The 280,280-nt window shown below is 47.1% G+C and overlaps 5 protein-coding genes across 5 annotated transcripts; 3 read left to right on the forward strand and 2 right to left on the reverse strand.

Moving 5' to 3' along the window:
* Positions 1-3,576: 3,576 nt before the first annotated feature.
* LOC136628696 (zinc finger protein 585A-like) lies at positions 3,577-122,584 on the reverse strand. The gene is made up of 16 exons (XM_066604800.1): positions 122,544-122,584; positions 113,895-114,003; positions 113,513-113,692; positions 112,626-112,749; positions 112,479-112,543; positions 112,000-112,102; positions 50,596-51,498; positions 32,026-32,853; positions 14,135-14,215; positions 12,597-12,691; positions 11,974-12,090; positions 11,717-11,890; positions 11,511-11,634; positions 11,364-11,428; positions 10,775-10,877; positions 3,577-6,363 (listed from the first exon to the last, which is right to left on the reverse strand). The coding sequence occupies exons 2-16, from the start codon at positions 113,970-113,972 to the stop codon at positions 5,180-5,182; spliced, it is 4,224 nt and encodes a 1,407-aa protein (XP_066460897.1). The 5' UTR covers positions 113,973-114,003; positions 122,544-122,584; the 3' UTR covers positions 3,577-5,179.
* On the reverse strand, positions 62,559-69,439 carry LOC136629057 (gastrula zinc finger protein XlCGF66.1-like). Its single transcript, XM_066605182.1, has 5 exons — positions 69,394-69,439; positions 64,409-64,524; positions 63,057-63,236; positions 62,851-62,974; positions 62,559-62,768 (listed from the first exon to the last, which is right to left on the reverse strand). The coding sequence occupies exons 2-5, from the start codon at positions 64,478-64,480 to the stop codon at positions 62,665-62,667; spliced, it is 480 nt and encodes a 159-aa protein (XP_066461279.1). The 5' UTR covers positions 64,481-64,524; positions 69,394-69,439; the 3' UTR covers positions 62,559-62,664.
* Positions 122,585-132,852: 10,268 nt separating the features above from the next.
* Positions 132,853-154,079, forward strand: LOC136628697 (oocyte zinc finger protein XlCOF7.1-like). The gene is made up of 7 exons (XM_066604801.1): positions 132,853-132,913; positions 139,282-139,422; positions 141,665-141,841; positions 141,924-142,047; positions 142,130-142,190; positions 145,893-145,933; positions 152,861-154,079. The coding sequence occupies exons 2-7, from the start codon at positions 139,348-139,350 to the stop codon at positions 153,634-153,636; spliced, it is 1,254 nt and encodes a 417-aa protein (XP_066460898.1). The 5' UTR covers positions 132,853-132,913; positions 139,282-139,347; the 3' UTR covers positions 153,637-154,079.
* A 1,144-nt stretch (positions 154,080-155,223) lies between these two features.
* Positions 155,224-180,063, forward strand: LOC136629048 (oocyte zinc finger protein XlCOF8.4-like). Its single transcript, XM_066605171.1, has 6 exons — positions 155,224-155,390; positions 164,691-165,408; positions 166,497-166,640; positions 167,207-167,386; positions 167,469-167,592; positions 176,480-180,063. The coding sequence occupies exons 3-6, from the start codon at positions 166,584-166,586 to the stop codon at positions 177,181-177,183; spliced, it is 1,065 nt and encodes a 354-aa protein (XP_066461268.1). The 5' UTR covers positions 155,224-155,390; positions 164,691-165,408; positions 166,497-166,583; the 3' UTR covers positions 177,184-180,063.
* Positions 180,064-206,221: 26,158 nt separating this feature from the next.
* On the forward strand, positions 206,222-271,536 carry LOC136628698 (zinc finger protein 850-like). The gene is made up of 18 exons (XM_066604802.1): positions 206,222-206,348; positions 206,483-206,573; positions 208,999-209,142; positions 212,116-212,295; positions 212,378-212,501; positions 212,584-212,648; positions 213,135-213,237; positions 220,365-221,552; positions 237,030-237,830; positions 238,484-238,643; positions 238,926-239,134; positions 239,387-239,590; positions 239,757-241,035; positions 244,850-244,987; positions 258,247-258,424; positions 262,431-262,610; positions 262,693-262,816; positions 269,919-271,536. The coding sequence occupies exons 3-18, from the start codon at positions 209,086-209,088 to the stop codon at positions 271,106-271,108; spliced, it is 6,180 nt and encodes a 2,059-aa protein (XP_066460899.1). The 5' UTR covers positions 206,222-206,348; positions 206,483-206,573; positions 208,999-209,085; the 3' UTR covers positions 271,109-271,536.
* Positions 271,537-280,280: the final 8,744 nt, after the last annotated feature.

The raw sequence follows: 280,280 nt of genomic DNA on the forward strand, positions 1-280,280 counted from the left end.
GAATCTAATAGGGATTTGTGAGTATCTTGTAATGTAGGAAATACTATGTCTGCTAAGTATATATTTAGCTCTGTAGAGGAATAATCAGCTTGTGATTGATACAGGGTACTAGAGAATTGTTGAAATCTATTCAGGATATCCCTCAGATCCAAGAGTGTGATTCCCTCAGTTGACCTAATCCTTGGTATTGCGAGGCAGTCTCCTGACGGGCCATAAAGGCCAACAACTTACTTGATTGATTGCCCAATTCAAAGAAGAGATTCCTCTGGGGTTTTTTCCCTTAAATATAGCAGATAGTCCCTACCAATCTGCAACCATCTCTTTCTATTTGCGTCAGAGGGGTTAGAAATAAATTCCCTCTCCAGTAACTGACACTGCTCTGCCAAGAGTTCTCTTTCTCGTGCCGCAGCTTTTTTAATAAAAGAGATGGAGGATCTAAAGCAACCTCTGAGGTAGGGCTTGAATGCCACCCACACCAGACTATCATCAGGGCAGGCCTCACGCGCCTCATAATATATTTGAATCTGGTCTAGTATACGATCATTAGCAGTGAGAGCCATAACGGGTGTATTTTCAATCTCCTTGGGACCATTAGACGAAGGTCTTTCAGGACCAATCGAATTGGCGAGTGATCCGATACTCCTCTAGGGAGTAATTCTATAGAGAGAATTTTAGGGAATAAGGAAGGGGATCCAAATATATATATTCAATACAGCTAAGGGCATGGTTGTGGGCAGCATGACAGTAAAATTCTTGTTGTTGGTGAAATAGGCACCACAGATCCAGCCACCCTGTTACCGAGATTATCGAGGCCAGCTGAGTCATGCCCACATCTTCTCCCCTCTGGCCACCACCACCCCCAAATCTATCTAGGGATGGGTCTATAATCATGTTCAGATCCCCCATGCAGATAACTGTGGCTTCTGGTGAGAATGAGGCAAATGAAACACCATCCGCTAGTAAGGCCATTGATGCAGGGGGAGGGATATAGTAACATAGAAGGACATAAGGGTCATTATTAATCTTAGCTCGCACGAAAATAAATCTACCCTCTGGGTCTTTTTCCCCAGCTGTTCTACCTCCCATCTAAGAGACCCACTTATGAACAGTGATACACCTGTAGAGTATGACATGTGGTAGAAGTAAGCGGACCACTGGACCCATGGTTTTAATAAAACTCTATTATAGTGTTGGGTGTAAGGTGGGTCTCCTGTAAACATACCACATGCGGTCTCCAGGAGTGCATCAGGGAAAAGATTATGGAATGTTTCCCATACCCCTGACATTCTAAGATACAAAAACTACCTCAGCCATGAGAGGGTGTGGGAAGGATTATATACAGCAAGCTGACAATCCTGTGCATCACAATAGGTCCCTATGATGTAGTTGCAACATACCATAAAGTAATTTCTCCTCATATCTTTAAAATAGATATTAAACTCTTGATGTATACAATTTACTAACATTAAGGCAATATACCGCCAACTGAAAACTAGTTAACTGTTATAGAACAGACAGTAAATATTACACGTACTATTAGATGACTATACGTAGTAACCCAATATTAAGAGAAACCTACATAGTATAGCTATAACAGAGGCAATATGTAATTGAGAATAAAGACCCCATAGAATGTGTAAGTAAAAAATATGTCAGTGCCAATGGGGCAGGAAGAAGTAAGGGAGGGGTGGGAAAGGGAGCAAGGAAGAGACAGAGAACAGCACCCACAGCAGCCCCCAGGGGTGTAGAGCATAGCAATCCATAACCAATAATGGATACCCTGAACTTGCTGTTACAGATTCACATGTACGCAAAATATTCCAAACATAGGGTTCCTGAGGTACACCAGGACGACTTGGAGGCAAGTCCCTACATCTCGTAGAAGTCCCAGTACCTGAAAAAGGAGAATGATTAAATATACTTTACAGTCTCTCTGGTTGACACCTAGTGCACAGCCACACCTCAGCTTCAGATGGAGAGGAGAAGAAGCAAAGTACGGTCTCTGTCCACCACTTGCAGGTGTGCCGGATACGCCATGGAATATGGCAGCTGGAGATTTCCAAGTAGCCTTTAAATCCCGAAGAAGGATGCTCTCTGCTTTTGGAGATCCGCTAAAAAGCCAGGGAAGATGGATATTGCAACGTTGTCATAACAAAGAGGACCTCCTTTCCTTGCAGCGTGCAGGATCGCATCCCTATCCTGGGAGTTGAGCAGCTTTGCCAGGAGTGGTCTGTGCGGAGCACCTGGTATAGGCAGTTTCATGAGTACTCGGTGTGCTCGTTCCACCACAAAGACTTGCAACAGGGAAGCCTCCGGGAGCAGTTCACACAGCCAGCGTTCCATGAACTTCTCAGGCCTCTGCTCCTCAGTGCGTTCTGGCAGACCTACAACCCAAAGATTATTACCCTGCAAGCGATTTTCCAAATTGTCCGCCTTTTGTCTCCAGAATTCGGCTTTCTGGGTGAGCTCTTGTACAGTAGCTGGCATCGGAGACATAGTGTCATCCAGCGCAGAGAGCTTGTCTTCCGTGTTAGTAACCCGCTCCCTTAAATTCTGAAGGTCTTGTCTCAATAGCTCTTTCCCATTTTTAATGTCCGCAAGACCTGTTTTCATTTCTCCTCTGTGAAGTCCTTGTCGAGGGCTTGTTTTTTCTGGCAAGAATGGGTTAGGGGAATTTGTTTCTAAATGTTCAATAATATCTTCTCATTTGTTACCCACCGTTTGCGGAGCCTTGGCCTGTACATTATAAATTTTGCTATAGCAGGAGCTGAACTCCTCTAGGATTTCCGGGGAGAGTGTACTATCCCAGTTGTGGGGGACTTTATGGAGAATATGTGGGGAAGGGATGTGCTGGGGTGTATCATCTTTGCCAACCATTTTCCACATTTATCGCTGTATTCATTCCTGAGGCCTGAGATCTCTGCCTGCAAGCTGTCGGAGGGGTGTGATTTATTGGATATTTCTTTAGAGCCAAGTTCTAAGAATAGTTATGACAATTTGTGTGTTCTGTCTTTTTTAGCCTTGCCCCATGGGAAATAAAAATCCCTCTCAGTACACATTTCAATGCTTCCCATTTTGCTGCTGCCATGGTTGGGTCAGTCTTCTGGTCTCCTATAAAGTTAATGATAGCGCTGTGTGCTAAATGTAAAACTGAAGAGCAAAGGACCAACATTATATAAAGTGTCATAACCACGTAAAGTAAATCTGCCCCCTTCTTATTTAAAAAGCAAAGAGTTCAATGCCTTGATTCAAACCTTTTGGGGCCAACGTATCCAGATCAAATATCCATTTACTCTCCACACGTGACATTTGATTCATGAAATTACCAGCCCAGGGACTGGGGGATACTCGGTCAATAGCAAAACATCTTACCTTGCAGTTATGTACTTCACAGAAATGTTTTGACTGGGGCTGTACCTTGAAACCTTTTGCAATGTTCTTGAGATGTTCCCTAATTCTCACTCTGAACATGCGTTTAGTCTTGCCTACATAAAGTTTATTACAGGGACAAATCAGTAAATAACATCTGACATATTACAGTCCAGTTGGTATCTAATCTCAAAAGACCGTGTCTGGTCTGTGTTCTGGAAATGTACTGTTGGTGTATGTTTTGTGATGCGTAATTTAGTGCACAGATCACAATTCCTGCATGGTATAAACCCTTTATTGCCAATAATCCGATCTTTATTAGGTTTAGTTTTGGGAATAGAGGGCACGACCAAATGTCCAATATTTTGTGCTTTGTAGAAAATAAGATAAGGTTTATTTGGCAACAAGGGCTCTATTCCCTTTACTTTAGACAGGAGTGCCAATGTCTGTTGATAATGCATTTAAACTTACCAATTTGGGCAATATATTGGGCGATGATGGGAATTATCGTATCGTCACTATTGGAAGGTTTTTGTTTCGGCATCAGAAGATTTGTCCTGTTCATCCCAGCTACATCTGATCTAATTTGTTTTAATTTTCCTATTATCATGACCACTGTTGGTGAAGCTTTTCACCAATCGGGAGGCCTCCTTTAAAGAGTCATTCATCTCAGAGAAATTTCTCTGAGCTTGGATAAATTGGCTTTTAGGGATATTGAGGAGCCAGGAAGGAAGGTGGCAGCTCCTTAGTGGAATTGATGCATTATCATCAGTTTCTTTCTTATAGCTTCTTGAACAGAATTTCCTATTTTGGGTGTCTACGAAAATGGTGACATTCAAAAAACTTGACTCACGTTAGGGGCAAACTTTAGATGAAAGTAATTGTTGACCCAAAATTTTAATATTTTGTTCACCAAGCTACTTAGTTATCACTTTTGCCTTGTGACATGGTGCTCTATCATGCTGGAAAAAGCATTGGTCGTGGCAATGGTCTTAGTCTGTGAGTGAACTCACTCCCTTGGAGGAAAAGCAACCTCATACATGAATGGTCTCAGGCTGCTTTACTGTTGGTTTGACACAGAACTCGAGGTAGTGCTCCTGTTTTCTTCTTGGGACAATCATTCTTCTAGATGTCTCAAAGTCTGAAAGTAGCTTCCAGAGAAAATAACTTTACCACAGTCCTTTGCAGTCCAGTAATCCTGCATTATATTTCCTCTGATGGAGGTTGGAGGTATATTACCTGCAGTAGTTCTCCTCTGCTGCCCCTACAATCTACCGTTTTCAGACCCTGTTCTTAGCCACTCATGGTGGCTGTAGCAATTCTGTAACTACCCAAAGAACACTGTGCACTCTAGTTGGCCACTGCTAATCACATAAGCAGCAATGGTCAATCAGATATTGTACATTATTAGTCTTAAACTACCACTACACTGTTGGTGATTAGGTAGTCTGAAGATTGCAATGGCCATCTTGGATGGCCAAAAACAGGACTTGGAACTGACAGACGAGTGATAACAGAAAAGAACTAATGCAGATGGTATACTTCATACCCTACAGTCCTGGGACAGAATTTTGTCCCGCAACCTGAGGGTCACTTGAATGAAGAAATATTTGCATTAAAGTGCCTGATTCATTCTTTCCATCTCCTTTTTGTTAAATCACTTTCCATAAATACATTTAAAAGGTTTCTATTCTATGTGAATTTTCTAATGTTCAACAAGACTTGATTTAGTTAATACTTTGCACACTATGGGAATAAAAAGGGCATCTCTTCTGTGTCAACTCTTTTATGTTTAACAAGCTTTAATTTGCTAATAAGTTTCATTCTGAACATTAATATGACTGTCCCCTGTGTGACTTCTCTGATGCTTAACACAATTCGATTTCTTAGTAAAGCATTTCCCACAGTCTGGACATGAAAATGGTTTCTCCCCTGTGTGACTTCTCTGGTGTCTGTTAAAAGACGATCTATCTGCAAAACATTTATGACATTCTGAACATGAAAATGGTTTCACCCCTGTGTGACTCCTTTGATGTCTGCTAAAAGAGGATTTGTCTCCAAAACATTTGCCACATTCTAAACATGGAAATGGCTTCTCTCCTGTGTGAATTCTTTGATGTTTAACAAGACCTGATTTGTGAGAAAAACATTTCCCACATTCAGAGCATGAAAATGGTTTCTCTCCTGTGTGAGTTTTTTGATGCTCAATAAGATATGATTTGTGAATGAAACATTTCCCACATTCTGGGCATGAAAATGGCTTCTTTCCAGTGTGAGTGCTTAGATGATTATTAAGAGATGAAATATCTGGAAAACATTTACCACATTCTGAACATGAATGTGGTTTCTCCCCTGTGTGACTTCTCTGATGCTTAACAAAATAAGATTTCTTACAAAAATGTTTCCCACATTCTGAGCAAGAATATGGCTTCTCTCCTGTGTGAATTCTCCGATGTACAACAAGATCTGATTTGTAAGAAAAACATTTCCCACATTCTAAGCATGAAAAAGGTTTCTCCCCTGTGTGAGCTCTTTGATGCTGAATAAGATTTGATTTCTGAATAAAGCATTTCCCACATTTTGAACATGAAAATGGCCTCACGCCTGTATGAATTTTCTGATGACTAACAAAATGTGCTTTCAAAATAAAACGTTTCCCACATTCTGTACATGAAAATGGTCTCTCTCCTGTGTGACTTTTCTCATGTTGAATAAGATGTGATTTCCAAGCAAAACATTTCCCACATTCTGAACATGAATACGGCTTCTCTCCAGTTTGTTGTTCTCCCCTTCTGTCACTTTTATTCTGCTCATCAGTCTGCGATGAATCAGAAGATAGGACGTGTATAAGAGTATCAGTTGGGAGATGTTTGCTATGAAGGGCTGAAGGTGCACCTGGAATATTGTCTTCATATGTATCTTGCGTGATATCACACTCATCTGTTTTATAATCTGCAGATATTCGATGACCCTCGGAGCTCCTAGTACAGTCATCTGTCAATAATAAAATATACTTTAAAAAAGGAAGTCTTAAAAAGTATTTGATATTTTGTAGCATTTACACTACTGGTCACACATTTTAGAACACCTCAATGATTCCAGTTTTTATTGATGTTTACACAGTTTAATGTCTCAAATGTACTTAATGGATTAACTTAGTATCACCAAATTTAATCTAGAGTTTTGACTATTCTAAATTACTCCCTGTAGCTGATATAACAGCTTTACACAATCAAGGCATTCTATCTACAATTGGATTCAGATATTGTTCAGAAATTTCTTTCCAACATTGTTGCAGAAGTTCCCACAAATGTGCTGCACTTGTAGGTGGCTTTGCTTTCACCCTTCTGTCTAGTTCATCCAAAATAAACTCAATGGAGTTGAAGTCTGGAGACTGTGCAGGCCATTCCATTCTTTAAAAGCCTACCAGCTTCTTCTTGTCTTCTTAAGTAGTTCTGACATAAATTAGAAGTGTGTTTTGGATCATCGTCTTGCTATATTATGGACCCCTGAACAACTAGGTGTACACCAGAGGGTATTGCATAGTGTATAAAAATTCTGTGGTATTCTTTTTGTCTAGTGTGCCAGTCAACATGTGCAAGTTGTCAACACTAGATCCAGCAAAATACACTCAGACCTTTATGTTTCCTTCTCCTTTGGACAATTGTTGTTACACACTCAGGAACTACCCTTCCACCTACGCTACGGCATACAAAAATCCTGTGCAATGTACCAAAGATGTCAAATTTTGATCAGTTCATAAGACTTCCACTCTTCAATAGTCCACTAGAGGTGCTGTTGGCCCAGGCAAGTCTTTTTTTAATTATGCAATCTTAGAGATTTTTTTTTTTATCGATTCTCTACCCGTTAAACCTGCAGATGGGAATCTTCTCTTCACAGTTGAAATGGAAACGTGTTTATTGTTTGCTGCATTAAGCTGCGCTTGACGATTTTGAGCCGTGAGACATCGATCACACAAACTATTGACTGTCAAAAACTTGTCTTCTGATTTTGTAGTGGCCATTGGTATGCCAGACCTCTTTAGTTTACAAGTGTCTTTGATGGTATAGGAAATTGTACTTACTGCCACCTTGGCCTTTTTGGCAATTTCTCTGTATGACAGACCTCCACTTCTAAGGGTTATAATAGTCAGTCTGTCTTCTTTGGTTAATAGCCATTTTCTTGCCATTATGATTGCAATTTGCTCTGTCCTGAAAAGCAAAACTGTCTAAATCCTGACCTGGTTATATAAGATTAGAGGGTTTGAAAGTGATCTACAAATGTTGAGACATCTGTAAGAATAGTTTGCATAAAATTACAAAGCCTAATTTGCTTTCTGTGCTGTAGAGTAGCGGTTCTTGATGTGTTCCCTGAAAAAAGGCCTTTGGTTCATTGTCAGATTATTATTGTGTTTTAGGTTTAAATTTCATAATATTTTTATGATTTTAACTTGCTTTTGCTGGACTTGAACCGTTATGGCTCAGGCCTCATTCACACAACCGAATGCGGAAAATGGTGCTTTGCTGATCTGCGTGATGCTGGTTCTGATGGCAGAGACTGCGTATCTCACAATTTTCATAGTGGGGTTGCGTATGACTTGCATCCCATACACAATGTTGCATACGCTGCCCATACAAAAGTGTAGGGCTCATGCTGCGTTGTACGCTGAAAAAAAAGAGCATGCTGCAATCTATTTTGCTTGCGTATCCACACACAGTGTTTATATGCTAATGTGAATGGATCAATAAAAGTCCATTTACTTTCATGAACTCAATTCACCACGAGTCACGAGGTCGTGCATCATGGGCGTAATACACATCAAAATCATGGTTGTGTGAATGAGCCCTCAATGTCAAAAATAACTGGAAAATTGAGGTGTATTAAAACTTTTGACCAGTAGTGTTTTTAGATGGTGCAAGAAATGTTGCACAATTCAATTATTAGCTAAAACAGTAGTGGTAAAACGGTCACAATCTAACAGTAGACCTCTGAACGAGCATCAGTCTGACAAAGAAGCATGGCTTTGTGGATAGGGAAGAGTAACCGAAATTGCAACAACTAATAGATATAAAGTTAGACTAGACAGTCAAAGTTGGACAGATTGTTTAGGTTTCCACTCTATTAGCCAGGATAAAGGCCCATTTACACTCAAAGATAATCTTTCAAACAATTGAAAGTTTTAGCAATCATTCTGCAAAAAGTGTTAATGGACACCTTCATTGCATGTAAAAGGGCCTCCAGGCTAGCATGTGTGCTAGGCTCTGCAGACAGCTGTATGTAGTGGAAATCCAATATATCTATATTGGATTGTGGGCCTTTGGTAATGGACAATGAACCTGTATTCTTGTATAACAAAATGTCATGTTTGCCTTCTGTTCTGATACAGATATAGATATATGTTCTTACATCTATGCAATATCTCTACTTCCTGTGATGAAACTTCTATTCCCTAAACTTTGCTGACAAGATAATATATAGTATAAACACGTTACATTTTCCATCTGTTTTGTAATTTTAGGAGAAGTAGAAATCAGACATAGATAACCGCAGTCTGAAAACAGCTACCGCAATAATAACCCAAGCAGTTTTACTGGAAACTTATGCAAATAACATGGGAGGTTTGTGCAATTACTAATTCATGATGTAATATCCAATCATATCGAAGGAACCACACGTGGGTCCAAGACAACCCACTCATTTCATCCACCACCTGATGGCCAATCACAGATGACCGGAGGATGGAAGAATTGCAAGATGCTTATCCAATAACTAAACAATACGTTGTATCTATGTAATCTTTGACCTGCCCAGATGGGCAGATATGTTAAACTCTTTTAAAAGAGGCTGCGCGCCCAACATTAAAGCAGAATTGAGGAAGCTTATACATGCTGAACCTGTGTCAGTGTGAAATCTTCTTATGCGCATATAATCAATCCAGAATTAATCTGGAAGGGTGTAAACATTCCAAATTGAGTAAGTCGCTGGACGCAAAAGGAAATCCACAACAGCATTGTTCTCGTCTGGGCTGCCGGCAGAATACAATGTAATCTCCCGACTCCCGTGGAGAACACAGCATGCACTCTGTTGAGAGATACTTTATCTCTCTGCGGTCAAATGATGGATTACAAGCTCACTATAAAATTATCGTTCAGACAAAAAGTGCACGATGCCCGCGTTTACACGCAACGATTATCGCTCATTTGTGGGACGTTTGAATGAATTTTGAGCGATAATCCTGATGTGTGAATGGGCCTTTCTGCCCCAAAGGGTTATTCCTAATATTCATACATGGCAGTATAGGGCCTATTTACATCCTTTCCATGTATTTCACAGACAGCACAATGACCCATAATAGCTAGTTAGGCTAGTCACTTGAGTGCTTTTTGAAACGGACTATTGGTCCGTGTGAAAAAAAAATTGCAGCTTGTTCTAATCTGGCCTGTATGATGAATGAGTATGATATGCAATGTCCACTGTACCTGCATCTCCGTTGTCTTTATACTGTTGGAAGTGGTTTTTCTAAGTGGCAGTACTGATCCACCCCCACTTAAAAGCTCTAGAATTACGTTATCTTAGAAACAGAATTCGATGAGCTAGAGAGCCAACTATAGGTATATATGAAGGAGGGGGGAAATATTCTGATCATATAGAATCAAGGTACAGTAATATGTACATGGGGGCAGGGTGCAATATATAGATGCATATTGGGGTGGGCTGAATTATTTGGCTGTATATAGAGGTAGGGTACAGTATACAGGCACTTATAGAGGGAAGGTGCAGTAAACAAATGAACACTGAGGCAGGGTACAGTATGTAGGGATATAGGGAGGACCCCTGTAAAGCGGGTGGCTACGATAGACTGTTAGCACCTATGAACAGCACATCCTTATCAAATATGTCTAAACGGGATGTTATTACACTCAGTGTAAAAAAAAAATCTCTTTCCTAGAAGTTGTTGGATGGAATTTAAGTGATCACAATATCAGAGCAAAAGAATAATTTATAGTGGAAAACGGACCCCTTTAAGGGGCGATCTAGTACCCTGTTACATCGCCTCTAGTTTGGATACAAGATGTAATATCGGTGGGCATGAAGATTCTAGTACCCTGCTGGGCCGCCCCAAGCTTAGATGCAAGAAGTTCATGAAGGCATACAGGTTTCATATGGCATCCTGCGCATATCCGTCCATATTTGCTGTAGCTGAGCCTCTAGATCGTGCAAACTTGTAGGCTGTTAACATTGAGCTTTCCTTCTCATGTTTTTAGAAGGCCTTTTATCTGATTTACAGTCTCTCCCAGGATGGTCTCTGGGGGTGATTCCAGCACTGATTAGTTTATCTTCACATGAACTAGCGCAACACCAGCTTTGTTCCCTTTCCCAGGTTTATTTGGTGGTTACTACTCACCTGGGAGGTCATCTGTAGGAATCTCCTCTTTACACTCCTGTTTGATCCTCACATTTATCTCTGTAGTATTAATATTAGTCAGATCTTCATCCTGATACAAAAGCTGTGAGACAAATATTGTAAAAGTCAGCAGACGGTTGGAGACGTCGTGTGGAATGTTTTATGACATAATGACCTGACAGGAGTAGTTATGAGAGCCACATAGCTGCCGGTCTAGAAGCCGGACATAGATATTAGATGGCGGCTCAATGACCCCTCAGGATCCTCATACACATGTATATCCGGCATGGCTAGACACGCTGCACGTTGTCTCAGTGGAGGAGATCAGCGTCTACCAGACACATCCACTGCTTGTATTGGGGGAAATAAAGGAGCAGATAGACATAAATCCAACCTGTTGGCTCCTTATTCCCACCAGCAGTCTCCACCACCAGAACACTGGGGGAAGATCCAGACAAGATGTAATGTCTCTGGTCAGCGGTAATCCTGCCATCTCCACCGGCCTCATCACACAAGGAGAAGACATCTAACAAGACTGAAGACAAGAGCTTCACAGCCTTCTACAGATCAGAGGGACATCTCCATCTACCTGATGGTCCTGTGGAAGAAGAGGACGGGGACATCTCTCTGGGGTTCTTCTCTTACTGGATGGAACTGCAGGAAACACAGACGGACACTGAAGTCATTCTTTATATACAGATAATAAAGTCCCCGTGGATTTAGTCCTGTCTATTACCTGGTGATGGGAGCGGCTGGCGGGTCTCCATCATGGCCTCCTTGTACAGATCCTTGTGTCCTTCTAAATACTCCCACTCCTCCATGGAGAAATAGACAGTGACATCCTGACACCTTATAGGAACCTGACAACACAATATACAGTCATCACCCAGAAGCCTCCAGTGCTGTTACTGTATAATGTCCCAGCATTCCCTGCAGCGTCACCTCTCCAGTCAGCAGCTCAATCATCTTGTTGGTGAGTTCTAGAATCTTCTGCACATTGATGTCCTCATGTATCAGGGGGTGAGGCGGGGGCCCCGGGATTAGGGGTCTTCCCCATCCATCACACACAGGAGCCCGACAGCCATCACTAGGGGTCTTCTTCACTACTGTGTAATCCTGTATATAGGGAGACATTAATAAACCTCACTACATAGATTTCCAGAGTCCATCACCTCTCCAGTGACATCATCTGTTATTACCAGAGAGGAGAATGATGTTGTTATCGGGCCACACTGGTACCGATTTGATGACCTCGTTGCCAGGTGCCAAATTGGTAGATATGGAAGTTTGTGATGAGAAGATTTGCTGGCAGTTATCTATCAATAGCATGAAATCACTCCATGTTATGTCAAGACACTTCTGCATGAGAACTCAATGAATTCTACTTTATTATCAACATTGCCAACTCTTACACAGAAAGAAGAGGGTGTATAAAAAAGTTACTTGGTACAAAGATTAGTGTTACATAGTTGACAAAACTTATTGATCATAAGGCTTATTGACATCTACCAAATAGTCTCAAAGCTCTTAAGGCCCGTCTCAGACATAGAAATTACTTAAGTCAGGATATAGCTGTTGCATTAGACAATAGTTCTGCTCTAGTTGTGTGTCTTCTCTGTTAACATAGCTTAGTCTTATTTAATTTGTCTGTTGACTTCTTATCTTAAAATCCTAGTTCCTGACACTACAAAGCATAGGTTTTAGTCTTCTATTTAAGGGTCAATAGTCCAATACAAGGTAAGAAACATACACTTATTGCATTCTAAAACTTAACACTTTATATTCCATGACAATGTAATGTGACATCATCAGAATCTCTCACCTCTCCAGTAAGCCGAAAGAGTATCTCTAGGGTGACATTTAATATACTTTCTGCCATCTTGTTCCTCTCCATCCTTGATGGGTCAATCAGGAAAAATTATTTTATGCTGTAGAGACCTGAATGGAAAAAAGATGAGACAATGTAAAAACTGCACAAAATCCCATGTAAAAAAAGCACGGCATGGTTCTTAGAGAAGAGGTAAAACATTTCAGGAGAAATCACAATGTAGATGTTGTATTCTCTCTTTTTGTTCACAATAGGATAAATGTTGAATAGATTGTCAACTGAAGTTGACCCAAGAATCCATCCTAAAAGCCAGCCAATATCATAAGCTGAGGCTGGGGGGGAAAACACTGAAAAGCCTCATTCAACTCTCCCCTCTGAAATGTACCACGAATGCTACAGTCCGACTAATTTTACTATTCATCCACTAGATTGATGCCTCACCCTGTGTCCACTTCCTTCTTGAAGACTGCACATCCATAATACCCTTTATGCACAACGTCTTTGCCACAGGACTTTTAAGAGACTGCGGAATCACCTCACTCATGTCTTTTGCAGCATCAAGAAAAAGGCCCTTATAGAGATACAAACCTTAAGGAACACACAGAGGACCTGAAACTGAGAATGCAATGCTATTACACAACATAACGGTTGTATCTGATAAACAACAAGGAAAAGAAGCTCCAAAGACTTCAACTCAAAGTAGGCCTGTACCCAAACACCAATGAGGAACACCCCGAGTCCAGAGCAGGCCTGTACCCAAACACCAATGAGGAACACCCCGAGTCCAGAGCAGGCCTGTACCCAAACACCAATGAGGAACACCCCGAGTCCAGAGCAGGCCTGTACCCAAACACCAATGAGGAACACCCCGAGTCCAGAGCAGGCCTGTACCCAAACACCAATCAGGAACACCCCGAGTCCAGAGCAGGGCTGTACCCAAACACCAATCAGGAACACCCCGAGTCCAGAGCAGGCCTGTACCCAAACACCAATCAGAAACACCCTGAGTCCAGAGCAGGCCTGTACCCAAACACCAATCAGGAACACCCTGAGTCCAGAGCAGGCCTGTACCCAAACACCAATCAGGAACACCCCGAGTCCAGAGCAGGCCTGTACCCAAACACCAATCAGGAACACCCCGAGTCCAGAGCAGGCCTATACCCAAACACCAATCAGGAACACCCCGAGTCCAGAGCAGGCCTATACCCAAACACCAATCAGGAACACCCCGAGTCCAGAGCAGGCCTATACCCAAACACCAATCAGGAACACCCCGAGTCCAGAGCAGGCCTGCACCCAAACACCAATCAGGAACACCACAAGTCCGGCAGGATAGAACAGAACCCCCAACATGACACGGACAACGAACAAGAACTAGTAAAATTCCATGAGAGAGTCAATGTATTCCACCCCACCATAAACATGATATTAAGCTACTTGTATACCGAAATCAACTTTTTGGATGCCACCATAAAAATTTCCAACAACTTAATACAGACATCCCTATACCGAAAACCGATTGTTCGACTCACATTCCACAGATGGGACAGTTCCCATCCTAGACCCATCGAAAAGTCCATTGTCTACAGCCAGGCCATCAGAGATAACTGGATCTGCTCCAACCAAACAGATAAAGAGGAACATCTATACAATCTTAAAAGGTTATTTTTAACTTATTTGGGCTACCATCCCACCTCAACTGATGACCAAATCACCAGAAGGAAGGAAACGGCTGTGTACCTCTAATAGTGACCTACAACTCACAGCTAGAGGTACTAAGGAAAACCACAAAGAAGCTCCATCATACCTACACAAGGATGACTATCTGACCACCAGATTCCCGGACCCTCCCCTTCTGTGTTACAGGCGACCTCCAAATCTGAGAAACTTTATAAATCAGGAGTGCATTGCCTCCAGACACACAAAAAGGAACTTATCCCTGTAAGATAAGGAGCTGTAAGACCTGCTCACATATACTGACTGCGGACAGGATACGGATCCCCAACACACAGCAGGACTATAAGATTCCGGGACATTCACATGTTCCTCGTCCAATGTTGTGTACCTGATCCCGTGCAGTAAATGTCCTGATGCATTGTTCATTAGTTTATTACCATGTAACATCTGTATGTTTATCCTCTTAAATGTACATTTCTGTACAGTATAGTACTACTAATAACGTGAGCAAAGTTTCCAAGAACTCTTTTGGTCACACTGATCTCCCAAATACTGGTGTGCAGCTTTGAAGAGGTTTTCCAGGCAGCGCTAGGATATACAGGTGTCACAGCAGAAGTCACTACTCCGACGCTTGTGTGTAGCATCTGCAATTGCTGGCCCCTAGACCATGGTGGGAACAACGGTTCACGCTGCGCCCCCCTCTGTATTCCAGCGCTGCCTAGGAAACCTCATTAAGGCTCTCGTAAACATTAGGGAAAAGTCGCCAGCACTAAATGGGATTGGTCATCTGTTCTGCATGTACGGACTCCTCCCAACTTTTATCATCAGATTGAGAAGATAAGGATCAGGCATGTTGAATCTGAAGGCCCGGCTCTTATCTCTTCTTTCGGCATAGATCATTGGTCTGTATTATAAAAGTTATATGTCTGAATAGCAACATTGACTGTATTGGGTTCATATACTTAACCCTTTCCAATCCACTGTCTGACGTCTGAAGACATTCTGATTGAAAGCTGTACAGCTTCAATGTCGAAAGACATCTCGCAGGGTATTCTTACTGTATATCACTGGCCTCTCTGTTGTCGGGGGCCTCTCCAGCATGTCCCATACAGCAGTACTGGCTCTAGCCAGCAGATGGCGCCATTCTATAATGGCAGAAAGATAAAACCCCCTAGGAAACCCTAAATCCAAAATTAGATTGCAAAGGGTTAAGAGTTGTACACACAGATGAGAATTACATCTGTCTAAATAAACCCGTAGTAACAGGGAAACCATGCTGATATAGACCCCGAGACCAGTGACATTTCCAGCTCTTGTGAGCGAAAACTATGCTTTCTGAGCATCAGGTCCTGTAGTTGTATGAGAGCAGCCACCGACTCGACTACTATTGGGGTCTGCACCACATCAACATAACATCACAGCAGAGAGCAGAATAGCCGGAAGACCCTCACCATCACCCCATTATATATGTGACTGACGAGAGAGTGGAGCGACACACCAACAACGACCTCTGTGAGGGGGATACTGCTAGCACTGTGACCAGTGACCGGTTACCTCACCCCTCATCTGTCACCCCGACTCCTGGTCACCACACTGAGGGGATTACTGCCAGCACTGTGACAAGTGACTGGTTACCTCACCCCTCATCTGTCACCCCGACTCCTGGTCACCACACTGAGGGGATTACTGCCAGCACTGTGACAAGTGACCGGTTACCTCACCCCTCATCTGTCACCCCGACTCCTGGTCACCACACTGTGAGGGGGATTACTGCCCGCACTGTGACCAGTGACCGGTTACCTCACCCCTCATCTGTCACCGCGACTCCTGGTCACCACACTGTGAGGGGGATTACTGCCAGCACTGTGACAAGTGACCGGTTACCTCACCCCTCATCTGTCACCCCGACTCCTGGTCACCACACTGTGAGGGGGATTACTGCCAGCACTGTGACAAGTGACCGGTTACCTCACCCCCCATCTGTCACCCCGACTCCTGGTCACCACACTGTGAGGGGATTACTGCCAGCACTGTGACTAGTGACCGGTTACCTCACCCCTCATCTGTCACCCCGACGCCTGGTCACCACACTGTGAGAGGGATTACTGACAGCACTGTGACAAGTGATCGGTTACCTCACCCCTCATCTGTCACCCCGACTCCTGGTCACCACACTGTGAGGGGGATTACTGCCCGCACTGTGACCAGTGACCGGTTACCTCACCCCTCATCTGTCACCCCGACTCCTGGTCACCACACTGTGAGGGGGATTACTGCCAGCACTGTGACTAGTGACCGGTTACCTCACCCCTCATCTGTCACCCCGACTCCTGGTAACCACACTGTGAGGGGGATTACTGCCAGCACTGTGACAAGTGACCGGTTACCTCACCCCTCATCTGTCACCCTGACTCCTGGTCACCACACTGTGAGGGGGATTACTGCCAGCACTGTGACAAGTGACCGGTTACCTCACCCCTCATCTGTCACCCCGACTCCTGGTCACCACACTGTGAGGGGATTACTGCCAGCACTGTGACAAGTGACCGGTTACCTCACCCCTCATCTATCACCCCGACACCTGGTCACCACACTGTGAGGGGATTACTGCCAGCACTGTGACAAGTGACCGGTTACCTCACCCCTCATCTGTCACCCCGACTCCTGGTCCCCACACTGTGAGGGGATTACTGCCAGCACTGTGACAAGTGACCGGTTACCTCACTCCTCATCTGTCACCCCGACTCCTGGTCACCACACTGTGAGGGGATTACTGCCAGCACTGTGACAAGTGTCCGGTTACTTCACCCTCCATCTGTCACCCCGACTCCTGGTCACCACACTGTGAGGGGATTACTGCCAGCACTGTGACAAGTGTCCGGTTACCTCACCCCTCATCTGTCACCCCGACTCCTGATCACTACACTGTGAGGGGGATTACTGCCAGCACTGTGACTAGTGACCGGTTACCTCACCCCTCATCTGTCACCCCGACTCCTGGTTACCACACTGTGAGGGGATTACTGCCAGCACTGTGACCAGTGACCGGTTACCTCACCCCTCATCTGTCACCCCGACTCCTGATCACCACACTGTGAGGGGGATTACTGCCACCAGACTCCTGAAGCAGTTAACAGGATATCCCACCTCTGATGGCCGCTGCCTCTGGTTCTGCCCCCTCTCACACCTGCCGCTGCCTCTGGTTCTGCCCCCTCTCACACCTGCCGATGCCTCTGGTTCTGCCCCCTCTCACGCCTGCCGCTGCCTCTGGTTCTGCCCCCTCTCACGCCTGCCGCTGCCTCTGGTTCTGCCCCCTCTCACGCCTGCCGCTGCCTCTGGTTCTGCCCCCTCTCACGCCTGCCGCTGCCTCTGGTTCTGCCCCCTCTCACGCCTGCCGCTGCCTCTGGTTCTGCCCCCTCTCACGCCTGCCGCTGCCTCTGGTTCTGCCCCCTCTCACGCCTGCCGCTGCCTCTGGTTCTGCCCCCTCTCACGCCTGCCGCTGCCTCTGGTTCTGCCCCCTCTCACGCCTGCCGCTGCCTCTGGTTCTGCCCCCTCTCACGCCTGCCGCTGCCTCTGGTTCTGCCCCCTCTCACGCCTGCCGCTGCCTCTGGTTCTGCCCCCTCTCACGCCTGCCGCTGCCACTGGTTCTGCCCCCTCTCACGCCTGCCGCTGCCTCTGGTTCTGCCCCCTCTCACGCCTGCCGCTGCCTCTGGTTCTGCCCCCTCTCACGCCTGCCGCTGCCTCTGGTTCTGCCCCCTCTCACGCCTGCCGCTGCCTCTGGTTCTGCCCCCTCTCACGCCTGCCGCTGCCTCTGGTTCTGCCCCCTCTCACGCCTGCCGCTGCCTCTGGTTCTGCCCCCTCTCACGCCTGCCGCTGCCTCTGGTTCTGCCCCCTCTCACGCCTGCCGCTGCCTCTGGTTCTGCCCCCTCTCACGCCTGCCGCTGCCTCTGGTTCTGCCCCCTCTCACGCCTGCCGCTGCCTCTGGTTCTGCCCCCTCTCACGCCTGCCGCTGCCTCTGGTTCTGCCCCCTCTCACGCCTGCCGCTGCCTCTGGTTCTGCCCCCTCTCACGCCTGCCGCTGCCTCTGGTTCTGCCCCCTCTCACGCCTGCCGCTGCCTCTGGTTCTGCCCCCTCTCACGCCTGCCGCTGCCTCTGGTTCTGCCCCCTCTCACGCCTGCCGCTGCCTCTGGTTCTGCCCCCTCTCACGCCTGCCGCTGCCTCTGGTTCTGCCCCCTCTCACGCCTGCCGCTGCCTCTGGTTCTGCCCCCTCTCACGCCTGCCGCTGCCTCTGGTTCTGCCCCCCCTCACCCCTGCCGCTGCCTCTGGTTCTGCCCCCCCTCACCCCTGCCGCTGCCTCTGGTTCTGCCCCACTTCACACCTGCCGCTGCCTCTGGTTCTGCCACCCCTCACACCTGCCGCTGCCTCTGGTTCTGCCCCCTCTCACACCTGCCGCTGCCTCTGGTTCTGGTTCTGCCCCCTCTCACACCTGCCGCTGCCTCTGGTTCTGCCCCCTCTCACACCTGCCGCTGCCTCTGGTTCTGGTTCTGCCCCCTCTCACACCTGCCGCTGCCTCTGGTTCTGGTTCTGCCCCCTCTCACACCTGCCGCCGCCTCTGGTTCTGCCCCCTCTCACACCTGCCGCCGCCTCTGGTTCTGCCCCCTCTCACACCTGCCGCCGCCTCTGGTTCTGCCCCCTCTCACACCTGCCGCCGCCTCTGGTTCTGCCCCCTCTCACACCTGCCGCCGCCTCTGGTTCTGCCCCCTCTCACACCTGCCGCCGCCTCTGGTTCTGCCCCCTCTCACACCTGCCGCCGCCTCTGGTTCTGCCCCCTCTCCCACCTGCCGCCGCCTCTGGTTCTGCCCCCTCTCACACCTGCCGCCGCCTCTGGTTCTGCCCCCTCTCACACCTGCCGCCGCCTCTGGTTCTGCCCCCTCTCACACCTGCCGCCGCCTCTGGTTCTGCCCCCTCTCACACCTGCCGCTGCCCCCTCTCACACCTGCCGCCGCCTCTGGTTCTGCCCCCTCTCACACCTGCCGCCGCCTCTGGTTCTGCCCCCTCTCACACCTGCCGCCGCCTCTGGTCCTGCCCCCTCTCACACCTGCCGCCGCCTCTGGTCCTGCCCCCTCTCACGCCTGCCGCTGCCTCTGGTTCTGCCCCCTCTCATGCCTGCCGCCGCCTCTGGTTCTGCCCCCTCTCACGCCTGCCGCTGCCTCTGGTTCTGCCCCCTCTCACGCCTGCCGCTGCCTCTGGTTCTGCCCCCTCTCACGCCTGCCGCTGCCTCTGGTTCTGCCCCCTCTCACGCCTGCCGCTACCTCTGGTTCTGCCCCCTCTCACGCCTGCCGCTGCCTCTGGTTCTGCCCCCTCTCACGCCTGCCGCTGCCTCTGGTTCTGCCCCCTCTCACGCCTGCCGCTGCCTCTGGTTCTGCCCCCTCTCACGCCTGCCGCTGCCTCTGGTTCTGCCCCCTCTCACGCCTGCCGCTGCCTCTGGTTCTGCCCCCTCTCACGCCTGCCGCTGCCTCTGGTTCTGCCCCCCCTCACCCCTGCCGCTGCCTCTGGTTCTGCCCCCCCTCACCCCTGCCGCTGCCTCTGGTTCTGCCCCCCCTCACACCTGCCGCTGCCTCTGGTTCTGCCACCCCTCACACCTGCCGCTGCCTCTGGTTCTGCCCCCTCTCACACCTGCCGCTGCCTCTGGTTCTGCCCCCTCTCACACCTGCCGCTGCCTCTGGTTCTGCCCCCTCTCACACCTGCCGCTTCCTCTGGTTCTGGTTCTGCCCCCTCTCACACCTGCCGCTGCCTCTGGTTCTGGTTCTGCCCCCTCTCACACCTGCCGCCGCCTCTGGTTCTGCCCCCTCTCACACCTGCCGCCGCCTCTGGTTCTGCCCCCTCTCACACCTGCCGCCGCCTCTGGTTCTGCCCCCTCTCACACCTGCCGCCGCCTCTGGTTCTGCCCCCTCTCACACCTGCCGCCGCCTCTGGTTCTGCCCCCTCTCACACCTGCCGCCGCCTCTGGTTCTGCCCCCTCTCACACCTGCCGCCGCCTCTGGTTCTGCCCCCTCTCACACCTGCCGCCGCCTCTGGTTCTGCCCCCTCTCCCACCTGCCGCCGCCTCTGGTTCTGCCCCCTCTCACACCTGCCGCCGCCTCTGGTTCTGCCTCCTCTCACACCTGCCGCCGCCTCTGGTTCTGCCCCCTCTCACACCTGCCGCCGCCTCTGGTTCTGCCCCCTCTCACACCTGCCGCTGCCCCCTCTCACACCTGCCGCCGCCTCTGGTTCTGCCCCCTCTCACACCTGCCGCCGCCTCTGGTTCTGCCCCCTCTCACACCTGCCGCCGCCTCTGGTCCTGCCCCCTCTCACGCCTGCCGCCGCCTCTGGTTCTGCCCCCTCTCATGCCTGCCGCCGCCTCTGGTTCTGCCCCCTCTCACGCCTGCCGCCGCCTCTGGTTCTGCCCCCTCTCACGCCTGCCGCTGCCTCTGGTTCTGCCCCCTCTCACGCCTGCCGCTGCCTCTGGTTCTGCCCCCTCTCACGCCTGCCGCTGCCACTGGTTCTGCCCCCTCTCACGCCTGCCGCTGCCTCTGGTTCTGCCCCCTCTCACGCCTGCCGCTGCCTCTGGTTCTGCCCCCTCTCACGCCTGCCGCTGCCTCTGGTTCTGCCCCCTCTCACGCCTGCCGCTGCCTCTGGTTCTGCCCCCTCTCACGCCTGCCGCTGCCTCTGGTTCTGCCCCCTCTCACGCCTGCCGCTGCCTCTGGTTCTGCCCCCCCTCACCCCTGCCGCTGCCTCTGGTTCTGCCCCCCCTCACCCCTGCCGCTGCCTCTGGTTCTGCCCCCCCTCACACCTGCCGCTGCCTCTGGTTCTGCCACCCCTCACACCTGCCGCTGCCTCTGGTTCTGCCCCCTCTCACACCTGCCGCTGCCTCTGGTTCTGGTTCTGCCCCCTCTCACACCTGCCGCTGCCTCTGGTTCTGCCCCCTCTCACACCTGCCGCTGCCTCTGGTTCTGGTTCTGCCCCCTCTCACACCTGCCGCTGCCTCTGGTTCTGGTTCTGCCCCCTCTCACACCTGCCGCCGCCTCTGGTTCTGCCCCCTCTCACACCTGCCGCCGCCTCTGGTTCTGCCCCCTCTCACACCTGCCGCCGCCTCTGGTTCTGCCCCCTCTCACACCTGCCGCCGCCTCTGGTTCTGCCCCCTCTCACACCTGCCGCCGCCTCTGGTTCTGCCCCCTCTCACACCTGCCGCCGCCTCTGGTTCTGCCCCCTCTCACACCTGCCGCCGCCTCTGGTTCTGCCCCCTCTCACACCTGCCGCCGCCTCTGGTTCTGCCCCCTCTCACACCTGCCGCCGCCTCTGGTTCTGCCCCCTCTCACACCTGCCGCCGCCTCTGGTTCTGCCCCCTCTCACACCTGCCGCCGCCTCTGGTTCTGCCCCCTCTCACACCTGCCGCCGCCTCTGGTCCTGCCCCCTCTCACGCCTGCCGCCGCCTCTAGTCCTGCCCCCTCTCACGCCTGCCGCCGCCTCTGGTTCTGCCCCCTCTCATGCCTGCCGCCGCCTCTGGTTCTGCCCCCTCTCACGCCTGCCGCCGCCTCTGGTTCTGCCCCCTCTCACGCCTGCCGCTGCCTCTGGTTCTGCCCCCTCTCACGCCTGCCGCTGCCTCTGGTTCTGCCCCCTCTCACGCCTGCCGCTGCCACTGGTTCTGCCCCCTCTCACACCTGCCGCCGCCTCTGGTTCTGCCCCCCCTCTCACACCTGCCGCTGCCTCTGGTTCTGCCCCCGCGTCTGGTTCTGCCCCCCCTCTCACACCTGCCGCCGCCTCTGGTTCTGCCCCCTCTCACGCCTGCCGCCGCCTCTGGTTCTGCCCCCTCTCACGCCTGCCGCCGCCTCTGGTTCTGCCCCCTCTCACGCCTGCCGCCGCCTCTGCTTCTGCCCCCTCTCTCACGCCTGCCGCCGCCTCTGGTTCTGCCCCCTCTCACACCTGCCGCCGCCTCTGGTTCTGCCCCCTCTCACACCTGCCGCCGCCTCTGGTTCTGCCCCCTCTCACACCTGCCGCCGCCTCTGGTTCTGCCCCCTCTCACACCTGCCGCCGCCTCTGGTTCTGCCCCCTCTCACACCTGCCGCCGCCTCTGGTTCTGCCCCCTCTCACACCTGCCGCCGCCTCTGGTTCTGCCCCCTCTCACACCTGCCGCCGCCTCTGGTTCTGCCCCCTCTCACACCTGCCGCCGCCTCTGGTTCTGCCCCCTCTCACACCTGCCGCCGCCTCTGGTTCTGCCCCCTCTCACACCTGCCGCCGCCTCTGGTTCTGCCCCCTCTCACACCTGCCGCCGCCTCCTCTGGTTCTGCCCCCCCTCACACCTGCCGCCGCCTCTGGTTCTGCCCCCCCTCACACCTGCCGCCGCCTCTGGTTCTACCCCTCTCACACCTGCCGCCGCCTCTGGTTCTGCCCCCTCTCACACCTGCCGCCGCCTCTGGTTCTGCCCCGTCTCACACCTGCCGCCGCCTCTGGTTCTGCCCCCGTCTCACACCTGCCGCCGCCTCTGGTTCTGCCCCCTCTCACACCTGCCGCTGCCTCTGGTTCTGCCCCCTCTCACACCTGCCGCTGCCTCTGGTTCTGCCCCCTCTCACACCTGCCGCTGCCTCTGGTTCTGCCCCCTCTCACACCTGCCGCTGCCTCTGGTTCTGCCCCCTCTCACACCTGCCGCTGCCTCTGGTTCTGCCCCCGCCTCTGGTTCTGCCCCCCCTCTCACACCTGCCGCCGCCTCTGGTTCTGCCCCGTCTCACACCTGCCGCTGCCTCTGGTTCTGCCCCCCCTCTCACACCTGCCGCTGCCTCTGGTTCTGCCCCCGCGTCTGGTTCTGCCCCCCCTCTCACACCTGCCGCCGCCTCTGGTTCTGCCCCGTCTCACACCTGCCGCCGCCTCTGGTTCTGCCCCGTCTCACACCTGCCGCCGCCTCTGGTTCTGCCCCGTCTCACACCTGCCGCCGCCGCCTCTGGTTCTGCCCCGTCTCACACCTGCCGCCGCCTCTGGTTCTGCCCCGTCTCACACCTGCCGCCGCCTCTGGTTCTGCCCCGTCTCACACCTGCCGCCGCCTCTGGTTCTGCCCCGTCTCTCACACCTGCCGCCGCCTCTGGTTCTGCCCCGTCTCTCACACCTGCCGCCGCCTCTGGTTCTGCCCCGTCTCACACATGCCGCCGCCTCTGGTTCTGCCCCGTCTCACACCGGCCGCCGCCTCTGGTTCTGCCCCGTCTCACACCTGCCGCCGCCTCTGGTTCTGCCCCGTCTCACACCTGCCGCCGCCTCTGGTTCTGCCCCGTCTCACCCCTGCCGCTGCCTCTGCCCCCCCTCACCCCTGCCGCTGCCTCTGGTTCTGCCCCCCCTCACACCTGCCGCTGCCTCTGGTTCTGCCCCCCCTCACACCTGCCGCTGCCTCTGGTTCTGCCCCCTCTCACACCTGCCGCTGCCTCTGGTTCTGCCCCCTCTCACACCTGCCGCTGCCTCTGGTTCTGCCCCCTCTCACACCTGCCGCTGCCTCTGGTTCTGCCCCCTCTCACACCTGCCGCTGCCTCTGGTTCTGCCCCCTCTCACACCTGCCGCTGCCTCTGGTTCTGCCCCCTCTCACACCTGCCGCTGCCTCTGGTTCTGCCCCCTCTCACACCTGCCGCTGCCTCTGGTTCTGCCCCCTCTCACACCTGCCGCTGCCTCTGGTTCTGCACCCCCTCACACCTGCCGCTGCCTCTGGTTCTGCCCCCTCTCACACCTGCCGCTGCCTCTGGTTCTGCCCCCTCTCACACCTGCCGCTGCCTCTGGTTCTGCCCCCTCTCACACCTGCCGCTGCCTCTGGTTCTGCCCCCTCTCACACCTGCCGCTGCCTCTGGTTCTGCCCCCTCTCACACCTGCCGCTGCCTCTGGTTCCCCTCACCCCTGCCGCTGCCTCTGGTTCTGCCCCCCCTCACACCTGCCGCTGCCTCTGGTTCTGCCCCCTCTCACACCTGCCGCTGCCTCTGGTTCTGCCCCCTCTCACACCTGCCGCTGCCTCTGGTTCTGCCCCCTCTCACACCTGCCGCTGCCTCTGGTTCTGCCCCCTCTCACACCTGCCGCTGCCTCTGGTTCTACCCCCTCTCACACCTGCCGCCGCCTCTGGTTCTGCCCCCTCTCACACCTGCCGCCGCCTCTGGTTCTGCCCCCCCTCACACCTGCCGCCGCCTCTGGTTCTGCCCCCCCTCACACCTGCCGCCGCCTCTGGTTCTGCCCCCTCTCACACCTGCCGCCGCCTCTGGTTCTGCCCCCTCTCACACCTGCCGCCGCCTCTGGTTCTGCCCCCTCTCACACCTGCCGCCGCCTCTGGTTCTGCCCCCTCTCACACCTGCCGCCGCCTCTGGTTCTGCCCCCTCTCACACCTGCCGCCGCCTCTGGTTCTGCCCCCTCTCACACCTGCCGCCGCCTCTGGTTCTGCCCCCTCTCACACCTGCCGCCGCCTCTGGTTCTGCCCCCTCTCACACCTGCCGCCGCCTCTGGTTCTGCCCCCTCTCACACCTGCCGCCGCCTCTGGTTCTGCCCCCTCTCACACCTGCCGCCGCCTCTGGTTCTGCCCCCTCTCACACCTGCCGCCGCCTCTGGTTCTGCCCCCTCTCACACCTGCCGCCGCCTCTGGTTCTGCCCCCTCTCACACCTGCCGCCGCCTCTGGTTCTGCCCCCTCTCACACCTGCCGCCGCCTCTGGTTCTGCCCCCTCTCACACCTGCCGCCGCCTCTGGTTCTGCCCCCTCTCACACCTGCCGCCGCCTCTGGTTCTGCCCCGTCTCACACCTGCCGCCGCCTCTGGTTCTGCCCCCTCTCACACCTGCCGCCGCCTCTGGTTCTGCCCCCTCTCACACCTGCCGCCGCCTCTGGTTCTGCCCCCTCTCACACCTGCCGCCGCCTCTGGTTCTGCCCCCTCTCACACCTGCCGCCGCCTCTGGTTCTGCCCCCTCTCACACCTGCCGCCGCCTCTGGTTCTGCCCCCTCTCACACCTGCCGCCGCCTCTGGTTCTGCCCCCTCTCACACCTGCCGCTGCCTCTGGTTCTGCCCCCGCCTCTGGTTCTGCCCCCTCTCACACTTCCGCTGCCTCTGGTTCTGCCCCCCCTCTCACACCTGCCGCTGCCTCTGGTTCTGCCCCCGCGTCTGGTTCTGCCCCCCCTCTCACACCTGCCGCCGCCTCTGGTTCTGCCCCCTCTCACGCCTGCCGCCGCCTCTGGTTCTGCCCCCTCTCACGCCTGCCGCCGCCTCTGGTTCTGCCCCCTCTCACGCCTGCCGCCGCCTCTGGTTCTGCCCCCTCTCTCACGCCTGCCGCCGCCTCTGGTTCTGCCCCCTCTCACGCCTGCCGCCGCCTCTGGTTCTGCCCCCTCTCACACCTGCCGCCGCCTCTGGTTCTGCCCCCTCTCACACCTGCCGCCGCCTCTGGTTCTGCCCCCTCTCACACCTGCCGCCGCCTCTGGTTCTGCCCCCTCTCACACCTGCCGCCGCCTCTGGTTCTGCCCCCTCTCACACCTGCCGCCGCCTCTGGTTCTGCCCCCTCTCACACCTGCCGCCGCCTCTGGTTCTGCCCCCTCTCACACCTGCCGCCGCCTCTGGTTCTGCCCCCTCTCACACCTGCCGCCGCCTCTGGTTCTGCCCCCTCTCACACCTGCCGCCGCCTCCTCTGGTTCTGCCCCCCCTCACACCTGCCGCCGCCTCTGGTTCTGCCCCCCCTCACACCTGCCGCCGCCTCTGGTTCTGCCCCCCCTCACACCTGCCGCCGCCTCTGGTTCTGCCCCCCCTCACACCTGCCGCCGCCTCTGGTTCTGCCCCCTCTCACACCTGCCGCCGCCTCTGGTTCTGCCCCCTCTCACACCTGCCGCCGCCTCTGGTTCTGCCCCGTCTCACACCTGCCGCCGCCTCTGGTTCTGCCCCGTCTCACACCTGCCGCCGCCTCTGGTTCTGCCCCGTCTCACACCTGCCGCCGCCTCTGGTTCTGCCCCCTCTCACACCTGCCGCCGCCTCTGGTTCTGCCCCCTCTCACACCTGCCGCCGCCTCTGGTTCTGCCCCCTCTCACACCTGCCGCTGCCTCTGGTTCTGCCCCCTCTCACACCTGCCGCTGCCTCTGGTTCTGCCCCCTCTCACACCTGCCGCTGCCTCTGGTTCTGCCCCCGCCTCTGGTTCTGCCCCCTCTCACACCTGCCGCTGCCTCTGGTTCTGCCCCCGCGTCTGGTTCTACCCCCCCTCTCACACCTGCCGCCGCCTCTGGTTCTGCCCCCTCTCACACCTGCCGCCTCTTGTTCTGCCCCCCCTCACACCTGCCGCTGCCTCTGGTTCTGCCCCCTCTCACACCTGCCGCTGCCTCTGGTTCTGCCCCCTCTCACACCTGCCGCCGCCTCTGGTTCTGCCCCCCTCTCACACCTGCCGCTGCCTGTGGTTCTGCCCCTTCTCACACCTGCCGCCGCCTCAGGTTCTGCCCCCCTCTCACACCTGCCGCTGCCTCTGGTTCTGCCCCCTCTCACACCTGCCGCCGCCTCTGGTTCTGCCCCCTCTCACACCTGCCGCCGCCCCTGGTTCTGCCCCCTCTCACACCTGCCGCCGCCCCTGGTTCTGCCCCCTCTCACACCTGCCGCCGCCTCTGGTTCTGCCCCCTCTCACACCTGCCGCCGCCTCTGGTTCTGCCCCCTCTCACACCTGCCGCCGCCTCTGGTTCTGCCCCCTCTCACACCTGCCGCCGCCTCTGGTTCTGTCCCCTCTCACACCTGCCGCCGCCTCTGGTTCTGCCCCCTCTCACACCTGCCGCCGCCTCTGGTTCTGCCCCCTCTCACACCTGCCGCCGCCTCTGGTTCTGCCCCCCCTCTCACACCTGCCGCTGCTGCGAGCGGCTTGTCTTCCCTGATTCTGTAATCACTGGCCGTTATGGAAGCTGTGCATCTCACTGAAGCATGGCGGTAACAGAATCAGCGCAGCCATGATGAAACGCTCCCGTAATCCCGGCCTCCTCAGGGTGCGGCTCCCATGGCGGATGTTCTCGTCTATAGGAACACCCCTATAATATCACCCCTGACATGATGGACACACGTACCTCCACCTGCAAAGCAGGCAGCAGCCGTCTGCCTCCAGGACCTGTGATGATGTCACTGTCATGTGATCAGTCACACATGTGGGAGGAGTCAGGGATCACATGACCAGGGGGGTGGTCAGCTCCATGTATCATTGTAAAGTAAGGGCTCCTTTAGAGAAGAGTCTTTAGCCTATGTATGTCACAGACGCCATCTTTTCTCCTTACGCAGATCACCTAGTGAGGAGACTCAAAAGGCCATTCATGCTCCTCTGGGTAATATGCAAATAAGGGAGATGAAACAATTGCTCCACAGTGCCACCTATTGGAAGGCAGCAATACCTAAAGTCAATGTTAGACTCTTTATACAAGTCTTGTAACATTGACCAGGAATTGGGCTCTGGCTTTGCTTTCAATTTGCCTTCCAGAAGGTGGCGCTGTGGAGGCATTGTTTCATCTCCCTTACTAGCCTACATATTGCACATGAATGTTTTTCACGCATGTAATATGCAGCAGTCATGTAAAACATGTATTTATGCCCCCGACTATGATAATGGTGCATATTTTGTGCCAAAAAAAGACATGCAGCTTTTTTTTTTTACATTCTTGAAAAAACCACAGGTGTTTCTGGTTTAATGTGAATCAATCGGCGTCAAGCACTGCGTATTATATACTGAAAAATACACGTATCATACATAGGCTAAATGTGAGCGAGCCCTTAGATTTTGGGATGAGGGTGCAGAGCTGTGTGTGTGTTATATCTCCGCAGCAGAGCTGTGTATGTATGTGTGTTATATCCCCGCAGTAGAGCTGTGTATGTATGTGTGTTATATCACTGCAGCAGAGCTATGTATGTATGTGTGTTCTATCCCCGCAGCAGAGCTATGTATGTATGTGTGTTATATCCCCGTAGCAGAGCGGTGTATGTATGTGTGTTATATCCCCGTAGCAGAGCTGTGTATGTATGTGTGTTGTATCTCTGTAGCAGAGCGGTGTATGTATGTGTGTTATATCCCTGTAGCAGAGCGATGTATGTATGTGTGTTATATCCCTGTAGCAGAGCGGTGTATGTATGTGTGTTATATCCCTGTAGCAGAGCGGTGTATGTATGTGTGTTATATCCCTGTAGCAGAGCTGTGTATGCATGTGTGTTATATCCCTGTAGCAGAGCTGTGTATGTATGTGTGTTATATCCCTGTAGCAGAGCGGTGTATGTATGTGTGTTATATTCCTGTAGCAGAGCGATGTATGTATGTGTGTTATATCCTTGTAGCAGAGCTGTGTATGTATGTGTGTTATATCCCTGTAGCAGAGCGGTGTATGTATGTGTGTTATATCCCTGTAGCACAGCGGTGTATGTGTGTGTGTTATATCCCTGTAGCAGAGCTGTGTATGTATGTGTGTTATATCCCTGTAGCAGAGCAGTGTATGTATGTGTTATATCCCTGTAGCAGAGCGGTGTATGTATGTGTGTTATATCCCTGTAGCAGAGCGGTGTATGTATGTGTGTGTTATATCCCTGCAGCAGAGCTGTGTGTGTGTATGTTATATTCCTGCAGCACAGCTGTGTGTGTGTGTTATATCCCTGCGGCAGAGCTACGCGTTTATGTGTTATATTCCTGCAGCAGAGCTCTGTGTGTATATGTGTTCTATCCCCGCAGCAGAGCTGTGTGTGTGTGTGTTATATCCCTGCAGCAGAGCTGTGTGTGTATGTGTGTGTTATATCCCTGTAGCAGAGCTGTGTATGTATGTGTGTTATATCCCTGCAGCAGAGCTGTGTGTGTGTTATATCCCTGTAGCAGAGCTCTGTGTGTATATGTGTTCTATCCCCGCAGCAGAGCTGTGTGTGTGTGTTATATCCCTGCAGCAGAGCTGTGTGTGTGTGTGTGTGTTATATCCCTGCAGCAGAGCTGTGTATGTATGTGTTATATCCCTGCAGCAGAGCTGTGTGTGTGTTATATCCCTGCAGCAGAGCTGTGTGTGTGTTATATCCCTGCAGCAGAGCTGTGTGTGTGTTATATCCCTGCAGCAGAGCTGTGTGTGTGTTATATCCCTGCAGCAGAGCTGTGTGTGTGTTATATCCCTGCAGCAGAGCTGTGTGTGTTATATCCCTGCAGCAGAGCTGTGTGTGTTATATCCCTGCAGCAGAGCTGTGTGTGTTATATCCCTGCAGCAGAGCTGTATGTGTGTTATATCCCTGCAGCAGAGCTGTGTGTGTGTTATATCCCTGCAGCAGAGCTGTGTGTGTGTGTTATATCCCTGCAGCAGAGCTGTGTATGTATGTGTTATATCCCTGCAGCAGAGCTGTGTGTGTGTTATATCCCTGCAGCAGAGCTGTGTGTGTGTTATATCCCTGCAGCAGAGCTGTGTGTGTGTTATATCCCTGCAGCAGAGCTGTGTGTGTGTTATATCCCTGCAGCAGAGCTGTGTGTGTGTTATATCCCTGCAGCAGAGCTGTGTGTGTTATATCCCTGCAGCAGAGCTGTGTGTGTTATATCCCTGCAGCAGAGCTGTGTGTGTTATATCCCTGCAGCAGAGCTGTATGTGTGTTATATCCCTGCAGCAGAGCTGTGTGTGTGTGTTATATCCCTGCAGCAGAGCTGTGTGTGTGTGTGTTATATCCCTGCAGCGGAGCTGTGTATGTGTGTTATATCCCTGCAGCAGAGCTGTGTGTGTGTGTTATATCCCTGCAGCAGAGCTGTGTGTGTGTGTTATATCCCTGCAGCGGAGCTGTGTATGTGTGTTATATCCCTGCAGCAGAGCTGTGTATGTATGTGTGTTATATCCCTGCAGCAGAGCTGTATGTGTGTTATATCCCTGCAGCAGAGCTGTGTGTGTGTTATATCCCTGCAGCAGAGCTGTGTGTGTTATATCCCTGCAGCAGAGCTGTATGTGTGTTATATCCCTGCAGCAGAGCTGTGTGTGTGTTATATCCCTGCAGCGGAGCTGTGTGTGTTATATCCCTGCAGCAGAGCTGTGTGTGTTATATCCCTGCAGCAGAGCTGTGTGTGTGTTATATCCCTGCAGCAGAGCTGTATGTGTGTTATATCCCTGCAGCAGAGCTGTGTGTGTGTGTTATATCCCTGCAGCAGAGCTGTGTGTGTTATATCCCTGCAGCAGAGCCAACACAGATCAGAAACTCCTGGATAGAATCTGGCAAATTGGGTTGGGGTGCGGTACCATCTTGTAAATAGGTTATAGTTTAACTCTTGATGATTGCCTGATACCGTCATCTTGTGCGTCAGGCACTGAGCTTTTGACCAATCCTCCTCTGGCACGGCTCGCCCTAGCTCTCTTTCCCAGGATCCCTTGTAGCCGCATCTATTGTCCTGACCCTCCCCCGCGACCAATATGCCATAGACAGTGGAGATCTTGCCCCTCCTCTCGTGAGGGGCCTCACATAATGCCTCGAAGGGTGTTGATGGTGATGTTAAGTTGGCAATCGGTCCCAGAGCTCTTATATAATGGGCAATATGAAGGTACTGGAACCACGCGCCTGCTTGCGGCATCCTCCCACCCAAGATCACATCCAGCTGCAAGAGACCGTCTTTGCCCATGACGTTGCGCACTCTGGGTAAGTGTGTCCCCATCCCTTCCAACAGGGGCAGCCCACTGTGTCCTTGCGGGAAGTCCGGATTTCCCACCAAGGGTGTCCAGGGACCCGGCCCTTTCACTAGTTCGCTCCGGAGTGCAAAGCCGTCCCAAATCTTCAGAAAAGAGCCCCAGGATCCATCCTGCGGTAGTTACCTGCTCTAATTTTACCCACTGTTTGGTGTGTTCGCCCCAAACCAGGTCCAATACCACCTTACATATCACAGCTCTATAATAAAGACACAGATCCGGGAGTCCCAACCCTCCCCTCCCTTTTCGCTGTGTTAATAATCTATAACTGAGCCGCGGTCTGGTTCCATACAAAGCACGTTACTTTTTGAAATCTAACAAAGTAGTTTCTTGGAATCTGTATGGATAATGTTTGAAAAAGGTAAAGGAGTCTGGGTAGGGAGTTCATTTTAACTGTGTTTATTTCACTGAGCCACGAAAGGGTCAGCGGTCGCCATTTATCCAAATCTTTCATTATAGAGAGGAGGGTAGGTTCATACTTAAAGGGGTTGTCCCGCGAAAGCAAGTGGGGGTATACACTTCTGTATGGCCATATTAATGCACTTTGTAATGTACATCGTGCATTAATTATGAGCCATACAGAAGTTATTCACTTACCTGCTCCGTTGCTGGCGTCCTCGTCTCCATGGTGCCGTCTAATTTCAGCGTCTAATCGCCCGATTGGACGCGCTTGCGCAGTCCGGTCTTCTCCCTGGTGAATGGGGCCGCTCGTGCCGGAGAGCGGCTCCTCGTAGCTCCGCCCCGTCACGTGTGCCGATTCCAGCCAATCAGGAGGCTGGAATCGGCAATGGACCGCACAGAGCCCACGGTGCACCATGGGAGAAGACCCGCGGTGCATTGTGGGTGAAGATCCCGGCGGCCATCTTGCTAAGGTAAGGAAGAAGTCGCCGCAGCGCGGGGATTCGGGTAAGTACTAAACGTTTTGTTTTTTTTAACACATGCATTGGGTTTGTCTCGCGCCGAACGGGGGGCCTATTGAAAAAAAAAACCCGTTTCGGCGCGGGACAACCCTTTTAAGGTCAAATAGTTTTCCTGAATCGGGTGACAGAACCACCCCAAGATATTTAATGCAGTCCTCCCGCCAACTCAGAGGAAACAAGGGCTTTAATTGTGCGATCTTCTTCACTGGCAGCGTGATGTTCAGAATCTCCGACTTGGCCACATTGATTTTAAAATTGCTAACTTGGCTGTACCTGTCGAACTCTCGCAAAACGGCGGGTAAGGCCTGACTAGGGTTTGTAATATAGACCAGCAGGTCATCAGCGAACAGGGCCACCTTGTGCTCACTCTTTGTTGTTTTGTAGCCTACTATTTCCTTGTTTCCTCTAATGGCGTTGGCTAGTGACTCCATCAGCAGTGCGTATAGTGTCGGAAAAAGGGGACATCCCTGTCGCGTCCCATTCCTAATATTGATTGGTCTGGAGAGCGACCCGTTTACTTGGATTTGAGCCGTGGGATTGTGGTACAGGGCCATTATCCTCTGACGGAGTCTGTCACCTATTCCTACCTGCCTCAGTGTGGCCTCTAAGAACGCCCAGCTGACTCGGTCGAAAGCCTTCTCGGCATCTCCCGAGAGCAGGCATAAAGGCATGCTTGCTTTCTTTGCCTTCTCTATCAGGGACAACAACCTAATTGTGTTGTCCCTGGCCTCTCTCCCTGGGACAAATCCCACTTGGTCCCTATTGATGATCTCTCGAGTAAAGGGTTTCAGGCGAGTGGCGATAACTTTGGCAAATATCTTTGTATCTACATTTAGTAATGAGATCGGGTGATCGTTCTCGCACGCCATTGGGTCTTTACCAGGCTTCGGGATAACTGTTATCGTGGCCTGCATGGCTTGGGGTGGGAAAGGACACGCATCCGAGACCACGTTGAAGGCCATAATCAAGAGGGGGGCCAGAAGCTCTCTACAGGCTTTATAGAATGTTAGGGAAAAACTCCTATTAGTATGTCATCCGGCGTCCAAATTGAAATGAGTACTCATCATTGTTTAAGTAATACCGATCGGCAGGAAGAATGAAAATGTGTACAGCTGCATTTAGTGTACAATTCATCTCCGAACTTTATTGCGGATATGAGCCCTTTTTATAAACATATCATATAATTAAAGTTATGTTGATTCTGAGCCAAACATTACATAGGTGTTTACATCACTCAGCAATTTGCCACATGATCGATCAAAGTCTATTCGTAATACCTAAAATTTTCCATTCTTCAGCGATTCTGTTATTTCCTTAATACGTGTCAAAACATTTAACATTTCATAATGATTCAGCAGAACTATTTATGACTTTATTTTGAGGTAAGTATATTGCTTATACCACAAAAGCTGGGGTCCTGGGTAATTTCCCCCACATAGAACCTGGGGGTAAAACCGTCCAGGCCCGGGCTTTTCCCTATTTTCAATTCCTTAATTTTTTTAACAATCTCCTGCTCAAGAATGTCCTCCTCTAGCGCTGCTGAACCATCCACCGGAATCGATTTCGTTGCATGCATCTGCAAATTTTGATTGATCGCCCCCATGTCTCCTGTGCTACCTATGTTATAAAGCTTGTTATGATAGCTCTGGAAGCATTCCATAATATCATTTGTCACATGTACTTTCCCCTTCTCCCTAGAGGTCATTGCAAAAATATAGGCCTGGTTTTCCGCGGGTTCAGAGCTCTTGCTATCCACGAGCCGCACTTATTACCGTATTCATAAAATTTCCCTTTTATTCTGTCTTGTATACACAGGTGTGCCTTGTCCATTATCCCAAGAATTTGCTGACGGAAATTCGAGATCTCTGCATTCAAGGATGCCGAGGCTTTAGATTTATTGGCCTGTTCCGCCTTATCCAGCTGGGAGATCAGGTCCGATAACTTACCCGCTCTGTCCCTCTTAAGTCTTGCCCCGTGTGAGATGAAAATACCCATTAGCACGCATTTGAGAGCCTCCCACTGGACAGTCATGGATGTTGTGTCCGTTTTATGTGCGTCAACAAAAGTCTCGATAGTCTGTCTGATCTCCTGCAGGCAGCATTCATCGCTGAGGTGGTTATCGTTTAGTCTCCATAAATTCAGTACCCCTCTTTTTACCTGCCCCAAGAGGGCCCCATAAACAGGCGCGTGGTCTGACCAAATGAAATTACCCATTGAGCATCTGGGATCTAGATCTAATAGGTCATGTGAGATAAAAATATAGCCTAGCCTCCCATAACTGTTATGGGAAGCCAAGTCATGGCTGTAGTCCTTGACCTTTGGATGGAGAATTCTTCAGAGGTCAACGAGACTCAGCTCCGACAATCATCTCCGCAGTCTACGCAGGGCTGCCAAGGAGGGACCAGACCTACCCGACGACGAGTCCACATCCGGGTCCAAGCCAAGGTTGAAGTCTCCGCCAAGAACGATCCTTGAGCCCGAGGCGAACCATGCCAGCTCTGCCAGTATACGGCAGCCGAACGAGACCCGTGTGTGTGTCTGTTTTATCCCCGCAGCAGAGCCGCGTGTACGTGTGTTTTATCCCCGCAGCAGAGCCGTGTGTACGTGTTTTATCCCCGCAGCAGAGCCGCGTGTACGTGTGTTTTATCCCCGCAGCAGAGCCGTGTGTACGTATTTTATCCCCGCAGCAGAGCTGTGTGTTTTATCCCCGCAGCAGAGCCGTGTGTACGTGTGTTTTATCCCCGCAGCAGAGCCGTGTGTACGTGTGTTTTATCCCCGCAGCAGAGCCGTGTGTACGTGTGTTTTATCCCCGCAGCAGAGCCGTGTGTACGTGTGTTTTATCCCCGCAGCAGAGCCGTGTGTACGTGTGTTTTATCCCCGCAGCAGAGCCGTGTGTACGTGTGTTTTATCCCCGCAGCAGAGCCCTGTGTACGTGTGTTTTATCCCCGCAGCAGAGCCGTGTGTACGTGTGTTTTATCCCCGCAGCAGAGCCCTGTGTACGTGTGTTTTATCCCCGCAGCAGAGCCGTGTGTACGTGTGTTTTATCCCCGCAGCACAGCCGTGTGTACGTGTGTTTTATCCCCGCAGCAGAGCCGTGTGTACGTGTGTTTTATCCCCGCAGCAGAGCCGTGTGTACGTGTGTTTTATCCCCGCAGCAGAGCCGTGTGTACGTGTGTTATATCCCCGCAGCAGAGCCGTGTGTACGTGTGTTTTATCCCCGCAGCAGAGCCGTGTGTACGTGTGTTTTATCCCCGCAGCAGAGCCGTGTGTACGTGTGTTTTATCCCCGCAGCAGAGCCGTGTGTACGTGTGTTTTATCCCCGCAGCAGAGCCGTGTGTACGTGTGTTTTATCCCCGCAGCAGAGCCGTGTGTACGTGTGTTTTATCCCCGCAGCAGAGCCGTGTGTACGTGTTTTATCCCCGCAGCAGAGCCGTGTGTACGTGTGTTTTATCCCCGCAGCAGAGCCGTGTGTACGTGTGTTTTATCCCCGCAGCAGAGCCGTGTGTACGTGTGTTTTATCCCCGCAGCAGAGCCGTGTGTACGTGTGTTTTATCCCCGCAGCAGAGCCGTGTGTACGTGTGTTTTATCCCCACAGCAGAGCCGTGTGTACGTGTGTTTTATCCCCGCAGCAGAGCTGTGTGTACGTGTGTTTTATCCCCGCAGCAGAGCCGTGTGTACGTGTGTTTTATCCCCGCAGCAGAGCTGTGTGTACGTGTGTTTTATCCCCGCAGCAGAGCCGTGTGTACGTGTGTTTTATCCCCGCAGCAGAGCCGTGTGTACGTGTGTTTTATCCCCGCAGCAGAGCCGTGTGTACGTGTGTTTTATCCCTGCAGCAGAGCCGTGTATACGTGTTTTATCCCTGCAGCAGAGCCGTGTGTACGTGTGTTTTATCCCCGCAGCAGAGCCGTGTGTACGTGTGTTTTATCCCCGCAGCAGAGCCGTGTGTACGTGTGTTTTATCCCCGCAGCAGAGCCGTGTGTACGTGTGTTTTATCCCCGCAGCAGAGCCGTGTGTACGTGTGTTATCCCCGCAGCAGAGCCGTGTGTACGTGTGTTTTATCCCCGCAGCAGAGCCGTGTGTACGTGTGTTTTATCCCCGCAGCAGAGCCGTGTGTACGTGTGTTTTATCCCCGCAGCAGAGCCGTGTGTACGTGTGTTTTATCCCCGCAGCAGAGCCGTGTGTACGTGTTTTATCCCCGCAGCAGAGCCGTGTGTACGTGTTTTATCCCCGCAGCAGAGCCGTGTGTACGTGTGTTTTATCCCTGCAGCAGAGCTCTGTGTGTGTGTGAAATGCATATAGTATAAAATAAAATTAAAATGCGCCTCAGGCAATTTTTTACATATATCAATCAGTTAAATGGTGAATACTTGACTCACGTGGTGCACAAAGGGGTAACCCGTATAGGGAAAACCCTCTGGCACCTGTTCTCCACATTGGCCTTGAAAAAAATTCCTTTTTCCTCCTCTAACTTCTCAATAAGGGAGAGGCGTCCAGGGTAATCCAGGCTTGTGCTAGTATGCATAGTCGGTTTAAACATTATTGGTATACATTGATTTGAAATGCATATAGAATACTATCTATAGTGTGAAGGCAGCTATGTTATGTGTGTAATGTAATGGCGTATTTGTAATATGCATGTAGCAGAGCTGTGTGTCTGTGAGACTTCAATCTTCCTGATTTGCATATATTTCCCAGAGGAGCATGGATGGCCTTATAAGTCTCCTCACTCACCTTCTTTGTGCTCTCCCTAAGGAGTTATGATACACCTTCTGACCCACATCACAGGCCTCTCACTAGCCAAGCCAGGATCCTACAGACCTGTATAAAGGGTCAATCATTGATTTGAAGGAATGCTGCCGTCCAATAGGTGGCGCTGCAGAGGTGGTGTTCCATCTTGTTTGCATATTACCCAGAGAAGCATGCATGGCCTTATAAATCTCCTCACTCACCATCTAGGTACTCTCCTTAAGGAGAGAGGTTACCCCTCCCGTCCTGTGAGACTACCTACACACATGTGAGCGCGATATAGGGCTGTGACACTTGGAAAGATATCATGCTTGCTAACATGCGTTTTTTTCCCAAAAGTGCGAGGCGTTTTTTTAAAAAAACATCTCCCATCACTTCAGGTAAAGTAGAGATCCTCTGACGTTTCAATAGGAAACCTGGCATCACACTCGTATACACATTGCACGCTGTGCGCTGCGTTTTCCTGTCGCATTGTAAATAGTGGGCAATGCATTCAGAGGAACGCAAAACTATCGTACACGCCGCCTATATGATTCCACTCAAAAGATTGGGGTTTACACTCGTGCGTCTCACAATGCACAAATCTCCCACAATTTTCTCTGCCCTGTGAAACCAGCCTAAGGGTGAGTTCCCACTTGCATTCAGGCTCCATTAAGGAATTCTGTCTCTGTTCTGTTTCTTGAGCAAAGAATTAGAAATAAAATGGAAATAAAAGTTACAGCTTTTTTCTCCCCATTTTTTCAATCCGTATTCAAATGTTTCATTAGGTTGAAGGTTATTTTTTTTCGGACAGATGTGTTTGCGAGATCCCGATGGGTTGCTACGGCACTCGAAGGCTTGAATATATGGCCTCTGTGTCTGCCAGCTATGGTGGCCTATGAGGCTCACCCTCTGGCTTCAATCACACGGGCGTATATCTGTCGCGTTTTCACGGCCGGCTGATGTATGCCACCAATCTGAGCCATTGGTTTCCAATGTCTCATTTCAGATGGACGTTTTCCTGATGCGTAAAAACGGTTCTGGACCTATCTTTCCGGGCTTGAATGCGCCCAGTCCCATAGACTCCTATGGGAGCTGCCGAAAAACAGAGGTGGGAGTTTAGCAACATCTCTGCTTAACTTCCTCCGCCTTTCCGCCCCTTGCCAGCTGTTGGCTATGAGAAGGGGGGGGACAGGGCGGGAGATTAGCACACCAGCTCCCACCGCTCCCCGACACCTCCCATTGCTGGCAGCCAGCAGGGGGCGGAGAGGGGACTACCTCCCGCCCCCTCCCATTGCCGAGAGCTGGAGAGGGGGATGGATTTTAGCTCTTCCTCCACCTAACAGTATCTGGGTGCGGCGTATACATGCCGCATCCCGGGCCATCTGAACGGGCGATGCAGCCGTGACATGGTCACAGCTGCCTCTCATTCACACGATTTTCAGCCATGCTGTGGCCGTAACATTGCCGGCCAAAAATCATTATGCCCGTGTTAATGAAGCCTCTGGCTGAGCTTTATAATACACTGCAATACTGAAATTTAGCAGTGTATAATAAGAATGTTAAAGGATGGTGATATTCAAGTCCCCTAGTGGGAGAAAAATACAAAAGTATAATTAAATAGTTATAAAAAATATCAAAACCCCAGTTTTCCCTCTTTACTATGAAAAGAAAAAAAAAAAAAAAAAAAATTACAAATCTGGTATCACCATGTTCATAATGACTCAGACAAAAAAGTTAATACATGCCTCGTATCCTTGTGGAAAGAGAGTGCAATATGGGAGTAGGAGTCACAGCCCCCGTGTCATGCTCGCCTGTGTGAAGTTAGCCTTAACAAAAAGTAATAAAATGTTAGGGGTCTTTGACTGCAGCAATAAAAAACCTAAATTGTATTAAACAGTGTGAAAAAGTTGCAAAGAAAAAAATATATATTTAAAACGGTCTAATCATTTTGGCCTCTAGAATTAACTTAACGAATTATTTATTCTGCAGAGTGAACCCGTTAAAAAGAAAAATACATGCCGCAATTACAGATTATGTTAAACTCAGAAGAAAAGGGAATAAAAAGCAATCAAAATGATATATGTTCCCAAGGACTGACTAAATGAAGACTAGAGTTCATTTCAGGACGAAACCACGGCTGCTTTTTTATTGCGCACGATAAGCACGCATAAAAAGCGCAGTAGAAAACGCAGAATGGCTCGCAAAAAATAGGCAAAAACGCAGCAAGAATGCACTGACACATGCGCTTCATTTAGTGCTCTGAATGGCTTCCCTCTCTCACCGATGACATCACTTTACTTGGACGGTAACTTCTGATTAGGTGCTCTTCTGACTGTGGAGAGGACTAATAAAGTATACGCCTTCATTATTTTCTATGACTTCTGATTCACTTCTGTACAAATTACTTTACCAATTTTCTTAGCCATATCTTTGGCATTGGCATCATTTAGTTTTATTTTTTGCCTCTAGCCTCTAGCTAAAGTGAGAAGAGGCCTATATAAACCAACATAAACCCCAAAACACTTACCTTTTAGTAGTCGTGTGCAGTCAATCTGCAGTCGCTGAAACAGATAGTCTGCTCTTGGCTCACAGTGAGGAGGTACTTCGACCACTTGGGTTGTGATGGATGCAAGCCATGCATCCCTACACAAACCGGGTCACCGCAGTGTTGAAGCGTGGGACAATCAGAACAGATGACACTATACTACACATGACCTCCAAAGATTGATGGGTTTCCTCATGGCTCAGGTGTCACATCCTAGAGTAAGGCAGGTGGGCAAGACATAGGTATTTATCCTTCCTCCAGGCTCCATCAGTGTTCTGTTCGCTCCTCCTTTTCTCCCTTTGAGATCTGTTCATGCAAGTTAAGCAACAGAGAGATATCCTCACCCGCTTCGGGGCAACCAGGTGAACAGCCATTACCTCAGTCAAGGGGAGTCTAACTTCTACATCTGCTCTCTGGTTCCCTAGAGCCTCAGGAGTGGTCTCCTTGTGGGACCTTGGACTTTGGTTATAGGTATGTGTGGGAAGAGCTAAAGCCTCACACAACAAATAAACGGTTTCTGTGTTCCAGATTGGTTTACCCGATAATCCAAAAAAATATCCACTGCGCCACAAGGCTACAAAATCGAATACGATTCCAAAAGCTTACCACGAGACATTGCGGACATTAACAGTCTTACCTTCCACTAGTCTACACAATTCAGCGAGCGCCATAACCTCCAGTCTCCTCAGCAGAGGTCCCAGGAAGGGTGTATTTTTTTCCTACAATTACCACACGTTGGTTACCGCTGCATAACCTGTTCTGGTTATCCATCTTCAGGATATCTGTAAGACTTCTACAAAAACTCAAAATCTGCATTAAACATGGGAGTTTAAACAACATTTGTGAGATCCCTAGTGTCACTTCCATTACTTTTAACCTGCGCCCCCATCTTCCCCCTTTCTAAATTCAGTGGACATAATGAAGCTGTATTTAGAACTATTTTGATTGTTCAATTCTGGGAGATGACCTAAATTCCAGCCATGGCCACCACACTGCATAAAATACATTAAGATCTAGGTCCTCCTTAGCTCTCATCTCTTGATAACACACCAGGGTGTTGATTGCCTCAACCCATTAAACTCTGGTTGGGGAACTGTTGGTTCTCCACAATCTTGGATAATCTACCTAATGGCCTGGAGAAAAAAAAATCATAACATACCTCTCTTTAGCTTTGCTATGGACCCTGGTAACATTGACAACAAAGCCATCTCACAGGTGAAGACACCAAGAGCGCCACATATGCTGTTATACAGGGCCAAGACAATGCTGCCACCGGAGGGCAATTCCACCATATGTGACTCCTACTACCCCTACTCCCGGAGCCCCTTCAGCACACGTGGGAGGTGTGAGCAAATATTTTATGTAGGCCCTCCGGTGTCCTGTACCAATGTGATAATAACTTAAAGTTAAGTTCCTGGACTTTAGAATACACCATCCCCTTGTGTGTTAAAGTGATAGCTTTTTGCCACTGCCACTGGGGAAGGTGCGGATCCAACTCCCTTTCTCAATCCCCAACATACTCCGGGGGTTCGTTCCCCACCACTCCGGACAGCAGCATCTTATATAGGTAGGATATTGGATGCTCAGGAGTATCTATGGAGATGCAAATTACCTTGAATGGCGTAAGGTGTTTAACCCCTTAGTGACGAAGCCTCTTTGCGCCTTAGTGATGGAGCCAAATTTTGGAATTCTGAGATGTGTCACTTAACATATCATAACTCCGTAAAGGCTTTGCATATCCAAGTGATTCTGACATTGTTTTTTCGCCACATGTTGTACTTTATTTAGGTAGTAAAAATAGACCCATAGAATTTGTGTATATTTATTAAAAACACCAAAAATGGGAAAATTTTGAAAAAAATTGTCATTTTTTTCACATTTTCAACTGTAATATCTCTAATATGTGCAAACATGCTGTATAAATTTTTGTATATATTTCCATCTGTGCACTTTATTCTGGACGCACGTTTGAAAAACTTTCATTTTTTTTAAAAACTATTTAGATGACGTACAAATTTAACATTAATTATCAACATTTTGAGGAACACTTTGTTTTCCGGCACCAAGCCAAGTTTGCAAAGGCTCCTAGGTGTCAGAATGATAGATCCCCCACAAATGACCCCATTTTAAAAACTACACCCCTTAGTGTATTCACTGAGGGGGGGGGGGGGGGGTCAGGAGTATTTTGACCCCACAGTTTCTTTTCAGGAATTAATGCAATTTAGAGGAGAAAAAATAACATTTTATATTTTTGCAAATACGTAAATTTTAACACAAGATTTTTTTCTATAGTGCACATGAAAATGAGGATTTACACCTCAAAATACATACCCCCGTTTGTCCTGTGTTCAGAAACGTACCCATTGTGGCCCTAATCTTCTGTCCATATGTACAACAGAGCCAAAACCTAAAGGAGCAGCCGGTGGCTTTCAGATCAGACATTTTGCTTGAAGGCGTTTTAGGCCCCATTGCTCACTTGTAGACCCCTCGAGCGGCCAAAACGCGGAGGACCCCCACAAATGACCTCATTTTGGAAATTAGACCTTTTAGCGCATTAATCTAGGGGTGTACTGCATATTTTGACCCAACAGTTTTGAATGAATCAAAGCAAAGCAGAAGTAAAAAAATTACGATTTTTTTTTTTTATCAATTATGTAATTTTAAAAACAGGTTTTTTTGGACAGCAGACATATGAATGGAGGCTTTCACCCAAAAATGGATACCCCCGTTTGTCCCGTGTTCAGAAACATACCCATTGTGGCCCTAATCTTCTGTCTGTATGCACAACGGGGCCCTAACTAGAAGGCGCAGCGGGTGGTTTTCAGGACAGACATTTTGGTTGAAGGTGTTTCAGGCCCCATTGCACACTTGTAGAACCCGTGAGCGACCAAAACGACAGAGGAACCCCACAAATGACCCCATTTTAAAAACTACAACCCTTAACGTATTCATCTAGGGGTGTACTGCGTATTTTGACCCCACCGTTTTTAAATGAATCGAAGCAAAGCAGAAGGAAAAAATTACGATTTTTGTTTTTTTGGCAATTATGTCATTTTAAAAATAGTTTTTTTTGTACAGCATACATAGGAATGAAGACGTTCACCCCAAAATGTATACCCCTATTTGTCCCGTGTTCAGAAACATACCCATTGTGGCCCTAATTTTCTGTCTGGATGCACAACAGGGCCCAAACTGAACGGAGCGTCCAACTTTAACTGCCTTTTGACTTTTATGTGATCGCCATTATCCATTGGATAATGGCGATCACGTGACCGAAGACTGCTCACGGCGGCCCCCCGTGACATCTCTAAGCTCTTGGCTACCTTTAGTGGCCAGGAGCAAGGAGATTTTAAATTTCCTCTTGCTCTCCCCAGCTTCTGTGCTTGCGTCTGCCATTTTAGCGACGGGTGCATGCGCCAAAACTGGGGGAAGGTCCGCGGATAAGGATCCCATCAGGGGACATCGCCGGTGGCCTTATTCAAGTAGTTTCACCTCCCCTCACGGATCTGATCCGTGACGGGAGGTGAAAATTGAGCTTTTTTTAACTTTTATGTGATCGCCGTTATCCATTGGATAACGGCGATCACGTGACTGGGAAAAGCGTACCATGGTACCCCATGAAATATCCAGGCTCTTGGCTACATTTAGTAGCCAGGTGCGGGGAGATTTTAAATTACCGCGCCAATCTGCGGCTTTTGCGCCTGCGATCACCATTTTGGCGACAGACGCGTGCGCAGAAGCCGGGCAAGGTCCGCGGATAAATCTGGGGGCTTAAGGTGCCTAACTTCATCTCCCCGTTTTAAAAAGCTTTTACATGATCGCTGCTATCCATTGGATAGCAGCGATCATGTGACCGGGAACCGCATACAGCGGCTCCCGGTGACAGCTCCCTGCTCTCGGCTACTCATTCTAGCCGGGAGCAGGGAGTTTTAAAATTTCCTGGGCCTCCTGGCTCTCTGCGCATGCCCGTGACGTAATGCGTCTGGCGCGCATGCGCAGATGCCGGCGGCAGGGCCGGGGAGAAGAGTGAAGATGCCGGACCGAGGAGGGGGGGGGGGGGTGTGTGAGTACTCTCAGCTCCCCTTACGGATCCGATCCGTAAGGGAAGCTGAAATCTTAATTGTTCTTAACTTTTCTGTAACTTTAACGCGATTGCCAGTATCTGGTGGATACCGGCGATCACGTGACCGGGGGTGGGGTCCCGCAGCCCAGGATGACAGCTCCATGCTGTTGGCTACCTCCGGTAACCGGCAGCATGGAGCTATCACGTCCTGAGCCTGCAGGGCCTTTATTCCTAGAGGATGCAGATTTCTACGTCCTCTAGGAATAAAGCCCAGCAGGCCAGGACATAGAATCCCGATGGGGCCGTCACTAAGGGGTTAATTAAACCTGCACTGGTTGTCAGAAAATCCAAGGCCCCCCGCAGATGAAAATCTCAGCCATTCTCCCGGAGGAATCCTAGTTCCCTCAAAGAACTCCACCAGAGGCCTCAGCCTGCTAGACGGAGAACATCCCTCAGACGTGGAATGGGATCCAAGTGCATAGACAGGAGATACATACTGTGTTCAAAGGCCTTAAATTGTGGATTAGCTAGTAGTGGGAAGAGAATTCCAAAAATAGAGACTAATGAACTCTGTGTGGCAAAGCATGTCCAAGCGGACCTTAGCTGCGAAAGTAAAGGGGACAAATTAAGAGACTTGTCAATGAGCATCCCTCCCACCTCCCCCTCCCCCCTGGAAACCAAAACACCCCTGAGCTAACCTGGGATCTGTGAGATATTCTATTTCAACCCTAATCTTGATAGCTCGCTTTTTGAGCAAGTTCCATATGCAATTTGCAATATTAGCTTTGTAGCATAGGGAGAAATCAAGAACACTAAGTCTCCCCCCACCACCACCAGAAGGTCCTTTGTCCGGGTGAGGATATTATATTTTAATCTAGGCCTATGGCCTTTCCAAACAAACTTAGCTATTAGCGCAGCTGAAAGATTTTTAATTTGTGCTCAATGATTTCCATGATTGCATGATGGACCATGACAGTAAGGGGGCCACAACTCCTCTGGTACCTGCACAAATAATTGTTGTCAATAGGGGGGAGAATTTATAATCTATAACCATAAAAACTGCCCAAATGGTGATTATCTTCTGGTTCATTAAGGGACGAGTAACCCTGACACTGATTGGGGTATATTCAATTTCTGCCTGTATCACTGTAATCATGCCCTAATAGATTGACTGGGCAGGCCTTTGATACCATAAATCTACCCATATTGGAAATGTGATACCCTTTAAGTAATTTTTTGTTATTAATTTGATGCTGTTTGCAATGCAGACAAATGCATAATTATTAGAGATGAGCGAATGTACTCGTTAAGGGCGATTTCGCAATCGAGCATCGCTATTTTCGAGTACCTGGCTACTTGGATGAAAAGATTCGGGGGGCGGCGTGGTGGAGCGGGGGGTAGCAGTGGGGAACAGGGGGGAGCTCTCTCTCCCCCACTCCCCCCCCCCCCCCCGCTCACTCCCGGGGCCCCCCGAATCTTTTCACCCGAGTAGCCAGGTACTCGAAAATAGCGATGCTCGATTGCGAAATCGCCCTTAACGAGTACGTTCGCTCATCTCTAATAATTACCTCATTTTAGCATCATACTTCCATAGTATTCACATATTTTGAGTACATATACACATTACACACACATTTTTTTCCCTTTTTTTGCATACTATTCCTCCCTGCCCTCTCCTTACATCATCTAGCTCCACCCATTGGAGTCTGGCTTTCTGTTTAACCAAATCTTTCACACATTAAGTCAAGTGTTCTCACATTACACCTCTCATTATATACACATAACACATACACGAGCCCTTCACACTCACACACACAAAAACAACAGAGTCACATTGAACCAATGAGTACTACATCCTAATTCTCTTGCGCAACAAAAATCACACATTTTCAATTTACGTCGCAGAGATAACGTGTAAATCACTATGCACAAACATTAGAGATGAGCGAGCACCAAAATGCTCGGGTGCTCGTTACTCGAGTGGAACTTTCAGTGATGCTCGAGAGTTCGTTTCGAGTAACGAACCCCATTGAAGTCAATGGGCGACTCGAGCATTTTTGTATATCGCCGATGCTCGCTAAGGTTTTCATTTGTGAAAATCGGGGCAATTCAAGAAAGTGATGGGAACGACACAGAAACGGATAGGGCAGGCGAGGGGCTACATATTGGGCTGCATCTCAAGTTCCCAGGTCCCACTATTAAGCCACAATAGTGACAAGAGTGAGACCCTCCCCCCCACGCTGTCAGCATAAAGATCGTTCTCCTCTGCCACAGCTGTAACAGCTGTGGCAGAGAAGAACGATGTTAGCCCATTGAATTCAATGGAGCCGGCAATACAGCTGGCTCCATTGAAAGCAATGGGCTGCCGGCGATCGCGGGATGAATTGTCGGGAAGGGCTTAAATATATAAGCCCTTCCCTGCAATTCATCCAGAAATGTGTAAAAATTTAAAAAAAATATACTCACCTTGTCCCGGCAGAACGATGTTAGCCCATTGAATTCAATGGAGCCGGCAATACAGCCAGCTCCTTTGAAAGCAATGGGCTGCCGGCGATCGTGGGATGAATTGTCGGGAAGGGGTTAAATATATAAGCCCTTCCCTGCAATTCATCCAGAAATGTGTAAAAATAAAAAATATATATATATATATACTCACCTGGTCCCGGCAGACGGAATTTAGCGCGGCCAGCGGCAGTCCTCCTGAACTGCTCTGAACAGCTGTGAGTAGTATTCAGCAGCCGGGGATTTAAAATCACTGTGTAAAGTTTTCTCCAAAGCTGACAGCCCCTGCCTCCGGAATTTCAAGTAATGGAACTGCACAACAGATTTCATTGGCAACCTTTTATAACCTTACAAACTAGTAAATCTACACTACAAAAACATTTAGACTAATAAGCTTATCATTTGAAGGTGAGCCTGGAATCGTACTCACATATGGGAAGTGGGTGGTAGGGCTTCCCTTTCACTAGTCGGTAACGGTTTTACATATAGTCCACTATCATGGGGGCAATAAACAAACTTCCAAGTACAATCAACAAACTTATTTCTAGTTCAGATCTCAAGATTCCTCAGCCAGAACAATAACTATCATCATTCAGAACAAGCACTCCCAGGCAGTAAGGGTTAACAGGTGTGGTTTACGGTTTCCTCTCCAGACAGGGTAACAGTAAACACATAGTAATTAACTTAATCACCCTGCCATCACAACTCTCCACAGCTAAAGGCTGATTTAGACAACGATTATTGCTCGAAATTAGCTCAAAAGCCATTGTTTAAGCTGTGTCTATCTTGCGCCCATCGGCAAGTGTTCGTTAAAGATTCGCTCATCGTTATCTTTCAGTCCACTTAAAATCCACTGTTCGGTTGTTTGCTTATCGTTTGGTTAAAATAACATTCGTTCAGTCGTCCAGCGATTTGAGGGGAGTTTTCAATGCAAACACTACACAACTAGAGATGAGCGAGTATACTCGCTAAGGGCAATGGCTCGATCAAGCCTTGCCCTTAGCGAGTACCTGCCCGCTCAGGAGCAAAGATTCGGCTGCTGGCGGTGGGCGGGGGAGAGCGGAGAGGAACGGACGGGAGATCTCTCTCTCCCTCTCTCCCCCCTCCCCGCTCCCCCCTGCTGACTGCCGCAACTCACCGCTCCCCCGCGCCGGCAGCCGAACCTTTTCTCCCGAGCGGGGAGATACTCACTAAGGACAATGCTCAATCGAGTAACTGTCCTTAGCGAGTATGCTTGCTCATCTCAATACACAACGATAATACGACGACTGAAAAGCCCGACATTGTCCAACAATTTTCATTAGGTTAAAAACGTCCGTCTTTAAAAGCAAAACCATAATCTGTGTGTCTAAATGGGGCTTTACAATCAGATCTTATATTAACTGGTCAGGGAAAGAGTCATTCAAACAATAACACCTTATTTCCCCCTCCTGATGTTAACACACTACAAATACAACAGTAACACCGCAATTTGACAATTATATGTACTTCAAACAGTCATAGAATATATATTTACAAAAATCTGTAAGAACATACCTCGGCCTGGTTCTTGGACACGGATACCCACACGACAGTTGTGCTTCTCCCCCACCAGCGGATGCGGAACACTCATTATCCCGAGGAGAGACAAATAAAATTGTAAGAATAAGCTGCTTCCCTTATTAGAGCTCCGTTAGTCTGTCAGTCCTGGAGACAAAAAGTTTCCCTTCGAGCTCTGCTTGCAAGTAAATAAAATCTGGTCCCTGTTTGGAGGCCAAATTTGTTAGCGCAACAGAGCGCTATATGTATATTCTTGCTGTTTCAATTTAGTTAGCTGCTCAAATAATTACATGTCACACAGCATGTGTAATCGTCTGAATTCCTTTATTCATATAAACAGACAGAAGTATTTACACCTTTGAAACAAAGAACAAACTTAGGGGACACAATGTTACAATTCCCTTATTTTCAATGGTTATTAAACTTATCACTCGTGGCCTACCATCCAGGCCAGGAGCTATGTCTACCATCCAGGCCAGGAGCTATGTCTACCATCCAGGCCAGGAGCTATGTCTACCATCCAGGCCAGGAGCTATGTCTACCATCCAGGTCAGGAGCTATACCCACCATCCAGGTCAGGAGCTATACCCACCATCCAGGTCAGGAGCTATACCCACCATCCAGGTCAGGAGCTATACCCACCATCCAGGCCACGAGCTATACCCACCATCCAGGCCACGAGCTATACCCACCATCCAGGCCACGAGCTATACCCACCATCCAGGCCACGAGCTATACCCACCATCCAGGCCACGAGCTATACCCACCATCCAGGCCACGAGCTATACCCACCATCCAGGCCGGGAGCTATATCCACCATCCAGGCCGGGAGCTATATCCACCATCCAGGCCGGGAGCTATATCCACCATCCAGGCCGGGAGCTATATCCACCATCCAGGCCGGGAGCTATATCCACCATCCAGGCCGGGAGCTATATCCACCATCCAGGCCGGGAGCTATATCCACCATCCAGGCCGGGAGCTATATCCACCATCCAGGCCGGGAGCTATATCCACCATCCAGGCCGGGAGCTATATCCACCATCCAGGCCGGGAGCTATATCCACCATCCAGGCCGGGAGCTATATCCACCATCCAGGCCGGGAGCTATATCCACCATCCAGGCCGGGAGCTATATCCACCATCCAGGCCGGGAGCTATATCCACCATCCAGGCCGGGAGCTATATCCACCATCCAGGCCGGGAACTATATCTGTTTGTTATTTTGAAATCTTTATTTAGCATCTATGCAGGCAGGAATCTAAAGCACCCTAATGAAAGAGGGCTACGTGAGGGGAAAAGGCTGCTCTTCGATCCTCTGTAGAGAACAAGCCGAATTTGCAGTAATCTGTTAGTGGTCGGGCAGGTTTATCTTAGCCCTGGGCACATAGAGTACTCCTTCTAGTGTGTGGACAGGCATAGGGAGACATATTATCTCCCCATGCAGACTCCATAATAGGAGTGTTTCTGCATCAGCGACTGTCCGCGCATATTTAAGGTATAACCCACGTATTTTCAAATCGTGGTCCGACGCCTCCTAGATATTGACCGGAGGGATGGACACCACGTAGGTGGGAGGCATCCATACTGATTAATAAAGCAGTCATAGATATAGATACCTATAAGTAGATCGTATAGAGACATTGTATGCAATTACCCCGAAAGGATACAAATACCCCTAGTGGTTTTATGAGTGCATAAAATTAGAAGAGTATGAATAAATGCCTGCTGGATAATATTTATCATTAGTGTATGTAAAAGAATCACAAGACAGTAGACCAAGAGGTCACATCATCTAGGAGGTACATTGAAGTAGATAGATTCGTGATCTACCACAAAAAGATCTTCTGGAATATAGCACCTTTCTAAATAAAAAAGAGAAATTAGATTAAAGGTTGATCCATTGTGAGTTCAGAGATCTCCAGATGATCTGCCTGATTAGCAGAAGGACACGCGTGGAGCTATGAACCAATAGGAACACTCACTACATCAGAGATATAAATTATGTAGCTAAAACTACAAACGGATCAATTGAACTAATTTTGGGACTCGGTGGGGGTTGTTTTCCCACCAAGAAACTATACATATACCTACCCAAGGTGGGACAAACAGAATTTGATTGTTTTGAAGGTTTCAATCTCATACACTACTGTCTTTATAATATTTTAGGTTGATACAGATGGACTTAGAGCCCCAGGTTTTAATATATACCGAATAAAAATTAAGGTTTAACTATCTATACTGTGAGAAGTTTAGTTTCTTCTATAGATCAGTGCACTGCCCCTCTGATAGCATCAAAAGTGGTGACGTCAATCTTTTAGGTAGGAATTCCTTACTCCAAGGTGACACCCTGCTTGCCTACTATCTGTTAGTTAGCTTAAGTAAACTTCCCTCTCATCCTGTTATGGCCCATTTACACGGAGCGATGATCGCTCAAAAAAACAAAAAGCTCAAACGACAGTTTCAGTGACAGTTTTGAACGATCATGTTGCATAAACTATTAAATAGCTACTTAGTAGCTTATTTGCGTGCAATTAAAGCCTTTATCTGAATGCAGTTAATAGCTGGAGGTCTCTTATCTCCATTCAGCTCAATTGTTCTCCCGTGGGTTAAATAGCTGAAACAATACAATCAGCACCACCCACGAGAACGCAGCGTGCCGTCCTGATAAGACCGCACAATGATTTTTAAGCAGGCTTGAATTCAACAATCAACAAGCAGTGCATAAACAGTGCATGATGGCCGTGCGTTTAGATGCAACGATTATCGCTCAAAAGATGGCTTTTGAGCGATCATCGCTACGTGAAAATAAGTCTTTAATCAAGTATTTTAGAGATAGTTAACATTTATGATTATCTGCAATTAGCGGTGTTTGTCAATCAATTAAAGCTCATCTGAAGGTTATAAATTCCTATGTGTCATATGTATATACACATGCACAATAATATTCATCTATGGGCTATATAAAGATATGCATATATATACACATATAGATAAGTATACTTATCAATATAACTAATTATCATCTGTTCACCAAACAGTAATTCTATATATGCTATATACTAAATACATGTGTCTGTGAGAATAGTCCAGTCCACTTGCTCATCTTTCACCCACCCTCTCTCCCTGGTCCTCTCTCTCTCAAAAGTTATACAAAACATTATATGTATCCCAAAATGAGGTCATTAAAAAAGAAACTTGTCCTGCAACAAACAAGGCCTTATATGGCTATGTCGATGGAAAAATTAAAAAGTTATGGCTCCTGGAATGCGACAATGAAAAAACATTAGTCATTAAGGTGCAAACAGGCTTTATCACTAAGGGGTTAAAAGACCAAGTACAATAAAATGGTTTCTATCGTGTGTGAATTCTCTGATGCCTAACAAGATGTGCTTTCTGAGTAAAACATTTACCACACTCCGTACATGAACATGGCTTCTCTCCTGTGTGAGTTCTCTGATGTCTAACAAGATGTGATTTAACAATAAAACACTTCCCACATTCTGAACATGAAAATGGCTTTTCTCCTATGTGAGTTTTCTGATGTGTAACAAGACCCGATTCCCGAGTAAACCGTTTTCCGCATTCTGAACATAAAAATGGCTTCTCCCCTGTGTGAATTCTCTGATGCACAAGAAGCGGTTGTTTAGCAATAAAACATTTCCCACATTCTGAACATGTAAATGGCTTCTCCCCTGTATGAGTTCTCTGATGTATAGTAAGATATGGTTTCACAGTAAAACGTTTCCCACATTCTGAACAGGAATATGGTTTCTCTCCTGTGTGAATTCTCTGATGTTTAACAAGATCTGATTTCCAAATAAAACGTATCCCACATTCAGAACATGGAAACGGCTTCTCTCCTGTGTGACAATGTTGATGTAAAACAAGATTTGATTTAATAGAAAAACATTTCCCACACTCTGAACATGAAAATGGCTTCTCCCCTGTGTGACTTCTCTGATGTATAGTAAGATGTGATTTCACAGTAAAATGTTTCCCACATTCTAAACATGAAAGTGGCTTCTTCCTTTGATGAGCTTTTTGATGTTCTCCTGTTTTGTGACTCTTATTCTGCTCATCAGTCTGTGATGAACCAGAAGAGAAGATCTGTATAAGAGGTTCAGATGAGAGATGTTTGCTGTGAAGGGCTGAAGGTGCATCTTGAATATTGTCTTTATATGTATCTTGTGCGATATCACACTCATCTGCTTTAATATCTGCAGATACGAGATGTGCTTCTGAGCTCCCGGTATCGTCATCTGCCCAGAACAAATGTGATGTTACTATACTTTATCATCATATCCTGTTGTATAGCATTTACTGTATATATAAAGGTGTAAGAAATGCTGACAATTTAATTATTAGCTGAAACAGTGGTAGTAAAACAGTTACATTCTAACAGTAGACCTCTGAACGAGGATTAGGGTTGACTGAATTATTCTTTTTTTGGACAATTTAACCAGAAGTTATGGAGAAACACTTTTTAAAACCATACTGAATTATAAAGATTATAAATAATACATTTATAGGTCAGATGTGAACTCATTACTAGCCAGTACTGTGAACTGTTAAATGGCGATAATTACTGTATATACTGCAGTATAAGCCTAGGTTTTAAGCACATTTTTTGTGCTGAAAAAGCCCCCCTTGGTTTATACTCGAGTCAGGGAAGACTTAAAAAAAAACCCTCCATACTCACCTCCCAGCTGGCGTCTGTGTCTCCGGTGGCGGTGCGGCAGGCTGCTTGAATTCTCTCCGCTGTCATCCCCCGCCGTCCTCTTTGCTCGGCTCTGTCCTCCCCTGCCGTCAGTGCTGTGTAAGTAAGCGCTGTGATTGGATTGAGCGCCAGCTGTGATTGGCTGGTGCTCAATCCAATCACAGCGCTTACTTACACAGCACTGACAGAGCCAAGCAGAGAGGACAGCGGGGGATGACAGCAGGGAGAATCCAAGCAGCTTGTCGCACAGACATAGATGCCGGCTGGGAAGCGAGTATGGAGGGGTTTTTTTTACCTAGTATATACTCGAGTATAGCTCGGCTTATACTCAAGTCAATGAGCTTTCTCAGTTTTCTGTGGTGAAACTTATTGTCTCGGCTTATACTCGGGTCGGCTAATACTCGAGTATATACGGTACATTCATAATGACCTGCTCAAGTACCATCAGGCTCAAAAGAAATAAATCATAGATGCACTTTTTTTTTTTTTATTTACACTGGAATAAAGTGCCCTATTTTTATGGACAGACCGTGAATGCTATTTTTCTCAGTAAAAGAAACAAAGAAATCTTGTAGATATAATATCTTCTAATGGCTAACAGAAAGCTTTTGAAGTAGAAATGTAAAAACTCTGGCTTTTGAAAAGTGGAAATGAAAATCCTAAAAAAGATTGGCACATAGTTATGGCCAAAATAGGCCGCATCACTAAGGGGTAATGGACATAGTAAGAGATTATATGTGCTGCTGCTTTACAAACCCCTGGGAGATGTGACATACTTAGCAGTAGAGCGAACACATGTGAGGTGTTGTTGTGACTTGCTACGGGCGACCGATGGTGAGCTGCTACATCAACTGGTCTGCGAGAATGTAGCTGGTTAATGTCACGAAATTGCTGTTGACCCCAAATGCTATAAACTGCAGGAATTCTCCTGCTGGTTTAAATCTATACATTTAAAGGGGTTGTCCCACGAAAGCAAGTGGGGGTATACACTTCTGTATGGCCATATTAATGCACTTTGTAATATACATCGTGCATTAATTATGAGCCATACAGAAGTTATTCACTTACCTGCTCCATTGCTAGCGTCCCCGTCTCCATGGTGCCGTCTAATTTCAGCGTCTAATCGCCGGATTAGACGCGCTTGCGCAGTCCGGTCTTCTCCCTTCTGAATGGGGCCGCTCGTGCCGGAGAGCTGCTCCTCGTAGCTCCGCCCCGTTACGTGTGCCGATTCCAGCCAATCAGGAGGCTGGAATCGGCAATGGAGCGCACAGAGCCCACGGTGCACCATGGGAGAAGACCTGCGGTCCACCGTGGGTGAAGATCCCGGCGGCCATCTTAGCAAGGTAAGTAAGAAGTCGCCGCAGCGCGGGGATTCGGGTAAGTACTATTCGTTGTTTTTTTTTTTACCCCTGCATCGGGTTTGTCTCGCGCCGAACTGGGGGCCTATTGAAAAAAAAAAAACCCGTTTCGGCGCGGGACAACCCCTTTAAATCCAGTAGTCATTGTCTAGCTCTGGTACTTGGTTGTTGTCCAGCTTATCCCTGTAAGTGCGGTCTTGTCCCTAATTGTTGTGTCTAGTCCAGTCTTTTTTCCTAGACGGTGGTTTTTGTTGCCGATTCCCTGCTTGTAGCTACTTGTTTGTTCTCCTTGTTCAGCTTGTTTATTTGGCTTCCTGTCCTAGTGCCCTACTGTTTTAGGGACAGTGTTCCAAATAGGGTTGCCAGTTGGGTTAATTGAGGGATACACAGGTGCCTTGTGCTAGGGTCTGTGTCAAGGATAGCATGGGGATTGGAACTCCAGGAAGATAATTAGCATATTTCCAGTGTATTCTGAAAAACGTGAAGAGTCACTGTGAGCAGGATGATTGCTGGGTTTAGCCAGGCCGAGCTACTTGGAGGACATTGACAGTTTTTTACATTTGGAAACATCTTAAAAGATTAATTATGTGAATTCTTGACTATAAGGAGTTTGTAAATGGACATCAACTGACTATGTGCAACATAGAAGGGGAGCAGAGGAATATGGTGAGCTGCAAAGCATGCTATATGTTTACAGACCTACCAGAGATAAAGCCATACTTCACCGTCCAGAAATGCAAGCTTATGTTTCTATTGGAGGAAAAGGTGCAAAGGCTTCAGGATAGAATAGCTACATTAAAACTCATTAAGATGAGGATTTCCTTGAAAGAGCTGAAGTATCTTCAGAATATTGAAGGAAAATACATTTTCAGTGTAGTTGCAGAAGTCGAGGAATGGAAGCATGTGACTCAAAGAAACAGGAGGATCAGGAGTCCGTCAGTACCCATACTGCTCAGGAACCGGTACCAGGGTCTTACGCAGGAGAACAACGAAGAGGTACATCAAGAAATGACTTTGCCCACAAAGAATTGTGTAGTGAGCACTCAGAATCCTCTTGGATGGAGAAAAGAAGTGCTGCTGTGAAGAGGAGGAGGAGAGTGCTGGTTGTGGGGGATTCCCTATTAAGAGGAACAGAGGCCGCCGTCTGCAGACCTGATACCTCACGAGAGGTGTGCTGTCTTCCAGGGGCACAAATCAAAGAGGTGTCTGACAGGCTGTCAAGACTCTTCAGTCCTACAGACCACCACCCATTCCTATTAATACATGTAGGGACAAATGACACTGCAAAAAAGGACCTTGCAACTATCTGTGGAGACTTTGAAGACCTCGGAAAGAAGGTGAAGGAACTAGGAGCTCAGGTGGTCTTCTCATCCATCCTCCCAGTGGATGGCCATGGAATAAGGAGATGGAACAGGATTCTAGAAATGAACAACTGGCTACGTAGATGGTGCCGTCAGCAAAGATTTGGATTTCTAGACCATGGAGTGAATTACCTATATGATGGACTACTTGCTAGAGATAGATTGCAACTTACAAAGACAGGTAAGCATATACCATATATTCCGGCATATAAGGCGACTGGGCATATAAGACGACGGCCAAACTGTCGCCTTATACGCCTGGAATACGGTGTAAAAAGAAAAAAAAAAAAGCAGTACTTACCTCCCCTGGCGCTCTGCGGCGCTGCTGCAGGCTGTCGGTCCCTCCTCATCCCCGACAGAGCATTGCTTTCTGAATGCGGGGCTTGAACTCCCTGCCTCCAGAAAGCTAATGCTGTGATTGGCTGATGCCCCGTGAGTTAGCCAATCACAGCCATTCAATGACACCATTGAATAGCTGTGATTGGCTAACTCACGGGGCGTCAGCCAATCACAGCCATTCAGCCATTTAAGAGAGGAACAAATTTAACATTAATTATCAACATTTTGAGGAACACTTTATTTTCCGGCACTAAGCCAAGATTGCAAAGGCTCATAGGTGTCAGAATTATAGATAACCCCACAAATGACCCCATTTTAAAAACTACACCCCTTAATGTATTCACTGAGGGGGGCCAGGAGTATTTTGACCCCACAGTATCTTTTCAGGAATTAATGTAATTTAGAGGAGAAAAAATAAAATTTCATATTTTTGCAAATACGTAATTTTTAACACAGGATTTTTTTCTATAGTGCACATAAAAAAGTGAGGATTTACACCTCAAAATGCATACCCCCGTTTGTCCTGTGTTCAGAAACGTACCCATTGTGGCCCTAATCTTTTGTCCGTATGCACAACGGGGCCAAAACCGAAAGGAGCAGCCGGTGGCTTTCAGATCAGACATTTTGCTTGAAGGCGTTTTAGGCCCCATTGCTCACTTGTAGACCCCTCGAGCGGCCAAAACGCGTAGGACCCCCACAAATGACCTAATTTTGGAAACAAGACCTCTTAGCGCATTAATCTAGGGGTATACTGCGTATTTTGACCCAACAGTTTTTGAACGAATCAAAGCAGAAGTAAAAAATTCCGATTTTTGTTTTTTTTTTATCAATTATGCAATTTTAAAAACAGTTTTTTTTGGACAGCAGACATATGAATGGAGGCTTTCACCCAAAAATGGATACCCCCGTTTGTCCCGTGTTCAGAAACATACCCATTGTTGCCCTAATCTTCTGTCTGTATGCACAACGGGGCCCTAACTGGAAGGAGCAGCGGGTGGTTTTCAGAACAGACATTTTGGTTGAAGGTGTTTCAGGCCCCATTGCCCACTTGTAGAACCCGTGAGCAACCAAAACGACAGAGGACCCCCACAAATGACCCCATTTTAAAAACTACACCCCTTAACGCATTCATCTAGGGGTGTACTGCGTATTTTGACCCCACCGTTTTTAAATGAATCGAAGCAAAGCAGAAGGAAAAAAATTACGATTTTTGTTTTTTGGCAATTATGTCATTTTAAAAATAGTTTTTTTTGTACAGCATACATAGGAATGAAGACGTTCACCCCAAAATGTATACCCCCATTTGTCCCGTGTTCAGAAACATACCCATTGTGGCCCTAATTTTCTGTCTGGATGCACAACGGGGCCCAAACTGAACGGAGCGTCCAACTTTAACTGCCTTTTGACTTTTATGTGATCACCATTATCCATTGGATAATGGTGATCACGTGACCGAAGACGCTCACCGCGGCCCCCCGTGACATCTCTAAGCTCTTGATTACCTTTAGTAGCCAGGAGCAAGGAGATTTTAAATTTCCTCTTGCCCTCCCCAGCTTCTGCGCTTGCGTCCGCTATTCTGGCGACGGGCGCATGCGCCAAAACTGGGGGAAGGTCCGCGAATAAGGATCCCGTCAGAGGACTTCGCCGGTGGCCTTATTTAAGTAATTTCACCTCCCCTCACGGATCCGATGATGAGAAGGCCAAACCTCTAAATTCCTACTTAGTATCTGTTTTCTCTCAGAGAGTACATGTAACATCAACTGATCTTCCCTGTGCTACTGGGGGAATAAAATAATGCAAGCTATCTATAAGCAGAGAAATGGTGAGGGAACGCTTAGCTGACTTACATGAATCTAAGTCTCTAGGTCCAGATTACTTATATGTTAGGATACTAAAAGGAAGCAGCAGAGGTAATAGCTAAACCACTTGCTGGAATCCATAAAATCTCCTGGAGAACAGAAGCAGCCCCAGAAAATTGGAGAAGGGCAAATGTTGTCCCCATCTTCAAAAAGGGAAGAAAATGGACCCATGAAACTACAGGCCTGTGAGCCTGACTTCTATACCGGGACAGATCTTTGAACAAATTATTAAACAGCATGTATGCAAGTACTTGGATGAAAATGGAGTAATTATCCAGGGCCAGTATGGGATTGTAACAAACAAGTCATGCCAGACAAATCTAATTTCCTTCTATGACAGGATCACTGACTGGGTTGATCAGGAAAATGCGATAGATGTAGTATACCTTGACTTTATAAAGCATTTTACAAAGTATATCATACTATACTTATTGAAAAAGTTACCAAATATAGAAATATGGAATCGACAAGGCAACTGTTAGATGGTTTCATAAGTGGCTGAGTGATTGTACTCAGAATCCAATTGAAAGAATGTATGAAGTGGGGTACCACAAGGCTCTGTCCTGGGCCCAGTGTTGTTCAACATTTTTATAAATCTAAGGAGGAAATTGAGGGGAAACTGATTACATTTGCCAATTACACAAAGCTAGCAGGGATAGCTAACAGAGAAGAGATAAGACTCAAAAAGATCTAGGCAAGCAGGTACAGTTGGCAGAAACTAGCGGAATGCTATTTAACAAGGAGAAATGCAAAGTCCTACATTTGGGCAAGAAAAAAATTAAAAAGGTGCAAACAGAACGGGAGGAATTTGGCTGAGTAGCAGCACATGTTGTAGTAACCCAGAGTGGACACTACATAATATTTCATATAAATCTGTTCTTATGCATTCATGATATAGAATATGGTTGGAGAAGTTGGTTTAATCACAATCTGCCTGACAACTACTCTGTTCTCCCATTGGCTGTCCATCATCCAGCTCCCTATTGGCCATTCTACCATATGGGAACAGCATAGGGATTGGCTGGCAGACAGTGGGGTGATTCTGAGAGGTACCTGTGATCGGTAGAAAAGTCCCGCAGGGGAGGACAGTTAAATTTCAGTTAGTGAGGAGCGAGAAAGAAAAGAGCATCAGGCAAGAGTAGGAGGGAGAAAGATGAGTAAATAGTGCTGTGAGAAGGAAAGTTGTAGTGTGATACAAGAGAAGATGATAATAGAAAGTTATAGAAGAGCAGTATAAAAAACAAGGATATAGAAAGAAGAATTGTAATAAGAAAAGAAAGCTATAAGAAAAGGATTACAGGGATCGCTAGCTATATCGCGGTTCAATGATTGCGGCTTTGGTGCATCGCGGATTTTAGGTAGACCATATATATATAGTTTTCGTTTAGTTTTTTGCTATATCACGGAATTGTGAGGTACATGCAGGAAATACAGTACGCCACTAGCGCTTGCAAATGTGAGATTGTACACAGCACACTATTGGCTGATGGAATGTGTTCTGTATCGGTGCTGATTGGCTCACTGATCGCAGCATCGGTCTGTTTGCTCACATTTGCGATTGTTTGGCAGTCCACCCAACAGATTCAGTTGTGTAAATATAACGCCGCTGCTTTGTGGAATTTCACGTATCGTGGGGGTCTCTGGAACATAACCCCCGTGATAGACGAGGGATCACTGTATGTATGTGTGTGCGTATATAATCTATATATTACACTCACACGCATACATACAGTGAAACCTCGGCTAGCATTGACATCTACTAAGGCCGATTTCAAGTAAGGCATTTTTTTTTTTTTTACAAAATAGCGTCTCTAGTAACATTGGTTGCCTCTAATAAGGCCCCCTGTCCACGAGCGAGGTGGAAGCAGGGGTGGTGCAGGGGTGAGAAATGACAGGCTTCCGCAGTGAGCATATCTGATAGATAGGCTCACCGTGGAGAATCGCAACAAATCACAGCATGCCGCGATTTGAATCACGTGAGCGGAGAATTGCCATAATTCTCCGCTCATCGACGCTGGCACTGCGTTTTACATAGTGATGCTATGAAAAGCTTTACAGAGTGTGATCCGCGGGCGATTAATCGCAAGCAGATCATCGCCCATGGACAGGCAGCCTAACACTGGAGTAGGCGGCCCATGTGACCTTACGCTGAACCCACGTGATCTCCTGCTCAGCGTCTCCTCCTCCTCCTGCTAATGCAACCCACCCTCCTCAATCATCGGTGATGGGTTATACACTAGTACAGTACTGTACAATTGTACTCCAATGTAACAGCACAGAGAACACAGTGATAACGCTGAGGACAGATAATGATGTCACCTGCAGTCCTATTTAACAGCACAGAGAACACAGTGATAACACTGAGGACAGAGGATGTAGTAGATGTGTCCACAGATAACACACAGTAACTTGTTCAATAACATGTTAAAAGTTCATTTATTCTTGGCAGTAGTCTTTTATATTCATCTATTATTGTTTTTGGTATTAAAGACCATATTTATTCGCCATTAAATGTGGTTTGGTGTGTTTTCTGGAATGTCTAGAACGAATTAATTGGATTTACATTGATTCCTATGGAAATAATTACCTCAAGTAGTGACGGTTTCAGGTAAAGCCGATTGCTTTCGGACAGATTAGCAATGTTAGTAGAGGACTTAATGTATTTATATATTACACATACACACACACATACATATATACATAGAAGGATCGAGACGGAAGATTATAGAAGATAGAGAAAGTTATTAATAGAAGAGAAAATTTAAAGAAAGAAGATAGTTCTCTAATCCTCAAACACTAGAAAGGATTTCTGTTACCTGTTGAGTGCCGAAAGGAAATGTAAATTAAGAACAAACATGAGCTATATTGTTTCACCCCGTTACCCAGACTTCTGGAGCTCCTTCTAATTTAAGACCACTTACACTGAGTACTACATCGCCCTCTAGGGGAAGGGACTACAAGCCACAATTTCACCAAATTCCCTTACAAAATCTTTGTTCATAGCGTGCTCAGGCCTGGCTATGAACTGGCATCACAACAACAGTTACCATCATTCACTACTCGATGACAACTAGTGACCATTTAAAGTCTTGCGACAAAGATTCTGTAGGCTGCCGCCATTTGGGGGGACAACAGAGCAACTGCCACCAACATCCCCACAACCCTCCCTCCCATTCTGGCGCCACAGATTTTTAAAACTGTGGTGCGCAGGCAGAATGTGAGTTGTGACGACGGTGGCTCCGCTACTCCCCTCGCACATACTGGCAGCGACCAACAGAATCTGTGAAGTCTCTAGTTGGGCGTTTTGGGGCTACCCGTCAGTCCAGCAATGTATGGGGGTAGTAAACTTTTGAGTTTGTGACGCCAGCCTATATACAGGCCTAAACCTACTCCGGGCAAAAATAAAAAGGAAAAAAATCGAATTAGATGGGGGATGTAGTCCCTTCCCCTGGAGGGCGGTGTAGTACTCGTCACTGAGAACTCCAGGAGTCAGGTTAAATGGTAAAGCAAAGAATGTATTTTCTGAGAGAGGCCTTCAATAAATAATATTCATACAATTGCCAGTACTCTTCTTTGAAGTAGATGATTACAGGTAAGTACAGGGATCACTTCTGCATGCTTGGCTTTATGACAGATTAACCCTTTCCAATCCGCGGTCTGACATCTTCCTACATTCTGATCGAAGCCTGTGTAGCTCCGATGTCGGAAGATGTCCAGCAGGGTATTCTTACTATATATTGCCGGACGCTTTGTTGTCATGGCCTCTCCGGTATGTCCCATACTGCAGTATTGGCTCTAGCCAGCAGATGGCGCCATTGTATAATGGCAGAAAGAGAAAGCCCCCTAGGAAACCCTGAATCCAAAATTGGATTGCAAAGGGTTAAGGTACGTACAGGAACACACATCTGTATGCTTGACTTTGTCTTTCAGCTTTTGTCTGAACTTCTGTCTGTATGGATCTCCTTTTCTTTCTTTCGCTCTTTCCTGTTTAGCAGTCCTTCTTTCGCTATCATTTCCACGTAAACTATCCTTCCTGCTCTATTTCTCTCTTAAATGCAATCCTCTTTTTGGTACTTACACCTCTTCCTTCTCACCGCACTGTCCCTCTCCTGATCTGGTCTTTCCTTCTTCTCTCTTCAACTGCCAAACTCCAATTGCTCTGCCCTGATAGGATTTCCTGCTCCATACTATACAGGTGCCCCTGTTTCTTACAACCGACACCAGCTGGCAACAGCTGTATCAGGACTCATGCTGATTGCGAATGTTAACCCTTTAAATGCCCCTAACTAGGTTCGATAGTCCTGTATGGCCCCTGTGAAGGGATTATGGGGTGATGTGCAATTGCAATAGCAGCCAGGGGCTTCTGAAAGCCCCCATTGTTGCTATTGCCTATGAAGCCATGCCCGTGGCTAACATATTTACCCGGCACGTCGAATGTGGTCAGAAAAAAATAAATGCAGCCACCAATATTGGTCTCCAATAAAAAAAAATGTAATAAAAAGCAATTAAAAAGTTATAAGTACTCCAAACAGTTTGAAAGCAAAAGTGTTGCGGAGTCGTTTATTCGTTTAAATGACAATCGTTGCGTGTAAATGGGCCTTTAGAAAAAAGTGTGTAAACATGAGCCACTGAGGAAAAACATAGTGTACTTCTGGACTGCGGGCTCCACGGTTCTTCTATTAGTTAGGATTAGTAAACGTGTACTCGTCTCCCGTCTGCCATGAGATTATGGTGCTAATGCTGACCTATCATCTGCTGCAGGTCTCCTCCTCGCTGTATCTGGTGAGCAGCATCCTAATACTGGTAGCACCAACCTTCCATCTTCCAGAGATCATTGTTATCTCGGTCCATGTCTACATTGTCCTCTGCTGTATTTAGTGGTTAGTACTCACCTGGGCGGTTACCTGTAGGGATCTCCTCTTTACACGGCTGATCGCCCCTCACATTTGTCTCTGTAGTATTAATATTGGTCAGATCTTCATCCTGATACAAAAGCTGGGAGACAAATATTGTAGAAGTCAGCAGACCGTTGGAGAAGTCGTGTGGAAGGTTTTATGACATAATGACACGACAGGAGTAGTTATCTGAGCCACATAGCTGCAGGTCTAGAAGCCGGACATAGATATTAGATGGCGGCTCAATGACCCCCTAGGATCCTCATACACATGTATATCTGGCATGGCTAGACACGCTACATGTTGTCTCAGTGGAGGAGATCAGCGTCTACCAGACACATCCGCTGCTTGTCTCGGGGAAATAAAGGAGCAGATAGATATAAATTAGAGTTGAGCGAACGTACTCTACCGAGCTTGATGCTCGTTCGAGTATTAGCATACTCAATGGTGCTCGCTACTCCAGTGAGCATCACGTCGTTTTCGACTCCGCCCCAGCTTTGGCCCCTCCCCACTGCGACGCTGTGCACGTCAACGGTAGTTTGTGGCTGGCGAGAGGGAGGGGAAAGGGGAGAAAAAAAAACTCGGCAATCGGCGGGTCCCATACAAAAATGTTCGAGTCTTCCATTGAAGTCAATGTGGTTCATTACTCAAATAGAGCTCTCGAATTTTAGGAAAAGCTCGACTTGAATAACAAGGACCCGAGCATTTGGGTGCTCGCTAATCTCTAATATAAATCCAACCTGTTGACTCCTTATTCCCACCAGCAGTCTCCACTGCCAGAAAACTGGGAGAAGATCCAGACAAGATGTAATGTCTCTGGTCAGCGGTAATCCTGCCATCTCCACCGGCCTCATCACACAAGGAGAAGACATCTAATAAGACTGAAGACAAGAGCTTCACAGCCTTCTACAGATCAGAGGGACATCTCCATCTACCTGATGGTCCTGTGGAAGAAGAGGACGGGGACATCTCTCTGGGGTTCTTCTCTTACTGGATGGAACTGCAGGAAACACAGATGGACACTGAAGTCATTCTTTATATACAGATAATACAGTCCCCGTGGATTTAGTCCCGTCTATTACCTGGTGATGGGAGCGGCTGGCGGGTCTCCATCATGGCGCCCTTGTACAGATCCTTGTGTCCTTCTAAATACTCCCACTCCTCCATGGAGAAATAGACAGCGACATCCTGACACCTTATAGGAACCTGACAACACAATATACAGACATCACCCAGAAGCCTCCAGTGCTGTTACTGTATAATGTCCCAGCATTCCCTGCAGCGTCACCTCTCCAGTCAGCAGCTCAATCATCTTGTTGGTGAGTTCTAGAATCTTCTGTACATTGATGTCCTCATGTATCAGGGGGTGAGGTGGGGGCCCCGTGGTTGGCCTGAGGGGTCTTCTCCATCTATCACACACAGGGGCCCGACAGCCATCACTAGAGGTCTTCTTCACTACTGTGTAATTCTAATTACAATGAGAGGTTAAATGGAATCCGTCGCCAATATTTCACAGTATAAACTAATTGTAGCCAGACACGGAGGATATGACTGGGAGTATGTACTTACCACTCTTTTTCCAGGCAGAGCAGCCTTCACCCAGTTATCTCCATTTTCCAATGCCACGCAACTGTAAGCACATTACCTGCCTTGGACCGGTCTGGGTCTACCCCTTTCAATCCATCCAAACCTTCCCCATTCATTATTACTGACATCACATTAACATGCGTAGAGTCTGCAAAGTGAGGCGCATGCACTGTCTGTGAAATGCTTGATATGTCCCGACTGAGCGAGAAATGTCAATCATCATGCAAATGGTACTATTTCAGTGAAACGAGGGGGGTAGGACAAGATCGATCCAAAGCAGCAGACTGCTCATCGGACCAGCTGTAAGTATTAATTATACGGAACATTGAATCAGAAAATAGTAGTTTCAGGTTGAGGCTACTCTGTCCTGAAAAACAGTAGTATGTACATACTTTGATTCATATTACCCATCTATAACTAGGATTAGTTTATATTAGTGATGAGCGAGCGTATTCACTAAGGCAAACCACTCGAGCGAGTAGTGTCTTATGCGAGTTCCTGCCCGCTGGTCTCTAAAGATTCGGGTGTCGGTGGGGGAGAGCGGTGAGTTGCGGGAGAGAGCAGGGAGGAGCGGGGGGGGGGGGGGGGGGAGTGAAAGAGAGACCCCTTCCCCCGTTCCTTCCCGCTCATCCCCCGCAGCTCCCCTCCCCTCGACGGCACCCGAATCTTTAGAGACGAGCGGGCAGGTACTCGCATATGGCACTACTCGCTCATCTCTAGTTTATATACTAATATATTGCTGACACATACCCTTAAATAAATACCTCCCCTCTCCAGTGACATCATCTGTTATTACCATAGATAAGAATGATGTAATGTGACATCATCAGAATCTCTCTCCTCTCCAGTGACATCATCTGTTATTACCATAGATAAGAATGATGTAATGTGACATCATCAGAATCTCTCCCCTCTCCAGTGACATCATCTGTTATTACCATAAATAAGAATGATGTACTGTGACATCATCAGAATCTCTCCCCTCTCCAGTGACATCATCTGTTATTATCATAGATATAAATGATGTAATGTGATGTCATCAGAATCTCTCACCTCTCCAGTAAGCCGAAAGAGTATCTCTAGGGTGAGATTTAATATACTTTCTGCCATCTTGTTCCTCTCCATTCTTGATGGGTCAATCAGGAAAAATTATTTTATGCTGTAGAGACCTGAATGGAAAAAAGATGAATGTAAAAAAAACCCCCACAGTACCATTCTTAGAAATGAGGTGAAACATTTCAGGAGAATAGAAGTGTAGATATTGTATTCTCTCTATTTGTTCGGAATGGGATACATGTTGAATAGATTGTCGAAAGAAGCCGACCCAGGAATGTATCCTAAAATCCAGCCAATACCAGACACCGAGCCTGCTGCGAATTGCCCCAATTCTCCACGGTCAGCCTATCTATCAGATTAGGCTGACCGTCGGAGAGTCGCGTGCGGCTCCTGCTCCCGGGCACCGCCGCAGGACTTAGCAACGCCCGTGGACAGGGGTCCTAAGTGATCTATATAGGTTCACTTTACACAACTCCACCATATAAGGAGCGCAGATCTGTTTTTTTTTTTTTGTTTTCTTCTGCATAAATTACATTAGAAAGAGGAAGTTACTTCAGAGATTACTTGAGTGAATCAGCCCACAGGACAGTAAAGACCCATTTACACGCAACGATTATCGCTCAAAATTCACTCAAAAGCCATCGTTTGAATGATTACCATTATGGGTGAATGCTCCCACTCTTCGGCTGAACGATGATTTTTAGGCGAGCATAAAATCCATCCTTCAGCTGGAGAGAATATAACACAGACTGCATGCTGTGTATGGTGCTCTATTCTCCATGGGAGTGCTGATTACATTGAATTCAGCTTGCAGCCCCGTGGCAAAACAAAGGAGCTGCATGCAAAGAACAGAACACCTGCTGTTATCTGTATACAGCTCCAAAAGGCTGATTTACATGTAAATGAAGGAGCTGAGCTGCTAATGGAAATTAGTGTCTATAACAGTTTATGCAAAACAATAGCTCAAAACCTATCTTTTGAACGATTATCTTTGCGTGTAAATGGGCCTTAACCAAAGAAATAATAGGACAAGACCTCAGACAGCGAGTAACAAAGGGGAAGGAAATCCAGCCGCATCTGACAAGAAGTCTGTTTCACCTGTAGTTTGTACAAGTCCTGCACCTCCATGTTGGACACCTGCAACCACCAGCTTATTGAACAAGTAGAGCGTGAGCTCCCTGTTTCTGCTGACTCTCTGGACTATTATTGGGGTTGGCCTACATCACCATAAAATCACAGCAGAAAACAGAACAGCCGGGAGCCCCTCACCATCACTCCATTATATAGTGTGAATGAAGGGAGAGTGGAGCGGCACACTAACAACGACCTCCGTGAGGGGAATCACTGCCAGCACTGTAACAAGTGACCGGTTACCTCACCCCTCAGCTGTCACCCCGACTCCTGGTCACCACACTGTGATGGGATTACTGCCAGCACTGTGACAAGTGACCGGTTACCTCACCCCTCATCTGTCACCCTGACTCCTGGTCACCACACTGTGAGGGGATTACTGCCAACACTATGACAAGTGACCGGTTACCTCACCCCTCATCTGTCACCCCGACTCCTGGTCACCACACTGTGAGGGGGATTACTGCCAGCACTGTGACAAGTGACTGGTTACCTCACCCCTCATCTGTCACCCCGACTCCTGGTCACCACACTGTGAGGGGGTTACTGCCAGCACTGTGACCAGTGACCGGTTACCTCACCCCTCATCTGTCACCCCGACTCCTGGTCACCACACTGTGAGGGGGTTACTGCCAGCACTGCGACAAGTGACCGGTTACCTCACCCCTCATCTGTCACCCTGACTCCTGGTCACCACACTGTGAGGGGATTACTGCCAGGATTGTGACAAGTGACCGGTTACCTCACCCCTCATCTGTCATCCCGACTCCTGGTCACCACACTGTGAGGGGATTACTGCCAGTACTGTGACAAGTGACCGGTTACCTCAACCCTCATCTGTCACCCCGACTCCTGGTCACCACACTGTGAGGGGATTACTGCCAGCACTGTGACCAGTGACCGGTTACCTCAACCCTCATCTGTCATGACTCCTGGTCACCGCACTGTGAGGGGGATTACTGCCAGCACTGTGACAAGTGACCGGTTACCTCAACCCTCATCTGTCACCCCGACTCCTGGTCACCACATTGTGAGGGGATTACTACCAGTAATGTGACAAGTGACCGGTTACCTCAACCCTCATCTGTCACCCCGACTCCTGGTCACCACATTGTGAGGGGATTACTACCAGTAATGTGACAAGTGACCGGTTACCTCACCCCTCATCTGTCCCCCGACTCCTGGTCACCACACTGTGAGGGGAATTACTGCCAGCACTGTGACAAGTGACCGGTTACCTCACCCCTCATCTGTCACCCCGACTCCTGGTCACCACACTGTGAGGGGGATTACTGCCAGCACTGTGACAAGTGACCGGTTACCTCAACCCTCATCTGTCACCCCGACTCCTGGTCACCACACTGAGGGGATTACTGCCAGCAGTGTGACAAGTGACCGGTTACCTCACCCCTCATCTGTCACCCCGACTCCTGGTCACCACATTGTGAGGGGATTACTACCAGTAATGTGACAAGTGACCGGTTACCTCACCCCTCATCTGTCCCCCGACTCCTGATCACCACACTGAAAGGATTACTGCCAGCACTGTGACAAGTGACCGGTTACCTCAACCCTCATCTGTCACCCCACCATGAGGGGATTACTGCCAGTGCTGTGAAAAGTGACCGGTTACCTCACCCCTCATCTGTCACCCCGACTCCTGGTCACCACACTGTGAGGGGTTACTGCCAGCACTGTGACTAGTGACCGGTTACCTCACCCCTCATCTGTCACCCCGACTCCTGGTCACCACACTGTGAGGAGAATTACTGCCAGCGCTGTGACAAGTGACCGGTTACCTCACCCCTCATCTGTCACCCCGACTCCTGGTCACCACACTGTGAGGGGATTACTGCCAGCACTGTAACAAGTGACCGGTTACCTCACCCCTCATCTGTCACCCCGACTCCTGGTCACCACACTGTGAGGGGGATTACTGCCAGCACTGTGACAAGTGACCGGTTACCTCACCCCTCATCTGTCACCCCGACTCCTGATCACCACACTGTGAGGGGATTACTGCCAGCACTGTGACTAGTGACCGGTTACCTCACCCCTCATTTGTAACCCCGACTCCTGGTCACCACACTGTGAGGGGATTACTGCCAGCACTGTGACAAGTGACTGGTTACCTCACCCCTCATCTGTCACCCCGACTCCTGGTCACCACACTGTGAGGTGGATTACTGCCAGCACTGTGACAAGTGACCGGTTACCTCACCCCTCATCTGTCACCCCGACTCCTGATCACCACACTGTGAGGTGGATTACTGCCAGCACTGTGATTAGTGACCGGTTACCTCACCCCTCATCTGTCACCCCGACTCCTGGTCACCACACTGTGAGGGAGATTACTGCCAGCACTGTGACAAGTGACCGGTTACCTCACCCCTCATCTGTCACCCCGACTCCTGGTCACCACACTATGAGGGAGATTACTGCCAGCACTGTGACAAGTGACCGGTTACCTCACCCCTCATCTGTAACCCTGACTCCTGGTCACCACACTGTGAGGGGGATTAGTGCCACCACTGTGACAAGTGACCGGTTACCTCACCCCTCATCTGTCACCCCGACTCCTGGTCACCACACTATGAGGGAGATTACTGCCAGCACTGTGACAAGTGACCGGTTACCTCACCCCTCATCTGTAACCCTGACTCCTGGTCACCACACTGTGAGGGGATTACTGCCAGCACTGTGACAAGTGACTGGTTACCTCACCCCTCATCTGTCACCCCGACTCCTGGTCACCACACTGTGAGGTGGATTACTGCCAGCACTGTGACAAGTGACCGGTTACCTCACCCCTCATCTGTCACCCCGACTCCTGATCACCACACTGTGAGGTGGATTACTGCCAGCACTGTGATTAGTGACCGGTTACCTCACCCCTCATCTGTCACCCCGACTCCTGGTCACCACACTGTGAGGGAGATTACTGCCAGCACTGTGACAAGTGACCGGTTACCTCACCCCTCATCTGTCACCCCGACTCCTGGTCACCACACTATGAGGGAGATTACTGCCAGCACTGTGACAAGTGACCGGTTACCTCACCCCTCATCTGTAACCCTGACTCCTGGTCACCACACTGTGAGGGGGATTAGTGCCACCACTGTGACAAGTGACCGGTTACCTCACCCCTCATCTGTCACCCCGACTCCTGGTCACCACACTGTGAGGGAGATTACTGCCAGCACTGTGACAAGTGACCGGTTACCTCACCCCTCATCTGTCACCCCGACTCCTGGTCACCACACTATGAGGGAGATTACTGCCAGCACTGTGACAAGTGACCGGTTACCTCACCCCTCATCTGTAACCCTGACTCCTGGTCACCACACTGTGAGGGGATTACTGCCAGCACTGTGACAAGTGACCGGTTACCTCACCCCTCATCTGTCACCCCGACTCCTGATCACCACACTGTAAGGGGATTACTGCGAGCACTGTGACAAGTGACCGGTTACCTCACCCCTCATCTGTCACCCCGACTCCTGATCACCACACTGAGAGGGGATTACTGCCAGCACTGTGACAAGTGACCGGTTACCTCACCCCTCATCTGTCACCCCGACTCCTGGTCACCGCACTGTGAGGGGGATTACTGCCAGCACTGTGACATGTGACCGGTTACCTCACCCCTCATCTGTCACCCTGACACCTGGTCACCACACTGTGATGGGATTTGCTGCAGCACTGACTTCTATGTCAGTAACAGAATCAGCGCAGCCATGATGAAACGCTCCTGTAATCCCGGCCTCCTCAGGGTGCAGCTCCCATGGCGGACGTTCTTGTCTATAGGAGCACCCCTATAATATCACCCCTGACATGAGGGACACACGTACCTCCACCTGCAAAGCAGGCAGCAGCCGTCTGCCTCCAGGACCTGTGATGATGTCACTATCATGTGATCAGTCACACATGTGGGCGGAGTCAGGGATCACATGACCAGGGGGGGTTGATCACCTTGTATTACTATATGTAGAACTGTTAAGCTGGGTTCATACAGGGCAGATTTGCCGCGGTTTTGCCGCAGCAGATCCGCCCGCGGCCGCTAATCTCGGGATTAGCCAGCCATGTGGACGAGATTTCTCAGAAACCTCGTCCACACAGGACGGCTAATCCGCTGCGGTAAATCAAGTTGAAACCGCAGCTGCGGCCGCCGGTGTTTACCGAGTGCGGTAAATACGCACCCGGCTATAATAATGGTGCGTATTTTACGCACTCACATGCTCGGATTCTATCTGAATAATGCCCAGGAAAACCTGCCACCTATTGGTGAGAATCCCAAAGGCACATTCGAAAAAATCATGAGCCCGTGTGAGACAGTAATGAAAAACCCGTCTCCTGGTGTCCGACCCTCTGGGGGCACAGAACATGTGTTGTTAGGCCAAAGCTCTCATCAGCCGCACTAACGGTTGGAAAGAAGCTGCTGACCCATACATGAAGCTCTGAAACTGCGAGCATCCGCAATGCTTCCATAGGACCCGATACCAGCTATTATAAACCAATAGTCACTACCCTGTTTCCCCAAAAATTAGACCTGCCCTGATTTTCAGAGAGGCTTGAAATATAAGCTCTACCCCCAAAATAAGCCCTAGCTGCATTACATTACCTAGCAAGCTCAGTCCATGTCCCTCCCGCTGCGCTCAGGATCTTTGGAAGGCTCTCTGCAGCCCTCCGCCACCTACAGAATGATCAATTTCTGGTTACGGGATTTATAAATCCCGCCTCCAGGAAGTGATGGCTCTGATTGGCTGAGAACCAATCAATGCAACACTCGATGAACCCATGCGATGGCTGTGTTTGGTACATTCAGCACTACATTGATTGATGGAGTAACGCTATAAATTGGCCAATAAATCCCGCCTCTACAGCGCAATGGCTGTGATTGGTTCTCAAACGCTGCTCAGCCAATCAATGCAGTTCTGGATGAATCAATCACAGCCATCCCATTGGTTCATCGAGTGCTGCATTGATTGGCTAAGCAGTGCTCAAGAACCAATCACAACCATTGCATGGTGGAGGCGGGATTTATGAATCCTGTAACCAGGAAGCCATTTTCTGTGGGTGGCCGAGCACTGCAAGAAGCCTGCCGGAGCTCCGGAGAGCAGTGGCAGGGATGTGGAATGAGCCTGCTAGGTAAATATAATAAGGCAGCCGCAAAAATAAGACCTAGTGCCTCTTTTGGGGCAAAAATTATTATAAGACAGGGTTTTATTTTCGGGGGGAAACACAGCATCAGCCAGAGCCAACAAAAGTGCCAAAAAGTATTGTTTATAATTGTAATATCGGGCCCTTGAGTGTGGCGGCTTCTTCACACAGATGTACTTGGTGCCATCCAGAGCCCCAATGCAGTTCGGAAACTGCCCAGCAGCTTCAAAACCATCTGCAATGTCCAGCCAGGCTTGAGGGAGGGCAGTGGCATCACCAATAGCTCCAGCTGCTCCAAACCTAGGTCATCCTGATGATCCCACAGATGGTGGAGTGGCCTAACAGGAACTGAGAATGCGGTGATGCAAATGAGTTTCCGGGGCGAGAAATGTGAAAAGAAAAGACAGATACAAATATTAAAGCTATTTAAGGGGGCGGAGCCTAGTGGAGGATGTGATCGGCCGCGCCGAGCGAGAGCGCCCTCTCATCATCCTCTCATCTATCCCGTAAACCAGGACAAAGTACAAGAACACTGCACAACTTACCCTGCAAGGGTTGAAGTATCTCCCCCATCACTTCAGGGAGCCATGATGCACTGCAAAGAGCACCACTGGACGTGGAGAAGCCTGCAGGGGGCAGTAGAGGGGGGAAGACAGGACTAGCACAGGAGATCACAGAGCACATGGATCCCCAGGGCATGCATCCACAGAACAAGGAGCAGAGCCCACACCGAGGGATATTCTGGGAGCAGCTAACAAGTGTAATATCACAGTAAGCTCACTCCAACTGCAGGTCAGCTGCCTGCAAGAGAATATGGGAAATCTTAGACATGATATACAAAAAGCAACAGAACGAATGACTGCGGTAGAGGGACGGATGAATGAAGCGGAGGATCAGTTAAACAGGATGGGTATAGAAATATTCAGACCATTGCTAATTTGCTGAGTAAAATTGATGATCCTGAGTAGAATTGCTCAAGGCGTAATAACATCCGTGAGATCGGTCTTCAGGAGAAAGTGGAAGGGAATAACCCCTCCGACTACTGGGAATCATTCATTTATTTGGCAAAAACTCTCAGACCCCAATCACACACACAGCAGCTTGATTGATTGATTCCCACACAAGACAAACACAGCTTGGCTCCTCCCACATCAGTGACATTACCACGGGTCCTTCAGCCCGCCGGATCTCTGTGGTGGAGGTAGGGCAGTTTCTTCTGTCAGGACCGCTGAGTTGTGTCTTCTGAGATAATAACGGCTTAATTGTATTTTCATTTTGTTATTTTTGTCCTCTTCTTTCAAGAGCCCTAACGGCTCCTTCCCACAGACGGATTGCCGCCGTGTATTGAACCTAATAGCACAATGCTTATGATGCGGAATTCCACCGCGGAATTCCGCACCGTAAAATCTCCCGTCCTCACCCGCGGCATTGCCGTGGGTGTATGCACGGACGGCTTCCATTGCAGTCATTATATATCCCACCAACTTACAATGGTAGAGTTATGCGACACATACTTGAATTTATAGTAGGCAGACCAGTTGTTCCGATTCTGATAGTAGGGCATTTTACCTCTGTTATTACTCCGGGAAAGGAGCAGAAGGACCTGTCGACAAAGATAGGTTGACTCCATTAGGACATCTACACTTCTGTTGCATTTGTGGAAATCCAGAAATCAGGATGTTAGATATTATTATTATTAAATGGCTGTGATTGGTGCATTAAAAGCCAGCTCTGATTGGTGGAGCCAGCTGACACTCACTAGCCTCAGCCAATCAGAGTAATCTCGTGCTAGAGGCAGGGATTGCAATCCCTGTCACTAAGCAATAGATGCTTTGTCGGCTATGGCAAGTGCCCAGCAACCTGCACGGAGTTCCGGAGAGCGGCGTTAGAAACCCTACAGCACCTGCTAGGGGAGTGTTGATTTTTTTTTTTTTTTGGTAGTGCAGCTAGCGCTGCCAAAAACATGGTACCGAGTTGTTCAGCAGCGCTAAAACCACTGTCCGTTTATTTCAATTGGCAATGCATGGCTGAAAACGGCCAAAGATAGAACATGCATCGCTGTCAGATGTGTTACAGCGGGAGATAGCGTGAACGGACGGCTTCCATTGACTGCAATGGAAGCCGTCAGCGCGTACACCTGAGGCAAATAGAGCATGCCGCAGGTGAGGACGGGAGATTTCACGGTGCGGATGTGCCCTGAGCTTTTAGGTTCAATAGAACCTAATAGCTGCGGGCAACGCAGCGGATTTTCGACGCGAATTACGCGGCAGAAATCCGTTCGTGGGAAGGAGGCCTTAGGGCTCATGTCCGCGGGCGGTTTTTTCCACCACGTATTATGCGTGGGATACACGGTGAATGGAGTCAATAGACTTTCACTGATCCACGCACGTTCATGTAGACACTTTGTGTCAATACACAAGAGAAATAGATTGCAGCAGGCTCTATCTCTCTTGGTACCATGCAGCGTGAGCCCTCTACGGTGGTATAGGCGGTGTATGAAACGCTGTCCATACGCAATACTTGTCATATAGGCGGTGTTTTCATAAGCAACCCTGCTATGAAACACAGCGGGAAATTTTTTAAAAAGTCACACGGCGCATGACCAAAGGCGGTCTCTGTCGGCAGAGCCGGTATTGTAAAATGCTGGGGGACCGCACTACTTTACCGTTATGGCCAGAAGGCCCAAAGCAGAGGGTGGTTTAGCTTTACCCAAATGCCATGACATACTTCTTGGCCTTGCAGATGCAGCACTTTAGAAGGTGGGAATTGGGGGAAACACAAGATGTTAAAGGGGTTGTCCTGCGCCGAAACGGGTTTTTTTTTAATTCAATAGGCCCCCCGTTCGGCGCGAGACAAACCCAATGCATGTGTTAAAAAAAAAAAAACATTTAGTACTTACCCGAATCCCTGCGCTGCGGCGACTTCTTCCTTACCTTAGCAAGATGGCCGCCGGGATCTTCACCCACGATGCACCGCGGGTCTTCTCCCATGGTGCACCGTGGGCTCTGTGGGTCCATTGCCGTTTCCAGCCTCCTGATTGGCTGGAATCGGCACACGTGACGGGGCGGAGCTACGAGGACCAGCTCTCCGGCACGAGCGGCCCCATTCACCAGGGAGAAGACCGGACTGCGCAAGCGCGTCTAATCGGGCGATTAGATGCTGAAATTAGACGGCACCATGGAGACGAGGACGCTAGCAACGGAACAGGTAAGTGAATAACTTCTGTATGGCTCATAATTAATGCACGATGTACATTACAAAGTGCATTAATATGGCCATACAGAAGTGTATAGACCCACTTGCTTTTGCGGGACAACCCCTTTAAGTATTAGTTGCTTAAAGAGCGTTTTGAAAATGCGTATCTGTTTGAGGACCAAGAGGCCTACAGATTTAAGGGAAATGACCAATGTTTTCCTACACTCTCCCTAATGCATCAAATTTGGTGGACGGCTAGAGTAAAGTGATCAGATTTTCCAAGGGTCAAAATGGTCAGGGGGCGGGGCTTATCACAGCATATGAGTTTATGTCCGTCGTTATAAAGTGCTCAAGCCATTTTTAAAGAGACAGGGAGCAAATTCCACAACATTTCCAAATTGAAAAAACAGTCAAAATTAGCCACGTATTTGCTGCTGATTTCATACTATGCAGCGCTCTCCCTCACCTCCTCCGAAGGCTTCCCGCTGTCAGCGCTTCCGGCTTCCAGTTCACAGCGCCCTGTGGTAGCCTCACCTGACCAGTATCACCTGACCAGTATCACCTGACCAGCGGCACCGCATCTGATCGGACCACTGGGAACTAGGGATGAGCGAGTATACTCGCTAAGGCACTACTCGCTCGAGTAATGTGCCTTAGCCGAGTATCTCCCCTCTCGTCCCGAAAGATTCGGGGGCCGCCGCAATTGACAGGTGAGTTGCGGCAGGGAGCGGGGCAGAGCGGGCGGGAGAGAGGGAGAGAGAGATGTCCCCTCCGTTCATCCCTGCTCTCCCCCGCAGCTCCCCGCCCAGCGGCGGCCCCCGAATCTTCAGGGACGAGCAGGGAGATACTCGGCTAAGGCACATTACTCGAGCGAGTAGTGCCTTAGCGAGTATACTCGCTCATCCCTACAGGGAACCAAAAACGGGGGAGCGCCAACGGCGGGAAGCCTTCAAGAAGGTGTGTGGGGGAGCACCGCATAGCATGAAATCAGCTGCAGATACATAGCTGATTTCCAGTCAAAATCTGCACCAATGGTGTGGATTTGGACTGTTTTTTGGATGTAGAAATCCTGCGGAAATTGCAGCAGAAATTTCTGTTGCGTACATTTCTCAGCATTTCCGCCATGTGTAAACATACCGTAAGTCAGCTTGAGGTATGCTGCCACTTGCAGAGTGGCCTCAGTAGTATTAAGTTTCTCTTATATTGGCCCCGGTAGTAATAGTGACCCCTGTATCAGCCTCAGTAGTAATAGTAGCCCCCACAGTAGCCCCAGTAGTAATAGTGAACCCCACAGTGGCCTCAGTAGTAATAGAGACCCCCACAGTGGCCTCAGTAGTAATACTATTACTACTGGACTGATATAGGGGGACTATTATTAATAATGTCCCCTATATCGATCCCAATAGTAACAGTGACCCCCACAGTAGCCCCAGTAGTAATATCGACCCTCCTGAGACCGATACACTTACCTCCTTGTCTTCAGAGTGCTGCTGTAGCGGGATGCACACACTGACGGTAGTGTGTACGCCTGCCTGGACTCCTCCTCCACACTCCTCTCCTCCTGAAAAACCAACGAGGTCAGGGGAGGATGATCCTGGATGCACACACTGACATCAGTGTGTGCATCCCACAGCAGCGCTAGTGAGTGAATACCAGCTGGGAAGCTGCGGCACCCTGGCTGGTAATCACCTTCATGGTAACACCGCAAGTGGGAGGCAAATATTGGGATATTGTGCCTATAGAGGACTTGCAGTGGGTTGAAATATTATAGATGATCCCTCAACTATCTTTGAGCAAATTTAATAGATTATCACAAATATGTCTGCTGGATAGGGTGTATCGCTTTCCTACACGAAAAAGGGATAACCCTTAATGTATACATTGCAAAACCCAAGTTGTGGGTTCTTTTTATGTGTGTTACTTGTACCTTTTAATGTGGTAAGACAGATTACAGTATAGAATTGATAAGTGGGTAGAGGCCAGAGATGAAGAGGACATCACACAAAATTTGAGAAAGGCATAATAAAAAAAAGCCCCATGGAAACCGGATTGTTCTTACCTCAGGGTGACCAGCAGATGCTCCTCAGGGAAGATACACTGGCGCATGTTTGCGGAGGTGCAGGTCAATCCAGTGCGCACCTCCTCCAGCAGCTTGTCATACGATGACACGGACAAACGGCAGAAGGCAGCGGACTTTTCCGGATGCTATAATAAGTCTCTGTAAAGGTAGTCGTCCTTACTGGTTCGCTGCGACACCGGAGAGTGATCCCTAACCCTCTGCTTCTTTCTTCTAGCTCATCCTTTAGCATTGGACGTCGCTCTCCAAAAGTGAAAGAAACCAGTTAAGTCAAGAGAATATCATCTTCTAGCGAAGACATAGTTCTAAGAGCACAACTAACACACAGCTCGCCTTTATTTTTGTGCACATGAAATGCACAGTGCATATGCAAGGAATACGCACGCAGAACGAACACATACACAAAAAGGGTGATTATACCTACCCGATAATCGGGTTTCCAGGAGTCTCCACGACAGCACCACCTGAGATCGCCTTCCTCCTGATAGGACAGGAACACACCGAGAGGTTAAAATCCCCCCCCCCCCCTTCCTCAGTGTATTTTAACGAAACTGCCAGGGTAGGAACTAACTTAAATTTCTTTACCTATCTGGTATATGTAAGGTATATGTTGCACTTTTACCCTATAATGTCTGACAAAAGTGTGTGGCTTCTTCCACACTGCTGTCTTGCATATTTGTTCCACGGAAGCCGAGCTATGCTCGGCCCATGAAGTCGCTACTGCCCTCGTGGAGTGGGCTTTAAGAGTCGCGGGGGCCTCTTTCCCCAGGGTCCTGTAGGATTCGCTAATGGCCAGGCGGATCCACCGGGCTATTGAGCTTTTAGCTGCTTTTTTCCCCCTGTTAGGGCCTGAGAATTGGACGAACAGGTTGTCGTCCTGCCTCCATGGACCTGTGGCCTCGATATACTTCAGGACCGCTCTCTTGACGTCTAAGCAGTTTAGGGCTCTCTCCTTCTCGTTTTTTGAGTTATTAAAGAACGAGGGGATTACTATGTTCTGTGCCCTATGTAATGGAGACATTACTTTAGGCAAGACGGTCGGGTCCGTTTTGAAGACTAATTTGGTGTCTGTTATTTTGAGGAGTGGGTGGCGGATGGATAGGGCTTGTAGCTCGCTAACCCGTCTGGCTGAGGAAATCGCCACTAGGAAAATTGTTTTAATTGTGAGCGTTCTTATTGAGAGCCCTTCAATTGGTTCGAAGGGTTCTGCCGACATAGCTCCCAGGACCAGGTTTAAGTTCCAGCCTGGACATATATTAGTAGGTCTAGGTCACAACCTATCTGCCGCCGTCAGGAATCTACTGATCCACCTATCTCCCGCTAGCTTAGTATCGAAAACGGCACTAAGGGCTGCCATCTGGACCCTTAGGGTGCTCGGGGAGAGGCCCATGTCCAGTCCCTCCTGCAGGAAGTCCAGGATTAATGGGATGTCAGCACCGCTACTCGAGGAGTCCTTTCCCTGTCTCCAAGAGGTAAACCTCTTCCAGATCTTTTGGTAGATGCGGTTTGTTGTCTCTTTCCTACTTGCCAATAGCGTCCTGACTACCTTGTCTGAGAATCCTCTGCCTCTTAGTACGGATTCTTCAGTATCCAGGCTGTCAAGTGGAGTCTGCTTATATTGGAATGATTCAGAGGCCCCTGTGTTAGAAGACTCGCGTGAGCAGGAAGGGTGACAGGCTCCTGGATGCTCAGGTTCTTTAGAAGGCTGAACCAGCTCCTCCTTGGCCAAAAGGGAGCCACTAGTATCAGGGTGCATGCCTGTGACCTGAAGTGCTGCAGTACCCTTGGGATTAGTGGAATTGGGGGAAACGCGTACACCAGTTCTCCTCCCCAGTCCTGGCTCAGGGCGTCCACTGCTGCTGGCCGGTCCTCCGGTCTGAGGGAGAAGAAGTTCTCTACTTTGGCGTTGCATCTGGATGCGAACAGGTCCAGTTGCGGGAGACCCCACCTGTCCGTCATTATCCGGAATGCCTCCTGGGATAGAGACCATTCCCCTGGGTCTATACGCCTTCGGCTGAGGAAATCTGCCCTTTGATTCAGGGATCCCTTCAGGTGTACCGCCGATAATGAGAGGATGCGGCCTTCTGCCCAGCGAAAGATTCTCTGTGAGATGCTTTGCAGGGCTGGCGACCTCGTGCCTCCCTGATGCCGAATATGGGCGACTGCCGTGACATTGTCCGATAGCACTCTTATGTGCTGGTTTCTTACCTCGTCCCCCAGTTGCTGGAGGGCCTTCCAGATCGCCTGCAGCTCTCTGTAATTCGAGGACTGGTGTTTCATTCCCTGCGGCCATGGACCCTGTAGTAGCTTGTCTCCGACGTGCGCCCCCCCATCCCCAGGAGCTTGCGTCGGTCGTGACCTGCGTGGCCGGATTCTGTGTCCAGTGGACTCCCCTTTGCAGATTCCCTGGGGAAGTCCACCAGCGTAGGGATACCTTTACTGAGTTCCTTATCTGCATTCTTCTCTCTAGCGAGGTTTGCTTGCCGTCCCATGCTGCGAGAACTGCAGCTTGCAGAGATCTGGTGTGCCCCTGAGCCCATGCCACCCCCAGGATGCACGATGTTAGGCTTCCCAGGAGGAACATAGCCTCCCGGATTGAGCATGACCGTCTTTGAAGGAAGGATTCTACCCTCTGTCGGATCTTGTGCGCTTTTGACTCTGGGAGAAAGGAGCATTGAGCTTCTGAATCTAGTGTTATGCCTAGAAACACCTTCTCTGTGCTGGGGTCTAGGCTGGACTTCTCCCAATTTATTAACCATCCTAGAAATTGTAGTAGGTTGAGTACCGTCGCCAGGTTTTCTGTCAGGAGTTCTCTGGACTCGGCTATAATTAAAATGTCATCCAGGTAGGGGACTATGAGGATGGACCTCTGCCTTAGGTAGGCTGCGACCTCCGCCATGATTTTCGTGAAAATGCGGGGTGCAGAGGAGATTCCGAAGGGCAGGCATCTGAATTGGAGATGTCTTGTCCTCTTGCCCATCTCTATCGCGAATCTTAGGTATTTTTGTGAGTCCTTGCCTGGTTTTTCTATTAGGAAGAGTCTGGAGTAATGCCCCCAGGTCTCTTCCCTCTGTGGCACAAGGGACACTGCTTTTAGCTGTTGTAGGTCCCGAACCGCCTGCTGGAGCGGGTGCAGCTGTTGCGCTGGGCCTCTGGTAGTGACATATCTTCTCCTGGGGAGGGATACTAGTTCGATTCTGTATCCCTGCTGCAGGATCTGCGGGATCCATGGGCTCCTGCACACTGAGGCCGACCGATCCGCGAAGCCCTGCAGCCTCGCCCCCACTGGGATGGCGTCAGGGCTTCTGCTTGGCTGGATCCCCCTGGTGCGGGTTAAAGAGGAAATTCCTCCCTCTGCCTCCCTTGGGGTAGCTCCAGCGGCCTATCTTGCCTCTGTATGGTTCCTGCTGCTGGGCTGGGGCCCGGAAGAAGGTCTTCCCTTTATATTGTTTCTCTTCCGGGAATGCTTTCCTTTTGTCTGATGCCTTTTCTAGGATCTTGTCCAGATCCGGACCGAAGAGGAACTGGCCATGAAAAGGGAGCGAACATAATTTGCTTTTTGAAGCCAGGTCGCCTGACCATGACTTCAGCCACAGAACTCTTCTGGCAGAGTTGGTTAGGGCCGTTGTTTTTGCCGAGAGTTTCACTGACTCCGCTGCTGTGTCTGCCAAAAAATTAGTGGCCATTTTCAGTATGGGGAGGGAATCTATAATTTGCTCCCTCGGTGTTTTATTTGAGATATGCAGCTCCAGCTGCTCTAGCCATACCCCCAGGGTTCTAGCGACACACGTGGCTGCGACCCCTGGTCTGAGTGTACTGGCGGCTGCCTCCCAGGATCTTCTTAATAGGCCCCCTGCCTTCCGATCCATTGGGTCTTTCAGTTGTGTGGCGTCTTCAAAGGGCAAGGTTACGTAAATAGAATAACTGGCAGCAATCCAAGATGTAGAAAAATGCAAAATTGTTTATTTACCCCATAACAAAAAGAAGCGACGTTTCGGTCAAGTAGACCTTCCTCAAGCTCATACAAAGATATGTAAGTGCACACTATATAAAGACAAATGTGACATACACAAACCAATAAAATCAACCTACACACAGATGTACCTCATCCATCGCTGATCGCCCCGTCATCCACATCCTGGCCGTTGTCCGGCGCACAATGTATGACATCATATCCCAGTCGACCAGATTCCTCTGGGCCCGGTCACGTGGTTTCAACAGAGCGATCTCCAATGCGCATGCGCGGGATGTCCGTCACTTCAGGAGCCAGTATCGGGCTCTATTCCTGTGCACAGACACCCAGCGTGCTATCAGCGCAAGTGCGATGTGCAAAAGGCATGTGCACAGCTCGGCCGGTATTAACAAGATGACATCCCGCTGCATTCACATGGAACAGCGGTCACTATATTTGCATCATCAATAATCGCCCATTTAATTTGTGCAGGAAACATTCTCTCTTTTATAATCAAATTGTATGCATTTTGTAAACCTCTATCTCATCCAATATATCTATATATAGAAGATGATAGTTATATATCACAGATATGAACAAAAACCGATCAGGTGGATCTAATATGTTGTCATATGTATAATGACCACAACCACGTCTGAAGAATAGGGGTTGGATGGAGTTATAATGGACAAAGAGTAAAGGTTCAAAGGGCAAGGTTGTCTTTTTCGCCACCTTAGCCACTGGGACGTCCACTCTGGGTATTTCTTCCCAGCTCGAGCATACCCCCTCCTCAAACGGGTAGCGTCTCTTAACTCCCTTAGAGGAGAAGGATCCCGTGTCGGGTTTTTTCCACTCTTTATATATCAATTTGGATATATTGTTGTGGACTGGGAAGGTATGTTTTCGCCTCTCCCCCAATCCCCCAAAGACCTTGTCTTGTATGGTGCGGGGTTCCTTGGGTTCTTCCATCTTTAATGTCGCTCTAACGGATTTAATAAGCTCCGTTAGATCTTCTCTATGGAAGAGGTATTTTTTATAGTCCTCTTCTTCTGAGGACTCCTCGAGCACCAGCTCTTCTGGTTCTGATTCTGAACTCTCTTCAGAGTCTGAGTGCTCCTCTGGGCTATATGCCTTCCTCCGGCGTTTCGCCCCTGATGCCGTTGGTGGCGTTTTTGGAGTCGTCAGGGCTGACCGTACTTCCTCTCGGACAAGCTTCCTGATGGCCTCGAGGAATCCCCCTGATTCCCCCTTGACTAACTTGGCTACGCATGTTTTGCATAAAGACCTCACATGCTAAGCCGGCAGTCTTGCGCCGCATTCTGCGCATTTTTTCATCTTGGATCTGGGAGGGGCATCCTTTTTATCCCCCTGGCAGATAAACGAGAAATTTTTTTGCGTATAAGGATGCAACATTCACACATAACACACCGAATATGCATACCTTGTTTTGCCCCACTGGCTACTTACGGTTGCTGCGGCTGAACATTCCGCAACCTCTGGTGCTGGAGCACTCATGTCTTAACGCTGGTGCTGCAGACACTCTTGGGGCAAAAAGCCATATACTCACAGAGTGGCTTTTAGTTGTTCTGCGCTCTCTTCTCTCAGGTTCCTTTTGATTTTTTTAATTTGGCGCCTTTAATTTTTAGCACCACCCCCTCCGTGCTCCGGCCGAGCCGCCGCGATGACGTCATCGCGCTCGTCACATGCCGCGGTGCCCCGCCCCCCTCCGTGCTTGTTAAGGGGAAGCCGGAAGCGCCGCGCTCGGTCCTAAGCCGGCCGAGGAGAGCTGGGACCCGCTTTGAACCCCCCATGGGCCGCCGCGGGAGGAACCTGGCCCGGGGGAACCACCCCATGTGGCGTCCCGGGAGTCGTTCTACAGGAAGGGAGGGCAGGCTGGACCACTGCCCTCCGATCCGCCGGTAAGGACTTCAGGCTGGCGTCTCCACCAGCCCCTCTCGGTGATCCTGCCTCCTGGCAGGACAGGAAAACACTGAGGAAGGGGGGACGGGGGGAGGGGGAGGTTTTAACCTCTCGGTGTGTTCCTGTCCTATCAGGAGGAAGGCGATCTCAGGTGGTGCTGTCGTGGAGACGACCTGGGAAACAGAAATACGCAATTCAATGCACAGTTAAAACGCTGCAAATTGTATGCAGCATATTACAAAGGGTTGCGTGAACCTGGCCTTAATACATAAATTAGATATCAATGGAAACAGAAACTCAAGGAGGTTTTTTGCATGACATCAAAGGTGATCAGTCTGACCCCTTTTGTCACTCAACACACATGGAACCTGTAGTCAAGTTTCTGCCATACACATTGTAGTGGATCATGATGGATTTATGCAGTGAAGACATCCTAAAGCCGGTGACAGTGGGCATGGCAAATGGGGTTTCTTGAGTTGCATAAAGGATAACTGAAGAACTCCCTCAAGGGGAGCCTCTATTTAACCATGAGTGATATTGGGGGAGGAGTGAAACTAGATCCAAGGAAGCTACAAAGCACAAAAATTGTAGTATCAGGCAGTTTCCAACACAATCATGTCCTCTATATCTAGAATATTTTGTAGCTCTTCTGCCCAGTGGACTCCAGTTGGGAAATTGTCCAACTTTCAAAACCTGGGAATCCAACTTATATTTTAAACTTGTACTTATTTGTCAGTAAAAAACACAAAAAAATGGCTACTTCTCCCTGTGATCTCTGTCGTATTTAAGAATACACTTCCCATATTGTGAATAAGAAAATGGTCTCTTTCCTGTGCGAGCTCTCTGATGTGCAGTTAGAGCAGTGTTTCTCAAACTCCAGTCCTCATGACCCACAACAGGTTATGTTTTCAGGATTTCCTCGGTATTACATAGGTGAAATAATTATGGTCAGTGCCTCAGACATGGTCACAGATGTTCTTAGTATAGGATATCCTCAAAACATGACCTGTTGGGGGTCCATGAGGACTGGAGTTGGGAAAGGCTGAGTCAGAGCATACATGTTGTTAAAACACTTTAAGTACAAAAAATGGCTTCTCCCGTTTGTGAATTCTCTTATGTCTAGCAAGATGCCCTTTCTGAGTAAAACATTTTCCACTTTCTGAACATGAAAATAGCTTCTCCCCTGTGTGACTTTTCTGATGTGTAACATGACCCGATTTCTTAATAAAACGTTTCCCACATTCTGAACATGGAAATGCCCCTGTGTGATGATATTGATGTACAAGATGTGATTTCTGAGAAAAACATTGCCCACATTCTGAACATGCATACGGCTTCTCCCGTGTGAGCTCTGTGATGTTCTCCCCTTCCATGACTTTTCTTCTGCTTATCAGCCTTTAACTGTTCCTTGTAGGACATGATTTGCAGACAGCTCACCATCTTGTAACTCTTTTTTTAAATTTGAGTGCGCTGAACGGAACACAACATTCCAGATGAGGTCTAACTAAGGAAGAGTAGAGGGTAAAAATTACTTCATGTGATCTAGACTCTATGCTTCTTTTAATACATCCCAGAATTACGTTTGCCTTTTTTGCTGCTGCATCACATTGTTGGCTCATGTTCAGTCTATGATCTGATTAGTATACCCAAGTGTTTTTCACATATGCTGCTTAGCTCAATTCCTCTAATTCAGTATGTGCCTTTTTCCTTTTTCTTGTTCAGATGTAGGACTCTGCATTTCTCCTACTTAAATACCATTCTGTTAGTCAACAACCACTGTTTAAGATTGTCTAGATCTTTTCGAATCCTCTCTCTTCTCTAGTGTTAGCCATCTCTCCTAGCTTTATGTCCATTTTTTACTTTCAGTTTTAATCTTATATATCAGCTGCGGTCAGACCGGCTTCTGTTTCTACGAGCAGAGTTGTATCATCTGCATAACGGAGATTGTTGATGTTTCTGCCACCTTTTCTCACCCCGATTTCCAGTTTGGCTAGGTCCATTTTCCACATGATCACTTCCGCCTATAGGTCAAACAAGAAGGTTGAGAGAATGCAGCTCTGTCGGATGCCTTTGCCGATCAAAAAACAATCTGTGGCCCCATACTGTGTTCTCACAGTGGCTTCTTGATTGATGTGAAGTGATTTCATCAGCTTGACTAGATGTGCCAATAAGACCAGCTCTTGTACGGTATGCTACAGCTTGTCATGGTTAATATAATAAAAGGCCTTGATGCAGTCAATGAAGCACATGTAGATATTCTTTTGGTGATCTCTAGCTTTTTCCATGGTACATTGCAGGTTCTCAATATGGTCGCGGGGGCCGCGTCCTCGCCAGAATATTGCCTGTGCATCAAGGAGTGTTGCTTCAACTATTGATCTTAGTCTTTATTGTATAATTTTGAGAAGGATCTTGTTTTCATACAGAATGAGGGGGTCTTTCTTTGGTAGAGGGATGAAGACAGATCTTTTCCAGTCCTTTGGTCATTGTGTAGATGCCCATACTGCCTGGCACAGTGCTGTGATGGTATTCACTGGCACTGGCCGCAATAGCTCTACAGGTATGTTATCTATGCCTGACGCTTTATTTTTGGCTAGTTATTTCATTGCCATAACCACTTCTGATTCCATAATGGAGGGCTCCAAGTCCACAGGATCCACCTCACATAATGGTTCAGGTATGTGGTTGCAGGCATATAGTTCCTCTATGTATTCCCTCCACCTATCCTTGATATTCTGTTGGCAATTCAGTACCTTCCCATTTTTGCCTTTGATAGTGCCTTGACAGCTTTTCAGGCCATCTTGACCTGTGAGAATAGGCCTCGGATATGGCCTTTCAAGGGTTCTGCTTCGAGTTGTTTGCAGAGCTCATTCCAGTCCATTTCCTTGCTGCTCGCTAAAAATCGGCATTTAGTTGCCAAACTTCACCTTTGTTGCCAGCCGCCTTTGCTGCTCTTCTTTTATGGGCAATTCTAAGGGTTTGCTTCTTGTAGTTGAAGTGCTTACTGACTGTTTCCATAACTTTGGACTGTATATCATAGTTCCTTTGGATGCTTTTCTGATGTGTCAAGCAGTTTGAATCAGTTTGCTACCTCAATAAGTGTATGATTGGGGGATTTTAGAGGTGTCGAATTTTCTCAATGGAGCATCTTTCTTAAAGCTACAGAATTTAATCTTGATCTTAACTGAAAGGAGTTCATGATCAGTGCCGCAGTTGGTGCCAGGAAAGGTTTTTATTGCAATGATTGAACTTTGCCAATGATGATGACACAGGATGTAATCAATCTGATTTGGATAGAGGTCATTGGGAGATGCCCACGTGTACAGTTGGCATTTGGGTTGCATAAACCATGTGTTATCCTGAGCCGAATTTCTTGGCAGAACTGTACCAGGCGATCACCGGTTTCATTTTTTTCATCAAGCTTCCAGAATCTTCCTGTGATGGTTGCTTCTGACTGGCTGCTGACTTAGGAATTAAAGTCACCCAGATTGTAAATGATGTTCTTCTTTGGCACTTCGTTTACAGTTTTCTGGACATTGTCATAAAAATCTTTAATGGTTTCCTTTTCGACATCCATTGTTGGGGCATAGACCTGTAAGATTGAGATGTTCACTGGCTTACCACGTATCCGGATAGCAATGATATGGTCACTGATTGTTCTAAAACTTTCTACTGCCTTTGAGGTCCGCTTGGTTACTTTACTCACTAGGGTTTGTTATGGAATATAAACTGTTAAGTTTCAGAATGTAATAAGTGTATGTTTCTTATCTTGTATTGGACTATTGGCCCTTAAATAGAAGGCTAAAACCTATGCTTTCTAGTGCCGGTAACTAGGATTTTAAGATCGAAGGTCAACAGAAAAGTTAAATAATGCTAAGCTATGTTAACAGAGAAGACACACAGCTATTGCAGAAATAGTGTGTAATGCGATAACAATACTCTGACTGCAGTGATTTACATGTCTAAGATGAGCCTTAAGAGTTTTGAGACTATTTGGTAGATGTCACTAAGCCTTATGATCAATAAGCTTTGTCACCTACGTAACACTAATCTTTGTACCAAGTAACTTTTAAATATGCCCTCTTCTTTCTGTATAAGAGTTGGCAAGGTTGATAAAGTAGAACTCATTGAGTTCTCACTGGAGAAGGGTCTTGATATAACATGGAGTGATGTCATGCTATTGATAGATAATTGCTAGCACATCTTCTCATCACAGGCTTCGACATCTACCGATTTGGACCCTGGCAATGAGGTCATCAGATCAGTATTGGCCACTTCAAAAACATCTACCTAAACCTTTCCCTCAAAGACTCTTAGATCTGGAAAAGAGAATATTTAAATATTCGCTGTCAAGAGCCAGACAAGTGGTGGAAACCACTTTTTGCATTATTGACAATCGGTTCCATATTTTTCATACCACTCTAGATCTCCTTCCAAAAAAAAAAATATAACACAGATTAGGTAGTACTGGTAAGTTGTAGCTTACACAACTACTTAAGCCACCTGTAATGTTCGATAATGAAAATGTGGACAGGTATATAAAAAAAAGGGATTTATCCACCGTTAATTCCTTTTCTTAAAGTCATCATGACAGCATACACATGGAGGTTGCCTCTGAACTCCTGTAGGGACAGGAAGCAGAATAGTATAAAAGCTCCTTCCCCCACCTGATCACCAGTCTGTCCCAAATATCTACAGTGACTACGTCCTTCACCAGAAGGTGTTCCTTATTGTGCTCAAACACCTTCAAACAGAAAACAGACACGCTAATCTCACGTGGGAAGGTTGGAGGAACATACAGGCAGGAAGTGAAAGCCCATATGCTGTCATGATGACTTTAAGAAAGGGAACTACCAGTAGGATAAATTCCTATTCTACCCATGTCATCATGACAGCATACACATGGAGGAATACTAAATCAAAAGGAAGTGCTTAGGGCAGGACTACAGACTAACACTTTCCTTCCGAAGGCCGTATCTTGACCGGCCTCCAGATCTAGTCTATAATGTTTAACAAAAGTGTGATTGTTAGACTATGTGGCGGCTCTACAAATTTGATTGGCGGAAGTATGAGCTTTTTCTGCCACTGTGTCCCTAGTGAAGTAGGCTATTAGTTCTCCAGGGAAGGGGAACGTCCTGAGATTTGTAGGCCTCCTAAATAGCTTGTCTGACCCATCGGGCGATCATATCCTTAGAAGCAGCCTTTCCCCTTGGCCTGCATCTGAAATAGAATAAAGAGATTATCAGCATTTCCAAAGTAATGTGTTGCCTCTAGGTAAGCTACTACTGCCCTCCTGATGTCTAAATTGTGTAACTTCCATTCCTTCTCTTTCCAGGGGTCCTGGTAGAAGGAAGGAAGAATTATTGATTGCCCACTATAAAAGTCTGTTAGGACTTTAGGTTGAAAAAAAGGGATCTAGCTTAAATCCTATTTTGTCCGGATTGATCAACATATAGGGAGCCTTATGGGAGAGGACCTGTATCTCTCCCACTCGTCTAACTGATGTAATTACTACTAACAGGGCTACTTGATACATGAGAGTAGAAGTAGGCAAATCCACTATAGGCTCAAAGGGAGGCTTACAGAGTGATTCCAGAACTAGGGTTACATCCCAAGGAGGGGTAGTATTTCTGATAAAGGGGAGAAGCCTGCTAGCTCCCTTAAGAAATTTTCTGACCCACCTGTGTCCTGCCAGGGAATGTCAAAGAAAGCCCCAAGGCCGCAACCTGCACTTTTAGAGTATTTGGCCTTATCTAATCCTGCCTGTAAGAAGTTAAGGATTTTGGGGGTCTCTGGCTGAGGCAATTCCTGGGTATCCTGTCCCATGCACTCAGAAAATCTCCCTCAAACTTTTGAGTAGACTTTCCTAGTCGGGGGTTTAACCCTTTCCAATCCACTGTCTGACGGCTGAAAACATTCTGATTGAAGCCTGTGCAGCTCCGATGTCGAAAGACATCCAGCAGGGTATTCTTACTGTATATTGCTGGCTGCTCTGTTCTCGGGGGCCTCTCCAGCATGTCACATACCACAGTACTGGCTCTAGTTAGAGGATTGTGCCATTGTATAATGGCAGATAGAGAAAAACCCCAAGGAAACCCTGAATCCAAAATTGGATTGCAAGTGGTTAAGGCTTTCCCAGAGAGTGAATACGTCTTAGAAAGGCCTAGATCTAACAATTTTACCCGCATAGCATCCCGGCGGTTAGTTTGAACCTCTGAATCTCATTGGTAGGTGAATGGGATCCCTGACCGAAAAGAAGATTAGTAGTGGGAACCAGGGTCTCTTGGGCCAAAAGGGAAGCATTATTCACAGTAGCTCTGGACCTCCAGACCTTTTTTTTTTTTAAACATTTTTTAACCCCAAAGAGATTAAAAGCAGGGGAGAAAAGGTCACATACGTGTGAGAGGGCGTTCGTGTCTATGGTCTGAGCATCCTTGCCCCAGGAGAATAGGAGACATTTGGTGTTTCACCTGGAAGCGAATAAGTCTATTTGTGCAAATCCCCATTCAACAGTGAGCATTTTCAACCTTTGAGATTGCAGTGCCCAATCTCTGGGATCCACTTCCCTCTTGCTAAGGTAGTTTACCGTTTTTATGTGAAAAGCTGATAGTGACCGGGTTAGTTGTTCCGACCAGAGTAGTATCTCTGCTGCCACCTGTTGAAGATGAGGATTCATGGTGGCAAATAAGTGATACAGCAGTTAAGTTATCTGAAAAGATGTTGACATGTTTCCCTCTTATCTGCAAGTTGAATTAAACAACACAGGTTGCCAATACCACACGTAATTGCATGCGCTCATCCGGGTTCCGAACCCAGGACCTCTTGCACCCAAAGTGAGAATCACACCCCTAGACCAAGGAGCAGACACCTGTTGCGTAGGGATTTTCAGACTGCGGTTAATTCTTTGAATTCTTTGTGAGAAGTCCAAGTCCTCTCTATATACTTTCAGGTGGGCCCCCTCAGCCAGAGGAGCTAGCAACGGTCATAATGACTACTAAAGGATCTTGATTCCACTCTGTAGTCTGAGTAATATTATCTACAGACATCCACCAACGAAGGGAATCCATGACCTTAGGTGACTACTCGATTTAATGGAAAAATGGGTTCTGTCCCAGTTTTTTTAAGAATGAAGGATTGCAGTCCTCTACTATGAAATTAAGCCCAGGCACAATTACCAATGCAGGACTTTTATGGCCTCTCTAATGGATACCCATGGAACCCTGTAGAGGGCTACACAGGCTTCCAACACATGTTGCCTTTTGGAGGGGGCAGGGAGGAGCACTGGAGGTGGTAATACGGCATGACCCAGAGAACTTTTTTGCGCTTGGGTTCTCGTTGGATTCCTGTGTGTTAATAGGCCAGCCCAATTTTCGTAGCGGAGCAAGTATCAATTCAAAATGTGAATGCAGACTTGCCATAGATTCTGTAATAAGAAGAAAATCAACTAGATAAGGAATAATGATTATACCTAGTCTGCTTTAGAGAAAACCCGAGAGGCGGAGAAGATCCCAAAGGGCAAACAAACTGGAAGTGGTGGACTGAACCCTTTATATGGAATGCGAACCTCAGAGCTTCCCAAAAGTTAGGATAGATAGGGATTTGGTAATAGGCATCCTTTAAAACTATAGTGGACATGTCTATGTTAATCAAGGGGGCATTGCTTTAATGGCTATTTGAAAAAAACAAATTTATGGTGGTTTGATAAAAACCGTCTGGTTTCTGTCTCAAGAATAGTGGGGAATAAAACCCTTTCTGGTAGTCTTGTTCAGGAACAAGAATGCTGGCCCCTAGTACCAACAGAATCTGAATCCCTAAACATAAGGCCTGTTGATGGGAGGGTGACTGGTGGGAGATTTCCAAGAATCTCCTTGATGTTAACGAGAAGTCAACCCATAGCAGTCTGCTATTAGTCACAAAATCCACTCGTTAGATGTAATATTCTCTCATGAAAATAGGGCAGTCTCCAACATACTCGCTGAGTGGAAGAACTAGAGGGATCTTTGGATGGAATCTTCCCCTTCTTCCTTTAAGGCAAGACCATCTTTCAGCTTTCCCCTTCCCCTTGTAGCCTCTGGATGAGGGATGGGGTGTGTACAGTCTCTTGGGGCCACTGTAGTTCCTGGCTTTTATCAGCTGCCTTCTCCAACAGGCATTCTAAGCCCAGGCTAAATATGTGGTGGCTTAGTAATGGCAGGGCACAGAGTATGCCATCCCTATACCAGGCCTTAACCCATACGGCTCTTCTGATGATGTTGTGAGAACCACAGTACAGGTGCTGAAGTGAACTGATTCTATAGAGGCAACTGTTCGTAACCCTGTGGCCATTTGCAAAAGAGGAAGACAATTAGAGATTTCCTCCATTGTGGCTTTTTAGTCAGTTAGCGTAACGAGTTGATCCCGCCATATTGAAATGGATCTAGCCACAGACATGGCCGCAACTGCTGGTATTGCTTGGAGTTGTCTACACCTGTGTAGATTTTCAGGAGTAGTATTACTATTCTGCTGACCCTTTAATGGGGAAGTGTTCCCACTCAAGGCAACGCAAGTGGCAGTTGAGGAGTCCGGGGTGGTGGTCACAAAAGTGTGTGTCAAATCTAACTGGGGTCTCCTGAGCTCCAGTTGGTAGCTCTCACTGAGCCACCCACCTGTGGGCTGTTAGATTTAATTGTTAGGGTGGGTGTATCCCAAGCTTTTAGCATCACACTATCCACTTTATTACCCATGGGACCTCGTAAGTGGGAGACATCCTCATTAAGGTAAGGTGGACTTCCTAGACATTTTAGAGATGGATGTATCCACACTGGGGATATTTTCAAAGACTGCTATATGCCCGGTTTTTATGCCAGGGTATAAGACCTACAAACATCTCGTCCTTGTAGGGAACAAGGATGCTGTATTTCCTCCTCCATTTGCCCCTGAGGGGTTGTCTCAGAACTCTGACTTTGGAGTCACGAGTCTTGCCCTTCTAATAGATGTAGAGTGGACTGGCTGATGAAGGTTGGACATAGGGGTAAGACTTTTTTTTGTACATCCCTGTCCTGCGAGACATGGAGTATAGATATTTTAGTGTTCCAACAGGAGTCCAGAGAACAACCTCCATGGTGTATGCTGTCAGGACGACAAGGGAAAAAAAAGATCTTTCCAGCCCCTTCAGGTTTGCTGCACCTGTAATGATGTCATTTGCTGTCACAAACTAATTAAGGCATTGGTACATAGTGCCATGGCAGACTGGAATGATGACACCTCTACAATGCTTGTCCACGCATGGTTCCCTTAGATCACCTTAAGAACATGCCTATTTTGGCCATAGGCATGGAACAATTTTTTGGGTGATTTTTATCTCCCCTTTTCAAAAGCCATAATTTTTTTATTTTTCCATCGACATGGCGGACGCGGGTTTGTTTTTTTGCGTGACAGACTGGTTTTTATTGGTGTCATTTTGCTGGGTTCATTTAATGTACTGTAAAACTGTTGTTTTTTTGAAGAAAAAGAATTATTCATTACAGTTATGAAGATACCAAAATTATATGTATATTTTTAGGTTTTACCACTTTTGCATAATATAAGCCCGGTTTTTGGAAATAATTTTTTTTGTGCATTGCCGCATTCCAAGTGCTATAACTTTTTTACTTTTTCATGACAAGCTTTGGTTTTCTTGGTACCATATTGGGGCATTTACAGCTTTTTTTTAAAAAATCACTTAAACGCATTTTTGGGAGGCAAAATTAGGAAAAGATACGGATTACTTACCGGTAGTCCCTTTTCCAGGAGTCATCACGACGGCCCAATTACAATGGAGGTTGCCCTCTGACCTCGGTAGGGACAGGAAGAGTTTAAAAGCACCTCCCTTCCACCATGCTTCAGTGGCTTTCAAATTATTACGGTGGACAATGTTTACTGAACCAAAAATTTACCTTTATTCAGTCATATTTACATTGAAAAGAACATTAATTATTCTAGAAGGGAGGGGAGGGAACTATGGGCCGTCATGATAACTCCTGTAAAAGGGACTACCGGTAAGTAATCCTTATCTTTCCAGGTCGTCATCCTGACGGCCCCATTACAATGAAGTAATACCAAATTATACATGGCTTTTAGGGTGGGACTACTGCCTGGAGGACTTTCCGTCTGTAGCCCAGGTCTTTGTCTGACTGGACGTTAACCCTGTAGTGCCTGATAAAAGGTATGTATACTAGACCAGGTGGCTGCTTTGCAAATTTGCTCGGCAGACGCCTGGCCTTTTTCAGCCCAAGAGGAGGAGAGAGAGCATGTGGAGTGGGCTCTAATTTTCCCTGGGGGAATCGAGGCCCCTGGCTTTGTATGCCTCCTGGATGGCAGTCTTGATCCACCTTGCTATGGTGCCCTTAGATGCAGTCTTTCCTTTGACCGGCCCCTGAAATTGGGCAAAGAGGTTGTTATTTTTTCGGAAAGAGCGGGTAGCCTCTAAATACGCTAGAACGGCCCTTCTGACATCTAGGCTGTGAAATTCTCGTTCATCATTATGGGGGTTTTGGCAGAAGGAGGGCAGAGTAATTGTCTGCTCCCTATGAAACTTTGACACCACCTTCGGTAGGAAGGCTGAGTCTAACTTAAATGTAATTCTGTCGTCCTGTACTAGCATATGTGGTTTGACACAGCATAAGGCTTGTAGTTCCCCTACTCTCCGAGCCGAAGTTATGGCGACTAAAAGAGCAACTTTTAGTGTGAGTAATCTTAGGGGGAGTTGGGAGAGGGGTTCAAAGGGGGGTTGGCAAAAACTATTTAGGACTAAGTTTAGGTCGCAGGTAGGGAAAGTTTCCCTAATAAAAGACCGAAGCCTGTCTGCCCCTTTGAGGAATCTATGAACCCAGCGGTGTTCCGCCAAAGGAAAGTCTAGGTAAGACCCCAGTGTTGCTGTCTGAACCTTAAGGGTTCTTGGGCTAAGGCCTTTCTCTAGACCTGCCTGCAAAAATTCCAGGATTGCGGTTATGTCGATCTCTGGAATTTTGCCTAGATCTAGTTTGCAGAAGTCTGCGAACTTCCTCCATATCCTGTCGTAGATGGCTGTAGCTATAGGTTTACGGCTTTTTGCCAAGGTGGTAATTACTTTGTGGGAAAGTCCCTTCCCTCGAAGTATCACACTTTCAGCATCCATGCTGCTAGTTTCAGTTTTCCGACCCCTGGGTATGTTAGCGGGCCCTGGAGAAGGAGATCTTCCATTGCCGGTAGTAGAAGTGGACCCCGGATCGTTAAAGCTTTTAGTAGGGGATACCAGGGTCTTTTGTCCCACATGGGGGCGACTAAGATGACTGACACCCGGCTGGCCTGGATTTTTCTGAGGGTGTGCAGGCGGAGGCGAAGTCCATGTCCCAGCTTTGAGACAGGGCATTTACTCCGCACGGGTTGTCTCTTGGGTTGAGCGAGTAAAAGTCCCGGCACTTTGTATTTCCCCTCGTGGCGAACAGATCCATCTGCGGTTCTCCCCACTGGCAGGTTAGTTGGTCGAAGACTCGCTGGTTCAGGCCCCATTCTCCTGGAAGGACGCTCTGTCTGCTCAGGAAGTTGGCAACGACGTTTGTGGACCCTTTTAGATGAATCGCTGAAAGGCACAGCATGGTCGATTCTGCCCAGCGGAGTATCTTTGCCGTCAGTTGTTGGAGTCGCGTTCTCCCCTGGTGACGAACAAACGACAGGGCTGTCATATTATCGGTCAAGATTTTAACATGCCTTCCTCTTAAATGGGGTTCTGCTGCACAAAGGGTCTCCCAGATTGCTCTTAATTCTCTATAATTGGATGAGCGCATTGCTACTTGGGAGTCCCAGGTTCCCTGTAGGTTTAGGTCGGCTACTTGCGCTCCCCATCCTGTTTTTCTGGCATCTGTTGTGATAGATATGGCGGGTTCCCGTGACCAGGAGGTACCTTTACTTAGGTTCCTCTGCGAGGTCCACCAGCGTAGGGATTCTTTAAGTTGGACGGTCAGGCTCACCTTCTTATCCAGGGAGGTCTGCTGTTTGTCCCACCTGGTAAGGATGAACCCTTGTAGTTGCCGAGTATGGGCTTGTGCCCATGAAGTTATCTGTATGCAGGCTGTCAGAATACCGAGCACTTTCATTGTTTCTCTGATAGATACCGTAGTAGCCTGGCACAGAGAGGTTACTGCTTGAATAAGGTCTTCCTTCCTGGATGGTGGAAGCCGAGATTCCTGGATGTGGGAGTCTAGTAGTACGCTCAGGTATACCTTCCATGTACCTGGGGTAAAGTCGGACTTCTGTTCGTTAGCCATCCACCCTAAATCATTCAGGGTAGACAGGACTATGGACAGGTCTGCACGTATGGCCTCTGTTGTTCTTGACACCAACAAAAAGTCATCCAGATATGGAAAAATAAGGATCTGGTTTCACCTGAAATAGGCTACCATCTCTATTACAATTTTTGTGAAAACCCGAGGAGCGGTCGAGATCCCAAAGGGTAGGGCCGTAAACTGATAGTGATGGATTTGGTCACCCTCCCACAGGGCAAATTCCAAGTATTTGTGGTGGACTGCGGCTATCGGGACATGATAGTATGCGTCTTGGAGATCTATAGTGCAAATTACGCTATCTATTAGTGATACGATAGACCTCACGGTTTCCACCTTAATTTTTTTTATAGGAAATAAACTTATTTAGGGCCTTGAGATTAAAGATAGTTCTGATAGAGCCGTTCGGTTAGAGCCGTTCGGTTTTTTAATCAGAAAAAGGGGAGGGGGGGGGGGGAATAGAATCCCTCACCCCTTTTGTGATCGGGAACCTGCGCAATGACCCCTAAGTCCTTAAGTTCTTGGATGCCTTTTATGGAGGTTCCCTTGTTCTTGTAGGGACCCGGGGTAGGTTAGGAGGAATCTTCTAGGAGGTAGAGAGTGGACTTCAATTCGGTACCCCGCTTCAATTATCTGAAGTACCCAGGGGTTAGACGTTATTCCCTGCCACTGGCTCAGATAGCTTGCTAATCTACCCCCTGTTGGCTCAGAAGAGGGTTGAGATTCCTTACCCCAACCTCCCTTGGGGTACAACCATCTTCCCTTTTCCTTTGATTTCAGGAGGTGGCTGCAGCGTCCTCCTTGGAAAAGATGGTTTTCTGTAAGGTTTTCTGTAAGGCTTTCTGTTGGGAAGGGTCTTGCTCTTGTCTCCGACTTTTTCCAGAATTTTGTCCAAGACGGGTCCAAACATGTAATCCCCTTAGAACGGAATGGCGCAGAGTTTGTTTTTGGAGGTTACATCCGCTGCCCGTGTTTTTAGCCATAATGCCCTTCTCGCGGTATTGCTGAGGATTCCGTTTTTTGCGCCGTATCCAACGGTCTCCGCTGATGTGTCGGCTAGAAAAGCGGTGGGCATTTTTAGGAGGGGGGAGACAACTTGCTAATTCCTCCCTAGGGGCCTGATCTTTAATGGATGTTTCCAGCCTGTTTAGCCATAGGACCTTGGACCTGGATACAGATGTTGATGCTATGCTGGCCTGGACGAGACGTCCTCAAAGGGCAGGAGGGATTTTTTGGCCACCATCGCAATTTGTATATTGACTCTTGGGGTCTCTCTGTATAGGCGGACGTCCTGGGGAGCAAACGCGAGCCGGTTCCGGATTTCCCTTGAGACCGATAGCCTCTTCTCAGGTTCCTGCCACTCATCCGCAATCACCTGTTGCAGGGTCTGGTTGACCGGGAACATGGTCTTTCGTCTTCACCGGAGGCCCCCAAACATCTCGTCCTGGATGGGTGATCCTCTTCTATTTGCATTGTTTCCCTCACCGCCTTGATGAGGTGCCCAATGTCGTCCGAGGAGATATAGTATTTTTTCTCGTCCTCGATTAATGCTGGCGGATCCTCTAGTTCTCCCTCTGACAGGCGTTCCAGGGATTCGCCGGAAATTGAGCTCGCCGATTCTGTTTGTCTTGGTCTTTTAGGGACCCGTGACGCACCTGGCTGAGCATGGGGGAGGGATGCCAGGGAGGCCTGTAATTCCTCTCTAATCATACAGCGGATGTCTATTTTAAATGCCGCTCTTTCCTCCGCTAGTATCTACCCTGTGCATTCCTCGCATAGGGGGTTTTATTATGATTTTCCTCGAGCCTTTTACTGCAGAGGACACATTTTTTGGGACTTTTTTCTGGGGTCCGCCTTAGTCTTCGGACCTTCTTTATCCATCTAACCCATACGCAAGAAATGGGGGAGAGGGGAGAAAAAAAAAAAAAGGGGGAACATATATGCATCCAATTCGGCATAAGTGGCAATTTGCATGTTCCATTTTTTGGTATATAGCCTACTCACGGTTTGTAGGGTCTCTGTTTCTCCCCCTCGTACTGAGCGGTCACAGGTAGACATGCTTTTAGCACTTCTGGCAGTCAGCAGGATGACTTCTATAGAGCAGAGCCTACTTCTTATGGGGAGATTTTCAAATTTGGCCCTACGGCGAGCGCGTGACGTCACCATGCCGGATGACATCACCGCTATGCGTTCTGAGGATTTCGTAAGCACATGGCCTGGAGATGCGGACCGCGCGAGGAAGACCAGCGCTGCTGCAGCGACTGACGGCTTCCTGGCGGTGCAAGTCGGGGATGCAGGGACTGCGGCGGTATGCGGCCCCGACCTCTACCCTCTAGGGGATCGCACAGCGTGCGGTAAGTCTTGTTCCTGGAGTCCTTGCTTCATCTGGCCACCGTAGGGACAGGAAGACACTGAAGCATGGTGGAAAGGGAGGTGCTTTTAAACTCTTCTTGTCCCTACCGAGGTCAGAGGGCAACCTCCATTGTAATGGGGCCGTCAGGATGACGACCTGGAAATAAGCATTTTGGGCTCAATTTTCTTTTCAGTTTGTCATACAAAAAGAGCATCCAATTTATTGTATTGGTCATTATGGATACAAAGATACCAAATGTGTGTGTGTGGTTATATAAAGAGAAGAAAGTGGGCAAAATGTATTATATATACATATATAGACACACAGTTTTTTGTTTTGTGTCTCTGTGGGGCACCCGAACCAGAAAAGTTTTGATAGTACTTCTGTACTGCAATGCATTATCACTTATAAGGGCGATCACAGGCCATGCTCATCGGTAACCCATTGGCCCTCCAGGATTACATAGCAGAGGGCCGATGAAGTCACAGACGGAGCGTGCTCTGTGAACCCTTTACATGCCCAATCTACATTGATCGTTTCACATGCGGGGTTAACAGTGGGAGACCGGCTATCAGTCACAGTCCGCTCCTGCTGTGGGATGGCGCGGATTCAGATGCTGAGCCCGCACCATCCACACGATGTAAGTTCACGTCCTGTTGCATTAAGTGCACCCCAGCCAGAACAAAACTTAAGTCTTCTGACATTAAGAGATTAAACTGTCCAATATTTGTGCTTTGCATGCCCAGAAATCCCCATAATAAACCAAATAAATGATACAAATGCAGTCAGTTTGTCATTTTTACTGAAAAAATTTTAAAAAACAGTTAACGGAATGCCTGGAGGCAGTGATTTCTAGTCCAGTGAAGGGGTCAGCAGTATTATGACTTGCTAGATGGGCCCTCAGAACATCCAAATCCTCAGAAGGAGTCAATGATCAGCCAAGTGATGTAGTTGCTGGGAGGGATTCTTGGCCCCATCAGCTGTAAGGACCCACTGCAGAAAAAGTAGAGCGACTGGAATGTCAAGGGCCCGGATCCTCCTCTACCAGGCGCCATAGCTCGGCCAGCTCTTGTTGGAGTTCTGCGAGCTGCCGCTGCATGATGCAAACCTTCAGTGTGCAGCACTGTATGGCCTCCAGAAGTAACGCCTTCCTGCCGGGGAGATGTTCTACCATCACTGGGGGAGAAACAATGACAAGGATCAGTAAGGCAGTGGTCCCATCGCCTCTTCTGTGTGTGCTAAACAGACACCTTGTTATGCTGCTAAAAGTAAAGAAATGTATGCGTTCACATTCCAGAGTCTGCAGATTTCCAAAAAACAAAAACTAACGTTTAGCGTCCACAAAAAACAAAAAACAGCGTGAGCTCGGCCTTCGGGCGAATTCACACCTGCTTTAAGGCTCAGTTCAAGCTTTCTGTCTCCCAGCTCTGTTTTTGGAACAGAGAAACAAAAATAAATTGATCAGTTTTTGCCCCAATGATTTCAAAATAGCGCAGTCTGTAGCGTTAATCCTCTGTCTAAAAAAAAAAAATTGACCTTTCCATTTGCTCTCCAATTTTTTTAAATTTTTTTTTAAAGACTTTGTTCCAATTTTGGAGCAAAGAATAGAAAATAAGATGAAACCCCTGAACTGAGCCCTTAGCAAAGGAGACACTGCATTTGGCACTTACCAGGCATAGAGCAGAGGGCAGTATCCTCCATGACCACCACATCAGGCTCCTCCACCAGCGACATTAGAGTCACAGACTCAGGGGAATAGACGGCCTCCGGCTCCAGGGAAAAAACCTCCTGTGGTTTTTGCGGCGAGTCAGCTGCAAGGAAAAAGCAGATCAGCAAGATAGGACCAGCGATGGAGAGCTAGGCGACAATTTGTTCTGCCGCGCTTACACCTACCGGGAGTTTGCTCCACAAATGCTTCTAGTGGAGGTGAACGATGTCGATACGGTCTCCCCTCAGCATGCAGTTGTGGCGGTTTTCCCTCTCTGCCTTCCGCTCTGTGTCTGCGGTGTTTGCCTGCTGCCAAAAAGCAGGAGAGAAGAGGAGGAGGGGGGGGGTCACAAAAATGCTGCAAATAGAACATAGATAACACCATGTACTATCCCCCCCACCCCCTTCCCGCCATACACACACTTTTCCAACAAATTAATACTGGCCAAGAACAACGGGAAGCTGCACCCCTACCCTGTGACCCTCCATCGCCAACTGAAAGAACATTACACTCTTGGAAACAAAAAAGCCTTTTGCCGTAATTTTGGCCCTCGAAGGAACAGGTGTGCAGGTCTAATATCTCAGAACAGTTTTCAGTAGAAGTGACCCCCCCCCCCATCGTTCTCTGCAAACATTTGCCAAAAATTACAATTGCTGAAGTTAAAAATTCCTTCTCTGCAATGTTGGAAGCTACTACAATATGCGCACGAGGCTCGCTGTTCCATACACGTCACAACATATTTTTCAATATCAATGGGAACTCTGTTGGCCACTGAACTGCGTTTGCGGAAATGAAATTCCCTTCTCTGGTTCTTGAAGCTATGTGTGAGCAGGGCGCGTCTCAACACATTTTAGTATAAAAGTGGGAAAACTTGACCCCCCCACCCCCACCCCGTTCACTGAACGAATATTGGCCAAAATTATGCTTGCGGAAAGACATATCCAATGGTTGGGTTCAAGGTCCAACACTAAAGATAAGAGCAACCGCACCCTCTTCCCACTTTACAGTAGACCATCGTCTTCCCATAAAAGCTCTGGAAGCCAACTGATCAACTATTTCTACAATCACAAAAGGCTGCACTGCTAATACCAAACCCCGCCATCACGTACCTCCTTGTTTGCGTCTGATTTCTTGGCGAATGGCTTGCAGTCTCTCAGGATCCTTCAGCTTTAAGTCGCTCCATTTCTTTTGGAGTTGGTCCTTGTTCCGGACCGTGCCAAACGTCTTCTCCATCGTCCGCATGACTTTTTTGATGATGGTTTTCTTCCTTGAATTCGGATGCTCGTAAGACCCGTGTCTCATATCATAGTCATGTTGGTCCATTAGCTGGACCAACAGCGTGGTCTCTTGGCGTCCGAGCGGTGAGGCTCTGTGTGTCATATCTGCTGACATGAATATATGCTAAGTGATGTGAAAACACCCAAAACAGCGAGCGAACTCTCTAGTGTATGCAACAGCGTGACGTCAGATGCACGGACAGCAGTGCGTGGTCCATAAAGCCGTAGATCGCACGGCCAGACCGTGTTACGTCAGATGCCATGCTCCATTACAGTGTCCCAGTTATTATGCACGCCATTTTGGTTTTCCCCAAATAAATCTAAACAAACATCTGTTCTTCCCAATTATTCTGCTGGATTTAGTTGTTGAACACATCGTGACATTCATATCATCTCCAATAGAAATCTGCTACTTACTGCACAAAAAATAAATACACCTTAAAGCCAGAAGTTTAGATTTCCTGTTCCAGATTGATACATGAACCTTTAAAGGGGTTGTCCTGCGCCGAAACGGGTTTTTTTTTTATTCAATAGGCCCCCCATTCGGCGCGAGACAAACCCAATGCATGGGTTAAAAAAAAACAAAAAACGTTTAGTACTTACCCGAATCCCCGCGCTGCGGCGACTTCTTCCTTACCTTAGCAAGATGGCTGCCGGGATCTTCACCCACGATGCACCGCGGGTCTTCTCCCATGGTGCACCGTGGGCTCTGTGCGGTCCATTGCCGATTCCAGCCTCCTGATTGGCTGGAATCGGCACACGTGACGGGGCGGAGCTACGAGAACCAGCTCTCCGGCACGAGCGGCCCCATTCACCAGGGAGAAGACCGGACTGCGCAAGCGCGTCTAATCGGGCGATTAGACGCTGAAATTAGACGGCACCATGGAGACGAGGACGCCAGCAACGGAACAGGTAAGTGAATAACTTCTGTATGGCTCATAATTAATGCACGATGTACATTACAAAGTGCATTATTATGGCCATACAGAAGTGTATACCCCCACTTGCTTTCGCGGGACAACCCCTTTAAGTCCATGTATAGTCTACAGTATATGGCATCCATTGACCTTGCAAGTCCATGTATGGAGGGAATCAAGTCCCCTGGTGCAATCACCGAGTCATGACCGGCTCCTAGGGGAGTCACATTGTGACTTTCTTTGCAGATCGCTTTTGCGGGGTGGTTTGCCATTGCCTTCCCCACTCATCTTTACCCCCCAGCAAGCTGGGTACTTATTTTACAGAACTCGGAAGGATGGAAGGCTGAGTCAACCTTGAAGCGGCTACCTGAACCATGCGGACATTTATATTCTACTGTATATGGTATCCATTGACCTTGCTGGTCCATGTATAGTCTACAGTATATAGTTGTTTTTTCTTTTGCATAGAGTGCACCGTGCAGGTTAAATAGTGTGATAAAGGTTTTCTCTTGGTCATTACAAACGTAGCAATACAAGATTTGTGATTTTCTTCTTTACATCATAAGGCCTCCTTCTCCCGAACGGATTTCCGCCACGTAATACGCGACGGAAATCCGCTGCGTTGCCCGCAGCTATTAGGTTCAATAGACCCTAATAGCTCAGTGCTCACGATGCGGAATTCCGCACCGTGAAATCACCCGACCTCACCCACGGCATGCTCTATTTGCGGCGGGTGTACGCGCGGACGGCTTCCATTGCAGTCAATCGCTTCCCCGCCGTGTCATATGACGCTGTGGGCGTGTCATGTGACATGGCCGGCATGTCAGGACGCTGCGCTGCAGCCGGTGCAGCCGGGCTTAAGGTGAAATGTGAGGTTTTTTATTTGTTTTACTATTTTTGTTTTATACTTTAAACTTTTTCTCATTCTTCTGATACACACTGCTGCTGTAGCTGGCAGACCTGGAGGCCACATGCAAGCCTCCACGTGCCATAGCAACTCATCGGGACACGATCATGGGGGTCCGATTGGTTACAGAGGGAGCCCCACTCCCTCCGTCAGCCTTTTACATGCTACAGTCACATGCACCATGGCATGTAAAGGGTTTGTCAGTCATCACCTAAAGTGCATCTAGATGGAACAATTATCGTTGCAAAATTCATTCAAAACGACAGTGAACGATAATCGGCAAGTTTAAACGTGAGTCAACGACTGGACAAATGAGAAACGTACGCTTCTCGTTTGCCGTTCAGCTTCAGCTGACATAAAACTTATCGTCGGCTTCTTGTTACATTTAACCACTGATCGTTCATAGGAATATGAAACTGAACTAGAAGTGAACGAGACAGTCATGATTCTCAACGATGATCTGCCTGTCTAAACAGGCTGCACGAGCGCGAACGAACGAGCATTTAGATGATACTCAAAGGGTATTGCAGCCTTATCAGGCATGCATAATTATGCGATGCATCAGAGAAGAAAGCTATGAGAAACTCTCAAGTGATGTTTTCAAGCTCTTCTGTCTTATTGTTCCAATGCAAGAGGTTATATTATGTGGCATCCCCCACAAAGTAAACAATTCAAAGTTTACAACGTGTGATACTTATCCTTTGGTAAAACATTACGAAGGCCAACTATGACAAAGCTGCATGCTGTACATCCGAGACCCCATTAGTACAACTTCACCTACAATGTGTCTTCAGCACACATACTTTTTGTTATGCACATGACATTGCTGCATAAAATATAACTCGTAATTAAGAAATTATAGCACCAGTGTTTCTAGTGGCGCACGGTTCTGCCACATACACGTCACACACACAGCTCTGCTATATGTACATCACATACAACTCTGTTACATACATTTTTCATCCCATACAACAGGGATCACAACCAGCACAGAAGAGTCCTGCACACTGTTCACCCCTTGGTCATGTGTCCCCGGACTTCTTCCACATAGGTGACTGATCACATGATGGCGACATCACCACAGGTGCTGTAAGCACATGGCTACTGTCTGACTCTGCAGGTTTTTAATAAAGTGAAAGACCAGTGATGACGTCATTGTCATGTGATCAGGGTCGTAGCTTAAAGCCCCAGTGACTGATCCCATGACCGTGGCATCCTCACTTAGACAGGTGGTTGTTAGTATTTCCTAGCAACTGAGGCTGTGGCGGGTTTGGAGGTTATATAGTCTGCCCATAGTCCGCAGTGTGATGAAGGACCTGTGATAACATCACCGTCATCACACTCATGGACACAGAGCCCAGGTGAATGATCACATGACCGTGACATCACAGGTCCTTTAAGCACACGGTTGCTATCAGGCTCTGCATGTTGTGTTTTAGGACCTTTTATGATGTCACAGTCATGTGATCAGGGGTGGAGCATGTAACTCACTCACTGACAGGTGGTCATTAGTATTTTGATTCTATATTTCCTCAAACAGCAGGGCCCAGATAAAATTCTGATCCCAACTGTTTAAAACGTGAAAATGCCAGTCTATGATCCAGTAGCAGAGTACCTGTTCCCCCTAGAATGGGAGGCCCACGCTAGACTTCTGGTGTAGCACTGTAAAAAGGCGATTGCATCAGAATAAAGACCCTTAACAGCTGCCATAAAAAGGAATATGGGCGATAATTTAGCCTTTGGCATACACAAAAAAAAAAAAAAGTAGTGTGTGCCCGGCCTTAGGGGGGAACTCACACCCGCTTTAGGGATCAGTTCATGGCTTCCACCTCTCTGCTCTGTTTTTGGAACAGATAAACAAGAAATAAAACAGATCCGATTCTCCCCCAATTATTTCAAAATAGCGCAGTCAGTAGCATTAAATCACTGTTTTGTTTAAAACCCCATTGAAATCGACGGAAAGGAACAGATCCCTTTATTTTCTTTTCTCTGCTTCAATAGGAACGAGTTGAAAACCATGAACGGATTTCACCATCAGCCAGGGAGACACTGCATTTAGCACTTACCAGGCATAGAGCAGGGTGCAGCATCCCCCATGACCACCACATCAGGCTCTTCCACCAGCGGCTGCGGTGATATCAGAGTCACTGGCTTCGGAGAAGAGCTGGGCTCCGGCTCTAGTGAAAACGTCTCCTGTGGTTCTTGCTGTGACACAGCTGCAAGTAAAAAGCAGGAAAGCAATATAGGACCAGCGATCGAGAGTTAGGCAATAATTTGTTCTGCCAAGCTTACACCTACCAGGAGTTTGTTCCACAAATGGCTCTGGTGGAGGAGAAGGAGGTCGAGGCGGTCTTTCCTCAGCATGTAGTTGTGGAGGTTTCCCCTCTCTGCCTTCTGCTTTGTGCCTGCGGAGTCTGCCTGCTGTGGGCAAACAGAGGTTCTCGTTAAAAGCATTAATTTACATGATACGCAAAGGACATCTTAGTCTTATCAGTGAGGTATGCCCAATTATTCGATGCATCAGGAAAGAAAACAATGACAAACTCTCAAGTGATGTTTCCAAGCTTTTGTGTTTTATTGTTCCAACACAAGAGGTTATATTATGTGGCATCCCCCACAAAGTAAATGATTCAAAGTCCACAGCATGTGTGATACTTCTTCCCTAGTAAAACATTACAAAGGTTAATTATGACAAAGCTGCATGCTGAGCCTGTAAGATCCTATTAGTAAAACTTCACCTAAAATGTGTGTCTTCAGCACACGGCACAAATATTATGCACATGACCCTGCTGCTTACAATATAATTCAATACTTTCACATTTTAAACAGCAGTGACTAGAAGTTTCTCTGGTTTGTGCAGTTTGAGAAAGCGCCAGACTATTATCCAATAGCCAAGCACCTGTTCCCCCTAGCATGGAGACCCATGCCAGGTTTCTGGTGTAGCTCTGTAAAAAGGAGATTGCATCAGAATAAAGCCCTTTAACCCTTAAATGAGCAATCATTAAGGGGTTAAAAATTGTAAGTGGTTTGATGTGTAAAACATACGGTAGCTATATGCAGTATCCTGGTCGTTACCAGTTGGTTTTGTAAATGGAGGTGGAAGAGGTGCCTGGAGATTAGGGGGCATTCTCATGGTGGGCTGAAAGCGATACGAGGCACTTGGTCCATGGTGGTATGGGCAGTTGACCTGGAGATGGTGCACACTGCCTCCAACTAGCAAGAATACGGTTATCAAGCTCTCCGATTAGTCCTTTAGCCAACAGGTCTGTCCAAACTCTCAAAGTGGATCATCTGGTGCTGTCAGGCATCTCCTTTTGCAGGCAACGTTCTGATGTAATCATACTCTTCCAATGTGCTTTGTAGAAGCTGTTTGCGGTTTTGCAACAACTCATTTTGTCTTGCTTCCCTAGCCATTTTGCCTGGTTGGACGTGGAAAGAGGGTCATAGCATGGAGGAAGGGATTTGGTGTGGCGGCCTGTTTGTGGGTGATCTGTTCATAGGAGTCTATATAGTCCCTTTCCAATAGCATGCTTTTTAGAGCATGTGTCAAACTCGAGGCCTGCTAGCCAAATCTGGCCTGCCATGTCATTTCATGTGGCTCATGAGGTCGGGACGCAGTATAGCCTCTCCGGCACACTGTGGACTCATTTGCGGCCTGCTGCTTGGTTGTAGGATCACGGTCACCGTCCTGGTCCTACACTGAGACGCCAGATGTATATGGACTGAGCGCTGTGGCTATTACTGCATCCCTCAAAGCCTTTGGTGTGCACCGTCTGCTTCTCCTATTGAGCCTACCCTTCAGACTGAGGTGGCTTGTATATCCCGGCTGGTCCTTACTACCATTCTGCAGAGGACAGTCTGTTCCAGCCTGCCTATCCATATCCTGTGAGCCTGTTGCACAGATCAGAGGGGAGGTTTTCTGGGCTACAACTTTGCTCTGGTCCTTTGGACAAATGGTCCTTTTGAAGGTGACCAAAATGAAGTTTATCAAATAAAGCATTCATGGGAATTATGATACTAGTTGCTTGTTGAGGTATAGCTAGTCGTGTGCCTATGCTGTTAGAGGCCGGCTGGCTTGTTTGTGCGGCCACCACTGGGTTCTGGTAACGTAGTATGTAAGGCCGAATGAAGACAATGTCCATCTAGTTCAGCCTGTTTATGGGACATCTTTAGCCGTGCTTGGAACACATTGCGAAGAAAGCAAGACCTCCTGATCCTTGGTGAAAGCCAGGAAGTCATGGTACCACGGTCCTGGGGTGTGAGCCTCATGCACCCCGGCCCCAGTTCGCACCTCGTTTCTTTCTTATAACCAGTTTGTATTTTTTGCTTGACAAATTTAAAGTCGGTTTTCTACACAACTTCTGATAAGCCTCGGCCTTCTCCCGGCCTTCTCCAGGCATTGCTGTACTCCAGGCTGGTTACTTCCCAGAGACAAGGTGGTAGATCTCTACGAAGTCCTTCATACTCCATGAGCCCCTATGGAAACAAAAGCAAGAAGATTAAACACTTGTGAACCAGCGCTGTAGTAATGTATCACAGAGATCTAGAATATATGAAAGCCTTTAGGTCATCCCTTAACCCACTTACAGGCTTTAATTTCCCTTAAAGGGGTTGTAGCAAGATTTCATGTTATTCCCCATCCATAGGATTGGGGATAACTTGCTGATCGTGGGGGTCTCACCACTGAGACTCCCATCAATCTCAACAATTGGGGTTTATTGCCCCCCATCCTTCTCACTGCAGGGTTACTGCACCCCCCGTAGTGAGGAGGAGACTGGATGGAGCGCTGGTGCTACCTTTAATTTCAATAGGACTACTGAGATACCCAAGTGGCACGCACTAAAGGGGTTGTCAGGAAAATTAAAAAATTATACTCACCCGTGCCTTACCAGGCCGTTCACCAGGAAGCCGCTGCTCTCCTCCTGTCCCTCCGGCAGCCTTTCTATCGCAAGGCAGAATCTGGCAAAGTGCCAGCTTCTGCCACTGCTCCGACCACTGCTGGACTGCAAGTACTGCCTGGGGTCAGTGGTCAATGCGTCACAAGTGACGTGCCGCCCACTGATTGGCCTGGCCGCGTCTAACCTCTGCCGTCCTCGGAGAGTCGACGGCGAGTGCACATGCACTCCGCTTACAGGCGCGCTTGCACACTTGCCGTCGACTCTCCGAGGACGCCAGTGGTTAGATGCGGCCAGGTCGGCGTCAGCGCGCAGAAGCCGCTGGGAGATAACCTCTCACGCAACAGCTGAACAATAGAGGAAAGTAATACAATGGGATAAGGCGAGTTTACTTTGTTTTTTTTAACCCTTTTCTTTCCACAGGTTAGACTCTACAGGGATGCAGGGTAGGGGAGTATAATTTTTATTTTTTTTCCTGACAGAACCCCTTTAAGTATTTCAGTCAGTCCATTGAAATGAATGGAGTGTCTACTGTAGGCAGAGGGGTGAATGGGACCCCCATTCTTGAGATCGGCAGGGATCTCAGCGGTGAAACACCCATGATCAGCAACCTAATAACTTGGGGATTCTGGTACAACCCCTTTAATACAATGTCAGCCCCAGATGAGACTGCCAAATAAAGGACCCCCAGACCACACTATAGGCCTCATGCCCACGGACGGGTCAGGGGTCGCCTGCGAAATATTTCATGGGGAATCAGACCAGGCGCCCCCAGAGACCCCATACTCGCCTCTCCAGATTCCTGCGATACTTCTGCTGTGCTCACAGCGGAAGTATCTCAGGACGGACGGTTTCCGTTAACTACAATGGAAGCCATCCGTGCGATTTTCCGTACAGAATAGAACGTGCTGCGATTCTCCCCCGCGAGTGGGGGGGGGGGGGGGGGGGGAGAGGAAATAAATATCGCACTTGATTTCGGCTCGTGGGCAGTGGAGAATCATTAAACATGGCGTGTCTATGGACGGTCGTTGCTGCAGAATTCGCAGCCGGTGTATGACCGCGATTTTTACAACGATAGCCCATATACAGACTTTCGGCCATATACAGAGCCCATCATCCTCACCATCAGCACTTGGTTACCTCTGGCCATTGTTGTGATGAAACACCCTGAGCTGCACAACTTAACCCCTCAGTGACCACTTCCTGCTTTGCTGGGCTTTAATCCCCAGTGCCGCAAGACGCTTCTTCTGGGGATTAAAGCCCTGCAGGCTGTGGACATGACAGCTCCATGCTGTAGGGTTGCCAGGGTAATTTAAAATCTCCCCACTCATGGCTACCAAACGTAGCCAAGAGCCAGGAGATCTAACGGGGGGCCGCGGTATGCGGTGCTTCGTCACGTGATTGTATAAAAGCAAAATAATTAGTTAATTAAAGTTATACCTCCCGGCACAGATCTGATCTGTGAGGGGAGGAGTAGTTAGTTACCCAAGGCCTCCAGCGATGTCCCCTGACGGGATCCTTATCCGTGGACCTATCCCTAGTTTTGGCGCATGCGCCCGTCACCAAATTGAGGGATGCACGGACAGAAGCTGGGGAGGGCCTGGGAAATATAAAATCTCCTTGCTCCTGGCTACTGTAGCCGAAAGCCAGAAGCGATAACTGACGACCGCAGTGATTGGTCCCCGGTCACGTGATCGCCGTTATCCAATGGATAATGGCAATCACGTAAAAGTAAAAAAAAAGTTGACATTTGATGCTCCTTTTGGTTTGGGCCCTGTTGTGCATATGTAGATTAGAGCAACAAATATCATTATTTTTTTCTTTTGCTTTGCTTAGAGTCATTCAAAACTGTGAGGTCGAAATACGCAGTACAGCCCTAGATAAATTCGTTAAGGGCTCTAGTTTTCAAAATGGGGTCATTTGTGGGGGTTCTCCAACGTTTTGGCCGCTCAAGGGCTCTACAAGTGGGCAATGGGGCCTAAAATTCCTTCAAGCACAATGTCCGATCTGAAAGCCTCGGCTGCTCCTTTCAGTTTGGGCCCCATTGTACATACGGACAGAAGATTAGGGCCACAATGGGTAGGTTTCTGAACACAGCACAAACAGGGGGATCCATTTTGAGGTGTAAATCCTCATTTTCATGGGCACTATAGAAAAAGAATTTCTTTAAAATGACATATTTGCAAAAAAATTTTTTTCCCCCTCTAAATTGCATTAACTCCTGAAAAAAAAAAAAAAAACTGGGGTCAAAATCCTCCTGAACCCCTTAGTGAATACACTAAGGGGCGTAGTTTTTTTTTTTAATGGGATAATCTGTGGCGTATCTATCATTCTGACACCCATGAGCTTTTGTGATCTTGGCTTGGTGTAGGAAGACAAAATGTTACCATATATACTTAAGTATTAGCCGAGTCAATAAGTTTAACCACAAAGAAAAAAAATTGTTAAACGTAGTGACTCGAGTAGAATCACAGCTGGCGCTCGATAAACCAGTCACAGCCATTCAGAATGACATCACTGAATGGCTGTGATTGATTTAGCGTGTGCCGGCTGCGATTGGCTGACGCTCGGTCCAATCACAGCGCTGTCTGCGGGAATTTCTAAACCAAGCCAGAGATGACAGCGGGGAAAGGACGGAAGCAGCTTGCGGCACCGCTGGGGACAACATCGCCAGCCGAGAGGTGAGTATTGAGGGGTTTTTGGTTTGTTTTTTTTTTAACCTCCATCAAGTTCAAGCCAAAGTGTACACACACACACAAAAGTTTTTCAAATGTGCATCCAGATAAGAGTAAACAGATGGAAATATAAAGCTCATCAAAAAATGTGTACAGTGTGTGTTTGTATATATTTGAGATATTGCAGTTGAAAATGGGAGAAAACAATTTCTTCAAAATTTTGCCAATTTTGGCACTTTAAATATACACAAAAATGCTATCGGATTACGTTTACCACCTAAATGAAGTACAACATGTGGTGGAAAAACAGTCAGAATCACTTGGATATGCTAAACCTTTACGGAGTTATTCTATGTTCAAGTAACACGTCAGATTTCCAAAATTTGGCCCGGTCAGTAAGGCGCAAACAGGCTTGGTCACTAAGGAGTTAACATCAGCCAGGAGGTAGGATGAAAGAACACTATATGGACAAAAGTATTTGGACTCCGCATGTTTTTCATAAAAAGTGCTTTATTCTTCTATTTAGTGATGTGTCCGCCCTCCTTCTGCTTGTATTACAGCGGCCGCATGTCGAGGCAGACTCTCCGCAAGTTCTCTATAAGTCCGGGCAGGAATAGCCGCCATTCCTCATACAGGGCTGTGAGAAGAGATAGTTGCGAGGATGGCGTGTCGTACCCGTCGCTCTAGTTCGTCCCACAAGCGCTCGATCGAATGAATGGTTATTACAAAATGAGCAGCTTTTTCTTTTACCCATGCCCTTCCCAGCATACCGTGCGGCAAACTCAGGATTTGCATTTTTGCCGATTTTCTGCAGTGTCCAAATACTTTTGTCCATATAGTGTATAATCAAACACAGGGTAACGAGGGCTAATGGAGACCGAGTAACTGAAACCAAAGGTTACAACACAAACTTGCAGGCAAGCAAACCCACCTTTGTATTTGTAGAATTCTTTCCTGCGAAAAATCCCTCAAAGTAGACCGGACCTCCAGGCAACAGCAAAGCATCTCTTGTTGCAGCGAGCATGAACATCTTGCAGGCAGGTCTCTTTCCAGGCGATCATAACTGCAAATGATTCTTTGCAGCTTTTACGTACTTCCCGTGTCACGATGCAGTTATGAACATCCATTTCTTTAGTAGCCAATAGCAGAACACTTTGTGGGAAGGTTAAAACCTCAGGTGATCCACGTTTTGATTTTCCAACAGCCAATTGCACACCATTTTGTGGCTTCAAAACTATGCTCTGCCGAAGAATTACCCCTCTCTACCCCTCCAGGTTTGCAAACGATTTAATGATTGAATGTCATTATGTGAAAAGCAAACGATGAGCGATAATCTTTTTTTTGTCCGAGTTTGAGTCCCTGTCCCCACATTCTGCATTCCGCTACCCGGGTCCCTGTCCCCACATTCTGCATTCCGCTACCCGGGTCCCTGTCCCCACATTCTGCATTCCGCTACCCGGGTCCCTGTCCCCACATTCTGCATTCCGCTACCCGGGTCCCTGTCCCCACATTCTGCATTCCGCTACCCGGGTCCCTGTCCCCACATTCTGCATTCCGCTACCCGGGTCCCAGTCCCCACATTCTGCATTCCGCTACCCGGGTCCCAGTCCCCACATTCTGCATTCCGCTACCCGGGTCCCAGTCCCCACATTCTGCATTCCGCTACCCGGGTCCCAGTCCCCACATTCTGCATTCCGCTACCCGGGTCCCTGTCCCCACATTCTGCATTCCGCTACCCGGGTCCCTGTCCCCACATTCTGCATTCCGCTACCCGGGTCCCTGTCCCCACATTCTGCATTCCGCTACCCGGGTCCCTGTCCCCACATTCTGCTACCCGGGTCCCTGTCCCCACATTCTGCATTCCGCTACCCGGGTCCCTGTCCCCACATTCTGCATTCCGCTACCCGGGTCCCTGTCCCCACATTCTGCATTCCGCTACCCGGGTCCCTGTCCCCACATTCTGCATTCCGCTACCCGGGTCCCTGTCCCCACATTCTGCATTCCGCTACCCGGGTCCCTGTCCCCACATTCTGCATTCCGCTACCCGGGTCCCTGTCCCCACATTCTGCATTCCGCTACCCGGGTCCCTGTCCCCACATTCTGCATTCCGCTACCCGGGTCCCTGTCCCCACATTCTGCATTCCGCTACCCGGGTCCCTGTCCCCACATTCTGCATTCCACTACCCGGGTCCCTGTCCCCACATTCTGCATTCCGCTACCCGGGTCCCTGTCCCCACATTCTGCATTCCGCTACCCGGGTCCCTGTCCCCACATTCTGCATTCCGCTACCCGGGTCCCTGTCCCCACATTCTGCATTCCGCTACCCGGGTCCCTGTCCCCACATTCTGCATTCCGCTACCCGGGTCCCTGTCCCCACATTCTGCATTCCGCTACCCGGGTCCCTGTCCCCACATTCTACATTCCGCTACCCGGGTCCCTGTCCCCACATTCTGCATTCCGCTACCCGGGTCCGTGTCCCCACATTCTGCATTCCGCTACCCGGGTCCCTGTCCCCACATTCTGCATTCCGCTACCCGGGTCCCTGTCCCCACATTCTACATTCCGCTACCCGGGTCCCTGTCCCCACATTCTGCATTCCGCTACCCGGGTCCGTGTCCCCACATTCTGCATTCCGCTACCCGGGTCCCTGTCCCCACATTCTGCATTCCGCTACCCGGGTCCCTGTCCCCACATTCTGCATTCCGCTACCCGGGTCCGTGTCCCCACATTCTGCATTCCGCTACCCGGGTCCGTGTCACCACATTCTGCATTCCGCTACCCGGGTCTGTGTCCCCACATTCTGCATTTCTATTTTGCTATTCAGGTTTATGTATCCATAGTCTGCATTCTCTTATCTAAGCCTGTGACTTTCTGTATTCCATTTTATGGGTGTAGGTCTCCGTGTTTTGTATTCTGTACTGTGGATCTACGTCTCCAACTTCTTGATTATAAACACTCATTGTATGTCATTTCTTATAACAGATCACATTGTCAGCCATATTTAGTTTGTACTCCGGCTGAATGGGGGAATATACAGCGGAAAATCTGACAGATCTCAGAGCTTATAAATCTACATAACTATCTGCAGCCGGTGACCGAGGAGAATCTGTGACTCTTCTCTGCTGTATTCAGTGGTTACTACTCACCTGGGCGGTTACCTGTAGGAATCTCCTCTTTACACCACTGATCGCCCCTCACGTTTGTCTCTGTAGTACTAATATTGGTCAGATCTTCATCCTCATACAAAAGCTGCGAGACAAATATTGTAAAAGTCAGAAGCCGGTTGGCGAAGTTGTGTGGAATGTATTACATGACCGGGAAAGATCATGACGGCAAAAAATAACCAGGTCTAGAAGCCGGACATAAATAGTAGATGTCAGACCAATGACACGCTCAGGTACCTCTAACACATGTATATTCAGAATGGCTAGACACGCCAAATGGAGGTTTGCAAGCCTGCTGTCACTGCACAGAGCATAACCCAACTCCTTCCCCTCCCTCTCAGAACAATGTATAAGGGGGGGAGAAAGTTGGTTTCTGCTGTAGATACAGGGTACACCACATCACACAAGACTTATGAGGAAAGAAGATAGTTATTGATGATGGTGCTGACTTGAGGTTCTACCTGATGGTCCTGTGGAAGAAGAGGACGTGGACATCTCTCTGGGGTTCTTCTCTTACTGGATGGAACTGCAGGAAACACAGACGGACACTGAAGTCATTCTTTATATACAGATAATAAAGTCCCCGTGGATTTAGTCCTGTCTATTACCTGGGGATGAGAGCGGCTGGTGGTCCTCCATCATGGCCTCCTTGTACAGATCATTGTGTCCTTCTAAATACTCCCACTCCTCCATGGAGAAATAGACAGCGACATCCTGACACCTTATAGGAACCTGACAACACAATATACAGTAACTAGCTGATATACCCGGCTTCGCACGAGTTAATTTGGTACTGGTGTTTATCTGGTGTTCACACGGAACATCTTATGAAGTCGTGGTTATTTTAGAGATACCGGAAAAACATATGTTCACTATTTTGCATAGTTCTCTGCGTTACCCAGGAACCACGGGAGGTAACCATGCGACGTTTCCTTTATATAAAAGGACATCAGGAAGTGAATTAGATTCCGTATGTAAAATGTGGACACTAATTCTTTGGCACTTAGAATTGAATAATCGAGTTGGGACCCATTAATTTTTCCTATTTATGACATAATCAATGCTCGTGCCAAATTTCAAGTTTCTATGACATCGGGAAGTGAGAGAATTAGATTATGTACGTAAAATTTGGACGCTAATTCTTTTGCGCTAGAATTGAATAATCGAGTTGGGACCCATTAGCTTTTCCTATTTATGACATAATCAATGCCCGTGCCAAATTTCATGTTTCTATGACTTTGGGAAGTGAGAGATTTAGATTATGTACGTTAAATTTCGACACTAATTCTTTTGTGCTAGAATTTAATAATCGAGTTGGGACCCAATTACTTTTCCTATTTTGGAGATAATCTATGCTTGTCCCAAAATTCATGTTTCTACGACATCGGGAAGTTGGAAAACAGTCAGTCAGGGCTTTCGTCTTTATATATATAGATTACCCAGAAGCCTCCATTGCTGTTACTGTATAATGTCCCAGCATTCCCTGCCGCTTTACCTCTCCAGTCAGCAGCTCAATCATCTTGTTGGTGAGTTCTAGAATCTTCTGTACATTGATGTCCTCATGTATCAGGGGGTGCGGTGGGGGCCCCGTGATTGGGCTTAGGGGTCTTCCCCATTTATCACACTTAGGAGACCGACAGCCATCGCTAGAGGTCTTCTTCACTACTGTGTAATCCTGTATATGGGGAGACATTAATAAATATCACTACAGACATTTACAGAGTCCATCACCTCTCCAGTGACATCATCTGTTATTACAAGACCAGAATGATGTAACGTGAGTAATGTGACATCAGACTCTCTCCCCTCTCCAGTGACATCATCTGTTGTCACATTACATCATTCTTATCTATGGTTATATCATCAGAATCTCTCACCTCTCCAGTAAGCTGGAAGAGTATCTCTAGGGTAAGATTTAATACACTTTCCGCCATCTTGTTCCTGTCCTTCTCCATCTTTTAACAGCAGATCCTATACTGTGAAGATCTTAAGGGAAAGAAAATGAGAATGTAAAAAGCAAAAAACATAAATCCCATGTCAAACAATGAAATTACTGGAGAAAATAATGGGAAGTATTTGAGGATATTAACCCTTAAGGACTTGGCTTTCCCCCCCCCCCCCCCCCCCATCTTGACTCTTCCTCCCCACTTCAAAAAAATCATAACTCTTATTTTATCATTGACATAGCAAAATATGTATTTTTTTACTATTGAAGAAAGACCCCCAAGAAGATTAGCCCTCTCTTCTGCTGTGGTGAAAATCCCTCCAATCAAAAAAAAAAACTGGCAATTTAGGGCTCCTGCAGATGGGGGTGTATGTAATAAATCCATCTTCCTAAGTTTAGTCAATGATTTAATTATTACTGGTAGTCGGATAGAGTCCCTTTTCCCACCTTTCATCCCTCTCACACATACCAAATTATAGGGGGGCTACAACCCTAATCTACCATTCAACCCAAATCCCATTTTCCTCTCACCCCTTCAACTGGTGAAATTGAGATGTCAAAAAAAAAAAAAAAAAAAAAATTATATATTATACACACATATACATATACACACCCAAATATTAAGAAAAATCGCCGACCCTCCAGACCAGTTTTCCCTTTGAAGGGTCTCCAACTTGCTTCCAGCAGTTTTCTTATTCCGTAATCAACTCCTAAAGATCGTATGGAGGCTAAAAAATATTGTGAAGTACCTGAAGGAGTTGTGGCATCAAAAGCCTTTTAATAAGATTTCCCCGCCAATCATCCACAGTGGGAGACGATGCCAGACACCATAATATCCTCTATTTGCATAGACAGAGTACCTATTGGGAGATCTATTATACAAAGTGTATTAAGTTACCTGGAGCAACCAGAGTATTGTCCAACTTCTGGATTTCTCAACGTCCACAGATCCCATCAACCCAATTCCATCAATAGGTGGGGAAGGAGAAGACTCTATAGGGCCTTTATTAAATGTGTCCAAACAGGGACCCAGACAATTATTAAAATCACCCACAAATAGCCAGCAGGGGATACAGTCAAACTCCATGATCATCTTAATACAGTTGTTGGAATACACAGGGTGGAGGTGTATTAAAAATTATTTTACTCAAACACATTTGAGACAAACAAATCTGCCCATAGAATCTATGAACGATGACGGTCGTCCAATAGATATTTAGGAATCCACACACTTTCAAACTCCATCATCATCTTAATACAGTTGCTGGAATATGCAGGGTGGAGGTGTATTAAAAATTATTTTACTCAATATACACATTTGAGACAAACAAATCTGCCCGTAGAATCTATGAATGATGACCGTCATCCAATAGATATTTAGGAATCCACACACTTATTCCACGTGAATAACTCGAGTACACAGAGAGAAACCAATGTGCCCATACAGAACGGTGAAGCCAGTGTGCAACATCTCCTGGTCAATGTGTTTCTAACAGACTAACAAGAGCTGGTTGAAGTTGTTGAATAGATGGGGAAAAAAAAAACAAAAAAATGTATCTTTTAATTTTGTCCCCCATATCCCGCATATTCCACAAAATTATATTAACCTCTTGAACCATGGTAAATATTATTTACATTTTACACATACAATTTAAGACGCCGGATGCCTTTAACATACCGCCACACTCAACCCTTTACACAAATAACCATATTCCCTAGGCATAGTGATAATGGTCAAACACAATACCACACTAAGGTCGCTAATACTAAGAAGAGCAGTACCCTGCAGCCGCCCACCTATTAAATACAGTGATACCTTGGGTTAAGAGGGCCTTAGCTTACAAGCTTTTTCACTTGAGGGCAGGCTCTCAACCCAAGTTTTTGCTCTTAAGTCAAAGCAAAAATTCGGTAAAGAGCCTTGCTCTCAATGGGGCCACCGCCGCTATCGGTGGCCCCATTGAAAGCAATAGCCTGCTGACAACCACTGCAGTGATTTTCGGGGAAGGGCTTTAAATATAAGCCCTTCCCTGAAAATCATCCCTATAAATCAACATATATATTAACCTGTCCACTGTTGCCGGGGCTCAGGCGTGTCTAGCTGCCGTTTGTTCTCCCCCCCATTAAAAAAAAGATAGACGGTAAAGGCAGCACTTCGCACAGAAATAATCAACATGTGACCATTTATTATCGAAGTCCATGGTCCTAAGCGTCAGCAACATTTCAACCCTGACCGAGTCTTTTTCAAGCTTGAAAAAGACCCGGTCAGGGTTGAAACGTTGCTGACGCTTAGGACCATGGACTTAATAAAGGTCACATATTGATTATTTATCGCTGTGCGGAGTGCTGCCTTTACCGTCTAGATTTTCTGGAATTACATGGGATTTGGGATCCAGTCCCTCCTGAGGCGTGCACCAATTACCATATACGTATTTGGAAGTGTGGTGAGTGCTGTTGACAGAAGTACAGTTTTGAAAATGTTCTCCCCCATTTTCAATCCCCACCTGCTGAAAAGTTTCAGAGCAGTGCAGGGAGAGCAAGTGGCGGCTAGACACGCCTGAGCCCCGGCAGACAGGTGAATATATATTTTATTTTTTTTTACTGCAGCTAGGGATGATTTCAGGGAACGGCTTATATTTAAAGCCCTTCCCCGAAAATCACTGCAGGGATATGGGCGTATTATTGCTTGACGTGGGGCAACGCCATCCCCATTGAAATCAGTGGGAGAGCTTCGCGATCCGGAACAGATTAATGGCTTTTCCATTCATTTCAATGAGGAAACTGGTTTTGAGATAAGAGTGTTTTGGGTTAAGAGCTCCATCATGGAATGAATTAAACTCTTAACCCAAGGCACCGCTGTAATCTCATTTCAGGCAGTCAAATCTACCAATATTCACTAATAAAAAGGACGACTTATTACTGTTATATAAATATTGTTCAAGTTTGTCAGGGAGGCATCCCCAGAATCGTGAAAGAAGTCCCACCCGCATCCCAGCTCTCAGCCATGAAACCCTGTAGCCTTCTTTGTAGGACCACGGCATGATCTTGAAGGACGGCTGTACAATGACCAGCCATAATTATCTCTTATTCCTCTTCCTTTGTTTACCATAATGTCCCGGTCTTTATAATGCAGGAGTTTATCAGACAGTTCTCGGCGTGGCACCCGGTGGAGGGGGTTTAGCAGGAGCTCTATGAGCCCTTCCACAGCAAAGATAGGTGTCAAGCATCTTCCTCAATAGTTCATCTCAGACACAATCAATGTCTCCACCTTTTCTGGAACCTCCAGCAGTCGCAAATTATTTCCCCTTAGTCTATTTTCCAGATCATCTGCTTTATATCGTAAAGTACAGATAGACGGCTCACATTTACTAACTGCATCCTGCATCAGGTCAGCTTTTACTTCCATTGGTCCATGTCTCTACCTTAGACAATCATTCAGTAACTTTCTGCAAATCGTGTCTTATAAATCCAACATCCTCTTTCAGGTTACCAACCCGAGCGGAGAGGGAAGTCAGAAGAGCATTGCTTTAGTCGCAGCTGGATAAGCATTGTGTAGAGTAGGTTTACTTAGTGTATTATTTTGCATATCCACACCACTAGTGCTGGGAATGGTCTGCATAATAGTGTTCACACAGGCAGATGAAGCAGATGCAGCGTATAAAACAGGGCCATGCTTACCCTTCCCAATTACAGTGCGAGATAACAAAGTCCCACCAGGAGGCAGCAAATACAACTCTAGATGTTTCATGAGTATTTTTTTTACCAAGGTAGCAGGAGGATTTCAATGAGCAAGTGTTGCCAACCAGTTTGCCTCATTGACCATTCTCATCACTTTACTGAGAAATGCCACAAAGGGTTCCGTGCGTTCCACATCACCCCCACTCAATATTCACTACTTTTTCCAATGTTGCACATGAAGCCGCAAGGTGCAACGTATTTGCAGTAGCGTTCAGATACCAGAGTGCCATCATGAAGTGCATGTACACTGCCGACTTCTTTCCTCCTCATCACAACTCTGTTAAACAACAGACCGGCCTCACAACAAACTAGCCTGTACTATTACTGTCCTTCACTTCTCCCATCTATTGCTCCTCCACAACAGAAACCGTGGTGCAGCACAACAAAGGCCCAGGGACAGCGGGGCAGCCAGCAGAGTCACAAACACCGGCCAGGAGGAAACAAGCCAGCACAACAGGTGGGAGCTCTCCTGGTGTCTAACATCACGCTGGAGGCCGCACTCCTACATGTCTACACCAGGATCTATTATTGTTATACGGTACATGTGTGTGACCGCTGCCAGCATGCCCCTTCAACATGTCTACACCGGGATCCATTATTGTTACACGGTACATGTGTGTGACCGCTGCCAGAATGCCACTTCAACATGTCTACACCGGGATCCATTATTGTTACACGGTACATGTGTGTGACCGCCGCCGGAGTGCCACTTCAACATGTCTACACCGGGATCTATTATTGTTATACGGTACATGTGTGTGACCGCTGCCAGAATGCCACTTCAACATGTCTACACCGGGATCCATTATTGTTACACGGTACATGTGTGTGACCGCCGCCGGAGTGCCACTTCAACATGTCTACACCGGGATCCATTATTGTTATACGGTACATGTGTGTGACCGCTGCCGGCATGCCACTTCAACATGTCTACACCGGGATCTATTATTGTTATACGGTACATGTGTGTGACCGCTGCCAGAATGCCACTTCAACATGTCTACACCGGGATCCATTATTGTTATACGGTACATGTGTGTGACCGCCGCCGGAGTGCCACTTCAACATGTCTACACCGGGATCTATTATTGTTATACGGTACATGTGTGTGACTTCTACATGCAATTTTATTTTTAAGAAAATAATTTGTTTTATACAAAGTTGCATGAAGGTGGACACAGCGGTCACAGCCCATCCAGGCAATGGCAATCAGTACGCTGCCTGCTTCCAACACGTCTCTAGGACTTCTAGGCGCACTTACTATTCAGGTCTGTAATTCCTGTATTTTACAGAATGTTTACTTCTTAAACTTTATAACTAAATGTTCGGCCTTCTCCATTCTGTTGATGTTATGAAAGTACAGCGGATAAGTCTGCCCCCCCCCCCCCTCCCCTCCCGTTACACTGCCAGGGTTTGTCATTCACCTTCCATGTGACCCGTTATCAGTACAATCCCACTGGGGAGCAAACTGTCTTTTAGGGTGGAAACAAAAAACTAACCTAATGTGTTTGCACAAGTGTTCACACCCTCTTATATTTGGGGATGGGGTTGTGTTCAGAATCAGCCAATCACATGTAACCTCCTGTTAGACAGCAGTCAGCACTCCGCTGCCATTATTTACAGGGATTCTGGGTTCCCCCATATCAAGGTCTGATTGTTGGAAGGTGTCAGTCAGGAGAAGGGGGCCAAGAAATCACATGTACCATGGAGCACAGGGGATTAATGGCCCAACAGTGACATCACCAAGAAGTGGATGTCTTCCAGACTGGTGATAAGACCAGAAGAGAACTGTTTCAGGAGGCCAACAGCAACATTAGAGGAGTTTAAGTTTCTGGCGAGTGACAACCATCTCCTGTGTTCTTTAGATCTACAGGCTGTGGGGGAGGAAAGCATGAACAGCCCCAAATATCCGTCCATTCTGGCCCAAAACCTTCAGTTCTCTGCTGGAAAGCTGGAGATGAAGAGGAAATTCACCTTTCAGCAGGACGAACCGAAGCAACAAGAGAATGTCCCACTAGAGGCTGCAGCTGAACCCCATAGCAGATCTATGGGGGGCCTGAAGAGGGCACTACACACCAGAGCCCGGACCTGAACCCTATAGCAGGGCTACAGGTGACCTGAAGAGGGTGCTACACACCAGAGGGCAGACCTGAACCTCATAGCAGATCTGTGGGGGACCTAAAGAGGGCGCTACACACCACAGCTCAGACCTGAACCCCATAACTGAGCTACGGGTGACCTGAAGAGGGCGCTACACACCAGAGAGCAGACCTGAACCCCATAGCAGATCTATGGGGGACCTAAAGAGGGCGCTACACACCAGAGCCTGGACCTGAACTCCATAGCAGATCTATGAGGGACCTGAAGAGGGTGCTACACACCAGAGCCTGGATCTGAACCCCATAGCAGATCTGTGGGGGATCTGAAGAGGGCGCTACACACCAGAGCGCGGACCTGAACCCCATAGCAGGTCTATGAGGGACCTGAAGAGGGCGCTACACACCAGAGCCCAAACCTGAACCCAGAAGCTGATCTGCAGGGGGACCTAAAGAGGGCACTACACACCAGAGCCCGGACCTGAACCCCATAGCAGATCTGTGGGGGATCTGAAGAGGGCGCTACACACCAGAGAGCAGACCTAAACACCATAGCAGATCTATGGGGAACCTAAAGAGGGCACTACACACCAGAGGCCAGACCTGAACCCCATAGCAGGTTTATGAGGGACCTGAAGAGGGCGCTACACACCAGAGCCCAGACCTGAACCCCATAGCAGATCTATTGGGGACCTGAAGAGGGCGCCACACACCAGAGCCCAGACCTGAACCCCATAGCAGGTCTGTGGGTGACCTGAAGAGGGCGCTACACACCAGAGCCCGGACCTGAACCCCATAGCAGATCTGTGGGGGACCTGAAGAGGGCGCTACACACCAGAGCTCGAACCTGAACCCCATAGCAGATCTGTGGGGGACCTGAAGAGGGCGCTACACACCAGAGCCCAGACCTGAACCCCATAGCAGATCTGTGGGGGACCTGAAGAGGGCGCTACACACCAGAGCCCGGACCTGAACCCCATAGCAGAGCTACAGGGGATCTGAAGAGGGTGCTACGCACCAGAGCCTGGACCTGAACCCCATAGCAGATCTACGGGGGACCTGAAGAGGGCGCTACACACCAGAGCCCGGACCTGAACCCCATAATAGGTCTATGAGGGACCTGAAGAGGGCGCTACCCACCAGAGCCCAGACCTGAACCCCATAGCAGGTCTATGAGGGACCTGAAGAGGGCGCTACCCACCAGAGCCCAGACCTGAACCCCATAGCAGAGCTATAGGGGATCTGAAGAGGGTGCTACACAACAGAGCCCAGACCTGAACCCCATAGCAGATCTACGGGGGATCTGAAGAGGGCGCTACACCCCAGAGCCTGGACCTGAACGCCATAGCAGATCTGTGGGGGATCTGAAGAGGGCGCTACACACCAGAGCCCGGACCTGAACCCCATAATAGGTCTATGAGGGACCTGAAGAGGGCGCTACACACCAGAGCCCAGACCTGAACCCCATAGCAGGTCTATGAGGGACCTGAAGAGAGCACTACACACCAGAGCCCAGACCTGAACCCCATAGCAGGTCTATGAGGGACCTGAAGAGGGCACTACACACCAGAGCCCAGACCTGAACCCCATAGCAGGTCTATGAGGGACCTGAAGAGGGCACTACACACAAGAGCCCAGACCTGAACCCCATAGCAGAGCTATAGGGGATCTGAAGAGGGCTCTACACACCAGAGCCCAGACCTGAACCCCATAGCAGAGCTGTGGGGGCTCTGAAGAGGGCGCTACACCGCAGAGCCCAGACCTGAACCCCATAGCAGATCTGTGGGGGATCTGAAGAGGGCGCTACACACCAGAGCCAAGACCTGAACCCCATAGCAGATCTACGGGGGATCTGAAGAGGGCGCTACACACCAGAGCCCAGACCTGAACCCAGAAGCTGATCTGCAGGGGGACCTGAAGAGGGCGCTACACACCAGAGCCCAGACCTGAACCCCATAGCAGATCCACGGGGGACCTGAAGAGGGCACTACACACCAGAGCCCAGACCTGAACCCCATAGCAGGTCTATGAGGGACCTGAAGAGGGCACTACACACCAGAGCCCAGAGCTGAACCCCATAGCAGGTCTATGAGGGACCTGAAGAGGGCGCTACACACCAGAGCCCAGACCTGAACCCCATAGCAGGTCTATGAGGGACCTGAAGAGGGCGCTACACACCAGAGCCCAGACCTGAACCCCATAGCAGGTCTATGAGGGACCTGAAGAGGGCGCTACACACCAGAGCCCAGACCTGAACCCCATAGCAGAGCTGTGGGGGCTCTGAAGAGGGCGCTACACCCCAGAGCCCAGACCTGAACCCCATAGCAGATCTGTGGGGGATCTGAAGAGGGCGCTACACACCAGAGCCAAGACCTGAACCCAGAAGCTGATCTGCAGGGGGACCTGAAGAGGGCGCTACACCCCAGAGCCCAGACCTGAACCCCATAGCAGGTCTATTGGGGACCTGAAGAGGGCGCTACACACCAGAGCCCGGACCTGAACCCCATAGCAGGTCTATTGGGGACCTGAAGAGGGCACTACCCATGTGATGCTTTTACAAGGAAGCTTGGGAAAGCTCTCAAAGTGAAGAAGCACCATGCTGGCAGACACCGACCAGAAAACCTAAATGGTGTCAGGTCAAAGGCTGCATCAACGAGTAGTGTTAGGGTGTGCATATTTATGCAAGCACATGATTGTAGCACTCCCCTCCCCCAGCAGTCCTAACATACTGAAACACACAGACCCCCCACCTGCAGAGCCAGACAGCAGCCGTGTGCTTACAGGACCTGTGATGACATCACTGTCATGTGATCACCTGTGTGGGAGGAGTCAGGGATCACATGATGGGGAATCCGATGCAGAACTGATGTGCTGGTTGTGATCCCTGCTGGATGATCCTCAGGCTGCACCCACACGGCTACAAGATCTCATGTGAAAGAGCCCACTGGATCCCCCGGGCTTCACACTGTAGCCATGTCTTGTAGTCTGTGTGGATACAGCCTTAGGCTGTGGTGGTGAACCCATCGCATGTGTACCAGAGGGGGCGCTCAGAGTCCTCTCTGTGGGCACGCACATCGACGTCTGGTCACCATGAAAAGGATTACAAGCCAGGGTGTAATCACTCAGCGGCACTGCAACGGGTGCACAACGTGATGTGGTGTGTGCACCCGGGATCCTCCTCCCCCGACCTCTCCTACTTGGTTCCACAGGAGAAGGGAGGAGGCATCTAGACGCACACACTTCCATCCGCAGCAACGCTTTGAAGACAAGGAGGAGGTAAGTCGCTGCTGGTGTCACTGTGTGGGCGACACTACCACTACTGGGGCAGCAGACAAGAGCAGGCCCACAGTCGAGATGACGGGGTAGGGTTGGTCACTTGTCACGGTGGCTCTACCATCTCCTCCTCTGGGGGTAGCACAGGACCCGACCAAGTCATTGCTGGGGGGGAATTTCACAGGGCAACCCAATTTGTGGTTTACCTTAAGTCCTTGTCACTCGTGACGCCATCATTCCATCCTCTGCGGTGAATCCATAAGTAGCTCGCGTTTACCTGAAGCTTTGGAGTTAGAGTCCAGAGCAGATCAGATCTGACCTCAGGACGCCGGTGCAGACAGACGTGGCAGGGAGGTTTCTCCCGGGTTAGACTCCAGACGCTCCGCAGTCCCGTTATGTGTGATCCGGTTCCCGAAAAACTCTTCTTTCTCTACCGGTACACACTCAGGTTTCAAAGCAAAGGCAGTCAGCGCTGCATGGCGGTCTCTCACGCTTGTGCTCCTCCAGGTCACTAGCATGATGGCCTAGGTAGATTGGACCCAGAGCACACACAAAGTAGTCGCTCAGCCTCTGCCATCCTGCGGCTCCTCGTAGGACGAGGTGGGGTCGCTCCTGCTCCCTAAGGAGCTTGCTCCTCCACAGACTGCTGAGTCTCTCTCCCCTTTGCATCCGCCTTGCAAAGACATATCAAGCATCCTCACATGACCACAAACTCAACACAAATAGATACATTTTCCAGACAAGACAGCGGATATTTGTCATTAACCATTTCACTACTGTAGAGATGCAATACTCCTACAACACAGCACAAACATACAAGACATAATGAAGGGGCCCCGTTTACTCTGGGCCACTACATTGGGGCCACTGTGTGGGCGACACTAGTAGTACTGGGGCTGATATAGGGGACACTTGAGGCTACTCTGCACATGGCAACGTAGCTCAAGCTGACTAAGGCCGCCTGTCCACAGCCGTGACTGAATATGGCTAGCGATATTCCGCCGCGGGGGAGCAGGGAGGGAGCGCCGTCAGGTCTCTGGACTTGCCTATCTGACAGGCTCACCGCGATTTGAATGCCGCGAGCGGCGAATCGCTATGATTCTCCTCTTGTGGACGTCAGCGCTTCGCCATTCATAGCAGCGCTACGGAAAGCATTCACTGCATTACCCACGTCATCGCCGCAGATAACGCAGTGCACCATTGCCCGTGGACATGAGCCCTTGGGGTAGGTTTACACGTGGCAAAAAAAATGCAGTGGGATCTCCACAGCAAAACCTGTAGCATATCTGCATTAAAACAAAAAAAACAAAAAACATTTGGACCATTTGTACTCCAGCAAGAAAAAAAAAAACAGGGCATTCCTTCCTATCTATTATCAAAGGTCCCTGTTATAATGGAGGTAAAGATCTTGTGATATGCTCCGCCCCCTAACATGGTGGCATTTTACGATAAATAAGTCTTAAAGGTTCCTCATCACTAGCCTAAGGGATCAGAATAAATGGCGCAGAGCTGTGTGTGTGTGATGTCAGGCCGGGCGGCGGCGCAGAGCTGTGTGTGTGTGTGTGTGATGTCAGGCCGGGCGGCGGCGCAGAGCTGTGTGTGTGTGTGTGTGATGTCAGGCCGGGCGGCGGCGCAGAGCTGTGTGTGTGTGTGATGTCAGGCCGGGCGGCGGCTCAGAGCTGTGTGTGCGTGAGATGTCAGGCCGGGCGGCGGCGCAGAGCTGTGTGCGTGAGATGTCAGGCCGGGCGGCGGCGCAGAGCTGTGTGCGTGAGATGTCAGGCCGGGCGGCGCCGAGCTCCTCTATAAATCATGCCATCACCACTTCCTCAGGCAGAGAGGTCCACAGTCTAACTGCTCTTACAGTAAAGAACCCCCTTCTGTGTTGGTGATGAAACCTGCTTTCTTCTAGACGTAGCGGATGTCCTCTTGTTACCGTTGCAGTCCTGGGTATAAACAGATCATTAGAGAGATCCTTGTATCGTCCCCTCATGTATTTATACATAGTTATTTGGTAACCCCTTAGCCGTCTTTTTTCCAGGGTGAATAATCCCAGTTTTGGTGCCTCTCTGGGTATTCCAGTCCCGTCATTCCATGTATTAGTTTAGTTGCCCTTCTTTGAACCCCCTCCAGCACTGTAACATCTTTCCTGAGCCCCGGTGACCAGAACTGTACGCAGTATTCCATGTGAGGCCTGACAAGTGCCTTATATAATGGGAGGATAATGTTCTCGTCCCTTGCCCCTATACCTCTTAATGCACCCCAAGACCATTTGCCTTTGCAGCAGCTGACTGGCATTGATTGCTGCAGTTATATCTACAGTCCACTAGTACCCCCAGGTCTTTTTCCATATCACTTTTCCCTAGCAGTACCCCATTTAGTGTATATTGTAACATAGGCGTACAGAGTCTTTTTTAGATTATATATTAGTACCATTAAACAATACAACTCGTCCCACAAAAAGCAAGCCTTCAGAAATCATGGATGATCAAAAGAGTTACGGTTTACTAAAAGCGGAGGAGAAAAAAAAAAAAAAAAAGAAGAGGAATACGGAGAGAACAGAACAGGTGTAAATAACGCTTAAAGTCCGTGTAATCACACGAGTGTGCGCTCAAGTACTATATAGTGGAGAGAAGCCGTATAGCGCACACAAGGCGTATAGCTCAGGTAGATGATGCATTCTGGGAACATATACTGTGGCTGCGGAGGACTTGGCTACAACAAAGGTGCCGTATATAAGTCCGTACCGCTATAGTGTTACGTGAGATACAAGTCCTATATGTGATAGGAGAAGGTCTCCAACATGCTGAAGGGTGTGATGGACACACCAGCGGGCTTCTGTTAGGGCTGCTTCACATCGCTGTACCCACACACGGTTTTAGGCTTTATCTGCGCCCGCGCCCATCAACAGCTTTGTACCCGCATGAATACGCCGGCCATTTGGATAAATGCAGTGACTCAGACGGCCGGCTTATTACGCTATTAGCTGGGGGTATACCCTTGTATGAATAAAGCCTAAGGCCTCTTCACACCGGCTACAAAAGCATGAGACTTAGCAGAGACGCGACATAACTACAAGCTGCAGGTATGTGAAGCCCGGGGTCTGCGGAGGGTTCTGTCAGGATACAAACCAGCTCTCATGGCAGCCCGTGTGAAGGAGGCCCAAACCACCGAGAACAGAGGAAAAAAGTCATAGAAGTGAAACAAAAACTTACTGGTATGAGAGGCCAGGGACCAACACAACATGCAGCCAGCTAAACCAAGGAGGAAGGAGCACATGTGCAGGGCACTGATGAACAGGTGTGCGAGGGAGGGGCTGCTCAGCAGTGACCTAAACAGGTGTGTGAGGGAGGGGCTGCTCAGCAGTGACATGGACAGGTGTGCGAGGGAGGGGCTGCTCAGCAGTGACCTAAACAGGTGTGCGAGGGAGGGGCTGCTCAGCAGTGACATGGACAGGTGGGCGAGGGGCTGCCTGACAGTGACTCAGACAGGTGTGCGAGTGAGGGTCTGCATGTCAGTGACATGGACAGACGTGCGAGGGGCCGCTCATCAGTGACCCGGACAGGCGTGCGAGGGGCCGCTCATCAGTGACCCGGACAGGCGTGCGAGGGGCCGCTCATCAGTGACCCGGACAGGTGTGCGAGGGGCCGCTCATCAGTGACCCGGACAGGCGTGCGAGGGGCCGCTCATCAGTGACCCGGACAGGCGTGCGAGGGGCCGCTCATCAGTGACCCGGACAGGGGTACGAGGGGCCGCTCATCAGTGACCCGGACAGGCGTGCGAGGAGCCGCTCGTCGGTGCCCTGCACAGGGGTGCGAGGGGCCGCTCATCAGTGACCCAGACAAGGGTAAGAGGGGCCGCTCATCAGTGACCCGGACAGGCGTGCGAGGAGCCGCTCATCAGTGACCCAGACAGGGGTGTGAGGGGCCGCTCATCAGTGACCCGGACAGGCGTGCGAGGAGCCGCTCATCAGTGACCCGGACAGGCGTGCGAGGAGCTGCTCATCAGTGACCCGGACAGGGGTACGAGGGGCCGCTCATCAGTGACCCGGACAGGCGTGTGAGGAGCCGCTCGTCAGTGCCCTGCACAGGGGTGCGAGGGACCGCTCATCAGTGACCCAGACAAGGGTAAGAGCGGCCGCTCATCAGTGACCCAGACAGGTGTGCGAGGGGCCGCTCATCAGTGACCCGGAGAGGTGTGCGAGGAGCCGCTCATCAGTGACCCGGACAGGGGTGCGAGGGGCCGCTCATCAGTGACCAAGACAGGGGTGCGAGGGGCCGCTCATCAGTGACCCAGACAGGGGTGCGAGGGGCCGCTCATCAGTGACCCAGACAGGGGTGCGAGGGGCCGCTCATCAGTGACCCAGACAGGTGTGCGAGGGGCCGCTCATCAGTGACCCAGACAGGGGTGCGAGGGGCCGCTCATCAGTGACCCAGACAGGGGTGCGAGGGGCCGCTCATCAGTGACCCAGACAGGTGTGCGAGGGGCCGCTCATCAGTGACCCAGACAGGTGTGCGAGGGGCCGCTCATCAGGGACCCAGACAGGTGTGCGAGGGGCCGCTCATCAGTGACCCAGACAGGTGTGCGAGGGGCCGCTCATCAGTGACCCGGACAGGCGTGCGAGGGGCCGCTCATCAGTGACCCGGACAGGGGTACGAGGGGCCGCTCATCAGTGACCCAGACAGGTGTGCGAGGGGCCGTTCGTTGGTGCCCTGCACAGGGGTGCGAAGTGTTGTTCATCGGTGTCCTGCAGAGGTGAGTGCGAGGGGCCGGCCATCACGCTCGTGCACCTGTGTATAGCGGTTCGGCTGCCTGCAGGTAGAGGCTGTGGGGTCTTCACCTGCTCCCTTGTATCAGTAAGTGTGCGGCCGCTTTCTGTGACTTCTAATTTATTGTCTGTTTCTTCTTCCCTTTTCTGTGATTTTCAGGGAATTGAAGCCATGGATTTCTGGGGGTCGCTCTCCGAGTGGGTTTTGTGCGCAGAAAAAATTAGGACCTGCTTTATTTTTGTGCCGCGTCTATGGGAACTGCGCGAATACGCAAGGGGATGCGTGAAACACTGCGCAAGGCCACGGAATAACACACATCCGGACCTCATTAGGCGAAATAGCATTTTAATCCACCGAAAGGGGGTGTCAGGCACACGGCGGGAAAGGCATGCGCTCTCCCTGAGGGCTTATTCACACGGGCGTATATCGGCCGCAGTTTTCGCGACTGGCTGATACATGCTACCATCTGATGCATCAGATCCCACGGGCGTATTCCTGCGGTGTAAAGTCGCCAGGCAGTAAAGATAGTCCTGGAACTATCTTCCTGGCTAGAATATGGCCGCTGCCATAGATTCCTATAGGAGCCAATGCCGGCGGCCGGCGGGGGGAGGGACTGCTAAACTCCCTCCCCTTTCTTTCCTTCTAAGCAGGGGAGAACAGCTTGGCAGAGCTACCCCCCAACGGCATTGTGAGCTCAGCGTATCTGTGCCGGGCCAGGGCCGTCTGGATGGACACACAAACGTTAGATCTGTGCGCCTGTTCACGCCGCGGGCGCACGTAAAAACGCCAATGGCGGTGTGAATAAGCCCCGAGGCCACTTTCACACGTCCGTAAATCTCACATGAATCTGAGCGCCATTCTTTTGACTGAAAGCCGCGCCGGAGGATCGCTACTTCACAGAAGTGGTGGGAGGCATCTTGCAGCGCAGATCGGCGCGCTCACGCTTAAACAGACTACGGAGACGTAAGAAGCCATTCCTGCTCCTCTGCGCCATCTTCTATATATTTGTCTATGTCTGTCGGACCGTGGCGCACAACCTGTACCACCGACCGTACCATCTCCACCCGCAGGAGGCTCTGGGGTAAATGTTCTTGTCTCGCCTTGTTTGCATTTTTTTGCCTTTGCTTGAATTTTAATACAGCCGATCACAAATCTGCGAACAGCAATGGATTCCACCGACTGGATTACTAGTCCTGGTTATTTCCACTAGAAGAGTCAGACTGGGCGCTGGAGATTGGGGTCTCACAGCGCAGCTTTCATGTTACCTCAGTATAATATATAACAACCAATCACAGCGCAGCTTTCATGTTACCTCAGTATAATATATAACAACCAATCACAGCGCAGCTTTCATGTTACCTCAGTATAATATATAACAACCAATCACAGCGCAGCTTTCATGTTACCTCAGTATAATATATAACAACCAATCACAGCGCAGCTTTCATGTTACCTCAGCGGTATAATACATAACAACCAATCACAGAGCAGCTTTCATGTTACCTCAGCGGTATAATATATAACAACTAATCACAGCGCAGCTTTCATGTTACCTCAGTATAATATATTACAACCAATCACAGCGCAGCTTTCATGTTACCTCAGTATAATATATAACAATCAATCACAGCGCAGCTTTCATGTTACCTCAGCGGTATAATACATAACAACCAATCACAGAGCAGCTTTCATGTTACCTCAGCGGTATAATATATAACAACCAATCACAGCGCAGCTTTCATGTTACCTCAGTATAATATATTACAACCAATCACAGCGCAGCTTTCATGTTACCTCAGCGGTATAATACATAACAACCAATCACAGAGCAGCTTTCATGTTACCTCAGCGGTATAATATATAACAACCAATCACAGCGCAGCTTTCATGTTACCTCAGTATAATATATTACAACCAATCACAGAGCAGCTTTCATGTTACCTCAGTATAATATATAACAACCAATCACAGAGCAGCTTTCATGTTACCGCAGTATAATATATAACAGCCAATCACAGAGCAGCTTTCATGTTACCGCAGTATAATATATAACAGCCAATCACAGCGCAGCTTTCATGTTACCTCAGCTTTATAATATATAACAACCAATCACAGCACAGCTTTCATGTGACCTCAGTATAATATATAACAACCAATCACAGCACAGCTTTCATGTTACCTCAGCAGTATAATATATAACAACCAATTACAGCGCAGCTTTCATGTTACCTCAGTATAATATATAACAACCAATCACAGCGCAGCTTTCATGTTACCTCAGTATAATATATAACAACCAATCACAGCGCAGCTTTCCTGTTACCTCAGTATAATATATAACAACCAATCACAGCGCAGCTTTCATGTTACCTCAGTATAATATATAACAACCAATCACAGCGCAGCTTTCATGTTACCTCAGTATAATATATAACAACCAATCACAGCACAGCTTTCATGTTACCTCATAGGTATAATATATAACAACCAATCACAGCGCGGCTTTCATGTTACCTCATAGGTATAATATATAACAACCAATCACAGCGCAGCTTTCATGTTACCTCAGCAGTATAAGAAATAGCAACCAATCACAGCGCAGCTTTCATGTTACCTCATAGGTATAATATATAACAACCAATCACAGCACAGCTTTCATTTTACCTCAGCAGTATAATATATAACAACCAATCACAGCACAGCTTTCATGTTACCTCAGCAGTATAATATATAACAACCAATCACAGCGCAGCTTTCATGTTACCTCAGCAGTATAATATATAACAACCAATCACAGCGCAGCTTTCATGTTACCTCAGTATAATATATAACAACCAATCACAGCGCAGCTTTCATTTTACCTCAGCAGTATAATATATAACAACCAATCACAGCGCAGCTTTCATGTTACCTCAGCAGTATAATATATAACAACCAATCACAGCGCAGCTTTCATGTTACCTCAACAGTATAATATATAACAACCAATCACAGCACAGCTTTCATGTTACCTCAGTATAATATATAGAAAACCAATCACAGCACAGCTTTCATGTTACCTCAGCAGTATAATATATAACAACCAATCACAGCACAGCTTTCATGTTACCTCAGCAGTATAATATATAACAACCAATCACAGCGCAGCTTTCATTTTACCTCAGCAGTATAATATATAACAACCAATCACAGAGCAGCTTTCATGTTACCTCAGCAGTATAATATATAACAACCAATCACAGCACAGCTTTCATGTTACCTCAGCAGTATAATATATAACAACCAATCACAGCGCAGCTTTCATGTTACCTCAGTATAATATATAACAACCAATCACAGCGCAGCTTTCATGTTACGTCAGCAGTATAATATATAACAACCAATCACAGCACAGCTTTCATGTTACCTCAGTATAATATATAACAACCAATTACAGCGCAGCTTTCATGTTACCTCAGTATAATATATAACAACCAATCACAGCGCAGCTTTCATGTTACCTCAGTATAATATATAACAACCAATCACAGCGCAGCTTTCATGTTACCTCAGCAGTATAATATATAACAACCAATCACAGCGCAGCTTTCATGTTACCTCAGCAGTATAATATATAACAACCAATCACAGCACAGCTTTCATGTTACCTCAGTATAATATATAACAACCAATTACAGCGCAGCTTTCATGTTACCTCAGTATAATATATAACAACCAATCACAGCGCAGCTTTCATGTTACCTCAGCAGTATAATATATAACAACCAATCACAGCGCAGCTTTCATGTTGCCTCAGCAGTATAATATATAACAACCAATCACAGCGCAGCTTTCATGTTACCTCAGCAGTATAATATATAGCAACCAATTAGAGATGAGCGAACGTACTCGTTACGAGTACTTACGCACCCGAGTACCGCCATTTTCGAGTACTTCAGTACTCGCGCGCAAAGATTCGGGGGGCGCCGGGGGGCGGGGAGAGGAGTGGCGGTGCGGGGGGGGGGGAACAGGGGGGAGCCCTCTCTCTCTCCCTCTCCCCCCCACTCCCCACTGCTACCCCCCGTGCCGCCACGCCGCCCCCCGAATCTTTGCGCGCGAGTACTGAAGTACTCGAAAATGGCGGTACTCGGGTGCGTAAGTACTCGTAACGAGTACGTTCGCTCATCTCTACAACCAATCACAGCGCAGCGTTCATGTTACCTCAGTATAATATATAACAACCAATCACAGCGCAGCGTTCATGTTACCTCAGTATAATATATAACAACCAATCACAGCGCAGCGTTCATGTTACCTCAGTATAATATATAACAACCAATCACAGCGCAGCTTTCATGTTACCTCAGCAGTATAATATATAACAACCAATCACAGCGCAGCTTTCATGTTACCTCAGTATAATATATAACAACCAATCACAGCACAGCTTTCATGTTACATTAGCAGTATAATATATAACACCCAATCACAGCGCAGCTTTCATGTTACCTCAGTATAATATATAACAACCAATCACAGCGCAGCTTTCATGTTACATTAGCAGTATAATATATAACACCCAATCACAGTGCAGCTTTCATGTTACATTAGCAGTATAACATATTCCCCGCCCCCTTCTGAGACGTGCACGAGGGATGCATATTAGCCTCTCAGTGACGGATAGACGTATTACCTAAACGTGAGCACGCACTAGCACACCACATACACGCAGTGAAGGGGCGGAGAATCAGCCAACCCAAACAACCAATCAGGTTGCTGGAATCGCTGAATAGAACAGAAGTCTAGTGGAAAAAGTTAATATGCGTCCCGGGGGCGCTGGAGGCTCGTGGACATGCGCAGAAAACCGGAGAACTCGTGCGCAATTTGCTTCTGTGCGCAGACAAACGCAGAGCGGAAAAAGCGTCACATAACGTTTCTTCCAGGCGGCAGAGGAGCCGGTCACGTGATCCCCGACTCCTCCCACCAGTGGAACGACTCACCCATGTCATGTGATCAGTGATCCCTGACCCCTCCCACACAGGTAATCACATGATGGTGACATCATCACAGGTCCCGGAAGCGCACGGTTCCTGTCCGACTCGGTAAGTCTGTGTGCCCCTCATCAGGGGGAGAGCGGAGGAGGATTAACCCCATCAGGGCCGCCACCGGGGAAGGGTATCATTAACCCCATCAGGGCCGCCACCGGCGAAGGGTAGGATTAACCCCATCAGTCTGGGCCGTCTGGGGAGGAGGGTGGGGGAGTAGTCCTGTCAGGACCGCAGGAGCTGCTTATTAACCACTTGTAGCCCGGGACATGTTTTGGTTCCTGCAGGTCGGACCGCTCTGCGTTTTCTCCCTTCGCCGTTTTGTGTTTCTTTTATGGTGGGAATTTCTACTAAATATAAAGTAAACCGTAAATGTTCGTATTTTCCCTTGTTTTCTCGCCCGGAGCGCCGCTGTTAACCCTGTCAGTGCCGGCGTTCGGACTAAAAAAGAAGTTTAAAAAAGTCTTACTAGAAAAAAATACCCTTCGTCCCATATTTATGATGAACACATATTTGGCGCCGCGGCGTCCATGAAAGTCCGATCTATGAAAGCAGCGCGTTATTCCCGCACGCGGCGGCGTCATCTCGAGGGGGGGGGGGAGCACATAGCACCCCGTCCCCAAGAAAACATGTAGTAAGCGATCAGAAAGTCGTATGAACCCCAAAATGACACCAACGGAAACTCCAGGACATGCGGCAGATAGGGCGCCCCCCACAGGATGGTCAGTGGAAGGTGTAGACGGGGCGGCTGCCGAGATGTCTGGACTACAGGACGTGCGGCAGATAGGGCGCCCCCCACAGGATGGTCCGTGGAAGGTGTAGACGGGGCGGCTGCCGAGATGTCTGGACTACAGGACGTGCGGCAGATAGGGCGCCCCCCACAGGATGGTCAGTGGAAGGTGTAGACGGGGCGGCTGCCGAGATGTCTGGACTCCAGGACGTGCGGCAGATAGGGCGCCCCCCACAGGATGGTCAGTGGAAGGTGTAGACGGGGCGGCTGCCCAGATGTCTGGACTCCAGGACGTGCGGCAGATAGGGCGCCCCCCACAGGATGGTCAGTGGAAGGTGTAGACGGGGCGGCTGCCCAGATGTCTGGACTCCAGGACGTGCGGCAGATAGGGCGCCCCCCACAGGATGGTCAGTGGAAGGTGTAGACGTGGCGGCTGCCGAGATGTCTGGACTCTAGGACGTGCGGCAGATAGGGCGCCCCCCACAGGATGGTCAGTGGAAGGTGTATACGGGGCGGCTGCCCAGATGTCTGGACTCCAGGACGTGCGGCAGATAGGGCGCCCCCCCACAGGATGGTCAGTGGAAGGTGTAGACGGGGCGGCTGCCCAGATGTCTGGGCTCCAGGACGTGCGGCAGATAGGGCGCCCCCCACAGGATGGTCAGTGGAAGGTGTAGACGGGGCGGCTGCCGAGATGTCTGGACTCCAGGACGTGTGGCAGATAGGGCGCCCCCCACAGGATGGTCCGTGGAAGGTGTAGACGGGGCGGCTGCTGAGATGTCTGGACTACAGGACGTGCGGCAGATAGGGCGCCCCCCACAGGATGGTCAGTGGAAGGTGTAGACGGGGCGGCTGCCGAGATGTCTGGACTCCAGGACGTGTGGCAGATAGGGCGCCCCCCACAGGATGGTCAGTGGAAGGTGTAGACGGGACGGCTGCCGAGATGTCTGGACTCCAGGACGTGCGGCAGATAGGGCGCCCCCCACAGGATGGTCAGTGGAAGGTGTAGACGGGGCGGCTGCCGAGATGTCTGGACTACAGGACGTGCGGCAGATAGGGCGCCCCCCACAGGATGGTCAGTGGAAGGTGTAGACGGGGCGGCTGCCGAGATGTCTGGACTCCAGGACGTGTGGCAGATAGGGCGCCCCCCACAGGATGGTCACTGGAAGGTGTAGACGGGACGGCTGCCGAGATGTCTGGACTCCAGGACGTGCGGCAGATAGGGCGCCCCCCACAGGATGGTCAGTGGAAGGTGTAGACGTGGCGGCTGCCGAGATGTCTGGACTCCAGGACGTGCGGCAGATAGGGCGCCCCCCACAGGATGGTCAGTGGAAGGTGTAGACGGGGCGGCTGCCCAGATGTCTGGACTCCAGGACGTGCGGCAGATAGGGCGCCCCCCACAGGATGGTCAGTGGAAGGTGTAGACGGGGCGGCTGCCGAGATGTCTGGACTTCCCAAAGATATTGTATGTCTGATATATTTTTTATTGAACCGTTTACACATCCGTGTGCAGCCGGGCGCAGACCGCAAGACTGGCGTCACAGCACGAAAACAAAACCACCCGCTAAGAGCCGCTGCATGTTATAGCAGGGCCCCCGGGGCCACACTGCCACAGGCTCGCTATAACCGTTCAATCTTCAATTGGCTTCAACTGTAGAAACAGAAGCTGGAGACCAACATGAGAGCCGGCGGGGAGACACAAAGGGGACTGGGGAGACCACGAGGGGGGAGACACAAAGGGGACTGGGGAGACCACGAGGGGGGAGACACAAAGGGGACTGGGGAGACCACGAGGGGGGAGACACAAAGGGGACTGGGGAGACCACGAGGGGGGAGACACAAAGGGGACTGGGGAGACCACGAGGGGGGAGACACAAAGGGGACTGGGGAGACCACGAGGGGGGAGACACAAAGGGGACTGGGGAGACCACGAGGGGGGAGACACAAGCAGGACTGGGGAGACCACGAGGGGGGAGACACAAGCAGGACTGGGGAGACCACGAGGGGGGAGACACAAAGGGGACTGGGGAGACCACGAGGGGGGAGACACAAGGGCGACTGGGGAGACCACGAGGGGGGAGACACAAGGGCGACTGGGGAAACCACGAGGGGGGAGACACAATGGGGACTGGGGAAACCACGAGGGGGGAGACACAAAGGGGACTGGGGAGACCACGAGGGGGGAGACACAAAGGGGACTGGGGAAACCACGAGGGGGGAGACACAATGGGGACTGGGGAAACCACGAGGGGGGAGACACAAAGGGGACTGGGGAAAGCACGAGGGGGGAGACACAAAGGGGACTGGGGAAACCACGAGGGGGGAGACACAAAGGGGACTGGGGAAAGCACGAGGGGGGAGACACAAAGGGGACTGGGGAAAGCACGAGGGGGGAGACACAAAGGGCACTGGGGAAACCACGAGGGGGGAGACACAAAGGGCACTGGGGAAACCACGAGGGGGGAGACACAAAGGGGACTGGGGAAACCACGAGGGGGGAGACACAAAGGGGACTGGGGAAACCACGAGGGGGGAGACACAAAGGGGACTGGGGAAACCACGAGGGGGGAGACACAAAGGGGACTGGGGAAACCACGAGGGGGGAGACACAAAGGGGACTGGGGAAACCACGAGGGGGGAGACACTTACCCAGGGTAGAGGGAGAGACCTGTCTGGCACATCCTGCTTGTAGCTGCCCCGCTCTCTGCTCCACCACCTCTGTGTCACGGCTCCATCCTAACACCCCCTCTTGGCACCCACCCCCCTACCATCCCACCGCAATCTTGAATTCGGGCGAATTACGGTACGTGTTCCACAGCACCCACTCAGACATAGTCCCTCAGACCCCTCGTCGCCCAGCTCCACCATGTACATTAGCTGGTTCAGTTCCTGAACGAATTCTAGGGTCGAGGGAGCGGTGAGGAAATGTCGCACAAGGCCCTGTTTGATAGTCGCGAACAGGCCAAGGATAATCGACAGCAGTGCTATCTGCGGAGGGGCCTCCAACATCAGTCAGACCTATCATCTAGATAAGGGGTAACTTGCTTTTGTTGTTAATCTGCGCAGTAGGCTGTTAGCGCAGTCACAAAGCACTGCAATACAGAAGTACTGCAGTGTATTGTACCTTCTAACTACAAAGAAAAGTAAAAATCAGTTTTCCTTAAATCATATAAAAAATACAAACAAATGTAATTACTGTCACGGCATCCAAGAAATGCTAGACCGTAAAAAGGAGAGAATGAAGGACCGCAGGCACTGCCCTCGTGATGTAAACCGCAGAAAGGCGATTCACCCAAATCTTCTTTATTAGTTAATTAATAGGCAGCATATAACGTTTCGCAGCCCCTTCTTCAGAAATAGCTGGGAAGAGTGCAGGGACGTTAAATACCCCGCTCTCCACAGGAGAAATGGCCGGATTCTTACTGCGGTTCACAAGGGGAGTCGCAATGGTCCTTCATGTACTTCTTGTTATGGTCAAGCGTATCTGTGCCCCGTTACCCACGGTGATGGGATTTGGAGCCGCAGCACCTTACTAATTACTGACTACCACCCACTACCTGGAGCACACCTATAATGGAGGTCGCTCCACCTTCTCTTCTTTCGGACCGCATCCAAAAACGTCATTATTTCACACCGGGAACTTGGGGGAAAAAAAGAAAATCGTGAGATTTACTGTTTTTGGTCCCCTTGTAGGCACAAGAGCACAAGAGAGTCAAATGTCCTTTATAAAGTAAAATGTACAAATACAAAGTGCAGAACACGAGGCCAGAGAGATAAACGGAAACGCCTATGGGGCTCAGAATTAGCCACGCAAAAGCACATTTATGAAAAAATGTACCTTTAACCCATTCCCGCTGCAGGGCGTAAGTTTACGTCCTGGGAGCGGGGTACTTCCCGCAACAGGGCGTAAACTTACGTCCTGGAGATAGCGCGGGATCACATATGATCCCGCGCTATCCCGCAGCGGGAGCCGGCTGTCAGTCACAGCCGGCGTCTCGCTGCAGCAGCGGGGGGACATCGGAGATGCGCCCGCCACTTTTAACCCCTTCCCTGCCGTGATCTAAGTAGATCGCGGCAGGGGAAGAGTTCACAGCGGGAGCGCGGCTCCCTCTGTGTCTTCGGCCGGAACTCGCGATGTCATCGCGAGAGCCCGGCCTGTCACCATGGCAACAGGACGCCAGACACTGGCGTCCTGTATTGCCTATGCCTGAGATCGCTGTATGAGCGATAAGGCATGGGAGAGCAGTAGCTCTGCCATGCCTTATGACAGCGATCATCAGGGCAGTGATTAAAGTCCCTCAGAGGGACTCAAACAGTGTAAAAAAAAGAAAGATTTAAAAAATGAATTAAAAAAAATGTAAAAAAAAAGAGTAAAAAAACCATTTTTTATGCTTTTTCTCAGATTAGCATAAAAAAAGGTTAAAAAAAAATTAAAACCCCACATATTTGGTATTGTCGCGTCCGTAACGATGCGTACAATAAGTTGCACATGCTTTTGACTGTGCACCGAAAAAAACGCTAAAAAAAAAGCTAAAAAACTGAGGCAAAATGCTCATTTTTAGCATTTTGCCTCACTAAAAACGCAATAAAAGTGATCAAAAAAGTCGTATGTACGCCAAAATGGTACCAATAAAATCTACAGCTCGTCTCGCAAAAAATAAGCCCTCATAGAGCGCCGTACATCAAAAAATAAAAAAGTTACAGGACTTTGAATGCGGCAATTTAGAATAGAAAAAAGATTTCCAAAAAAAAGGGTTTTTATTGCAGAAAAGTGGGAAAACCTAAAAAAAATGTTAGAATTTTGGTATCGTTGTTACCGTACCGGTCTGCAGAAAAAATGGAAAGTCTCATTTATGCTGCATGATTAACGGTGTAAAAAAAAAAAAAAAAATCTATGGCAGAATTGATGCGTTTTCTCTCTCTGCTATCATTAAAAAAAAAAAAATAAATTTTACAATATAGTCTATGTACCCAAAATTGGCATCGATAAAAACTACAGTTCGCCACGCAAAAAACAAGCCCTTATACGGCCGCGTCCACGGAAAAATAAAAAAGTTATGGCTTTTGAAAAATGGAGATGGAAAAATACCAAAAAATCGCTTGGTCCTCAACGCCAAAATAGGCCATGTCATGAAGGGGTTAAAAGTGATAAAAGTCTAAAAAAAGCTACAATCAACTGAATAAAGTCAACGTGTCCTTTTTACGGCGCAGCGAATGACATAACAATAGCAGATAAATTCTAACCAAAAGAAATGTTTTTTAGAGTTTTCTCCATTTACTATACAGCAAATAAATACAAGCCTTCATCAGGCTGTGGGGGGAGGGGGGGGGGGGGGGTAAAAAAGACAAGAATGAAAAGTTGCTGTAAAAGAAGGAGTCGTCTTATAGAACTACAGGCAGCATAAATCCTGACAGCCGCACCCTGTACAGACATCTACAGGATGTTCTCTGGACACTGCGGGGTTATACATGAACAATTATCTAAATAGCAGCTGAATGTGGAGAAGAGTCATTGGGGCGGGTCTCTGCCAGCCTTCACCCACGGGACTGGTTGTCAATAGTTAAACAATCGGGCAGCATAAAACTCCTGATGGATCTCTTTAATATCTCTTCAGAAGTTTCCGCTTATTCTCTCCAGTAATTGTATTTTTATATGGATTTTGTGTTTTTTATATTGTCTCATCTTCTTTTCATTTAGGTTCTACAATACCAGATCCTCTGATATCTTCTATGTAACAGGATTATCCTGACTGACTCATTAAGGATGGAGAAGGAGAGTAACAAGATGGTAGAAAGTGTAAATCTCACCCTAGAGATACTCTTCCAGCTTACTGGAGAGGTGAGAGATTCTGATGATCTCACATTACATCATTCTCATCTATGGTAATAACAGATGATGTCACTGGAGCGGTGAGAGATTCTGATGATGTCACATTACATCATTATTATCTATGGTAATAACAGATGATGTCACTGGATGGGGGAGAGATTCTGATGATCTCACATTACATCCTTCTTATCTATGGTAATAACAGATGATGTCATTGGAGAGGGGAGAAATTCTGATGATGTCACATTACATCATTTTCATCTATGGTAATAACGGATGATGTCACTGGATGGGGGAGAGATTCTGATGATGTCACATTACATCCTTCTTATCTATGGTAATAACAGATGATGTCACTGGGGAGAGATTCTGACGCTGTGACATTACATCATTCTCATCTATGGTAATAGATGATGTCACTGGAGGGGGGAGAAATTCTGATGATGTCACATTACATAAGTCTCATCTATGGTAATAACATATGATGTCACTGGAGGGGGGAGAGATTCCGATGATGTCACATTACATCATTTTTCATCTATGGTAATAACAGATGATATCACTGGAGAGGTCGCACCAATGATCCCCTTAGCAGCCATGGTGTTAGTCTCCCAGCTTGATGCCACTGGCATACACAGCTGGGGGCTGAGGAGGGAGCGCAGCGCTTGGAGGCTTTAGTGAAGGGGAGTGAGCTTGACTCATCAGGTGCGTCAGTATTGCGTTTTGGCTGCCCTGAAGGTTTAGGCTGCCTGTCTACGGGCGATAGTTCATTGTGTTACCCGCGGCTGTGGGAAACGCAGTGATCGCTTTCCCTAACGTTGCTATGGAAAGCGCAGCCATGACGTCCAAGAGCCGCGATTCTCTGCGGTGAGCCTATCTGTTAAGTAGGCTCACCGCAGAGACCTGACGGTCTTCCCCCCACCCCCCTGCTTCCCCGTAGCGGAATATATCGCTAGAGATATTCCATCACGGCTGTGGACAGGGGGCCTTAGGGTTACGGTTACTTTTCCTGGTAGCCTTACATTATTAGTTGTAACTGAACCCTAATCCTGCAGGACAGCTGCTAGGACCTTCTGCAATGCAGCCAATGGGGAGCTAGGGGTGTGACAGGGGCGTTCCTCCATGGAAGCCCTGTAAAACCCTAGCTTCTGGTGGCGTCAAGATACAATAGTACCGATGCATTCAGTAAATGAAGAATCCAGCGCTGATCGCTGTTTCTAGCTCACAAAATAAATAGGAGCTGGGTAAAATGCAAGTGGCAAAAATGGATTGGAAAGGGTTAAGGCTACAGTATATTAAATCTCCGGCTCAAATCAACTGGGGTTGACAAGTAAGAATCCTAGAAAGAGAGGGGAGAAATTACAGACAGTGCAATCATTAGATATGCATGGGCCAGTCCTGGCAATAGCATATAAACAATTGCATATCCAACGTCAAGGAGTGTCCATCTCTTCTTCACCAAGAACCAGAGGTAGCGTTAATGGCATGAAGAGGTAACAGAAGTCGCTTCAACTGGCCCGTCCCACTTGGGTGTTTAAGAAAATCCAGGATCTACTGACGCTCCGGCCAGGCGATCACATCCTCCGTCTTATCAAGGAAATGGGAGCGGTTATCGCTGATCACTTTAGGTTTAGCCGGGTCTGGCATTCCATAGTTCAGCTGTTTAGAGCGGAAGACGCTTTATCTCTGCAAACTTCTGCCGATGCTTCTGCACTTCCAGGGCATAGTCGGGGGAAAATCTCACATGCTGTCCCTATACTTTTAAAGGGTCCATCTGGCGGTTTAATTCCAGCACTCTATCTCTGTAATTTAGGAGCTTGGCTATAAATGTGCGAGGAGGAGCTCTAGTTCCACACAGAAGGGATTTGAAAAGAAGTCAGATCCGTAGTATTCTTTAAGTAATGATTCCAGATATTCACAGGGTTGTTTCCCCTCTGGCACACTACATTATTCTTATCTATGATAGATGATGTCACTGGGAGGAGAGAGATTCTGATGATGTCACATTACATCAATCTTATCCATGGTAATAACAGATGATGTCACTAGAGAGGGGAGAGATTCTGATGATGTCACATTACATCACTCTTATCTATGGTAATAACAGATGATGTCACTGCAGAGGGAAGAGATTCTGATGGCGTCACATTGCATCATTCTTATCTATGGTTATAACAGATGATGTCACTGGAGAGGTGAGAGATTCTGGAAATGTCTGTAGTGATATTTATTAATGTTTCCCCATATACAGGATTACATAGTAGTGAAGACCTCTAGTGATGACTGTCGGGCCCCTGTGTGTGATAGATGGAGAAGACCCCTCAGCCTAACCACAGGGCCCCCACCTCACCCCCTGATACATGAGGACATCAATGTACAGAAGATTCTAGAACTCACCAACAAGATGATTGAGCTGCTGACTGGAGAGGTGACGCTGCAGGGAATGCTGGGACATTATACAGTAACAGCACTGGAGGCTTCTGGGTGATGACTGTATATTGTGTTGTCAGGTTCCTATAAGGTGTCAGGATGTCGCTGTCTATTTCTCCATGGAGGAGTGGGAGTATTTAGAAGGACACAAGGATCTGTACAAGGAGGCCATGATGGATACCCGCCAGCCACTCCCATCACCAGGTAATAGACAGGACTAAATCCACGGGGACTTTATTATCTGTATATAAAGAATGACTTCAGTGTCCGTCTGTGTTTCCTGCAGTTCCATCCAGTAAGAGAAGAACCCCAGAGAGATGTCCCCATCCTCTTCTTCCACAGGACCTGTGATGGGGATCATTAACGCTATTTTTTACTCCTCTCTCTGGCAAAGTCAGACTCCTACTGTACACTGATGAAGGGCAAAAACCCTGAAACAGTTGTCTGGTGTGTCTATGGGCTCTGGCTTTGCTTTCAATTCCGGGTCATTGTTACAAGGCTTGTACAAAGAGTCTAACATTGATGTTAGGGATTGCTGCCTTCCACTAGGTGGCACTGTGGAGGTATTATTCCATCTCACTTATTTGCATATTACCCAAAGGAGAGTAAATGGCCTTTTAAGTCTCACTTGCCGTATAGGTGCTCTCCCTAAAGAGAAAAGATAGCGTTTCTGACCCATGTGACACTTTGCGACGTGGGGGCGATCTGTAAAAAGAATGCTCAGACTTCCTTTGGCTGAATTGCTTCTGACTGTTTTCCCCGTTAGTCTTAAGAAATGATAGACCGCTGATTGCCAGTCGCGGCCTCTGCTGTCCCCATACTAGTTTGATCAGGGCTGATCGTAATGTGTCAAAGAACGATACAGGTGGTATAATAGGAACTGCCTGAAAGTTGTATAAAAACCTGGGTAGTACATCCATTTTAAGGGTATTTATCTGTCTGAACCATGACAGGTCCCTCGTGACATATGAGGAAGGGTCTACTAATGTGCATTCCAGAAGAGCCAGATAATTCAGGGGGAAACAATTTGGAATGGTCTATTTGGATAAGTATTTAATAGTCTTCTGTTGAGCCAGAATGCTCAAACTCTTGTATCAAGGAAGGCAGAGTGATACGGGGCTGGGTCATGTAGAGTGAGAGGTCATCGGCATAAAGAGCTGTCTTATAATGCACTCCCCTATTTGTAGGCCTTGGATACTGGGATCATTCCTGATTGCAGGTGGAAGCTGCTCCATCACCAACACATAGAATAATGGGGATAGGGGACAGCCCTGCCTGGGGCTGTTTTTAATAGAAATTAGGGAGGACAATCTGCTATCTACTCTGATCCTAGCCGTGGGGTAGGTGTAAAGGGCAAGGACTCCAAAACAAATACTCTTGGGTCCTTAATTTCTAGCTAAAGTCTCTGCTGGAATCCCCAGTGGATCCTGTCAAAGCCTCTGTATGCGCCTGCAGATAACCGACACATGGGTTCGGACCCAATCTGGGCCTTGGATATCAAAATGAGAGTTTTTATATTATCCGTAGCCTCTCTACCTTTAACGAAGCCCACCTGATCCGTGTGTATAATGGAAGGGAGATGAGGAGAAAGTCTATTCGCTACTTAATGGGAGCAGTTTTTCATCTACATTTATCAACAATATGGCTTCAATTGGGGATCTTTGCCAGGTTTCGGTAAGACACTGATATGTGCCTTGTCGTGGGAAAGGAGCTTATGAGGAGATTGTGGAAAAGACCCTGGCCAAAAAAGGGGTAAGCTGCTGCCGAAAAAGCTTATAAAAACGAGTGTGAACCGATCGGGCCCCAGGCCTTTTCCCTCTGGGGTGGTTTTAATAACCTCCTCTAGCTCGTCTTCTGTGATATCTGTTTCTAACATGTCCCGTAATTCAGCGTCTGTAGTCAGCAAGGCCGTCTCTGCTATGTATCCAGAGATGCGTTCCTGTAGGGCAGACGGATTCCTCTCTGTGAACTGACCCTTTGTCGTACAGTTGAGGTCTAGTTCTGAAGTATTTCCCAAATCTCTTTCAGATTCTGGGTGTCTATGCTTGCTACATTCCTAATGTGGGGATACACATTTTTGTGGCTCCTGGGTGGATCAGACCAGACATGCGCTCACCTGTTATATTAGAATATTCGTAGCTGGGGAGAGTGTCTGTTATGTGACGTTTTTAAAGTATGAATATGTTGGAGAAGGTTGGATATTTTAAATGTCCCTTGTTTCTTGATTCGTGTGCCGTGTTTGATTAGGAGGCCTCTAAGGACGTATTTCAGTGCCTCCCACTGCATGGGGGCAGATGTGTAATCCGTAGTGGGAGTTATGAACAGATCAATATGTTCCTTTACTTCATCTACGGATATATTACCAAAAGATTATTATTTAGTCTCCACATCCATTGGCCGTCTATTTGATGGGGCTGAAGAAAGAGCGAGAAATATCGGAGCATGATCCAACCATAAAATATCTCCAGTAGCGGCCGTAGGATGCCAGGATACAAAATAATCTATGCAGCTATAACAATTGTGTAGATGTGATAAAAAGGTGCAGTCTTTGTTTTGTGGATGTAATATGCGCCTAATTGAAGGGTATGTAACATTTTTCAGAGCTCGTAGCTGTCTGCGGGAACATTGCCTCCACCCGCTGAGGTGTGGATACTGGGGTTTAGAGTTATATTATAGTCCCGGTGATTGTAGTCATTCAGCTAGCATGTTCGAAAAAGAATGACCTGCTGTAGCCTTGTGCTTATTTGGGGCATACCAATTGGAAATGGCATCGACCGACAGTCAGTTTGATAACTGCATATCAACCCTGTGGGTCCAAACGTTTATCAATTAGGCAATGGGATAATGACTTGTGGAGGGCGATGAACACCCCGCCAGAACAGCTCTCGGGGTTGTCTCTGTGGAACCATTGCATGTAATAGCGGTCTCATTTATTTGGAGCATGCCCCACTTTAAAGTTTGTTTCCTGGAATAGTAATACTTGCATACTCTGTTTTACGCATATGATGCAGGACCTGGGATCTGTTTTGTAGGGAGTTGAATCCTCGAATGTTAAATGAGCTGAATTTAAGTAGTGCCATAGGTGAAAGGGAAGGCTGAGAGCAGGATAGAGAAGTGAAAAAATATATATATATGTAAAGAAAAACGTAAAAAAATAGAAACTTTAACTTGCATCTAAGCACAAAGACGTGAAACTCCTAACGGGTAGCAGGCTTTCTATCAGAGAAGTCTCCCTCTAACTCGGAAAGCCATTAATAAACTTAAACCCTTAATTATTAAATGCAGGGCATTGATTTCTTTAGAATAAAGCCTAAATCCAAATGAGTGGGTATCTGCAATTTAAGACGCCCATACCACAATATTACACCTTGTATGTTGAGAAATCACATCCTGAAAATACGTAAATGAACAGCAAGAAGATGTGATATATACACTTAATAGCTGATATACCTGGCTTCACCCTAGTTAATTTGATACAGGTGTTCACGTGTTGTACACATGGAAAGTTTTATGAAGGGGTGCTTACTTTAAAGTAACTAAGAAATAAAATATGTATACATATAGAGGAGCGTTAGATTCTCCTCAGACTGCATGTACTGATGTCCCTCTGCAGAATGTGTTACACCTCCCACTTTCCTCAATTAGGACCTAAAGATTGCTTGCGCCAAATGTTACGCTTGTACGACACCGGGAAGTTACATTACATAAGGATGCACTTACTTTTGCAATTAGCATTGAATAATCTAATTGTGACCTCCTTATTTTTCCTACTTAGGACCTAAAGAATGCTTGCGCCAAATTTCATGCCTGTAGGACACTGGGAAGTTACATTAGATAGGGGTGTACTTACTTTTGCAACTATCATTGAATAATCGAGTTGCAAACCCTTTACTTTTCCCATTTAGGACCTAAAGAATGGTCGTGCTAAGTTTGTACGACACCGAGAAGTTAGAGAATTATATTAGGTACATTACATAGAGGTGCCAATACTTTTGCACTTAGCATTGAATAATCATGTTGTGACCACTTTAATTTTCCTATTTAGGACCTAAAGAATGTACGTGCCAAATTTCATGTTTGTACGACATCGGTACGTTCTATTACATAGGGGTGCCAACACTTTTGCACTAAGCATTGAATAATCAAGCTGTGACCCTTTTACTTTTCCTATTTAGGACCTAAAGAATGCTTGTGCCAAATTTCATGTTTGTATGGCATCGGGAAGTTAGAGACTTAGATTAGGTACATTACACAGGGGCGCCAATACTTTTCCACTTAGAATTGAATACTTTACTTTTCCTATTTAGGACCTAAAGAATAGTTGTGCCAAATTTCATGTTTGTATAACACTGGGAAGTGGAAGAATTAGTGGCCAGTCAGTGAGTCAGCCAGTCAGTGAGGGCTTTTGCACATAGATAGATAGATAGACCTCTGATTTAACAGGATGGAGTGGTTCCCACCTCCACTTGCTTTGTACATACTTGAGTTTACAATATCCTTGTAGTTACCCTTTTGGTATGAGAGCGATGAGCTGCGATACTGCCAATAGATCTATTGATATAAACACAAAACCATATAGACCAGTAAGATGTAAGTTCTGCTTCTGGAGGGAAATTGGAATCAGAGGGATTTTCTTCGTGACTGTGGTCCCAGCTGCCTTGAGATCATTAACAAGTCCCCCCCTCCACGTGTAGTTTTAGGCTGATCTCTCAACTTCCTCATGATCAAGGATACCCCATGAGGTGAGACTTTGCATGGACCCCCAGATCGATGCCGATTGAGAGTCATTTTGTATGTCTTCCATTTTCTTGCTATTGCACCAACAGTTGTCTCCTTCTCACCCAGCGTCTTACTTATGGTTTTGTAGCCCATTCCACCCTTGTGCAGGTCTATGATCTCTTTGGTCTTGCCTATGTTGTAGAGGTTAGTCTGACTGATTAATTGAGTTGGTGGACAGGAGCCTTCTATAGAGGTGACCATTTAAGTCAGCTGTCTTTAATGCAGGTAACGAGTTGATTAGGAGCGTCTAACTGGTCTGGAGGAGCCTGAACTCTTAATGGTTGGTAGGGGATCAAATACTTATTTCTCTGTGGAAAATGCAAATAAATGTATATAATTTAGACAATGTGATTTTTTTTTTTCTTCTGGATTTAGTTTTGGATCTTCTATCTCTCACTGCTAAAATTAACCTACCCTAAAAATTACAGACTGTTCATGTCTTTGACAGCGGGCAAACTTACAAATCAGCAAGGGATCATATCCTTATTTCCTCCACTGTATAAATATCTCTTTTAGCAATATTTTATAAAAGCATTGGGAGGAGAATACAGGGAAGAAATGACCTGATTCCGGTTCTCCAGCTGCCCCCTTGTCTCTTGTGAGGTCCGTCCATGTGGGGATGTTGCCCCCCTTCTGCGACTATGGAGTCATTGAGCGCTGCTGCTGAGAACAGCACTTTTCTGCTTGCTGCACTGAGCCCGTAGTCCCCATCAGAGCGGTGGCAATGTTATCAGTGGGGCTTCCTGCTGTAGGAGCTTGCTCCGGGGAGTGCGCTATTGTGGCCACCATGTTTGGCAGCGCTTGGCGCTCCTCCATCTATTGCTGGCTGGCGAGGAAGCGTGCAATGCCCTGTGAAGATGGTGTTTCTGCCGGGAGAGAGGTAGACAGGGACACCTTCCTCCTTCTGTTGCCCATAATATTTGATAGGAATGTCTTTTTGTTAGTGCGTCTAACGGCTGTTTTCCTGAAGGGAAGACAGGAGGAGAGGATAAACATGTCTTCACTCCTCCATAGCCTGGCCACGTCCCGGAATATACTATTTATGAACCTGAGGCTTCCTTCATACCTGAGCTCCTCAATGTGAGTGATGATGGTTCATGGAGACCACGCTGAGCCGGGTCAAGGATGTATGTGGTAGACATGTAGGCTCCGGCATACCATAATCATCCAGACATTTACCCTTAATTATATTGAGAACTCAAAAGCTCTGCTACAGATATGGACAAGGTAAAATGAGAGAGTAACTAACGATTCATGGATGCCTTCTGATGTGCCTTGTACACGTTTGTCCCCCAGGATAGAGCAATGGTCACTCAGGAGCACCGTCGTTATACAGTTAGTATTTGACTGATTTAAAAGGATTCATTTTGGCTACTACTATTTTTTCCTACAGTCTTATCTTTTTATGTTTAGGCTATATATATATATTTAACTGTTGCGCCTGAGATTCTTAGGCACAACTCGTATGGGACAGTATACCGACACCCCATATGTGTGCTGTCCGATGCGTGGAACACTGCACAATTACATATACAGTTTACTTCCGAGAATTGGAGACTAGCAAGGCATCTTGGGATTTCTTTTCTGTTTTTAATCACTCAGGCAAAATACTACTGTGGAGTTGTTCTCTGGATAGGTGATCAATAGTTGATCAGCTGGGGTCCTCCAGTTAGGACCCTGACCTATCAGCTGATCAGGCACCCCCTGTCGCTATACAGAGGAGTTAGAGTTCCACTGCTCCGACCACTGTGTAGTGGCCTGTGTTTTAAATTAGTGGACAGTTACAAGACCGCAACTTGCAGTTACAAGCACCGCCCCCTACATGTATCCGAGCAGCAGCTTCTTTTCATAACCATATGTATCCTGGCGCTGTCAGCAGGCACCCAATCACCTGATCAGTCGGTGTTTCAAACCGCGGGCTCAAGCTGATTAACTACCGTGTTTCCCCAAAAATAAGGCACCCCCTGAAATTTGCAGAAGTCCCAAATATAAGACACCCCCCGATAGTAAGGCATAGTAAAGTGTGCAGGCAAGTCAAGAGGCCTGTCCCCTGCTGCCATCCCCGTTGTCTCCTACCTCCAGATGTATAGGTAGATCTGCAGACAGTCTGCTGTTATCCTGTCCCTGCTGTGCTGTTGTGAGCTCCCCTTGCTGGCTGGAAAAGTCCATACTGTACGTTCTGTTCCTGCTGTACATGTCTGCTGTGATGAGCTCCCCCTGGTGTCCGGAAGCTGCAATACCATCCCTGCTTACAAGTGGTACAGGAACTTCTGTCTGCAGACAGGTATTACTTTACACCCCTTATTTTTTTTGGCTCTGTGTGTGAGTCAGATAACCTGTGTGATTCTAAAGGCTGGGTTCTCACAGAGCCTATTTCCAGCGGAAATCTCGCAGTTTGGCCACAGCGATAAACAGCGAGGTTTCCGCCGGGAAAGCGCTGCTTCAAAACCCACGGCACTCAGCTGCTTGTTTTGAAGCGACCTGGCCGCACGCTTTTCCGTTTCTGTGGCCGGTGAATCCGCACCACAACAGCGGCTTCTCCCAGCTTTGCTGTGACAGATTTGCTGTCCCATGTGGACGAGATTTCTGAGAAATTTCTTCCACAAAGCTGGCCAATTGAGGGATTAGCGGCCACAGATGGATTTGCCGCAGCGAAATAAGACACCCCTGAAAATAAGACGTAGCGCATATTTGGGAGCAAAAATGAATATAAGACGCGTCTTATTTTCGGGGAAACAGGGTATTTGATGACCTTTCCTAAGAGTAGAAGTTGGCTCATCAATAGTATTTTGCCAGGGAAACCCTTTTTTTTAAGATGCGCATTGTGGACCATATTTTAGATGCTTTCCTAAATAATATAGTTACTAGAGGGACCCTATCCGGTGCCTCGCATAATTTTTTTTTAAAGATATTCCTCAAGCAGACGCTTCCTCTTGAAAAGTTACACCGGTTGAAAAGATTTCATATCAACCTAGAGGTGGTAGTTGGTTTAAGAAGCTTCTATCATGTGAGACATTTTGGATCTTAGTTTTTCTCACCTGTTCCTTTTAGACCTTAAAGGGGTGGTCTCGCGAAACCAAGTGGGGTTATACACTTCCGTATGGCCATATTAATGCACTTTGTAATATACATCGTGCATTAAATATGAGCCATACAGAAGTTATTCCACTTACCTGCTCCGTTGCTAGCGTCCTCATATCCATGGTTCCGTCTAAATTCGCTGGCAGCTTGCTTTTTTAGACGCGCTTGCGCAGTCCGGTCTTCTCCTTTCAGCACGAGCCGCTTCAGTGTGCTCCCCGCTACAGCTCTTCTGCGCATGCGCAGACGAGCTGTCACTGCTCGGGAGCGCGCTGGAGCGGCCATTCTGTACCTTCCTCTGTTAGAGGAAGGTGCAGAGCTGCCGAGCTGTCCGGAGAAGCCGTCCAGCTGTCCCGCCGTCCAGCTGTCCTGGTAAGTGATGGGCCGGGGGGGGGGGCTGTCGCTGCGCCGGGGGAACTACCGCTGGGCCGGGGGGGGCTGTCGCTGCGCCGGGGGAACTAGCGCTGGGCCGGGGGGGGGCTGTCGCTGCGCCGGGGGAACTAGCGCTGGGTCGGGGGAACTAGCGCTTGGCCGGGGGAACTAGCGCTTGGCCGGGGGAACTAGCGCTGGGCCGGGGGAACTAGCGCTGGGCCGGGGGGGGGCTGTCGCTGGGCCGGGGGAACTAGCGCTGGGCCGGGGGAACTAGCGCTGGGCCGGGGGGGGGGCTGTCGCTGCGCCGGGGGAACTAGCGCTGGGCCGGGGGGGGGCTGTCGCTGGGCCGGGGGGGGGGGGGGCTGCCGCTGTGATGGGGGGGGGGCTGCGCCGGTTACCTTCTGCCTGGCGGTGGGTGACTGGTCGGCCGTGTTCACTCCAGGGGTCCGGTCGGCGGCTGCGGGGCGTCGTGTTGTCATGGAGACACAGCTGGCAGCGTCTCGGGAGCGCGCACGTCGGGCTGCAGCGAGCGACGGGAAAAGAGCCGGCGGCCATCTTGGGGAAACTTTTATAAGTTGCTGAAACGCTGGAACGGTAAGTACAAACCAGCTAGAAATGTCATTTACAGGGGGGCTTAGTAATGTGTACTTAATGGGGGGGACTGGGCAAAAAAAAAAATTCACTGCTTCCTCGAGACATCTCCTTTAAGCATCGAACACATATTATGTAGATCTATTTATTATTTATATTGACATTTTCTATTTGAGAAGCTCTTTTTTTTTTTTTTTTTTCTTTATGTATTTTTTTTGTGTGTTGTGGTTAGAGATGAGCGAGCATCAAAATGCTCGGGTCCTCGTTATTCGAGTCGAGCTTTTCATAAAATTCGAGGGCTCTAGCTCTATTTGAGTAACAAACCCCATTGACTTCAATGGGAGACTCGAGCATTTTTGTATGGGACCTGCCGGTTGCCGAACCTTTTTTTTTTCTTCCTGTTCTCTCTTTCTCTTTCGCTTTCTCTTTCGCAAGAGCTTTACCTTACAGCTTGCATTCCTTAAGGCAATGTTTCCCAACTCCAGTCCTCAAGGCAACCCAATAGGTCATGTTTTCAGGATTTCATCAATATTACACAGACGTTCTTACTTGGCTTAAGCAATGTAAAATATTCTGAACTGTGCAGTGTCTCAATAATAGAGTAGAAGGAAGCTGCCATCCAACACTTGACAGCATAGCTATAAAATGTCCCATTGGATTATCTAGTAGGAATATCATGTAGCGTCATCCATGGTTTATAAGTTCACTGCAGACAAAGGCAAGGGAAAGTCCACCATGGAAGAATGGTGTTGAAGTCTACACTTGACCTTGGGGGCTGATAAACACCCCCCTCCCCCACACACACACACTAAATTGATGCTAATAAGTTTTTTATTTCCCACATCTTGCTGATACACTATATTTATATATTCTGTTTTGTATCTTTTGATTTTGCAGGGTGATATCTTTCTTGATCTCTTGGATGACTTCCATGTAGTATATCTTCTTTTACCATATTAAGTAAACCTTATTTTTGTCCAGTTTGTATGTGAACCTGTTTATTCTGGCTGTTGAACATGCTATAAAACACATGCTATAAGTAAGGCTCCGCGGAGCTGAAATGCGTAGGTTAATCTAATGGAGTTTGCGATTTCAAGTCCACGAATGTTATTTGAAAATAATGTGTGCTGGAGCCTACCTCTTCATGTCTTTACCACACTGAGACAGGAACCTATGAAGATGGGGGCTTCACTACAGAAGTGGAAGTATGCAAGTGAATATCCTGGTGGCCATGGGTGTACATAAAACTAATGGGCCCCATAGCAAAATACAGAACTGTGTCCACTAGCAGAAAGAATTATCCTATCTACAGCCCAGCATTCGGAAATACAGAAGCTCAACTCCAGTATACCTCTAAGTAATACAATCACCATATTATCATCCTATACCAGCTCTGCATTGTAATCACTATCAATGTGTAGTTCCCTCTAGCGATCACAGATGGCACCTCCTCCTGATGGGTGTTGTCCATCTTCATTTTTTTTACTGCTATGAAGACTTCCTCCAGAGACCACTTGTCTCGTCCCACTCTTCCATTTTACCAATACCCTTAATACCTCTTTGTACCCCTCCATGTGGTGTTCCCCTATGTGGCCCTTGAAATTTACAGTGCCCCCTCTGTGGCCTCTAAAGCTTACGGTGCTTTTTCCAACCCCTGAAACTTATAGTGCCTGCTTTGTGTCTGCCCCTCTAGCAAAGGTCTGCAGGTCCATCTTAGTCTTTCTGGTCCGGATTATGCTTTTCCCAACCCAGAAGCTGACTCCTCCAACTCTATCTGGTTCTCTGTTTAATACTACTTGGAGATGTTGAAGTTGGCTTCTTCACTGAGAATGCAGCATCCAGATAGGTAGGACCATAAGGGAAAAAAAGACTTGTGCAGAATTTTGGAGAGGGCCTGATAAGTCAGTAATGTAACAGGTGGTCTGGCCATTTCATCCTGGGCCCTATGGTAGTCAAGTGGTCTTTCTACATTGGTGCTACACCACGGCTGGTGGCCTAACTTCAGGATATACTGGTGCTTGCTTTGAGGTCTACTGGTTGTGATCTGTTTTGCTATCACTGTTCTTAGTCAATAATTGCATTTTGCTACATGATTTGTAATTTGTATGGAGATATTTCTATAGAAATGTTATAAAGTATCAAAATTTGAAAGCTTCATAGTATTTAAAAATAGTAAAATTAGTTTTATTCTTGGCAGATAACGGTACCGGCAGCTCAAAGGGACATCTGATAGCTGTAGATTATAAAGCAGAGAATTGTGGTATCACACATGATACATATGAAGAATCTGCTATTATCCCAGATATCCCCTCAGCCCTTCACAGCAAAGATCCATCATCTGATCCTCTTATACAGGTCCCATCTTCTGATTCATCACCGACTGATAAGCAGGAGAAAAGTCACAAAAGGGAAGAACATCAAAGAGCTTATACAGGGGAGAAACCGTATTTATGTCCAGAATGTGGAAAATGCTTTAAGGAGAAATCACATCTTGTTAAACATCTGAGATTCCACACAGGAGAGAAGCCATTTTCTTGTACGGAATGTGAGAAATGTTTTAGTTTAAAATCTGATCTTGTCAGACATCTAAAAATTCACAAAGGGGTGAAGCCGTTTTCTTGTTCAGAATGTGGGAAATGTTTTACAGCAAAATCACATTATGTTGTTCATCAAAGAAGTCACACAGGGGAGAGGCCATTTTCATGTTCAGAATGTGGGAAATGTTTTACATCAAAATCACATTATGTTGCTCATCAGAGAATTCACACAGGGGAGAGGCCATTTTCATGTTCAGAATGTGGGAAAACATTTAAACGGAAATCACATCTTGCTCTACATCAGAAAATTCACACAAGGAAGACGTTATTTTCTTGTTCAGAATGTGGGAAATGTTCCAATCGGAAGTCAGATATTGTTCTACATCAGAAAATTCACAGGGGGGGAAGTTCTCTTTTTGTATTGATAGAAAAGTAATTTATTGTAAGGCATCAAGGATCTCCTAGAGGAAAATATTGTCCTGTTCAGAGATTTGCCTCTTCTTGAAACGCATACAAGGAAGTCGCCATTGGTCTTTTTTCTTTATTATTTCTTTCAATAAAGTGACAGCATTCTCATGCTCCATAAATAAGATCGCTACTGAATTATAAAGGTGGCGTTAATGTAGCATCAGAATGAGCAATTGTCCGACTACACTAGGGGGGTGTTCACAAGTGGATGGATTTCCTGCGCCAAAATCAGCACCATGTTGCCATGAGTCTACAGCAGACTTGATTGCATCGATTTGCTGTCAATCATGTTTTTAATCTCTGCAGAGAATCCGCAACACATTACCACTGAACATGCCATAGCTCTCGATTTCAAAATAACCTTTCCTGTAGTGGGCACATAACCTCTGAGCTCAATCGCAGTTTATCCTCTACTTGGGTGGAGCCTGCATGGCTGGGGGCCTCTTCAATTAGAAGAGTCGCTTGTGTACAAAAAAGTGTACAAAAAGCTCCAATCACCAAAATCAGGTAAAAAATATACCATGGATAGGAGAGAGAATCTTCTCTCCCCCCCCCCCCCCCCCCCCCCCGGCCCCAGTAACTATGTACAGTAGGTAGCGATCTAGTTGATTAAAAGAACTAAAACTTGGGCCTTGCTATCTCCAGTTGAAGATCTAGAGATGTTGCTGCTCTGCCTATTAGCACATACTAATAACCCCCCTATATGTTTCACTGGTAATCCAGCTTCATCAGGGGATGGGCCAACTGAGATCAGGGAAGCCTGAGAAGGTATTTTATAATGCGTAAACAAATGGAATGCACTTATCTACAAAGATTCTGCCTTTTTCATCCTCCTTCACTTGTTTTTTTCTTACCCAATTAATTAAAATTTGTCCTTAAATTCTTGGGGATCAGCCAGTTACAATGAGGTCCTCATGGGGCAATATTGAAAGAAAGCTCTTACAGGAGGGGGCACTGTGGATTTACCTACTGTGGTGCTTTGTTCGATGGAAGGATTCTCATACTCTGCATTATTATCTCAGCACCCGCCTCTGTACTTCAGTCCCAGCGGGACTGCGCTTTCTGCATTGTTTAACTTTTCTGCATCTCTGCCTGCACATCATATATATATAAAGATGGATATAAAGATTACTTCTCTATATAATTAATAGCATTTGTCTGTTCAATTTATTACACAATCAGTCCTCATAGGGTTGTCACCTTTAGATTTTTGCACCAGAGCTTAACCCCTTAGTGACCAACCATACGTGTCTTCATGTCCTTGGTGTCTGGACTTTATTGTACAGGGCCGTGAAAACACGTCGTCCCTGTAGAATATAAAGCTGTGGGGCTGGGGAGTGTGACAGCTCCTGCTATCTGTTAGCAGAGGAAGCCGACAGCTTGGAGCTGTCACCTGGAGCTGTGGTGTGCAGTCCCCAGTCACGTGGCCCCCCTTATTTAATGGATAACGGCAACCATGTAAAAATTTACAGTTTACATTTTATCTAAGATTTAGGGAATGCCAAAAAGAATGAGGGGGTGGGGGGGGGGGATTCTTTTTAGGAGTCTTTTTTTTTTCTGAACAAGTGTGTAATGGGGCCTGGAATTTATTCAGTTGGGCTCTGAAATGAAAGCTAAAGGGTGTTCTCTCCATTATAGACCTAGAAATGTGTCCTGTAAGGAGATTGGGGCTACAATGGGGGTATTGATGAACACAGAAGAACTAATGCTATTAAACTTGAGGTGCGTCTACGTTTTCCCTGCTTAAAAAAAAAGAATCTGTTATGAAAGTGACATATTTGTGGAAAAAAATGAAATCTTATTTATTTTTCACCTTCTTCATAATAATTTTTGCAAAAACTGTGGGGTCAGAATGCTCAATACACACGTAGATAAGTGAGTAAATTGGGGTGACTTGTGGTGGGTGTTCTATCATTTTGGCAGCTGGATGGCTCTACAAGTGAGCAGTGGGGCCTGGAAGCCAAAGGGTGTTCCCTACATTACAGGCCTAGCCATGTGTCCATTAAGCAGATCGGTGCTACAATGGGTATGTTTTTGAACACGGGACAAACGGGTATCCATTTTGGGTTGTGAGTCTACATTCACATGTGAGCTGTACAAAACAAAACTTTTTAAAATGACACAATTGCCAAATTTTTCCTTTTCATTCTGCTCTGCTTAGATTTATTCAAAAACAGTGGAGTCAAAAGACACAACACACGCCTAGATGAATTTGTTAAGGGGTCTAGTTTTCAAAATGGGGTCATATGTGGGGGTTCTATATCATTTTGGTAGCTCAAGGGCTCTACAAGTGTGCAATGGGGCCTAAAACATGTTAAAGCAAAACTTCTGTTCTGAAAGTCACCAGCTGCTTTTTTTTTGTTTTGGGTCCCATTGTACATATAGACATAAGATAAGGGCCGCAATGGGTATGTTTTTAAACACAGGACAAATGGCGGAATCCACTTTGAGGTATAACTCCTCATTTTCGTATGCACTATAGAAAAAAATCCTGTCTTTAAAATGACATATTTGCAAATATATGAAATTTTATTTTTGTCTCCTCCAAATTGCATTAACTCCTGAAAAAAACCCAGTTAGGTCAAAATACTCATGACCCCCCTCAGTGAATACATTAAAGGGGTTGTCCCGCGCCGAAACTGTTTTTTTTTTTTTTCAACCCCCCCCCCCGTTCGGCGCGAGACAACCCCGATGCAGGGAAGTAAAGAAAGTTTACCGGAGCGCTTACCTTAATCCCCGCGCTCCGGTGACTTCAATACTTACCGCTGAAGATGGCCGCCGGGATCCTCTGTCTCCGTGGACCGCAGCTCTTCTGTGCGGTCCATTGCCGATTCCAGCCTCCTGATTGGCTGGAATCGGCACGTGACGGGGCGGAGCTACACGGAGCCGCTCTCTGGCACGAGCGGCTCCATAGAAGACTGCAGAAGACCCGGACTGCGCAAGCGCGGCTAATTTGGCCATCGGAGGGCGAAAATTAGTCGGCTCCATGGGAACGAGGACGCTAGCAACGGAGCAGGTAAGTGAAAAACTTTTTATAACTTCTGTATGGCTCATAATTAATGCACAATGTATATTACAAAGTGCATTATTATGGCCATACAGAAGTGTATAGACCCACTTGCTGCCGCGGGACAACCCCTTTAAGGGGTGTATTTTTAAAATGGGGTCTATCATTCTGACAGCTATGAGCCTTTGCAATCTTGGCTTGGTGTATGAAAACAAGTGTTCCTCCAAATTTTAATATTACATTTGTACGTCTGCTAAATGGTAAAAAGAAACCTAATGTTTTTCAAATGTGCTTCCAGAATAAAGTAAACAGAAATCTATATCTCAACAAAAATTTGAACAGTATAGTTGCACATATTTGACATATTGCAGTTGAAAATGTGAAACAATGACAATTCTCTCAAACTTTTCCCAGTTTTGGCGCTTTTAATACACACATTAAATCGGTCTGTTTTATTGCCTAAATGAAGTACAATAAGTGTCAGAATTACTTGGATATGCAAAACCTTTATAGAATTATTCTATGTTAAAGTGACACATGTCAGATTTCCAAATGTTGGCCTGATCATTAAGGTGCAAACAGGCTTGGTCACTAAGGGTATAAACATGTGAGCATCAAAACAACACGATGGTAAAATTACATCTGGAATAAAATTACAATAACCCCAGAAGGGTAGAACTTGTGGTGGAAATGTTTAAAACATTGCGAGCAGAAGGAAAAATAGAATATAGAAAGGAGAGAAAGAAGTCAAAGCAAAGGTAACTGGGAAAGGAGAAGAAACCTGAGAGTGACTACATTGTCCAAATTGGTTTGGAAAAGACACTTATGACTGACTCTAATATTTCTACAAGGGTAAGCAGGATTGTCAGGGCTTGAACCCAGAACCTCTTGCATTCCAGTTGAGAGCTCTCTCCACTAGGCTTTCAGGTCTTGGACAGTTGCATTGCTGAAACCTAGCCTTTTTCTACATTTCCCAGTTACCTAGTTCCTGCCTCCTGGTCCTGACCCCGCTTTTGTTCCTAATTGCACTTCCTTTATAAGCCGAGGCCTGCCACTCCTTCAGTGCATGATTATTGAGCTCTCAGCCTGTAATCAAGTCCCTCTGCTACTACAACTGTGACCATCTGCTAACGACTCGGCTTCCACTTGACTACGATTCCTGCCTCATCTGTGCTGCAACTGTGAGATCCTGCTTATGACTCGGCTTCCACTTGACTACAATTCCTGCCTCATCCTCTGTGCTGCAGCTGTGACCACCTGCTAAGGACTCTGCTTCCTCCCGACTAATCTCCAGTCTGGCTTGGCTACTACAACTGGGCTCAAATCCAGCGCCGTTAAGATCTTACAAAATAATCACACCCAGAAATGGAGTCCGTAGTGACCACATTCAGGAAAAAAGTCACAGAACTTCAGGAATTTTGTGCCTCCTATCAAGAGAAGGTTGTTATTATGCAACGAGAGTTTGAGGGGCTACAGAGAGAGCTCTTGGAGATGCACAACTCTGTGGCAGATGTCCGCATACCTCTGCCAGCAAAATTTGCAGGTGACCATCGCCAATATCGGGATTTCTTAAATCAATGCCGGATTTATTTCCAAATGCAGCCCACATTGTTTACCAGTGACCGGAAAAAGGTATTTTTTTTACCATTAACCTCATTGCTGAGGTGCTTGCGTGGGCCTCGCCATACGTCGAGATCAAAAGTAATCTCCTTGACAGCCTCAATGCCTTCACGGCCGCTATGGGACAAATTTTTCATGATCCAAACCGCTCTGCAACAGCTGAATGGAGGTTGCGTAGCCTACAACAAGGGCGACGTTCTGTTGCAGAATATACAGCAGAATTTCGTCGTTTGGCCAATGATACCATGTGGAATCCTGCTGCACAACAGCCAATTTCGCCGGGGATTATCTGAGTGGGTAAAAGACGAAAAGTGGAGACTTCTGATAACCTGTAGGACTTCATCCAATTATGCATCCGGATTGACGAGACTTTCTGAGCGGCGAAGGGAGAGATTGCGGGGTTCAGGCATCAGCACTCGGTAATCTTTTAGTCAACCCACATTTAGTCCCCACCCAAGGACTGAAGCCGCTCCCGAACCCATGCAGGTGGATGTCATCCGCTGAACTTTCTCTATCATGGAAAAAGAAAGGTGCCGGGCTGAAAATATGTGCCTTTACTGTGGGAGCTTAGGACATTATTCCCTAAACTGTCCAAGCAGGCCCCAAAGGACTTGCCAAACCAATGGCCAATCTAGCCATCATGAAACAAGGGGATGCCATCCAACACACCTTTGTACCAGTAATTCAGGACGGTGTGGAAACCCTGCCCCCATTCCACCATTTTCCCCTCCCGATTGAGATTGTAACGGGCGATCAGAAGACACAGTCCTCCGCGATGTTGGACTCGGGAGCAGGGGGACTTCATGGACTTAATGTTCACTCATGACAAAGACATTACAACCAGACTCGGGTCCTTACTGATAGATATGGAAACCGTGGATGGGTCACCCCTGTCTTCAGGCCCCGTCAACGGGAGAAAATTGAATTGGAGCTCCAACCCTGACCACCACGAGACAATCAGCTTCCAGCTCATCTCATCCCCAAAGTTTCCAGTGACTCTTGGGATCCCCTGGTTTTCTACCCATAATCCCTCTATCAACTGGGAAACCAGGACCATTGCCTTCCTCTCAGAATACTGTAAGGATAACTACCAGATGACATCATCCACCTCTAAATCAGTACAGGACCTTGAAGATGAGCAAAAAGACTTGGAGAAATTACCAGTACACTAACGGTTCAAGGATGTTTGCAGAAAGAAAAAGGCTGACCAGCTGCCATATCACCAGCTGTATGACTGTCCTATTGAGCTGCTCCCAGGATCTTCTATTCCCTTTGGGCGTATCTTCAACCTCGCCGTACTTGAGTTAGGGGCTCTTCGAGAACATCTGGAAGAGAATATAAGGAAGGGTTTCATCCAACCTTCTTCCTCTTCAGCAGAAGCACCCATTTTCTTTGTTAAAAAGAAGGATTTGACTCTTTGGCCCTGCATCGACTACCGGGAGCTAAACAAGATCACCATTAAGAATCTCTACGCTCTCATGTTAATCCCAGAACTGCTGGCAAGTCTTCGAGTAGCCAAGGTCTTTACAAAACTGGACCTCATATGTCAAGATATGGACCCTTTGAATCCCTAGTGATGCCATTCGGTCTTTGCAATGCTCCCGCTACCTTCCAGCAACTTATCAGCAATGTGTTTTAAGACCGGTTGGATCAATTCGTGGTGGCATATCTCTGACAATTTGGAGGAACGTCGTGGACACATTCAGCTGGTCTTGGAACAGCTCCAAAAGAATAACCTCTACAACTTAGAGAATTGTGAGTTTGAAAATACAATTTTTGAGATACATTATCTCCCCAAAGGGCTTAAGTATGGATTCCAGCAAGATTAAAGCCATCCTGGATTGACCCATTCTTACAAATCTGAAGGAAGTACCTTGTCTAATTGGTTTTGCGAATTTCTACAGGAAGTTTATCAAGGACTTCTCAAAAGTAATCTCTCCCATCACCTCCCTAACAAAGAAAGCGCACACATTTCCTGGTCCCCAGAGGCACAAACCGCTATTGAAAAACTAAAACCTCTATTTACCTCAGCAGCAATACTGATCCACCCAAACCCAAAGTTGCCTTTTTTCGTGGAGGTGGACGCCTCCGACTCCATGGTGGGAGCTATTTTGTCACAGCAAATAGGAGATAAGATGCAAGTACATCCTTGCGCATTTATATCCTACACGTTATCTCCCGCTGAGAAAAACTACAATGGGGGGAACAAGGAACTTCTGGCCATCAAAGTAGTTTTCACTGAGTGGAGACACCTCTTGGAAGGAGCCCATCATCCAGTGACGGTTCTTACTGACCATAAAAATTTAGAGATCCTCAGCACTGCCAAGAGATTATCTGCGAAACAAGCACAATGGGCCTTGTTCTTCTCCAGGTTTGATTTCATTGTGTCATACTGCCCCGGTGCCCGAAATGGCAAGGCAGATGCATTGTCCAGGATATGTACAGAGTCTGAAGAGAGGGCATTTACAGATGACACAATTCTGTCCTCAAAAAAATTTTTGGCCATCTTACACTCTGTAGATCTCCTAACAAAACTCAAGGAAGGATACAATAAGGACTTGTTTTTAAGTCGTCCTTCTAAGGATGTGAAGCTTTCCTTTACAGAGGGGCTTTGGAGGCAAGAACACCAACTGTATTTTCCCGAGGCTGTTCGACTCAAAGTCCTTCAACTAGTCCATGATTCCAAGCTGGCTGGTCATCTGGGGGCCACAAAGACTTCAGAACTTCCACTTTGTTCCTTCTGGTGGCCTGAGTGCAGAAGGGATGTGAAGAAGTACGTCATTTCTTGCGAGGTATGTATTCGGAAGAAGACTCCACGAGCTCGCCCTTTGGGCCTGTTACAGCCCCTTCCAGTCCCATTTAAACTCTGGGGATCTATATCCATGGATTTTATAGTGGCTCTAATCCCCTCAAAAGGGATCACTACTGTCCTTGTGGTCGTGGATCAACTTACAAAGATGGCCTACTTCATCCCCATAGAAAAGATTCGCACCGCCGAGCACACCACAGAGTTAATGATCCCGGAAGTTTTCCAATTACACGGAAAACCGGATGATGTGTTCTCTGACAGAGGGGTCCAGTTTACCTCAAAGGTTGTAGAGACATTTCTGCATGGCTCTGGGTGTTACTGTAAATCTTTCCTCTGCCTTTCACCCACAGTCTAACAGGCAGGCGTAAAGAACAAATCAGACTTTGGAGCAATATCGCCGTTGCTTTATCACCCATCTACAGGATGATTAGGTGGATTATTTGTCAACAGCAGAGTTCACCCACAACAATGGTCAAAATAGTTCAACCTCCCAGAGCCAATTCTATTCCAACTATGGTACACATCTCGTCTTTATTCCAGGCCTCCTAATCAACACTCCGGTCCCAACGATTAACCATAGACTGGCGGCATTAGCAGAAATGCAGAAACAACTAAAAGAAACCTTACAGGAAGCCCAGAATGCCTATAAGAAGGCGTCAAACTGTCATTGTCAAGCAGCTCCTAACTTCCAGGTTGGAGAAAAGGTGTGGTTATCCTCCAAGAACCTGAAGACATACATACCATCTCCCAAACTGGGACAAAGATTCTTGGGACCTTTCCCAATTGCAATAAGGGTCAGTCAGATGGCATTCCAGTTGAAACTCCAGGGCAGCCTGAGAATACACCGTTTTTCACGTTTCCCTACTAAAGGCATTTCATGGGAACACTTTTGTGGGAAGGCATCAACCGCCTCCTCCTTTGAAAGTTCAGGGCCAGGATGAGTTTGTGGTAGAGGTGATTCTAGACTCCAGACTTCAGAGAGGTTAAATGCAGTACCTTGTAAAGGGGCAAGGGTATGGGCCAGAAGAGAAAAATGTGCATGTTCCGAGGCTCACAAAGGAGTTTCACAGGAGATACCTAGGGAAGCTAGTGCCTGGGATGTCCAGACGCCATCCTCAAAGAGGGAGGCAACTGTCAGAGTTCTTTCTGCTAGGCTATCAGGACTTGAACAGTTCCATTGCTGAAACCTAGCCTTGTTCTACATTTTCCAGTTACCTAGTTGCTGCCTCCTGGGCCTGACCCCGCCTTTTTTCCTGATTGCAGTTCTTTTATAAGCTGAGCCCTGCCACTCCTTCAGTGTGTGATTATTGAGCTCTCAGCCTGTAATCAAGTCCCACTGCTACCAGCTCCTCTCCTACTACAACTGTGACCACCTGCTAACGATTTGGCTTCCACTTGACTACAACTCCTGCCTTATCCTCTGTGCTGCAACGGTAATCACCTGCCAACGACTTGGCTTCCACTTGACTACAATTCCTGCCTCATCCTCTCTGCTGCAACTGTGACCACCTGCTAACGACTCGTCTTCCTCCTGACTACTCTCAAGTCCGGCTTGCCTACTACACCTGGGCTCCAATCCAGCGACAGTAAGACCTTACAAGGATGTAAGTTTAATCCATCAGTCTTTTCTGCCAGGCAGGGGATGTCCTGGTGTTTTGTATTGAAGTGTAGAGATAGCATTAATCCGACTTTCTTAGGGCCCATTTAGACATAATGATTATTGCTCAAAAGATGTCGCTCAAGCGCCTTTTGAGTGATAATCGTTGTGTCATTTGCAGCCCAAGATCATCTTGAGCGATCACCTTGCGCTGCCAGCAGGGGATGCAGAAGACAAGCGGGATGTTTCCACTTGTCTTCTGCATTCAGCTGTTCCTCGCTCCGAGAGCGCCCAGCTGTTATACAGCCAAGTGCTCGGAGCAGAGGATGTAGAAGACAAGCGGGGTGTCCCCGCTTCTGCATCCATCTGTTCTCCACTCCGACCCCCCCCGGCTGTTATACAGCCGCGTGGTCAGAGCGGAGGATGCAGAAGACAAGCGGGCTACCCCAACCTGGCTGCCACACATTACAAGACTCCTGAACATGCGCAGGATGCAGCACCCCCCCCCCCCCCCATTACCCAAGCCATCCGATGCAGACCTCGGCAACCCTGGCTCACGCCTTAACTGTCCTTCATCTGGCGGTGCTCTAGGTGCACTGAATGGCTGTGGAGAAAGTCTGAAAAGTCTGCAGACTTTCTCTACTTTAAATTCATGCTCAAAACCTACAACCTCGCCCTCCATCATGCCAAACAAGTCTACTTCACCTCTTTCGTCTCCTTACTTTCTCACACCCCTAAACGACTCTGATACTTTCCACTCCCTTCTCAGCCAAAAATTGAAGCCCCCAGTGACGGATCTCAGTGCAGAAGACCTGGCTGCTTACTTCAGAAAGAAAATAGATGACATCTAGCAGGAAATAACCTCCTAATCCCAGACTAGCCCCGACCCTAGTATCGGCAGTACTGGATCTAGCTCCTGCTCACTCTTTGTACTCAGACCAATGACCAGAAAGAAGTCTCCCGATTGCTCTCCTCTGCTTGCTGCACCGCCTGTGCTAGTGACCCTCTTCTCTCACACCTCCTCTGATCCCTCTCCCCAGTGGTCATCTCCCACCTCACCACTATATTCAATCTGTTACGGCATACTACTCTTGATACTCCAGCCTGAGTTGCCCTGGATCTCACCCACAACCCCTGTCCCTGCCTGCTTGCCTCCACTCCTGGCTAACCCCAGGCGGGTAACTGGGCGGTGGTCCCTACTCTCACTAGGGACCGAGAAGGGATGCTGGCGTACCTGATGGAAGGGTAGAATACTGACAGAAAAGGCAGATGAAAAAACCTGGCAGATAGTAGCAACTAAAGCAGACAAGCTGATAGAGGTAGGATACCTACAGAGGCAGACTAGCTAACACACTGAGGTAAACCAATAACTGGCAGTGACTGCAAGTCCCTGCCAGACCTTTAAACAAAATCCTCCGCCCAGGGGCAGAGAGAGGGAGACAGCCAACTCCCAACAGATCATAATGAAAGGGAGCTCGTGCATGGCAGCTGCATTCACAGGTGCGCACGCGCAACCAGCGCCACACTGGCCATGCACCCGGCAACCGGACAACATGCCGGGGGGACGTGCCCTAAGCGCAGGACCCCGCACACCGCCACCCGGGGAGAACCAGCAACCGCCGCATGGTAACACAATCTTTCTATGACATCTTCCCATCATTTAAACATGCTATCATATCCCCACTGCTAAAGAAACCAACTTTTGACTCGACTGATGCTACTAACTACTGACCCATCTCCAACCTCCCCTTCATCTCCAAGCTATAAGAATGCCTGGTTTACTCCCGCCTTATAAGCTATCTCAGAAAACTCTCTTCTTGACCCCCTACAGTCTGCCATAGCATTACATCATACTGTGCAGGACATATTGTTCGTAAATCGAATGTTCGCAAGTCGAGGACTATCTGTATAACTTTAGATACATTTTCTTGGTGGGCAGGGAGAAAAAAAACGCCTCAATTCTGGTATTATTTTGAGGTTTTTTCCCAGCGTAAATCACATGGAGTTTTTCTAGCAGGTCGGTGCAATGACAACGATAATAATAGTATAGATTTTGTTTTGGGTCTCTCCATTTGGGCACAATGGGACCCTCCTTCTTTTATATCATTATTTTTCTTTGCATCGTTGTGTTTAAAGTTTCAGAACTTATTGATTTTTCCATCAACGGATTCTCCAGGACCTGTGATGATGTCATGCCCATGTGACCAGACTCTTTTGTGGGAGGAGCCAATGTGATTTAGATTTAACTGTGGATCAACCCCTACGCCATGTGATCTGTGACTCCTCCCACATACGTGACTGATCACATGATGATGACATCATCACAGGTCCTGTAAGCACACGGCTGCTGTCCGGCTCTACGGGTCTGTGTGTCCCTCATGTCTGGACCGCAGGAGCCGCTTATTAACTATTGGTAGTCCGGGACATTTTAAGTTCTTGCTGGTTGGAAAGCTGTAAAGTTTTTTTCTCCCTCAGGTATTCTAGTAGTTTTGTGTCATTTTTATGTAATTTATTTCTATTTTATAAGGAAATGTAAAGAAAAATGGAAATAAATGTCTGTTTCTCACTTAGTTGTCTTTTTCTCCTTGTACAAAACCTCCCGGCTCGGGAACTCCTCCGGCGGCGCTGGAACCCTCCGATCCCCGCAGTCCCACTGAGGTGAATGGATTACCGGAGTGTATTGGTGTCCTCCACGGCCCACAGCTCGGTACGGACCGGGGCCGCAGCCTCAGATTAGGGGGACCCAGTAGTCAGCACTCTGTCACCATCCTGCGGACAGCCGATAACTTGCTGGGGTGGAAGAACCCTTTTCGTCCGGGCGTGAATACACGGCTACATAGCTTATGTGAATAAAGCCTCAACCTGCAGAACACAAGATGTCACACGCAGAGGCGTAACTTGAAGCTCCTGGGCCCCGATGCAAAACTTGTAACAGGGCCCCCAACTATAATGCTTTACTCATAGTACTGGGTTCCCTATATGGAGAATAGAGGCCTTATGGGCCCCCTAAGGCTCCCTGGCCCGGGTACAACCGCATCCTCTATACTTACGCCCCTGGTCACACGGCTTCAAAAAGACCGCACATCTATGGGCTTCAAATGTAGTGAATCAAATGCACATTCTTAAAAAGCTTACCTAATAAACATACAGAAAGCTATACAAACCTGAATGCGCTGCAGTCCAACTGACACGGCGTGGAAAGTGAACGTGTCATCTGTACCACACAATGAATGACATAACAGTAATACAAAAACAAAGGTAGCATTTTTTTAATTCTAAACAATGGGAAGTTGTTTTTTTTGTTTCTCCATTCCTTGTCTGACACATTAGATAACGGCATTAAAAATGACAACCTGTCAAACAAAAAAAGCCTTCATCAAGCTGCTAAGATAGTAAAAAAGGGTTAAGCCTCCTGGAAGGCAGAGAGGAAAAAAGTAAGAATGTAAAATGGCTGTAAAAGAAGGAACCTGTGAGGAGTCTTATAGAACTACAGGCAGCATAAATCCTGACAGGCGCACCCAGTACAGACATCTACAGGATGTTCTCTGTACACTGCGGGGTTATACATGAACAATTATCTAAATAGCAGCTGAATGTGGAGAAGAGTCATTGGGGCGGGTCTCTGCCAGCCTCCACCCACGGGATTGGTTGTCAATAGTTAAACAATCAGGCAGCATAAAACTCCTGATGGGTCCCTTTAATAACACCTCAAATGTTCCCCCTTATTCTCTCCAGTAATTGTATTATTTCCTGTAGGATTTTGTGTGTTTTTTATATTGTCTCATCTTCTTTCAGCTCCTAAAATATTAGATCCTCTGATATCTTCTATACAAGAGAAATTACCTGACTGACCGGTGAAACAAGGAAAAGGACAGGAACAAGATGGCGGAAAGTATATTAAATCTCACCCTAGAGATACTGTTCCAGCTTACTGGAGAGGTGAGAGAGTCTGATGATGTCATATTACATCTTTCTTAACTATGGTAATAACACATGATGTCACTGGAGGAAGGGAGATATTCTGATGATCTCACATTACATCATTCTTATCTATGGTAATAACAGATGATGTCACTGAAGAGGGGAAATATTCTGATGATGTCACATTACATAATTCTTATCTATGGTGATAACAGATGAGATAACAGATGATGTCACTAGAGAGGGGAAATATTCTGATGATGTCACATTACATCATTCTTATCTATGGTAATAACAGATGATGTTACTGGAAAGGGGAGAGATTCTGATGATGTCACATTACATCATACACATCTATGGTAATAACAGATGATGTTACTGGAAAGGGGAGAGATTCTGATGATATCACATTACATCATTCTTATCTATAGTAATAACAGATGTCACCACTGGAGAGGGGAGAGATTCTGATGATGTCACATCACATCATACATTTCTATGGTAATAACTGATGATGTCACTGGAGAGGGGATGAACTCTGGAAATGTCTGTAGTGATATTTATTATTGTCCCCCCATATACAGGATTACACAGTAGTGAGGAAGACCTCTACTGATGGCAGTTGGGACCCTGTGTGTGATGCATGGGGAAGATCCCTGAGCCCAATCCCGGGGCCCCCATTTCACCCCCTGATACATGAGGACATCAATGTACAGAAGATTCTAGAACTCACCGACAAGATGATTGAGCTGCTGACTGGAGAGGTGATGCTGCAGGGAATGCGGGGACATTATACAGTAACAGCACTGGAGGCTTCTGGGTGATGACTGTATATTGTGTTGTCAGGTTCCTATAAGGTGTCAGGATGTCGCTGTCTATTTCTCCATGGAGGAGTGGGAGTATTTAGAAGGACACAAGGATCTGTACAAGGAGGCCATGATGGAGACCCGCCAGCCGCTCCCATCACCAGGTAATAGACCGTACTAAATGTTCATGCATATCTTGCTGATACAAACAAAATATATAATATAAAGAGTGTATCTTTTGCTCGTATATGTCTTGCATGGTGATATCTTTCCTGATCTCTCAGATGTCTTTTGATATCTTGCATGCAGTATATCTTCTTTTACCACTTTAAGCAAGCTTGCTTAATATTGGGCCTGTCTGTATGTGAACGCATTTATTCTCGGCATTAAACCCACCATTAAACACATGCTATGAGTTAAGCTCCACAGAACTGAAATGCGTAGGTAATTTAAGGAATTTTGTGTATTCCATATGTTTATTTTCTAATACAATTTGTGGACTTTTAATGTGTGCTGGAGTTTATCTCCCAAGTTTTTACAACACTGAGACATGAATGTAAGAAGATGGAGGCTTCACCACGAAAGTGGAAATCTGTAAACGAACAGTCTGGTAGCCAGTGGACTACATACAACTTATGGACTCCATAGCAAAATTCACAACTTGGACCCCAGCAAAAAAAAATGTCAGGGGGGGCGTGTCCTGCAGCACATGGAGTAAGCTGCGTAATCACTATCTCCATTGCCCAGGGCTAAAAATCAGCTTTGTGCGGTAACCTTTCTGTGTCCCTGGTGACAGAATCGGGTCACTTATATCTTCTAGTCCGCCTATGTCTTCGGGAAAGCAAAAAAGAAGCTGAACTCTACGAGACTCACAGAGTTCTTTACTTCCACAAGGTGACAGAAGAGAGTCATCGGCTCGCTCACTAAACCAGAGTCATCGGCTCGCTCACTGAATCGGAGTCATCGGCTCGCTCACTAAATCAGAGTCATCGGCTCGCTCACTGAATCACTTATCTCTTCTAGTCCTCCTATGTCATCGGGAAAGCAAAAAGGAAGCTGAACTCTACAAGACTCACAGAGTTCTTTACTTCCACAAGGTGACAAAATAGAGTCATCGGCTCACTCACTGAATCGGAGTCATCAGCTCACTCACTGAATCAGAGTCATCGGCTCGCTCACTGAATCGGAGTCATCGTCTCACTCACTGAATCAGAGTCATCGTCTCGCTCACTGAATCAGAGTCATCGGCTCGCTCACTGAATCGGAGCCATCGGCTCGCTCACTGAATCGGAGTCATCGTCTCACTCACTGAATCAGAGTCATCGTCTCGCTCACTGAATCGGAGCCATCGGCTCGCTCACTGAATCGGAGCCATCGGCTCGCTCACTGAATCTGAGCCATCGGCTCGCTCACTGAATCTGAGCCATCGGCTCGCTCACTGAATCTGAGCCATCGGCTCGCTCACTGAATGAGAATCATCGGCTCGCTCACTGAATCAGAGCCATCGGCTCGCTCACTGAATCGGAGCCATCGGCTCGCTCACTGAGTCAGAGGCAGCGGTGTTGCATCTTCACAAGTGTCCTCACCTGCTTCATCACCTGATCCTTCTCAAGAAAGCTCTGGTAATTCCCCCTCTCACCATCTTGCACCTTCACTGGAGCTCACAGTGAGGAAGGAGGACGCAAACCTGCTGGCATGTAAGTGCTGCGGCTACCTCTGGAATGGTGACTGCAGCTGTTGTATCAGCAACACATTATTCAGCAGAACTTGCTTCAGTACAATCACTCTCTGTCCTCCTCCCTCAAACCGCTGTCTGAGGGTTCTCTTACAGCTATGTTGCTTTTAAAACATACAGGAAGAGTTCACAGCACTAACAGACCGGACACATCAAATGAAATCTAAAATGGCAAAATTCTCAGCAGCTCACAGTAAGTTAGTGGATATAAATGATGCCTCAGAGGGGGGGGGGGGGGGGGCACTGAAATTGTAAGTGGTAGATTTGGAAAATCGATCTCGCTGTAACAACGTGTTATTCCACGGCCGACCTGAAACAGTTAAAGCAGAACAGCTTGCAGAATATCTCACAGATTTCTTTCCTCCAGTCCTTTCAGATAGAAGGATAGCCTCAGATAGACAGAGTGCACCGAATGTCAAAACCTGGATCTCTGCCTGGATCAACTCCAAGAGATGTTATCGCCGTGTACATTTCTACCATTCTAAAGATAAATGGATGCTAGCAGCTGGGAATATAATACTCTTCCAGCAGATTGAAAGACATTTCCGTGATTACTGATCTACCTGCGGACACTCTGGAACGACGTCCCAAATTTACTAAGCCACAAAAATTCTGTGTGCCAACAGTATCCCGTACAAATGTTTTTTTTCCTGTGAAATTAGTGGTAACAGGAGAAGGAAGAAAACTTGTTTTTGACTCTCCTGCTCAGCTGACAGAGGTTCTCCAGGACTCGGGGCTCACTACTGTTCCAAATTCACGAGAGGAAAGCAAGCTGCGAGACTGGAAGATGAATGGGGGACAAAAATCAACTCCCTAAAGACATAAATTATATCAGTTGGTGGCCATACACCTTCTACCATTTGTGTGGGCTGAAGGGCATGCAAGACTATTTCTTACTGTATAACCTCATGTATTGCGGTTACGTTTTATTCAGCTTTTCTACTATTCCCTTTGAGTATCCTCACCAGGATGCCTTACATGCTGCATCGTAGCCCTGGAGCGCCATACTCACTCACACATATTGGTTAGATGTTCTTAACTTCTAAGCCCCCCTTTGCATCATCGCTGCAGAGTCATTACATACTTAAACATATGTTTGTGTTTTTTGATGTTAATTCATGTTTCTATCATCTTTTTGAATTGCGCTTGAAGTTTACTAGGCTTCTACAGAAAACCCTATACCTACATGTTGTTAGCTGCTCACGAGGCGCTTTACTGCATTTACATAAACTCTAGAAATGGTCTTCCACATAATCTCACTCAATGGAAAAGTATTTGGTCCTTCTGAAAGGTCTCTGCTTTGGAAAAAGGCTAAGAGCCTGAATGCAGATATCTTGTGCACACAGGAATCACTCCTTAATCATGTGGACATTTTCCTGCTAAGACACCAACATTTCCATATATTCTTGCTGCTCCAGCAATTAACAACAAAGAAATAATCGTTGCGGTGAAAAATCCTTCAGCTTTTTCTTCAATTCAGATCTTTATCAACCCAATGGGAAGACATATTCTCTTGGTTTGTACAATAATTGTAAATTATGCTATAGGAGTCACGTATGCCTCAAACAAAAACAAACTAAATTTTACTTTACTTTTTTCAAGAAAATTAATCTTTATAAAAATGGTTCTGTCCTGATTGCAGGAGATTTTAACAGAGTTTTGTGTCCATCTCTGGACTTCTGTGCTTCCAGTTTAACAGTTTTGCCCATTGACTTATAAGAACTGATGCAAAAAGAAAATGTTTTTGATGTATGGAGGTTGTAACCTATAATCTGTTGTTTCAACATGTAGTATCTTCTAAAATTGGTGTAATTACTTGGTCCGATTACAGGCCAATCTCTCTAATTATTTTTGAAATGTATAATAACCCTCCTAGAATTCCTTGGAAACTGAACAATTGCTTTTTATATTCCTCTAAATATTTGACCAAAATGTCCTCATTACTCCTTAAATTGTAATAAAAAGACAGCCATCCACAATATGGTGTGCCCGTGAAGCCTATATTAACCCTTTCCAATCCACTGTCGGGGCTGCCCCGACATCATCATTTTCCTCTATAGCTCTGATGTCGGGACAGACCCGACATGCTGTTTCCTCCCACGCTCTGCTGACAGAGGCCACCCGACACACATGTGAATAAGCGAGCTGCAAACAGCACTGGATTCTTCATTTACTGAAAGCCAGATGTTCCTTCTCCTCTACCCTGCTGCCCTGTATTCTCTGACATACAGGAGGGGAGAAAGAACATGAGTGCAGTCAGTAAATGAAGAGCCCACCGCTTATCAGTGCTGATAGTGAATGCCCGAATGTGCTTCCCTCCCCCTCTCAGTTGCCGTAGAACACCCGACACACTTTTATGTCAGTAAGTGAGCTGGAAACAGCACTGGACAGCGCTCCATTCTGCATTTACTGAATGCCCCCCTGTTTCCAGCTCACTTACTGACATAAAAGTGTGTCGGGTGTTCTCCGGCAGCAGAGAGGGGGAGGGAAGCACATTCGGGCATTCACTATCAGCACTGATAAGCGCTGGGCTCTTTATTTACTGACTGCACTCATGTTCTTTCTCCCCTCCTGTATGTCGGAGAATACAGGGCAGCAGGGCAGAGGAGAAGGAACATCTGGCTTTCGGTAAATGAAGAATCCAGCGCTGATCAGTGCTGTTTGCAGCTCGCTTATTCACATAATAGTGAGCAAAAGAAATGAGAAAGTGGGAAGGAGAGAAACCACCTTTTAGGGCACCTGCACACGAGCGAAAATTCCGCGGCGGGATTTCCTGCGGAATTTCCACCCCTGGAAGCTGCCATAGGATTGCGTTAACAAACGCAATCCTAGGCAGACGGACGCGATTTGGCCGCGTGGCAAACAAATCGCGGCATGCTCTATTTCTGTGCAGGGCTCACAGAGCCCCGCATAGAAACGTCACTCACCGGCCGCCGGCCCCGCTCTGTGCATGCGCCGGCACATGAGAGAGCCGGGGCCGCGGGAGAGGTGAGTGCCCGCGCTGCTCTCTGCAGACACTCGGGTCGGGTCCCGCTGTGAGAATTCTCGCAGCCGGATCCGACCCGGCTGTCTGCAGGCGGCCTTACTGTAAAACATGTACTAGGAAGCCTGGACTTCATCCTGCAATTTGTTTCAAAAAGTATCACGCGCTAAAAAATTATAAGTCAAAATAAATAAAAACCTTTTAATTTATCTAAAAGTGCTAATAAAATCATTAGGTAATTTATTTGTGTGGTTTTCTATGTTGTTGTTCCAAGTAATCCACCAACCTCTTTCCCGCACAAAATAAATTGGAGCTGGGAAAAATGAGCTTGGCAAAAAAATTGGATTGGAAAGGGTTAAGGGAATTTATAAGCTTATCTGCTGCAGATTGAAGAGAGAAGAACAAGTCTGGATTGCATCTGTCAATTAATATTCACTTGAGTCAATTAAAACAAAATACTGCCCAGCTGGATCAGACACGATGCTTAACCCCCAAGATCAGTTATATTAACTCGATTTATGCAAATATGAATAAGCGAAGTATTACAGCCAAAATAATAAAGCAGGTGTATTATTAACATCATGTCTCGAATCTCGAGCTGCTAACTCTAAAATATCTTATATTTAACGCACAAAATTAAAAAATATTGAACCCTCAAACTGTAGGGAATACTATAGCTAATTATTATGCTTTACTTTATAATCTCCGAGATGACCCATGGGATATCTGCAACAGCAAATGAGTCCATCATGGCATTATATTCCCCCCCCCCCCCCCCTTTTGGTGCTGTACTAACTCCAGGATACACATCCAAAACATTTAACCCCTTAACCACTGATACACCCTTTGACGGCCTGTATCAATGACCTATGTATGAAGAGATATCCTGAGCGCCCTCTCATCATACAGCGCACAACTGACACCCGCAGGCAATAGCTGCAATCGGCCACGCGGTCAATCGCGGCTATTAACCCTTTGAATGCCACTGTTAGTTCTGACAGTGGCATTTAAATTCCCCGTGAGATCGCAGGGAGCCGTACAGGTGTCATGGCAGCCAGGGTCCTTCTGAAAGGACTTAGCAGACTGCCTGTCAGATTGCAGTATGATGTAATGCTATGGCATTACGTAACACTGCAGGAGCGATCAAAGCATCACATGTTGTGATACCCTAAGGGGCTAAAAAAAAAAAGGAAAAAATAAGATCAATAATTTATTAATTGTAAAAAACAAAAAAAAAATAATAAAAGTTTAAATCACCCCTTTTTTGCCATATCTATAATAAAAAAAATCTAAATCCTAAAACAAAAATACATATTCGGTATCGCCGCGTCCAAAAAAGTCTAATCTATCGATGTAGTGCATTATTTTCCCCGCACGGTGAACATCGTTTGAAAAAAAAAATAAATAAAGAACGCAAGAAATGAACTTTTTCAGTCACCCTGTCTCCCAGAAAAAAATGCAATAAAAAGTGATAAAAAAAATCATATGTATTCCGAAATGGTACCAACATACACTACAGGACATCTCGCAAAAAATGAGCCCTCATGCAATTACGTTGACGCAAAAATAAAAACGTTATTGTGTGCAGAAGATGGCGGCAGAAAATAATTTAAAAAAATGAAATGTCTTTTAAAAAAAATACAAGTACTACAGCAAAAAAACTATAGAAGTTTGGTATCGTAGTAATCATACTGACCCATAGAATAAAGTTACCCTGTCATTTCTGTTGCAGTTTGTGCGCCGTAGAAACAAGACGCACTGAAAGATGGCGGAATGTAGTTTTTTTTTCATTTTACTCCACTTGGAATTTTTTTTAAGTTTTTCGGTACATTATATGGTACATTAAATAGCACCATTGAAAAGTACAACTCGTCCCACAAAAAGCAATCCCTAATATAGCAGCGTCCATGGATAAATAAAGGAGTTACGATTTTTTTAAAAGGATGCACCTTCCTATATCTTCCCATCCTTAGAGGTGGATTAGGCTTACCACCAGTTTCTTTTTACTACTATGCGACCTGATCAATCCAGACATTGGAAAGCCAATACCATCACAAAGCATTGGGTGAATATGGAAAAACCATTTCCAAACACAATACCTGCCGATGTCTTATCATGGCTAATTACTCTGGGAGTTTCTTTACATAAATTTCCTTATATTGAAGCTGGGATCCCATCATAATAAGTGTATTATCCCCTTCAGACTGCCTGAATTACCTTTACAGGTGACACCCAGATATCTCAATTAGTAACTGAATAACTGCACTAATTTCAGTCTCACCGAATGTCCCTTTAGTGGACATTTTATGCTAACTTTCACTTTCTTTAGCCCCCCCCCCCCCCTAGGCGTTTTTACAGCATTGTACTGAGCCTCCATTGATTTCAATAGGGCTCTTCAGGTGAGTGTTATAGCGTGTAATGTCGTGCTTAACTAATACTATCTGTTTTTAATGCACTGCATCCCCCTTTGCAATGACAGGGTGTGTTAAAAATGCTGTCAAATGTGTTCAAAAATGCTGTAAAACGCGTTGTTGAAAAACATGACTTTTTTACAAACGCTGATGTGAGACTGGCCAAAGATTTCTATAAGCTCTTTAGAATACGCCATTTAATTACTCAGATTTTTAATTCGTATTCTCTAATTTAAATAAAGCTGCCAAAGGCACCGCAAGTCTGTATATGGCTGTTTTGGATAGATCTGTGGGGGAGGGGCCTCCTGGCTTACTTTCTTGGGAAAACCTCGAGCTCTTCCCCCGCAGATCTATCCAAAAGAGCCATATGCAGCCTTGAGCAGCTTTGGACAAAAACGTTGACTTCAGCAAACTTGATTCCAAAACCTCCATCTCATTTAGAGTTAACAAGGAAGCTTCTCCATCGCTGAGGCTCTCGTGGCAAAGAACCTCGAAACACATTTTTTCAGATTGCTAGTTTTATAATTTTTTAGCTCGGTTCCAAAAGCAGGTGAGTATTCTAATAATATGGAGCTGCTCCTGCCGCCTGTTGCAGGTTAAGCCCCTACTGATGAGCCCATAGTCCTTCATGTCCTAGCACCAGCAGTAAAGGCTTTGATTACAACATTTTGGAAAATCTGTAGTGGTCTTATGATGCCTCAGCTAACCGCCTGTCAGCAACACTTACAGGTTGGCGGGTACATTAGCAATGATGCGTGGGAACTAAGCAGAATGTACTGTTAACTGGGGGAAGAGGGTAAATTCACCACTTTATCTTTCTGCCGCGAGTTAACATTACATAAGCTCATTGAGTTTTTAGATGGACCCTTATTGGAGGGGGTCCATATTCGCAAGCCACCTGATATCCTGGTAGGTTTTTATGTATTTAAAAAAAAATTGACATCATGTATATAACACCGCATTCTTATCGTCCTATACCAGCTCTGCATTATAATCGCTATCACTGTATACTTCCCTCTAGTGGTCACAGGTGGCATCTTCTCTGATTAGTGTTGTCCATCTTCAGTTTTTTTCTGTATCTGAGTCCAGGCTGCCATGAAGTCTTCCTCCAATCACCACTTGTCCCTTCCAACTCTCCTATCCTGACAATAACCCTAATGCCTCTCTCAGTGCCCGCCTATTGTATTAGTGCCCCCACAAAATAATATTCCGCCTCTCTGGCCTCAAAAGCATACAGTGCTTATGCCAACCCTTTAATCTTATAGTGCCTGTTCCGTGAATGCCCCTCCTCCACCGAAAGTCTGCACAAGCGGAACAAGTCTCTAAATGAGTGACAGTCTTTCTGTTCCAGATTATGCAATTTGCAGTGCAGAAGCGGACTCACTGTAGTACTCTGTATAATACTACCAGATAAAGGCTAAAGATGAAGAACATGTCGCTCTCCATTGAGGTGGATTGATTGTGGACTTTGGAAACCCTCTCCTTGGAACCATTGTGCATCCTCTACGTTCCTCGGGCGCTATCGTATTATTTGTTGTAGCAGATAAAGGCTGAAGTTAGTCTCTGCACTGAGAACAGCATCCAGATGAGCAAAACTATAAGGGACAATGAGACTTAAAGAGGGCCTGATCAGTCATCAGTGGAGGAGCTGACATAGCCATTTGGTCCCAAGACCCGTAGCAGTCAAGTGGTCTGCTAAATTGGAGCTACACCATTGCTGGTGGCCTAACATCAGGAGCTACTGGTGCTAGCTGTGAGGTCTACTGATTGTGATCTGTTTTGCCACTGATGTTCTTAGTTACTAAATTTAGTTACTAAATTCCAATTTCTTTGGAAATATTTAAATAGAAATATAAAATATTAATATATAGTTACTCTTCATGTTATTCAAAAAATAATGAAATACGTTTTATTCTTGGCAGATGACAGTGCTGAGAACTCAGAGGGGCATCTGATATGTGCAGATTACAAAGCAGAAGATTGTGATATCACACAAGATACATATGAAGAACCTGCCATTATCCCAGATATCCCCTCAGCTTTTCACAGCAGAGATCCATCATCTGACCCATTTATACAGGTCCCAACTTTTGATTCATCACAGACCGATAAGCAGAAGAAAAGTTACAGACGAGTAGCTCATCAAAGAACTCACACAGGGAAGAAGCCATATTCATGTTCAGAATGTGGGAAAAGTTTTAACAAGAAATCAGATCTTGTTAAACATCTGAGAATCCACACAGGAGAGAGGCCATTTTCTTGTTCAGAATGTTGGAAATGCTTTGCTCTGAAATCGAATCTTGTTAAACATCTGAGAATCCACACAGGAGAAAGGCCATTTTCTTGTTCAGAATGTGGGAAACGCTTTACTGTGAAATCACATCTGATTGTACATCAAAGAATTCACACAGGGGAGAAGCCATTTTCATGTTCACAATGTGGGAAATGTTTTTCAGATAAATCACATTATAATGTACATCAGAGAATTCACACAGGGGAGAAACCATTTTCATGTTCACAATGTGGGAAATGTTTTACAATGAAATCATATTATGTTAGACATCAGAGAATTCACACAGAAGAGAAGCTGTATTCTTGCACTATTAGGAAAGTGATTTGTCCATAAGTCAGCTCTAACTGTTCATCAAAGAACTCACAGAGGAAACATATTGTTATGTTCAGACTCACAACTTCTTAAACATCCAAGAACTCATACAGGGAAGTAGCCATTTTCTTTTTTCAAGACAATAAAGTGGCATACAGCACTCTATCGAATCAGATAAGTGGGGTTAATGCAGCATCAGACTGAGCAGTTGTCATACTACATTACTGGTGCGTTCACAAGTGGTGGATTTTCTATCAGCACCATGTTGACACGGGTCCACAGCAGACTTCCCCCTTTCAGTTCAACGGTGCGGATTTGCTGCTAATTTCTTTTTAATCTCTCCATAGAATCTCTAATAGATCTAACACTAAACATTCCTTAGATCTGGATTTCAAAACAATCACTCTAGGAGTGGGCGCATAAATATTGAGCTCAATTGCAGTTTTTTTCTCCCTTTGATACAGGTCTTGGGTGGAGATTGCATGGCTCGGCCTCTTTCTTCATTTAGAAGAGTCTTTTGTGTACTTGTAAAGCACAAAATCCACCAAAAGCCCTGCTGAACTCCATTCACCTAAAACATAATGTTTATGATACATTTAAATGTCACTGTTTATTACCAACCAGTTGTGATAAAACCACATGATGGCAGCCAGGTAAAAGAAAACCTCATGGATAGGAGAAAGAGAATCTACTCCCCCTAATAACTATGTACAGAAGGTAGCGACCCAATTGAGTAAAAGAACTAAAACTTGGGCCTTGTTATCTCCAGTGGAAGATCTAGAGATGTTGCTGCTCTGCCTTTCAGCAAATACAAATAAAAAAGATTGACCCCATACGTTTCACTGGTAATCCAGCTTCATCAGGGGATGGGCCAACTGAGATCAGGGAAGGCTGAGAAGGTATTTTATAATGTATAAACAAGTGGAATGCACTTATCTACAAGAATATCTGCTATTGTTCATCCCCCTTCACTTGTTTTAATCTTACCCAATTAAAAAAATTGGGTCCTTAAATTCTTGGGGATCAGCCAGTTACAATAAGGTCCTCATGGGGGCAATATCGAGAGAAAGCTCTTACAGGAGGAGCCACTGTGGATATACCTACTGTGGTGCTTTGTTCGATGGAAGGGTTCTCATACTCAGCATTATTATCTCAGCACCCGCCTCTGTACTTCAGGCCCATGAAATCTAATGGAAGGAGTATTAGTATTTGTTATGATACTTACTACATATATCACCAGGCGGGGCGGCGCTCTCTGAATTATTTAGCTTTTCTACAACATCATGATAAAATAACATCTGGAATAAAATTACAATAATCCCAGAAGGGTAGAACTTGTGGTGGAAATTTTGAAAGCATTTCTAAATAGAAAGAAAAAGAGAAGAGTGAGAAAGGAGAAAAGAGAGAAGTCAAAGATAAGATCAGGGGCGTAACTATAGAGGGTGCAGGGGATGCGGTTGCACCCGGGCCCAGGAGCCTTAGGGGGCCCATAAGTCCTCTCTTCTCCATATAGGGAGCCCAGTACTATGAATAAAGCATTATACTTGGGGGCCCTGTTACAGGTTTTGCATTGGGGCCCAGAAGCTTCACGTTATGTCTCTGTGCAGCATGGTTTAGGTATGGGTACAGATACAGACAGAGGGGGGGCCCCAGCTCACGTTTTGTATCAGGGCCCCTGATCCTTTAGTTACGCCCCTGGAGAAGGTAATGGGGAAAGGAGAAGAAGGAGATGAGACCTGAGAGTGACTGCATTATCCATATTGGTTAAGTCCAGGAAATCATTAATTCATTCCATGCATTAAGTCTGCAAGAGCTCAATCTAGCTAGTTTTTGGGGTATTGTGGTACATTTCTGAGCCTGCGTGGTTTATCCGGGTGATTCCACTGAGTACATTCTGAATCTTGTTGAATTGCTCTTTGCACACAGTCCCTGTTGGTATGGTACACTAAGTCCCAGAGCATGCTCGGTGTAAGCTGGTCAGTGATAATTTATATTCCGTTTTTGAGCTTGCTTCTTATCTGGTTAACATCTTGCTCAAACCCCTAGTCTAGTATTCATTGCCCATGGCTTTCTATAGGAGTCTTGATCTGTCAGTCTGTTATAGACATGCCACATTGGCTCATTTACTTGTGTGTTCACACCCCCTTGTCTAAGAATGTTCATGCTTATACCTCTCCATTGTAGCCGTAATTTGTTGATCAGATATGGAGATATATCATTGGTTCATTCTTGTAGTTGTGTGCTCACACCGCTTGTCTAAGTATTATAAAAGACCTTCTCAGACGTCCCTGATCTCAGCTGCCCTTACACCTGATGAAGCTTGGTCACCAGTGAAACATCTTGGGGGGGGGGGGGATATTTTTATTTGCTGGTAAGCAGCATCGAAAGGCCTTATATCTTCCACTGCTGATGGCAAGGCCCAAGTTTTAGTTATTTTTCTCAACTGGATTCCTACTGAGAAGTTGAGATCCAAAATGGAGTCAGAGGTGTTTGTATCAGGACTTTCCAAGTCTTCTGATTCCAGTGAAATGGTTGAATTACTATGGAAGCTCCCTATATCATGGTATTACAGCACATAGAATGTATAGAGTCAATACTGATATTCATCTTTCATGCATGTGGTTATATAGTCATCCTGTAGGCCTCAGTTATTCATTTATAGTTTCATGACTTCTGTAAAACCTTTGATTCTGAATATATTCTAAGACAATGTAGTCTACTTGTGGAACCAAATGTCCTGTCCCGAGACCATTTAGTTAATGGGTTTATTATTTTAGATGTTCCTTATGGATTTCTCCCTGCTGACCTGTATCCATGACCCCTTGTCTTTTGACAAAACTCCCTTTTATTTGTTCAATTTTAGTGATTTATTGATGTTCTACTAAAGAACTATATACAACATGAGGGGCTTTTCTGGACAAATTGCACTTAACAACAATGTGTGTAAGTGAACCAGTGGTCCTTGATAGTCCGTAAACTATGATCATCAGCAAGGAAGCAATCAGTTTGGTGTCTGTTATTCAAGGAGTAACTTCTCATTTGGTGACCTCTGAAAAACTTCCTTGCCCTACTTCTGCATCCTACACTATCGAGGAGGGATCCCATCAGCTAAGGTGACAAAAAGCTTATTCTCTCCTTTTCTCATTGCTGCTGCCTTGTGGGTAGTACATAAAGGGTTACAGCATTCAGGGGATGGAAGGTAACAGTTTTTCCTTATGATTGCCTGCTCAGTTGTGTACGGGTTACTGATGATCATTAGTGGTTTTTATAGCATGTGTTATAGTTTCTAGAAGCCTGTTACGTTTGTTTTTTTCTGTGTGGCTACTGTGGTTGGAGTAGTTTTGCTAGCCCTTTCCTTTTCTTGTAGATTAACTGTGGGATGATCTTGCATGCTTTAGTATAACCAAACTAAGATAAAAAGGTAGACTTTACTGAAATGAATTCACTGAGTGGGGGAAAAGATTCAGTTAAAGGGGTGGTCTCGCGAAACCAAGTGGGGTTATACACTTCTGTATGGCCATATTAATGCTCTTTGTAATGTACATCGTGCATTAAATATGAGCCATACAGAAGTTATTCCACTTACCTGCTCCGTTGCTGGCGTCCCCGTCTCCATGGTTCCGTCTAAATTCGCCGGCAGCTTGCTTTTTTAGACGCGCTTGCGCAGTCCGGTCTTCTCCATTCAGCACGAGCCGCTTCAGTGTGCTCCCCGCTACAGCTCTTCTGCGCATGCGCAGACGAGCTGTCACTGCTCGGGAGCGCGCTGGAGCGGCCATTCTGTACCTTCCTCTGTTAGAGGAAGGTGCAGAGCCGCCCAGCTGTCCGGAGAAGCCGCCCAGCTGTCCCGCCGTCCAGGTAAGTGATGGGCCGGGGGGGGCTGCCGCTGCGCCGGGGGGGCTGTCGTCGCTGTCGCTGCGATGGGGGGGCTGTCGCTAGGCCGGGGGGGGGCTGCCGCTGCGATGGGGGGGCTGTCGCTAGGCCGGGGGGGCTGTCGCTGCGATGGAGGGGCTGTCGCTAGGCCGGGGGGGGGCTGCCGCTGCGATGGGGGGGCTGTCGCTAGGCCGGGGGGGGGCTGCCGCTGCGATGGGGGGGCTGTCGCTAGGCCGGGGGGGGCTGTCGCTGCGATGGGGGGGCTGTCGCTAGGCCGGGGGGGATGCTGCCGCTGCGATGGGGGGGCTGTCGCTAGGCCGGGGGGGGGCTGCCGCTGCGATGGGGGGGGCTGTCGCTAGGCCGGGGGGGGGCTGTCGCTAGGCCGGGGGGGGGGCTGCCGCTGCGATGGGGGGGGCTGTCGCTAGGCCGGGGGGGGGGGCTGTCGCTGCGATGGGGGGGCTGTCGCTAGGCCGGGGGGGCTGTCGCTGCGATGGAGGGGCTGTCGCTAGGCCGGGGGGGGGGGGGGGCTGCCGCTGCGATGGGGGGGCTGTCGCTAGGCCGGGGGGGGCTGTCGCTAGGCCGGGGGGGGGGGGCTGCCGCTGCGATGGGGGGGCTGTCGCTAGGCCGGGGGGGGGGGCTGCCGCTGCGATGGAGGGGCTGTCGCTAGGCCGGGGGGGGCTGTCGCTGCGATGGAGGGGCTGTCGCTAGGCCGGGGGGGCTGTCGCTGCGATGGGGGGGGCTGTCGCTAGGCCGGGGGAACTAGCGCTGGGCCAGGGGGGTAAGTGATGGGTCGGGGGTGATGTTCACTGACAGGTGAAGGCCCCAGAGCCCAGCGCTGGGCTCCGGGGCCTTCACCTGGGCTGAGGGTCTAGCGCTGGGGAGCCGGGAGCGTAGCGCTGGGGAGCCGGGGGCTAGCGCCGGTTACCTGCTGCCTGGCTGCGGGGCGTCTGGTCGGCGGCTGCGGGGCGTCTGGTCGGCGGCTGCGCGGCGTCTGGTCGGCGGCTGCAGGGCGTCCGGTTGCCATGGAGACACAGCTGGCAGCGTCTCGGGAGCGCGCACGTCGGGCTGCAGCGAGCGACGGGGAAAGAGCCGGCGGCCATCTTGGGGAAACTTTTATAAGTTGCTGAAACGCTGGAACGGTAAGTACGAACCAGCTAGGAAAGTCATTTACAGGGGTAATTAGTAATGTATGTTTAATTAGGGGGACTGGGCAAAAAAAAAAATCACTGCTTCCTCGAGACATCTCCTTTAATAGAAAAGATTTCCTGAAGTGAGCCAAAGGGCAAAAGATTCAGTAAGCCATAGAGTCACCGGGGGTGGTGAACCATTTGGTTAAAAAAAAAAAACTCGTGAAAAAGGGAAAGCAGGATATGCATTACCGGTCAAAAGTTTAAGAACATCTGAATTTTTAGTGATATTTACACAGTTTAATGTCTCAAGTGTACTTTGAAATGAAAGCAGAGAACAAATAAAACAAGTTAAGATGAATAAAAATAATGGATTACTTAGTTTCACCAAATTAAATCCAGATTTTTTACTTTTCACAATCGCCTCCTCTAGCTATTGTGAACATCTATACACAATCGAGGCATTCTTTCTACAGTTGCGCTCAGATATTGTTCAGAATGTTCTTCCCAATATTATTGCAGAAGTTCCCACAAATGTGCTGCACTTGTAGATTGTCCAGTTCATCCCAAACAAGCGCAATTGGGTTTAAGTCGGAAGACTGTGCAGGCCATTCTGTTCTTTGCAGCCTACCGGCTTCTTCTTGTCTTCTTAAGTAATTCTGACATTACCTAGAAGTATTATATTGGTGTAATGTGAACCTCTGACTAACTAGGGTTACACCAGAGGGAATTTCAAGATGTATCAAAATCCTATAGTTACCCTTTTTGTCCAGTTTGCCAGTCAACCTATCCAAGTTGCCAACCTGGATCCAACAAAAGATCCTTAGAACGATCACACTTCCTCATGCATGTTTGGCAGTCGGTGTCACACACTCAGGAATCCTTTTTAACCTATTGGATAGCATACAAAAACCCTGTGTGATGTAGCAAAGATGTCAAATTTTAATTCATCAGGGCCTTTTGATGGTATAGGAAACTGTACTGACTGCCACCTCGGCTTTCTTGGCGGGTTCTCTGTAGGACAGACCTCCATAACTAAAGCTTATAATTGTTTATCTATTTCTGTTAATTTCCTTTCTTCCTGTCATTTTGATAGCAATTTCCTCTGTCCTAAAGGACTAACCTGTCCAAATTCTGCCCTGAGGATGTTGTAATACAGTCTGTTCCAACACTAGTTATATAGAAGTAGAGGGTTTAAAAGTAATCTCCAATAGTTGAGACAACTGTAGTAAATGGCTTAAAATGAAAACAAATACCAAAGGCAATAACCCCTATACCAAGTACCTGAAATATAACTTATTTGGTAGAAGTTACAATTCATTTGTTAAAGGTTAACAATCCAGATTGCAGGCTTCCTGAAACACATAAACACTCATTAGGTAAATCCCCCGTATGCAAGTAAAGATTTGCCCTACATGCCAGGGACATGAGTGAAAGACTCAAACACCCTCTTGATTATTCAAACTGTTTGAAATACATGATTGCAATCAGGAAAAAAGGATATACATAAGAAAAAAGGGAAAAATCATTAGGCGATGCACCCAAATGCAGGTGAAACACTGCTCTAAGCTTTCTATGAGCCGATTGGAAGACTCCAACTCCCTCCACCGTAGCAAAGAGAATAATTAAACAAGCAGTCATGACAGAGGGGAAAACGCAGCCAAGCAAACTGTGCTAAAAACACTGCTGTTAGCCTCTAACCAGGATTCGTCGGTTCCCTGGTGTCCTAAGGGGGTGTCAAGCCTGCCGAGCTTCTGAGCCAGTTTGTTCCAATCACCTGTAGGAATATTTTGCATCCAATTTAAGACCATAATTTGCTTTCAGTAGTAACTGTCCTTGATCTGGTCCATGACAAAAAAGACTTTTTGGTTAAAATCATAAAGTCAGACTCTTGTTGCATTTCGGGTTTAAATTTTATAATATTTTTATGTTTTTAACTTACTTTTGAACCTAAAAAAACGGAAAAAATCAAGGTGTTCTAAAACATTTGACTGGTAGGTAAATCTGTCAGTCTTTACCACCAGGCAGGGGACGCCCAGATGGTTTGAGTTAAGTTGTGTTTTATAGCAGCAATTTTACTATTTTGACCTTCCTAGGGGAATTTTTTAAAATTGTAGTAAAGGAAAAACACATTGCCACATTAGAAAACCTAAGAAGGTAGAGAACGATTGAAACGGGAAACTATTTAAATAGAAAAACATAAAAATCAAATGCAAAAAGAAAGCAATCTCACTTCTAAACATAGAACTACATTTAAAGCAACTCTGAAATTGGTGGAACTAGATAGAGTCTAAACCGATTTACTTACTGGTTGGGTATGGTAGTTTGGGTACTGTTCAGCACCTTACTAAGGGTTCCAAGGCTACTAGGTGGCTCTTTAAAGATCAGCCACATAACTGGTGGTCTTCAGTGACTCTTTATTCAGAGAACTCTCTGTATTTGCTCGTGTGATCCACGAAGAAGATCACAAAATGGCTGAATGTCTGTCTGCTTGGGAATTAGCTGCAAAGAGACAACTTTGAACCCCCTCTCTATAAAATGTGTCTTCAGGAGTCGTGACAGAGGAGATACAGGATGATGTAACTGATTATGGCTCCCCATGATATGCAGTAGCAGAGGGGTTGCTGAGAATGGGGATTTTCTCTCTCCTCCTTCTCTGAATCATCCCCTCTCTTCTGTCTAGTGATGCTGTACCAAGTGCTCCCACCAAACTGTCACCTCCAGGTACAGCAGAAGTAGAGAAGAATTGGGCTATAACTCTGCTTTTAGGTCCTAAACTTTGTATACATAATCTCGCTTAAGAGAAAAATAGCAGATCTGAAAGAAAAATATACACAAGACCCTGAATGGCAGGAAGTCGTGACTAGAAGTAGAGAGAGATGAGTTAATGACCTGGGGACAGAGGGTAGACAAAAGGAGCCACCTCATCTTATATCTTACCTGTGCAAGAAGCTGCCCTTACAGGAGAAGTTAAAGGAGATGTCCCGCGCCGAAACGGGTTTTTTTTTTTTTAAACCCCCCCCCCCCCCGTTCGGCGCGAGACAACCCCGATGCAGGGGTTAAAAAAACCACCCGCACAGCGCTTACCTGAATCCCGGCGGTCCGGCGTCTTCATACTCACCTGCTGAAGATGGCCGCCGGGATCCTCTGTCTTCATGGACCGCAGGGCTTCTGTGCGGTCCATTGCCGATTCCAGCCTCCTGATTGGCTGGAATCGGCACGTGACGGGGCGGAGCTACACGGAGCTACACGGAGCCCCATAGAGAAGAGGAGAAGACCCGGACTGCGCAAGCGCGGCTAATTTGGCCATCGGAGGGCGAAAATTAGTCGGCACCATGGAGACGAGGACGCTAGCAACGGAGCAGGTAAGTATAAAACTTTTTATAACTTCTGTATGGCTCATAATTAATGCACAATGTACATTACAAAGTGCATTATTATGGCCATACAGAAGTGTATAGACCCACTTGCTGCCTCGGGACATCTCCTTTAAAGGGGTCTCTACAGAAAATACCATTAATGACTTATTCTCAGGATAGGTCATCCATAGTGGACCTTGACCAATCAGAAAGCACTGCAAATGCACCCAGGGCAGAAGCCACTGCTCTGTACCGTGTAGTGGCCGGCACGTGCTATTGAAGGCTAGGGTCTCACTGAAGTCAATGGTAGCTGTTCCTGCACTAACAAGCCCCAGCCACTACACAGATCTACCCCCTAGGTAGCTAGGGGAATAGTGGAACACACAAATCAGACAATGGTATTTCTCAAACAGCGAAGTTTGTGAACTGTTCATGTGTTCTTGTGGTGAAAGTGTATTGTGATAGGACAAATTGTTCCATTGGCAAATACTGATATGGAAAACTACAGAGCACCATTGATGTGAAAGATAAACGTCCACTACAAAGGTGTGAGAGAGCTGAACTATACAGAAAAGCAGCTCATCATGAAAATGAACTATTGGGATACCAGACATGTCTAAGACAACAGTTCAGTGTACCCTACTACGTATGGGCTGTGAAGCAGACGGATGGTCACTGCACCTAAGCTATCAAAGGTCCATTGGAAAAAAAGGCTTTAGTTTGCACTGCAGTATCGGAATTGGACCATCACTGATTGGCATATGGTTGCCTTGTCTGATAAGTAACATTCTCTACTTCATTGAATGGATGGATGTTGGCATGTCAGGCAAGAAACATCGGAGAACAAACACCCATCAACTATTGCTGGAAGAACTCAAGCTGATGGCGGCAGCATTATGGTCTGGGGAATTCTTCCATGGCATTCTCTGGGTCCGCTCCTCCACATAAAAGGTGCTCTGAACTGATTTTATTATGAATAGATTTGTCTTCCCTGGGGCAGATGGGATCTTCCAGCAAGACAATGTGACTTGTCACATGGCTAGGAATGTCTGACAGTGGTTAGAAGAGCATGACCAAAACTCCCAAGTACTTCCCTGGCCCCCTAATTCCCCAAACTTGAACCCAATTGATGGGACCACCTCGATCGTTGGGTTCACTCTACACACCTTCCAGCAATTATAGGGTGCACTGTAGTCAGCATGGCTCCTATCAGCACCTTATTGAGTCACTCCCAGCCCACCTAGCTGCTGTCCCTGGTGGTTACTCTGGATATGGTCAGGAGTGGTCCTCAGCTCCCCATGAGCAGCATACAACGCAGTTAATTGGTTGCACTACATACAGATAGTATTCACGCAGCATCTCAGATGGCCTATACTAGTATGACCACATAATAAGGATAGTTTTCCTTTTTTTACAGATGCATCAGCAGGCTGAGAGGACATCTAGGCAGATTTGCACTTCAGGGTATATCCTGACCCCCACCTTCTCTACAATGCTTTGCCCCCCCATTGTCATAGTGAACTATTACTCCCAGCATTCCCCAACAACAGCAGACCTTCAGGTTTCTACCACATGTTCTAGTTTTGTCTGCAGATTGCATTCTACAAGGGACCTTCTAAAGGGTGTAGTTCCACAAAAACCACCCTGACCTGCAGTTTTACTGCACATTGGAGCGGCTTCCTTATTGACTGTTTATGGACACACAACTCTGTAGGTAAAACTGCTATTCACCTTCAAAAGAATGCAACCCATAAGCATCCACATAAAACTGTTCTGTTTTGCGTTAAAACTGTGCATCAGTGAACTTTTCAGCCATGTTTTGGCTGCTGGAGGATATGCCATAAATGCCACCTCTGGGAATCGGCGCCTGTCAGGTGAGCAGGAGTCCACCAATCCCCGTCCAGCACTTCTCCATAAACTTCTGTTTATAAAGGAAGCACGGCTGTAAATCAGATAATATTTGCTTGTAGTGCACCTGTAGGGCGGGCCCTCCGCGCCCCAGGCTGACACTGCTTGGACCTCAATGAACTGGTGTAGTGACCCGGTACTGGTACTCCGGGATTATAATGATCTCTCAGGCATTTAGTGTATTGTATTTGATCATATCGTAGTATGAGATTAGACGGGCACTCCATGTTCTATCTTCAGGAAGTGGGCAAGTTTATTTGTGTATTAACAGGCCCAGAGTTCCAAAGATCTGAGTGTCTGTAACAAAAAAAATCATATAGCTTTATACTAAGTAGGCTGGCTTATCCACAGCTTCATCACTATTGGTTAAAACCCACTTTTACCTTAAACAAAAGAACAGGGGAATGTAACTTAGGGTTTCATCAAATGACAATAGTGTCAGTTACGGTACAGTTTACACACAGCTAACAGTAATATATAGTTTTTTTTAGAAGAAAACATTTTAGTTAACTACATTTTACATAAGGGGAAGAGAAGTTTGGGTTGCTGCACACGAGCGTGTTTTTGCACGTACATAGGTGTGTACATAGGTGTGCACCCATGTATGATCAAAAACACGCGTGAATGCAAGTCCGTGCATTGTTTTCAATGGAGCCGTGGCTGCTGCCGGTGGCTGCATTGAAAACAATGGTCTGCCAGCACCCCTGCATTCTTTTTCAGGGAAGGGCTTTACATATAAGCTCTTCCCTGAAAAAGAAACATTTTAGTGTAAAAAAAATAAAAAATAAACTTACCTCTCCGCCGCTGTCGTGTCCCCCGCAGGGATGAAGAACACATCTGTTTCCTTCATCCCCACTAGTTAAAAGAATTCCCTACTGCTACATCTGCCCCATCTGTGACAGATGCAGCAGAGGAATTCTTCAATTCTCTACCGCAGCTGTCACACATGTCAGCTGAGGTAGAGGATTCTGCTGTCGGCAATTAATTTCAGGGAAGGGCATTACTTACGGAGTAAGGAGTGCATATAGATGCATTCTCTCACCATGTAGTCAGCTAACTGCATGGTGAGAGGATGCATCTATATGCACTCCTTACTCAGTAAGTAATGGCCGTTTTCTGTGACCACATGGCCGCCATACTTGCTGCTGTCTTTTTCTCCATCATGGTCTCTAACATGGAAGTTCCAGCCATTCCAACTCTGTACAGGGATATGAGATATATTTTGCATTCTGCCAGTGATGTCTTCTATTACTTTCCACAAACTCCTCCTTCAGCTGCTAGTAAATAGTGTAGAGCCAGCCTGTTCTGATAGACAGCGGTACAGATCTGGGAGCTTTGTTTGGGTAAGATCTGGAGAGCTTTAGCAGTCTCATTAGTTACAATTTCAACAACAGCTTGCAATCTGATCATACAGTTTAACATATATAGGAGTAGAGTATCTCCATGACCCAGGCTCAGCCCAAGATACTGGGTCATAGAATTAAATGATCCTTTCAGAGGACCATTCAATATCTTCCCAATCACCAATTTTTAGATCTCTCTTCTGTGGGTTCAATTTCTGGTCTGTGTATAATGGCAAACCAAGAACCTTCCACTGCTTCAATGGAAACTGGAAGAAGCAGGGTCTGATGGTACCCAAGGTACAAGACCCTGACCAACGTGTGGGGAGTACAGTATGGGCTTTTCTCCCACTGATCCAATATATACCAGGGGGTGCTTCCCATTCACCGGGGGGCTTACTGTCATTCCATGCTGCACTCAGACGTGTGAAGTTTTGAAAGGGGTTCTACATTGGTTCAGTGGAGTTATCAGTTCCCCACCAAGTGTCTACACCCGTTCCTCTGTGTACTATTTCCCCAAGCAAGTTAACTCTCCCACTGGCACATTGTACTTATCACCCATCCTGGTGACATACTATGTACCTATAATGGAAGTGGCGAGTATCCATTCACTTTTACCTCTATGAGGCAGACCTGTTTAATTGTAAGGTACCTTGAGATCTAGTTCTTTAGCGTCCCTGGGCCATTGATCTACCAGATTTGTACACCTGCAGGAAGTTAATTTCATAGCATCAGCTATATCTTCTGCTAATTCTAGGAACAGTTTTTCAGTAGTGATGGATAGGGGTGACTTTCCATTTCTTCATAAAAAGCATGGGACATAGGTGGATTTATGAGTTATCATAACAGTTTTAAATGTGATGGTGGTAACAGAGTCTAGTCCAGAACTTTCGATTAGTAATCCCATAGTCACACCCCTTGCCTAATCAGGATCTGTAGGATTTAAAACAGTAAAATTTAGAGGGTTCCAATTCCTTACTTCACATACAGAGGTAGACTCTATAGACTTGAGTGTAGCCAACAAATCACGTGCCCCATTAGTGTCCAGTGAGACACAATACCATCTCGGACAGGTTGAGTCACATAGGTCTATGTATCCTGGGGATAATTTAGCGCAGTACATGTATTTTTTATTGTGTGTATATGCTCTTTCCCATTCTATAACACCACACTTTTCTTTTGCCCAACATGCATCGAACAACAGAGAGGCTGGCTTATCAGGCGGGTCGGCTCATACCTGTGCAAGCAACTACTCTAGTCTAGGATTGGCCCGGGCCTCTATCAATGTTTCAGAAAGAGGATATACTGGTTTATAGCATATGATCTGGGAATCCTGTTCACACATCATGTAAGTGGTCTTATTGTATGTGCTACCGCCCACACGGTTCCCTTTTCATGACTAGTAGGTATGGTACACCAATGTTGTTGTGGTGCGTGAACCCATACTAGCTTCTTGTATACGTTTATCACAATTATTGGCATGAACCCAGATCTCCTGTATGAAAAGTAATCCAACCACTCCCAACACAGTCTTCAGTAGACTCGGCATTCTTTTTGTTGTCTTGCAGCTCTAGGCTCTCCTAGGCATTGAGGGGAAAACAAGGTCCCTGTGCAGTACACTTTTTTGTCAGCAGTTGCCTCCCCACTCACCGGGCTACCAGTAGGAGGCAAAGTCTCTGTCTAGTCCAGAACACTTCTGGAGGTTTTGATGGTGAGCTTCAGGGAATTTGTTGGGTGTGGTATGCAGGCACAATTAGTGTAGGTCAATTTGACTGTTGTATGATGAATCCAAGGTTCTATCTCAGCAACTTTAAACAGTAGTTGAGGTAGACAGAACGACAGTGTATGGATCTCCGTAACTGCTATGACAAGATGTTGGAAGCCCTCCATAAATCCATGCCTTCAGCTTCCCAAGATCAATGGAGAGTCTTGTAACGGACTATCAAGAGGGGATATTCGCATAGCACCAAATCACTAACACCAGAGGACAGATTTACAATGCCCGTATATGTGACATGAGACCAGTCATCTTACAACCTGCTACTGAAACCATGCTGTGGTGTTGAGCTTGACTGGGAATCCAGGCCTTGGTAGAGTCTATACATTTGGGAGAACACCATCTGCTTTTGACCACAAGGAACCTATTATCTGCTGGAAAAGTTTTAATCCATTTGCTGAATACTGGTGACACACAAGTGGAGATGAAAAAGTACTACTCTGTCACACAACTGTCTCTCATCTCTAGCCATAGTGACATAGTAAACCCAACCATGGTCGAAGCCCAATAGTCAGAACAACTGCAGAAAGATGTCAGTACATCTTCGATTATCTCATGGTGGTCTGATATGCATGTAGGTGATGTGACTACACTTTCCAAGCAAATTAAAGGACTTCTGAAGGTCACCCAAGACTTCCATTAAGCCTTCAGCAAGCATCCAATTGACTTTGAGAGAGTCTGCAACATACAGTATGCTATCCCAACTGGCTTACATCCCCCAATCAAGGAGAGGTACGGATCAATTCCACCAGCCATGTATCAGACAGTCAAAAAGATGTTCCAGTTGATGAAAGAAACCAGAGTGATCAGGAAAAGCCATAGTTCATGGGTCGCAACTCCTGGTCCTGATGAAAAAGAAAGATGGCCACATGTAATTTTGTGTGAACTATAGAAAGATTAACAACATCACACATGAAAATGTGCAAGGACCGACAGAGGACAGCATTAACCACCCCAGTGGGCTTATTTGAGTTTTTTGTACTTTGTAATGCCACTGGAACCCTTCAAAGGCTCATGGAGCGCTGCTTAGGCCTCAGGAACTTTGAGATTATCTTGTTATACCTGGATGACATAATCATCTACTCTAAAGGGCCTGTTTATACCAAAGGATTATCGTTTGAATGAGCGAATGGCATCAGAGATAGCTTGTTAGCTTGGGCAGCCTGTTTATAGAAGCAGATACCCTGTTGGCTCGTTCAAACAAGAAATCATTCAGTCAATCACATTCACTATATAAGAGAATGAGAAGGACTAAATGAGGTCTATTCAAACTGAGGATTTCCTGAATGAGCCGGCGAGGATTTTTTGCATAAAATGAACGACAAAAGAAAAGTGAACAATTACTTTGTGCAACAAATTTTAGAATAATTTTCATAACAGGAAAAATTGATGTTTCTGTAAAATTAAAACCTGCTGATTTCACGGGTAACGCTGAATACTAGCGGCACGCCTCACTTTCAAGTTACGAGCCAATTCCTTTATCTAAGATGATAACGGTTTGGACGCGCCGTAATATTATTATTCAACTGTTTTTGGTGGAAAATGACGCTTGGATCTTGACCTCCTCCTGTAAGAACAAGCAAGAGTCGCCAATCATATTCGGATTGTACTTCCCTTTGTGACAGTCCTCAGTGACTGAGATCTCTTGTGTGCGTAATACAAAGTGAATGGAACCCATTGATATCAATGGGTTCGATCACGAGCGGGTTTTTTGGCATGATGTACAATCGCATGAAAAAATACGCAGCATAAGCTTGTTGAGGCGTATTACACACTGCGATAAGCCATTGAAGTGAATGAGCAGGCACAAATATGCAGTGAGTACGAAAAAAATCTGGTTTTTTGCACACCCGTTCAATGAGTCGTCTATGTTCCTTTTTGCAGGCGCAAATAAGCAGTGCATTTGTGCAATTAAAAACACGCCAGAGCGGGCAAAAAATGTGGGCGTAAGTGATTTTTGGTTATGCAAATACATATCACAATTGCACAACAAATGTGCTTACATCCATGGGGATGAGCCCCAATAGTGACCCCTATAGTTGCCCCAGTAGTAATAGTGACCCCTACAGTGACCTCCCCCATAGTGGCCACAGTAGTAAGTGACCCCCATAGTGGTCCCAGTAGTAACAGTGTCCCCTATAGTGGTCCGAGTAGCAATAGTGACCACCATAGTAGTCCCAGGGATGCTGCCCAGCCAGAAGCCAATAACAACCCTCCCATTGAATCAGAAATAGGTAATCTGGCATCACGAAGCACAGGTTTTATTGCAGAAGGTACATCTGGATACAGAATGTTGCCTTTCTGTTTACTGGTGAAACCTTTGGTATTTGTCATGCAGATATAACAGTCAGTATGGGGGTCTCTTTGTTCCCATCATACCATCGGAATGGCGTTCTACTCTTGCCTCTCAGCCCCTGTGTGAGATGAGTGTTACATATAATGAAAACAAAGATCTGGTACCGTGTTAGCCAGTAGAGCAAAATGTGATTGTTCTCAGCAAGAGAAACCACGTAATCTTGTAGATAGGAGACCTTTTAATGGCTAACAAAAATACATGATGTTATAATAGCGAGCTTCCGAACCAACGCAGGGTACTTCTTCAGGCTTATGGATTGGATCTGAAGAGGCATGCATATTTATACACACTTATAACATACATACTTATGACAAGGCACAGATATGGATGTGATTGGTTCGCACTTAAAAGGAATTCTGCAAACCAGAAAACAAACTTTTTTTGTCTAGGCACTGATAGCGGAGTGAAAGTTTTATGGTCTCTAAATTACTGTTGGAGGGGGGGGGAAAGGTCAACAGGCTCGAATTGTTATAAGAGATACACAAACATTTTTAGCTAAATACTGATAAGGGAGTGAAAGTTTATGGTCCCTGAATTACTATTGATGGGGGTCTTATCTGTGCAATCAAGTCTCACACTTCCCATTCACGCATAAATCCTGGGGAATAATTTAACCCCGTATTCAGCGTGTCAAAGGTTGTTATCAATTTATACTCCCAAATTCTTCTGTGGTTTTGTGACTTGAAACCACCCTTCAATATCAAAACTCTCATATCTCCTATGTCATGTCCATGGTTAGAGAAGTGTTCGGCCACAGGTAATTCTCTTCTTCTGTGTTCAATCGTGTGGCGATGAGATCTCATCCTGGCTTTGAGTTTCTGTCCTGTTTCTCCAACATAAAGACCCCCAACAGGACATTTACTGCACAGGATCAGGTACACAACATTGGACGAGGAACATGTGAATGTCCCCTGGATCTTATAGTCCTGCTGTGTGTTGGGGATCCGTATCCTGTCCGCAGTCAGTATATGTGAGCAGGTCTTACAGCTCCTTACATTACAGGGATAAGTTCCTTTTTGTGTGTCAGAGGGTAATGCACTCCTGATTATAAAGTTCCTCAAGTTAGGAGGTTGCCTGTAACACAGAAGCGGAGGGTCCGGGAATATGGTTTTCAGACGGTCATCCTTGTGCAGGGTATGGTGGAGTTTTCTTGCGGTTTTCCTTAGTACCTCTAGTTGCGGATTGTAGGTCACTACCAGAGGCACACGATTGTTTCTTTCCTTCTCCTTGTATTGGAGTAGTTGACTTCTGGGTATCCTGGTGGCTCTGGTGATTTGGTCATCAATTGAGGTGGGATGGTAGCCCTGATTTATAAATGTTCTTTTAAGATGGTACAAATGTTCCTCTCTGTCTGTTGGGTTGGAGCAGATCCGGTTGTATCTGATGGCCTGGCTGTAGACAATGGACTTTTTGATGTGTTTAGGATGGAAACTGTCCCATCTGAGGTATGTGGGCCGATCAATCGGTTTTCGGTACAGGGATGTCTGTATTGAGTTATTTGAAATCTTTATGGTGGTGTCCAAAAAGTTGATTTCTGTATGCGAGTAGTTTAATGTCAGGTTTATGGTGGGGTGGAATGCATTGAATCTTTCATGGAATTTTATTAATTCTTGTTCGGTGTTGGTCCAGATGATCATGATGTCATCAATGTAGCGGAAGTAGGCCAGTGGTTTGCTGGGGCAAGAGGCCAGAAAGTCACTCTCCAGTTTTGCCATAAAAAGGTTGGCATATTGCGGTGCCATTTTACTGCCCATGGCAGTCCCTGTGAGTTGCAGGAATTTCTCTTTGCCAAAGGAGAAATAATTGTGTGTGAGAATGAATCTTGTGAGTTGTAGCACTGCATCAGAGGCGACCCCATTGGCCTCAAGGTGCGCCTGGCAGGCAGTCAGTCCATCCTCGTGTGGGATGTTGGAATATAAGGATTCCACATCCATAGTGGCCAGGATGGTGCCATTGGGGAGGGGACCTACGGTTGACAGTTTGTTCAGTAGGTCCGTGGTGTCTTGCAGGTAGCTGGTTGTGTTTCTCACCAGTGGTTTGAGGATGCCTTCCACCCATCCTGAGATTCCTTCAGTGAGGGTTCCCACACCTGAGATAATCGGTCTTCCTGGGTTGCCAGCTTTGTGTAGTTTTGGAAGCATGTAGAATGTCCCCACCTTGGGGTTCTCCGGTATCAAGTCCAGAAGTTTTGTGGAGCCCACAGACAGGCTTCTAATGACCCTTCTCAATTCCCTCACATATTTCTGAGTCGGGTCTTGATTCAGTTTAGTGTAGTATCTGGTGTCCGTCAGCTGTCTGTTTGCTTCCTTTTTGTAGTCCGATGTGTTCATGAGGACTATAGCACCACCCTTATCTGCAGGCTTAATTGTGATTTCCTTGTTGCTCTTAAGTGCATGGATGGCCCTTCTTTCCTGCATATTGATATTAAATGTTTCACTTCCATGCTTGTCCAGTATAGTGGATTGCACTGCATGCCTAAAGGAGTCTATGTATTTGTCCAAAGTGCGACTCCGGCCAGGAGGGGGCGTCCAATCAGACTTCTTTTTGGCCCCAAGTTTATCCTGTGTTTGTGTGCTTGAAAGGCCTGTGTCCTCTTTATCATGAAAAAATTCTTTCAGTCTTAGTCTTCTGAAATATTCCTCCATGTCACTACAAAGTTCTGTTTTGTCAAGTGTTTTAGTGGGACAGAATGAAAGTCCCCTGGAGAGGACACTGAGCTCCACCTTACTGGGGTTGTGAGATGACAGATTGATAACACAGCTGACTTTACCTTTGTCCGTGTCCCGTTGGGGGTTCTGTTCCCTCCCGCCAGACTCGGGGTGCTCCTGATCCGTGTTTGGGTACAGGCCTGCTTTGAGTCGAAGTCTCTGGAGTTTCTTTTCCTTGTTCTGAATAAGGCAGCATCGTAGTGTTGTATAAAAGTGTTGCATTTCCAGGTTCACATCCTCTGTAAGTGTATTTCTTAAAGTTTGTATGTCCACAAGGGCCCTATTCTTGTTGCTGTAGAAGACGTGGATAAGGTGATTCCGCAGTCTCTCAGAAGTCTTGTAGCAAAGACGTTGTGCATAACGAGTGTTGTAAGTGTGCAGAGTTGGGTTCTTTAGGCAGAGGCCTTTGGGAATTAGATGTTCCTTCTTGCATCTGGCTAGAAAGAAAATGTCGCTGTCCAGTTGTGCCAACTTCTTCAGAAGATGTTTCAGTTCCATTTTTGTACGGTACATTCTGGTATCCTCCATTAGGTATAATGAAAACAAAGATCTGGTACCGTGTTAGCCAGTAGAGCAAAATGTGATTGTTCTCAGCAAGAGAAACGACGTAATCTTGTAGATATGATACCTTTTAATGGCTAACAAAAATACATGATGTAATAATAGCGAGCTTTCGTACCAACGCAGGGTACTTCTTCCGGCTTAAATGGATTGGATCTGAAGAGGGCTACCATCCCACCTCAATTGATGACCAAATCACCAGAGCCACCAGGATACCCAGAAGTCAACTACTCCAATACAAGGAGAAGGAAAGAAACAATCGTGTGCCTCTGGTAGTGACCTACAATCCGCAACTAGAGGTACTAAGGAAAACCGCAAGAAAACTCCACCATACCCTGCACAAGGATGACCGTCTGAAAACCATATTCCCGGACCCTCCGCTTCTGTGTTACAGGCAACCTCCTAACTTGAGGAACTTTATAATCAGGAGTGCATTACCCTCTGACACACAAAAAGGAACTTATCCCTGTAATGTAAGGAGCTGTAAGACCTGCTCACATATACTGACTGCGGACAGGATACGGATCCCCAACACACAGCAGGACTATAAGATCCAGGGGACATTCACATGTTCCTCGTCCAATGTTGTGTACCTGATCCTGTGCAGTAAATGTCCTGTTGGGGGTCTTTATGTTGGAGAAACAGGACAGAAACTCAAAGCCAGGATGAGATCTCATCGCCACACGATTGAACACAGAAGAAGAGAATTACCTGTGGCCGAACACTTCTCTAACCATGGACATGACATAGGAGATATGAGAGTTTTGATATTGAAGGGTGGTTTCAAGTCACAAAACCACAGAAGAATTTGGGAGTATAAATTGATAACAACCTTTGACACGCTGAATACTGGGTTAAATTATTCCCCAGGATTTATGCGTGAATGGGAAGTGTGAGACTTGATTGCACAGATAAGACCCCCATCAATAGTAATTCAGGGACCATAAACTTTCACTCCCTTATCAGTATTTAGCTAAAAATGTTTGTGTATCTCTTATAACAATTCGAGCCTGTTGACCTTTCCCCCCCCCCTCCAACAGTAATTTAGAGACCATAAAACTTTCACTCCGCTATCAGTGCCTAGACAAAAAAAGTTTGTTTTCTGGTTTGCAGAATTCCTTTTAAGTGCGAACCAATCACATCCATATCTGTGCCTTGTCATAAGTATGTATGTTATAAGTGTGTATAAATATGCATGCCTCTTCAGATCCAATCCATTTAAGCCGGAAGAAGTACCCTGCGTTGGTACGAAAGCTCGCTATTATTACATCATGTATTTTTGTTAGCCATTAAAAGGTATCATATCTACAAGATTACGTCGTTTCTCTTGCTGAGAACAATCACATGAGTGTTACATGACACACAGATGATGTGCGGTGCCACTTCTTATCTTGGTCATCAATCTTTATTCCCAAATACTTGTGATTTGCACACTTTACCAAGGATGTTATTTTCCTCTTTGTTGTGAACAGTCCGCAGACATAGCAGAACTTGTCCGGGTTGTTCAGACATCCACGCCGCTCAGCCATATTGTTATTAAATTTTGAAAAATAGTCCCAGTCTAACCAATGACCTGTAAAAGCACAGCTAATTAATTACAACTTACTGGTGGATGATCCACGGTGTTTAAGCCACGGGGAAACATACCCTATATGTCGCATAAACCTACCCTTATAGTGTTCAGTCAGCGTGCAGTGTGTAACAGTGATTGTGGAATAATCACTTGTGTTATTCTTTTTATTAAGCAGGTTAATGGCGAGCCAACTGGATTAATTGTATAGGCATAGTTCCAAAAAATAAAGTACAACGGCAATTGGATTGCATTATTCCCCATAACTGGAAAACCTTACATGGCAGAAAAAAACAAATATCATATTTTTAATTTAGCACACTAAAGTTACTATTAGCCACCTATCTGATTATTAGTTACAAAAATTATGTTGCAGAGTGTTAGTGTTACTTGCTCTGTCATTGGTGCGTGTTTAAACTGAATGATTATCATTCACTTTCGCTCGTTTGAAGAAATTTTTTTCAACGATAATCACTCCGTCTAAAAGGACCTTAAGTACTATGAAGATCACCTTAAACACCTGGCTGAAGTCTTTTAGATTTTGATTCTACATGACCTCAAAGTTTAGCCTTCTAAATGCCACTTACTGTAAACTCTCTCTATGCTCATTCTTTCCACAGCCACCGTGCTGTGCAGATCTTTCATCAGCCACGATGCTGTGTGGCTTTAATATCCTGTCTCTAGCATAAAATCCATCCTGATGACGCTGCCAGATAGTCTCTGACAGCAGAAACGCGTAGATGGAGAAAGAGCTTTCTGCCTAAAGTGATTATTATCAGTGGTTGGCTTTGTGCCAAACTAATCACTTAGGGCTCAGTCAGACGGGCGTTTTTAGCCGCGATTTGCGCATGCGCATGCGTCCGGCGATTTTTTAAAACCATTGCTTTGCAATGGTATCGGACACATGAGCGCTTTTTATGCGCTCGTCCGATAAATTATAGAACAAAAAATCGCAGATCGCACCTATCTGCGATCTGCGATTCCTGTTCTCTTCTCTATATGCGCTCAATGGGGCCGGCGGCAGCAGCGCCGACCCATTGAGAACATATAGAAGACAAATCATTCTTCTCTGCCACAGCTGTAACAGCTGTGGCAGAGAAGAACGATGTTTGCCCATTGAATTGAATGGAGCCGGCAATACAGCCGCTCCATTGAAAGCAATGGGCTGCCGGCGTGCGCGGGGTGAATTGTCGGGAAGGGGTTAAATATATAAACCCTTCCCTGCAATTCATCCTAAAATGTGTTAAAATAAAAAAAAATTGTATACTCACCTTTCCGCTGCAGCCGGAGTCCAGCCGCGGCCGCTGTCAGTTCTCCTGAACTGCTTCTCGGCACTATTCAGCCGGCGGGGCTTTAAAATCCCCGCCTGCTGAATGATCTGCCTCTGATTGGTCACAGCCTGACCAATCAGAGGCCGGTTTCACTCACACACCCATTCATGAATTCATGAATGGGTGAGTGACTGCTGCCTCTCAGCGCTGAGCCAATCAGGGGCAGGTCTGACTCACATCCATTCATGAATGGGTGTGAATGAGGCATGCCTCTGATTGGCTCAGCGCTGAGCCAATCAGGGGGCAGGTCTGACTCACACCCCCTTCACACCCACTGCAGGACGGCCGCTCAGAGCTCCGGCTGCCGGCAGGTGAGTATACAATTTTTTTTTATTTTTACACATTTTAGGATGAATTGCAGGTAAGGGCTTATATATTTAAGCCCTTACCGACAATTTATCCCGGGCTCGCCCGCAGCGCATTGCTTTCAATGGAGACGGCTGTATTGCCGTCTCCATTGAATGCAATGCGCTGGACAGCTCCGGCCCGTTTCTAATGAAACGCGGCTAGGAGCAGATTTTCGGGCGATTTGCGGGCGACTTGCGCGCACCGGTCACGCGATTTGCGGATGCGCATCCGTCATGCGATCCGCAAATCGCGCGAAAAAACGCCCGTCTGACTAAGGCCTTAGGGACTCTGCTGCTGTGCACATATAAAAATTTTAAAGTGCACCCCAGCAGTGATTTGATGCAAAAGGTTTTTGCCTAATGTGATCAATATCAGTAGTTGGCTTTTTGCCACAATAATCACATAGGTATTTTACTGCTTGGCACACATAAAAAACTTTGGGTGTACCCCTGCAGTAATATGACAGAAGTCACTTATACTAACAGAAAAATGATCTGAAGTTATATCTCAGAGTAATATATATGATCTGTAGTTATATCTCAGAGTAATATATATGATCTGTAGTTATATCTCAGAGTAATATATATGATCTGTAGTTCTATCTCAGAGTAATATATATGAACTGTAGTTATATCTCAGAGTAATATATATGATCTGTAGTTATATCTCAGAGTAATATATATGATCTGTAGTTCTATCTCAGAGTAATATATATGAACTGTAGTTATATCTCAGATCAGTATATATTTTTCCTCTGAAAGGAGTTCTCTGTATGAATCAAAGAAAAAACCTTTGATCTTTGTTACATAGACTTTGGATGGCCAGAACTTTGCCTTTTGGCTATTCCTGTCATCATCGCTCTATAAATTCATAAGCCATCCTTTTGAATATGCCCCATTGGACTTTGGGATGTGTATCCATCCCTTGATGATTGTAGGTATATGTGGGTTACCATAAAATAGGAACCCAGGATTTACAAATCATCTATTGTGGTGACTTATTCATTTGTTCCAGCCTGATATATGACCCTAGGATTCTATATATCTCAAAGTGAATACATACTCCATTGAATTTGGGGATATAGGATCCCAGTTGACACTTCCATCTGTGATTGGGGCACTTAGTAATCCCTGTCAACATCTACACATCTCCCCTTCGACTATATTATCTGATACACTGGATAATAGGAGAATTGATTCAAACCAATTCCCACCAACTTAGAAGGGAGAGAGAGTTTATGTATCACATAGAGTTCCCAATGGGTCATATAAGATTTCTTTCTATAAGGGAATATCTGGACTTTAAGAAAGCAATCAGTATACATATGAGACCTCCTAGTCTTATCATTATATCAGCATAGATCTATTCTATCACTTTATATCGCACAATATTTTCTTTTTCTTTTTATCTAACTAATAAAAGTTATATTTTATATTTCTTGTGGTTCCCTACGGTGAAATATATTTCTTCAACGGGAACTTGGCTGCCTCGGTGATATACTACATGACCTCAAAGTTTAGCCTTCTAAATGCCACTTACTGTAAACTCAAGTGTAATCATTAAATGGTATAGTTGGAAGGGACCTCCAGGGTCATCAGGTCCAACCCCCTGCTCAGTGCAGGATCACTAAATCATCCCAGACAGATATTTGTCCAGCCTTTGTTTGAACACTTCCATTAAAGAAGAACTCACCATCTCCCGTGGTAACCTGTTCCACTCATTGATCAACATCACTGTTAAAAAGTTTTTTCTAATATCTAATCTGTGTCTCCTCCCTTCCAGTTTCATCCCATTGCTTGTAGTCTTTCCTTGTGCAGATGGGAATAGGGCTGATCCCTCTGCAGTGTGACAACCCTTCAGATATTTGTAGACAGCTATTAAGTCTCCCCTCAGCCTTCTCTTCTGCAAGCTAAACATTCCCAGATCCTTTAACCGTTCCTCATAGGACATGATTTGCAGACCGCTCACTATTCTGGTAGCTCTTCTCTGAACTTGCCCTAGTTTGTCTTTTTTAAATCAAAGTGCCCAGAACTGGACCCAGTAAACCAGATGAGGTCTGACTAAGGAAGAGTAGAGGGGGATAATAACCTCATGTGATATAGACTCTATGCTTCTCTTAATACATCCCAGAATTGTGTTTGCCTTTTTGGCTGCTGCATCACATTGTTGACTCATGTTCAGTCTGTGATCTATTAGTATACCCAAGTCTTTTTTTTTACATGTGCTTCTCCAATTCTGTGTGTTTTTTTTGCATTTTTCTTGTCCAGATGTAGGATTTTGCATTTCTCCTTGTTAAGTACCATTCTGTTAGTCGCCGCCCACTGTTCAAGCTTTTCTAGATTTTTTTGAATCCTCTCTCTCTCTTTCCTAGTGTTAGCTATCTCTCCTAGCTTTGTGTCATCTGTAAATTTGATCAGTTTCCCATCAATTCCCTTCTCCAGATCATTTATATAAATGTTGAACAACACTGGGCCTAGGACAGAGCCTTGTGGTACCCCACTTGATACATTCTTCCACTTGGATGTGCAGCCATTTATGACCACTCTTTGAGTACGATCAGTCAACCAGTTGTGAATCCATCTAACAGTTGCCTTGTCAATCCCATATTTGGTGATTTTTTTCAATAAGTATAGTATGAGATACTTTGTCAAATGCTTTTACTAAGGTCAAGATATACTATACCTACCACAATATCCTGAACAACCCAGTCGGTGATTCTGTCATAGAAGGAAATTAGATTCGTCTGGCATAACCTGTTTATAACAAACCCATGCTGACTTTGGTTAATTACTCTGCCTGGCCTTAGCAATTGGGAAGATCTCTTACTATTGGTCAGTCGCTCTGTGATACTTCATGCCTGATTGGCTGAGGAGGGGTTGAGCTGGAAGATGTTAGAAACTACTGGAAGGGAAGATTATATAAGGTCCTGTACCTCCTCTTGGAGGGAAGTTAGGCAGTAAATGAGTGAGTTAGGCAGTCAGTCAGACAGAGAGAGAGTAAAGAGTATTTTGAGCAGAGTCTGAAGTAATTAATCTGTTCCCACTCCACTGATGCAGCATATGGTACCTGAAAACTATAGGATTATTGCCAGCACTAAAAGGAACTTCAGCTGGTCTTTGTGTGTGGAACAAAGCATGCCTGGACTCAACCCAAAGTGGACCCCACGTCTTGGATAAGGTACAATTGTGATTGTGAGGAGTCATAGGCCAGTAATCATTCAAGAGTGAAGCGGGGGTCTCCCAGATCAGTCCCTCTGATTGGGCTGTCCACAGTTATGCACAAAGAGCTCCCAGGCTTGTACAGAGATATACATGTTGGAGATACTGTGGAGTTTACAAGTCCTGTGAATTGTGGTGAAGATTGGCTGTAGTCTGTTACTAAATGTCCAGTAAACAGTTTCTGTTTCCACAAGTTTCCGGCTTCTGCTTTGTTTGTCCTGCACTGAACACTCGGTAACCCAACACAATATCAACCAGGGTGTCTAGATGCTGCAGGAGGCTGGCATCATGAAGAAGGACCACTATGACCACCATTACTTTATTAGTAGTATTAGCGGATGGCCGTGTGAGTACAGAGCTGCCTCTCACTGTGGCATGCTCCACATTGTCATCACGAACTACAACCACTGTTACCTTAATGTGCAGCACATCCGGCTGGGAGTCAGAGTCCCCAGCCACTATGACATTACCCAAGCTGATTCCCCACATTCTGTGCTCACTATGCTGGGTAGGCAGAATTAATCCCCACTGAGCACGCCGGTTCTCTGGAATTGGGGGATGTAGTTTGGGCATTCTTCATGGGGTTTATATGTTCTTGGCATTGCTCTATATGTGTTTGTGCGAGTGATCAGATACCGTATTAACATTTGTATTCCCTGCAGATCCGTCACCCTCAGCCATTGGTAACAATACGGATGAGATGGTTCTGACATCACTGGGCGTCTACGGAATATCTGATACACCGGAGGGACTGAGAAGTGGAGATCCAACATGGAGTCAGAGGTGTTTGTATCCGGACTCCCCAAATCTCCAAATAGCACTGCATCTAGCTCCTGCTCACTGTCTGTACTCAGACCAGCGACAGAGGAAGAAGTCTCCAAATTGCTCTTCTCTGCTCGCCCCACCACCTGCGCTAGCGACCCTCTCCCCTCACACCTCCTCCGTTCCTTCTCCCCAGTGGTCATCTCCCATCTCACCACTATATTCAACCTCTCTCTGACCTCTGGCATCTTTCCCTCTTCTTTCAAACACGCCATCATATCCCCACTGCTAAAGAAACCGACTCTGGACGCGACCGATGCTGCCAACTACCGACCCATCTCAAACCTCCCCTTCATCTCCAAACTACTAGAACGCCTGGTTTACTCCCGCCTTGTAAGCTATTTATCAGAGAACTCTCTCCTAGACCCCCTACAGTCTGGCTTCCGACCTCAACACTCGACAGAAACTGCCCTTACTAGGGTATCCAATGACCTACTGACAGCCAAATCGAGGGGCGATTACTCCCTACTGATCCTCCTCGACCTTTCTGCAGCGTTTGACACTGTTGACCACAAACTCCTCCTCAGTATGCTACGCTCCATTGGCCTAAAGGACACTGCCCTCTCCTGGTTCTCCTCTTACCTATCTGACCGCTCTTTCAGTGTCTCCTTTGCTGGCTCTACCTCCCCTCCTCTTCCCCTTGCTATTGGGGTCCCCCAGGGCTCGGTCCTTGGCCCCCTTCTCTTCTCTATCTACACAGCCCCTATTGGACAAACCATCAGGAGTTTTGGCCTCCAATACCACCTGTACACTGATGACACCCAGCTATACACCTCTGCCCGTGACATCTCTGCACCCTTCCTCCAAAACATCACCGACTGTCTGTCCGCTGTCTCTAACACTATGTTCTCTCTCTACCTAAAACTAAACCTCTCTAAAACTGACTTACTGGTATTTCCGCCCTCCACTAACCGACCTCATCTTGACATCTCCATCTCAGTGTGTGGTGCCACCATAACTCCTAGACAACACGCCCGCTGCCTTGGGGTCATATTTGACTCTGATCTCTCTTTTGCCCCCTACATCCAATCTCTGGCCCAAACATGTCAGCTGGACCTCAAGAACATCGCAAGAATCCGCTCTTTTCTCACGGTGGAGACGTTAAAAACGCTTATTGTCGCCCTCATCCACTCATGGCTCGATTATTGCAACTCGTTGCTGATCGGCCTCCCCTGCACCAGACTCTACCCTCTCCAGTCCATCCTGAATGCGGCAGCCAGGCTCATCTTCCTGTCCAGCCGCTACTCGGACGCCTCTGCCCTGTGCCAGTCACTGCACTGGCTGCCCGTTAAATACAGAATTCAATTCAAACTCGCTACCTTCATCCACAAAGCCCTCCACAGTGCAGCGCCACCCTATATCGCCTCCCTTATCTCAATCCATCAACCAGCCCGGGCTCTCCGCTCTGCTAATAAAACCAGACTGAGCGCCCCTTTCATTCGAACTTCTCATTCCCGCCTCCAAGACTTCTCCAGAGCAGCACCAGTTCTCTGGAACGCACTTCCAAAGGCTACCCGAGCAATCCAGGACTCGCAGAACTTCAGGCGTGCTCTAAAAACGCACCTCTTCAGGGAGGCATACCGCATTCCCTAAGAAAAAAACCTCTCTGTACTCCGCCTGATAACATGCTCCCTGACCTACTGACTGCAATCCCTGCTAGCCATCATAAACCGCTCCTGCAGTCACACTGTTTCTGCCGTCACACGGCTAAATGTCTGACCATTGTCTATGTGTATAACATCCCTCACTCTCCACCCCCCCATACCGTGCACATCTCCAGCCCCTTTACCTTCTGTATCACCCCACTATTTGTAGTATGTAAGCTCGTTGGAGCAGGACCCGCACCCCTATTGTCTCCATCAGCTGATTACTATGTAACCGTGGTTCTGTAATGTTTGTACTTTTGTCTTTCTGTATTTCCCCCTGTCTATGTAAGCGCTGCGGAATATGTTGGCGCTATACACATAAATATTATTATTATTATTATTATTATCTGCTGCTTCCAGTGAAATGATCAAATTCCTCAAGCAGCTCCCGTGTATCATGTTGTTATAGCACACAGAGGGGATGGAATCAGTAGTGAGATTAACCCCTTAGTGACGCCAACTGTTTTGGATGTAAGAACACAATATTTTTAGGTGTATTTTCGTTTCCAGTTTTCAAAAGCCTTAACTTTTTTATGAGGATTGTTCTTTGCGTGACGAGCTGTAGTATTTATTGTACTGTTTTCATATTACACTGCTCAATTCTGCCATGGTTTTTTTTCATTTCTTTCACAGCGTGATTTGTACCGCACAAGGGCTCAGTCACACCGGTGTTTTTACGCACGTAAAAACGTTCGCACTGCGTTCGTCAAAAACGGATCGCACCTACAAAAGATAGGACATACGGGTGACAATGGACGTGGTCACGGGTTTTTTCTGATGCGTAAAAACGCCCGTGTGACTGAGCCCTAAGTGACATGATACTTTTTTCCAAGCAGGTTGGTGCAATTATGACATTAAAAAATGATATATCTTGATTTAGGTTTTTCTACTTCTCCCTTTTTTCTTTTTTAATTAATATTTTTATTTGCATCGCTGCATTCAAAGTCATAGAAACTTTTTTATTTTTGCATCTGGGGAGGTTAAAGGATCTGTGATGATGTCGTGCCCATGTGACCAGACTCTTGTGTGGGAGGAGGCATTGTGATTTCGACTTAACTGTGGATCATGTGATCCCTGACTCCTCCCAGACTATGCTGATCACATGATGATGACATCATCAGAGGTCCTGTAAGCACACGGCTGCTGTCCGGCTCTGTGGGTGGGGGTCTGTTTGTCCCTCCTGTCAGGACCGCAGGAACCCCTTATTAACTGTTTGAAGCCTGGGACATATTTTCGGACCTGCAGGTTGGAAAGCTTTAACATTTTTTTCCTTTATTTATTCTAGTATTTTTGTGTCATTTTTATGGTTGTAATTTATTTCTATTTTATCAGGAAATGTAAAGAAAACAAAAAATAAATGTCTATTTTTCCCTTTCCAGTTTTTCTCCTTGTACAAAGTCCTCCCAGTTCAGGAACTCCTCTTCCCTCCGGCGGCGCTGGAAACCTCCGATCCCCGGCAGTCCCACTGAGGTGAATGGATTACCGGAGTATATTGGTGTCCTCCCTGGCCCACAGCTCGGCCACCCCAGCAAGTGATCGCTGCCCACAGGATGGCAACAGATTGCTGATCACTGGGAGTCCGACCGCTGTGGGCCGTAAAGGACACCAAGCACATCTCGTGAAATCAGGCGGCCGTCTTCAAAATGATCGTAGAAAGCTAGTGAAACCAGTAGAGGGGTTGAGAAATGAGTAAGTTATCTGCTATTCACAGAATAGGGAATAACTTGCTGATCAGTAGGGCCCTGACCGCTGGGATCCCTACCATTCTGGAGAACAGAGCTCCAACGTGTCATGAACGGAGGCCAGTTGCACATATGACGGCCACTCTGTTCATATCAGTAGGATTGCCAAAGATGGCCAACTCGACTATCCTGGCCGTCACATTGAAATGAATGGAACAGTTGTAAGTATATGTGACTACGTCTGCTCTTACTTTAGGAAGCGCCGGAGCCCTTTTCTTGCGTTCGGTGGAGGTATCAGCTTGTTGGGCCTATCCTATAGATACGCAATCAATGAAAATGGCCAATTCCTACTGACACAGGAGGGCAAACATGTGCACCAACCTCAGCATGCAGGCAGCCATATGCCAAATGACGGAGCCAAGTTACACCTGTGGAGGACACCGATGAGCCCACCACTCACACAGCCTCCTATATAGAGGGGGTGGCTGCTTGGTGTATACTCCTATGCAGAGTAGATACAAAGTGTCAGACTTCTGATACATGTAGTGCAATATGCAAACAAGCAACCTATTAATGACGCCATAATAGCTCAGCGGGCTGCCCTGCACCTTAAAAAGTGGACCACATTGGCATGGTACTGCCACCCGGGGCTCCCCCGGCATTTAAAGCCACACTGCATGTGAATTATACATATGCAAGGTATTAGTTGGATTTGGACCAAAATACTTGAGCTTGCAAGCCAATCGTCAAGGCTCCTCGTGTTTTGTGAGTCCCTACACTAATATAAATATATCACAGAAAGGGAAATATAAAAACAAGCAAACAATCACTGAAAATGGCCATATACTTACTGGTACATGTTTGCCCTCCTGTGTGTTGATTCACATGTTTGCCCTCCTGCATCAGTTGGTGCACATGTTTGCCCTCCTGTGTCAGTAAGTATATGGCCTTTTCAGTGATTGTTTGTTTTTATATTTCCCTTTCTGTATTCTATAGATACAGAATTACTCACTAACATTAAATAATGCCTTTAGAAGCGTGATGGAATTATTACAAAACACTGCAATACAGAAGTACTCCAGTGTACTGTACTAGTTTTCGTCACAGTGAGGGTTCTCAGTACCTGAGAACCCTCACTGTGACGAAATAAAACCTGAGAACCCTCACTGTGACGAAATAAAACCTGAGAACCCTCACTGTGACGAAATAAAGAATTATCCAGGTGTTCCCCCTGCTACTGCGAAACCTGGAAAGTGTACTGTACTAGCAATCATAGTGAGACTAAGAATAAAAGACAAAAACGTTTCCCTTATGTCATATCAGAAAATATGAACAATAAAGATATTACTATCACTGCATCCAAAAAGCTTTTTTTATTCAGCACTTTGAACTCAATGAGTATTCGGGAAAACAATACTCATTGCCAGAATTGCTGTTTATTGGTCACCTCACTTCCCCAGGAAATGCAATTACAAAATGGATCAAAAAAGTCCGATGTGCACTAAACTGCTACCAACACAAACCACAGCTCGGCCTGCAAAATACAAGACCTCACACAGAGGCAGAAAAAAAAAGAAACAAAAACATTTTTGGGCCTCAGAATTTCGTGACCCGAAAGCAAATTTTTTAAAGCTTTACTTTTTAAATATAAACCAAATTATATAAACTGGGAAGTATAAAAATGACAAGTTGTCAAAAAAACAAGACTTCATCAGGCTTGTATGACGGTATAAAAAGGTTATGCCTCCTGGAAGGCGGAGATCAAAAGTTGCTATAAAAGAGGTAACCTGTGAGGAGTGTTAGACTTCACGAACTACAGGCAGCATAAATCCCGACAGGCGCACCCAGTACAGACATCTACAGGCAGCATAAATCCCGACAGGCGCACCCAGTACAGACATCTACAGGCAGCATAAATCCCGACAGGTGCACCCGGTACAGACCTCTACAGGATGTTCTCTGGGACACTGCGGAGTTATACATAAACAATTATCTGAAAGGCAGTCAGGAATGTGGAGAAGAGTCCTTGGTGCGGGTCTCTGCCAGCCTTCACCCACAGAACTGGTTGTCACCATCTACCAATCAGGCATGATAAAGCTCCTGACGGTTCCCTTTAATATCTCCTCAGAAGTTTCTGCTTATTCTCTCCAGTAATTGTATTTTTGCATGGAATTTGTGTGGTTTTTATATTGTCTCATCTTCTTTCCATTCAGGTCCTAAAATATTGTATCCTCTGATATCTTTTATGTAACAGCATTATCCTGATTGACCAGTGTAGGAGGGAGAAGGTTAGAAACAAGATGGCAGAAAATATATTAAATCTCACCCTAGAGATACTCTTCCAGCTTACCGGAGAGGTGAGAGATTCTGATGATGTCACATTACATCATTCTTATCTATGGTAATAACAGATGATGTCACTGGAGAGGGGAGAGATTCTGATGATGTCACATTACATCATTCTTATCTATGGTAATAACAGATGATGTCACTGGAGAGGGGAGAGATTCTGATGATGTCACATTACATCATTCTTATCTACGGTAATAGATAATGTCACTGGAGAGGTGAGAGATTCTGATGATGTCACATTACATCATTCTTATCTATGGTAATAACATGATGATTTCCAAAAAAATTACCAAAGGCAAAAAATGACGTAATGGTTATACCCTGGCATAGACTACCTAAGCTTCCTTGATAACGCTTGTGTGGCGAAACATGTTGGAAGGGCATGTGTTACATGTATTTTAGATTAGGTTTAAGTGTGATTGTTCTCAGTAAGGGAAACCAAGTAATCTTGTAGATATGATACCTTTTAATGGCTACCAAAATTTACATGATGTTATAGCGAGCTTTCAGATCCTCCATGGACTTTTCGTCAGGCTTAGTGAAACTAATTTGGATGGGGCATATTATACTCCCAAATTCTTCTGTGACGCTGTGACTTGAAGTTGCCCTTCAGTATGATAACTATCATCTGCTCTATGCTATGTTCCTGACCACAAAAATGTTTTGCCACAGGTAATTCCATCTTTTCCTTTCTAATTGAATTAATTGATCTCATCCTGGCTCTCAGTTTTTATCCTGTTTTCCGATATAAAGCCCCCCAACAGGACACTTACTGCAAAGGATCAGGTACACAACGTTGGATGTGGAACATGTGAATGTCCCTGGTATCTTATAGCCCTGCTGTGTGTTGGGGATTTGTATCCTGTCTGTGGACCGTACATGTGAGCAAGTCTGGCAGCTCTTTACATTACAGGGATAAGTTCCTTTTTGTGTGTCGGAGGGCAAGGCACTCCTGATTATAAAGTTCCTCAGATTAGGAGGTTGCCTGTATTGCAGAAGGGGAGGGTCCGGGAATATGGGCCTCGGGCGGTCATCCTTAACTAAAGTATGATAGAGTTTCTTTGGAGTCTACTTTAGTATCTCTAGCTGTGACTTCTAGGTCACTACTAGAGGTACACGTCCGTTTTTTTCTTTCTTCTTGTATTGCAGTAGTTGATTCCTGGGTATCCTAGTGGCTCTGGTAATTTGGTCATCAGTTGAGGTGGGATGGTAGCCCTGATTTAAAAATGTCTTTTTGAGATTGTGTAAATATTCCTCTCTGTCTGTTGGGTTGAAGCAGATCCGGTTGTATCCAATGGCCTGGCTGTGGACGATGGACTTTTTGATGTGTTTTGGATGGGAACTGTCCCATCTGTGGTATGTGGGCCGATCATTTGGTTTGCGGTATAAGGATGTCAATATTTCATTTTTTTTAAATTTTTTGGTGGTGTCCAAATAGTTGATTTTTGTATACAAGTAGCTTAATGTCAGGTTTATGGTGGTGGTGGTGGGGGGGGGGGGGGTGCATTGAATCTCTCATGGAATTTTATTAGTTCTTGTTCAGGGTTGGTCCAAATGATTATGATGTCATTGATGTAGAGTAAGTAGGCCAATAGCTTTTGGGGGCAGGAGGCCAGAAAATCACTCTCCAGATTTGCCATGAAAAGGTTGGCAAATTGTGGTGCCATTTTACTGCCCATGGCTGTTCCAGTGAGTTGCAGGAATATCTCCTTACCAAAGGAGAAAAAATTGTGTATGAGGATGAATCTTGTGAGCTGTAACACTGATTTAGAGGCAACTCCATTGGCCTCAAGTTATGCCTGGCAGGTTGGTCAGTCCATCTTTGTGTGGCATGCTGGAGTATAATGATTCTACATCCATGGTGGCCAGGATTGCACCATTTTGGAGGGGACCAACGGTTGACAGTTTGTTCAGTAGGCCCATGGTATCTTGCAAGTAGCTGTTTGTGTTCCTCACCAGTGGTTTGAGGACACCTTCCACCCATCCTGAGACTGGAGGTTTAGGGATGGCTTGACTATGCAAAAAATGATTATAGATAGCTAGGTGTTGTGGCCTGACAGAGACTTCTGTGACATCCCCAGCCTCCTTTGTGGTTAGATAGAGACTTCTCCCACATCTCCGGCCTCTGTAACAACTGTGATTGATGCATAATCCGCATAGAAGTTCACTGGGAGATTCTAATATGGCGGCATATATAGAACCTCTTTTAACTGACACCCTGAGCATCCCATTATTGGTTGCCAACAGTTTTATTGTTTCTCCAAATACTGCATTCTTAGTTAATATACTGTAGCTACAGACAATTGTTCTCACAGCCCACCTAGCAATATATATATAACTCTTATTTAGTTAATTTATGGACTCAGTAAGGCTGCCTGTCCACGGTGTTGTGGTATCTCTAGCCTGCAGATGGATCTCCGTGGTAAGCCTGTCTGATAGGCTGACTGCGGAGTTTCGTAGCAATTTGTAGCATGCTGCGATTTGCTGGCCCTGAGCGGAGAATTGTTATGATTCTTTGCTCATGGACAAGGGGGCTACATTTCTATGGAAAGCGTGCATTACATTCCATGCAGGCGAATTATCGCCACGGGGAACACAATCCAAAAACGCCCATGGACAGACAGCTTAAGGATTTAGTTCAGCCACCTATTCCTCAATTTAAAAGTGTCTTTGTCTGTTTTGAGCACATACATGTCAATAAAGTATATACTTTTATATCACTCTCTTTTGGGTATAACCATTAGGCTATCTTTTTTGCCTTTGGCATTTTTTTCGAAATTATGCTTGCGTAGCCAGGTATATCCTAGGGCTGCTCCCTTTCTATACATTAACAGATGATGTCACTGGAGAGGGGAGAAATTCCGATGATGTCACATTACATCATTTTTATCTAGGGTAATAACAGATGATGTCACTAGAGAGGTGATGGACTCTGGAAATGTTTGTAGTGATATTTATTAATGTCTCCCCATATACAGGATTACACAGTAGTGAAGAAGACCTCTAGTGATGGCTGTCAGGCCCCTGTGTGTGATGGATGGGGAAGACCTCTGAGCCCAATCACGGCGTCCCCACCTCACCCCCTGTTACATGAGAACATCAATGTACAGAAGATTCTAGAACTCACCAACAAGATGATTGAGCTGCTGACTGGAGAGGTGATGCTGCAGGGAATGCTGGGACATTATACAGTAACAGCACTGGAGGCTTCTGGGTGATGACTGTATATTGTGTTGTCAGGTTCCTATAAGGTGTCAGGATGTCGCTGTCTATTTCTCCATGGAGGAGTGGGAGTATTTAGAAGGACACAAGGATCTGTACAAGGAGGCCATGATGGAGACCCACCAGTCGCTCCCATCACCAGGTAATAGACAGGACTAAATCCACAGGGACTTTATTATCTGTATATGAAGAATGACTTCAGTGTCCGTCTGTGTTTCCTGCAGTTCCATCCAGTAAGAGAAGAACCCCAGAGAGATGTCCCCGTCCTCTTCTTCCACAGGACCATCAGGTAGATGGAGATGTCCCTCTGATCTGTAGAAGGCTGTGAAGCTCTTGACTTCAGTCTTATTAGATGTCTTCTCCTTGTGTGATGAGGCCGGTGGAGATGGCAGGATTACCGCTGACCAGAGACATTACATCTTGTCTGGATCTTCTCCCAGTGTTCTGGCGGTGGAGACTGCTGGTGGGAATAAGGAGCCAACAGGTTGGATTTATATCTATCTGCTCCTTTATTTCCCCAGAGACAAGCAGCGAATGTGTCTGGTAGACGCTGATCTCCTCCACTGAGACAACATGCAGCGTGTCTAGCCATGCCAGATATACTTGTGTATGAGGTTACTGAGGGGTCATTGAGCCGCCATGTAATATCTATGTCCAGATTCTAGACCTGCAGCTATGTGGCTCAGATAACTACTCCTGTCACGTCATTATGCCATAAAACATTCCACACAACTTCTCCAACCGTCTGCTGACTTCTACAATATTTGTCTCACAGCTTTTGTATCCGGATAAAGATCTGACCAATATTAATACTACAGAGGCAAATGTGTGGGCCGATCAGCGGTGTAAAGAGGAGATTCCTACAGGTAACTGCCCAGGTGAGTAGTAACCACTAAATACAGCAGAGAGGAGTCACAGATTTTACATGGATTGGAACAGAAATTTTGCCAGTATGTGTTAGACTTGATAACTTTTCCGGGAGGGCAGTAGAATCCCCTGTTTCCTTGGTGAGATGGTAATTATGTATTATAGTCACGTCATGTTAAATTAACACAATGCAGAATGTGGAGACATAAACCCAGATAACAGAATACAGAACGTGGAGACATAGAACAAGATAACTGTCAGGACTCGAATCGGTAACTTCTTGTGCTCCAGGAGATGCCTCTGCTGATTGAGCTATTCAGCATGCTCCCCCAAGTCCTAAAACTTTGTTCCTTGTCCCTTGTCTCCTGTTGCATATTCCTAGCTCTATGTCTACCTGTCTTGGTCCACCGTGCCTTGTACCTTCCTATATAAAACTGTCCCTGTTCCCTTCTTCCTTGTGTGTTTATTGTTCTATGAGCCTTCAGCCCTTAAACCAGGTCCGACCTCTACCTGCTCAAAGAAGACGTCTCCATGTATTGACCCCTGGCTTGCTCCTGACTACATCCTTGCTTAATCATCTGTGCTGCTTGACATCTTTATGTAACGGCCGCTGATTTGCTCTTGACTACATCTCTACTTAATCCGCAGTAGCAGAATACTGAATGTGGAGACATAGTTCCAGTTAGTGGAATCCAAAAAGTGGATACATAGACCTAGATAACAGAACTTGGAGACATAGACCCATATAACTGAATATAGAGCATGGAGATATAGACCCAGATGACAGAATACAGAATGTGGGGATGTAGACCCAGATAATGGAATCAAGAATGTGGAGACATAGCTTCAGATACTAGCAATAGAACATAGAGTCGTATACCCAGATACCAGAATATAGAACGTGGAGACATCGACCCAGATACTAGAATATAGACTGTGGAGACATCGACCGAGATACCAAAATATAGACCGTGGAGACATCGATCCACATGCCAGAATATAGAACGTGGAGGCATCAACCCAGATACGAGAATATAGAATGTTGAGACATTGACCCAGATACCAGAATATAGACCGTGGAGACATCGACCCAGATACCAGAATATAGAACCTGGAGACATCGACCCAAATACCAAAATAAAGACCGTGGAGACATCGACCCACATGCCAGAATATAGCACCTGGAGACATCGACCCACATGCCAGAATATAGAACGTGGAGACATCAACCCAGATACCAGAATATAGAACGTGGAGACATCGACCCAGAATTAAGAATGTGGAGACATCGACCAAGATACCAGAATATAGAATGTCGAGACATAGATCCAGATACCAGAATATAGAACGTCGAGACATTGACCCAGATACCAGAATATAGAATGTTGAGACATTGACCCAGATACCAGAATATAGACCGTGGAGACATCGACCAAGATACCAGAATATAGAACCTGGAGACATCGACCCAAATACCAAAATATAGACCGTGGAGACATCGACCCACATGCCAGAATATAGAACGTGGAGACATCAACCCAGATACCAGAATATAGAATGTGGAGACATCGACCCAGATACCAGAATATAGAACGTGGAGACATCGACCCAGATACCAGAATATAGAACGTCGAGACATAGATCCAGATACCAGAATATAGAACGTCGAGACATTGACCCAGATACCAGAATTTAGAACGTTGAGACATTGACCCAGATACCAGAATATAGAATGTGGGGACATCGACCCAGATACCAGAATATAGAATGTCGAGACATAGATCCAGATACCATTAATAGAATATATAGACATATACCCAGATACCAGTATACAGAATGTGGAGACATCGACCCAGATACCAGAATAAAGAATGTGGAGACATCGACCCAGATAGCAGAACTTGGAGACATAGATCTTGATAACTGAATATAGATCATGGAGATATAGACCCAGAGAACAGAATACAGAACGTGGGGACTTAAACCTAGTTAACACAATGCAGAATGGGAAGACGTAGACACATATAACAGAATGCAGGTTGTGGAGACGTAGACCGAGATAACAGAATGTCGAACATGGACACATAAACCCAGTGTAGTGGTGCACTATCAGAATGACCTGAAGAGTGTGCTAGTCAGGCAGTCTGATACCGGGAAAGTAAGAGATAGGGTAACAACCTGATGGGTGTAGCAGGAAATGGTTGCATTTCAGCCAGTTCCTGCCAGAAGCAAAGGGGGAAGTTACAGCTTGGCAGTGAAGGACAGGCTGCAAGTTGAGGTCCAGTGTTAACCAGTTGGGCCTGTCACCTGGTCTGACGGAGGAAGACACCCTCCAGATGCCCCAGGGGGGGTGGTTAGTGACAGGACCCTGTGGGTTGAGAACCCTAATGCTTTTGTGGACTGTATATAATTTACATTGTTATATGCTGTGAATAAAGGTTGGCATGAGCCAGAACTAAAGAGAATCCATGTCTCTGGAGCATATTCGTGTGCAAGGTGCGCCACTTCCTGACCGTGTGGACGGCGATCCAGAGGCGAGTAATCCCTGACTGGTCACACCAGATACGAGAATATAGAACGAGGAGACCTAGACCCAGATAACAGAATACAGAATGACACCTAGACACAGATAACAGAACTTGGAGAAAGACGTAGATAACAGAATACAGAATGTGGAGATATAGTCCCAGATAATGGAATACAGAATGTGGAGACATAGACTCAGACAAATGAATACGGAACGTGGTGACATAGACCCAGATAACCGAATACGGATTGTGGAGACATAATCCCAATTAACAGAATACAGAATGTGGAGACATAGACCCAGATAACAAAATGTAGAATGTGGAGACATAGACCCAGATAACAGAATACAGAACGTGGAGACAGAACAAGATAACTGTCAGGACTCGAATCGGTAACTTCTTGTGCTCCAGGAGATGCCTCTGCTGATTGAGCTATTCAGCATGCTCCCCCAAGTCCTAAACCTTTGTTCCTTGTCCCTTGTCTCCTGTTGCATATTCCTAGCCCTATGTCTACCTGTCTTGGTCCACCGTGCCTTGTACCTTCCTATATAAAACTGTCCCTGTTCCCTTCTTCCTTGCGTGTTTATTGTTCTATGAGCTTTCAGCCCTTAAACCAGGTCCGACCTCTACCTGCTCAAAGAAGACGTCTCCATGTATTGACCCCTGGCTTGCTCCTGACTACATCCTTGCTTAATCATCTGTGCTGCTTGACATCTTTATGTAACGGCCACTGATTTGCTCTTGACTACATCTCTACTTAATCCGCAGTAGCAGAATACTGAATGTGGAGACATAGTTCCAGTTAGTGGAATCCAAAAAGTGGATACATAAACCTAGCTAACAGAACTTGGAGACATAGACCCATATAACAGAATATAGAGCATGGAGATATAGACCCAGATGACAGAATACAGAATGTGGGGATGTAGACCCAGATAATGGAATCAAGAATGTGGAGACATAGCTTCAGATACCAGCAATAGAACATAGAGTCGTAGACCCAGATACCAGAATATAGAACGTGGAGACATCGACCCAGATACTAGAATATAGACTGTGGAGACATCGACCGAGATACCAAAATATAGACCGTGGAGACATCGATCCACATGCCAGAATATAGAACGTGGAGGCATCAACCCAGATACGAGAATATAGAATGTGGAGACATCGACCCAGATACCAGAATATAGAACGTCGAGACATAGATCCAGATACCAGAATATAGAACGTCGAGACATTGACCCAGATACCAGAATTTAGAACGTTGAGACATTGACCCAGATACCAGAATATAGAATGTGGGGACATCGACCCAGATACTAGAATATAGAATGTCGAGACATAGATCCAGATACCATTAATAGAATATATAGACATATACCCAGATACCAGTATACAGAATGTGGAGACATCGACCCAGATACCAGAATAAAGAATGTGGAGACATCGACCCAGATAGCAGAACTTGGAGACATAGATCTTGATAACTGAATATAGATCATGGAGATATAGACCCAGAGAACAGAATACAGAACGTGGGGACTTAAACCTAGTTAACACAATGCAGAATGGGAAGACGTAGACACATATAACAGAATGCAGGTTGTGGAGACGTAGACCGAGATAACAGAATGTCGAACATGGACACATAAACCCAGTGTAGTGGTGCACTATCAGAATGACCTGAAGAGTGTGCTAGTCAGGCAGTCTGATACCGGGAAAGTAAGAGATAGGGTAACAACCTGATGGGTGTAGCAGGAAATGGTTGCATTTCAGCCAGTTCCTGCCAGAAGCAAAGGGGGAAGTTACAGCTTGGCAATGAAGGACAGGCTGCAAGTTGAGGTCCAGTGTTAAGCAGTTGGGCCTGTCACCTGGTCTGACGGAGGAAGACACCCTCCAGATGCCCCAGGGGGGGTGGTTAGTGACAGGACCCTGTGGGTTGAGAACCCTAATGCTTTTGTGGACTGTATATAATTTACATTGTTATATGCTGTGAATAAAGGTTGGCATGAGCCAGAACTAAAGAGAATCCATGTCTCTGGAGCATATTCGTGTGCAAGGTGCGCCACTTCCTGACCGTGTGGACGGCGATCCAGAGGCGAGTAATCCCTGACTGGTCACACCAGATACGAGAATATAGAACGAGGAGACCTAGACCTAGATAACAGAATACAGAATGTGGAGATATAGTCCTAGATAATGGAATACAGAATGTGGAGACATAGACTCAGACAAATGAATACGGAACGTGGTGACATAGACCCAGATAACCGAATACGGATTGTGGAGACATAATCCCAATTAACAGAATACAGAACGTGGAGACATCGACCCAGATAACAGAATGCAGAATGTGGAATATAGACCCAGATAACAGAATGCAGAATGTGGAGACATAGACCCAGATAACAAAATGTAGAATGTGGAGACATAGACCCAGATAACAAAATGTATAATATGGAGACATTGTGTTCTGGGAGGTTTCTGAGTCATTGTGTTCGGAGAGGATCTCAGGGTCCCAGCAGTGAATTTCTGAAATATGGGGTATATTATTTAGAAGGAAAGTTCTGCTAAAGCCATTTTATCAGGTGTATATGCAGGACATCAACTTTGAAAATGAGAAGCAGGATAAAAGTATTTACCAGCATTTTGTCCTTTTTCTTGTAATGAGTTAGAGGAAAGATTCAGATCTGCTGATACGATAGAACCCAAGCAGTGTAAATGTGGAAGTATTTCATTGGTTGAACATTTCTGTTTCTGTGTCCTCCATCTTTAGGATACATTCACAGATGGTGGATATTGGTGTGGCTCTAAGGGTGAAAACACAGGATGCAATCGGCCACACCCAAACCATGGCCACATAAATTAATGGCTAAACTGTGCGCTCATTGGCCACTGCGTGTGGGTGTAATCTGACTGTGTGCGACCAACTACACCACATCCTTCCATCCTTAACTTGTTTATCAATTAAGCATAAATACAGCACCATAACGAAGCTACTTACATAAATATAATGCCAGAACCAAACCCATAACACACATTTAGAGCCAGAACTAAACTAATAACAAATCTAACATCAGAACCAAGAAAGTAACATCAATACAGCACCATAACCATGGTCATAACATAAATACAGCATCAGAACCAAGCTCAGTACATAAATGCAGCACCAGAACCAAGCCAATAACTTAAATACAACACCAGAGCCAGGAAATATATATTTTCTCTCTATAGCTACTTTCAGACAGGTTTTCCTGTCTGACTGCAGGTCTACAGTTACCTTATTTTACTCAACACCATAATTTACTTATATACTGGCCCTACACAGTCATAGTGATTACAGTGCAGCTACTTTTAGTGATCACTGGTGATGTTGTCTGTGTTTGGAGTTATCCATATTTTGGTTTCTTCCCTCTGGCCCCAGACTGCCACTGAGATTTTTTCCAGCCATAACTTGCTTCTGCACACTCTCCACATTCTGCTACCGCAACCCATAATTCAGATCTCAGTGCCCCCCTATAGTTATAATGTAACCGCTGTGGTCCCGCTAAGTAATATTGAACCTCACTTTGGCACTTCTAAGCAAGAGTGGCCCTGCCGCGGCCCCACAAAGTAAGAGTGGCCCTGCCGCAGCCCCACTAAGTCAGAGTGCTTCTGCTGCAGCCCCACTATCTAAGAGTTCTCCTGCCGTGGAACTATTAAGTAAGAGTGCCCCTGCTGTGGCTGTACATCTGCATCCTAGAAGATATGTTGTGGTCATGAAATGAGATGCCAGATATGGGTTGTTGTCACTAGTTTGATGGTGGTAGTTAATGGGATTTATTCTGTAGCACTGACTTTTGACGGTGCTACCTTAGAAGTTTAGTGCTGGTTCTTGGCTGTCGGATGACAGTCAGGCACTTGCTATAATGCCAAAGACCAAAAAACATACAGATCTCTGGTGTTTAACTTTTTACATGCCGTGGTCAGTGCGACCTCGACATGTAAAAGACTGAAAGAGGTAGGGAGCTCCCTCTGATATTCATCAGATTCTAGGGTCCCGATGAATTGCTATGGAACCCAGAGGCTTGGATATAGCATATGGGTCTGCTAGCTACAGGGGCCTCTGGCTGAGCTTCATAGGCTTTCTAATGCACTGCTATACTGAAGTACAGCCTCTAAGGCTTATAGTGCTTACTCAAATCTCTGAGACTTATAGTTCCTGCTCTGTGTCTGCCCCTCCTTCTGCAAAAGTCTGCACAAGCAAGACAAATCTTCTGCTCACTTAGTCTTTCCTGTCTAGATTATGCTTTTGGCAGTGCAGAGACTGACTCATTCCTCTTTCTATCCTACTCGCAGTACAGAACTGTCGGTTAGAGGAGGAAGAGTCTATATCTGCACTGAGAAAAACCGCCTCCAGACTGGCAGTACTATAAGGAGCACAACAATCTTGTACTGCTTGTTCAGACTTTTGAGGAGGACCTGGTCACTACTGTTGTTAGTCGATGAATAATTAAATGTTGCTACATGGCATGCAATTGCTATGGAAATATTTATAAAGAAATGTAATAAAAAATATATTTTTAACCTTTATATTATTTAAAAATAATCAATTTTATTCTTGGCAGATGACGGTTCTGAGAGCTCAGAGGTACGTCTGATATTTGTAGATTGTAAAGCAGAAGATGTTGGTACACAAGATACATATGAAGAACCTGCCATTATCCCAGATATCCCCTCAGCTCTTCACAGCAAAGATCCATCATCTGATCCTCTTATACAGGTCCCATCTTATGATTCATCACAGACTGATGAGCAGAAGAAAATTCGAAAAAGGGGAGAACATCAAAGAGCTCACACAGGGGAGAAACCATATTCATGTACAGAATATAGGAAATGTTTTAACCAAAAATTGGATCTGATTAGAGAACAGAGAAATCACACAGGGGAGAAGCCATATTCTTGTTCAGTATGTGGGAAATGCTTTATTTGGAAATCACACCTTGATAAGCATCAGATATTTCATACAGGAGAGAAGCCTTTTTCTTGTTCAGAATGTGAGAAATGCTTTAGTTTGAAATCTGATCTTGTTAAACATTTTAGAATTCACACAGGAGAGAGACCATTTTCTTGTTCAGAATGTGGGAAAAGTTTTACTTTAAAACCAGATGTTGTTAAACATTTCAGAATTCACACAGGCGAGAAGCCATTTTCTTGTTCAAAATGTGGGAAATGTTTTTTAGATAAATCGCAACTTAGAGCACACCAGAAAGCTCACTCGGGAGAGAAGCCGCATTGTTGTTCAGTATGTGGGAAATGCTTTACTCGGAAATCAGATCTTGTTAAACATCAGAAAATTCACACAGGAGAGAAGCCATTTTCATGTTCAGAATGTGGGAAATGCTTTACTTCAAAACTGGATCTTGTAAAACATCAGAGAATTCACACAGGGGAGAAGCCGTTTTCATGTTCAGAATGTGAAAAATGCTTTACTTTGAAATCACATCTTGTTAGACATCAGAGAACTCACACAGGAGAGAAGCCATTTTCATGTACAGAATGTGGGAAATGTTTTGCAGATAAATCACGTGTTATTACACATCAGAAAACTCACACAGGAGAGAAGTCATTTCCTTGTTCTGAATGTGGGAAATGTTTTATTTGCAAATCCCATCTGGTTAGACATCACAGCTCCCACACCGGGGAAAAGCCGTTTTCTTGTTCTGAATGTGGGAAATGTTTTAATCGGAAATCCCATCTTGACAGACATCAAAGAATTCACACAAGGGAGAATCCGTATTCTTGTAGTGTTAGGTAAGTGATTTATCCATAAGCCAGGTCTGACTGTTCATCAAAAACTACTCACATCTTCTTGAAATCACTTCTTAAACTTTAAAGAATTCATACAGAGAAGTCGTCATTTTCCTTTTTGTTCCAAGTATGTTTTATTGACAAATTGTACGAGTTTAAAATATAGAGATATTTATTATTCAGCCGGATTACAATAAAGTGACATACAGCATCCACATTAGAGATGAGCGAACGTACTCGTTTCGAGTAATTACTCGATCGAGCACCGCGATTTTCGAGTACTTCCGTACTCGGGTGAAAAGATTCGGGGGGCGCCGGGGGCGGGGGGAGGCGTGGCGGAACAGGGGGTAGCAGCGGGGAACAGGGGGGAGCCCTCTCTCTTTCCCTCTCCCCCGCACCCCCCACTGCAACCCCCCACTCACCCACGGCGCCCCCCGAATCTTGTCGCCCGATTACGGAAGTACTCAAAAATCGCGGTGCTCGGGCGGAAAAGGAGCGTGGCCGAGTAGGTTCGCTCATCTCTAATCCACATATATCATAAATGAGCGCACTGTTAAATCAGTACGGAGGAGTTAATTTAGAATGAGACTTAACAATTTTTCCAGCTTTATGGTGAAAAAAATTTAAATAAAAGCTCCTTCGTTGGGCTACCTGTGACCGTGTGCATTTTACTGCCTGGCTGCTGGGAGTTGTAGTGCCTGACTATTACCCAGCTAGGCCTTTTTGCAGCCTTGCGTACAATTTTTTTCTGGCTGCAGTTTGCGTTACATGACCGCTGTCAGCCTCCAACTGCACGCAAATAATTTCATAATTTTTTACACCGCTCTGTGTGTGCCGTCAACTTCACGCACAGCGTGTGGCGACAGCCCCTGATAAAGGGAAAGTCATATACACGCTATATAGCCTGTATTTTGTTGCAAAAAAATGTAAATACAAGCTCCTTTGTTGGGCTACCTCTGACCGTGTGCATTTTACTGCCTGGCTGCTGGGAGTTGTAGTGAATCACTATTGCATGGTTAGGCCTGTTTGCAGCCTTCCTTATTCATTGTTTCTGCCTGGAGTTAGCGTAACATAACCGCTGTCAGCGTGAAAGTGTACGCCAATAATTCCATAATTTTTTACACCGCTCTGTGTGTGCCGTCAACTTCATGCACAGTGTACGGCCACAGCCCCTGAGAGAGGGAAAGTCATATACACGCTATATAGCCTGTATTCTTTTTCAAAAAAAATTTAAGAAAAGCTCCTTCGTTGGGCTACCTCTGACCGTGTGCATTTTACTGCCTGGCTGCAGGGAGTTGTAGTGAATCACTATTGCATGGCTAGGCCTGTTTGCAGCCTTCCTTATTCATTGTTTCTGCCTGGAGTTAGCATTACATAACCACTGTCAGCCGCCAACTGTACGCCAATAATTCCATAATTATTCACACCGCTCTGTGACTGCTCTATTCGTAATACACCATGCTGAGGGGTAGGGGTAGGGCTATAAGACGTGGACGTGGACGCGGGCGAGGACACGGAGGTCCAAGTGAGGGTGTGGGCACAGGCCGAGTTCCTGGTCCAGGTAAATCGCAGCTGGCTGCTGCGGGATTAGGAGAGAGGCACGTTTCTGGAGTCCCCAGCTTCATATCACAATTTTTGGGTCCACGTGGTAGACCTTTATTACAAACAGAGCGGTGTGAGCAGGTTCTGTCGTGGATGGCAGAAAATGCATCCAGCGATGGATCGACCACCCAGTCTTCAACGCCGTCCACTGCTGCAACTCTGAATCCTCTCGCTGCTGCTCCTCCTTCCTCCCAGCCTCCTTACTCCATGAAAATGACACATTCTGATGAGCAGACAGACTCCCAGGAACTGTTCTCGGGCCCCTGCCTTGATTGGGAAAAAATGGTTCCTCTCTCACCTGAGGAGTTTATCGTGACCGATGCCCAACCTTTGGAAAGTTCCCGGGGTCCGGGTGATGAGGCTGGGGACTTACAGCAACTGTCTCAAGAGCTTTCAGTGGGTGAGGAGGACGATGATGATGAGACACAGTTGTCTATCTGTGAGGTAGTAGTAGGGGCAGTAAGTCCAAGGAGGAGTGCACAGAGTATTCGGAGGAAGAGCAGCTGGACGATGAGGTGACTGACCCCACCTGGTGTGATAAGCCAACTGAGGACAGGTCTTCAGAGGGGTAGCCAAGTGCAGCAGCAGGACAACTTGGAAGAGGCAGTGCGGTGGCCAGGGGTAGAGGCAAGGCCAGAGCGAAGACTCCACCAACTGTTTCCCAAAGCACCCCCTCACACCAAGCCACCCTGCAGAGGCCTAGGTCTTCAAAGGTGTGGATATTTTTCAGTGAGAGCGCGGACAACCGCCGCACAGTGGTGTGCACCTGTGTCGCGCCAAGATCAGCCGGGGAACCACCAGTACCAGCCTCACCACCGCCAGCATGCGCAGGCATATGATGGCCAAGCACCCCACAAGGTGGGACGAAGGCCGTTCACTGCCTCCGGGTCGCACCACTGCCTCTCCCCATGTGCCCCAACCTGCCACTCAGATCCAACTCCCCTCTCAGGACACAGGCACGAGCGCCTCCCGGCCTGCACCCACACCCTCCCCTCCACTGTCCTCGGCCCCATCCAGCAATGTCTCACAGCGCAGTGTCCAGCTGTCGCTAGCGCAAGCGTTGGAGCGCAAGCGCAAATACACCACCGCGCACCCGCACGCTCAAGCATTAATCTTGCACATTGCCAAATTGATCAGCCTGGAGTTGCTGCCGTACAGGCTTGTGGAAACGGAGGCTTTCAAAAACATGATGGTGTCGGTGGTCCCACGCTACTTGGTCCCCAGTCGCCGCTATTTTTCTCAGTGTGCTGTCCCAGCCCTACACCAGCCCGTCTCGCGCAACATCAATCGTGCCCTCACCAACGCGGTTTCTGGGAAGGTCCACTTAACCACGGACACGTGGACAAGTACTGGCGGGCAGGGCCACTATATCTCCCTGACGGCACATTGGGTGAATTTGGTGGAGGCTGGGACTGAGTCAGAGCCTGGGACCGCACACGTCCTACCCACACCCAGAATAGTGGGTCCTTCCTCGGTTCTGGTATCTGCGGCGGTCTATGCCACCTCCTCTAAACCCTTCCCCTCCTCCTCCTCCTACACAACCTCTACCTCTACCAATTAAGAAACGTGAGCAGCACGTCGCCAGCAGTCGGTGTGGCGCGGCACAACAGCGGTGGGCAAGCGTCAGCAGGTCGTGCTGAAACTACTGAGCCTAGGTGACAAGAGGCACACGGCCCCTGAGCTGTTGCAGGGTCTGACGGAGCAGACCGACCTCTGGCTTTCGCCACTGAGCCTCCAACCGGGCATGGTCGTGTGTGACAATGGCCGTAACCTGGTGGCGGCTCTGCAGCTTGGCAGCCTCACACACGTGCCATGTCTGGCCCACGTCTTCAATCTGGTGGTTCAGCGTTTTCTGAAAAACTACCCGCACTTATCTGACCTGCTCGGCAAGGTGCGCCGCGTCTGCACACATTTCCACAAGTTCACCACGGACGCTGCCACTCTGCGGACCCTGCAACATCGGTGTAATCTGCCAGAGCACCGGCTGCTGTGCGACGTGCCCACATGGTGGAATTCTACGCTCCACATGTTGGCCAGGCTGTATGAGCAGCGTAGAGCAATAGTGGAATACCAACTCCAACATGGGCGGCGTAGTGGGAGTCAGCCTCCCCAATTCTTTGCCGAGGAGTGGGCCTGGATGGCAGACATCTGCCACGTCCTCAGAAACTTTGAGTAGTCTACCCAGATGGTGAGCGGCGATGCTGCAATCATTAGAGTCACCATTCCTCTTCTATGTCTGCTGAGACGCTTTGCGGTCGGAACAGGAGACGGGGGGAGAGAGTATGTCGCTTGATAGTCAGCACCCTGATGTCTATTTCTCAGCGCGTTTTGGAGCAGGAGGAGGAGGACGAGGGGGAAGAGACAGCTGGGCCTACTGCAAAGGGTACCCATGCTGCTTGCCTCTCATCTGTTCTGCGTGTTTGGGCTGTGGAGGAGGATCCTTAAAGGGATCTTTCTAGTGAGGACAGCGATGTGTTGCGTACTGCTACCCTGGCACACATGGCTGACTTCATGTTAGGCTGCCTTTCTCGTGACCCTCGCGTTAGATGCATTCTGGCCAACACGGATTGCTGGGTGTACACCCTGCTCGACCCATGGTATAAGGAGAACCTTTCCACTCTCATTCCCGAAGAGGAAAGGCCTTTGCCAGCTTTATGGCTCCCCAGCAAGACTGCGTCACCACTCCACAGTCAAGGCTGAGTCGGAGGGGGCACTGTAAAAAGATGGTGAGGGAGTACGTAGCCGATCATACCACCGTCCTTCGTTATGCCTTTGCTCCATACAACTACTGGGTGTCAAAGCTGGACACGTGGCACGAACTTGCGCTGTATGCCCTGGAGGTGCTTGCTTGCCCTGCCACTAGCGTCTTGTCAGAGAGGGTGTTTAGTGCAGCTGGAGGAATCATCACGGACAAGCGTACCCGCCTGTCAACTGCCAGTGCCGACATGCTTACACTCATAAAGATGAACAAAGCCTGGATTTCCCCAGACTTCTCTTCTCCACCGGCGGAGAGCAGCGGAACCTAAAGATTCTTTTCACTGCAACCGCAGATAAAAGCACTCTTCTCTATCACCGGGATAATGGGGCATTTATCTTTAACAAAATGCCTCTGACATTAGTCCTCCTCCTGCTACTCCTCCTCCAGAAACAACATGTCATCGCGCTGAACGGCCAATTTTTCTGTGGCCCAAAAGGCTCATCTACATCTACCAATGTTTTTTACAAGTTTCAAAAGTATTGATACTTTAACATGAACCAATTTTTTTCAACAGGGCTGCCTCGAGGCTTTGTTACAAATTAAGCAACAGCGAGCTGTATCTTTCAAAAAATGTTTATGGGTTTCACCTGCCCTCTCGGTTGATACATTTTTCAGAGGTACACTTATTTTTCGGGCCCACGCCTACACTCTTATCCAACTAATTATTCCAGCCTTCGTCTATGCTCATTGTACCCCAATGTTTCAGAGGTTGGCCTATACTATTACTACAGAAATTTTACTGGGGTCTGCCTGCCTATACTTCTGCTACACGAAAGTTACAGGGGTCTGCCTATACTGCTGCTACAAAAATGTTGCAGGGATCTGCCTATACTTCTGCCACGTAAGTGTTACAGGGGTCTGCTTATACTGCTGCCACAAGGATGTTACTGGGGTCTGCCTATACAGCTGCCACTTAAATGTTACAGGGGTCTGCCTATACTTCTGCTACAAGAATGTTACAGAGGTCTGCCTATATTGCTGCTACAAGAATCTTACTGGGGTCTGCCTATACTGCTGCCGCTTAAATGTTACAGGGGTCTGCCTATACTTCTGCTGCAGAAATGTTACTGGATTCTGTCTATACTGTTACTACAGAAATGTTGCAGGGGTCTGCGTATAGTTCTGCTACAAAAATGGTTCTGGGGTCTGCCTATACTGCTGCCACTTAAATTTTACAGGGGTTTGCCTATACTGCTGCAACATGGATGTTACTAGGGTCTGCCTATACTGCTGCTACAAGAATCTTACTGGGGTCTGCCTATGCTGCTGCCGCTTAAATGTTACAGGGGTCTGCCTATAATTCTGCTGCAGAAATATTACTGGAATCTGTCTATACTGTTACTACAGAAATGTTACAGGGGTCTGCGTATAATTCTGCTACAAAAATGGTTCTGGGGTCTGCCTATACTGCTGCCACTTAAATTTTACAGGGGTTTGCCTATACTGCTGCAACAAGGATGTTACTGAGGTCTGCCTATACTGCTGCCACTTAAATGTTACAGGGATCTGCGTATACTTCTGCTACAAAAATGTTACAGGGGTCTGGCTATACTGCTGTCATGTAAATTTTACAGGGGTTTGCCTATACTGCTGCCACAAGGATGTTACTGGGGTCTGCCTATCCTTCTGCTACAGAAATGTTACTGGGATCTGTCTATACTGTTACCACAGAAATGTTACAGGGGTCTGTGTACACTTCTGCTACAAAAATGGTACTGGGATCAGCCTGTGCTTCTGCTACATAAATGTTACAGGGGTTTGCTTATACTGCTGCTACAGAAACATTACTGGGGTCTGCCTATATTTCTACAGGAATGGTACTGGGGTCTGCCTATACTGCTGCTACAAAAATGGTAATGGGGTCTGCCTATGCTTCTGCTACATAAATGTTACAGGGGTCTGCTTATACTGCTGCGACAGAAATGTTACTGGGGTCTGCCTATACTGCTGCCACGTAAATGTTCCAGGGGTCTGCCTCTACTTCTGCTACAAGAATGTTACAGGGGTCTGCCTTTACTTCTACAGAAATGGTACAGGGATCTGCTTATACTGCTGCTACAGACATGTTACAGGGGTCTGCCTATGTTTCTGCTACATAAATGTTACAGGGGTCTGCTTATACTGCTGTGACAGAAATGTTACTGGGGTCTGCCTATACTGCTGCCACGTAAATGTTCCAGGGGTCTGACTCTACTTCTGCTACAAGAATGTTACAGGGGTCTGCCTATACTTCTGCCACGTAAATGTTACAGGGATCTGCCTATATTACTGCTACAAAAATCTTACTGGGGTCTGCCTATACTGCTGCCGCTTAAATGTTACAGGGGTCTGCCTATAATTCTGCTGCAGAAATATTACTGGAATCTGTCTATACTGTTACTGGAGAAATGTTACAGGGGTCTGCGTATACTTCTGCTACAAAAATGGTTCTGTGGTCTGCCTATACTGCTGCCACTTAAATTTTACAGGGGTTTGCCTATACTGCTGCAACAAGGATGTTACTAGGGTCTGCCTATACTGCTGCCACGTAAATGTTACAGGGGTCTGCCTCTACTTCTGCTACAAGAATGTTACAGGGGTCTGCCTTTACTTCTACAGAAATGTTACAGGGATCTGCTTATACTGCTGCTACAGACATGTTACAGGGGTCTGCCTATGTTTCTGCTACATAAATGTTACAGGGGTCTGCTTATACTGCTGTGACAGAAATGTTACTGGGGTCTGCCTATACTGCTGCCACGTAAATGTTCCAGGGGTCTGACTCTACTTCTGCTACAAGAATGTTACAGGGGTCTGCCTATACTTTTGCCACGTAAATGTTACAGGGATCTGCCTATATTACTACTACAAAAATCTTACTGGGGTCTGCCTATACTGCTGCCGCTTAAATGTTACAGGGGTCTGCCTATAATTCTGCTGCAGAAATATTACTGGAATCTGTCTATACTGTTACTGGAGAAATGTTACAGGGGTCTGCGTATACTTCTGCTACAAAAATGGTTCTGGGGTCTGCCTATACTGCTGCCACTTAAATTTTACAGGGGTTTGCCTATACTGCTGCAACAAGGATGTTACTAGGGTCTGCCTTTACTGCTGTCACTTAAATGTTACAGGGGTCTGCGTATACTTCTGCTACAAAAATGTTACAGGGGTCTGGCTATACTGCTGCCACGTAAATTTTACAGGGGTTTGCCTATACTGCTGCCACAAGGATGTTACTGGGGTCTGCCTATCCTTCTGCTACAGAAATGTTACTGGGATCTGTCTATACTGTTACCACAGAAATGTTACAGGGGTCTGCGTACACTTCTGCTACAAAAATGGTACTGGGATCAGCCTGTGCTTCTGCTACATAAATGTTACAGGGGTTTGCTTATACTGCTGCTACAGAAACATTACTGGGGTCTGCCTATATTTCTACAGGAATGGTACTGGGGTCTGCCTATACTGCTGCTACAAAAATGGTAATGGGGTCTGCCTATCCTTCTGCTACATAAATGTTACAGGGGTCTGCTTATACTGCTGCAACAGAAATGTTACTGGGGTCTGCCTGTACTGCTGCCACGTAAATGTTACAGGGGTCTGCCTCTACTTCTGCTACAAGAATGTTACAGGGGTCTGCCTTTACTTCTAAAGAAATGGTACAGGGATCTGCTTATACTGCTGCTACAGACATGTTACAGGGGTCTGCCCATGTTTCTGCTACATAAATGTTACAGGGGTCTGCTTATACTGCTGTGACAGAAATGTTACTGGGGTCTGCCTATACTGCTGCCACGTAAATGTTCCAGGGGTCTGACTCTACTTCTGCTACAAGAATGTTACAGGGGTCTGCCTATACTTCTGCCACGTAAATGTTACAGGGATCTGCCTATATTACTGCTACAAAAATCTTACTGGGGTCTGCCTATACTGCTGCCGCTTAAATGTCACAGGGGTCTGCCTATAATTCTGCTGCAGAAATATTACTGGAATCTGTCTATACTGTTACTGCAGAAATGTTACAGGGGTCTGCGTGTACTTCTGCTACAAAAATGGTTCTGGGGTCTGCCTATACTGCTGCCACTTAAATTTTACAGGGGTTTGCCTATACTGCTGCCACAAGGATGTTACTATGTTCTGCCTATACTGCGGCCACAAGGATGTTACAGGGGTCTGCCTATACTGCTGCTACTTAAATGTTAGAGGGGTCTGCCTATACTTCTGCCATGTAAATGTTACAGGGGTTTGCCTATACTGCTGCAACAAGGATGTTACTGGGGTCTGCCTATACTGCTGCCACTTAAATGTTACAGGGGTCTGCGTATTCTTCTGCTACAAAAATGTTACAGGGGTCTGCCTATACTGCTGCCACGTAAATTTTACAGGGGTTTGCCTATACTGCTGCCACAAGGATGTTACTTGGGTCTGCCTATCCTTCTGCTACAGAAATATTACTGGGACCTGTCTGTACTGTTACCACAGAAATGTTGCAGGGGTCTGCGTACACTTCTGCTACAAAAATGGTACTAGGATCTGCCTGTGCTTCTGCTACATAAATGTTACAGGGGTTTGCTTATACTGCTGCTACAGAAACATTACTGGGGTTTGCCTATATTTCTACAGAAATGGTACTGAGGTCTGCCTATACTGCTGCAACAAAAATGGTACTGGGGTGTGCCTATGCTTCTGCTACATAAATGTTACAGGGATCTGCTTATCCTGCTGCGACAGAAATGTTACTGGGGTCTGCCTATACTGCTGCTATGTAAATGTTCCAGGGGTCTGCCTCTACTTCTGCTACAAGAATGTTACAGGGGTCTGCCTATACTGCTGCCACTTAAATGTTACAGGGGTCTGCCTATACTTCTGCCACGTAAATGTTACAGGGGTCTGCCTATATTGCTGCTATGTAAATGTTCCAGGGGTCTGCCTCTACTTCTGCTACAAGAATGTTACAGGGGTCTATACTGCTGCCTATACTGCTGCCACAAGGATGCTACTGGGGTATGCCTATACTTCTGCTACAGAAATGTTACTGGGATCTGTCTATACTGTTACTACAGAAATGTTACAGGGGTCTGCATATACTTCTGCTACAAAAATGTTACTGGGGTCTGCCTATACTGCTGCCACTTAAATTTTACAGGGGTTTGCCTATACTGCTGCCACAAGGATGTTACTGGGGTCTGCCTATACTGCTGAAACTGACATTTTACAGGGGTTTGCCTATACTGCTGCCACAAGCATGTTACTGGGGTCTGCCTATACTGCTGCTACAAAAATAGTACTGGGGTCTGCCTATATTTCTACAGAAATGGTACTGAGGTCTGCCTATACTGCTGCTACAAAAATGGTACTGGGGTGTGCCTATGCTTCTGCTACATAAATGTTACAGGGATCTGCTTATCCTGCTGCGACAGAAATGTTACTGGGGTCTGCCTATACTGCTGCTATGTAAATGTTCCAGGGGTCTGCCTCTACTTCTGCTACAAGAATGTTACAGGGGTCTGCCTATACTTCTGCCACGTAAATGTTACAGGGGTCTGCCTATATTGCTGCTATGTAAATGTTCCAGGGGTCTGCCTCTACTTCTGCTACAAGAATGTTACAGGGGTCTATACTGCTGCCTATACTGCTGCCACAAGGATGCTACTGGGGTATGCCTATACTTCTGCTACAGAAATGTTACTGGGATCTGTCTATACTGTTACTACAGAAATGTTACAGGGGTCTGCATATACTTCTGCTACAAAAATGTTACTGGGGTCTGCCTATACTGCTGCCACTTAAATTTTACAGGGGTTTGCCTATACTGCTGCCACAAGGATGTTACTGGGGTCTGCCTATACTGCTGCTACAAAAATAGTACTGGGGTCTGCCTATATTTCTACAGAAATGGTACTGAGGTCTGCCTATACTGCTGCTACAAAAATGGTACTGGGGTGTGCCTATGCTTCTGCTACATAAATGTTACAGGGATCTGCTTATCCTGCTGCGACAGAAATGTTACTGGGGTCTGCCTATACTGCTGCTATGTAAATGTTCCAGGGGTCTGCCTCTACTTCTGCTACAAGAATGTTACAGGGGTCTGCCTATACTTCTGCCACGTAAATGTTACAGGGGTCTGCCTATATTGCTGCTATGTAAATGTTCCAGGGGTCTGCCTCTACTTCTGCTACAAGAATGTTACAGGGGTCTATACTGCTGCCTATACTGCTGCCACAAGGATGCTACTGGGGTATGCCTATACTTCTGCTACAGAAATGTTACTGGGATCTGTCTATACTGTTACTACAGAAATGTTACAGGGGTCTGCATATACTTCTGCTACAAAAATGTTACTGGGGTCTGCCTATACTGCTGCCACTTAAATTTTACAGGGGTTTGCCTATACTGCTGCCACAAGGATGTTACTGGGGTTTGCCTATACTGCTGAAACTGACATTTTACAGGGGTTTGCCTATACTGCTGCCACAAGCATGTTACTGGGGTCTGCCTATACTGCTGCTACAAAAATAGTACTGGGGTCTGCCTATACTGCTGCCACTTAAATTTTACAGGGGTCTGCTTATACTGCTGCTACAAAAATGGTATTAGGGTCTGCCTATGTTTCTGCTACATAAATGTTACAGGGGTCTGCTTATACTGCTGATACAGAAATGTTACAGGGATCTCTCTATATTGTTACTACAGAAATGTTACAGGGGTCTGCGTATACTTCTGCAAAAAAAATGTTACTGGGGTCTGCCTATACTGCTGCCACTTAAATTTTACAGGGGTTTGCCTATACTGCTGCCACAAGGATGTTACAGGGGTTCGCCTATACTGCTGCCACGTAAATTCTACAGGTGTTTGCCTATACTGCTGCCACAAGAATGTTACTGGTGTCTGCCTATACTTCTGCTACAGAAATGTTACTGGGATCTGTCTAGTGTTACTACAGAAATGTTACAGGGGTCTGCGTGCACTTCTGCTACAAAAATGGTACTGGGTCTGCCTATGCTTCTGCTACATAAATGTTACAGGGGTCTGCTTATATTGCTGCGAAAGAAATGTTACTGGGGTCTGCCTTTACTTCTACAGAAATGGTACAGGGATCTGCTTATACTGCTGCTACAGACATGTTACAGGGGTCTGCCTATGCTTCTGCTACATAAATGGTACAGTGATCTGCTTATACTGCTGCTACAGAAATGTTACAGGGGTCTGCGTATACTGCTGCTACACAAATGTTATATGGGTCTGCCTATACTGCTGCTAGAAAAATGTTACAGGGGTCTGCCTATACTGCTGCTACAGAAATGTTACAGGGGTCTGCCAATACTGCTGCTACAGAAATGTTACAGGGGGTCTGCGTATACTTCTGCTCCATAAATGTTACTGGGGTCTGCCTATACTTCTGGTACGTAAATGGTACAGGGGTCTGCCTATACTTCTGCTACAGAAATGTTACAGGGGTCTGCCTATACTTCTGCTAATGAAATGTTACTGGGGTCTGTCTATGCTGTTACTAAAGAAATGTTACTGGAGTCTCCCTAGACTTCTGCAACATAACTGTTACTGGGGTCAGCTTATACCTTTGCTACAGGAATATTACAGGGGTCTGTGTATACTATGGGTGCACTAAGTCTTCCCATCGCGGTGTTCTACCTATCTGGCCCCCCAAAAAACCCAGACTGACTAGGGCATGGAGTGTAGGCCAAAGCCAACATGTATTTTTCTCGCGTTACCACAGCTATCTGGGGCACTGCAATGGGATTTCTTTGTGTACCGTCTGTGGGTTCCTGGGAGCCACCCATGCTGTGGGTGCACACAGACTTCCCATAGCGGAGTTGTACCTGCCTGGCACTTTTAAGAAAACCCAGACTGACTAGGGCATGGAGTGTGGGCCGACGCCAACATGTATTTTCTCTCACGTAACCTCAGCTACCCGGGGCACTGCAATGGGATTTCTTTGTGTACCGTCTGTGGGTTCCTGGGAGCCACCCATGCTGTGGGTGCACACAAACTTCCCATTGAGGTGTTTTACCTGTCTGTCCCCAAAACACTGACTGACTTGGGTAGGGTGCAGAGTGCAGATGGTTTACCCCTTGCGTTGTCGATGAGGTATCTGACACCCAAACAATGAGTAGTGTGTGGACACATGGAGTCCACATTGCTATGTCACTTGCAGCACCTTGGACCACACAAGGCGTTTGCTGGGACAGAGGCAGACCCAGGGCCCGCTCACATACTTCCCACACAGAGTATTGCTGCATTGTGGAGATGTGTAGAAGTGCTGGGCTGGCACCTGAGTCCCCTTTATGCCCACGTTTGCAGCTCCCAGGAATGGAATGAAGATCGAACGTCAATTTCTCATTGATTCTCTACAGCATTGTGGGCTATCGCCCCGCCCCTTTTAAAGAGGGTCGCTACCTGGCCCTGCCAACCCTCTGCAGTGTGTGCCTCCGCTTCCTCCTCATGGCAGACGCACTTATAAATAGACATGAAGGTGATGTGGCTATGGGGCCAGCGTGTGGCATGAGGGCAGCTGAAGGGTGCGCAGGGACACTTTTGTGTGCACTGTGGACGCTGGGTCGTGCGGGGGGGTTGGGCAGCATGTAACCCAGGAGAGGAGGCAGCGGTGTGTCCCGCAGGCAGTGATTGTGCTTGGTTGGAGGTAGTGTGGTGCTTAGCTAAGGTGTGCCTTGCTAATGAGGGTTTCTCCGAAGTAAAAAGTGTTGTCGGAAGGGGGGGGGGGGCATTCTTGCCGCTATTGTGGCTTAATAGTGAGACCTGGGAACCTGAGATGCAGCCGTGCATGTTGCCCCTCTCCTGCCCTATCCGTTTCTGTGTCGTTTCCATCACTTTCGTAGGTTTTCCAGATTTTCACCAATGAAAACCTTAGTGAGCATCGGCGATATACAAAAATGCTCGGGTCGCCCATTGACTTCAATGGGGTTCGTTACTCGAAACGAACCCTCGAACATCGCGGAAAGTTCGACTCGAGTAACGAGCACCCGAGCATTTTGGTGCTCACTAGAGATGAGCGTACGTACTCGGTAAGGCCGATTTCGCAATCGAACACCGCGATTTTCGAATACTTCACTACTCGGGTGAAAAGATTCGGGGGGCGCCGTGGGTGAGCGGGGGGTTGCAGAGGGGAGTGGGGGGGGGAGAGGGAGAGAGAGCTCCCACGTGTTCCGCGCTGCTACCCCCCCGCTCCACCACGCCACGCCCCGCCCCCCGGCGACCCCCGAATCTTTTCACCCGAGTAGTGAAGTACTCGAAAATCGTGGTGCTTGATTGCGAAATCGGCCTTACCGAGTACGTTCGCTCATCTCTAGTGCTCACTCATCTCTAATATTAACCCCTTAGTGACGCCGCCTGTTTTGGATGTAAGAACACAATATTTTTAGGTGTATTTTCATTTCTAGTGTTCAAAAGCCTTAACTTTTTTTACTGACACGGCCGTATGCGGACTGTTCTTTGCGTCACGAGCTGTAGTATTTATTGTATGGTTTTCATATCACAGATTTTATAACTTTTAACCCTTTCCAGTCCACTGTCTGACCTGCGAAGACATTATGATTTCAGGCTGTACAGCTCCGATGTTGGAATATATTTGTCGGGGTTCTCTTACTGTATATTGCCAGCCTCTCTGCTGTCGGAGCCTATCCAAGGTGTCACCTCATGCAGTACTGGCTTTAGCCAGCAGATAGCGCTGTTGTATAACAGCAGAAAAAGTGTAAGCCCCCTAAGAAAACCAGGATACAAACTGGACTGGAAAGGGTTAACACATTTTTTGGAAGCAGGGAGAAAAAAACTGCTCAATTCTGCCATGGTTTTTTAAAATTTCTTTCACAGCGTGATTTGTACCGCACGAGGGCGCAGTCACACCGATGTTTTTACGCACGTAAAAATGTTTGCACTGCGTTCGTCAAAAAAGAATCGCACCTCCAAAAGATAGAACATGCGGGTGACAATGGACGTGGTTACGGGTTTTTTCTGATGCGTAAAAACGCCCGTGTGACTGAGCCCTAAGTGACATGATACTTTTTTACAAGCAGGTTGGTGCAATTATGACATTAAAAAATGATATATCTTGATTTAGGTTTTTCTACTTCTCTCTTTTTTCTTTTGTAATTTATATTTTTATTTGCATCGCTGCATTCAAAGTCAAAGAAACTTTTTTATTTTTGCATCTAGGGAGGTTCAAGGATCTGTGATGATGTCGTGCCCATGTGACCAGGCTCTTGTGTGGGAGGAGCCATTGTGATTTCAACCTAACTGTGGATCATGTGATCCCTGACTCCTCCCAGACAATGCTGATCACGTGATGATGACATCATCAGAGGTCCTGTAAGCACACGGCTGCTGTCCGGCTCTGTGGGTGGAGGTCTGTTTGTCCCTCATGTCAGGACCACAGGAGCCGCTTATTAACATATTTTAGTACCTGCAGGTTGGAATGCTATAACATTTTTTTCCCTTCATTTATTCTAACATTTTGTGTCATTTTATGGTTTGTGAGGTACTGAGGGGGCGTAGTAGTGGATGGTCGCTACGTCGCCCCTAGGTTCCGGTATTATGCATAAGGGGACTGGAGGAAGGTCATGTCCCGCTGTTGGAGATGTAAGAAACCAGGAGCGTAATGTGGTCTTCAGCAAGCAGTTGCTGGAGATCTGTTCTTTAAAAGTATCTGGGCCTGTTTTTTTTGGAATGGATGTCAGGTTGGTAGTGGGGCCATCCATTCCACCTCCTCCACTCCAGGGTGTGGGCGAGTTCAATCGGCCCAGGTGCTGAGGCTGAGCCAGCAGGGGGAGATGGCGGCTGGACTCTGTCAGCCTGTGATATACTGGCTAGAGATCAAAGCCCTGCTGTGTGGTGCACCTGCTACGCGAGCCCTGGACAGGCTAGGACCGCCTGATATCCACGTATTGGACTATTATTTTGTGCCTGAAGCTAAGGCGGAATTTGTGTTTTGTGATTTTGCTGGACTGAAATACATGCAGGCCCCACCGGCCCTTGGACTTTATCTTCGTGTTTCCTTCTGTGACTGCCGCCAACCCGCACTCTACCGAGCTGTCCTCCCACATATGGTGTTTCAGATGCGGGCAAGGAATTAACACCGGCGGCTAACACTGCATGTGCTGGGTAAAAGCCGCTGGTGCCCTATCTAAGAAGACTGCTGCCATGGAGGACCTGGTGCGACAGCTGGTGCAGATTTGTTTACAGCAACAAAATGCCCAGGCAGAGGCAAGGCAGATGCAACAAGAGACTAATCGCCTCCTAATGGAGCAAATGGCAACACTGCGAGAGGCGGTGGTATTACAACGGACTGCGGTCACAGCAACTCAGAGCACCCACCCCCAAGGGGCCCAAGGGGGACAACCATCCGCAAGGGCCTCGGTGCAAGCTGCGCTGCAGAAGATGACTGCCGCAGATGACGTGGAAGCCTGCCTTCATGTCTTCGAGAGGATTGCAGAACGAGAAGGGCTGCCCATTGACCAATGGGCAGATGTTGTGGCCCCTTTTCTGTCAGGGGAGGCCCAAAAGGCCTATTACGACCTGAGTGAATTGGACTCCCGTAACTACGCCAAACTGAGGGCTGAAATCCTGGCACGACTGGGAATGACCATACAGGTGCGTGCAGGCCGGGTACATGTCTGGAGGTACTCGGAGAGCCTACCAACGCGGTCCCAAATGCATGACTTAATACACCTGGTCTCCAAGTGGCTTCAGCCAGAGGACTGCACTCCTGTGCAAATGGTGGAGAGGATCGTCTTGGATATCTTCCACCGTTCCTTGCCACCTGCGGTACAGCATTGGGTGGGACAGGCTGGGACGACTGACGCCAACCACCTCATGAACCTGGTTGAGAGGTATTGCGCCACAGAGGAACTGTTAGAAGCCTCTACGAGACAGGGCGGTGACAGAGAGGCAAAGGGTTCCCGTGAAGATGGTAAGACTGTACCATGTTCTGCTCCCAGGGGGCCTGTGTGGATGAAGGGAGGGGGCGAGCCAGCGGTTGGCCCACATCAGGGCACTCGAGAGCGGGACCCCGGACGCCTACAGTGCTGGCGGTGCTACAAATAGGGTCATGTTGCGACACACTGCCCGCTAGGCTCCGAGCCTATGGACTGCAGCTCCAGGCGGAGAGTCTCCCTGTACGCACGCCCCGCTCTAGCCGCCGAAAACCGCAGGTATATTCGGTGAACATTGGGGACTTCCTGGTACAGGCTCTGTTGGACTCCGGAAGCCTGGTGACCCTAGTACATGGTTCATTGGTTAACTCCATCTCATAAAATGGAGGCCGAGTGGGTGTACTGTGCATCTACGGGGACACTCGGGAATACCCCACCGCTACTGTACCAATAGCCACCCCTTGCGGCCCCGCTACCCACAAGGTAGGAGTGGTTAAGTCCCTAATGCATGAGGCTATTATTGGAAGGGACTTTCCACTGTTCTGGGCCTTGTGGAGGAAAAGGACTTTGGACAATAAGAATGTGGTTAATAATGTTGTGTGTCAGGAGGTAAGCCCTGAGCCGTATGACCCGGACACGGCTGGGCCCGCAGTAGGGGTGACTATCAGTGACGATGACGATTGTCCCCTAGCTGTACTGGCTGGCAACACTGAAAGCCCGGCAGAAGTTCCTGCCATGGCAGAACTTGAGGTGTCGCTTGAAAATTTTGGGTCTGCTCAGCTGAAAGACCCAACATTGATCAGGGCCCGTGAGGCCGTTAACAAAGGTAAACGGGGTACCTCAAACTCCAGGTGGGAGTGAAGCATACCCGTATATGGCTGTTAACAATGACATGTTGTACCGAGTGGATAAGGTGCGCGGGGGAGAACTGGAACAGCTAGTGGTACCCCAACCCTATTGCCGGGTAGTTCTCGACCTGGCTCATAAACATGTGCTTGGAGGTCATCTGAAGGCAGAAAAACCCGCGAATGAGTGTTGCAAAGGTTCTATTGGCCCGGGGTACATGAGGAGGTTAAGCGGTATTGCGCCTCATGTTCTATATGTCAATTAACGGCCCCTAAACCTCATTTCAGGAGTCCATTGGTGCCCTTACCCGTTATCGAGGTACCATTTGACCGGATTGCCATGGATTTAGTCGGCCCAGTAGTGAAGTCTGCTAGGGGACATCAGTATATACTGGTCATTCTAGACTATGCCACATGGTATCCGGAAGCAATTCCTCTGAGAAACACCTCCTCCAAACTCATTGCCCAAGAGCTGTTCCAGATGTTCTCCCGCACCGGTATTCCCAAAGAGATCCTTACCGATCAAGGAACTCCATTTATGTCAAAAGTAATGTGAGATGTGCAAACGTCTAAAGATTAAACAACTACGTACCTCAGTATATCACCCGCAAACTGACGCCTGGTCGAGAGGTTTAATAAAACTTTGAAGAGTATGTTAAAAAGGGTGGTCAGCCAAGATGGGAAGGATTGGGATTGTTTGTTGCCAGCCTTGATGTTCGCAATACGTGAGGTTCCCCAATCCTCCACAGGTTTTTCTCTGTTTGAACTGCTGTATGGTAGACACCCACGCAGTCTCCTCGACTTCGCCAAAGAAACTTGGAAAAGTGAATGCACTCCCTACAAAAGTGTGGTAGAACATATTTCAGTAATGCAGGACAGGATAGTAGCTGTTATGCCCATTGTAAAGGAACACTTGGACAGGCACAAGTGGCACAGAGTCGAGTCTATAACAGGTCAGCCAAAGTCAGAACCTTTTGCCTGGGAGATAGGGTGTTAGTTTTGGTGCCTACCGTAGAGAGCAAGTTCTTAGCCAAATGGCAGGGGCCCTATGATGTGCTTGAGCGCATAGAAGTCAATTATAAAGTGTATACCATGTGAATTTGCTCAAACCCTGGAAAGAACAAGAGTCTCTGGCAGCAGTAAATGCGCCGAGCAGCCAGGTTTTTGTGAAGTCCATGTACAAAGTTCCTGAAGTAGCTATCTCAGGGTCCCTATCTAAGATGAAGAAACAGGAGGCAAAGGAGTTGGTGCTTCAAAACACAGATGTGTTTTCGGAACTACCGGGATGTACGTCAGTAATCAAACATGACATCGTCATGGAACCCTACGTACAGGTCCGGATGAAACCCTACAGAATCCCTGAAGCACATAGACAGGCTATAGCAGAGGAAGTAAAGAAGATGTTGGACCTTGGGGTCATTGAAGTGTCAAAAAGTGAATGGTCTAGTCCCATTGTCCTGATTCCTAAGCCCGATGGCACCTTGAGGTTTTGCAACGACTTCAGGAAGTTGAACGAAGTCTATAAGCTTGACTCCTACCCGATGCCACGAGTAGATGAGCTAATAGAAAGTTTAGAACATGCTAGGTTCTTCTCTACCTTGGACCTGACTAAAGGGTATTGGCAGGTACCACACACCGACGAGGCCAAAGAAAAGACTGCCTTCTCTACTCCCGAGGGACTCTTTCAGTATGTCTGCCTACCTTTTGGGCTACATGGAGCACCGGCTACGTTCCAAAGAATGATGGATATCATCCTGAGACCTCACCGTCGGTATGCCTCCGCCTATCTGGATCACATCATTATATTTAGTAATGACTGGGAGAGTCACTTGGCAAAAGTACAGGCGGTAGTTAATTCCCTCAGGGATGCAGGGTTAACGGCAAACCCCAAGAAGTGTACGTTAGGAGTGGAAGAAGCCCGTTATTTGGGGTACGTAATAGGACGAGGAGTTATTAAGCCCCAAATTAATAAGGTAGAGGCCATCCAAAACTGGCCCCAACCATTGACCAAAGAACAGGTGAGGGTGTTTCTAGGGATTGTAGGCTACTACTGCAGGTTCATCCCTAGCTTCGCCACCATAGCAGCGCCCTTGACAGAGCTAACAAAAGGAAGAAGTTCCACCATGATCAAGTGGAATGACGAGGCTGAGCAGGCATTTCGGAAGTTAAAGACAGCCCTGTGTAGAGAGCCGGTCCTAATTACTACCGACTTCAGCAAAACATTCGTAGTACAGACAGTTGCGTCTGATGTAGGTGTGGGGGCTGTCGTTTCCCAAGCGGTTAGAGGCGAGGAGCACCCAGCCACCTATCTTAGTAGGAAACTTACCCCCGCAGAGAGAAATTATAGCATTGTGGAAAGGGAGTGTCTGGCGATAAAGTGGTCTTTAGAGTCCCTACGGTACTATCTGCTTGGACGACATTTCAGATTGGTGACAGACCACTCCCCTTTCACTTGGATGAGTCAGGACAAAGAGCGAAATGCTCGGGTGATCAGGTGGTTCCTTACTTTACAAAACTTTAAATTTGATGTAGAGCACAGGGCTGGCAAGCTATAAGGAAATGCCGATGCGTTGTCCCGAACCCACTGCTGGATTAGTAAAAGTGTTCGCCCCTACAGGTTCGAGCAAAGGGGGAGGGTATGTGAGGTACTGAGGGGCGTAGTAGTGGATGGTCGCTACGTCGGTCCTCAGTTCTGGTATTATGCATAAGGGGACTGGAGGAAGGTCATGTCCCGCTGTTGGAGACGTAAGAAACCAGGAGCGTAATGTGGTCTTCAGCAAGTAGTTGCTGCAGATCTGTTATCTAAAAGTATATGGGCCTGTTTTTTTTGGAATGAATGTCAGGTTGGTAGTGGGGCCATCCATTCCACCTGCTCCACTCCGCATGTGGGCGAGGTCAATCAGCCCAGATGCTGAGGCTGAGCCAGCATAAGGGTGCCTCTAAATAGCAATGTGCACTAACACAGGGGGAGATGGCGGCTGGACTCTGTCAGCCTGTGATATACTGGCTAGACATCAAAGCCCCGCTGTGTGGTGCACCTGCTATGCAAGCCCTGGACAGGCTAGGACGGCCTGATATCCACGTATTGGACTATTATTTTGTGCCTGAAGCTAAGGCGGAATTTGTGTTTTTTGATTTTGCTGGACTGAAATAAATGCAGGCCCCGCCTGCCCTTGGACTTTATCCTTGTGTTTCCATCTGTGACTGCTGCCAACCCGCACTCTACCGAGCTGTCCTCCCACAGGTTCTAATTTATTTCTATTTTATCAGGAAATGTAAAGAAAACAAGAAATAAATGTCTATTTTTCCCTTTCCAGTTTTTCTCCTTGTACAAAGTGCTCCCGGCTCGGGAACTCCTCTTCCCTCCGGTGGCGCTGGAACCCTCTGATCCCCGGCAGTCCCACTGAGGTGAATGGATTACCAGAGTAGATTGGTGTCCTCCACGGCCCACAGCTTGGTCACCCTAGCAAGTGATCGCTGCCCACAGGATGGCAACAGATTGCTGATCACTGGGAGTCCGACCGCTGTGGGCCGTAAAGGACACCAAGCACATCTCGTGAAATCAGGCGGCCATCTTCAAAATGATCATAGAAAGCTAGTGAAACCAGTAGAGGGGTTGAGAAATGGGTAAGTTATCTGCTATTCACAGAATAGGGAATAACTTGCTGATCAGTAGGGGCCTGACCGCTGGGATCCCTACCATTCCTGAGAACAGAGCTCCAACGTGTCATGAACGGAGGCCAGTTGCACATATGACGGCCACTCTGTTACTATCAGTATGATTGCCAAAGATGGCCAACTAGACTATCCTGGCAGTCACATTGAAATGAATGGAACAGTTGTAAGTATATGTGACTACGTCTGCTCTCTCTTTAGGAAACGCCAAAGCCCTTTTCTTGCATTCGGTGGAGGTATCAGCTTGTTGGGCCTATCCTATAGATATGCAATCACTGAAAATGGCCAAATACTTACTGACACAAGAGGGCAGCATGCAGGCAGCCATACTGCCAAATGACGGAGCCAAGTTACACTTGTGGAGGACACCGATGAGACCCCCACTCACACAACCTCCTTTATAGAGGGGGTGGCTGCTTGGTGTATACTCCTACACAGAGAAGATACAAAGTGTCAGATTTCTGATACATGTAGTGCACTATGCAAAGAAGCAACCTATTAATGACACCATAATAGTTCAGCGGGCTGCCCTGCACCTTAAAAAGTGGACCACATTGGTACTGCTATCCAGGGCTTCCTCAGCATTTAAAGCCACACTGCATGTGAATAATACATATGCAAGGTATTAGTTGGATTTGGACCAAAATACTTGAGCTCACAAGCTAGTCCTCAAGGCTCCTCGTGTTTTGTGAGTCCCTACACTAATATAAATGTATAACAGAAAGGGAAATATAAAAACAACCAAACAATCACTGAAAATGGCCATATACTTACTGATACAGTAGGACACATGTTTGCCCTCCTGCATCAGTTGGTGCACATGTTTGCCCTCCTGTGTCAGTAAGTATATGGCCTTTTCAGTGATTGTTTGTTTTTATATTTCCCTTTCTGTATTCTATAGATACAGAATTACTCACTAACGTTGAATAATGCCTTTAGAAGCGTGATGGAATTATTACAAAACACTGCAATACAGAAGTACTCCAGTGTACTGTACTAGCAATCATAGTGAAACTAAGAATAAAAGAAAAAAAATGTTTCCCTTATGTCATATCAGAAAATATGAACAATAAAGATATTACTATTAGAGATGAGCAAACGTACTCGGTAAGGCCGATTTCGCAATCGAGCACCGCGATTCTCGAGTACTTCACTACTCGGGTAAAAAGATTCGGGGGGTGCCGGGGGCGGGGCGTGGTGTTGTGGAGCGGGGGGTAGCAGCGCGGAACAGGTGGGAGCTCTCTCCCCCACTCCCCTCTGCAACCCCCCGCTCACCCACGGCGCCCCCCCGAATCTTTTCACCCGAGTAGTGAAGTACTCGAAAATCGCGGTGCTCGATTGCGAAATCGGCCTTACCGAGTACGTTCGCTCATCTCTAATTACTATCACTGCCTCCAAAAAGCTTTTTTTTAATTCTGCACTTTGAAACAGCAATTCTGGCAATGAGTATTGTTTTACCGAATACTCATTGCCAGAATTGCTGTTTATTGGTCACCTCACTTCCCCAGGAAATGCAATTACAAAATGGATCAAAAAAGTCTGATGTGCACTAAACTGCTACCAACACAAACCACAGCTCGGCCTGCAAAATACAAGACCTCACACAGAGCCAGAAAAAAAAAAAAGAAAACATTTTTGGGCCTCAGAATTTCGTGACCCAAAAGCAAATTTTTTAAAGCTTTACTTTTTAAATATAAACCACATTATATAAACTGGGAAGCGCTGCGGAACAACTAAACAGAAGGGAAAGTGTAATGTTTACATCACAATGAAATGAAGGAGGGCAGAATTTTCATTCTAAACAATCGAAAGTTGTTGGTTTTTTTGTTTCTCCATTTATTTACGACACATTAAATAACAGTATAAAAATGACAAGTTGTCAAAACAACAAGCCTTCATCAGGCTTGTATGACGGTATAAAAAGGTTATGCTTCCTGGTGGGCGGAGATGAAAATGGCAAGAATGAAAAGTTGCTGTAAAAGAGGGAAACTGAGGATTCTTAGACTTCCCGAACTACAGGCAGCATAAATCCCGACAGGCGCACCCAGTACAGACATCTACAGGCAGCATAAATCCCGACAGGCGCACCCAGTACAGACATCTACAGGCAGCATAAATCCCGACAGGCGCACCCAGTACAGACATCTACAGGCAGCATAAATCCCGACAGGCGCACCCAGTACAGACATCTACAGGCAGCATAAATCCCAACAGGCACACCCAGTACAGACATCTACAGGATGTTCTCTGTACACTGCGGGGTTATACATGAAAAATTATCTGAAAGGCAGTCGGGAATGTGGAGAAGAGTCCTTGGGGCGGGTCTCTGCCAGCCTCCACCCACGGGATTGGTTGTCACTATCTAACAATCAGGCAGCATAAACTCCTGACGGGTCCCTTTAATATCTCTTCAGAAGTTTCCGCTTATTCTCTCCAGTAATTAAATTTTTACATGGAATTTGTGTGGTTTTTATATTGTCTCATCTTTGCATTCAGGTCCTAAAATATTGCATCCTCTGATATCTTCTATGCAACAGCATTATCCTGGTTGACCAGTGTAGGAGGGAGAAGGCTAGAAACAAGATGGCAGAAAATATATTAAATCTCACCCTAGAGATACTCTTCCAGCTTACCGGAGAGGTGAGAGATTCTGATGATGTCACATTACATCATTCGTATTTATGTTTACATAACAGATGATATCACTGGAGGAGGTAGAGATTCTGATGATGTCACATTACGTCATTCTTATCTATGGTAATAACAGATGATGTCACTGGAGAGGGGAGAGATTCTGATGATGTCACATTACATCATTCTTATTTATAGTAATAACAGATGATGTCACTGGAGAGGGGAGAGATTCTGATGATGTCACATTACATCATTCTTATCTATGGTAATAGATGATGTCACTGGAGAGGTGAGAGATTCTGATGATGTCACATTACATCATACTTATCTATTGTAATAACAGATGATTTACAAAAAAATTACCAAAGGCAAAAAATGACGAAATGCTTATATCCTGGCATAGACTACCTAAGCTTCCTTGATAACGCTTGTGTGGCGAAACATGTTGGAAGGGCATGTGTTACATGTATTTTAGATTAGGTTTAAGTGTGATTGTACTCAGTAAGAGAAACCAACTTATCGTGTAGATATGATACCTCTTAATGGCTTCCAAAATTTACATGATGTTATAGCGAGCTTTCAGATCCTCCATGGACTTTTCGTCAGGCTTAATGAAACTAATTTGGATGGGGCATATTATACTCCCGAATTCTTCTGTGATGCTGTGACTTGAAGTTGCCCTTCAGTATGATAACTATCATCTGCTCTATGCTATGTCCCTGACCACAAAAATGTTTTGCCACAGGTAATTCCATCTTTTCCTTTCTAATTGAATTAATTGATCTCATCCCGGCTCTCACTTTTTATCCTGTTTTCTGATATAAAGACCCCCAACAGGACACTTACTGCAAAGGATCAGGTACACAACGTTGGATGTGGAACATGTAAATGTCCCTGGGATCTTATAGCCCTGCTGTGTGTTGGGGATCCGTATCCTGTCCGCGGTCAGTATATGTGAGCAGGTCTGGCAGCTCCTTATATTACAGGGATAAGTTCCTTTTTGTGTGTCAGAGGCTAATGCACTCCTGATTTATAAAGTTACTTAGATTGGGAGGCTGCCTGTAACATAGGAGGGTGGTCCGGGAATATGGGCCTCAGGCGGTCATCCTTAACTAAAGTATGATGGAGTTTCTTTGCAGTCTTCTTTAGTATCTCTAGCTGTGACTTCTAGGTCACTACTAGAGATGAGCGAACACCAAAATGTTCGGGTGTTCGTTATTCGTAACGAACTTCCCGTGATGCTCGAGGGTTCGTTTCGAACAACGAACCCCATTGAAGTCAATGGGCGACCAGAACATTTTTGTATTTCGCCGATGCTCGCTAAGGTTTTCATGTGTGAAAATCTGGGCAATTCAGGAAAGTGATGGGAATGACACAGTGACGGATAGGGCAGGCGAGGGGCTACATGTTGGGCTGCATCTCAAGTTCCCAGGTCCCACTATTAAGCCACAATACCGGCAAGAGTGGGCCCCCCCCATCCCAACAACTTTTACTTCTGAAAAGCCCTCATTAGCATGGCATACCTTTGCTAAGCACCACACTACCTCCAACAAAGCACAATCACTGCCTGCATGACACTCCACTGACACTTCTCCTGGGTTACATGCTGCCCAACCGCCCCCCCTCCCCCCCACAGCGCACACCAAAGTGTCCCTGCGCAGCCTTCAGCTGCCCTCATGCCACACCTCGCTCATGTCTATTTAGAATTGCGTCTGCCATGACGAGGGACCGCAGGCACACACTGCAGAGGTTGGCACGGCTAGGCAGCGACCCTCTTTAAAAGTGGCGGAGCGATAGCCCACAATGCTGTACAGAAGCAATGAGAAATAGAATCCTGTGCCACCGCCATCAGGAGCTGCACACGTGGGCATAGCAATGGGGAACCTATGTGCCACACACTATTCATTCTGTCAAGGTGTCTGCATGCCCCAGTCAGACCGGGCTTTTTAATTCATAGACACAGGCAGGTACAACTCCCTATTGTGAAGTCCCTGTCGACCCACAGCATGGGTGGCTCCCTGGAACCCACCGGCGGTACACAGAAATATCCCATTGCATTGCCCAACACAGCTGAGGTAGTAATGTCGTGCTTAATGCAGGTGGGCTTCGGCCCACACTGCATGCCCCAGTCTGACTGGGGTTCTTTATAAGTGTACAGATGTAGTAAAAACTCCGTGTGCACCTACAGCATGGGTGGGTGCCAGGAAGCCACCGGCGGTACATAGAAATATCCCATTGCATTGCCCAACACAGCTGAGGTAGTAATGTTGTGCTTAACCCTTTCCAATCCAATTTGTATATGGTTTTCCTAGGGGGCTTACTCTTTTTCTGCTGTTATACAACGGCGCTATATGCTGGCTAAAGCCAGTACTGCATGAGCTGACACGTAGGATAGGCTCCGACAGCAGAGAGGCTGGCAATATACAGTAAGAGAACCCCGACGGACGTCTACCAACAACGGAGCTGTACAGCCTTAAACCCTAATGTCTTCACAGGTCACACAGTGGACTGGAAAGGGTTAATGCAGGTGGGTTTCGGCCCACACTGCATGCCCCAGTCAGACTGGGGTTCTTTACAAGTGGACACATGTAGGTTTAACTCCCTGTGGACCCACTGCCTGGGTGGGTGCCAGGAAGCCACCGGCGGTACATAGAAATATCCCATTGCATTGCCCAACACAGCTGAGGTAGTAATGTCGTGCGTAATACAGGTGGGCTTCGGCCCACACTGCATGCCCCAGTCAGACGGGTTCTTTAGAAGTGTACAGATGTATTAAAAACTCAGTGTGCACCTACAGCATGGGTGGCTCCCTGGAACCCACCGGCGGTACACAAAAATATCCCATTGCATTGCCCAACACAGCTGAGGTAGTAATGTCGTGCGTAATACAGGTGGGCTTCGGCCCACACTGCATGCCCCAGTCAGACTGGGGTTCTTTACAAGTGGACACATGTAGGTTTAACTCCCTGTGGACCCACTGCCTGGGTGGGTGCCAGGAAGCCACCGGCGGTACATAGAAATATCCCATTGCATTGCCCAACACAGCTGAGGTAGTAATGTCGTGCGTAATACAGGTGGGCTTCGGCCCACACTGCATGCCCCAGTCAGACGGGTTCTTTAGAAGTGTACAGATGTATTAAAAACTCAGTGTGCACCTACAGCATGGGTGGCTCCCTGGAACCCACCGGCGGTACACAAAAATATCCCATTGCATTGCCCAACACAGCTGAGGTAGTAATGTCGTGCGTAATACAGGTGGGCTTCGGCCCACACTGCATGCCCCAGTCAGACTGGGGTTCTTTACAAGTGGACACATGTAGGTTTAACTCCCTGTGGACCCACTGCCTGGGTGGGTGCCAGGAAGCCACCGGCGGTACATAGAATTATCCCATTGCATTGCCCAACACAGCTGAGGTAACGTCAGCTGTAATGCAGGTGGGCTAAAAATTAATTTGATTACACTGTAGGCGAGGGCCCACAAAAATTGCTGTATCAACAGTACTAATGTACATCCCAAAAATTGGCCATGGCCAGCCAAGAGGGCAGGTGAAACCCATTAATCGCTTTGGTTAATGTGGCTTAAGTGGTAACTAGGCCTGGAGGCAGCCCAGTGTAACGAAAAATTGGTTCAAGTTAAAGTTCCAACGCTTTTAAGCGCATTGAAACTTATAAAAATTGTTCTGAAAAATTATTTGAGTGAGGCTTGTGGCCCTAAGAAAAATTGCCCGTTCAGCGTGATTACGTGAGGTTTCAGGAGGAGGAGCAGGAGGAGGAGGAGGAGGAATATTAGACACAGATTGATGAAGCAGAAATGTCCCCGTTTTGGATGGTGAGAGAGAACGTAGCTTCCATCCGCGGGTGCAGCCTACGTATTGCTTACGTATCGCTGCTGTCCGCTGGTGGAGAACAGAAGTCTGGGGAAATCCAGCCTTTGTTCATCTTGATGAGTGTTAGCCTGTCGGCACTGTCGGTTGACAAGCGGCTACGCTTATCTGTGATGATTCCCCCAGCCGCACTAAACACCCTCTCCGACAACACGCTAGCCGCAGGACAAGCAAGCACCTCAAGGGCATACAGGGCTAGTTCAGGCCACATGTCCAGCTTCGACACCCAGTAGTTGTAGGGGGCAGAGGCGTCACCAAGGATGGTCGTGCGATCCGCTACGTACTCCCTCACCATCCTTTTGCAGTGCTCCCGCCGACTCAGCCGTGACTGGGGAGCGGTGACACAGTCTTGGTGGGGAGCCATAAAGCTGGCCAGGCCCTTAAAGACTGTTGCACTGCCTGGGATGTACATGCTGCTCGATCTACGCACATCCCCTGCAACATGGCCCTCGGAACTGCGCCTTCTGCCACTAGCGCTGTCGGCTGGGAATTTTACCATCAGCTTGTCCGCAAGGGTCCTGTGGTATAGCAACACTCTCGAACCCCTTTCCTCTTCGGGAATCAGAGTGGGCAGGTTCTCCTTATACCGTGGATCGAGCAGTGTGTACACCCAGTAATCCGTAGTGGCCAGAATGCGTGCAACGCGAGGGTCACGAGAAAGGCATCCTAACATGAAGTCAGCCATGTGTGCCAGGGTACCTGTACGCAACACATGGCTGTCTTCACTAGGAAGATCACTTTCAGGATCCTCCTCCTCCTCCTCCTCCTCCTCCTCCTCAGGCCATACACGCTGAAAGGATGACAGGCAATCAGCCGGTGTACCGTCAGCAGCGGCCCAAGCTGTCTCTTCCCCCTCCTCCTCATCCTCCTCATGCTCCTCCTCCTCCTCCTGTACGCGCTGAGAAATAGACAGGAGGGTGCCCTGACTATCCAGCGGCATACTGTCTTCCCCCGCCCCCGTTTCCGAGCGCAAAGCAGCTGCCTTTATGGTTTGCAGGGAATTTCTCAAGATGCATAGCAGAGGAATGGTGACGCTAATGATTGTAGCATCGCCGCTCACCACCTGGGTAGACTCCTCAAAATTACCAAGGACATGGCAGATGTCTGCCAACCAGGCCCACTCTTCTGAAAGGAATTGAGGAGGCTGACTCCCACTGCGCCGCCCATGTTGGAGTTGGTATTCGACTATAGCTCTACGCTGTTCATAGAGCCTGGCCAACATGTGGAGCGTAGAGTTCCACCGTGTGGGCACGTCGCACAGTAGTCGGTGCACTGGCAGCTTAAAGTGATGTTGCAGGGTGCGCAGGGTGGCAGCGTCCGTGTGGGACTTGCGGAAATGTGCGCAGAGCCGGCGCGCCTTTACGAGCAGGTCTGACAAGCGTGGGTAGCTTTTCAGAAAGCGCTGAACCACCAAATTAAAGACGTGGGCCAGGCATGGCACGTGCGTGAGGCTGCCGAGCTGCAGAGCCGCCACCAGGTTACGGCCGTTGTCACACACGACCATGCCCGGTTGGAGGCTCAGCGGCGCAAGCCAGCGGTCGGTCTGCTGTGTCAGACCCTGCAGCAGTTCGTGGGCCGTGTGCCTCTTATCGCCTAAGCTGAGTGGTTTCAGCACGGCCTGCTGACGCTTGCCCACCGCTGTGCTGCCACACCGCGTGACACCGACTGCTGGCGACATGCTGCTGCTAACACATCTTGATTGTGAGACAGAGGAGGAGGAGGAGGAGGAGGGTGCTTTAGTGGAGGAAGCATACACCTCCGCAGATACCAGCACCGAGCTGGGGCCCGCAATTCTGGGGGTGGGTAGGACGTGAGCGGTCCCAGGCTCTGACTCTGTCCCAGCCTCCACTAAATTCACCCAATGTGCCGTCAGGGAGATGTAGTGGCCCTGCCCGCCTGTGCTTGTCCACGTGTCCGTAGTTAAGTGGACCGTGGCAGTAACCGCGTTGGTGAGGGCGCGCACAATGTTGCGGGAGACGTGGTCGTGCAGGGCTGGGACGGCACATCGGGAAAAGTAGTGGCGACTGGGAACTGAGTAGCGCGGGGCCGCCGCCTCCATGATACTTTTGAAGGACTCCGTTTCCACAACCCTATAAGGACAGCGGAGATGAGGGTGTGGGTGCAGGCCATGAGGCGGTAGTGCCTGTGTCCTGAGAGGGGGGTTGCATCTCAGTGGCAGGTTGGGGCACAGGGGGAGAGGCAGGGGTGCAAACCGGAGGCGGTGAACGGCCTTTGTCCCACCTTGCGGGGTGCTTGGCCATCATATGTCTGCGCATGGTGGTGGTGGTGAGGCTGTTGGTGTTGGTTCCCCGGCTGAGCTTTGCGCGACAAAGGTTGCACACCACTGTTCGTCGGTCGTCAGGCGTCTCTGTGAAAAACTGCCAGACCTTAGAGCACCTCGGCCTCCGCAGGGTGGCATGGCGCGAGGGGGCGCTTTGGGAAACACTTGGTGGATTATTCGGTCTGGCCCTGCCTCTACCCCTGGCCCTGGACACCGCACTGCCTCTTGCAACCTGCCCTGCTGATGCCCTTGACTCCCCCTCTGAAGACCTGTCCTCCTGAGTAAGCGTTGCACACCAGGTGGGGTCAGTCACCTCATCGTCCTGCTGCTCTTCCTCCGAATCCTCTGTGCGCTGCTCCCTGGGACTTACTGCCCTTACTACTACCTCACTGCAAGACAACTGTGTCTGATCGTCATCGTCCTCCTGACCCACAGAAAGTTGTTGAGACAGTTGGCGGAAGTCCCCAGCCTCTTCCCCCGGACCCCGGGAACTTTCGAATGGTTGGGCATCAGTGACGATAAACTCCTCTGGTGGGAGAGGAACCGCTGCTGCCCAATCTAAGCAGGGGCCCGAGAACAGTTCCTGGGAGTGCTCCCGCTCCTGAGCAGGTGTTATTGTAGTGGAGTGAGGAGGCTGGGAGGAAGGAGGAGCAGCAGACAGAGGATTCGGATTGGCAGCAGTGGACGGCGCAGAACTGCGGGTAGACGATAGGTTGCTCGAAGCACTTTCTGCCATCCAGGACAGGACCTGCTCACACTGCTCATTTTCTAATAACCGTCTCCCGCGTGGACCCATTAATTGGGCGATGAATGTGGGGACGCCAGAAACGTGCCTCTCTCCTAATCGCGCAGCAGTCGGCTGCGACACACCTGGATCAGGAGCTTGGCCTGTGCCCACACCCTGACTTGGCCCTCCGCGTCCTCGGCCGCGTCCACGTCCTCTAGGCCTACCCCTACCCCTCAGCATGCTGTATTACCAGTGATTTGATTTCACAGGCAGGAAATAAATTGGCGCAAGACTGCAGGCCAAATATAATTTTTGCCCTTTTTGGAAAACGAAAGGCCCCACTGCCTCTAGTGAATTAATTATCTAAGTTTAATAACTGTGCTGTGTCCCTGCTTATGTGTCACAGAACGTGAGGGTAGCAGAGTTATTATAACTCTTGGAGAGCAGGTATTTTTTTCCCAATTAAGGAAAGCAAATGGCGAAGCCAGCAGTAAAGCGTAGCTGGGTGCGTATGATTTAGCACTGTTCTTCACGCAGCTCACACGTCTCCACCGCCCGTAAGGACGGACAGAGGCTGGACAAATAGATTTGTTTTCAGTTTTTTCCCACCAACAGGCAGCACTGCGTATATTCAATGAACATGAGAAGTTTAATAACTGTGCTGTGTCCCTGCTTATGTGTCACAGAACGTGAGGGTAGCAGAGTTATTATAACTCTGGCAGAGCAGGTATTTTTTTCCCAATTAAGGAAAGCAAATGGCGAAGCCAGCAGTAAAGCGTAGCTGGGTGCGTATGATTTAGCAATGTTTTTCACGCAGCTCACACGTCTCCACAGGCGTAAGGACGGACACAGGCTGGACAAATAGATTTGTTTTCAGTTTTTTCCCACCAACAGGCAGCACTGCGTATATTCAATGAACATGAGAAGTTTAATAACTGTGCTGTGTCCCTGCTTATGTGTCACAGAACGTGAGGGTAGCAGAGTTATTATAACTCTGGCAGAGCAGGTATTTTTTTCCCAATTAAGGAAAGCAAATGGCGAAGCCAGCAGTAAAGCGTAGCTGGGTGCGTATGATTTAGCACTGTTCTTCACGCAGCTCACACGTCTCCACCGCCCGTAAGGACGGACAGAGGCTGGACAAATAGATTTGTTTTCACTTGTTTTTCCACCAAAAGGCAGCACTGCGTATATTCTATGAACATGAGAAGTTTAATAACTGTGCTGTGTCCCTGCTTATGTGTCACAGAACGTGAGGGTAGCAGAGTTATTATAACTCTGGCAGAGCAGGTATTTTTTTCCCAATTAAGGAAAGCAAATGGCGAAGCCAGCAGTAAAGCGTAGCTGGGTGCGTATGATTTAGCAATGTTTTTCACGCAGCTCACACGTGTCCACCGCCCGTAAGGAAGGACAGAGGCTGGACAAATAGATTTGTTTTCAGTTTTTTCCCACCAACAGGCAGCACTGCGTATATTCTATGAATAATAACTGTGTTGTGGCCCTGCCTATACAATTCTTTCCCTGCAGTATCAATGGAGGGTGGAATGCTCTGCAGAGGCGATTTTGAGAAGCCCAAAAAAAATGCAGCACAGCTAACAGCAGCCTGGACAGTACTGCACACGGATAAATATGGCCCTAGAAAGGACCGTTGAGGTTCTTGAAGGCTACACTCACTCCTAACACTCTCCCTGCCTATGCAGCACTTCTGTCCCTAATGCCAGGTGCAACGCTCTGCAGAGGCGATTTTGAGAAAAAAAAAAATCCCACTGCTAACAGCAGCCAACACACAGCTATCAGTGGCCCTAATAAGGACCTTTGGGGGGTCTTGAAGCCTACACTAACTACCAATTCTTTCCCTACAGCAGCTCCGGTATAAACAGCACTGTCCCTCATCTAACTCACACCGCATCTGAGGCGAGCCGCGGGAGGGGCCGACTTTTATATTAGGCGAACACCTGATCTCGCCAGCCACTCACAGCAGGGGGGTGGTATAGGGCTTAAACGTTGCAGGGGGAAGTTGTAATGCCTTCCCTGTCTTTCAATTGGCCAGAAAAGCGCGCTAACGTCTCAGGGAAGGAAGTGAAAGTAACCAGAACACCGCATGGTGTTCGTTACGAATAACGAACATCCCGAACACCCTAATATTCGCACGAATATCAAGCTCGGACGAACGCGTTCGCTCATCTCTAGTCACTACTAGAGTTACACGTCCGTTTTTTTCTTTCTCCTTGTATTGCAGTAGTTGATTCCTGGGTATCCAAGTGGCTCTGTTAATTTGGTCATCAGTTGAGGTGGGATGGTAGCCCTGATTTAAAAATGTCTTTTTGAGATTGTGTAAATATTCCTCTCTGTCTGTTGGGTTGGAGGAGAGCCGGTTGTATCCAATGGCCTGGCTGTGGATGATGGATGTTTGATGTGTTTAGGATGGAAACTGTCCCATCTGTGGTATGTGGGCCGATCATTTGGTTTGCGGTATAGGGATGTCAATATTTCATTTTTTTTGAAATTTTTTGGTGGTGTCCAAAAAGTTGATTTTTGTATACAAGTAGCTTAATGTCAGGTTTATGGTGTGGGGGAATGCATTGACTCTCTCATGGAATTTTATTAGTTCTGTCGTGGATTTCCTTTGTGGGTCCACGGCCTACTCAAATAGGAATGTTTGCACCCTTTCCTGATTGGTTACGAATTGCTTTGTGCGCACAAGAAGATTTCACACTGACACAGGCTCAGCATGCATAAGCTTCCTCAATTCTGCTTTATTTGTGGGCGCGCAGCCTCTTTTAAAGAGTTTAACAAATCTGCCCATCTGGGCAGGTCAAAGATTACATAGATACAACGTATTGTTTAATTATTGGATAAGCATCTTGAAATTCTTTCATCATCCGGTCATCTGTTATTGCCCATCATGTGGTAGCAGTCTGGAGAGGGCAGGACGAGACGAATGGGTTGTCTTACACCCCACGTGTGGATGGTCCAATATGATTGGAGGTTACAGCTTGACCTATTAATTGCATAAATTTCCCATGTTATTTGCATAAGTTTCCAGTAAAACTGCTTGGGTTAATATTGTGGTAGCTAAAAGTGGTACTGCTTCAGACTGCGGTTATTTATGTCTGAGTTTACCCCTGCTAAAGTTACTAAGAATCGGGAAATAGAGCATTCTTGCTAACTTCTAGCTTCTGCTTGTATCTATAAGAGTTTAGTAAGCAGAAAGCTTCATGATATATGAGGAAGTAGATATATTGGATTCATGAAGAATATATCCATATTTGTAGAAGAACAAACAAAATGGAATAATACTGTCATTGGTATACCAAATGCCTAACTTATATGAAAACTGGTCTCCTGTCCACTGTCCCGAAAATATAGATATGGCGGATATCCACTACAAACCCCCCTTAAAACTATCCGTTTCACTAAACTAACTACACTAACTGTTCCTACACTACCACATATCATCCTCAGCTATTGACCCTCCTCGACGTCCCAGATCGTGGTAGGCTCACAATGGAGCAGGTAGTCATCGGGGTGGAACAGGGAGTCATCGGGGTTGAAATACACTGTACACAACAACAACAAATAGAAATTAGGATGACTATAGAGGTGACAATTATAATTAATAACTTCTTTATCAGAATAAACTCTAGTGTAGACTGTTCTGAAAACTCAGTAGAGTGGGCGGTCTTTCACAACTGTCGCTGCGATACCTAGGTGTGGGTTCATGGCAATCGGGTCTTTGGTACATAAGGATACTTAGCCTGGACAGTGCGCACGGCCCTCCTGGAATATAGGTGGGGATATTTGTGTAGGAAAAATTACCACAGGACCAGACCCATCCTGCTTTTACTTGATCTCTGGCTTTATATTCATCTGGTACCCTCATGAGTACCCCTACGGCATCTCTGTACATGTGGAGGTCTAAGCTACCACCTGGGATCTCGAGGCATTAGGTTAGGAGAGGTGCGGCTTTTACTATTTCAGGTAAACACTGCGTAACTTGTGTAGAGCCCACCTTCTTGACCTAATGACTGATCAGCATGACTGAACCTCTGTCTCATTAGTAAGTGCATAATCATATCTATCAGTCTGGAAGGAAAACTACAAGGTGATTATTCCCACTTCCCTTTTCCAGAGGCGGCAAGGTAGCGGGACCAGGGGCGTTGTAACGCCGGCATGTTGCGTGGCATGAGCAGAGTGCACTGCAGATAAAATAAAGCAAAATCTTAGCGAAAACCTATCACAGTGTTCTAAATACACAATGTTTTAAACTTATTTTTTCTCTTCTCCTGTTAGGTATGTACCTAACTGAGGAAACAGACTAATAAAAGACACTTAGTCTGTTTTCTCCATTGCCTGTGTATCTTAGATTTTAGGGTACCGTTCATCTTTCCTACTTTCCCACTACTCTATGTATGGTAGGGTGGGTAAGAGGCCTGGGATGTACGCAGAGCAGACATGAGGTTGCATTATTTCACCTGTGAAGTGTGTACCTTCGTTTAACTCATTCACTTCTGGTACCCTGTATCTGCAGATTACCTCATTCATGAGCTTCTGTGTGGTTTCCTGCTCATTTACCTTAGTATCAGGGTGGGCCTCTGACCTGAAAAGACACCAACAACAACAAGCACATATTCATACTCCCCAACAGGTGTGAGCTGAATGTACTCAAATTGGCAATCTCTGAAATGGGTAGAGTGGTCCAGGCAAGTGTTATATGGCCGCCTTACTTCTGTCCTGACTCGCATATGGCAAAGATCATGCAAACTGGACAAATGATGCAGCAGCTACAGAGAACCCAGGTGTCACCCATTCTCATTCAGTGTCAACGTCATTGCTGCTTTTGATAGGTATGTCTTTGTGTACCAGTTGGGCTATCATGGGGCACAGGGACCTCTGTAGGCAAGTTCTGCTGACTGTTCGCCATACGCCGTCCTGCTCTGTTGCTCCCATCTTTAGTCAATTTTTGCTTTCCTTCCTCGCTGGCTTATAACTGTAAAGTCCTTAGCATATCATGTCCAAAGTTTTGTCAATGTCTAAAGTCTTTATCAATGTCCAAAGTTTTTGCCACTAACTCATGCTGTCAGTATTTTTTCTTCTTTCTTCCACGGCTTGAGGGCCGCTGCCTTTGCTGTGCTGTCGGCGAGGGTGTCGTCTCTCGCTTCTCCATTGTAGGAATCAGTGTGAGCTCTCCACTGCCAGGTAGTAGTAGTAGGACCTCCATGAGACGCTGCACCATTCTTAATTGGCTGTCCTACTGAGATAAGAAACTGTCTGGCCTTCCATATTGGGCCGTAATCATGAGCTATGCCAAATGCATACCAAGAGTCAGTGTAAAGGGTTGCTGTCTTACCTTCTACCACTCTACACGCCTCAGTGAGGGCCTTCAGTTCCGCTTCTTGCACTGAGACATGCGGAGGCAGAGCTTCTGCGTTTTGGACATCTTGTTGTGTGACCTCTGCATATCCGGTTTGGAGTCAACAACCCTCACCCTGGTACCATCTACAAAAGAAAACTCAAAATATGCATCGTTAACAGTGGGTTCTAATAACAGTTTTTTTTTTATCAGAATCTTGTTGCAAAGAATTAAAAAATTTAAAAAAATAGCTAATCTGCCATATTCAGATCACCTATGCCTCCCCTCCCCCGTTTGAACCGGAATACCCGATTAAAAGAAGAGTAGCCGGGTTCAAGGTAGTAGAAGAAATATTAGGGGAGGCATGGAAAGAGCACAGTGTAGTCGGATCTAACAGGCCAGAGATAAGTGCTTGGGTTGCACTTGCATGAGTGTGCTCTGGGTGTCATTTGGGGTGTGGATCACTTGGGGGTAGTCCAATACCAACTTAGAAGATTTGTCAACCATTGCCTGTACTGCTGCCACCGCGCAAACACATGAGGGAGCTCCTCGAGTCACTGGATCCAACCTCATGGAGTAATATCCCAGTGGCCGTGCCTGTCCTCAGTGCTTTTGTGTCAATACTGTTGTCACATGGCCAGAATAGATCCATGGGCGGCAGTATGAAACAAGGCCCAGAAAGGTGCGGAGTTTGGCAACAGATGTAGGTACAGGTATGGCCTGGACAGCAGCCTTTTGTTCCTCTGTCTGATGTCTACTTCCCTGGCTAAACAATCATCCAGGAGAACAACCTTTCTTGAAGAACTGGAGTTTGTGTTTGGAGGCCTCCAGGCCTTACAGCCATCTTCTGCAAGGGAAATTAACAGTGAAATTGTGGCCGGTTGGCAGTTTTCCAAAATCATCAGCACACAGCACCTAACATGCGTGGCTGACCCTTCACCAATTTTTTTTATTTTTTTTTTAACTAAGGGGATACTGTTTGACCCAGGGGTGTGTATCTGGGTCTCATATATATTATCATGGTGAGTACATTCAATTTCCCTATGTCTGTCTTGTAGGTGGCCCATAATTTGTCAGGAACCGTGGAAAGCTGAGTTTCCGCAGCGGCTATCAGGCCAAACACATAAGCCAGCTCCACTAAAAGAGCAGTTTAATTTACAAAAATTTTCTGAAATGGTACCTGAGGTCCCAACCCGTACCGATCCATCTGGCGCCATTTTGATGGATGCAAACAAGGTTTGTAAAATATCAGTGCCAATAACAGAGACATGAATTATATCAGGACAGAAGAATCCACAAACCTCTATCCATATTATAAATGTGATATTCTTTAAGGGAATTCATTATTAATTTAATCTAATTTAATCTAATCTGCCTGCAATGTCTCATCAAATTTGAGACCAGAGGAAAAATAAAACAAAACTTTTTCTGGCTGCCCAGGATTCTCACCCCTCCTTTGTGGACAAGAGAGGGATGACCCATTACGTATTCTTGCATCATCTAGCTCCACCCCTCTGAGTTTGGCTGATCACTTGCTTCCTTATATTTTCATTCAAAGTTTGCAGTCCTTGGATACACATCACAACCAAGTAAAGTCTTATGCATGACACAATTTACATTTTACAATTTACTGGTCAATCTGCCCCGTCCCTCCTGTGGATACCAGGCCTTACCGTTACCTGCTCGTTTCCCATTCTTTGGCTTCTCTGCTTAACTTAGATCTACACCTAACTCCCTGTAATTTATTTATTTTTATACTGTCTGCTAATTTATCTACCCTGGGACTGCAGTACTAATGCTTCTCCCAGTGACTTCCTCTTTTTAAAATCTCTCCCCCGTACAGCCCCTCCTTGCCCTCCGCAGACCACAATGTACATTAACACTATAACACAGAATGGAAGAGACAGAGTCAGGAGTGGCTAATTTACTTTTACAACAGTTTTGTCCCAGACTTGTTCCTGGTCGTCCCTCCAGCGTCAAGGCTTCCTCATCGCCCACAAGGCCCTACTCTTAGGGTGAGTGTAATCCCTACCTCACCTCAGAAGGAGGACATGGACCCCCCCCGAGCTATGTTTTTAAGGTATCCACGTCCTCTATCTGTACAAGTTAACACACCGCGGAGTGTGCCCTCGCTGGAACCTACGGCCTTCTACACTATCCCTAGGCGAATGGGAAACCAACTGACATTTTAAACCGGAGACCGGAGCAGATGCAGTCTTAGATGCCAGGCATCTCCATCTGATTGGTAACGTACTGCAATTCACATATTGTGTGCCAAAGGTTGCTGAGTGACTGAGATAGAATAATATCTCCTTATCTACTGAACTGTTATACAATTAACCTGTTATATTGAATGCTGGTGTCTTTGGCATGCGTGGGTACCGACGCCATTTCAGCCCACCTTCTCTTCCTGACTGATAAGAGACGGCGCTCCATCCACTGAAATGCAATTTCTTTGATGCAATCAATAGAAAACTGGGGACTTACCCGGTGTAGGTGGATGAGCCTCTGAAAAGGGACCCTCCACCCAACACCTCCACGTCCTGGTAGGCGTTGTATTTATGGTACAATCTCCTCTCTCCAGTCCGGAAATAAGGAAGCGATGCAAAAGAGCAAGCAGGGATCTGTCACACCCCTGTACAGGGATGCGACTGGATGAAGTGAAATACAAAGAAAAAACAAAAAAGATCCAGCGCTCTAAAGCAAAAGAAGCCTTTTTTACTAAATCAATAGAAGGCTTCTTTAATTTCAAAAACATATAGTTACTTTTATTGAAGAAATGTCCGACGCGTTTCGTCGCATAACAGCGACTTTTTTAAGTGACATATGAAACAACTACTAACCTTATATACTCCTTACCAATGTAACAACTGTTGCATATTCCCTGCTCAGTAAATCGGGTCGCTGTTTCATGACTTCCAGCGCACGGTGAGCCTTGCGGAGGGCTTCCGGTTCATGCATAGTGCTTCCGGGTTCACTCCACACGTATAGCTCTTCATAGTATGACGTATCGCTGTGCCGATCATGTGACTATACTAGTCACATGATTCCCCAGCGTCCTACCGTCATTACGCTCAATTCTCAATTCTCAATTCCTCAATTCTGCTTTATTTGTTGGCGCGCAGCCTCTTTTAAAGAGTTTAACAAATCTGCCCATCTGGGCAGGTCAAAGACTACATAGATACAACGTATTGTTTAATTATTGGATAAGCATCTTGAAATTCTTCCATCATCCGGTCATCTGTTATTGCCCATCATGTGGTAGCAGTCCGAAGAGGGCAGGACGAGACAAATGGGTTGTCTTACACCCCACGTGTGGATGGTCCAATATGATTGGAGGTTACATCTTGACTTATTAAATGCATAAATTTCCCATGTTATTTGCATAAGTTTCCCGTAAAACTGCTTGGGTTATTATTGCGGTAGCTAAAAGTGGTACTGCTTCAGACTGCGGTTATTTATGTCTGAGTTTACTCCTGCTAAAGTTACTAAGAATCGGGAAATAGAGCATTCTTGCTAACTGCTAGCTTCTGCTTGTATCTATAGGAGTTTAGTAAGCGGAAAGTTTCATGATATACGAGGAAGTAGATATATTGGATTCATGAAGAATATATCTATATTTGTAGAAGAACAAACAAAATGGAATAATGCTGTCATTGGTATACAAAATGCCTAACTTTTATGAAAACAGGTCTCCTGTCCACTGTCCCAAAAATATAGATATGGTGGATATCCACTACAGTTCTTGTTCAGTGTTGGTCCAAATGATTATGATGTCATTGATGCAGAGGAAGTAGGCCAATAGTTTTTGGGGGCAGGAGGCCAGAAAGTCACTCTCCAGATTTGCCATGAATTGGCAAGTTCCAGTGAGATGCAGGAATATTTCCTTACCAAAAGAGAAATAATTGTGTGTGAGGATAAATCTTGTGAGCTGTAACACTGATTTAGAGGCAACTCCATTGGCCTCAAGCTATGCCTGGCAGGTTGGTCAGTCCATCTTTGTGTGGGATGCTGGAGTATAATGATTCTACATCCATGGTTGTCAGGATTGCACCATTTTGGAGGGGACCAACGGTGGACAGTTTGTTCAGTAGGCCCATGGTATCTTGCAGGTAGCTGTTTGTGTTCCTCACCAGTGGTTTGAGGACACCTTCCACCCATCCTGAGACTGGAGGTTTAGGGATGGCTTGACTATGCAAAAAATGATTATAGATAGCTAGGTGTTGTGGCCTGACAGAGACTTCTGTGACATCTCCAGCCTCCTTTGTGGTTAGATAGAGACTTCTCCCACATCTCCAGCCTCTGTAACAACTGTGATTGATGCATAATCAGCATAGAAGTTCACTGGGAGATTCTAATATGGCGGCATATATAGCATCTCTTTTAACAGACTCCCTGTGCATCCCATTATTGGTTGCCAACAGTTTTATTGTTTCCCCAAATACTGCATACTTAGTTAATATACTGTAGCTACAGACAATTGTTCTCACAGCCCACCTAGCAATATATATATAACTCTTATTTAGTTAATTTATGGACTCAGTAAGGCTGCCTGTCCACGGGTGTTGTGGTATCCCTAGCCTGCAGATGGATCTCCGTGGTCAGCCTATCTGACAGATAGGCTGACCGCGGAGAATCGTAGCAATTTGTAGCATGCTGCGATTTGCCGCCCCTGAGCGGAGAATTGTTATGATTCTCTGCTCTTGGACAGGAGGGCTGCGCTTTCCATAGTAACGCTATGGAAAGCGTTCATTACATTCCATGCAGGCCGATTATCGCCGTGGGGAACACAATCCAAAAACGCCCATGGAAAGGCAACCTAAGGATTTAGTTCAGCCACCTATTCCTCAATTTAAAAGTGTCTTTGTCTGTTTTGAGCACATACATGTCAATAAAGTATATAATTTTATATCATTCTCTTTTGGGTATAACCATAAGGCTATCTTTTTGCCTTTGGCATTTTTTGGGAAATTATGCTTACGCAGCCAGGTATACCCTAGGGCTGCTCCCTTTCTATACGTTAACAGATTATGTCACTGGAGAGGGGAGACATTCTGATGATGTCACATTACATCATTCTTATCTATGGTAATAACAGATGATGTCACTGGAGAGGGGAGAAATTCTGATGATGTCACATTACATCACTCTTATCTATGGTGGTAACAGATGATGTCACTGGAGAGTTGATAGACTGTGGAAATGTTTGCAGTGATATTTATTATTGTCTCCCCATATACAGCATTACACAGTGGTGAAGAAGACCTCTAGTGATGGCTGTCGGGAGCCTGTGTGTGATGGATGGGGAAGACCCCTGGACCCAATCACGTTGCCCCCACCTTACTCCCTGATACATGAGGACATCAATGTACAGAAGATTCTAAAACTCACCAACAAGATGATTGAGCTGCTGACTGAAGAGGTGATGTTGCAGGGAATGCTGGGACATTATATGGTAACAGCACTGGAGGCTTCTGGGTGATGACTGTATATTGTGTTGTCAGGTTCCTATAAGGTGTCAGGATGTCACTGTCTATTTCTCCATGGAGGAGTGGGAGTATTTAGAAGGACACAAAGATCTGTACAAGGAGGCCATGATGGAGACCTGCCAGCTGCTCCCATCACCAGGTAATAGACAGGACTAAATCCACGGGAACGTTATTATCTGTATATAAAGAATGACTTCAATGTCCGTCTGTGTTTCCTGACTACGTCCTTGCTCAATCATCAGTGCTGCTTGACATCTCTATGTAACGGCCACTGGTTTGCTCTTGACTACATCTCTGCTTAATCCTCCATACTACTGTGACTTCTCTGTGTACCAACCCTGGCTTGCCCAACCTCGCTGCCCACCCATGTTGGCTGTGCCCAGGACTCTAAACTAGTTCTGGAAACACTGTAATAGCAGAATACAGAATGTGGGGACATAGACCCAGATAACAGAATACAGAATGTGGGGACATAGACCCAGATAACAGAATACAGAATGTGGGGACATAGACCCAGATAACAGAATACTGAATGTGGAGACATAGTTTCAGATAACGGAATACAAAAAGTGGAGACAGAGACCTAGATAACAGAACTTGGAGACATAGACCCATATAAGAGAATATAGAGCATGGAGATATAGACCCAGATAACAGAATACAGAATGTGGGGATGTAGACCTAGATAATAGAATAAAGACTGTGGAGACATAGCTCCAGATACCAGAAATAGAACATAAAGACATATACCTAGATACTAGAATCTAGAACGTGGAGACATCGACCCAGATACCAGAATATAGAACCTGTTACACGTAGAAATGGCAGCATCCAGGTTGTCAATATAAAAACGTCTTTTATTTCCCCATGACACGAAACCGACAGCAAAATATAGACCGTGGAGACATCTACCCACATGCCAGAATATAGAATGTGGAGACATTGACCCAGATACCAGAATACAGAACATGGAGACAGACGTAGATAACAGAATACAGAACGTGGAGATATAGACCCAGATAACAGAATGTAGAATGTGGAGACATTGTGTACTGGGAGGTTTCTGAGTCTTTGTGTTCGGAGAGGATCTCAGGGTCCCAGCAGTGAATTTCTGAAATATGGGGTATATTATTTAGAAGGAAAGTTCTGCTGAAGCCATTTGATCAGGTGTATATGCAGGACATCAACTTTGAAAATGAGAAGCAGGATAAAAGTATTTACCAGCATTTTGTCCTTTTTCTTGTAATGAGTTAGAGGAAAGATTCAGATCTGTTGATACGATAGAACCCAAGCAGTGTAAATGTGGAAGTATTTCATTGGTTGAACATTTCTGTTTCTGTGTCCTCCATCCTTAGGATACATTCACAGATGGCGGATATTGGTGTAGCTCTAAGGGTGGAAACACAGGATGCAATTGGCCACACCCTGCCTGCTCTGTGTCTGCCCCTCCTTCTGCAAAAGTCTGCACAAGCAACACAAATCTTCTGCTCACTTAGTCTTTCCTGTCTAGATTATGCTTTTGGCAGTGCAGAGACTGACTCATTCCTCTTTCTATCTTACTCGCAGTACAGAACTGTCGGTTAGAGGAGGAAGAGTCTATATCTGCACTGAGAAAAACCGCATCCAGACTGGCAGTACTATAACATAGTAACATAGTTCGTTAGGCCGAATAAAGACAATGTCCATCTAGTCCAGCCTTCTATCCTCCTGTGTTGATCCAAACGGAGGCAAAAACAAAAAACAAAGAGCAGAAGCCAATTAGCCCTTTTGGGGAAAAAATTCCTTCCCGACTCCCTAATGGCAATCAGACTGTTCCCTGGATCAACCCCTAATAGTTCCTACCTGCCTGTAAACCCGGATTAATAATTAACCTAAGATTTATAACCTAAAATATACCCTTCCTCTCTAGAAAGACATCAAGTCCCCTTTTAAACTCCTCTATGGATTTTGCCATCACCACATCCTCAGGCAGAGAGTTCCACAGTCTAACTGCTCTTACAGTAAAGAACCCCTTTCTATGTTGGTGATGAAACCTGCTTTCCTCTAAATGTAACGGATGCCCTCTTGTTGCCGTCGCAGTCCTGGGTGTAAACAGATCATGGCAGAGATCCTTGTATTGTCCCCTCATGTATTTATACATAGTTATTTGATCACCCCTTAGCCGTCTTTTTTCTAGAGTAAATAATCCCAATTTGGATAGCCTCTCTGGGTATTCCAGTATTCCATGTGTGGCCTGACTAGTGCCTTATATAGTGGGAGGATAATGTTCTCGTCCCTCGCCCCTATATCTCTTTTAATACACCCCAAGAATTAATTTGCCTTTGCAGCAGCTGACTGGCATTGGTTACTCCAGTTTAGTCTACTATCCACTAGTACCCTCAGGTCCTTTTTCATCTCACTTTTCCCTAGCAGTACCCCATTAAGTGAATATTGGTGACATCCGTTTTTGCTGCCCATGTGCATAGTCTTACATTTTTCAACATTGAACTTCATTTGCAATTTTTCGGCCCAAGCCCCCAGCTTATCTAGGTCCGTTTGTAGCCGCACATTGTCCTCCGTTGTATGGATTATATTGTATAGTTTTGTGTCATCTGCAAATATTGATATTTTGCTGTGCAGCCCCTCTATCAGGTCGTTGATAAATATATTGAACAGAATGGGGCCTAATACTGACCCCTGTGGCACCCCACTAGTGACTGTGGTCCAATCAGAGTATGAACCATTTATTACTACCCTCTGCTTTCTATCATTGAGCCAATTCTTTACCCAATTACACACGTTTTCACCCAATCTGAGCTGCCTCATTTTGTATATTAGCCTATAATGTGGCACGGTGTCAAAGGCTTTAGAGAAGTCCAGATATACGAGATCAATAGATTCTCCCAGGTCCAGCCTAGAGCTTACTTCGTCGTAGAAACTGATCAGACATGTCTGACTGATCAGACATGAGCGACCCTTCATGAATCCATGCTGGTGAGGAGTTATTCCCTTGTTCTCCTTAAGGTACTCATCGATGGAGTCTCTCAGAATCCCCTTGAAAAGTTTTCCCATTATTGAAGTGAGACTTACTGGCCTGTAGTTACCAGGCTCAGTTTTGCTCCCCTTTTTGTAAATTGGAACCACGTTGGCAATGCACCAATCCAATGGTACAATACCGGTCTTGATAGTGTCTAGAAACATTAGATAAAGCGGCCTAGCTATCTCGTCACTTAGTTCCCTTAGTATCCTTGGGTGTATTCCATCTGGGCCTGGCGATTTATCGATTTTAGTCTTCTTTAATCACTTTTGCACTTCCTCTTATGTTAGGTATGACATATTTTGTGAGGGTTTCATTTTATTCCCCTGCATCTCGTGTGGCATTTCCTTTTCATTTGTGAATACACTTGAAAAGAAACTGTTTAATAGATTTGCCTTCCCTCCATCGTCTTCTATGATTTCTCCTGCATTATTTGTTAAAGGGCCAGTGCTCTCGGTGCAAATCCTTTTGCTGTTAATATAGTTGAAAAATAGTTTCGGGTTGTTTTTGCTCTCTTTGGCGATCAGTCTTTCTGTCTCCTCCTTGGCAATTTTGATCCTATCTTTGCATGTTTTGTTTTTTTCCCTGTACTATTTTAGTGCTTCTTTGCTGCCTTGTTGCTTTAGTCATTTGAACGCTTTCTTTTTTTCGTTTATTGCCCCTCTTACCGTCTTGTCGAGCCACATTGGTTTCCTTTTAGTTGAGATTCTTTTATTTTTAAAGGGAATGAGCTGCTCACATGAAGTGATTAGGATCCTTTTGAACTTTTCCCATTTGTCCTCTGTACTGTTATTTTTGAGGATGTTGTCCCATTTAATGTTACCGATACCGGTAGTAGTTCTAAGCTCATCAAATTTTGCTTTACTAAAGTTTCGGTTTTTTTCGCTCCCTGATAAGGCTTCATATTGAATGACAGCTGGAAGTTGATTATATTGTGGTCACTGTTTCCCAAGTGCCCCTCAACCTGCACCCCCTTTATTCGGTCCGGTTCATTAGTACTAGGTCCAGAATGGCCCTCCCTCTTGTTGGTTCCTGCACTAGTTGGTTTAGGTAATTATCTTTAATTACTCTCAAGAACTTATCACCCCTGTGAGATTTGCAGGTTTCCTTCTCCCATGTTATACCTGGGTAATTAAAGTCCCCCATGATGATTACTTCATTGCGGTTTGACACCTCTTCTATCTGCCTTAATAGTAAGTTTTCAGTTTCTTCTGTTTCTTTTGGTGGTCTATAGAAGACCCTATCAGGATTTTGTTATTTTTTCCTCTTTGTATTTGTACCCACAGAGATTCCACCTGTTCTTCTCCTACCCCTATATCCTCCCGTAGCCTCGGCTTTAAGTTCGATTGAACGTACAGACATACCCCTCCCCCTTTCTGGTTCCTTCGGTTTCTTCTGAAGAGATTGTACCCCTGCAAATTTGCCGCCCAATCGCACTTATCATCAAGCCATGTTTCTGTTATTCCGACTATATCATAATTTTCATCGGCCATTCTCGCTTCAAGCTCACCCACTTTACCAATCAGACTTCTTGCATTCGTGGTCATACAATTTATATCGTTTTTTTTTTTCTTTTTAAATTCGTTTTGTTGTTATTCATGCTAATGGCTGATCTGACAGTTCTAACTGTACTAACCCCATCCCCTGCTCGACCCCCCCCCCCCAATTCACCTTGCTTGGACCGGGTCGCTAGTTACACTGGCTACCCCGCTATTTCTCATTTTGCCCTCCCCCCAGTCCCTAGTTTAAACACTCCTCCAGCCTTCTAGCCATCTTCTCCCCCAGCACAGCTGCACCCTCCCCATTAAGATGCAGCCCATTCCTACAGTAGAGCCTGTAGCCGACAGCAAAGTCAGCCCAGTTCTCCAGGAACCCAAATCCCTCCTTCTTACACCAACTTCGAAGCCACTTGTTTACCTCCCTAAGATCCTGCTGCCTTTCTAATGTGGCTTTAGGTACAGGTAATATTTCCGAGAAAACTACCCTGGAGGTCCTCGTCCTAAGCTTGGACTCTAAGTCCCTGAAATCATTTTTGAGGGCCCTCCATTGACCTCTAACTCGTTCATTGGTGCCAACATGCACCATGACCACTGGATCCTAACCAGCAACTCCCAGTAATCTGTCAATCCGATCCGCGATGTGTCAAACTCAAGCCGCAGGAAGACAACACACCGTTCCACGATCCCAGTCATTATGGCAGATTGCCCTATCTGTCCCCCTTATAATTGAGTCCCTCACCACTAGGACCTGTCTAGCCTGCCCTACGCTCCCTGTCCCTGTCTCACTGGAGCAGTCATCCCCCTGGCATTCAGAGGGCATGTCGTGCTGCAGCGGTGCTGGCTCTGTAATGGCATCCCCCTCAGCTGCCAACTTTGCAAACTTGTTGGGTTGTGCCAGTTCAGGACTAGCCTCCCTGGTTCTCTTCCCTCTACCCCTCCTTCTTTCTGTCACCCAACTAACTGCCTGCTCCCCCTGCACTTCTGTGCTACCATCCGCCCCCGCCTCTACCCTAGCGAGTGCCTGCTCAGTGAGCACCAAACTCCTTTCCATGTTGTCAATGGCTCTCAGTGTTGCCAGTTGCTCATTTAGATCCAGGATTTGGGCTTCTAAATGTGCGACGTGCATGCATCTTGCGCAACAGTATGCACCCTCGATCGGCTGATCAAGGACCGCATACATTGCACAAGTAGCACACTGGATGACATTGCCAGGCATGGAGTTCATCCTAATGGGGATCTACAATTTACTTGTGGAAGTAGTGAAGATAGACTTGTTCACACTCCGCTCACACGCTGCTGCCTCTGCTCAACCGCTCACATGCTGCTGCCTCTGCGCAACCACTCACACGCTGCCGCTCACCCGCTGCCGCCTCTGCGCAACCACTCACCCGCTGCCGCCTCTGCGCAACCACTCACCCACTGCCGCCGCTGCGCGACCGCTCACCCACTGCCGCCGCTGCGCGACCGCTCACCCACTGCCGCCGCTGCGCGACCGCTCACCCGCTGCCGCCGCTGCGCGACCGCTCACGCGCTGCCGCCTCTGCGAGACCGCTCACGCGCTGCCGCCTCTGCGAGACCGCTCACACGCTGCCGCCGCTGCGTGACCGCTCACACGCTGCCGCCGCTGCGCGACCGCTCACACGCTGCCGCCGCTGCGCAACCGCTCACACGCTGCCGCCGCTGCGCAGCCGCTCACACGCTGCCGCTCACACGCTGCCGCCGCTGCGCAACCGCTCACACGCTGCCACCTCTGCGCAACCGCTCACACGCTGCCGCTCACACACTTCCGCTCACCTGCTACCGCCTCTGCACAACCGCTCACACGCTGACACTCAGGCGAACCCGCACACTCGCTGTCGCCTTTGCGCAACTGCTCACTCGCTGCTGCCTCTGCGCAACCGCTCACCCGCTGCCATCTCTGCGCAACCACTCACACACAAAAAGTTTTTGTTTTTTCCCCCCCCCACAAACACTTAGACCCACAGACACACACACTCAGACTAGGTACACAGAAGACACAACTAGGACACACTAGATACACAGAAGACACACACTTAGATTCACACACACAGAAGATACTTATCGGCTCCTGTTGCAGCTCCTCCACTCCTCCTGATGATGTCACCTGCTCTCCCGGCAGCCGCTCTCTCTGTCCTCCTGTCACTCCGGTACCTGCTGCTCAGCTCACATGCTCCATTCTGCTTCTGCCGCGCTCCCCTCGGACAGACCTCCTGCCGATGCTGGACTCCTGGTGGCCTCTGGGCGCCGGCTCCTGCTCCGCTCCGGTATCCCCTTCTGCCCCTTCTGACCCCCGCTCCTGCTTCAGCGCTTCTGCCTCGGCGCGCGCTGCTGCTACTGGCGTCTGACGTCACTTCCTCCTCCTGCCACGTCACTGGCAGAACAATCTTGTACTGCTTGTTCAGACTTTTGAGGAGGACCTGGCCTATTTACCCCAGTACTCCATATTCAACAGCCCCCAAAGCAGTCAAGCAATCTACTACATTGGCACCATACCACTGCTGGTGGCCTAACATCATTATCTACTGGTGCTTGCTATAAGGTCTACTGATTGTGATCTGTTATGCCACTACTGTTGTTAGTCGATGAATAATTAAATGTTGCTACATGGCATGCAATTGCTATGGAAATACTTATAAAGAAATGTAATTAAAAAGATGTTTTTAACCTTTATATTATTTAAAAATAATCAATTTTATTCTTGGCAGATGACGGTTCTGAGAGCTCAGAGGTACGTCTGATATTTGAAGATTGTAAAGCAGAAGATTTTGGTACACAAGATACATATGAAGAACCTGCCATTATCCCAGATATCCCCTCAGCTCTTCACAGCAAAGATACATCATCTGGTCTTCTTATACAGGTCCCATCTTATTATTCATCACAGACTGATGAGCAGAAGAAAAGTCGAAAAAGGGGAGAACATCAAAGAGCTCACACAGGGGAAAAGTCATATTCATGTACAGAATATAGGAAATGTTTTAACCAAAAATTGGATCTGATTAGAGAACAGAGAAATCACACAGGGGAGAAGCCATATTCTTGTTCAGTATGTGGGAAATGCTTTATTTGGAAATCACACCTTGATAAGCATCAGATATTTCACACAGGAGAGAAGCCCTTTTCTTGTTCAGAATGTGAGAAATGCTTTAGTTTGAAATCTGATCTTGTTAAACATTTTAGAATTCACACAGGAGAGAGGCCATTTTCTTGTTCAGAATGTGGGAAAAGTTTTACTTTAAAACCAGATCTTGTTAAACATTTCAGAATTCACACAGGCGAGAAGCCATTTTCTTGTTCAAAATGTGGAAAATGTTTTTTAGATAAATCACAACTAAAAACACATCAGAGAGCTCACTCAGGAGAGAAGCCGCATTGTTGTTCAGAATGTGGGAAATGCTTTACTCAGAAATCAGATCTTGTTAAACATCAGAAAATTCACACAGGAGAGAAGCCATTTTCATGTTCAGAATGTGGAAAATGCTTTATTTCAAAACTGGATCTTGTTAAACATCAGAGAATTCACACAGGGGAGAAGCCGTTTTCATGTTCAGAATGTGAAAAATGCTTTACTTTGAAATCATATCTTGTTAGACATCAAAGAACTCACACAGGAGAGAAGCCGTTTTCATGTACAGAATGTGGGAAATGTTTTGCAGATAAATCACGTGTTATTACACATCAGAAAACTCACACAGGAGAGAAGTCATTTTCTTGTTCTGAATGTGGGAAATGTTTTATTTGCAAATCCGATCTTGTTAGACATCACAGCTCCCACACCGGGGAAAAGCCGTTTTCTTGTTCTGAATGTGGGAAATGTTTTAATCGGAAATCCCATCTTGACAGACATCAAAGAATTCACACAAGGGAGAATCCGTATTCTTGTAGTGTTAGGTAAGTGATTTATCCATAAGCCAGCTCTGACTGTTCATCCAAAACTACTCACATCTTCTTGAAATCACTTCTTAAATATCAAAGAATTCATACAGAGAAGTCGTCATTTTCCTTTTTGTTCCAAGTATGTTTTATTGACAAATTGTACGAGTTTAAAATATAGAGATATTTATTATTCTGCCGGATTACAATAAAGTGACATACAGCATCCACATGTATCATAAACGAGCGCACCGTTAAATCAGTATGGAGGAGTTAATTTAGAATGAGACTGAACAATTTTTCCAGCTTTATGGTCAATGGGGCAAATTTGCTGCTGTTTTTTTTTCTAAACTCTATGGAAAATTTTTTCAAATTTTTTTTTTTCTATGGAAAATCTACAATAAATGCCACTTGTGTACACTCCTTATATCTGGCGTGGGCACATAAACATTGAGCTCAATCGCAGTTTTTTTCGCTCCTTGATGCAAGTCTTTTATGGAGATTACATGGCTGGGGCCTCTTGTTTAATTTAGAAGTGGGTTTTATGCAAAGTAAAAAAGAGTTGCAAAATTACTGTTGGGATATGTTCGCATGTAGCAGAAAATGGAGCAGGTTGTTTGCTTTCAGTAGAAAACTTGCACCAAATTTTGCATCAAAACTACAACGGAAAATCCATCACTATTTGTGTCATTGATTTTGACATGTTTTCCGGCACAGTTTTGAATGCGGAATTTGTTCAAAAAGATCTTATTAGGACATTCAGTGTTATGACAATAACAGTGCGCCTCGGAGGGCTTCTCGTATACTCAGATAGACATTGGAGTGTAGGCATCTAACCCCCCCCCCCCCCCCCCCGCCACACCCTCACACAAATGGCGACATACTTAACACTGTCTTAGATTTTGTGTTTGCAGATACTTAACTAACCAAACAAAAATTTAAAATAGAACACAGCAGAAATAAAGACAACCCAATAGAAAGGGTGAGGATTCTCAGCCCCTCTAAGAGGGGAAGAAGAGAGGAAAAAGATAAAGACAGAGAGGAAAAGAAGAAACGAAGGACGAGGGAAAGAAGGGGAAGTGAGGGGGGGGGGCAAGAAACGAAGCCAACCTTGCACTCCAACCAAGGCCTTAGGATCTGGTGGCGGTGGGGGATCCCCAAGGGCGCGCCACCCGAGTCATACCAGGCAGAACTCTCAGCGTCCGATCTCGCGCAAGCGCTCCCCCGGCCCCCAGTCCCGGATAAAAGAGGGAGGAGGACTGTGAATGCAGATTTTGGTGTGGATTGTCCTCTGTGGACAACTTGCTGCATTTTCCACTATGTTGGAACATTCCATTAAACTCCTAAAACTCCATACACCTAAAACATTGTTTATTTATACATTTAAAGTTATTGTTTATTACTAGAGATGAGCGAACGTACTTGTCCGAGCTTGATACTCGTTCGAGTATTAGCGTGTTTGAGATGCTCGTTACTCGTAACGAGTACCACGCGATGTTCAAGTTACTTTCACTTTCATCTCTGAGACGTTAGCGCGCTTTTCTGGCCAATTGAAAGACAGGGAAGGCATTACAACTTCCCCCTGCGACGTTCAAGCCCTATACCACCCCCCTGCAGTGAGTGGCTGGCGAGATCAGGTGTCACCCGAGTATAAAAATCGGCCCCTCCCGCGGCTCGCCACAGATGCATTCTGACATAGCTGAGGGAAAGTGGTATCGTGTTGGAGCTGCTATAGGGAGAGCGTTAGGTGTTATTGTAGGCTTCAAGAACCCCAACGGTCCTTCTTAGGGCCACATCTAACCGTGTGCAGTACTGTGGAGGCTGCTTTTTGCAGTGTTGCACTTTTTTTTTTTTTTTGGTATATCGGCCGTGCAGAGCATTGCGCCCTGCAGTAATACTCCAGGGACAGAAGTGTGGAGGCAGGGACAGAAGACATATTATTGATTGAATCTAGGCAGTGGGCCTTTTCTAAAAAATATTGGGCAAAAAATCTATTTGGCCTGCCTGTCACTGTGCTCAGTGTTCTGGGTCCGTGTGTGCTGGGTGTAGTAGTTCTACAAAATCATACGCAGCCAGCTAAGTGTTACAGCAGGCTTGCGCCAAATTATTTCCTGGCGTTCCGTAAGCGAACTCAGCCTCCAACCACAGGCCAATAAGCGGCACATTTAATTACAGTGTTCTGTTTCTGCATTACTGGTAATACAGCATGCTGAGGGGTAGGGGTAGGCCTAGAGGACGTGGGCGCGGCCGAGGACGCGGAGGCCCTAGTCCGGGTGTGGGCACAGGCCGAGCTCCTGATCCAGGTGTATCGCAGCCGACTGCTGCGGGATTAGGAGAGAGGCACGTTTCTGGCGTCCCCACATTCATCGCACATTTAATGGGTCCACGCGGTAGACCTTTATTAGAAAATGAGCAGTGTGAGCAGGTCCTGTCGTGGATGGCAGAAAGTGCTTCCAGCAACCTATCATCCACCCACAGTTCTGCGCCGTCCACTGCTGCAACTCAGAATCCTCTGGCTGCTGCTCCTCCTTCCTCCCAGCCTCCTCACTCCATGAAAATGAGACATTCTGAGGAGCGGGCAGACTCCCAGGAACTGTTCTCGGGCCCCTGCTCAGATTGGACAGCAGTGGTTCCTCTCCCACCAGAGGAGTTTATCGTGACTGATGCCCAACCATTGGAAAGTTCCCGGGGTCCGGGGGATGAGGCTGGGGACTTCCGGCAACTGTCTCAAGACCTTTCAGTGGGTGAGGAGGCCGATGACGATGAGACACAGTTGTCTATCAGTGAGGTAGTAGTAAGGGCAGTAAGTCCGAGGGAGGAGCGCACCGAGGATTCAGAGGAAGAGCAGCAGGACAATGAGGTGACTGACGCCACCTGGTTTGCTACGCCTACTGAGGACAGGTCTTCAGAGGGGGAGGCAAGGGCAGCTGCAGGGCAGGTTGCAAGAGGCAGTGCGGTGTCCAGGGGTAGAGGCAGGGCCAGACCAAATAATCCACCAACTATTTCCCAAAGCGCCCGCTCGCGCCATGCCACCCTGCAGAGGCCGAGGTGCTCAAAGGTCTGGCAGTTTTTCACTGAGAGTGCAGACGACCGACGAACAGTGGTGTGCAACCTTTTTCGCGCCAAGATCAGCCGGGGAGCCACCACCACCAGCATGCGCAGACATATGATGGCCAAGCACCCCACAAGGTGGGACGAAGGCCGTTCACCGCCTCCGGTTTGCACCGCTGCCTCTCCCCCTGTGCCCCAACCTGCCACTGAGATCCAACCCCGCTCTGAGGACACAGGCACTACCGTCTCCTGGCCTGCACCCACACCCTCACCTCCGCTGTCCTCGGCCCCATCCAGCAATGTCTGTCAGCGCAGCGTCCAGCCGTCGCTAGCGCAAGTGTTTGAGCGCAAGCGCAAGTACACCGCCACGCACCCGCACGCTCAAGCGTTAAACGTGCACGTAGCCAAATTTATCAGCCTGGAGATGCTGCCGTATAGGGTTGTGGAAACGAAGTCCTTCAAAAGTATGAAGGCGGCGGCGGCCCCGCGCTACTCAGTTCCCAGTCGCCACTATTTTTCCCGATGTGCCGTCCCAGCCCTGCACGACCACATCTCCCACAACATTGTACGCGCCCTCACCAACGCGGTTACTGCCAAGGTCCACTTAACAACGGACACGTGGACAAGCACAGGTGGGCAGGGCCACTATATCTCCCTGACGGCACATTGGGTGAATTTAGTGGAGGCTGGGACAGAGTCAGAGCCTGGGACCGCTCACGTCCTACCCACCCCCAGAATTGCGGGCCACAGCTCGGTGGTGGTATCTGCGGCGGTGTATGCTTCCTCCACTAAAGCACCCTCCTCCTCCTCCAACGCAAACTCTGTCTCGCAATCAAGATGTGTCAGCAGCAGCACGTCGCCAGCAGTCGGTGTCGCGCGGCGGGGCAGCACAGCGGTGGGCAAGCGTCAGCAGGCCGCGCTGAAACTACTCAGCTTAGGAGAGAAGAGGCACACGGCCCACGAACTGCTGCAGGGTCTGACAGAGCAGACCGACCGCTGGCTTGCGCCACTGAGCCTCCAACCGGGCATGGTCGTGTGTGACAACGGCCGTAACCTGGTGGCGGCTCTGCAGCTCGGCAGCCTCACGCACGTGCCATGCCTGGCCCACGTCTTTAATTTGGTGGTTCAGCGCTTTCTGAAAAGCTACCCATGCTTGTCAGACCTGCTCGGAAAGGTGCGCCGACTCTGCGCACATTTCCGCAAGTCCCACACGGACGCTGCCACCCTGCGCTCGGAAACAGAGCCGGGGGAAGACAGTATGTCGCTGGATAGTCAGAGCACCCTCCTGTCTATATCTCAGTGCGGTGAGGAGGAGGAGGAAGATGAGGAGGAGGGGGAAGAGACAGCTTGGCCCACTGGTGAGGGTACACATGCTGCTGGCCTGTCATCCTTTCAGCGTGTATGGCCTGAGGAGGAGGAGGAGGATCCTGAAAGTGATCTTCCTAGTGAGGACAGCCATGTGTTGCGTACAGGTACCCTGGCACACATGGCTGACTTCATGTTAGGATGCCTTTCTCGTGACCCTCGCGTTACACGCATTCTGGCCACTACGGATTACTGGGTGTACACACTGCTTGACCCACGGTATAAGGAGAACCTTTCCACTCTCATACCCGAAGAGGAAAGGGGTTCGAGAGTGTTGCTATACCACAGGACCCTGGTGGACAAACTGATGGTAAAATTCCCATACGACAGCGCTAGTGGCCGAAGGCGCAGTTCTGAGGGCCAGGTAGCAGGGGAGGCGCGGAGATCAGGCAGCATGTACAGCACAGACAGGGCAAAACTCTTTAAGGCCCTTGACAGCTTTATGGCTCCCCAGCAAGACTGTGTCACCGCTCCCCAGTCACGGCTGAGTCGGCGGGAGCACTGTAAAAAGATGGTGAGGGAATACGTAGCCGATTGTACTACCGTCCTCCGTGATGCCTCAGCTCCATACAACTATTGGGTGTCAAAGCTGGACACGTGGCACGAACTTGCGCTGTAAGCCCTGGAGGTTCTGGCCTGCCCTGCCGCTAGTGTCTTGTCAGAGAGGGTCTTTAGTGCAGCTTGGGGAGTCATCCCGGATAAGCGTACCCGCCTGTCAACTGCCAGTGCTGACATGCTTACATTCATCAAGATGAACAAAGCCTGGATTTCCCCAGACTTCTCTTCTCCACCAGCGGACAGCAGCGATACCTAAGCAATACGTAGGCTGCACCCGCGGATGGAAGCATCGTTCTGTTTCCCCATCAAAAACGGGGACCTTTTCGCTTCATCAATCTGTGTATAATATTCCTCCTCCTCCTCCTGCTCCTCCTCCTGAAACCTCACACAATCACGCCGAACGGGCAATTTTTCTTAGGCCCACAAGGCTCAGTCATATAATTTTTCTAAACAATTTTTATACGTTTCAATGCTCATTAAAGTGTTGAAACTTTCACCTGAACCAATTTTTATTTTAACTGGGCTGCCTCCTGGCCCAGTTACCAATTAAGCCACATTAACCAAAACGATTAATGGGTTTCACCTGCCCTCTTGGTTGGGCATGGGCAATTTTTCTGAGGTACATTAGTACTGTTGGTACACCAATTTTTGGGGGCCCTCGCCTACAGTGTAATCCAATTAATTTTTAGCCCACCTGCATTATAGCTGACGTTACATCAGCTGTGTTGGGCACTGCAATGGGATGTATTTATGTACTGCCAGTGGCTTCCTGGCACCCACCCATGCTGTCGGTCCACACGGAGTTGTAACTACATGTGTCCACTTCTAAAGAACCCCAGTCTGACTGGGGCATGCAGGTGGGCCGAAGCCCACCTGCATTAAACTTGAATTTATTACCTCAGCTGTGATGGGCAATGCAATGGGATATATTTATGTACCGCCAGTGGCTTCCTGGCACCCACCCATGCTGTGGGTGCACAGGGAGTTGTAACTACATGTGTCCACGTCTAAAGAACCCCAGTCTGACTGGGGCATGCAGTGTAGGCCGAAGCCCACCTGCATTAAACATGAATTTATTACCTCAGCTGTGTTGGGTACTGCAATGGGATATATTTATGTACCGCCGGTGGGTTCCAGGGAGCCACCCATGCTGTGGGTCCACAGGGAGTTGTAACTACATGTGTCCACTTCTAAAGAACCCCAGTCTGACTGGGGCATGCAGTGTGGGCCAAAGCCCACCTACATTAAACATGAATTTATTATCTCAGCTGTGATGGGCAATGCAATGGGATATATTTATGTACCGCCGGTGGCTTCCTGGCACCCACCCATGCTGTCGGTCCACACGGAGTTGTAACTACATGTGTCCACTTCTAAAGAACCCCAGTCTGACTGGGGCATGCAGTGTGGACCGAAGCCCACCTGCATTTAATCGGACGTTACCTCAGCTGTTATGGGCACTGCAATGGGATACATTTATGTACAGCCGGTGGGTTCCAGGGAGCCACCCATGCTGTGGGTGCACACGGAATTCCCATTGCGGAGTTGTACCTGCCTGTGACTATTTATAAAAAACTGCGGTCTGACTGGGGCATGCAGACACCTTGACAGAATGAATAGTGTGTGGCACATAGGTTCTCCATTGCTATGCCCACATGTGCAGCTCCTGATGGAGGTGGCACAGGATTGGATCTCTCATTGCTTATGTACAGCATTGTGGGCTATCGCCCGCCCCTTTTAAAGAGGGTCGCTGCCTAGCCGTGCCAACCCTCTGCAGTGTGTGCCTGCGGTTCCTCCTCATGGCAGACGCACTTATAAATAGACATGAGTGTGGCGTGGCATGAGGGCAGCTGAAGGCTGGGCAGGGACAGTTTGGTGTGCGCTGTGGACACTGGGTAGTGGGGGGGTTGGTTGGTCAGCATGTAACCCAGGAGACGTGGCAGCGGAGTGTCATGCAGGCAGTGAGCGTGCTTTGTTGGAGGTAGTGTGGTGCTTAGCTAAGCTATGCCTTGCTAATGAGGGCTTTTCAGAAGTAAAAGTTGTTGGGAGGGGGGGGGGGCACTCTTGCCGCTATTGTGGCTTAATAGTGGGACCTGGGAAGTTGAGATGCAGCCCAACATGTAGCCCCTCGCCTGCCCTATCCGTTGCTTTGTCGTTCCCATCACTTTCTTGAATTGCCCCGATTTTCACAAATGAAAACCTTAGCGAGCATCGGCGATATACAAAAATGCTCGGGTCGCCCATTGACTTCAATGGGGTTCGTTACTCGAAACGAACCCTCGAGCATCGCGATAATTTCGTCCCGAGTAACGAGCACCCGAGCACTTTGGTGCTCGCTCATCTCTAGTAATCCAGTTAAACATTACTATCCGGATCCCTAAGAGTCTCGTGATAAAAATTAGAGATCTGTTGTACGGAAAGGATATGGTGACATCCCTTTGTGTTTATGTTATGTGTGTTTAGAATAGCCCTTATATGTTTTTTTTAAAGAAGGATCTTAATAAAGAATTATTCTTTTAGTCTCTATCTGTGAAGGGCCTAACTGACGATACTATAGACTTTTCCTGCTGCTGTGAATTAGCTGTCTACTATAAGGGGTGCAGAAAACACATGAAATACATTGATATCTATGGAAAAACCTGGAGAAAACTTCCAACTGACTTCTATAAGGGGAACTGTAGATGATAAAGAGCAAAAGACACAAAATTACTGTCAATTAAAATTAATTCAACTCTTCGTTAACCCCTTCCTGCCCCAGAAGGTAAATGTACATCCTGGATTGGAAGGTGTTCACACTAATGGATGTAAACGTACGTCCTACGGATGGCACGGGTTTAGAAGCTGACCCATCCATAGCGGGTATTGTTGAGAGCATCGATCCCCGCTGTTAACTCCTTAAATGCTGTGACCAGTGCTGATTGCGGCCTATAAAGTGTTCATAGAGGGAAAGCACTTCTTCTGTAACGCCATCGTCCCTCCACCATGTAATCACAGAAGGATGATAGGTTGTCATCGCAGCCACATGGCAGACAATGGTTTCTGGGTCTGCTATAGCCTGTTATAATGCTTTGCAGTGTGATCATTGCATCACAGGTTCAAGTCCTCTACAGAGACAGAAAAATGTAAAAAAAAAAAACACATAAAAAAAACTTTTTGGCGCACCTTGGCTTCTTTGTTTAAGAAAACGTTTTAATGAGTAATTGATTGCCTTGAGTTACCACATATGACACAACGGCATACAGCGCACGCGTAATAGGCAGCAATCATACACCCGTGTGAGCCGGGCCGTAATCATACAGCATAAATGACAGGATAAATTTTCTGCCAGTTGGTATGATTATCACAATACAAAAAATTATATATATACACACATAGGTAATCCTACCAAACGCCCAGAAAAAAATTCCATAATTTATGCTATATGATAAACGCTGTGAAAAAGATAAAAACCCAAAAAACACGGGCGGGATTCATCCATTAAATAAAAAGTTCTACAATACATTATATGTACCAAAAACATGGTGTCAAAAGACACTACAGCGCACTTCTAAAAAAGTCCTCATACCGCAATGTCAGCAGAAAAATAAAGCATTTATGCCTTTTGAAAAGTGGAGATGAAATTCCCACGAAAATCGTTGTTTTTAGCTCCAAAATAGGCCATGTCACTAAGGTGTTAATGCTTTACACTTGATACACAGGACAACATTGGCAGTTATGATGACATCACAAGGCGTATGACATCACAGGGTGTATGACATCACAGGGCGTATGACATCACAAGGCATATGACATCACAATTGACTCAGAATATATAAAAGCTCCAACCAGAGCCATCTTGTGTCATTTGAGTTTCACAACTTGAAGAGGACGGGTGCAGGTATGTAGAGGGCAGTGGGCAGGTAGTACGTGGTGGGCAGGTGGCATGTAGAGGTCAGGGAGCAAGTGGTACGTAGAGGGCGGCGTGCAGGTAGTACTTAGAGGGCAACATGCAGGTAGTACATAGAAGGTGGTGGGAAGGTGGTATGTAGAAGGCAGTGGGCAGGTGGTATGTAGAGGGTAGTGGACAGGTGGTACGTAGAGGGCAGGGAGCAAGTAATACGTAGAGGGCGGTGTGCAGGTAGTATGTAGAGGACGGTTTGCAGGTAGACTGTAGAGGGCGATGTGCAGGCGGTACGTAAAGGTCGACGTGCAGACCGTACGTAGAGGGCGGCGTGCAGACA

The sequence above is a fragment of the Eleutherodactylus coqui genome, chromosome 5 (genome assembly GCF_035609145.1).
Source record: "Eleutherodactylus coqui strain aEleCoq1 chromosome 5, aEleCoq1.hap1, whole genome shotgun sequence".
NCBI lineage: Eukaryota > Metazoa > Chordata > Amphibia > Anura > Eleutherodactylidae > Eleutherodactylus > Eleutherodactylus coqui.

What these genes read in the sequence shown, in the direction of transcription:
- LOC136629048 (XM_066605171.1), top strand. Translation starts at nt 166,584, where the DNA reads ATGGCGGAAAGTATATTAAATCTCACCCTAGAGATACTGTTCCAGCTT. An exon ending in TTGAGCTGCTGACTGGAGAG is followed by an intron (nt 167,387 to 167,468) that starts GTGATGCTGCAG and finishes TTGTGTTGTCAG; the next exon opens with GTTCCTATAAGGTGTCAGGA. An exon ending in CCAGCCGCTCCCATCACCAG is followed by an intron (nt 167,593 to 176,479) that starts GTAATAGACCGT and finishes TATTCTTGGCAG; the next exon opens with ATGACAGTGCTGAGAACTCA.
- LOC136628697 (XM_066604801.1), top strand. Translation starts at nt 139,348, where the DNA reads ATGGAGAAGGAGAGTAACAAGATGGTAGAAAGTGTAAATCTCACCCTA. An exon ending in TTGAGCTGCTGACTGGAGAG is followed by an intron (nt 141,842 to 141,923) that starts GTGACGCTGCAG and finishes TTGTGTTGTCAG; the next exon opens with GTTCCTATAAGGTGTCAGGA. An exon ending in CCTCTTCTTCCACAGGACCT is followed by an intron (nt 142,191 to 145,892) that starts GTGATGGGGATC and finishes CTATTTAGGACC; the next exon opens with TAAAGAATGTACGTGCCAAA.
- LOC136629057 (XM_066605182.1), bottom strand. Translation starts at nt 64,480, where the DNA reads ATGGAGAGGAACAAGATGGCAGAAAGTATATTAAATCTCACCCTAGAG. An exon ending in TCTTTCGGCTTACTGGAGAG is followed by an intron (nt 63,237 to 64,408) that starts GTGAGAGATTCT and finishes CATTGTAATTAG; the next exon opens with AATTACACAGTAGTGAAGAA. An exon ending in TTGAGCTGCTGACTGGAGAG is followed by an intron (nt 62,975 to 63,056) that starts GTGACGCTGCAG and finishes TTGTGTTGTCAG; the next exon opens with GTTCCTATAAGGTGTCAGGA.
- LOC136628696 (XM_066604800.1), bottom strand. Translation starts at nt 113,972, where the DNA reads ATGGAGAAGGACAGGAACAAGATGGCGGAAAGTGTATTAAATCTTACC. An exon ending in TCTTCCAGCTTACTGGAGAG is followed by an intron (nt 113,693 to 113,894) that starts GTGAGAGATTCT and finishes CCCCATATACAG; the next exon opens with GATTACACAGTAGTGAAGAA. An exon ending in AAAGCCCTTGTTTCCTCTGA is followed by an intron (nt 14,216 to 32,025) that starts GTTGGCGGGAGG and finishes TGGTTGGAGCAG; the next exon opens with ATCCAGTTATCTCTGATGGC.
- LOC136628698 (XM_066604802.1), top strand. Translation starts at nt 209,086, where the DNA reads ATGGCAGAAAATATATTAAATCTCACCCTAGAGATACTCTTCCAGCTT. An exon ending in AAAGGGTTCCCGTGAAGATG is followed by an intron (nt 237,831 to 238,483) that starts GTAAGACTGTAC and finishes ATTGTCCCCTAG; the next exon opens with CTGTACTGGCTGGCAACACT. An exon ending in CCAGATGTTCTCCCGCACCG is followed by an intron (nt 239,135 to 239,386) that starts GTATTCCCAAAG and finishes AATCCTCCACAG; the next exon opens with GTTTTTCTCTGTTTGAACTG.